Genomic DNA, 288,358 nt, shown 5'->3' with positions numbered 1-288,358 from the left:
GGAGCACGCTCAGGAGAAAAGAGTTTGGGGAGGAGAGAGGAGGCCGCCCCTGGAGGAGAAGGCTAGAGAAAGACCAGTGTGCAAATTGCAAGGAGAGGGGGCATTGGGCTAGAGAATGTCCTAAGAAAAAAGGGGGGCTAGGGGGGAAAGCATCGCCTAAGAGAGTCTTAATAGCGGGGCAGGGAGAAGACAGTGAATAGGGAAGATGGGGTTCGGATCCCCTCCCCGAGCCCAGGGTAACTATAGAAGTGGAGGGGAACCCAGTCAGTTTCTTGGTAGACACAGGAGCAGAACATTCAGTAATCACTGGAACCACTGGAAAGTTGTCCAACAAGACTAGTTGGGTGCAGGGGGCAACCGGAACCAGACCCTACCGATGGACTACCCGGCGAAAGCTAGACCTGAGCTCAGGGCAAGTGAGCCATGCCTTTATGGTCATTCCGGAGTGTCCCACCCCCTTGTTAGGAAGAGATATACTTACAAAGCTAAGAGCCCGTATCTATTTTGAAGACAAAGGAATAATAGTAACTGATGCTAAAGGGAACCATATCAGCAGCCCTCAGGTTACTCAAGTCCTGACCTTGGCCCAGGCGGATGAGTACCGACTATACCAGCCTGTGGGGATCCGTCAGGAAGGAGAGATGGAACACTGGTTTCGAGATTTTCCTAAAGCCTGGGCTGAGACAGGGGGAGCAGGATGGGCAGAGCATCGGCCTCCTCTTTATATTGAGCTGAAACCGGGAGCTGAACCGGCCCGAGTCAGACAGTATCCCATGCCCCAAGAAGCTAGAGTGGGAATAACGCCTCACATTCGAAGGCTCCTAGACGCCGGGATCCTCCGGAGGTGCCAGTCAGCCTGGAATACTCCCCTGCTGCCAGTGAGGAAACCGGGTGGAAAGGATTATCGGCCTGTGCAGGACCTCAGGGAGGTCAACGCGCGCGTCCTAGACATCCACCCTACGGTTCCCAACCCCTACACCCTGCTGAGTTCCCTTCCTCCAACACAAACCTGGTATACTGTTCTGGATTTAAAGGATGCCTTTTTCAGCTTGGCAGTAGCCCCGCGCAGCCAGGAAATATTTGCCTTTGAATGGCAAGACGAGGAGAGGGGAATCCGAGGACAGTTGACGTGGACACGGCTACCCCAGGGGTTTAAGAACTCACCCACCCTGTTCAACGAGGCCCTCCATGAAAACTTGGGTGAGTACCGGGCCAGTCATCCACAGGTGACTCTGCTACAGTATGTAGATGATCTGTTACTAGCTGCCCCAACCTCACAGACCTGCTTAGAGGGCACCAAGGACTTACTCAGGGCGCTGGGCGAGATGGGGTACCGGGCTAGTGCTACGAAGGCCCAGTTCTGCAAGGAAGAAGTCACCTATCTAGGATATAAAATAAAGGGAGGACAAAGATGGCTAACTGAGGCAATGAAACAGACTGTTAAGAATACCCACTCCGACCTCATGTCGGGAAGTAAGGGAGTTCTTGGGATCAGTAGGGTACTGCCGCCTCTGGATCCCAGGGTTTGCAGAAAAGGCTCGACCCTTATATGAGGGGTGTAAGGCAGGTCAGGCTTGGGAATGGACTAGGCAAATGGAGAGCGCCTTCCAAGCCTTGAGAACAGCCATGCTAGAGGCCCCGGCCCTAGCCCTCCCTGACCCCACGAAGGAGTTCCACCTCTTTGTGGATGAAAAAAAGGAAATAGCCAAGGGGGTGCTCACACAGATGCTGGGACCGTGGAGGCGGCCGGTAGCATATCTGTCCAAGAAACTTGACCCCGTAGCGGCAGGGTGGCCGGCGTGTTTGCGTATCATCGCAGCCGCAGTCTTGCTGGTCAAAGACGCCGACAAGCTCACCCTGGGTCAGCATCTGCGAATTACCACCCCTCATGCCATAGAGGGGATCCTGAAGCAGCCACCAGGGCGATGGATTACAAATGCGAGGTTGACTCACTATCAGGGGCTTCTGTTAGATACTCCCCGTATCGAGTTTCGAGCTCCTGCCATCCTGAATCCAGCCACGCTCCTGCCAGATCCTGGACCGGCAACGCCTGAGCATAGCTGCCTTGAGATCCTGGCGGAGACCCAGATGGCCCGGAAGGACCTGCAGGACCGCCCTCTTGCGAACAGCGACCTGACCTGGTTCACGGACGGGAGTAGCTTCGTCAGGGAGGGACACAGGTACGCAGGAGCAGCCATAGTAGATGGACAAGGCAACCTTATCTGGGCTGCACGCCTTCCACAGGGGACGTCTGCCCAGAAGGCTGAGCTGATTGCATTAACGGAAGCCCTTCGCCGGGCCCAGGGAAAGAGGCTGACGGTATATACTGACGGCCGCTACGCCTTTGAGACAGTGCACATACATGGAGCCCTCTATAAAGAAAGGGGCTTCATCACGGCAGAGGGCAAAGAAATCAAACATAAGCCTGAAATACTTCAATTGCTAGAAGCTATCCTGTTACCAAAGGCAGTGGCTGTAGTCCACACTCCGGGACACCAGAAGGGGGACTCCCTAGAAGCTCGAGGCAACCGGGCCGCGGATGCCGAGGCCAAGAGAGCTGCAGAAGGACCTACACCAACAGATGTCCTACACTTGAGCCTGCCGCCCCCAGGAATGGGAGAGATACCCCCTCAACCGGACTATTCCAGTATGGACATGGACTGGGCCAGAGAAAAACTTCAGGCAACGCAGGGTAAGGATGGTTGGTTCCAAGACAGAGAGCATCGCCTAGTAGTTCCTGAAGCCTTGGGGAACCATCTGCTGAGACACTTGCACCAGACAACGCATCTAGGCAAGAAAAAGATGTTGCAGCTGCTGGACACTGCACAACTCAGATTCAAATCACAAGGAAAGACAGCAGAAAGCATTGTCAAGGACTGTCGTGTCTGCCAGGTCAATCAGCCGGGGAGGATCAGAGGGACCCATGCAGGTATCAGGGAACGTGGGAGGCGGCCAGGATTGTTTTGGGAAATAGATTTCACGGAGGTAAGGCCAGGGAAATATGGGTACAAGTACTTGCTGGTTATGGTAGACACCTTCTCAGGGTGGGTAGAGGCTTTTCCTACTAAAAGAGAAACTGCTTTAATAGTAGCCAAGAAAATGCTGGAAGAAATAGTTCCCAGATACGGGCTGCCGGAGAGCATAGGGTCTGACAACGGCCCAGCCTTCACAAGTCAAGTTAGTCAGGGACTCGCCCGGGCTCTGGGGGCAGATTGGAAACTACATTGTGCATATAATCCCCAGAGCTCAGGGCAGGTAGAGAGAATGAACAGAACTCTAAAGGAGACTTTGACTAAATTGGTTCTGGAGACTGGCGGGGACTGGGTGACGCTCCTTCCCTTTGCCCTGTTCCGAGCCCGGAACACCCCCTACCATTTAGGCCTAACCCCCTTTGAGATAGTATACGGTGCTCCTCCACCGGTAATTCCAAAAATGAAACCTGAGACCCTGCCTGAACACCCTATAGAAGTACTACAGGCTGTGCAGGCCCTGCAAAGGGTTCAGAGCCAGATCTGGCCTGCCCTTCGGGCCATTTATCAGGTCACCCGTCCGGCAGGGGAAAAGGCTAACGGGCACCCTTACCAGCCGGGAGATTGGGTATGGGTAAAACGGCATAATAGCAAGACCCTGGAGCCCAGGTGGAAGGGACCTTTTCAGACTATTCTTGTTACCCCCACTGCCCTAAAGGTTGACGGAGTGGCGACTTGGGTACACCACTCCCATGTAAGACCTGCCAACGAGGACGAGCGGGAGCAGCAGCAAGTTCAGTGGAGGGCCTCAGCGGATCCTGAGAATCCACTAAAGACCAGACTGACTCGCGTAACAACCAGACCGCCGCGGGACTCAGGATAAAGACATACGGAATAAAAATGCTGGTGGTGACTGCTATATACATAACCCTTATGGGAAAAGTAATGACTGACCCAAATCCCCACATGCCCTATAACCTCACCTGGGAAATCACTAACTTAGAAACTCATGAAGTTTATAGTAGGACTTCAGGAACGGCCCCACTAAACACTTGGTGGCCGGACCTGTACTTCAACTTAGAACAATTGCCAGGCATGGATAATCTGCAGTATAACCCTAAGCGGCAGGGATTGGGCTATGAATATCAGTATACCCAACGCCAGGCCCGGATAGAATTAAGTAGGAATGGTTTTTTTGCATGTCCGGGATTTAGAACAGGGGAAATGAGGCGCGCGTGTGGGGGCATCGAGTCTCTCTACTGTGCAGCCTGGAAGTGTGTGACCACCAACGACGGAGAGTGGAAATGGCAGGTCCGACCTCTTTTCATTGAGATGTCTTATGTCCGGCCATGCTCACGAACCAGGTATACCTCTGACTGTAACCTGATACGTGTAAGGTTCACAGAAGAAGGAAAAAAAGACAGACGGTGGGTCTCGGGACTATACTGGGGAGTAACTCTCTATGATCGCCGCAGGGGGGGGGGGCGAGGCACTGTAATACAATTCAAACTGAGGGCTTCTCCCATCTTGGGCGCTGTAGGGCCCAATCCAGTGCTGGGGGGAACCGGTTCTGCCATTTTGGGGGTGCTGGGAGATAAACAAAATAGCCCACGCCCGACTGTTGCTCCACCCTCACTCTTAAGGACCCCGGTGGCAGAGATAGAAACGCAAATAACCCCCAGGACAAAGGGGTCAGGAGATCCCTTATGGAAAATGCTGACAGCAGCATATGAGGCATTAAATCGCTCCGATCCCAATGCTACAAAAGCCTGTTGGTTATGCTATGACATCAGACCCCCTTTCTATGAAGCAGTAGGAATAGATGCCCCCTTCAACCGCACGGGAGAGGAGGCCCCCAGGTCCTGCACATGGGACCGCAAGGGGCCGGGGCTAACACTTCAGGCAGTCACTGGAAATGGGACCTGCGTAGGGAAGGTGCCCCCTAGCCATGCACAACTTTGTGCTATAGTCCACCCATCTATAAACCGGAATGGAGGAACAAAATGGGTGATTCCGGCACTCAATGGATGGTGGGTTTGTTCTAAAACAGGCTTGACCCCATGCCTTAGCCTGTCTGTCTTTAATGAGTTAGAGGAAGTCTGCATCATGGTACTAGTATTCCCTAAGGTTATCTACCACCAAGAAAATATAATATATGATGCATGGGAAAAAGGCACAGGAGGTGCCAGGTTAACTACAAAAAGAGAGCCCTTTACAGCAATAACCTTAGCCACCCTTTTCGGTCTGGGTGCAATAGGAACAGGGACAGGTATCTCATCCTTAGCGGTGCAGCACAGGGGGTTCAATAGCCTGAGGGCCGCTGTAGATGAAGACATATCCAGGATCGAAGAATCCATCTCCCATTTAGAAAAGTCACTGACCTCACTGTCTGAGGTAGTGCTGCAGAACCGGAGGGGACTAGACCTACTACTCCTCCAACAGGGAGGGCTGTGTGCGGCCCTAGGGGAAGAATGCTGCTTCTACGCTGACCATACCGGGGTAGTAAGAGAATCCACGGCTAAAGTCAGAGAAGGACTGGCTAAACGGAGGCGAGAACGTGAACAAAGAGAAGGGTGGTTCGAGTCATGGTTCAATAGCTCCCCTTGGCTGACTACTTTGCTTTCAACTTTATTAGGACCCCTAATTGTGCTTTTGCTCATCCTCACTTTTGGACCCTATATTCTAAATAGGTTAATTACCTTTGTAAAAGAACGAGTCAACATGGTACAGCTGATGGTACTGCGACAACAGTACCAGAAGCTGAGCTATGACTCTGGCTTACAAAAAGGGGAAACACGTGGCCCCATGTCCGAGCAAGAGTGCTAGAAACAAAACAAAAAAAAAAAAAAAAAAAAAAAAGGGGGGGAAATGTAGAGCAGGAAGGAAAACAGGAGTAACTCCATGACAGACTGGACCTCTTAGGAAAGGCCTAAGTTTTGGTTTCCCCAACGCAGGCCCTCCCCCTCCCCGGAATGCCGCTGGTAACAACTGAGGGCCCTGGCTTGGAAACTGGCCAATTAGGAGCCAAAGCCCCGGCTTGGAAACTGGCCAATCAGGAGCCAAAGCTATCGGCCACTTTTGAGGGAACAAATGAACTAAAAGGGGGGTGGGGGGGGGTGTGCCCGATACATGTAACCTATCAATAAGTATAAAAGCTTTGTTTCCACCCCAGGGCGGGGTCCGGGCTCGTGGAGAGACCACTGCGCTGGTGCTCTGAGCCTTGGACCCTAGCCTAGGCTAGAAAATAAACTCCTTTGTCTGTTGCAGCCTTGGTGACTCTGCCTATCTGTTCCTGGGACTGAGGGTAACCGGTTCTTACACTGCCTCAGCCTCCCGAGTAGCTGGGACTACAGGCATGTGCCACCATGCCCAGCTAATTTTTTCTATATATATTTTTTAATTGGCCAGATAATTTCTTTCTATTTTTTAGTAGAGACGGGGGTCTCGCTCTTGCTCAGGCTGGTCTCGAACTCCTGACCTTGAGCAATCCTCCCTCTTCAGCCTCCCAGAGTGCTAGGATTACAGACATGAGCCACCGCGCCCGGCCCCCGCCCTTTGTTTTTGACTGTCTCAAAGGACCCTTGGTTGGCACAGCTACCAGAATAAGCACAGGTTTCAGTTTTCATTCTTCCCTGGCGTTATATACTTTGAAGGTGATGTCAACCAGCTGGGAGGGATTCATGCCAATCACTCCTTCCACGTGCTGCAGCTCCTTGTATCTGGAGTGCTCTGCCCTATAAAAGTCATATTAACCATGCACATGTAATCAGGGGCTTCTGGATCCACATCTATATATTTCTGATATGCCTGATAGATGCATTTCAAAAATTCAGGAGGAACCTCATTAGCTTTTTGTTGTAACTCTTGGACCTTGTTTAAACTCCTCTGTCTAGGCATTCCCCTGTGGAGGCCTGCCGGAATGCACTCCTAGTAATGCTTTATTCTCACACTGCCTGCATCAGCATTAGGATCCCAATCTGGTTCTGCCATTGGGATGGCAGCGTTGAGGTCTGGGGTTTGAGTAGGATCCTTGCCATGGAGATTAGGATCCTTGGCCTTGTCCATCACTAGTCTATGCTCATCTGAAGTGAGTGAGATATTCAGTAAGGTCTGTATGTCTGCCCAAATGGGATGGTATGTCACAAAGATGGCTGCTAACAACTCCATTGTTCTCTGGGGGTCCTCTCTATAAGTTGGGCTTGAGTTTTTCCAATTCAATAAATCCCAGGTGGAAATGGGGTGTAAGTCTAATAATGCCCTGCTGCTGGCTGTCCTTGTGCACTCAAGCCTCCTATGGGGTACTGCCACAAGGGAAATTGCCCTGCCCCTGCCTGCTATGGGGGCTCTCTGGCTGAATGGAGTTCCCTGACAGGTCTTGGAGGGAGACTATTCCTATTTCCAAGTCATAATCCAGGGGGGCATAGGACTGAGGAATCCCAGCCCTGAACACCCTGACCACCCTGACCATGGGCCCTTCCACCAGCAGTGGAGGGTACCAGCGGCGGAGGCTGATTATGGGGGATGAGGCTTGGTGAAGTTTGCAGTGAAAGGGTCCATGATGTTTACTGGCTAATTCTTCCTCAATTCTGTCATTTGGTGCCAGGCTCCCCTCACCAACTACAGGTGGAGGTTTCCTTTGTACCATTAATTTTGTCCCGGCCTTTCTGGACTCTTCATTACGTAATTGCATAAAAGACTGTACATAGGGGATCTCATCCCATTTACCTGGCCTTGAAAAAAATAATTTTAGTTGTAAGATAGTATAATAATTTATTGTTCCACTCAACAGCCACTTCTCCTCATACCCCAACACGTACATTGGCCATGGGATATTACAACAATACATCATTCAGATATAAGTTCACGGCTGTAAGTTGACCATTCAGCCAAAATTCTTCCCAGGGGACTTTCAGATGGAACAGAAATGGAGCCTCCCATGTTAGGACAAAACTCACAATCAAACACAAACAATATAGGGAATTCCCAACACAGACAATCTAAAATTCCCAGGCCTATCAATCAAATGGGATTCCAAAGGGGACAAATTCCACCCCAAATGGTGCCTCCACCAAAACAGTGCCTCCAAACAAATGCCCTGGCACAGGGCTGGAAGTTCAAAACCCTCCCCAAATGGGTGGCCTAGTCCCCCCATTCCCTGGGAACTGCAAATGAGCTCCAAATCCAAAACAGTTTCTTTAGTTCCACTCAACCTCGTGACTTCCAGCCCAAATGGTGCCTCCAAGCAAATGCTCTGCTATAGGGCTGGAAGGTTCAAAACCCTCCACAAATGAGTGGAATCAAGGGTCTTGGTGTGCATGACAGGGAACTTGCTCAGAAAAATGGCCAAGGCTGTCCAGACATTTTCACATCCATTTCCTTCTCCCCAACAAGGTTCAGGTAGGTAGGAGCTGCATCTGATCCTGGCAGGGGAAGAGATAGAAGCTCCCCCAGAGTTAAACAGCCTCTGGCAGCTGCTGGGGCAGTTCCTCTCCCTCTCACCCAAAATGATGATGCTTTTCCCAGTGGAGCCCCACAGCTTGACCTAGGGCTGCTCCCCACCTCTTCTAGCCACAGCCACAGTTGCTGGGTGCTGTTCCACTGAGGTGCAAATGGGCCCACCCAGGGATGCCAAATTCTGATACCAAAAGCTGGACATTTGTCCCTGAGGCCACATCAGAAGAACAAGGACAAATGGTTTGAGGAGAAGGAAAGAGAAGTTTATTAATTTGCCAGCAAACGAGGAGGCTGTGAGACTCCCATCTTAAAGTACCAATGTCCTGTCTCTGAGCAGAAACACAGAGCATTTAAAGGGGAGCTTTCCAGCTTTGGGCTATTGCTGTTCAGCTGTAGTGATGGTCCTGATTCATTCCATCTTTGACTAAGACACTCTCATGACCTCTGCCCAGACAATCCCCTTGAGCCATCTCCTGTTGTATAAAAAACAAAGGACACTCCCCTGCCCCTCCCAACCACTGGCCTGAGGCAGGGATGCAGGTTGTAATTCCCAAAAGGAGTGGGGGGGGGGGTGGTGATTAGAGAGAGCGAAAACATTTTTATCTTTTTTCAGGCCATTCCCCGTTACAATTTTTTTTTTTTTTTTTTTTTTTAGACAGAGTCTCCCTCTGCTGCCTGGGCTAGAGTGCCGTGGCATCAGCCTAGCTCACAGCAACCTCAAACTCCTGGGCTTAAGCGATCCTACTGCCTCAGCCTCCCGAGTAGCTGGGATTAATTACAGTCATGCGCCACCATGCCCGGCTAATTTTTTCTATATATATTTTTAGTTGGCCAGATAATTTCTTTTTATTTTTAGTAGAGATGGGGTCTCACTCTTGCTCAGGCTGGTCTCGAACTCCTGACCTTGAGCGATCCTCCCACCTCGGCCTCCCAGAGTGCTAGGGTTACAGGTGTGAGCCACCGTGCCTGGCCCCCCCTGTTACATTTTGAGGGGCAGTAAATGATTATTAGAGAGAATGAATGGACCAGAGAGACAGAACTTAACTTGTAAATGACTCTCTTTGGAACGTGAATGGGTTTGAGAGGTAGTCCATCCAGGTGTGGAAATGAGAATTCAGGATGGAATAGAAGGCAATTGTGTTTTTTTGGTATGAAGATTTCTTGGTCAGATAAGGAAATTCCGGAGAGACTACCACACTGCCCTTGGGGTGATGTAAGAGAGGAGAACAAGATGGGATTAGAGGTACCTTGATTATGGGGCTTATTTCTGAGCCTTTTTGATTTTCAAAAGCATTAGGCTTGCCCAAATGCCATATTTGAGGGAATCATTCTCTGTACCCCAACATCTGGATGTTGACATATTCTCATGCCTCTTCTTCCCCAGAGGATTCCAGAAGAGGACTCCTCTTCTGGGTCCCTCTTAGCTTTGGGGTTTCTTGTTTGTTTTTGGTGGGGGGGCAAGGCAGAGGCTGGGATGCTGACAGAGTTGAGGAATAAAGAGGGACTAGAAGAGCATCCCGAATGACAAGGGGATGGCAGAGGGATTGGAAACTGAGCAAAGAAAGCCAAAAGCAGCTGCTCGATGTCTGTGTTGACGGCATTACATCAAAAAGATGTGAGTGTTGGGATAGATAAAAATATGGTGGTAAAAGAAGTAGCAAAGTAGGCTTGAACACTGGAAAACAGCACTGCCACCTCTAGAGTAGTCTGTGCCCAGCCTTTTGCGAGAGTACGTCAGGTGACTTGGAGACATGTGGTTCGGAGCAGGAGAACATGGCCCAGACAGGTCTGGCCAGTGTAGAAGCCCAGGGAAAAACTTCCCGTTGGCCCTCTGAAGGCTGGTTTGAAAAATCAGCTCACAAAAGGCAGCTTCCTTGGAGGAAAGGCATGCAAATTAATTAGCGTGTGCCACAGGAGAACCACAGAATGATTGCTCAGCCCCCAGAGGGGTTCAGAAGCGGATATACCCACCTTGAGATTACAGAAATGACGGGGGCTGTAATCCTGGCAAACAGGTTGTGGGAGGGTGGAGAAGACGAATTCTGTCAAGGGGCAGGAAATGATCGCTCCGGAGAATTAATGGATCCAGGAACAGAGACTATCTAGTAAATAGTTCTCTTTGGAATTTGAGAGACAGACATTATGTTGTTAAAGAGTCTTCAGGTGTGGTTACATTCTTGGTCTTCTTTACTGCAATAGATAATGAGATAACAGCAAGAAGAAAAAACAATTGTTCTTGGTGGGTCCAGACTCTAGGCAGATAAAGGAACTTCAGAGAAGAACGTCATCCTGTGCTTTGGGAGGGACGGGGGTGGGAAGACTTCAGAGAATCTTGAGGCTCTTCAGTTCATCGTGTTAAAGCGCCGCAGTATTTGAAGGTGTCAGTTTCTGAGCGCCAACATTCCCGTCTGGAACGTCCCTAGAAGTTTCACACACTAAAAGCTGAGTCTGTCGGTGGAGAGAAAAGCCGAGTTGACAGTTGAGTGGCGAGTGATCGCCTTGAACCAGGCTCCCATTTCTGCAGATAGGCCCGTGCTGTTAAACAGCTGTGCCTCGTTCCAGGAGATGGCGTTGTAGACAGGCTTTCAAAAAGAAGAAAAACAAAGGGAAATATTTGCAGCCATCCATAAACCAGTTTCCTTAGCGGCTGGAAGGCCATCACCTGAGGTGCCTAGGTGTTAGACCTGCAGCATCTTCGGTGAAAGTGGGCGTAGGCCGTGGCAACCGGACAGATTTTTCTTGCCTGTGGTTTGTGTGGCACAGGGTATGAGCTTCCGACTGCAGGGCCTCAGGAAAAAGTTGTAGCAATTTCATTGAGTCCCAGTGAGAAAACTGGAAGGAAATTTTGAAAATGTTAGTTTGGAGACTTGAAGCTAGGAAAGTATTCAGGATTAATTCCAAATTGTAGATAAATAATAAAAACTAAAAAAAAAAAACAATGAAAAGGGCTAGAATCTAATAACAGGTACACTAGAGTTTTCTTCTGAAACATAATTTTCTCTCTCTAGTTCCCCATTTCTACCAAGGATAAATCATAGCAGGACCTATTTATTTGCAAAATAAGTTTTAGTCTCATTATATTTGGCCTGATTATTTGCATAAAATGCAGCAAGAATAGCGATTGGCCATATAGGCTCTTTTTTTTTTTTTTTTTTCCAGAGCCACACCCAAGGAGGCTTGAGCAAGTGGACTCCCATATAGGCTCTTTTCTGGAACTTTTTCATAAGGAATTTCAGATTAATCTTTTAAAAGCCTCAAGGCTAGCAAGCCAAGCTAAGTTTTCACCATCAGACTTCGCCTGCAATATCCATAATTGGGTGAACTCCTCTCTTCTCAAGCTCCCAAAATAACTTGAGCTTCTTGGGCCTATCAGAAAGTAACATTGTTTACTTACCCCAGGTCAGGAACCTTGTAAAGGAACCATGCAGACATGGTACCTGGCCAGTATTTTAAGGGGCTTTTATCACCTCTATAGAGTTAACCTCAATTCCTCAAAGCAGTCTGGTCACATCTGAAAACATACTACTCCAGTAAAAGCCTTGGTAAAATAACCAGTGCCTCCAGTTGTGTTCCGTTACAAAAGAAAACACATTCTTATTGAACTTATGCAAATAACTATATTGCCATAAATTAATAATACTCACAAATAATTTCCAAATTCTGGAGAAATCGGGTAGAGAGAAAGATAAGTGTTTCAATTTTGTTCACAAACCTATACTTTACTCCTTCACGAAAAGGCTGCACGTGCAAAGCAACCCCCCAAAGCAGAAGGAGCCAAGAAACCAAAGAATGAGGCCGACACAGCCAGTGTGTTAGTAAAAGGTGATTTACTGGGGAACTAACGGATAGAAGCGTGGTCTTGGGTGGCAGCAAGACAGGTAGACTCTGCACCACTAGCTCCCAGCCCCAGGGCTTATATGTCATAGGGAAAAGTACATGTGCTCCAGAAAAAAATAAATGTGCAGGACGTTTAAAGTCAACCCTTCAGGGAAAGACAAGGATGCTATGGCAGGATTTATGGTAAGTACGCACTTATGATAACATCAAGGTTGTCTTGGCCGACACAAGGAATAGTAAAAAAAAAAATAGAAATTTTGCAGTCATTCCAGGACTCGAGTTAATCAGAAATCAGCATGGTGGATTGGCATCCAAGATGGAGTGACATGTGCACTCCACCCTTCTAATCCAGCTCTTACAACCTCACATGCCCTCGTCTTCCACGGTGGTCCCTGAGCCTTAGGGTAGAGGGTAGACTGTGGGTGACGTGTTGCCTCAGTTTGGTTTCTACTTGTAAGCAGTGGCCACAGCAACAATACAGACAACATGAGGCAATGGTACCTACGCCAAGTATAAGACACAGAATTAATAGTATTATAACTTTTGAAACCATGTTTTCCTGGATCCAAACAAGAGGAAAGCCACTGGGAGAAAGAAAGGGTCCAGTCAGACATTGTGGTTACTTATTTATGCATGTCTTGTAGGGCTAGAATTACGTTGCCAGAATTTTTTTTTTTTTTTTTTTTTTTAGAGATGGGGGGGTCTCACTTTGTTGTCTGAGCATGAGGGCAGTGGTGTGATCATAGCTCACAGCAACCTCAAACTTCTGGGCTCAAAGTGATTCTCTTGCCTCAGCCTCCCAAGTAGTGGGACTACAGGTGTGCACCACCATGCCTGGCTACTTTTTATATTTTTTGTAGAGATGGGGTCTCACTATATTGCTCAGGCTGGTCTTGAATACCTGATCTCAAGCAATCCTCCCACCTCAGCCTCCCAAAGTGCTAGGATTACAGGCATGAGCCACCACACCCAGCCCTACATTGCCAGAGTTATTAGCAATATATATTCAACATTCAGTCTTAATAATGGCACAAATACCCCCTTATGCAGCAGTTAATACATCGAATGCCATACAATTCTGCAGGATGGCCTTGCGCATGAGAGTCATTTCAGAGTTCATTAAAGAAATACCTTGGAGGCTGTCATTGACAGGCCATTGAGTACAGTTAGTGAGGGCTTCTACATGCCAGATCACATCCTCAATACTTAAAGGTGGTACAAAGGTCACAGCTAAATGATCACACCAATGGAAAACAGCCCTTGTCCATCTTTTAACCATATGTGGGAAATCAGCAAGTTTACCAATTGACTTTGTCCATTATCCTTGAACCCATGGAAAACCTAAAGTCCTAGTCACCTTGGTGGTAACCAAGGCCAAAATTTGGATCTACATAGCCATTCAGTACCATTAGGAGCTAGCCAACTTATGCCAGGTCATCGAGGCCAGTCTGGGGCAAACAGTCCATGGCTGGCAGTGTTATAATATGTTGGCATTGTTCCTGGGGCATCCAGCCCACCCCTCAAGTATGGTTGGGCCACAAAACATAAGTATGGTTCCATTGTTCCCAACATAGGGGCACTAATTAATTTAAACGCCCATAAGTTGGTATCAGCCAAATGAAACCATCACAAATTTGAAGGAAATCTTCTTTACAGTATGACATTTAAGGTCTTATGATGGGGCTCCTTGCCTTAGAGTCCTTATGTTGTGGGGTAGCTATATTTATTACATATTCTGTGTGACACTTATTGAAAAGGGCTTTCTACATCCAGAACTGTTAAGTGTCATGTTTACAGGTCAACTAATTATTAAATACATCATCCCTTGTCACATCAGATGCCAAAGCTGCACTCCCTGGTGAAGAGCTTTAAAGACTATTTATAAGTTCTGCCAGTCATTTCCCTGCATAGGTGGTACCCACTCAGGTGACCAAGGGTGCTGGAACAGGGTTACAAACCACAAACCCAGCAGGTATTCTTTCGTAAACTGTTGACATCATGTTGAGTCTAGTGTAGAAAGATGTTTACTTCTCCTTTCACAGAGCAGAGCAGCAGCAGGAACGGAAGATTGTTGGTGGAAATACAAGTGTACAGTAGGTCCTTGGTGGGGCAGTTCTTCCCCATTGAACAAAAAGACTCTGGTATAACAGCTCTGTCTGCTAGTTAAGATGAGGCAGCCTGAGGGTCATGGGCTAAGGGTGCACACCGAGCATGTTCCCTAAGGGGCAAAGGTGCTGGCAACATCTGTAAGGATACAGGGGCGGAAAAGAACCACGTCAAATGGCCGAGCAGAGTGCCCTTTGGAAGGAGCATGCTCTGGTGTATTAGTGTGTGGAGCATCTTTGCCCAGACGCCAGCAGGATCGATGGAGACCACTTTGGTTGGCCTGGGAGGTCCTCATTCCCTGGCAAGAAATACCCTTTCCAACCTGGGGGAAGTTGACAGTTCAACCCCAATTCAAGTGCCCCCTCCTCTGGCTTGAGGTCTTGGAAAGTCCTAAATAACATTTGCTGTTGGCCTTTTATGAGGTCTGGTATAAATGCGTCTGGTTGAACTTTCTTTGCAACTATGGTTGGTGGACCATCCTCTGCGGTGGTCCTGAGCCATTGGTGTGGTGCCAATCTGCTCTCAGTTGTGTCTTTAAAATACCACTTTTTTTCTAGCGGATTTTTTTTTTTATTTTTATCTTAGGATCTTGCTCTGTCACCCAGACTGGGGTGCAGTGGTGTAATCATAGCTCACTGTAGCCTCAAACTCCTGGGCTCACGTGATCCTCCTGCCTCAGCCTACCAAAGTAGCTGGGACTACAGGTTTGCACTACAACACTCAGCTAATTTTTCTATTTTTTTTTTTTTTTAGAGATGGGGGTCTCACTATGTTGCTCAGGCTGGTCTTGAACTCCTGGCCTCAAGTGATCCTCCCACCTGGGCTTCCCATAGTACTGGGATTACAGGCGTAGGCCACCACGCCCAGCCTCCATTTTTCCTTTCAATGAAGGGAAATCTCCAGTCTATGTCCCTTTCATGTGCCCAATCTTGGACATCATGTCCAGTGGAATGTGTACCTCAGTCACTATCAATTCTTTAAAGATACCCATATGTGACAATGCGTTGTTCCAAGCCCTTAATGGTTTGCCATTTGGCAAGGGAAGGCCTGCAACAAGCCCATGGCAGTACCCACGTTAGTGCATGCTTTTGTCCCAAGCCTAGGTCAGAGATCCGATGTGATCTACCTGCCAGACTGTCGCAGGGGTGGCTGTCTGATGCATGTCTCTCGGTGTATGTGGGGTACAGTGTGAGTGCAGGCGGAAGCGCCCTAACCAGTCTGTCACTGCTGCCACTAGATCCGTGCAGCGGAGGGGCAGTCCTGCACCCTTGCTGTCTGCCAGCCCGCTTGTGCACGGTGACGCCCACTGTGTTTATGTACCAAGCCAGCCAGCACAGGTGACTGCAAGGGAGCCAGTGTTCTCATTTTTGCTAAGGTATCTGCCTCCATATTACCGAGGGGAATCTGACCCGTGTGCTGACACATGATACACTATTAAGCTCACAGTGGGTTCTTGTAGCCACTCCCAAATGTTTCTCCACCTGACAGCTTCCCGTAGGGGTTTTTAAGCTCATGCTGGTCATCTCAGGCTCACTGGGCAGGCCAAGTTGGAAAGCCCTTAAATACTACTCAGCTATCTGTGCAGAGAACTATAGCCATGGTTCATGAGTGCCAACTAACCACACGACCCAGAGTTCTGCCCATTGACAGCTTTGCTGCATTCCCACCTCAACGGGATACTATCTGTCTGAGGTCGTACAGCCACTGCTGTCCATACACAGGGGTGACTGTGGCTCGACCCATCCGAGTACCAAGAATTTTCAGGACTGGGGGCCATGCCTTTGTGTACCACTGGAGATGGCTCCTGTGGGTGCTCTGCAAGAGGGTAGGCACTGGTCTCATGGTGTGCTGGCCCTAGGGTTCAAGGGGCTCACGCAGCAGGCACAACCTCGCTGCAGGTACGCATGCCACTTTTGTAAAGCGGGGCTTGAGCAATAGCTAATACAAGCCTGGAAAACAACCTTCCTATCTAGCCTTTAATAGGCAGACCTGTCTTTACTGGTACCAGCAAAGCAGCAGTTATGGGTTCAACTTACTGCAAGGTCTTACATACCCCCAGAGCTGTTGTTTGGTAGGGCAATAGCAGGTTTCAGCACCCTTCCATAGTTGTGACCAGAACCCCGGGGGAATTGCTCTTCCATGCTGGACTTGCCAGAGGGCCCAACTGCTCCCCCTGTGTTTATGGCGTCGTCTAAGGATGTTGGTAGCCCAGGAAGCGGAGAACCTAAACTTGTGCCTGAGCCACTAGTATTTTAACTTTCACAAATGCTTCCTCTTGTTCTTTATCCAAGAGCCAACTAGACCCCTTCTTTCCTAGTCAGTATAGGGAATGCCAACATTGAGCTAAATATGGGATAAAAGTCCATCAATATCCCAAAAGACCTAAGACACTTTGTAACTCTTTAACTATTTTAGGCATGGAAAATTGTTGTATTTTGTCAATGACTGCACCTGGGATAAGGCGAGTCTTACCCAGCTGAGTGACCCCCGGGAACTTTACAGCTGGTCCCGTGCCTGGTGTCTTCCGCAGATTGATGGTCCATCCTCTGGGTTGCAGAAGGGCGCACAAGGCATGGAGGTGTTGCTGTAGCAATGACAAGTCCTCAGCAGTTAGCATAACATCATCAATGCAATGAAACTGTTTAACAGTGGGAGGTGGTGGACACAGAGTTAAATCTCTAGCAATTATTCCATGACAAATAGTGTGGCTATATACTTCACCCTGGGGCAACACTTGGAATGTCCACCGTCAGCCGTTCCAAGTACAGGCAAACTGATTCTGTGAGTCAGGGTGTACAGTGGTGGTGAAGAAGGCATTGGTCAATCTAACTCGGCGGGACAAGTGCCTGTGGTTTGCATGCGTTAGCTGTTCTATCGCTTGAGCTATTTCAGGCACAGCAGTGTGTACCGTGGGAACCTCCTGATTCAATTCCCTGTAGTCCACCACCACGTGCCAGGTGCCATCAAGTTTCCTTAGCAGCCATGCAGGGCTGCTGAAGGGACTCTGGGCTGGCTGTATGGTGGCTGTGATTTCTTCTGTTCCACCCGATGACAATATTGTTTCACATTAATAACATGCTGTGGGGGAGGAAGGTGTACAGAGTGCCATTTTGCTTCCCCTCTTAAAACAACTTTTACTGCCCAGATATGTAGGCAGAATTTTCCCACAGAGGTTTGTAAAGTGCATCCTAAAAGGATGTACATAACCAAGATGTTTTCTGGAATAAGTGACATAAAGACAGTCTAGTAAGTGGGAGACTCCACTCAATACCAAAGAGAGAAGGTTGTTTGACTCGGCTTGTTCATCCCCTGTAACCAACTACAGCTGCCCACTTACCAGGACGTCTTTATGGGCTTCCGTGAATTGGGGTGCATTCTGCAGCTGTGTCCACTAAAGCTAAGGTCCTCTCCCTGTTTCTTGGATTCCGATAAATTGTGAGCTCCACATGGGGCCTCCAGTCACCCCCTATTGCTTGAAGGTGCAGACAACCCCAGCCCGACTCCTAGTCTCTAGGCTGGAGAGGAATCCACCCCTGGAACAGAGGTTGGAGTTCTTTCACGAGGAGTTTCCTCTCCTCCTTCCTCCTCTTCTGGCAGGTGCTGGGAAGGGGCCCGAACCATTCAGGTCTTTCCAAAGGCCCACTAATGTGGCATGGAGTTGTCGAGCTATCTTTTCTTTGTCTATCCTAGCTGAGATCCAGTCATAACACATTTGTTTCCTGGTAACCCTAAGTGGGCCACTTAGACCTGCCTTTTTTCATATTATGGACTTGGCATCATCTTTTTTCCTTTTCCCTTGGTAACCAGCGGGACCTTATCCTTCCCTTTTCAGTTTTTCCAAGATCAGCTAGTTTCCCGCACTTCATACACATCTTGTCCCATAGGAGGACGTGAGAGGGATAGGAGCGGGCCGTGGCAACCGCAGGGGCAGTTTGTAACAACTTATTTTTCATTATTGCAGTAAGCTCAGCCATGTCTGCTCCTGCAAATTGCGGGGCATATGTGGCCTGTCACATGTTCAACTCCCTTAAATTGCTCTGTGCTTCCTCCAGAGATAACCGTTCCAGGGTCTGACCAGGGAAGTGGACTTCGCTTGGCCAGGCGTCTCTCACGGCCATGATCATCGAGTCCACAAAACTAGGATTGCCATGGACAATCCTCGCATCACACAAACACCGTCTCCACGCAGGATGAGTGGTGACATTGCTCATGTTTTCATCTTTACTCCCTGCTGGGGAGATGCCATCTCCACCTGTGTTCCACCGTTACACCATCCCTGTGGGTAAGCTTTCTCTTCACAGCTCTTTACAAGTTTTTACTATGTCCAATAATCCTTTCGAGATAGACTCTCATAGTTCAGCTGTCCTGAGAAGGCTGTCCATTATTGCCCGGCTGCACCTGTTGAGCTTTTGCTTTCCACTGCATGAGTGGTCTTGCACTCAAAAGGAGAGGATAATCCTCCTCCTCCTCTAAGATAACCTCTATGTCTTCATCTGACTCACAAGTCACTGCCCTAGGACTCCAGGTCTTGGCGTCCCAGTCCAGTTGAGCTAGGACAGCTCACACATTCAGCCGGTGCAGTTTTCACCTTCCCAGCCACACAAAGTGTCAGGCTAGAGTTTCTAATTGTGCCTCTTGAGTTTTGAGCTTATCTGCCAACCAGACGCTAATATGAGCATGCAGGTCCTCATATCCCTTTCTAACTCTAGCTTTCATACCTTCACGTCACGCACTAACTGTACTTCCAAGGCCTCTCGCACAGCCCATAATAGCGGCCAACCCATTGTCGTCGCTGCCCAGCAGCTTTCCCTACCCCGTGGGTCATGTAGTTTTCTACTACCAAGCGTTCTAGGCTCTCTGGCATACTCAGTGCAGCCCGCTACCCAAGTGGTGTTCCACAGGCATCTAGCAAATGGGGAACACCCCACGTAGATGAGGAGGGCCACCCTGAGATTTCCCTTGCCTGTGATTCCTTCCTCTTGCCCATACTTTCGTTCCTGGACTCCTCCTGGCCGGATCTCCAATTGTTTCATGAAAGAGCTGTATATGCAAAGCAACCCCCAAAGCTGAAGGAACAGAGAAACCAAAGAATGAGACAGACACACCTAATTTATCAGTAAAAGGTAATTTATTGGGGAACTGACAGATAGAAGCATGGTCTTGGGCAGCAGCAAGACAGGTAGACTCTGCACCACTAGCCCCCAGCCCCAAGGCTTATACAATGCAGGGAAAAGGAGATGTCCCCCAGCAGAAATGTGCAAGACAGTGAAAGTGGATTATCAGGAAAAGGCAAGGACGCTATGAGCATCATAGCCTATAATTTTCTTAAGGGCAGGATTTATGATAAGCACGTGTTTATGATAACATCAAGATTGTCTTGGCTTACACAAAGAACAGTAAATAAAGTAGAAATCTTGACAGCATTTCCAAGACTGGAGTTAATCAAAAGTTAACATGGCAAAAAAAAAAAAAAAAAAAGTTAACATGGCAGATAAGCATCCAAGATGGAATGACGTTAGCCTCCACATTTACTCAGTTGTGAAACGCTAAAAATAGCTCACAAGAAAAAAATACGTTTTCTTGACTCTGGAAAACAAAACATAGAAAGAATCAGCAATGTTTCAAACAAAAAAGTCATTAAAAAGATCAACCATTTTAGTCCTCTATCAGTTTAGTGCCTGCAATTAACTCTTGATCTGCTTGATGTCGGCTTAGCAATCCTCATGAATACATCAGCCTTTCAGTTAGTCCTGGAAGTTTTTACCTAGTCCAATAGTATCATCTCCAAAGTTTTCAGAAACCGATATGCAGGAGTACTTGTCAGGGTCCTTTCCATGAATTTCCTTGAAGCAGAAGCAAATTTTGGACTGTAGCCAATTGTAAACCACTTTTTAAGAAAAATCAAAGTAAAATAATAATTGTCTGTGGATGGAAAAGTGCTTACAGTAACTGTGATCATGATTTTTTTTCCTTGCCACTATATGAACGAGGAAAAAACCATGAATAAGGCTATGATTGACAAAAAAAAATGGTTATTTTTATGGCATACAACAACTTAACAAATAATCATAATTTTTATTGATAACATATACCAAGACATATCAGAAATTTGAGAATCTCATACAACTTGGGAACACATATTAATAAAATATTTATATATATAACTCAAAGAAAGTGAGACACCACTTCCTATTTGACAATGCTTCTTGTATGAGTTTTACATACCAAAGGCCAAAAGTTAGTTGAGGGCAAAGAGGCTTAATTTTGGAATTTGAAATTTGATTTTGGGAAGTTTGTCAAATATCAAAGGTTTAGAACACTTGATATTAAAATAGGATCACAGGTCACTGTAAAATCATAATTATTTATTTAGCCAAAGCGACAATTCAAAGATTTCAAAAAGCAAAAACTTTATTTACTCTCTGTTAGAGAGGAGACTCGGTTTTCCAAATAGTCAAAAGACCTAATACAGGCAACACGAGGCAACAAAATCTGTCTCTCCCTTGGTCCCTTCTTTTTTGCAATTTACTTAAAAGGTAAACAAAAATCTTTTATTATCTCTTATTAATATCACATGAAAATCTTGTTCAAAAGAGAAAACCAAATAATACTTTTGTATCAGTGTATTATTAATAGTAAAGCTAATTTTAATAAAACTTTATAAACAAATCTAATCTCAGTTTTGACCACACAAGGTAAGATTTCCATAAATTTTTTATAACCTCTTAAAATTTTCCCACTCTTTCTTTCCTTAACTTTTATATCCATTTAGTTTTGCCAACTAACTAAACAACTTTTAAAAACAAGTTTAAACAACTTTTAAAAACCTCTAAGCTAGACAAAATTACTTCCCCTTTAATAAAATCCACTTTTTTTTTTTTTTTTTTGAGACAGAGTCTCACTCTATTGCCCAGACTAGAGTGCCGTGGCATCAGCCTAGCTCACAGCAACCTCAAACTGCTGGGCTTAAGCGATCCTCCTGCCTCAGCCTCCCGAGTAGCTGGGACTACAGACATGCACCACCATGCCCGGCTAATTTTTTCTATATATATTTTTAGTTGGCCAGATAATTTCTTTCTATTTTTAGTAGAGATGGGGTCTCACTCTTGCTCAGGCTGGTCTTGAACTCCTGGCCTTGAGCGATCCTCCCGCCTCGGCCTCCCAGAGTGCTAGGATTACAGGCGTGAGGCACCGCGCCCGGCCCCGATTATTTCTTTAATCTTTTGTAGATACAGGTTCTTGCTATGCTACCTAGGCTGGTCTTGAACTTCGGACTTCAGCCCCCCAAAGTGCCAGGATTACAGCCACGAGCTGCCACATCTGGCCATATACCATAGGATTTTATAAGGAGACCAGTCTCACGTAGATAGGTAGCTTTTAATTTATTCTCTGTGTTTTATCTTGACCATTGAGCTCAGGGTGGAGCTCACTAAGGAACAGGGCCAACAAAGCATTTGTAGTTTTTAAGGCCTAATAATTTTAATAGATGAATAACAGGTGCAGTTGGAAGGCAGAGCATCTAGATCTTATTTTTATTTTTTTATTTCAGCATATTATGGGGGTACAAAAGTTTAGGTTACATATATTGCCTTTGCCCCCCACCGAGTCAGAGCTTCAAGCGAGTCCATCCCCTAGATGGCACGCTTCGCACTCATTATGTATGTATACACCCATTCCTTCCCCCCCAATATCTGCCCGACACCCGATTAATGTTATTCCTAAATGTGCTCTTAGGTGATAGATCTTTAATAAATCAAGGACTCCACTTTTACATTGAATCCTGGGGCCCTAAAAAGAGGGAAATGCCAGGGGACCAGGCCATGCAGTAGTTTACAAAGACATGTATTTAAATGTTTAAACTGTGCCCTGGCTGGAGGAGGGCCGGGGAGGAGTATTTGGATGGAGAGAAACGGCAGGGTCAGTATCATGAGACTTCCCAGGCTGTGACAGAGTGAGAACCATCTGGGTCCAGTGGCAGAGAGGTCCACTAAGGTCCACTAGGTCCAACTATTGTGGACTACTCGCTGATATTTGACTGACCTCCACAGGACACATTCATGGACACATTGTCCTCTTTGTTGGCAGACAGTAGTAGTTATTTGCTTTTTAAAAAAGCTTTTATTTGCATTTATTTTATGCTGAATTCATTTCCGTGCTGTAAGTTTTTGTTTCTTCAGGGATATCTTTGTCTTCTGCGCAATCTCCTCTTTGGTTTAGGAACAATTTGCTCCTTTTCAGTAAGAATGATGGTGCTGTGCCAGGGAGAGCTGGCATGTGGGTTAATCTGACCAGGAGCTCTGCAAGTCTGGTGGTGGTTTCTTCACCTGGATGTGCTCAATGACCAGAGTATGTACATCTAAACCCTTAAGTTCAGCATTACTCTCCACAATTTAAGCATATGCAGCAAAACTTCAGCTCTCCTTTTGGCCACCAACCTGTGCCCAGCCCCCCCCTGTTTGGCTTGGACACATCTACCAACTCTGCCATCGTAACATTGGAATGGTACACATTGTTTCTATAAAGTGACATCTTTCAGATACTTGGTGACTTTTCATATATGCATACCCTTGATGGCCTGGGTAGTTTCCCAGGTGTTTTTAAAGTGAGCATGAAAATTTCAACCTCCTTATTGTATAATGGTAAAGTCTGGGGGAAAAAAAATTTTAGTTAAAAAAAAGAAAATTTGAACCTCTCTATTTGTATAATTTTGTGGGGGATTCTGGGTCAAGTGAATAGCCAACCATTTTCACAGATCACCTCAGGCTGCTTAGGGGAAAAGCATTATTTGCTTTTCTCTAGAAAATCAGCCAGCAGATATGCTGCCTGTTCGTATCTTTGCTTAATGCATTTAAAATATCTTGGGTGGACAACATCATTTTCAAGAACCCAGAATACTAATAAGCTCCTAAATCTGGCAAGGGCTTGAATACTTGAGGAGTGTGGAAGGTTCAGCCTGGCTGGGGTACCAGGTGTGTCTTCAGCACACCAAGCTCAGTGGATGGGAATTCTCAACCCTAGCAATACAAAGCTGAGTAAAGCATGTGCTTTCTTTAGGTGTCCACTATGTGAGGGACTGGAGACGTGGATGAATAAAGCAGCAGTGACTGTCTCTAGTAACTAAGGAAAACTCAGATTTCACTCATGCACTATGAATGTATTTATGATTATATTCAGCAAACATTTATTGAATGCTTCCTAGATATAAAACCCTATTGAAAGGAGATATAAAGATGAGTAATTTTTCTCTCCACCTACTTCAGGAGGAATACAGGTAGACACAGATCATCAGTGCTGTAATAGAGGTAGGAGGAAGTTCCGTGGAAGTATCCTAGGGGGTTGGAGAAGGAAAGGAATTCAAGGAAGGCTTCTTGGAGAAGAGAAATTATTTTCTTTCCAGTTAGGCATTATAGAATTGTTAGAAATCTATTAGATGATTGCTGAGGATCGAGGGCCATAGAAGGAACTTCAGGTCACAGCAAAACCCTAGAAGCCAAAACTGGGCAGAAAACTGGTAGAAACTGTTGTTGAGAGAGTATGCAGTTTTTAAAGAGGTGGAAAGAACCAAATTATTAAGGCTTTTGAATACTGGGCTTAGGGGTTTGGAATATATTCTGAAGTTATTGGATCTATGTGGATGGGAAGGGCAGGGTTAGCTTAGTGATTTAGAAAAAGAACTCTGTGGAGAACAGATTGGGGATAAGAAGAGATTTGAGTAGGGGCAACATTACTGTAATCCAGGCAAGAAATAATGAAGGCTGGAGCTGCAGCTATGGAAGTGATTGGAAGGGAAGTACAGTGGTACACACCAATGCAATATGGTCACTTAGGGCGATGGAAAGGTGTGAAACACCAGTAGGAATTTGAAAGCAGAAAGGATAGTGATACCACTAACTAAACCCATGAATCAGGAGGAGTACATAGGTGAGGCAAATCAATAAAGGTGTTCGATGGTAAGTTTGAGGGGCTTGAAAGACACCTACCTATGTGGATTGGTCCAGCAGGTGGAACTGGAACTATAGGTGTACAACTCAGAGGTGAGCGCATAGGTAACATTTCCAAGGATGATATTGGAAACTGTGGGAGTATATTAAACCATTTAGGAAGGTAGTATAGCATCAGAAGAGCACCGGGGCCTTTGAGAATGCTGTATTCATGAGAAAGACGAGGTATAATGCAGCTTGATATGAGTAGAACCAGGAGAGAGCGTTTAAAGGAGAAATTATAATACTACAGGTCAGTAAGCCAAGCAAGATAAGATCTAAGGACCACTGGGTTTCAAGTTGCGTAGGTACTGGCAACTTTGGGGGAGCAGGTTGAGAAGAGTGGCAAGAGCAGAATCCAACGAGGGGTGGAGACTCTCTAGGCAGAGAGGAGGCTAAAGTATATTATGTCAGTTACTTCCAAAAGTTTGAGAATGAAGGGAAGAAGGTAAGAAAGGAAAGTGGCTTGAAGGAGGAGGAGGAATGTTTGAGACTTAATCCTTGTTGCCAGGAGCTGCACTCTTAACCAAGCAGTTGTCTTATACAGGTGTTTTTTGAGCTTCCCTTTATTTCTTAACTAATCACAAAATTCCAGGCCTAAATTACCATCTGTAAAAGGAAGAGAGGAACGTAATCCCTTGTCAAACCCAAATTTTGCCTGAGCAGATCTGGTAAGACTTCTACAGGTGTATAAACTCCAACCCTCGACCCCAAACAAAACGACAAAACAAAACTACCCCCTTTTGTTTCTTTACAATCCGGAAGACCTGGGCAGGGGTGCGCAGCTGCCTGTCCGAGCGGCCTGCTTTCGCGGGCGGGTGCTGGGCGCAAACCCGACAGGGTCGCCAGTGCCGCGCGCCGGATCGCCCACGGTGCTGAGGGTTCGCCGACCGCGGCCTTCGGTGGTGACAGTAAGTCCCAGGCGCGGCGCGGGGACTCGGGCACAGTCAGGACACAGTCGGGCCGCCGCAGTTGGCCTCCATTGCCCTTTCCCGCGCCACACCGCTCCTCCTCGCCTCGGGAAAGTGAAACCTAGTTTCCTCAGGCTGAGGCCAAGAACAGGCTCCACTATCTTCCCGCTGCGCAGAGAGAAGAGGCAGAAGCGACTCTAGACAGCAAAGGAGTGTGTTGCCCCGGCGCGGTGGCCCGGAAGCCCCGCCCCGGCGCTCTCCACCCCCTTCGCGGCCCGCCTTCGCGGCCCGCCCTCCCGGCGCGCAGGACTACATTTCCCAGAGGAATCCGCGGCCGTGGGGGCGGACCCGTCCGCTCTCCCGCTCACGCCGAATGGCGACTGGCTATCCCAAAGGCAGGCGGGGCCTGCTCCAGCCAATAGGCGGGAGGCTCGTTACGGCGGCGGAAGCAGCGGCGCTAGAGTGAGGGGTGGGGGGCAGAGTGCTATCGCCCCGGCAGCGGCTGCGGGTCCGGAGCCTGGGGACGTCGCCCCACAGGCGGAGAGCGCACGGGAACGAGCTCGAGGCGGCGCGGCGGCCACTCGGCGCAGCACCCAGGTAATGGCGGGACAGGCGCCCGGGAGGGGAGGGGAGGAGACGAGGGGGCGGGGCGGCCGAGCCGGGCTGCAGCGTCCGTCCCGCTGCGCGTCCCCGGGGAAGGGCAGAGGTGCCTCGTCTCTTGCGCTCGGACCCCGGCTCTTTCGCGAGCTGGGCACGGCGGTTGGGCCGGCGACAGGGGCCGGGTGTCCTGTGGCGAGGAAGGGAGAGGCACCGAGAGGGATGGGCTGACCCGGGCGTGGGGGCGTGGCGGACGTGGGCCTTGGCGGGGAAGCTGCGCGGCTGGGGGAGTGCGGGCGGGCGGCCCAGGGAGCTTGGCTCCTGGAGCAGTTTAAAGTGACTCTCCACATCCGGGCCCTGCGCCCGCCGCTTTCAGACCCGGGCCGAGGCGGGGCCTCCCAGCTCCCCGCCCCCCTCACCGGGAGCCCCTGTCTTCCTCTACCATTGGCTCAGCCTCGAGGGGTTTGGGCTGCCCCGGCGAGGCTCGCGCCTGATTGGCTGGCGATCGGCGGGAGGGTGGGGCGGGCCCAGAGCGCTCAGGTCACGGTGGATTGGTCCTGGGCCTCCAGTGACGCGCCGGGCGTGGAGCCAATGGGCGGGCGGGGGAGGCAGGGGCAGGTTCGGGGGAAGAGGACTGGGAGCCCAGCGGCGGCCGGGCGGCCGGGGTGAGTGGGGCCAGCGGGACTGGACAGCGGCGGGCCCAGGGCGCCGTCCAGCACGGTTCTTCTCTGTGCCGCCGGAGCCCAGCACTGCCACCGACATGGGCCCTCCGCGGCACCCCCAGCTGGCGAGATGGAAGCGGGAGGTGCGGGTGGCGGGCGGCGGCCACAGGTAAAGAGGCACAGCGTCTGTCTTGTTCGGGGGCTCCCAGAACGCTTCCCCATCCCCCGAGACGGAGTCTCAGACACCGAAGTGTCTGAAAACCTGTGTCCTCCGATCTCAGCGGGGAGTTCGGGGTAGGGTTGGGTTACGAGCGATTCGGGGGAGATGGCAGAGCTTGGCCCCGGAGGGAAAAGTCTGGGACGATTTTAGAGAAGATGGAGGTTTCGGGTCCCTCTGGCTCTGGGGGGGTGTGTGAAAGAGAGGAAGAAAAGGAAATCCATAAATGGAGGACTTTGCAGAAAAGCATTTGAGATTCTTTTTGCATCAGGTCTTGATGTAAGATTTCTAATCCTTTTTTAGTGCTGGGCATCCCCTCTCTGAATGTTCCTGTGCCATACTAATCACAGTTTTGTTCACTTTGGTGTGAGGTTTGAGTCTTTCAAAGAGACATGCCATTTTCCATAAAACTTCACGCAGAGGAATAACATACGCATTGTGGTAATACCTATCGTGTGGCTGTGGTACAGGATTCAGTGTTGATTTTTTTAGCATAGCAATCCACAAGTATTTATGGAGGGCCATGGTATCCTCTAGCACCATATAAATGACGTTGTTATTCATTGAACTGATGTACATGAAAAACTTACGTAGTTTAAATAATGTCTGCACTTTTGTTGATCATGAATCGTTTAGATAAATGATGCCGCTTTTGCTTTTCCAAAGGAATGTGTCATGGGTACTAAAGATGCTTTAATTTCTCAATGTTGATTCTACTCTGAGAATCTAGTAATAACCATGTGACTGTGTGTACTGCAGGTGGAAATGAGTTCTCAACAGTTTCCTCGGTTAGGAGCCCCTCCCACTGGGTTGAGCCAGACCCCTTCTCAGATTGCAAACAGTGGTTCTGCAGGATTGATAAACCCAGCTGCCACAGGTGAGATTGTAATATTCTTCTATATTTCTTTCTGCTTGAAGAATATAGCCAGTTTTCTGACTTAAAAATTAGCAAATTCTTTCTAGGATTTTAGTAGATACTAGTTTATGGGATAGAAATTTAATTGCTATTCTAATTTAAACAGGGCTTTTTTCTTCCTGTTTTAACTACTTCATTCACATATACAAGCGTACACATGCAGCTTACGGTAAAGCATGCCTATAAGAAGTATTGTTGAAATGCGTTGAAGTGTTCTTGTCTGATTAATGCCCAGGTGTATAGTATAGTGCCATGAGAGTGCCCAAAGGTGTGTAAGGCATAGGTCTTGCCTTTTAGGAACTTACTATCTAGGAAAAGAGGTTTTAAAAAAAGTACATGCAGTTGTCCCTTGGTATCCATGGGAGATTGGTTCCAGGACCCTTGCGGATACCAAAATCCACCGATGCTCAAGCCCCTTCTATAAAGCGGCAAAGTGTTTGCATATAACCTATGCATATCCTCTGCTATACTTTAAATCATCTTTAGATTACTTACGATACCTAATATGTAAATGCTATGTAAAGTTGTCATACTGTATTGCTAAAAGAGCAGTGATAAGGACAAAAGTCTGTAGTGCTCAGTACAGAGGCAGCCATCTTTTCTTCCCCAAATATTTTCCATCCATGGTTGGTTGAACCCACAGATGCAGAACCCATGGAATATGGACAGTCAACTGTATACACATGTATGCAACTTGGTTTTTAGTCTTACACCTTTTGAGTGCTGTAGATCAGTGGTTCTCACTGTGATGAAAATATTTGGCAATGTCTAGAGATGTCTTTAGTTGTCACAACTAGAGAGTGCTATTAGCATGTGATAGAGGCTAGGGATGCTGCTAAACATCCTACAAGATATGGGAACCCCCACACTAAAGTGTCCAGTCAGCAGTGCTGAAGTTGAGGATTCCATCAAATACTCTCTTTTTCTCTATGTGTTAAGTAAAAAAGTGGGATTGCAAAGTGAAATAAACTCCTTTTTTCACCACCAAATTCTTGTGTTCCTTATGGTAAATGGCACCACTGTCTAATCATTGCTCAAACTAGTAGCTGAGGCATTTTGATTGCTCTGTCTTTGTCTCTTTCTATAAACTGTGACTCTTGTCTAATATTTCAGCCTCATTTCTTATTGCTTTGTCTCCTTCCTGACAATTTTTTTTTGTTACAGATTTATTTTAATTCTCTTTAGACTTGAAGTTACTTTAAGCTACCTTATACCTCCTGCCTGATGGTATCTACTCATATTTTCTGAATGAATGATGAAAAGTTCTCAATAAAATAGTGGTGGAACGGCAGAATATCCATATGGGGAAAAAAATAGCCTCAAACTTGACCATCTCCATACAGAAAGATTAACTCCAAATGTGTCATAGACTGAAATCTAAAATTCAAAGTTTCTAAAAGAAAAAAAGAAATTATGTGCAACTTTGGAGTAAAATTGCTAAGTTCACAAAATGCAGTAATCATAAAAGAAGCAATTGATACAGTGTGCTTAATCAAAATTTAGTATGATTGCTTTTCAAAAGACACCATTAAAATAGAAGGGCAAGCCACAGATTCAGAAACATTTATGATAAATACACTAATGTACTGTAAAAGACTTACATTTTGAATGTATAAAGAACTCCTGTGTAATTCAGTAGTAAAAAGACAACCTGATTATTTTTGAATGGCCAAAATATTTGAATGGACACTTCACCAGAAAAGCTGTATGAATGCCAAATAAGCCCATGAAAAAATGTTCAGCATTATTAATCTTCAGGGCAATGCAAATTAAAACCATTGTGAGAAACTACTACGAATCCACTAAAAAGACTGAAATTAGAAAGACTGACAATAACAAGTATTGGTATGATTGTGGAGCAAATAGAACTCATACATTATTGGTAGGAATACAGAATGGTCTAGCTACTTCAGGAAGCAGTTTGATAATAGCTTATAAAATTAAATATACACTTACCATAAAACCGAGCGATCTTATTCCTTAGGTATTTATAAATAAATGAAAATATATACTTTCATAAAAATGTATCTAAGACAAAGGATTAGTGAATTATATATCTTAATTGTATTTCAGTAGTGCTAATTGATTAAAAAATGAAGAAAAGATGAAGATACCTTCACAAAAGAAGATGTGTATGAATGGCCTATGATCACATAAAAGGATGTTCAACATTACTAGTCATCGTGGAAATGCTAATTAAAACCACAGTGATGTGCACACTACACACCCACTAGAATGGCTGTATATCAAACAGTGATGAGAGTGAGGAGCCGCTAGAGCTCTCATACTGTTAGTGGGAACTTTGGAAAGTACTTCGGTAAAGTTAAACACGTACTTGCCATTTGACCCACCCATTCAGCTCTTTGGTGTTACTGAGGATGTTTGTAAAAAAATCATTGACCTTTCTACTCTTGGATAGCCATGTTGTTATATGTAAATTATACTTCAGTAAAGTGGATTTATAAATCAGAATTTTAAAAATTCTGAATGACCTGGGAGAAAAGTCAGTATATGATAAAAAAGAAAATATACATCAGTTTTTTCACCTAGCATTTGTACTTTTAGAAATTTTTTCCTGAAGAGATCACTGGACGAGGTTGTTGATAATAGCAAAAATTTGGAAATAACCTAAAAGCCCATCAATAATATAGTGGTTATCTATGCAGTAGAATCTGATTTAGCCTTTAAAAATGATGCAGTACTTCATATTACTCAATGGTTCCACCCCTAAGAATATATCCAATAGAAATGGTACATATGTTCACTAAAAGACATGTAAAGGGATATTACTAGCATTATTCAAAATGCAAAAACTGAAAACTAAAGTGCCTTTTAACAGTAAAATGGATAGTTTGTGCTTCATTCACACAGTGTCATTGTACATACAGCATTGAGAATGAAAGATCTACAGGTATGTACAATAATATGGTGAATTTCATACCTGTAAGTGAAAAGCAAAACACAACAGACATATATTTGTTATGAGTCTGTTTATATAAAGTACAAAAATAGGCAGCACTAATCCGTTGTGTTACAAGTTAGGATATTGGGCTTCCTTGGGAGGGAGGGTGTCTAGGGGACTAGTAATGTTTTGTTTCTTGAGCTGGGTGCTGGTTACTCTGCTTTTGAAAGTCCATTGAGCTGCACAATTAACATTTGTGCGCTTATTTTTATGAAGGTTATACTTTAATGGAAAAGTTAAATGAATAAAAATTCATCCCAAATTAAAGAGGTAAGAAGTATCTGAAAGTTCCACCAAAATGTTAACTGTTGTTCCCTTTGGGGGATAGGTTTTGAGGCAGCTTTACTTTCTTTATAATTTTCCAAATAATTTAAATTCCCTACATAAGTAAATGTTATCTTTATGTTCAGAAAAGTGAGAATGTTAATACTATTTTGGAAAAATGATGGATAAATACAAGTTAATATTTTCACACACTCCTTATTAGTATTTGTTCTTTGTTTTTTTTAACTTAATTATTAAATAGGTTGTGTGTTCTGGTAGTTCAGACTTCTGGAAGAAAAAAAATACAGTGAAAAGTATCTCCCATCACCCTCAGTTTTAAAAAATTGTGTGTCTTGCAGTTAAGAACTGTACTTAAAATATCTTTTGGGGGAGGGGTTGTTATTCGTTTTTAAGACAAAGTCTCCCTCTGTTGTCTGGGGCTAGAGTGCAGTGGCACCATCATAGCCCACTGCAGCCTCGAACTGCTGGGCTCAAAGGATCCTCCTGCCTTAGCTTCCCAGAGTAGCTGCGACTATAGGTGTACATTACCATGCCCAGCTAATTTTTCTATATTTTGTAGAGATGGGGTCTTGCTATGTTGCTCAGGCTGGTCTCGAACTCCTGGCTGCAAGCAGTTTTCCTGCCTCAGCCTCCCAAAGTGCTAGGATTACAGGGATGAGCCACCACACCAGGCCAAAATATCTTTATAATGTCAGGTTTTTGTAACTTTTTAGGAAAATATTTTAAATAAAATTGTCCTATGGGATATAAGGATATTGTACTTTCAACTATTTCAGGTCATTTTAGATGGTTGTCAGGCCCTTTGTTCATAAGGATAGGAAAGCCACAATATCCAGAATAAATCCTGTGTTCCACAAGTTGTGACTTTTGGGTCTGAGGTCCATCAGGAGAATCCAGTGCCAAATTCTCCTTGTCACTTTGTCAATCCTGAAAGTTAACTTCAGGTGCCACTCTTGTTTGTGCTGCTATATTAATGTTGGGAGACTATGACATACCATCTCACCCTTCATGTCTTTCCTAGTCAATGATGAATCTGGTCGAGATTCTGAAGTCAGTGCCAGGGAGCACATGGGTTCCAGCAGCTCCCTCCAGTCCCGTGAGGAGAAGCAAGAGCCCGTTGTGGTAAGGCCCTATCCACAGGTACAGATGTTGTCTACACACCATGCTGTCGCATCAGCCACCCCTGTTGCAGTGACAGCCCCGCCAGCACACCTGACGCCAGCAGTGCCACTTTCGTTTTCGGAGGGACTTATGAAGGTAATGGAGAGGTTTAAAATTTCACACTGAACCATAGCTAAAGACTCGCTAATGTTTGTAACAGTTTTCACAGAGTCTTAGGCTATATCCTAGGGATCATACTTCATTTTGTCTTTTTGGCCTATGAGTTTAGCTCCTCTCTATAACTTAGAGCTCTGCTGTTCTACAGTGCCTAGTCTTGTGCTGCTGGACAGTTGGCATCATAGAATATTTTTAGGTACCGCATTTCAACATTGATGTTCTTCAACTTACAGACATGCTAAGGTAGTTTCTGTGTTGAAGTAGCACTTACCTCCAATGTTTGTTTTAATAGCTGGCTGATTTGGAGGTGTCTGAGAATATTGCCTGTGTATCACGTTGGGGTTATGTTTCAGTTACTGGGAGTTATACTTCTTCCCAAACTTGGGAGGGAAGCATGGTTCAGAAGAAAGGCTGTGAGCCATACAGCTCTGGGCTTTATTCCCAGCTATACGTTTTACTGTGTGTGTGGCTTTCAGCAAGTCAGCCTTGCTTTGAACATTTCCTCATCTGTGAAGTGGAAATGCTAGTACTTCAGTGGAAAAGTTACGATGCTAATAGATAAAATATATAATAAGGCTTATGGCATCTTTCCTAGCACTCACCAGGTTTGATTTGTATACTCTTAACTGTAGAGTGAAATGCATCACCAGTACAAGGCCATTGATGTGTCTCATGTGGTTTTCTGTTTGCAGCCACCCCCGAAGCCCACCATGCCTAGCCGTCCCATTGCTCCTGCTCCACCTTCTACCTTGTCACTTCCCCCCAAGGTTCCAGGGCAGGTTACTGTTACCATGGAGAGTAACATCCCTCAAGCTTCAGCCATTCCTGTGGCAACAATCAGTGGACAACAGGTTTTATTTCCCTCTTAATTTGCTGATTTTCAAACTTAGATGCCAAACTAATGATCATTATTTATTGAATGCCAGTAGTACATTAGGAACTATACTAAAAAAATTTAACTATCACTGGTAACTGCAAGGGGAAGAGCGTAGGTTTGAGAGAGGATAGCTGAAGGGAGTAGAATAGAAGCCAGTATGCACAGTGGTCATTTAAGCCAGAATTTATTGAGCGTGTGCTATATGCAAGGCACTACCCTCGTGGTGAGGTACAAGTCTAGGTAGAACTGTTCATGCCCTTGAGCAGTCTGAATCCAGTTTGTCTTTGGTTTTAGGTGGACAACTCTGATGGGTTGAGAACAACCTCCTGGCAGTAGTGGTGGGCAGTGCTTCTCTCTATTTTCCTCTGAGGAGAGCAGATGTGTATCTCTTGGGATACTGGCGGGTTCCCTCAAGCACTGTCTACTTGGGAACATTTATTTTAAAGTCTCCTGTTTTTACGTAAATTTTTGTTTTGAAATTTTGCAATCCTGTTCCACGATGTGTATTTGATTCATGAAATATATTTCTTATCTATGAAAAAAGCAAAATCTCAAAACTCTTTCCCTTCATGTTTTCAAGAAAATTTGATATATTTCAAAAAGATGGACTGTGTTTTTTCCTTTTTGTCATACTGCTAAGTACTCCCAGAAATATGGGGACCCCTCCATCTGAGAAGCACTGACCCAGTGGGCTGGGAGAGCATGAGGAAGGGATGTTTCAGGGGTGAGCTGAAGAGCTCATAGGGGAGAACTCGGGGATGCTAACCAGCATTTACTTAGAAATCCTGTATAGCTTAAAGGATGGATGGGTGCAGTGGCATGTGAAGGAAATAGTGAGAATGGGAAAAAATAAGCATTGAGCCAGGACAGAGAAAAGTGTAAACAGCTAATATTGCAGATGAGAGTTTCTAAAAGTAGACAGCCAAGTATGTTTTGAGTTACTGGGATCTAGCGGCTAACTGGGCCTGAAGCAGTCACTGCTCACGTGCCTGTTGGCACGGGTCATTATACAGTATGGTGTGTAAAATCCTAAAGCTAAATGTTCTTAGCCTTTTCCCCTGGGGTACTCAGTATCTAAAAGGAACAACCTGACCCACATTTTGAGGCAACTGCTTTCCTAGAGGCAGTGGCTAAGACCAAGCACATGAAAATAACATTATATCCTGTTTTTTCAGGGGCATCCCAGTAACCTGCATCACATCATGACTACAAACGTGCAGATGTCTATCATCCGCAGCAATGCTCCTGGACCCCCTCTTCACATTGGAGCTTCTCATTTACCTCGAGGTAAAGACTACACATTTTGCTCAAACTCTTGAAATGCGATGGCAGATATATGTTTGGGAGAAGATATGGTAAAGCAGAATGTATCCAAAATGAGCTTATTAAAGTTCTAGAACAATATAGCCTGTAGACCTATGAGCCAAATAAACCTCTTTCCTTTAAAAAAAAAAAAAAAATTGTTACAGGGCAATAGAAGTAAACTAAACTTAGAACAATACACATTTTTAGCATGGTCTAAAAGTTATCCTTTATATGGTGGAACTCCTTAAAGCTTTGGTAATCTAAACATGGTCACCTTTTTAATAAATAATTCACAAATATTAATCCTCAATTTTTTAAAGTTTGGTGATAATGGCTACTCAATTTTTTTATTTACATAGCAGTAAGATTTTTTCTTCTTTTTGAGACAGAGTCTCACTCTGTTGCCCGGGTTAGAGTGTCGTGGCATCAGCCTAGCTCACAGCAACCTCAAACTCCTGAGCTCAAGCAATCCTACTGCCTCAGCCTCCTGAGTAGCTGGGACAACAGGCATGCGCCACCATGCCCGGCTAACTTTATTTATTTATATATGTATATATTTTTTTTTATAGTTGTCCCTATAATTTCTTTCTATTTTTAGTAGAGATGGGGTCTCGCTCTTGCTCAGGCTGGTCTTGAACTCCTGAGCTCAAATGATCCACCCGCCTCGGCCTTCCAGAGTGTTAGGATTACAGGGATGAGCCACCACGCCCGGCCAGATTTTTTTTTTTTTTGAGACAGAGACTCACTGTGTTGCCCAGGCTGGACTCAAACTCCTGGGCTCAAGTGATCCTCTTGCCTCAGCCTCCTGAGTAGCTGAAACTACAGGTGTGTAGCACTGCACCCAGCTAAGATTGTTTTTACAATTAAGTTCTAATAGGCTGTAGGGTAATAAATTTCATGAGCTTTGACCAGAGATTGTTATTAGAGATTATAAAACAATTGGGGATTATTGGCAAAATCAGGTTAACAAACAAAACCATGTTTGCTTGGTCATAGCATAACTTGGTGGTTCCCAAAGTGTGATTCGCAGACCCTTTTAGGAGGTCTACAGGGTCAGTATTATTTTCATGCAAACATGAAGACACTCTTTGCCCTTGTCACAGTGTTAACCTCTGCACTGACAGTGCAAAGGCCGTGGTGGGTAAAGTGCTTGCGCCTTGCCACAGTCGAGGCAGCGGCTCCACACTGTGCTGTTGTCTGCTTCACCACCATGCACTTGCAGTTAAAAAAAACAAGAACAAAACAACAACTAGTTTCATTTAAGATTGTCTTTTTGGAACCAATACAAATTATTAATATTACTAAATCTCTTAAGTACATGTTTTCTTAATTTTCTGTATAATGAAATGGGAAGTATACATAACATACTTTAGCTGGATACCGACATACTATCTGAATTTTAGGGATTATTTTGATTATTTTCCTAGGGAATATAATTGTGAGCCCATAAGCGATGCCAATAAAAACTTTTTTTCAGGTGCAGCAGCTGCTGCTGTGATGTCCAGTTCTAAAGTAACCACGGTCCTGAGGCCGACTTCGCAGCTGCCAAATGCTGCTACAGCTCAACCAGCAGTACAGCACATCATTCACCAACCAATTCAGGCACGTCAAGGTTGGGGGTACTCAGCCAGCAAGGATTGGGGGCCTAATCGGAGGTATTCACTCTGCCAGGCACTAGGAGAGTCCTTGATCTCAGGAACTTTCACTATAGTTGCCAAGTCATAGGAAAGTTTGAAAGATACACGATGTTGAATGGCAAGCTGCAGGAATGTGGAAAAGTGAGGGAAAGCTTTGTGTTAGGGTGAGTGCGGCAATGAGGATTCAGAGAAGTGAAGAGAATGTGAGGGGGAATGAACAAATAAATGGCAAGGAAGAGAGTGATGGTTGTAGACAGTGTTTAGTAAAGGCTAGCTAGGACTGAGAAGGGTTTTAATGGGGGGGAGGTCTATGAACCCCTAAAAGTTTTATGCATATTTTTATGCATGTATGTATGCTTTTCCAGGAAGATGGTCCATGCCTTTCAACTTTAATTGAAGGAAGTCTGTGGCCTTAGTACTGTTGGAGGATTAGTAGGAAATCTTGTGGTATCTGCAAATTGGGGACCCTTAGTGTAAACTCGATTTTGTTGACAGTAGAGAGCTGCTGTTTCGTTTTTTTAACGCAGTGGCTTTGTGTATGATTGAAGAAAGGTCTTTGAAAGATAAGATTAATCTAGCTGAATTACATATAGGAGGTGGAGATTTAGATGCCTTCAGAAGTCAGATAGGTAACGTGTGAAACACCTGGGTTTAAGATAATAAAGAAAAATTTTTTTTTGAGACAGAGTCTTGCTCTGTTGCCCAGGCTGGAGTGCCGTGGCGTCAGCCTAGCTCACAGCAACCTCAAACCCCCAGGCTCAAGCAATCCTTCTGCCTCAGCCTCCCGAGTAGCTGGGACTACAGGCATGTGCCACCATGCCTCGCTAATTTTTTTCAATATATATTTTTAGCTGTCCAAATCATTTCTTTCTATTTTTAGTAGAGACGGGGGTCTCACTCTTGCTCAGGCTGGTCTCAAACTCCTGAGCTCGAGTGATCCTCCCGCCTCAGCCTCCCAGAGTGCTAGGATTACAGGCGTGAGCCACTGTGCCCGACCAAGAAGAATCTTGATTAGGACACTGAGTAGTACATGTTTGGGCTACAGCTTTCAAGTTAAAACAAAATAAAGATGTTACTGGCCAACAAAACACAGTTGGGGGGTGAGAAGGCCCCAAGGAGTGTATATAAGGATTAGAGAAAGATGACAACTTCCTAATAAGGAAGATAGTGTAGTGGTCCTAAGATGAGACATGCAGTTTGCACAGTAGGAGCCACAGGTAAGAGGGCTGCAGGTGAGGAGTAAGGATGAAGAATGGGCAGAGCTTGGTGACCTCACTGCATCGATCAGGGTCAAGAAAGAGGGAAGAATCACAAGGACTCTGGTGACTGGACAGGTGGATGAGGCCCAGTGTGGGGCTTGTTTGTCAGGTGAAGATTCCATACAGAGATGTGGTGATAAGTGCTCTCTGTCCATGTGCAAACATCCAGAAAGCACCTGGGCACCTTAACTCTTTAGCCAGGAAAGAACACTGGTACTCTGTGTGTGTTTGCCTTTTGCAAGCTAACTTAGATGGCCTGAGAGCCAGCAACTCCATCCAGTTGCTGAGTAGGCCCTCTGTGGAAGGCCCTGGGTTGGGTGGTAGTGTAGATGTCTGCACCGGGACCGACAGCAGACCCACAGGAACTTGAGATCTGAAGGCTTAGATCACAGTCTGTTCTAACAGAAGGTTAGAATTTGGACTCCAGTGATACTTGCAAAGAAAGGACTCATATACTGCCCTACCAAAAAAAATAGGGCTTTTTTTTTTTTTTTTCCTCCCCCGCCCCAGGATTTTTTGATAATTCTGACTCTGGGTCTTATAACATCCTATCTGAAAAGAGAATTCCTTAATCAGAATGGTGAGAATTCACTTTAATTATTTATTTATTTATTAGCTTTTTAAAAATTTATTTCAATAGACTTAGGAGGTACAAGTACAGTTTTTTGTTTTTTTTTGTTTTGAGACAGAGTCTCACTCTGTTGCCTGGGCGAGTGCCAGCCTAGCTCACAGCAACCTCAAACTCCTGGGCTTAAGGGATCCTCCTGACTCAGCCTCCCGAGTAGCTGGGATTACAGGCAAGCGCCACCATGCCCGGCTAATTTTTTCTCTATATATTTTTAGCTATCCATGTAATTTCTTTCTATTTTTAGTAGAGACGGGGTCTTGCGCTCTTGCTCAGGCTGGTCTCGAACTCGTGAGCTCAAACGATCCACCTGCCTCGGCCTCCCAGAGTGCTAGGATTACAGGAGTGAACAAGTACAGTTTTATTGCATGGACATAAATAACATATCGTGGTGAAGTCTGGGCTTTTAGTATATCCATCACCTGAATAGTGTGCATTGTACCCAATAGGTAACTTTTCATCCCTTATGCTCCTCCCACCCCCCCCACTTTTGAAGTCTCCAATGTCTATTACTCAACTCTGTATGACTATGTGTATCCATAACTTAGGTCCCAATTGTACAGATTGGTGCAAAAGAGAGAATTCACTTTAATTGGGGCAGAAACATACTAATCTAGAGGCCTAAGGTTTAAATTATACTATTAGTATTGGCTAACTATTTTTTATTTCGCTTCTTATTTAAATGAAAAATTTTTTCTCTTCTTTTGGTAGTCTCGTCCACCTGTGACCACCTCCAATGCCATCCCTCCTGCGGTGGTAGCAACTGTCTCAGCCACCAGAGCTCAGTCTCCAGTCATCACCACGACAGCGGCACATGCTACTGATTCAGCACTTAGGTATACTTGGGGGTGTGAAGATTGAGCCATCCTGCCACCCTCCTTCCTTCCCTCTCTTTTTCCATTCCTTCTTTCATTCCTTCATTAGCTCAGTATTTGTTGAATGTTTTTTAATCAGCTACGTAGTGTTGTAGATACTGGGGCTAAACCAGTGAACAAAGAAATTCTCACCCTCATAGAGCTTCTGTTTTTAGGGTCTGGAGACACAATATATAAATATATAGCTTTTTATTTATTGATTGAGAAAGAGAGAGAGAGAGAGAGAGAGTCTCACTCTGTTGCCCAGGCATCAGAGTGCTGTAGCATCAGCTTAGCTTACAGCATCCTTAAACTCCTGGGCTCAAGTGATCCTCCTGCCTCAGCCTCCTGAGTAGCTGGGACAACAGACACCCACGACCATGCCTGGCTAATTATTTGTAGAGCCAGGGTCTTGCTGTGTTGTTAGGTTGGTCTTGAACTCCTAGGCTCAAGTGATCCTCCCACCTCGGCCTCCCAAAGTACTGGGATTACTGTTGTGAGCTACCGCACTTGGTTGTGTAGCTTTTCAGATGGTGAAAAGTACTTTGGAGAAAAATTAAGGTAAAGGATTGGGCGTGACAGGGCAGGTGGTGCAGGAGACTTATTATTTCATATAATGTGGTCAGGGAGGGCTTTATTGATAAGAATACATTTGAGTAGAAAATTGAAAGATGTAATGAAATGAGTGATCTATATATATGGTTATCTGGGAGAAGAGTACTCTAGGCAGTGGAGAGAGTAAGTGTAAAGGTTGCGTGACAGTATGTTTGCCACCTGTGAGGAGTGGCAAGGAGATTGATAGTAGGAAAATGGCAAGACATTAGTTTAGGAGGTAGCACAGTCTCCAGTTCACGTAGGCTTTTGTGAACCCCTCTAAGGGTTTAGGCTTTACTGGGGTGTGATGGAAAGCCTTAGCAGAGTTTTGAATAGAGCAGTGACGTGATCTGAAGTTCCAGCTGGATCAGCCTGGTTGCTGGATAGAATAGGCGTTGGCGAGCAAAGTTGGAAGCAGAGAGATTGTGTATAACAGGATAGCCACAATATAGGGGAGATGATGACGGAGGCGGAAAGACATAGTTAGATTCTGGGAAGATTTTGAAGATAGAGTCAAGAAAATTTCTGAGGAGTTATCTGGGAGTGTAAGCAAAGGAGAGGAGTAAGGATTATACCAGTGGTAGTTGGCTTGTGTCCATAGCAGGGTAGAGAGCAGTGGGAGGTTTTGGAGAGAAATTCCAGATTTTGGTTTTGGGCATTTTAATTTTGTGGTGACTTCTGAGCACCCAAGTGGACGTGGGAGATCGGTTGATAAATGAGTCTGAAGTCCACAGAAGAGATCCGGAGGAGATAATCTAGAGAGAGAGTACGGATGAAGAAGAGGGCTATGAGAGAGAAGATGGCTCCCACTGGAGAGGCTGGAGGGGAGCAGGGTTCTCAGGGGAGAGCCAGGATTCATTAAAGCAAGAAAGAAAAGGATATGTTCAGAGGAGAGGTTTGAGGATATGTAGGGGATTTTGCTAAAAATGAATTGTAAATCCAGAGAGTACAGTGGAAGTGTTGGGTGTTTGAAAAGAGGAGATATTGTAGTACAATTAAGAGATTTGTAGAGCCATCCAGGGATAAAGTCTGGTTGATAAGGAATGATCTGAGAGGCTTTTGGGTAACAGGGATGAAGACATGAGGTGTTTGTCTTTATGATCTCCGGCCACAGGGTGGTGAGGTTGGGAGGGCAGTGGATATGGATCTTTCCGGGAGCTCCCAGAGCTCTTGTGGTCTTTCCTAATTCTCGCCAGCCACTCAGGAGTGGGGAAGCTGTGGCCTTGCGGCCACATTTGGCCTTCTGGATCCTTGAGTGCAGCCTTTTGACTGAATCCAGATTTTACAGAACAAATCCTTTTAGTGAAGGGATTTGTTCTATGAAGTTTGGATTCGGTCGAGGGGCCTCACTTGGGGATCTGGAGGGCTGCATGTGGCCTTGAGGCCACAGGTTCCCCACCCCTGGATGGGGATGCTGGGAAAGGAGTCCTTGGTAATAATGTGAACAAGGAGTGACTCACCGAATAAAAGCAAGGGTAGGTGGGCCTGGAGAGTGGGGCTGGCAGAAACCAGAGGCCACCCCTAGGACTTGATTATCATTGTGGAGAGGAAGGAGTTTGAGTTTGGCTTCTTCCTGCTTGACCTAGTAAATGAAAAGGAAACGAGGGACAGAAAGAAGGCTGAATTTTCAGATGCTGAGTTGACCCATGGAACGACTGAGGGGCTGTTGTCAGCAGGTGATGGAAGAGATGTCTGTGCCAGAGTCATCGACATGTGGGCCACAGTTAAAGCTTTGAGATACCTGGAGTCTATCCACGGGCAATAGAGAGAGAGAAGAGGATCTAGAATGGAACTCTGAAAAAAATAACATTTAAATGAAGAATAGTTCCTAGGACTTACCTCTAACCATTAGCTCTGTTATCTACTAGTTGTGTGACATAAAGCAAACTTCTCAACTCCCTTGATCCTTAGGTTCCTCTTCAATAAAATGGGGGTACTTTACTGTGTGATAATTCAGTATGTTGCCTGAGGTATAAAGAGACAACTGCCCAACATAGAATAGACTACATGTTGTTGCTTATTTTAACTTTATGTTAACTTTTAAAAGTTATTATATTCATATGGTCTGATGAAAATGAAAAGGTACAAATGGATTTATAGTCGTCCCTCAGTATGTGTTGGGGATTGGCTCCAGGAGCTCCCCTGGATACCAAAATCTGTGGATGCTCAAGTCCCTTATATGAAATGGTGTGGTATTTGCAGGTACCCCACACATATCCTCCTGTATACTTTAAACGATCTCTCGATTATTTGCAATAACTAATACCTTCACATCACTTCATCAGTGTGGTTTCAATGTAGTACCTGGCACTCAGCAAATTCAAGTTTTGCTTTTTCGAACTTTGTGTATTTTTTTTTTCTTCAAGTATTTTCAATGTGTGTTTGGTTGAACCCATGGATGTGGAACACACAGATACAGAGGGCTGATTGTACAGTGGAAACTACAGTTATGGCTTTTTAAGTCATTTTATCCAAATATCCTTTCCAATATATTGAGTATTTTAATTAAAAATTAGATATTGAATTTTGTTGAATGTATTTTGCAGCATTTACTCATATAACACTAGAAATATACTAGTGAATAAACAGACAAAAACCCTAATGATCAGCTGATTTTTCTACTTACTGTAATTATGATAAATTCCTAATTTCTAACCTTCTTTGAATTCTGGAGATAGAAAATTTAAACAGGCCAATTTCCATAGAAGAAATAGAAAAAAATTTCAAAGCACTGTCTCCAAGAAAAGCACCAGGCCCAGCTGGTTTCCTAGAATTCTACCAAACACTAAAGGGCTAGCCAAACCAATGATAATGAAATCAGTTCAAGGTATAGAAAAAGAAATAAAATTGTAGAAAAATTTCAGTGGTAAGTCTTTCTTTTTCTGTTAAATGCATTCAATCCTGTCCAGTTCTTTGACCTTTTTTTCATTCATCATGTGGTTGAATGAAATTTATCCTCTATTACTTTCTTCAAGAAGCTTTTATCTTAAAGGACCAATGTTTTGAATCTTTACATGCTTCAGAATCATTTCACAGACACCTTTTTACTTAAGCAGTAGTTTGGCTGATAGAATTTTTTTGTTGTTTCTATTATTCTTTCCATGAGTATTTTTTTCTCTTTCTCTAGAGCTGAATGATACTGCAGAGATTCAGAGGCCAACCTGATTTTTTTTTAACCCCTTAAAAAAAACCTTGATCTTTTTGGCTGATGGCCTAAGATTCTTTATCTTGAATTTCAACAACTTTAGTAGAGTATGTCTTGTTATGACCATTATGTGTGGTTTTGTTCTGTAACATGATATGCCTTTACAATTTGTAGCATAAAACTATATGAAAAGTTTTCATGAATTATATTTTTATATATACATTCTATTCCATTTTTTAGGGGGCACCCAATTATGTGTATGTGGGATCCTTTTGCATGCTTATGTAATCCTTTTAAACTGCTTGTTCCCTTTGATTCTGTTCATGAGGTTCTCTGTCCTTTACTTTGTTTTCAGCCACTGTTTGTTCTACTCTTTAATTTTGCCTTTATTCTTGAAACAGCTAAACAGTTGTCTTGTGTTTCTTTCTTGAGCTGTGCATATTTACTTTTATCTTCTTTTGTTGTCCTGTTGTCGCTTCCATAGAGCTCCTATTCTTTGCTTTGTTTTTTCCTAGAAGAAGTTATTTTGTTATGGTTTTTTGTTTTGTTTTGTTTTTTGAGACATGGTCTCATTCTGATGCCCGGGCTGGAGTGCAGTGGCATCATCATAGCTCACCACAACCTCAAACTCAGGCTCAAATGATCCTCCTGCTTCAGCCTCCTGAGTAGCTGAGACTACAGGCACACATCACCATCCCCTAATTTTTGGTGGGTTTTTTTTTTTTTTTTTTTGGTAGAGACAGTGTCTTGCTATGTTCCTCAGGCTGGTCTCTAGCTTCTGACCTCAAGTGATCCTCCCACCTCAGCCTCCTAAAGTGCTGGGATTATAGGCATGCGCCAATGCACCTGGCCTCATTGTTTTTTTTAACTCATGGAAGTTTTCATCTGCCCAGTAAATGCACTTCTAATGTGTTTCTTTTGTTTTCTTCTACCTTTTTCTTCTTATAGCATCTTTGAATAGGTCCTGTGTTAGTTCCTTTTTGAGTACTCATCTTTGATTGGGCTATATAGTGGGTTAGGAGAAATGTTCCAAATGGCTCCATGTCCTGAGTTTTCTTGACCATTCCTCCTCTCCTGCCAGTGAAGATAGACCTTTCAGAATGGCAAAGCCTCTCTCTTCCTCGGGTCTCCCTGCACACTGTTCCCCACAGATGAGACTTATCTCATCTGTATGATTCCTAGTTCAACCCTGTGTCTTTTGCTTCTTAACCTTTCACTGCCATCTCCATTTCTACTGTTATAAACAAAAGATTATGGTTTCCTATATCAGAGTGTGTTCATTCATCACTTTGGAGAATTCTACTTTATGAGATTTTCTCTCTGAAATTATAGCCTCAGAAATCCTCTCCATTGGCTCCTGAGTCCCTGTTCGGTTATCCCTGCCTTTGGCAGTTCTATCTGTTCTTTTTTTTCTTTTTTTTTTTTTTTTTGAGATTTCAGGTGTCTCCTAGTTTTGCTAAAGGTGGAGACTGATTTTTTCTTTTTTTTGTTTGTTTTCTTTGTTACTGTTCTCTGAGAAGAGGAGAAAATATCAAATTGGCAGTCTCTGCCTGTAGTAGTACTCTTATCTTTCCTCCGAAGAAGCCATACCAGGACCCATTTGAACCCTGGAGGATGATGATAAATCCACTTGTAAATTAACTCCCTTATTTTCTGTAGACGTCAACGCACTAAGTGGGTCTCTGTCCCTGGAGTTGCCTTTCAGGGTGTTTAAAAAAATTGCTGATCACTGGGAGAAATACTATTCCAGTTGAGTACCCCTTAATCCAAAAATCCAAATTCCAAAATGCTTCAAAATCCAAAAGTTTTTGAGCACTGACATTACACTCAAAGGCAACGGGCAGTGGTCATTGGAGCATTTTTGATTTTTGCGTTAGGGATGCTGAGCCAGTGAGTATATAATGCACATATTCCCAAGTCTGAAATCCAAAACACTACTGCATAAGGGATTCTCAATGTGTCAGGTAGTGATGAAGACAACAGATTAGGGAGTACTTTTTGAGTGACCTTACTTAATCTCTCTGGCCTTTTATTTGGTAGGAGGGTCATTACAATGGATTCATGGATGTTATATATTCAATGTGTTTTAATCAAAATCCCTTTCTTTTTCTCCCAGTTTCCGTGAATTTGGCTAGTAAGAACCCCTTAGAGTTGGCTCAAGTGCCCTTTTGATGACAGAAGTATTAGCCTTAGAATACTTTATTCTTTCTGAAACACGACGTCTTGGGCTGTTTCCTTCTTCTCTAGGTTTGAAATTAGCCATTTCTCCTTGTTTCCTTTTACTGGAGAATAGTATTGAGAACCTAAGATCTGGGTGTTAGAAGTGCTCTTTGGTTCTGGGGTATCATTGTTTTTGACCCCTTTCCAGGGACAAAGGTATTCAGTATAGTAAAGATAGTCATGTCTTCATACTGGTATTTCCAAATGAAATTCAACGTTATACATTTTTTTCCTTGCTTTGTAAGATTTTATACAGTCATGCATCGCTTAACAATCAGGATATGTTCTGAGAAATGCATAATTAGGCAATTTTGACATTGTACAAGCATCATACTTACACAAACCTAGATGGTGTAGCCTGCTATACACCTAGGCTCTATGGTGTGTAGCCTGTTGCTCCTAGGCTACAAACCTGTACAGACAGCATGTTACTGTACTGAAAACTGTGGGCAGTTGTAACACAATGATAAGTATTTGCGTCTTTAAACATATCTAAACATAGAAAAGGTAGAGTAAAAATATGGTATAAAAGATTAAAAAATGGCACACCTGTATAGGGCACTTACCATGAACTGAGCATGCAGAACTGGAAATTGCTCTGGGTGAGTCAGTGAGCGAATGGTAAGGAATGTGAAAGCCAAGACATTACTGTACACTTCTATAGACGTTCTAAACATTATACACTTGGGCTACACTAAATTTATTTAAAAAATAAAATAATAATGCTATGACTTCACTAGCTGATAGGAATTTTTCGGCTCCATTATAATCTATGGGACCACCATTTTCTATTCAGTCTGTCATTGATCATAACATACATGACAGTATTTGTGTATCTTTTTTTTATACTGAAAACTTTTTTTTCTAAAGATATTAATGTAACTACTTGGTTTTTTTTTATCCTTTATACTTTGAGAGAAACAATTTAAAGTCGTATAAGTTTCCTTGTCATAAATTAATCCTCTACTTTCTGTAGATTACTGCTAATAATAAAACTACTAAGTGAACTGACTTCACAGCTTTTTGTCCTCTGGTTAGATTCTGCTAACCAGATTGGGAATGTGTTCAATTTTCTTTTCCTAATTTTTATTCACATTTCCAAAACGTATACTTATAAAAAGGTATACAATGAGGAATATCACTCGTTCACAGATGTCAATTTTCCATGTTCCTTTCCCTTTGCATTCTGGAGTAAACTGTTATTACCTTTTTGGTTATTCATTCAGCATTTATTATACTTTAATGTGTAATTAGGATTATTTGTCTGATTACTTATTTATTTATTTATTTTTTGAGACAGAGTCTCACTCTGTTGCCCGGGCTAGAGTGCCGTGGTGTCAGCCTAGCTCGCAGAAACCTCAAACTCCTGGGCTCAAGCAATCCTACTGCCTTAGCCTCCCGAGTAGCTGGGATTACAAGCATGCACCACCATGCCCGGCTAATTTTTTCTATGTATTTTTAGTTGTCCAGCTAATTTCTTTCTATTTTTAGTAGAGACGGGGTCTCGCTCTTGCTCAGGCTGGTCTTGAACTCTTGAGCTCAAACGATCCGCCCACCTCAGCCTCCCAGAGTGCTAGGATTACAGGCATGAGCCACTGTGCCCGGCCCTTGTCTGATTACTTTTAACTTTAGGGTTTGCTTTTTTCCTTTTAATTTAACTTTTTAAAACATGTAAAACGTGTTTGGTTCAAAAGTCAAGGAAAGATGGTCTTGTGAGTCTCCCTGTCCCCACTGTGTTGCTGTCTGCTATTGGTAGGTCGCCATCTCATTATTCTTTGGTGTGCCTTCTCAGAGTCCCTTTTTGTAAAAGGTAGTATACATAAACATATATAAACACATATTTTTCTTGTTTCTCCTCCTTTGCTACCATAAATATTGCGTATTATATCTATATGCATACTATTTTGTTCCTTTCATATTTCTCTTTCTAGTATTTTCTGGTTATACTCCAAATTAGTACATAGAGCTTTTATTCATTCTTTTGTTTTGGCTGCATTATACCCCTGTGCTTGGATGTACTGTATTTTGGCATATGCTGTTGCATGTTTGTGATGGTATATCCTCGAGGTATATTTGTGGATGTGTGAGTGCTGGGTCAGAGAGTAAATGCCTCAATTTCCTCATCCAGAAAGTGGCCTTCATAATACCTACCTTAGAGATCGTTATGAGAAATAACTATATTAATATATGTAAAGCACTTAAAACGTGGCTTGTGCATTATATAAATATTAACATTTGTTATTTTTCATTAGAGTAAATTAAAATCAACGACTACTATAGTCTATGCTTTAAAAAACGTTTAAAAACATTCTTAATACTTAATATGAACTTTTTGAGGGGGTGTATTTTTATATGCACTGGACCTCTTAAAATATGAGTGCATTTAAGTTTGAATTGAGGAGGTCCTTTCCAGGTGATTCTGTAGGCATTCTTCTTTGTTATGAGGGTCTTCAAAATTATGTTTATATTAGATTCACCCATCCTGAAATTTGTCATTAATTTAATTATGTATACATGTAGCTCTCTGAATGTTTTTAATTATAAATGTTGTGAGAGGGTAGCTTTCATGGTAGTGTACCTGGTGACCTATTTCAACAGCTATTGAAAATGCAGGGCGCGGTGGCTCATGCCTGTAATCCTAGCACCTTGGGAGGCCGAGGCAGGTGGATTGTTTGAGCTCAGGAGTTTGAGACCAGCCTGAGCAAGAGCCAGACCCCCGTCTCTACTAAAAAAATAGAAAAAAATTAGCTGGGTAACTAAAAATATATATAGAAAAAATTAGCCGGGTGTGGTGGTGCATGCCTGTAGTCCCAGCTACTCGGGAGGCTGAGGCAGGAGGATTGCTTGAGCCCAGGAGTTTGAGGTTGCTGTGAGCTAGGCTGATGCCACGGCACTCTAGCCCGGGCAACAGAGCAAGACTCTGTCTTGAAAAAAAAAAGAAAAGAAAAGAAAAAAAGAAAATCCAGTCTCTAATAGTCAGCTTTCTCCTCAATGAGTTCCACCAAATTCCATTGCTACCTCTGTGGCTAGACTTGCAGCTTTCCTGTGAACTCGAATGATAAGCTGTTTAGTTCTCTTTCTGTGGGGAGAAAACCATCCTCTGATCAGATTGTAAACTTTTTTCATTGATATCCCACCAAGTCTGATTTGTTAAAGCTCTTTGAGAGAGGATCCTTATGATGAAACATTGCTTAGCTGGAGACATACTGCCCCAATCAAGTCACCTTACAGCTCAACTTACCACATTTTCTTCTTCCTAGTTTATATCCACATGGTTCCAAAATACAAAAGCATGAAAATGCATACAATAGGGAGTGCCACTCTTGCCTCTGTGCCCCATCTACAAGGTCACATTGCCTTTCAAAGGTAACCTGCTAATAGCTTTTTGAGTATACTTCTAGCATTTCTTCATATAAATACAGTCAAATTCAGATGCAGTTCTCTTATCCTTTTTACCCAAAAGAATATTTATATATTTCTCTTTGCTTTTTTAAAATATAGCAAAATATATTGAAAGCTTTCCATTTCAGCACATAATTTCATTGCTCTTTTAGTGGCAATATAGCAATACATTGTATGAATAGACTTGAAGTTGTTCCTAGTCCTTACTATCATAGAGAATATCACAGTGAATAACCTTATATTAATATTTATGTCATTGTCCATGTTTCCAAGAATATGTGAAGGATAAATTCCCCATAGTGATCAAAGGATATGTGCAATTGTAATTTTGATACCTACCATCTAATTGCCTTCCTTAGGATTTATACCCCCTCCAGATTTTTTTCAGTCTGATAGGTGAACAATATCTCAGTGTGTTTTAAATTGCATTTCTCTTCTTAAGAGCGAGGGTGAGCATCTTTTCTTGTTCTTTCATTTTTAATAAAAATATAGAATGCTCCGTGAATGTACGTGTCATGCTTGCATAGGGGCCATGCCGATCTTCTCTGTATCATTTCAGTTTTAGTGTATGTGCTGCCAAAGCGAGCACCAAGCATCTTTTTTTGTTAAGGGACCACTTGTGTTTTCATTTCCTTTACCTAATTTTATTTGGCTGTTATTTTTCTCAATTTCTAGGGGTTCTTAGTAAAATAGGAAGATTATACTTTTGTCTTTGAGTCTTTTGAATTTACTTATAGTGTATTTTGCTGAGTAGGTTTATTTGTTCATGTAGTAAAAGTTATGAATCTTCTAAAAAGCTTCTGGATTTTAAAAGCTTTTGTTAGTTAGAAAGCTCTCCCACACTCCAAGATTATAAAAGAATTTTCCTATCTTTTCTTCATGTACGTTTTACTTGCTTTTAAATCTTTGATCACTTTAGTATTTATCTGTGTGCAGTATGGATCCAGTTTTATTTTTTTCCAAATGGTTGCATAGTCTTTTCAACACCATTCATTAAATAGTCTATTTTCCTGCTTCTGATTTGAGAAGGCAACTTTGTTATATTGTCAGGTCTTCTTGCCATTATTGCAATTTCAGTAGCTTGCTGCCAATTAATTGGACATCCTATATTGATAGCCCTGTGAATCATTAGGCAGTCATAACTGTAACTTTTTATCGTTTGAAGAGCGTTCTTATATCTGATAAAGAATGATGTAACATTGGGGGGGAAGCTGGTACTTCACGGGTCACAGGTGAAGCTGCTGTTAATCAAGGTTTTCTATAATCTTCCCTCCGGAACTTTGTGAAAATTATAACGTGAGAACTTTGTTGTATATCTTTAGATTTTTCCACAGAGCGAAGTGCAACTGCTATCATAATGCCTACTCAGGATTGTTATGGAGTGTAGATTACGCCAAAGATACTGAGAATAACTAAGGATTAATTTATTCAGTTTGTGATACAGATTGTTAAGAGACTTTAGGCAGTTTCAGGAGAGAAACTCAATGGGCCTTTTACTTCATTGGTGTGGTTAAAGACCAAGTGTTGGTTTAACTGTGACTTCCCAGATCTGTGAAAAAATACAGCTTGCATGGCTATAATCTAGCACGAGATAGTAAATGTCCTTGACTGCCTGCATGGTGTCTGTGGACAAGTTATAAATCATAACGTCTTTGTTATCTTTTCAGTAGGCCAACTTTGTCCATCCAGCATCCACCATCTGCAGCAATTAGCATTCAGCGTCCTGCCCAGTCACGGGATGTAACAACAAGAATCACGCTACCATCTCACCCTGCATTAGGGACACCAAAACAGCAGCTTCATACGATGGCTCAGGTAAAATGAGAGGTGAAAAACGACCCGTGTTCTTTGTGGGATAAAACCAGAATAGTGCAAAACTTGGCAAGGATGTGACAGTATTGAAGGCAGTGTTTGCTTGTAGACAAGATGGATGGGAAATGTTCTTTATAACTCTGTGTTGTGGGGTTCCCCCCACAGAAAACTATCTTCAGTACTGGTACCCCAGTGGCTGCAGCAACAGTAGCTCCTATTCTGGCAACCAACACCATTCCTTCAGCAACCACAGCTGGTAAGTCTGTAACCTTGCTCCTGTTCTTGCTGGAGAAAAACAAAGTATGAGGGGTCTCACTGACTGGGTTTTTGAGAATCTGTAATGTATGCAGAGAAGCCGTTGTTAAAGAATTTCCTTTTTGCCCTGTTTCAGGATCTGTGTCACACACGCAAGCTCCCACGAGTACAATTGTTACCATGACAGTGCCCTCCCATTCATCCCATGCTACTGCTGTGACGACCTCAAACATCCCAGTCGGTAAGTGTCGTGCAGCCTTCAGACAGAAGTTTACAACGAACTTTTTAGCCACTTGGACCAGGCCTTGATGTTGACCACTGGTGTTGATTTTTTATTGTTGTTGATTTTCAAAGCAGCACTGAATGTGACTTTTAATACTGTTTATCATACAGATTTGGCATTGACGCTAGGGAATAAAAGAGGACAACAATCTTTGAATAAAAAGTAAACTTTAGCTCTAGGTTTGATTTCCTTACTCATTAGACTTTACCTTTCCTGTGTGTGCCCTTGATAGAAATAAGTTAACATTACTGACATAGTTAGACAAGAAAGAACAACAGGAAAAGCAAGAAAACCAAAGGTCTGGAATGAGATAAACTTATACATTTTAAGAGATTGTTCAGGAAAAATCTCTGGTTGACACAACAGTGGGAAGAACACCGAAGATCACACTGGTCCGTAGGTTCTCATCTGAGTGACACCCCGTGGTACTTCATGGCCGTTTTATCATTTCTTCTAGACTTTGTTTATTTTCTTTTTAAGTGTGTGTATACTTTGAATACAAACCTGAGTCATCAAGAGCAGGGGTTGGCAAACTTTTTCCATAAGGCCAGATAATAAACATTGTAGGCTTTGCAGGCCACGTGGGTCTGTGGCACAGCTACATACTCTACTTTTGTGTTTCGAAAGGAGCCATGGACAGTGTGTAAACGAATGGGTGTGACTGTGTGCCAATGAGACTTGACTTATGACAGAGAAATTTGAGTTTCATATCATTTTCATAGGTCACAAAATAGTATTCTTTTGAGTTTTTTCCCCCAACCATTTGAAGTGTAAACCTATTCTTAGCTCACAGGCCACACAGAAACAGGCAGCAGGCTGGTTTGGGCTGTAGGCTGTAGGTTGCCAACACCTTTGTGAAGGGCTACTAGCTCACTGCCATGGCTCCCAAAGCAGAGGCTGTGCCCTGTGAGGCAGGCTGCTGCTCTCTTTGCCCCACCAGCCACAGGTCTTTGTTTCTAGTGTTGCCTCTGCCTTGGTTCTGTAATCATGACCAAGTCATCTCACCGTTCTCCACTCACAAAGATGTGAAGCAGCTGCCATATTTTTCACATAGTGTACTTTTAGAGGTAAGACTACTTTTTGTGAAGAGGACACACTGACAAACTGAACTTTCAAAAATCTGGTGACCGAGGAGTTTGAGGTTGCCGTGAGCTAGGCTGACACCACAGCACTGTAGCCTGGGCAACAAAGCGAGACTCTGTCTCAAAAAAAAAAAAAAAAATCTGGTGACCAGACATAGAGGTGTGGCTTCCCTACCCGCTGGGTCCCTTCTTCCCTTCCTACACACCTGAGACAGACTGCAGGTTCTCAGGCCCCTCAGCAAACTTTGGGGGCACTTTTCTGGAATAATGGTAGGACCCAGGAAGTCCCTACTCCTAGCTGTCCAGGCCATGCCTTAAATTGGGCGCTCAGCCCCACAGAAGGCTTTTAGCAGAGAGGGCGCTGCTTCTGGGTCTGTCTTGTGCTGCTGCTCACTGTTACTTGCCATTGGAAAGATCAAACTTCTGTTATATCCTTCTGAATTTAATTCACTTCTTTGAAAAGAAGTTTGTTTTGTTTGTAGGTATATTGTTTTAACATTAATGCACATTTGTTGGGAAAGATGGTAGACTGTTCATGTTGTCATTTCAAATCACTTTCTGGCTGTATCCTGCAGAGTGGTCAGCTGTCTTCAGCACTGTCAGGATAAAGCCAAGCCCATTCTCTTGCCTTTTACAATCAGGAACCTCACTGGGGTCTCTGTGATGAAAATCACAGCAGTAAAGAGGGGGCATTGTGCCCTAGAAGGACTATCTTGTTTCCTCTTGACTCTCCTCACCCTTTGCTAGAGGTTGGTTCTTATTAGTGTTCCTCTGTCTTCCTAAGACATCACTAAACATACCAGGAGACATAAATATGTTCATTCGTCAGTTCCATCAGGTTTCTGCTCTGGTTTTGTTTGTCTCTTATATACTAACCCAAATATTTCTTGGTTGAATCCTAATAGGATCTCTCTAAAAAGGTACCTCAGTTAAAAAGAGAAATGTGATAGAACCCTAGAGCATGCATTTTCAAGTTGGGATAGAGGAGATATATTAAATTTGCCTAAATGGCTTTTTACAATTTATGCTTGGTTTCTGAGGTGAGATTAAATTTTGAATTCAGCCAGTGTCATTAATAGGAATATATTGGGTCAGGGGAAAAAAGCCCAATTAATCATAAGCATAAGGTTTTTGCCTCTAATTAACATTCATGTTCAATAGAATACCCTCCTTATTCTCTCCATGGTCTGGCCCACACATCACAGTGGCCAGAATTGTAGAAAGCAGGCCAGGTGTAGTTGCTCACACCTGTAATCCTAGCACTTTGGGAGACTGAGGTGGGAGGATTTCTTGAGGCCAGGTGTCCGAGACCAGCCTGAGCAACACAGCAAGATCCCATCTCTACAAAAAATAGAAAAATTAGGACAGGGGTGGTGGCACACACTTGTAGTCCCAGCAACTTGGAAGGCTAAGGCAGGAGGATCAATTGACTCCAGGAGTTGGAGGTTACAGTGAGCTATTACGATACCCAGACAACATAGTGAGACCCTGTTTCCAAAAAATAAAAAATAGAAGAATTATAGATGGTCACATTCAGAAAATAAGGATTATCTGTTGAGATAGCGTTATGGCAGACTTTTGATTTCTGTATTGTATATTTCCTCTTTTTTTAAAATAAGAATGTGTGGCTTTTTTAATTAGGAAAAAAGTAAACATTTAAATTTGTGAGTGTGTGGTGGGTTGTGTCTGCTTACTAACCTCTGGTTAGCTACTCTGACAAATGCCAGCTTCATTTCTATTGGAAGCATCATTTTCTCCTACCTTTTATGGAGCTCAGTTAAAAACAAGGGTTAGTTGCTTCCCACTCAACACCTCTCTGCTTGCCCTCTTGATGGAAGACCTATCATGTCAGCTTCTCTGTCTTAGCCAATGGATGCCACCATCAGTGGTCAGGTGGGCATCTCATCACTGTGCAGAAACGTCTCCAGCTGCCTACCACAGGAGCTGGCTAGGCATCGTGGTGGGTCTGTGGAGCTTACCTTCGGTGTTAAATGCACTGTACTTTGGGTAATATATTGGCATCATCCTAGTCTCTAGGTTTATGTGCCTGTCACTGGTGTAACTTCTATTTGTGAGATAGTTGCCACAGGTGGAAACTATCCCTCTGTATTTCTGATATAGGTCCCAGCTTTTCTTTCCAAATTCCCAGGCATAGAGTTAATAGACAGCTCTGTAAAGAATGGTAAAGTATGTTCCAGTTCAGGTATAGCTTCTAGACAAAATGTGATTGCATGTTGTTAAGGAGTACAAACTTTGAGCCTCAGGTGAATTTGAAAACTGTGGTCATGTTGGTTGTGATTTTGCAGAAAAGTATTATGCACAATCACAGAACATTGAAAGGACCATGGAAACTAGTAACTGATACTCTAAAGAAGGCTTCCTTACAGATGAGGAAACTGAGACTTGGAAATTAAAATGATCTTCTCATTGCTAATTAGCTACATTTTATAATTAGCTACGGACCTGGAATAGAATATAAGGACTTTGACGTTTTGGGATTGAAAATTTTGTTGATTTTTTTTTTTTTTTTTTTTTAAAGCAGTACCTTCTTTTAAAAAACAGATTTCCAAGAAGCCAGGTTGAAAAAAAAGGGCCTGGTTGCTGATATCTTTAAATGTTAATGTTGAACCCAGCTTTAACAAGTAACAGTAGGAATATATATCAGTGGATGATTGGATTGAAATAAATCAGTGAAGCTTATATACTCATCTTCCAGTTTTTATTTTGATTAAAACTAAAATTCCAGGCTTATTTTAACTGTTCGCATTCATAAGATTGCTGCTAGCCAAGAGTATTCTGACATGCCAGTAAAAGTATATGAGTGCTCACGTAATTGAATTTTACTGTTTGTAGCCAAGGTGGTGCCTCAGCAAATCACACACACTTCTCCTCGGATCCAGCCTGATTATCCCGCAGAGCGGAGCAGCCTGATTCCCATTTCAGGACATCGGGCCTCTCCAAATCCTGTGGCCATGGAAACCCGGAGTGACAACAGGTAGGAGGCAATGTGTCGGTTACTCTGCCCCATTGTGTCATTGTTTTGATTTTTCAATAAAACAAATGTCCCACAAATATGGCATATATTTATTTTTTGTATTTTCATATTTTGCCCCTGAAAATACCACATTGTATAATTTCTTTTATATTGTTACGACAGTGTAGTTTTATTAAGCCACTCTCCTTTTGATGAATGTTCTCCTCGTATCCGTTTTTTCGTTTTGTATGTAATTTTGGGGGGCATTTTGAGAGTAAGCGTTGCAGCACTGTTGCCCTTTATCCGTCAGTACCTCCATTTGGACCTCCTAAGAACAGACATTCCCTTACCTAACTTCAGGACAGATATCTGAAATGATTCTTTAGCTTTCCATTTTCTTTGATACAATGGCCTTTAAAAGAGTATAGATTAGACAGCTGTTTTGGAAAATATCCTTCAATTTGGTTTTGTCACATTGTTTCCTTGTGGTTAGATTCAGGTTATACATTTTTAGAGGCACTACCGCTTAAGTGACACGTTCTTCTCACTGTTACATCAGAGACCTCATGTTGTCTTTTTGTCCCATTATTGCTTTATGTTAACATTAATTACTTGGTGAAGGTGAAGTTTGCCAGTTTTTACCATTGTAAAGGCATGTTTTTCTCCTTTGTAAACAAGTAATCTATATGGAAATACTTTGAGACTATAAATATCCTGTTCCCCAATATTCACTTAATAGTTTTAGCATCTATTGATAATTCTTGGCTGAATCAATTATTAAGATATTTGCAAAATAGTGACTTTTTCTATTATTTCTTCCACATTTATTAGTTGACATTCTGATGTAAAGAGACTTTCTCTCTCCACCCCCATTTCTTTATTTTGTTGAATATTTTTAAAAAGTCAGCCTGGGCTCTTGGATTTGCTGTTGTCTCTTGGTGTTCAAGTTGTCTTTTGTTCCTTGAGGCCCTTTCAGACTGCTTCAGTGGGTTTTGTCACGTTCTCTCCATTCTAGTCCTTCCTTACTTTCCACAACAACAAGATACTCCAGGTTCATCTTGAACTTTGTTTGAGCCCTGGAATCTGCTGTTTCTCCAAGGAGCCCTTTCATTGTTCAGAAACCAAGATCTAGACATTGTCTGTGCTTGTTGCTACAGAGTATCATTCTAGGCCCTTTCAGCAGGCGGAGGTAGGAGATATATAACAGTGTTAAACATTTAAGTACATGCTGATCCTGTAGTTCAACGCCTCACTTCCCCCATTCCACATTTGTATCTGCCTCTTCCACAGTGAGAACCCTGTACAGTACGTACACGGTAATTTCAAAATTAGCTGATTTTTAAATGTTCTGATTTGATCTTTAGTGTGCATAAAAATGCTTACAGATTTTAATATGTTGATCTTTTGTCCCTCCACCTTGTTGAATACTCCTATTAGCTCTAAACGCATATAGATTCCCTTGAATTTCCTATGTAGATATTTATTTTGTGTATGAATAAGGACAGTTTTGAGGGGAGACAAGAGGGTCTTTACATTTCTGGTTTTTTTATACTTTTTTTTTTTTGTCTTGTTGTATGTTGGCTAGGGCTTCCAATACAGTGTTAGAGCAGAGATAGTGAGCCTTGTCTTATTCCTGGGACCTGAATGGGATTCTGAAATTTCATTACAGATTTTGGTAGAACCCAGTTTCAATTTGAGGAACAAAGTTTCTTTCTATGTGCTTAGCCATTTACGTCATGAATAAGTATTGAATGCTGTACCAAATATTTTTATCTTTTTTGACATTTCAAGTGATTGTTCTTTTTCTTTTTTCTGTTTTTGAGACAGAGTCTCACTCTGTTGCCCGGGCTAGAGTGCCGTGGCGTCCGCCTAGCTCACAGCAACCTCAAACTCCTGGGCTCAAGCTATCCTCCTGCCTCAGCCTCCCGAGTAGCTGGAACTACAGGCATGTGCCACCATGCCCGGCTAAATTTTTCTATTTATTTTTAGTTGTCCAGCTAATTTTTCTATTTTTAGTAGAGACGGGGTCTGGCTCTTGCTCAGGATGGTCTTGAACTCCTGAGCTCAAACCGTCCACCCGCCTCGGTCTCCCAGAGTGCTAGGATTACAGGTGTGAGCCACCACACCAGCCTGTTCTTTTTTGATTTTGTAAGATCTAAAAACATTAATAGAAATTCCAATGTTGAATCATTCCTATCTGCATGTGATATTTAATTTTATATGGTAATTAATTTATCTTTATTTAGGAATTTTTTGTCATTGTGGAGAGTGAGATTTGTTTATAATCTTTTCTCATACTCTCCCTGTTCAATTTTAGTATCAAGCTCAAAAAATAACTTGGGAGCCAGGTGCGGTGGCACATCCCTGTAGTCCCAGGTACTCAGGAGGCTGAAGTGGGAGGATCGCTTGAGCCCAGGAGTTTGAGGCTATGTGTGCCATCATTGCACCTATGATTAGCCACTGCACTCCAGCCTGGGCAACACAGCAAACAACATCTCTAAAAAAACTAAAAATTAAACAAAGGTGGATCTCATTCCTTTTTCTTATCTCCAAATCAGTTTATATGGGGTTGGGATTATCTGTTGTATGTATGTTTGATAAAATTGACCAGTAAAAACAATCTGAGTTTAGTGTATTTCAAGTAGGATTTAGTAGGAAAGACTTTTGAATATTGAGTTTTTGTCAGTCATTTTTGGTAATTGTTATTCTCAAAAGTCACCCATAAGCTGGCACTGTGGCTTATGCCTATAATCCTAGCACTTTGGGAGGCCAAGGCAGGAGGATTGGTTGAGACCAGGAGTTCAAGACAAGCCTAGGCAACATAGCAAGACCCGATCTCTACAAAAAGTGAACACTTAGCTGGGTGTGGTAGCCCATGCCTATAGTCCCAGCTACTTGGGAAGCTGAGGCAGGAGGAGGGGAATTGCTTGATCCCAGGAATTTGAGGACCACTGTACTCCTGTCCGGTGACAGAGCGAGACTTTGTCTCTACAGAAAAAAAAAAAAATCACCTGTAAAATATTATCTGTGTTTTTACATTTATTGATAAAGGTATAGTATCCATTTATTTTTTTTAAATTTTGCACTTTCTCAGTCTGTGTTCTGTGATCTAGTAGTTTTTCGGGTACCTAATTTGGGAGAAGCTAGTTTGGCAGTTATGAAAGGTATCAAGAGGATCCCGGTGATTGGATCATATCAAGGTAAAGAGGAAAATAACCACTTGGTTTGCTATCACCTGTTTTCCATCTCTAGACCGTCTGTTCCTGTTCAGTTCCAGTACTTCTTGCCAACTTACCCCCCTTCTGCATACCCACTGGCGGCACATACCTACACCCCAATCACCAGTTCTGTGTCCACTATTCGACAGTATCCAGGTATGCGCCCTGCTTTTAAGATGACTTTTCACGTTTTAATTTTTGGCAGCAATGAGATAAAAATTGATAAGGGAGTATTTCTAGTATGGGATTTGATTACTCTAGCTTCAGATTCAGGGTAAGGCTAAAATGTGAAGCTTTAAGGTCTCTGATCACCATCTTTGTGATCTATAAGAAATTGTTACTTGTTAGTAATATTTGCATAGTTTTATCCCACCTTGAGGATGATCATGTTAACAGTGTTTGCTACCTCTTGAAACAATAGTGGTAACAATGAATAAAGCTGGACTCTTATGGGACTTACAATATGTTATTTTAATCCCACTGGGCTCACCTGTCACTAGCCTCACTTGTAAATAGTGTTCTTTTTGCTAATCCAGGAAAAACAATCCTCAAATCTCAGACTTTGTGTATTCTTTTGCTATAGGGCCGTTTGGTCACTCTGGGCGTCAGAAAGCCTATTGCCCAGAGTGTGGACATTGCCCTCCTGCCACGTGGTACAGTGCGGCAGCCAGAGCCACGCATGGCTGTCGAGCACTTGAAGGGGGGCAGTACAAATGAAAAGCTGAATTTCTAAGTTTGTTTAATTAAAATTTGAGAAATTTCAAATATGTTTGGAACAACTTAGAGATTTAAAACTAGTTTTTCAATTGTATGCTTTATGGAATCAAAATACAGATTAAGAATTTCTGATAAAACTTAAATATTTGAATTGAGATGTACTTTAAGAGTAAAATACACCCTGGAATTTGAAGACATAGTATAGAAAAGAGAATGTAAAATATCTTAATGATTTTTGTAGTGATTACATATTGATAGTATTTTGGATATATTGGATTAAATAAAATGTATCATCAAAATTAATTTGACCTGTTAGTGTTTGCTTTTTAATGTGGCTACTGGAAAATTTAAAGTCCCATGTGTGACTTGGTGTTCCATTGGACAGTGCTGGTCTAAACTTTCAAACATTGTAAGATATTTAAATAGCTCTGGAAACAGATTCCTCCATCTCTGGATTGTTTTGATGACTGAAGTGGGGGAAAAGTCTCTTGTGTTTGTTTTCTTTCCAAAAGTAGTAAGGAACATCCCTTCTTTTTTGTTGCCTTTTGTGAATGCTTTTGTTTTCATTCTTTTTATTTGGTTGGTTGGTTTTAATATTCACAGTAGATGGAGTATTTGCTTTGTAGGAAAAAGGACACTTGCTTGTTCCCTCTATACGTTGGATATATGCCATTTGAAATTCATACCTGCTGTATTACTTGTTTAGCACAGTTGCCTGGCTAATATTTGGAATTTAATAGATGATTGCTTTTTTCTCGTTTTAACCGTATTTCTAGTAATCTGCAGAAAGACCACATCATACTGGTAGGAAGTAAAAGGAACAAACAATCCCTAGTATGTAGAGTTTCCATGTTTTTTTTGTGTTTTTTTAACTGATTTAGATCTTGTACAGTGGAGAACTTCTGTTTTCATTTTAGTGTTTTTCTGCTTTCGTGGACTGTCTAATGACAGCTAACCTTCTTGCAGTCACCTTTTGCATTATTTTTAGTTTCAGCTCAGGCTCCAAACTCTGCCATCACAGCCCAGACTGGTGTTGGGGTAGCATCTACGGTCCACTTAAACCCCATGCAGCTGATGACAGTAGATGCATCGCATGCTCGTCACATCCAGGGGATTCAGCCAGCACCCATCAGTACGCAGGGCATCCAGCCGGCCCCCATTGGGACACCAGGGATACAACCCGCACCAATTGGCACGCAGGGGATTCACTCAGCAACCCCAATCAACACACAAGGGCTTCAACCTGCACCAATGGGTACTCAGCAGCCACAACCTGAAGGAAAGACTTCAGGTAATTTTTACTTTTTGCATGGAAGAGGGTATGAGGAAAAGAGATACATCTGGGTTTAAAGCCTGGCTCTGGCACTGACTTTGTGTTCTCAGGTAATTTCTCTAGACCTTACTTTCCTCTTTGTAATATGAGTTGCTTAGAACTTACCTTTCAGGGGTCATTGTAAACATAAGAAATGATTTTCATAAACAGCCTAATAAGCATTTACACATGGTGAGAGCTTTTTCTTTTTATAAACAGCTCTTAGTTGAGGGAGTAAATTCACCTTGTAGGTAGTATTCTCATCATTTAAAGATTTTCTTCAGAGGTATATGTAAAGCTATAAAATCTTACACTAATGTTAGCTAATATCAGTGCTTAAAAAGAAATATTGATACTAACTAATGGAATAGGCACTTGGGCCATGGTTTTTTTGTTTTGTTTTGTTTTTGGTTTTTTTTTTTGAGACAGAGTCTGGCTTTGTTGCCTGGGCTAGAGTACCATGGTGTCAGCCTAGCTCACAGCAACCTCAAACTCCTGGGCTCAAGCAATCCTCCTGCCTCAGCCTCCCAAGTAGGTGGGACTACACCCATGTGCCACCATGCCTGGCTAAATTTTTATATATATATATTTTTAGTTGTCCAGATAATTCCTTTCTATTTTTAGTAGAGACGGGGTCTCGTTCTTGCTCAGGCTGGTCTCAAATTCCTGACCTGGAGCGATCCTCCCGCCTCAGCCTCCCAGAGTGGTAGGATTACAGGCGTGAGCCACCGCGCCTGACATGAATAGGCACTTTGAAAAATGGAATAAGTCACTATGCTTGGATTATTAATTAGCTATTTCTCTGATGTAGTTAAAGAAATAGCTGTTTCTTGGCCAGGGTATTGATTTTAAAGGTTATCTTTTGCATTAACTATAGCATGAAGAGATCAACTAGGAACTGATCATTTTAATGGCCATGTAGATCTTGAATTTAAGTGTTTAATCAAAATCTCTCAGACTATTCATCACTGACTGCCATAGAGATGCAGTTTACCCATAGTGAGCCACCTAAACGGATGATGTGCCTGTATCTTTAAGAGCACCTGCTAGAAAACTCATCATATTAGATTAACTCATGAAATTGTCATTTTTATAGGTCAAAAACTTTCATACATGGGTAGTTTCTGATTATGATCTCATGCTCACTAGTATTTTGGTACTAACTTTAAGTATATAGTTAAAATATCTATTGGTTGAGTGTCTTCCTAAAGGTAGACCAGGGATGATACCATTATTAGGGACTGAGGGAGATTGGTATTTTACAAAAACTGTATGAGGACATTTTTTGAAGTGTACTTTTGAGCTTGCTATCAAGCCCATAGATCATGTTTTCTATTTGTGGCTCTTTCTTTTATTATTAGCCTTTCCTGACTCTCAGTTTTCTCATCTCTAAAATGAGTATGATACTGATAGTAAGAATTATAAGAGTGAAAAATGTAAAGTAACTAGTAGAATGAGATGCTACACTAGCTACTTTATGGACTTTGTGTATCTTATCTCATTTATTAGGAACTGTTACTACACAGCAAAGAAAAAATAATGGTATTGATGACGCATCATTAGACTCAATAACTTCTCACACTTTGCCATCTGCTTTTAGGCAGATAAACATTATGTTCCTGTCCCTTATATTGTTACAGTTGGACAGGTAAAACATGGATACCTAATGCTGGTGGTCTCATTATTTTTATTTATGGCTTATGAGATATTTTGTTTCTTCTGTTGCCCTCTCTTCATTGTTCTTCCCTGTTGCCTCTCTTTCCTCTAGCAGTGGTGTTGGCAGATGGAGCCACAATTGTAGCCAACCCTATTAGCAATCCATTCAGTGCTGCTCCAGCAGCAACAACCGTGGTGCAGACCCACAGCCAGAGTGCTAGCACCAATGCTCCGGCTCAGGGCTCGTCACCCCGGCCAAGCATACTGCGGAAGAAACCTGCCACAGATGGGTGAGTAAACTCCGTACTGCTAAATGACACCTGGTTCTGGGTGTAATTGGTGTAAACAACAGGAGCTCATATCTAATGCTGGTGGCAAACTAATCTCTCATTTTCTGTGGCATTTTTTGATTTCTTCCAAAACAGCTTGACCACAGGGCATTCAGTAAGCCATGCCCAGCCCAGATTATGGGATATTAGGAATCCTTGAGTCAGTGGGGTGTCAGTTTCTGAGCATCTGTTGTATACTGCTCTAGTTCTCTGCAGTTCAGCAAGTTCAATCTTAGAACTCTTAAACTAATTTATAATTAACTCATCAGACTTGTCTAGGTAGTTACATGAACTGATACCATTTTTGTTTCCTCATTATTCAGCATGAATCATTGCTAAGGGCAATTTCCAAAGTGTGCTAAGACTCACATTTATTAGTAGATAGTGTTTTTTGTGGCCATGTAAGCCTCTCAATCAGTGGACCATGGGCAGGAATGTTTGTGCTACGCTATTAAACTTAAACGTTCCGAAGGTGGGAGATGAGCAGTCACATTACAGAGAGCAGTTTCTGTGGCTCAGCTGAGCTGGTAGCATCAGCATCACAACATTAAAGCACAGTGCAGACTTAAATTGCACTGGGGTCCATACAGGACTTTTGCACAGACTGGAGTCTCTATCTTTGCTTATTATGAATACTTTGTAAATGAGGCCTTTTTTAAAGAATAAAGTCACGCCATGGTAAAGTAACCTCTTTAATAAAAACACAAGGCAAAACTTGTGGTTAAGATGGCAAATTGGAGTGAGGAGGGCCAAGAGGGCAGGCCAGAAGCAGCCTGCACATACCACTCTCACACAGAGGATTCAAGGTTGCGAGTGGCTATCCACCTTCAGATCACTCATCTAAGAGAAAGCGTATTATGAATTAAAAGAGAGGCAACAGAAGGCACCCAAAGGGAAGGGAAGGAAGAGAGGCAACCTGCTCTGCCGTTTGGAGGTACACAGGGAAGACGAGTGCACACGTGGGGAAGGCACAGAGGGGAGAATCCTGGGGCTCCATACTCCCCCCACGATCATTGCTGTTGACCTGCAGGAGCTACCCTCCACTACAGAAGGCCAAAGGACTGACAAGGGAGGATTCTGGAGACTGTGCAGAGTCATTGCTCCAGAGAGTGTGCAGTAGTGACGCACTGGCTCACAAACCCTGGGTGCTATGGCTGGCGCCATCTTAAAACCCTAGACCCAGAGCACTGCCTCTACCAGGGGTCAGCTCCATTGCTGCTGCCTCCCCATTGCCCCTGCCAGTCCAGGGTAGGGGGTGGGAACGGGGAGGCTGGGCATTCTTGTGAATCCCGTGGGCAGGTGCCACACAACCCCACTACAACACAGGGACCTGGCCATCCAACAGTCACTGCAGCCTGTCCACATGGATAGGGCTGGGCTCAAGCAGGCACCCAGCCAACAAATACTATAGCCAGAGGATCCAAATAGGGCAGCTCTCCAGCGGAGTGAGCTGACAGTCACCGTTGCCAAAGGATTTGGGTGGAACTACACTCAATCTGGATTTCCATTGACAAACACAGCACCAGAGGAGCTGAATGGGACAGCTCTCAAGCCATAGGGGGCTGACAAGTGCCAACACCGATAGAGGTGGGTGGGACTATGTTCAAGACAAAAGGGCCAAGAAACACCATTGCCTATAGGTCTAACCCAGACAACTCTCAAGCTGGCACCAGCTGACAGTCACCACTGCCTGTAGGCCGGTACACAACTGACAAATGCTGTCATCTGTGGATCTGAGTGGGCAGCCCTCAGACTGGTGCAGGCCATCAGTTGCCACTGCCAGAGAACATGAATGGGACTACACTCAAGCCACAAGGGGCAACAAATGCCACCACCCAAGGATCTGTGTGACAGCTCCCAAGCCATCATGAGCAGACAATCGCCACCACCCACAGGCATGAGCGGGGCTGCGCTCAAGTTGGTGCAGACTGACATGCCACAGCCTACAGATCTGAGTGGAGCAGCTCTCAAGCTGGCTTGGGCTGATAATTGCTGCTACTAATAGAACTAGGTGGGGCATTCACTCACTCTGCAAAGCCGGACCGCTAGTGACAACCACAGGGAGGAGATGCAGGAAGAGCAACAGCATTAAATGCTCACAGTACAGCCACCCATCTCAGGTGGAGTCACATCTCCAGAGTAGGACACAAATATGCCATCTAGGGACCACTCCTTGTTTGCACTAAGTAGGAGAGTTCCTAGCAGAGGAGAACAGGTGCACTACAAGCTTAGCTGTCATGAGCTGAGAGAGATTTCAGATGAGAAAGAACCAGAATAAGAACTCTGGCAACATGAAAAAAACAAGCTGTTTCAGCAGCCCTAAAGGATCACAATAGGTCTCCAGTAATGGACCATAACATACAGAAAATTGTTGAAATGTCAGAGATAGAATTCACAATATGAATGACAAATAAGATGAATCGGATTGAAGAGTAAGTTGAAAACCAACACAAAGAATCCAAAAAAATGTTTCAGGACGTAAATTAAACAAAAAAAAAAACCTGCTAAAGAGAGACAACATAAGAAAACATATAACGGGACCTAAAGAAACAAAAGAGTCATTTAGGGAATTTCAAAATATAGCAGAAGGCCTCAACAACAGGCTAGACCAAGCAGAAGAATTTCAGACCTTCCCCTTTTTTGCACCCTTCCTTTTGCTTTCCCTTTGCTGCAACATTAGGTCTGGCCGTCATCCGTGGTGTATGTATCATGCTCTGTAAACCTATACGTTGCTCTTGCCCTATAATCCTATCTTTCTCTCCTCAATAAACCTCATTTTTGTGCTTACCAAAAAAAAAAAAAAAAAATTTCAGAACTTGAAGACAAGGCTTTCAAACTAATCCAGTCAGTCAAAGATGCAGAAAATAGAATAAAGAAGCATGAACAATCACTCAGAGAAGTATAAGACTAAATGAAACAAGTCAGTATCCAAATTATAGGTATCCCACAGGGAGAAGGAAAAAAAGCATGGAAAACCTGTTTGAGGGAATTATTGAGGAAAACTTCCCTGGTGTTTCCAGAGATTGAGATACCCAGATACAAGATGGTCATCGAACACAGGGAAGATGCATAGCAAATAGGACATCTACAAGACACATAGTCATCAATGTGGCCAAAGTCCAAAATGAAGGAGAAAATTCTACAAGCAGGAAGATGGAAACAACAACTAACCTACAAAGGAAAATCCATTAGGCTATCAGGAAACTTCTCAGCTAAGACCTTATAAGCCAGAAGGGATTGGGGCCCAATTTTTAGTCTTTTTAAACAGAACAACTGCCAGTCAAGAATTTTGAATCCTGCAAAACTATGTTTCATAATTCATGGAGGAAAACAAGACTTTTCAAGGTAAGTAAACATTAAGGGAATTTGTTACTACTTAGTCCTGCGCTATAGTAAATACCCAAAATTGCATTATACATGGAGCAGCACAATAGATATCCACCACTGTAAAAACACCTGAAATTTAAAGCTCATAGCTCTAATAAACAAAACAAGGTGAACAGAACTACATCTCGCATGTCAGTGCTAACACTCAATGTGATGATCTGAATGCCCCACTGAAAAGACATAGGACTTGGCTAAACAGATGAAAGGGCATACCCCAAATATATGGTGTTTCCAAGAAACGCACTTAACTCCCAAGGATTCACACAGACTCAAGATAAAGAGATGGAAAAAAATATTCCACACAAATGGAAATCAAAAACGAGCAGGTGTAGCCATTCTCATATCAGATAAAGTAGACTTTAAATCAATAATGGTGAAGAAAGACAAAGATGGTTATTTTATGATGGTAAAGGGAGAAATTCAACAAGAAGACATAACAATCCTAAATATATATTATATGCACCTAACACAGGAGCTCCCAGACTCGTAAAGCAAATTCTGCTAGAACTAAGCAAAGAAATAAACAGTAGCATCATAACTGCCAAGTACTTCAACACTCCACTGACAGAACTGAACAGATCATTGAAGCAGAAAATAAACAAATACTGGACTTAAGTGGGACTCTAGAACAAATGGACCTAACAGACATTTATAGAACATTCTACCCAAAAACTACTAAATATACATTATTCTCATCAGCACATGGGACATTTTCCAAAATTAATCACATCTTAGGCCACAAACAATTCTTAGTAAATTCAAAAAAATCGAAATCATACCATGCACTTTCTCAGACTACAGTGGAATAAAACTGGAAATCAGTTCCAAGAGAAACCCTTAAATCTATACGAAGTCATGGAAATTCAACAACTTGCTGCTGAATGATCCTTGTGTCAGTGATGAAATTAAAATGGAAATCCAAAGATTCCTCCAACTAAATGATGAAGAAGACACAAACTTTCAAAATCTATGGGATACAGTAAAATCAGTTCTAAGGGGAAAGTCATAATCTTAAATGCCTACAGCAAAAAGACAGAAAGATCACAAATTACTAATGTCACAGCTCAAGGAAGTAGAGAAGAGCAAACCAAACCCAAAGCCAGCAGAGGAATGGAAATAACAAAGCTCAAAGCAAAAGTAAATGAAATGGAAACCAAAAAAACAATAGAAAGGGTCAATACAAAACAAAAAAGTTGAATCTTTGAAAAGATAAAAGCAGTAGATCGCTGGCCATATTAACCAGAAATAAAAGAATAAAGGACTCAAGTACTTAATCAAAAATGAAAAAGGAGATATTGCTACTGATACCACAGAAATACAAAATATCATCCATGGATACTTCCAAAACCTCTACGCACACCAACTAGAAAACATAGAGGAAATGGATGAATTCCTGGAAACATACAACCTCCCAAGCCTGAATCAGGAAGAAATAAAAATCCTGAACAGACCAATAACAAGTAGCGAGATTGAAGCAGCAATAAAAAATCCCCCAACAAAAAAAGCTCCAGAGCAGATGGATTCACAGCCAAATTCTACCAGACCTACAAAGAACTGGTACCAATACTACAGAAATTATTCCATAATATTGAAAAGGAGGGAATCTTCCCTAACTCATTCCATGAAGCCAGTTTCGCCTTGATACCAAAGCCAGGAAAGGACACAACAAAAAAGAAAACTACAGACCAATATCCCTTATGAACATAGATCCACCAAAAGTCTTAAACAAGATACTAGCAAGCCAAATTCAGCAGCACATCAAAAAGATAATTCACCATGATCAAGTGGGTTTCCTCCCAGGGATGCAAGGATGGTTTAACATACACAAATCAATACATGTGATTCACCACATAAATAGAACTAAAAACAAAGATCATATAATCATCTCGGTAGATGCAGAAAAAGCATTCAGTAAAATCCTGCACCCTTTCATGATAAACCGTGAACAAACTAGTCATAGAAGGAACATACCTTGAAATTATAAAAGCCATTTATGACAACATCATTATGACAAAAGCCAACATGATACTGAATGGGGAAAAGTTGAGAGCATTCCTCCTAAGAACTGGAAGAAGACAAGGGTGCCCATGATCACCACTTCTATTCAACATAGTACTGGAAATCCTAGCCAGAGCAGTCAGGCAAGAGAAAGAAATAAAGGGTATCCACATCAGGAAAGTGAAAGTGAAACTATCCCTGTTTGCTGACAATATGATCTCGTATCTAGAAAACCCTAAAGACTCCACCAAAAGACTCCTAGAATTGGTAAATGAATTCAGCAAAGTCTCAGATTATAATATCAGTGTTCAAAATTCAGTAGCATTTCTATATACTAACAATAGTCAGAGGCCGGGCGCGGTGGCTCACGCCTGTAATCCTAGCACTCTGGGAGGCCGAGGCGGGCAGATCGCTCAAGGTCAGGAGTTCGAGACCAGCCTGAGCAAGAGCGAGACCCCGTCTCTACTAAAAATAGAAAGAAATTATATGTACAACTAAAAATATATATATAGAAAAATTAGCCGGGCATAGTGGCGCATGCCTGTAGTCCCAGCTACTCGGGAGGCTGAGGCAGGAGGATTGCTTAAGCCCAGGAGTTTGAGGTTGCTGTGAGCTAGGCTGACGCCACGGCACTCACTCTAGCCTGGGCAACAAAGTGAGACTCTGTCTCAAAAAAAAAAAAAAAAAAAAAAAAAATAGGCTAAGTCAAATCAGGGCCTCAATACCATTTATAATGGCTACAAAGAAAACAAAATACCTAGAAACATATTTAACCAAGAGGTGAAAGATCTCTACAAAACATTGAGGAAAGAAATCATAAATGACACAAACAAATGGGAAAACATCCCATGTTCATGGATTGATAGAATCAACATTGTTAAAATGTCCATACTGCCCAAAATCATTTACAGATTCAGTGCAGTCCCCATCAGAATATCAACATTATATTTTACAGATCTAGAAAAACCAATCCTAAGCTACATTTGGAACCAAAAAAGAGCCCAAATAGTCAAAACAATCTTAAGCAAAAAGAACAAATCTGGAGGTATCATATTAGTTTACTTCAACATATACTACAAGGCTGTAGTAACTAAAACAGCATAGTACTGGTATAAAAGTAGAGACATAGACCAATGGAACAGAACGGAGAACCCAGAAGTAAAATCATGTACATACAACCAACTGATCTTCAACAAAGCAAATGACAACATACACCGGGGAAAGGAAGCCCTATTCAATGAATGGTGCTGGGAAAACTGGATAGCCACATGCAGAAGAATGAAACAAGACCCTTATCTCTCGCCATATACAAAAATTAACTCAGTGTGGATGAAAGACTTAAATGTAAGGTATGGAACCATAAAAATTCTACAGGAAAACAGGGAAAACTCTTCGAGACTTCAGCCTGGGCAAAGAATTTATGACTGAGACCTCAAAGGCAAATACAGCAACAACACAAATAAATACATGTGACTTAATTAAATGAAAAAGCTTCTGCACAGCAAAGGAAATAATCAATGGAATTAGTAAACAACCTACAGAATGGGAGAAAATATTTGCAGACTATTAGTGTACATCTGATAAAGGGCTAATACCCAGAATCTACAAACAGCTCAAACAAATCAGCAAGCAAAAAACAACCCCATTAAAAGTAGGCAACAAGCATGTACAGAAGTTTTTCAAAAGAAGATAGACAAATGGCGAACAAATATGAAAAAATGCTCAACATCACTAATCATCAGGGAAATGTGAATTAAAACCACAGTGAGATACCACCTTACCCTTGTCAGAATGGTCATTAATAAAAAGTAAAAATATAATAGATGCTGGCATGGATGCAGAGAGATAGGAATGCTCATACACTGTTGGTGGGATTGTGAGTTAGTTCAGCCTCTGTGGAAAACGGTATGGAAATTCCTAAAGAAATAAATGTAGACCTACTATTTGATCCAGCAATCCCACTGCTGGGTATCTACCCAAAGGAAAAGAAGTCATTTTATCGAAAAGACACCTGCACTTGAATGTTCATCACAGCACAATTCATAATTACAAAGATATGGAATCAACCTAAGTGCCCATCAATTTATGAGTAGACAAAGAAAATGCAATGTATATATACCATGGAGTACTACTCAGCTATAAAAACAATGAAATAATGTTTTTACAGCTACTTGGATGGAACTGGAGACCATTATCCTAAGTGAAGTATCTCAGCAATGGAAAACCAAACACCACATGTACTCCCTAATAATTGGGAGCTAAATGATGGGCACAAATAGATGTAAAGGACGTTGGAAGTCAAGAAGTGGGTAGGTTGGGAGGGGACGAGGGGGTAAAAACTTACCTATCAGGTGCAATGAACAGTATCCTGGTGATGGGCACACTAAAAAGCCCAACTTAAGCCTTACACAAGGTATCCATGTAAAAAAAAATTTGTACCCCCTTAATATTTTTAAATAAAAAAATTAAAAGAAAAAAAGATGGCATATTGATCACACGTCTAAATTTGTCTTTCTCTCAAAACCCTACAGAACTTTAATAAAAAGATTTAATAAATTTAAGAAAAGATGATAAATACACAAGCGCGGGGAGAACAGGAGAGGACATGATAGTAACAGAACTTCGAAGCTAGAAAGCAAATGGACAAGTGATCGCTCCCTTGCCTGTCAGAAAGCTAAATGTGAAGCCTTCATAGGGGAAAGTTGAGAACCATCCTTATTTAAATTGGAGAATCTTCAAAAGGACCAAGAACAGGAAGGACCAGGGGTGAAGAAGGGGGCCCACTCTTTTAAGGAGGGCAGGCTAAAATCTGTTTGAGAAGTGATTAGAGCCCAGAGTCCCATTCTCTACCCACCTTCTGGAATGTACTTCCGCTTCCCAACCCCAGCAGGAAACTGGAAGTTCAAACTCTGCAGATGATCCACTTGGATCAGCCAGCACTATGGAGGCCATGAGTATTTTACCAGAAGGAGATTCAGTGACCAACCATGTATGCAATGCTGAAACTTCCCAGTCCCCTCTGCCCTTTTGGTTGACAGAACCCTGGCAGGTGAACTTGACTATCTAAACAGAAAGTGAGAAGAAGATCTACTTTCTTTCTGGGTAGTCTAGCCAGTCCAAGGGGAAAGCTCTAAAGATACTGTCACTAGGGGTTCCCTGTGGACAGGATTAAATCACCCTATAGTGAACCTTGCAGTAGAGAAGCCCTTCAAAAGTTCAGAGCTCTCAGCCAGCAGTTCAGTCCCCTACTCCAAATCACAAACGTATTAAGCAAGGATAGCTAAGTATCTGTGGGGGCCTCTAACATGAAAAATAGAAACCACAATGAACACACTGCAGAGGCACCTTGGAAGATAAACAGTCTAGGCAGGGAGACTAAAACTAAAAACAAATGAACAAAGACAAACAAAAACTATCCATGATATCTTCTGAAAGACAAAAGAAAAGGTTGCATCCATGAAACAGGAACGCAGTGCTATACAAAAGGAACATTCAGAGCATGAAAGAACTTGTCTTGACATTTAAAATACGATAGAAATTGAAAACTCAGTAGAAGAGGTAGAAGATAAAGTTGAAGAAATCTCAAAAACAGGGAAAAGAAAATTGAAAAAAAAAAAAGAAAATTAGAAAAGACAAGTAAAAGAACCAGTTTAGGAGATCAGCCTCCAAATAATGGAGTTTCAGCAAGAGACGTCAGAGAAAAGAAGGAATTGTTTATAAAGTAATTGACAGAAATTACACAAACTGGAGGACAGGAGTTTCCTGATCTAAAGAAATGCTCGGGCTAGGCGTGGTGGCTCACACCTGTAATCCTAGCACTCTGGGAGGCTGAGGCGGGTGGATCATTTGAGCTCAGGAGTTTGAGACCAGCCTGAGCAAGAGCCAGACCCCATCTCTACTAAAAATAGAAAGAAATCAGCTGGACAACTAAAAATATACAGAAAAAATTAGCCGGGCATGGTGGTGCATGCCTGTAGTCCCAGCTACTCGGGAGGCTGAGGCAGGAGGATCATTTGAGCCCAGGAGTTTGAGGTTGCTGTGAGCTAGGCTGACGCCATGGCACTCTAGCCTGGGCAACAGAGCGAGACTCTGTCTCAAAAAAAAAAAAAAAAAAGAAAAGAAAGAAATGCTCAGCGCAGTAGATGCAATGGCTACAATAAGTCCATGCCAGTATTTTGAAATTTCACAACACTAGAGACAAAGATATGCTTGCTTTTTCCATACTTGGTCACTTCACAAAGGCCCTTGTGTGTGCCTTCTGTAATTTAGTGTATCGTGGGACCCCTGCACCTTTACTTCTTTATCCACCCTCATTGCTTTAACCCTGGCTCTTCCTCAGGACTCGCCCTCCCCTGCAGCTCTGCAGAGTGGTACTGCCTGTCTTCCACCTCCCTCCTGTCACTCAGTCTAAGGTGGGTTGGGTGTCCTCGTTGTGCCTTGGTGCCATTTCCAGGCCATTTCTCCTTCTCAGAAGCACTTGATCTGTAATTAGAATTATTAAAATTTGCAGTTGGGAAAGTTTCACACAGCCAAGTTATTCCAGATACAAGAAAAAGTTTTTCAATAACTGAAATGAGTATGTGTTTTTAAATTCACATCCTCAGTTACACTTGGCCACGTGCTCAGTAGTGCCATATGACTCAGTAGTGCTATATGACTCCCTTTTTGGACAGAGCAGATCTAGGGGCTCAATCAGATTCAAGTTCAGTTTTGCAGGTGTGTTTGTATGCCCTTGAGAAGTATTATCTGGTGCTCTTTTGTGATGGTAGCACTCCTGTCTTCACCTGTAATAAACAGGAATGGTTTTCCAGCTATCTGGCCCCTCCGGTGCTTGAATGCTTCTCCCACCGCCGCCCTCCCCAGCAGCATGCGCACGCATGCTCAGCTCTCGTTCCCTGACCTCATCTCTGTGCTCCATGTCCCATAGCCCAGTTTCTCTCTTTCTGCCTCCCTCCTAGCAGTACTCCAGCTCCAGCAGGACCCCCCTAGCGGCCTTCAATCCCACCTTTTCATGTTCCTCACTGCCTCCCTAGGCCTCTTCTCTGCTCTCCTGATTCAGAGTCTGTGATCACTTCCAGTCATTTCCTTGCATATAGCCTAAACCTCCTTGCCTGACTCTTTGCTTGGTCAAAACAAAAGTTAAATCCAACTTTCTGCTTAATGTATGCGGGCATGTGTGCAGCAGACGGTGGCAGGGAAAGCCACCCCACCAAATGGTGTTGTTTAGCCTCACAGATCTCACTAGGATCTTAGAGTGGACCAACAAAGTGTACTCTCCTAGACAACTATTAAATATTTTGTGTCTTCTCCTCTCAAAATTTCTAGACTTCCTCTCCCATCTTCACTGTTAGCTGATAAAACTTGTTCCATATTTTTTTGAGAAGATGGAAATGATCAAAAGAACTTTGACAGACTACAGCTATCACATTTACTTACAGTGTCAGTACCCCATGTCCTGCCTCCTGTCTGTTCCTCTAGGTGACCTTTCTGGGCTCCTCTCCAAAGTGTTCCGTCTCTTCCTCTTACCTACTCAAGAACGGTGCTATAGCTCTGATCCCTGTCTCTCCTACATTGACATTTTTTATCTTGCTAGTGGGTCATTCACATGAAAAGTATAAACATGTTGTCATCTCTTCCATCTAAAATAAAAGAAGCCTTCTATTGAGCCCACATTCTTCTACCATCTACCAACCCATTGTTTTACTCCTCCTAGCAAATAGGATTTGTCTATATTTGCTAACTCTAGTTCTTCTGCCAGTTTCTTTCAACATTTCATCGAAATATAGAAAACTGTAGTCTAATCAGTTAGCACAAAGTAAACACATCCAGCTACTAAATAGGTCAAGAAACAGAACATTACCTGCACGTTTTCCCAAAGGCAACCAATTTTCTAAGTTTGAACCCCATAGATAGAATCACATATTATGAATTTTATATGAAAGTCTGACTTCCATCATTCAATTTTGTGTAATTCACATTATTGCATGTGATTGTCATTTTTGTATTGCTGTATAAAATATCATTGTATCACAATACCATAGTTTATGCATATTTGGGTTGTTTCCAAGTTTTGCCTGTGTTATCCTGAACATTTTTGTGCATGACTTTTGATTCATACGTGAATGTATTTCTGGTACATATCGAGGAGGGATTTGCTAGGTCACAGGCTGGGCTTACGTTCAACTCTAGTAGATAATGCCAGTGGTTTTCCAAGTGGTTCATACTCATTTGCACTATCACCAACAGTGAGGATCATTGCTTCATCTTCAACAGCACTTGTTACTGGCACTCTGTAAGTTTGATCATTCTGTGAGTTTGTAGTGGTATATTTCATCATGGTTTTTTTTTTTTTTTTTGGTTGTGGTATTTTTTGCCCGTGGGGGTAATAGAGAGGTTGGTCTTCTTTTTTTGTTTTTTCATTACTTTTCATTATGGAAAGGTTTAAACATAATACAGTTTTGAAGATATGGGTATATACCTGTCACCCAACTTCAGCCATCAGCTTTTTACTTCGTGGTCAGTTTTGTTTCATCTGTATGCCTACCCACTCCCTTCTGCCATATTATTTTGAAGCAAATCCTGGACATCACCATATGTCTTTTGAGAGATACATACTTCAAAAAATAATAACCCCTTAATATCATCAAATATGCAATCATTGTTTAAATTTCCAGTGGTCTCAAATGTCACAAATTTTGTTTTGTATTTATTTGAATCAGTATTCTGATAAGGTGCACATATTGTGATTAGTCAATATGACTTCTAAGATCACTTTAGTATATAAGTTTTCTCCGTCTCTTTCTCTTGTAGTTTATTTCTTGAAGAGACTAGATTTCTTATCCAGTTTCTTTCTGGATTTTGTCAGTGGGATCCCCATTGTATTTCGTAGGGCTGCTGTAACAAATTGTCACAGACTTGGTGGCTTAAAACAACAGAAATTTATTATCTCATAGTTCTAGTGGCTGGTAGTCTGAAATCAAGGTGTCGGCAGGGTTGGTTCCCCCTGGAGGCTCTCATGGAGAATCTATTCATGTATTTTCCCTAATTGCTGGTGGCTATTGGCAATCTTTTGTGTCCTGGCTTACAGATGCTGCACTCTAGTCTCTGCCTTCGTAGAAATATGGCCTTCCCTTTGTGCCTGTGTGTCTCAAATCTCCCTTTCCTTTCTGTGATTAGGATACTAGTCATTGGATTTAGGGACTACCCTACATCCTGAAAGATCTTTAGATCCTTCATTACATTTGCAAAGACCCTTTTTTCAGGTAAGGTCACATTCACAGTTACCAAAGATTAGGACTTAGATATATAATATCTTTTTAAGGAACTCAGTTCAACTAACGGTTTCATCAGATTTTTTTTCTTTTTTTCTTTTTTTCTTTTTTTTTTTTCTGGTTTCTGGTGGCAAGATTGGTGATTTAGTCTTTTACCAGGAGATAGATGATGTCTGATGGTCACCCTTTTTGATATGTTAGTAGCTGCAATGACCACTACCTGGGTCAATTAATGATTAGTTTTTGTAAAGTGGTATATCCTGGTTCCAGCCATTTTCTCTCAAACCCATTCTCATTTGGCATTTGTTCCCACCACTCTCCCGAAACTAAACATGTCAAGACTAACTTCTACATTACTAGCCAGATGGATAATTCTCAGGCAGAGCCTTAAAGAGCCTCTCTATTGCATGACACAGTTGATCTCTAACTCCTCCTTCATAAACTTTTTTCTCTTGGCTTCCAGGAACTTGCTCAGATCTATATAAATACATAGGCGTGAAGCCAGATACGGTGGCTCACACCTCTAATCATAGCACTCTGGGAGGCTGAGGCAGAAGGATCTCTTGAACTCAGGAATTCAAGACCAGCCTGAGCAAAAGGGAGACCCCATCTCTACTAAAAATACAAAGAAATTAGCTGGGCAACTAAAAATAGGAAAAAAAAAAAAAAATTAGCCAGGCGTGGTGGAGCACACCTGTAGTCCCAGCTAATTGAGAAGCTAAGGCAGGAGGATCATCTGAGCCGAGGAGTTTGAGGTTGCAGTGAGCTATGATGACGCCATTGCACTCCAGAGCAAGACTTTGTCTCAAAACAAAAAGGCATAATAATGATTGTATAAATACTTGACATGGATTTCAATTTTAATAACATTAAGTAGAAAGGAGATGTGGCATGGTATAAGCAGCAGCTTAAAAGAGTCACAGTGGTTGCTTCCTGGAGAGAAACTGGCAGGAAACAGGCAGGGATGAGGAAGGGACCTGCTGTATTTTGTTAAAAGCCTTTTAGTATTATCTGGCTTTTTTAAAACGTGCCCACGTTATTTGATAAAATAAAAATCCATTTAAAAAATACATGGTCAATGTACTGCTTTTATGTTGCCATAAGTGTGCCTGGCAAATGTGTATCTTGTATTTCTGATCCTTTAATGCCCTTGGACTGCTATTTTCCGGGTCTATCTCTTATCTCTTTCAGAATGGCAGTTCGGAAAACCCTCATTCCTCCTCAGCCTCCTGATGTGGCTAGTCCTCGAGTGGAGAGCTCTATGCGGAGTACATCTGGGTCACCTAGGCCTGCAGGGTGAGCACCTAAGTGTTCTTACCACTCTTGCTTTTAATTATACATCATGGCAGAGGGAAGAGTCTAATAAGTGTGTATCTTTTTAATGCACTTTCTACCTAAACGACCTGCACACATTTCTCAACCTCTCTGATCCCTGTTTGCCTCATTGATGAAGTGGACACAGTTTTAACATCTACTTCATAGGCTTCTTGTAATTCTTGTGTATTTAAATGAAATGATGCATTTATAGGACTTAGAACAGAGCTTGCCTTACAGCAAACACCTAGTTGTTACAGCTGTCAAAAATGGCTTCATGACAGTAGTTAATGTATGCTTTTTCTTTGTTATCTTCTTGATTTCATTTTCCAGTAATACCATACTGGAAAATATAGAGAATATAAAATTATTTAAAGTATAAAGTAAAAATCATTGTCTTCTTCCCCACCAACCTTGCGAATCCTACTTCCCAGAATGATGTTGATTGGTAATACTTTTTTTTTTTTTTTTTAATTTATTTTGAAAAGTAGAGACGGGGTCTCGCTCTTGCTCAGGCTGGTCTCGAACTCCTGACCTCGAGCGAACCTTCTGCCTCAGCCTCCCAGAGTGCTAGGATTATAGGCATGAGCCACCGGGCCTGGCCTGATTGGTAATACTTCTGACAAGAATCTTTGCACATCTTTTTCTGCATATACAATAGATATTAATAGATTGATAGACTCTTAAAAATTAGGTCTTGCTGATTAGATTGTTTTACACCTTATACTTTTTACTTATATCATTAATAACTTATCATGTTAGTATATTTAGATATATTTCTTCATAAAGCTGTTTTCAAGAGAAAAATTATGAATGCCTTGTTTGTACCGGGTATCACTTTTGGATCTGGTGATATATTAATATAACAATGATTAAAATAGATGCAAAGTTTCCATTCCCTTTAAGCTTACTTTCTAATTAGTGTAGAGAAGTAATAGATATATGAGGACAGAGAAACTGTAAAAAGAATAAAAAGTGATGGGAGGAAGAGGGTGATGATTTACAGAAAGGCTTCTCTGAGTAGAGTATGAAAGAGTAAGCCACGTGCTCCCCAATATGGGAATGTGTCAGGTAGAGGAAAGAGCAGGGCCCAAGACTCTGATATAGGGGTACTTGTAGTTGTCACTTTGCACAGTAGTGCAGAAACATAAAAATGGCCACGCAAGCTGAAATTACGAAGTGATTTTAATCAATGGAGAAAATTACAATTATTCTGTGACCTTTAAAAACTCTGTGAAAATACTAAAACCTGTCTTACTGTCAGTTGTAATATATAGGGAATTGAAAAAATAATGAAACTAATATCTACTTAGTACCATATAGTTTAAAGTATTAGAAACACAAGAGTGGTTAGAACAGTGCTTGCCTTCTCAGTGTCTAACTTAGAACAGCGCAGAAATCTTTCTAAGCATTGGCAAATTGTCATACTCCTTTCTAAGTTTGGGTCCACTTCCAACATCTTACCCTTTGTATTTTCAATGTTGTGAAATATCTGCAAGAGTTCCTTTAATGTGAAGTTTTTTGCCAGGATCACTTCTGGGACCTCTTTGTCCTTTTAGTCAAAACCACCTGCTTTCACGAGTGCTTGGACTTTGGGTGTAAATTTCATAGCAGCATCTTTCTCTGTGCTGGCAGCTTTACCAGTTCACTTAACAACACTCATATTCATGCTGACTTCTGAAATGATGAAACCAGCTTTACTGGCAGTAAAAGATTTTTCTTCGTTTTCCTAATTACCATTTTCTTTTAGTGTGGCAACCAACTTCAACACTTTGGCATTGAACGATTACGTTTTTTTATTACTGTCTTCAATCCAAAGTAGAAGTAAACATTCCATTTCTGCGATAAATGGATTTCTATTCTTAGTGCAGTTTAAACTAAAAGATGATATTAAAGTGACTCTACCTTCTTTTTTATATTTATTGGATTTTTTTCAATATGGTTCATACCACAGCTGTGTATAAGCCTAGGTTTCATTTTTTTCTTCCCTTTCTTGGGCCATTTTCAAATCCAGTCACATACAGTTTTTGCTTCTAGCATTATCACTTTTTGGTTTTTTGCTGCATTTTCATCTTTATTGGCCAGCTCCCTCTTTTAACCTTCCATTATTGTAAAATTTCACATTGGTTTTTCAGTGGGAAACCAGAACAACACAACTACATACTTTACTGTCTTTGTGAACTGTTATTCAGATATGCAGTGACTGATCACCGGCAGACTTCAAAAGAAGTGGTGATTGGTCACTTGGATCATGCTGCACATCTATCAATTATATAAAGATTTGTGGACTGTAGAGCTAGCAGCAAAGACTGTACTTTATACTCACAGTTAGTATCCACTGGTTACTGAAATTTGAACAGTTTTGTTGAGGGACTGGCATAATATAGCTAAACATACATTCATAATGATGTTATGAAATAATTTCTGCAGTATGGGTACCAGTTCTTCTTTGGTCTCATAAAGTTCATCTATGAAACCATCTGGTCTGGGACTTTTTTTGTTGGGAGATTTTTTATTGCTGCTTCAATTTCATTACTTGATATTAGTCTATTCATGAGTTCCGTTTCTTCCTGATTGAGCCTAGGGAGTTTGTGTGTTTCCAAGAATTTGTCCATTTCCTCAGTGTTTTCAAGTTTATGTGCATAGAGATTTTTATAGTATTCAGAGATGATATTTTGTATTTCTGTAGTATCAGTTGTAATATCTTCTTTTTCATTTCTGATTGAGTTTATTAAGGACCTTTCTTTTCTGTTTCTGGTTAATGTAATGAGAGGCCTGACGATTTTGTTTATCTTTGCAAAGAACCAACTTTTCGTTTCATTAATTTTCTGTATAATTCTTTTGTTATCAATTTGATTTAGTTCTGCTCTGACCTTAGTTATTTCTTTTCTTCTCCTGGGTTTGGGATTGGTTTGCTCTTCCTTTTCCAGTTCCTTGAGATGATTCATTAGATTGTTGATTTGTGATCTTTCTGTCTTTTGGATGAAGCTATTTATGGCTATGAATTTTCCTCTTATGACTGCTTTTGCTGAATCCCACAGGTTTTGATGACTTCTGTCCCCTTTGTCATTTAGTTCGAAGAATATTTTGATTTCCATCTTAATTTCCTGCTTGACCCAATAGCTATTCAGCTGTAGGTTGTTTAATTTCCATGATATTGTGTAGTGTTAAGTGTTTCTATTGGAATTGATTTCTAATTTTATTCCACTGTGGTCTGAAAAGATATATGGTATAATTTCTGTTTTTTGAAATCTCTTGAGACATATTTTGTGGCCTACTATGTGATCAATTTTAGAGAATGTTCCGTGAGCTGGTGAGAAGAACATATATTCAGTGGTTTTGGAGTAGAATGTTCTGTAAATGTCTGTTAGGCCTATTTGTTCTAGGATTCTATTTATGTCCATCATTTCTTTGCTGATTTTCTGCTTGGAGGATCTGTCCCCTCTGTCAGTGGAGTGTTGAAGTCCCCAGCTATTATGATGCTGCTGTTTATTTTTTTTCTTTAGATCAAGTAGGGTTTGCTTTATGAATCTGTGCGCATCTATGTTAGGTACATAAATATTTATGATTGTTATATCTTCTTGTTGAATTGTTCCCTCACCATTATATAATGACCATCTTTGTCTTTCTTTACTTCTGTTGATTTGAAATCTATGTTATCTATTATGAGAATGGCTACACCAGCTTTCTTTTGGTTTCCATTTGCATGGAATATTATTTTCTATCCCTTCACCTTGAGTCTGAATGAGTCCTTATGGGTTAGATGTGTTTCCTGAGGACAGCAGATACTTGGCTAGTATTTTTTTAATCCATTCAGCCAGCTTTGAATGGGAAGTTCAAGCCATTCACATTTATTGAAAGAATAGGTAAGTGGGGTGGAATTCTGTTCATCCTGTTGAGTAGAACTTTATTGCTTTCTTTTACTTCTTGAGCCATGGTGGTATCCAGGCTCTGACCTTCAGCTTTAGGTTGATATTATACTGGTGGGTGGCCATTGTGCTGATCCATGTATAATGCAGTTCTGAGTTCTTCCTGCAGGGCAGGTCTGGTTTTGACAAATTCCCTCAGTGTTTCCTTGCCTGAGAAAGTCTTCATTTCTCCCTCATATAAGAAACTTGGCTTTGCAGGGTACAAAATTCTAGGCTGGGCATTATTCTGTTTGGAAAAAAATAAGAATGGGGTTCCAGTCCCTTCTGGCTTGTAAGGTCTCAGTTGAGAAGTCTGCAGTTAGTCTGATGGGTTTTCCTTTGTAAGTTACCTGCTGCGTTCACCTTATGACTCTCATGTTTACTTGGCCAGTCTGGTGACTGTGTGTCATGATGATTGCCTCTTTGTGACGAATCTCCCAGGGGTCCTTTGAGCTTCTTGTTTCTGGATATTTAGATTTCTAGCAAGGCCAGGGAAATTTTCCTCAATTATTCCCTCAAACAGGTTTTCCAACCCTTGTGTATTTGCTTCTTTGCCCTCAGGGATGCCTATGATTCACATGTTAGGCCTCTTCACATAATCCCATATTTCTTGTAGATTTTACGTGTTCCTCTTATTTCTCAGATCTTTCTCTCTGACTGACTTAACTCAAAGGTATTGTCTTCAAGCTCTGAAATTCTTTCTTATGCCTGATTCAGCCTATTCTTAAGGCTTTCCATGGTGTTTTGTATTTTCTTGAATGAATTTTTCATTTCCAGTTCTGTTTGATTTTTTTTTAATAATTCAATTTCCTTTGTAAATTTTTCATTCATTTCCTGCATTGTTTGTGTGGTTTCTTTGTGTTGGGTTTCTATTTTCTCTTGTATTTCATTGAGCTTCCTTATAATCCATATTTGGAATTCTTCATCTGTCATTTCAGTCTTTTCATTTTGGTTGGTATCCATTGGTGAGGACTTATTGTTTTCTTTGGGGGGGCTGTCCTTTCACTCTGATTTTTCATGTTTCTGGGGTTCTTTCGTCGATTCCCTTGCATCTGGCCTCTCGGTAGAGACTGGGGGGTGCTAGGGCCTGACTTATGGGCCTGTCTCCAGATGCCCGAAGATTGATCCCTGAGTGTGCCAGGGAGAGTGCTGGTCCTGAGTTGCCTTTGGGGTGTTCTAGCATGTTTGGTATACCTCTCGGGTTACCTCTGACCTGCTGTCTTCACCTCTTCCCAACAACGTATAATGAGTCAGATCCCCCAGCTTACTCTCAGTGGTGGTGGGTGGCATTTGTGGGCATGAATCAGCCACACCCTGTTTGCTTGAGTTGGAAGGTGCTATGATGAGCTATATTGTTGTTCTCCCTGTCACTGGTTGATGTTTGCATGATAGAGCCAGCTGCCAGGATGTTTTTATGTGTCCATGGTAGACTCTGGTCCCCCAGATAGAGGACTTAAGTACCCCAAGCTTTAGGAGGAACCCTATGGCTCCCAGGAGAGTTATTGATCTACACCACCACTGAGATGGGGGAGGAGCAAGGCAGTTTGTGGCCAGGCTGTAGGAGCCTGAAAGGCTTTGCAAAGCCTCAGCAGGGCTCAGAAGTTTCTTCTCCCAGTTGCGTGTTCTTTAAAGCCATGAGAATGGAGGGGAGTATAAACAGAGAATAGAAGTGGTGTAAGGACCATGCCTTAGGATTTAGCATCTTTAGAGATGAAGAAAATGAAAAACAAAAAAATGGGCACTCTGTTCCTATACTATGTGATGTTCCTAGGTGTGTTGGTGCCATGTAATTAGTCCTCCGCTAATGAACACTCAGGTTCTTTTCATTTATCACTGTAATAAAACTGCAGTGACTCGTTGTTTCTGTATCATTGAGCCGCTTTGCAGTCATTTCTTTGGGATATGTTTCTGGAAATAGTATTACTGGATCAGAGTAAATGTGCAGTTTAAATTCTGGTTTCTCATCACTGTACCTGTTTATATCCTCATGAAATATGGGTTCTCATTCTCTCCACATTCTTGGCCAACACTAGAAATTAAGTTTTCAAAATGTAATGCATTCTTTTTCATTGTTTAAAATCTGTTTTTTTCTTTTTTCAAAAAGTAACATGGACTTGGATTTTTTTTTTCTTTTTTTTGGAGACAGAGTCTCATTCTGTTGCCCGGGCTAGAGTGAGTGCCGTGGCGTCAGCCTAGCTCACAGCAATCTCAAACTCCTAGGCTTAAGCAATCCTACTGCCCCAGCCTCCCAAGTAGCTGGGACTACAGGCATGCGCCACCATCCCAGCTAATTTTTTCTATGTATATTTTTAGTTGGCCAGATAATTTCTTTCTATTTTTAGTAGAGACTGGAGTCTCACTCTTGCTCAGGCTGGTTTTGAACTCCTGACCTCGAGCGATCCACCCGTCTTGGCCTCCCAGAGTGCTAGGATTACAGGGGTGAGCCACCGTGCCCGGCCTGGACTTGGTTTTAAAGCATTAGGCCCGAAGGGGACGAGCACGCCACAAAGTACAAAAGTCCATCCTTGTGAGCAAAGCAGGTATGGAAACTGGAGTGAGCAGCAGCTATTTGTAGAATCCTTCTTGGAGTTAGTATGATTCACAGACGTTGGGAAAGTAGAGCCCCACACAGGCACCCAGACTGGCCTTATGCATAGTCACTCTGTTTTGTTTTGGGTTTTTTTTTTTTTTTTTTTTTTTTGAGACAGAGTCTTACTCTGTTGCTGGGACTAGAGTGCCGTGGCATCAGCCTAGCTCACAGCAACCTCAAACTCCTGGGCTTAAGTGATCCTCCTGCCTCAGCCTCCCGAGTAGCTGGAACTACAGGCATGTGCCACCATGCCCAGCTAATTTTTCTATATATATGTATATTTATTTTTTTTTTAGCTGTCCATACAATTTCTTTCTATTTTTAGTAGAGATGGGGTCCTGCTCTTGCTCAGGCTGGTCTTGAACTCCTGAGCTCAAATGATCCACCCGCCTCGGCCTCCCAGAGTGCTAGGATTACAGGCGTGAGCCACCGCGCCCGGCCAGTCACTCTGTTTTTGTGGCACCTGAAAGAAAAGAGCATTTGGATTGTGAGGAAATAACTACCTGGAAGAGCAGGCTCCCACACTCGCAAACCCAAGTAAAAGAAATCTCAGGAAAATGACATTTTTAGGAATAGCCCAACTCCATTTACTGATAAGTAATAATAAAAGGATTGATATGAAGATAACTAAAATGAAAACATAGGAAAAGAACAACAAAATAATTTGTTCACTAAGAACACTGACCATAAAAAATGTTGACAGGGGACAGATGAAATTTATAACAAAATATTCCCCCATGAGTTTAAATATCTTAATGAAATAACTACCTTTATGAAGGAAAACACAAATGAAATGCAGAGACTCCCAAAGTAAATGGTAAAACATAAAGAGATGACACGAGTTGAAAGAGCTTAGTAAAGAGCTGGAAGACACCACAGAATGAAGGCAAAATTAAATCTACATAAAACGGCATAGGTCATAGAGGATAGAAATGAAAAAGTGAACAAAATAAAAAGAGAAACAAAGATGAAAAACCATACAGGACGTACTGTTGTAAAAGTGAGATGAACCGTGTCATATCACAACATGTAAATGGCTTTGTTATAGGTTGAATTGTGTTCCCCCCGAGTTTGTATGTTGAAGTCTTAACCCCCAGTACCTCACAATGTGACCTTATTTGGAATTGGGGGCCACTGCAGATATAATTAGTTAAGATCAGGTCATACTGGAGTAGGGTGGGCCCCCAATTCAATATGATCGGCATTCTTATAAAAAGGGACAATTAGGACACAGACACATAAATGCTATGTGAGCATGAAGGCAGGGGTTGGGGTGGTGGGAAGGAACACCAAAGATTGCCAGCACACCACCAGAAGCTGGGAGAGGTATGGGATAGTTTCTTCTTCACTGCCCTCAGAATCAGCCCTGCTGACCCCTTGATCTCAGACTGCTAGCTTCCAGAACTGTGAGACAATAAACTTCTGTTGTTTAAGCCACACTGTTTGTGATACTTTGTTATGGCAGCCCTAGCAAACTAATACAGGCCTTAACTCACCTGTTGAAATAAACCTTTTTCCAGATTGAATTACAAAGCAAAACCTAACTCTTCATTGTATAGAGAGGCATGCCTAAAACAAAGTAATTGAGGAAAGTTGAAATGAAATACAGGCAGTCTCTGAGTTACAGACAACAGCATTCCGTACTTTCAAACGGGCCCCCAAGTCCCCCATAAGGATAACTTATAATTAAACAATTAAATTAATGATTCAGGAACTAGGCCACACTTGTAAACAAACCCGCGTGGTGTAAGTGGTTTGTTGGCGCAGCTTTACACTAGCTCATACTTAGAGAAGCCGCTGATAGAAACACAAGAACACTAAGAATCAGAAGATCCAGAGCCAAGAAAAAAGTTTAAACAAAAGAAGTAGCTGAAGCCTTTGGTCTCATTGAAGCAGAATTTGCTGAGTTTGAGGGGCAAGACTGTAACACTGAGCGGTTTACAGAGGTTTACCATGCAGGTAGAATGTCAACTGCTACAAGGCTACTTATGTTGAGAAAAATAAAAAGGCTGTGCACACAACCCTAGACAACTGTTTCAAGAAACCGACTTCAGTGGTGAGCTCCCCTCCTCCAGCACCAGAGTCGGACCCTGACCCTCAGCACCCGCTCCGTCCTCTCTGGCACCGTCCCCGCCGTCACCTTCCCATTGCCGTCAGCTGGCTTCCTGCCTCAAAAATGCCTTGTAGGCAAGACCTTGATGCAACATTAAGTGTGTTAACCTTTAATGTTTTTTCGAAAATTCTCCTATCTCTTGTTCTAAACTTTTTGTATGAATTTGTTTTTATGTTCTGTTTCTTTGCATTAAAAGAAAGAGCGCAATAGTAACTTATACAGTACAGGAGAATTTTTATTACAGTATTACACTGTATTACTATTACCACGTGTGAGCCATTATAGTGTTGTTTTAATTATTCTTATTACCATATATGTGCTGTTCATCAGGAATCCAATTACATACAAATCCAACCTACAGATGTTCTCAGGAACATGTCTGTAACCCATGGACCGCCTGTGTGAAGTAATGGTGGTGTGGCATGCTAAACCTGAACTTGTACTGACTCACAAGAGTAGACTGTTAGATTATCAGGAATTCTATGAGCCAGTCATTAAATATAGCCATTTAAAAAAATTACATTACTGTCTATAAACTCAAATTGTATTAAAACAAAGTAAATACTTAAAGTCATTTCCTAATTATTGTAGTGCATGTTATTATTATTATCGTGGAAATAATGTATAATGATGTGCTACTTCTCCCTTCCCAACTCCACACTTAGCGATGTAGCATTGGCAGCTTGAAAGTGGTCTTGGTCAGAGCATTTATTCCACAGAAATTGTCTTAGTGCTTCATTAACTGTTTTACTGATCATGTAAGCAGAGGTTGGAAAACTTTTTCAGTAAAGGTCCAGGTAGTAAATTATTTTCAGTTTTGTGGGTCTCTGTCATGAGTATTCGACTGTGCTGTTCTAGCAGGAAAGAGCCCTAGGCAACACGTGTTGTACACAAGCAGGTGTGGCTATGTTCCAAAAAAACTTTATTTGCAAAACACATGTTAGACTGGGATATAGTTTTTCAACCCCTGGTCTAGATTTAAGAAAGTGATGAAGAAAATGTTAATCATACAGCTTAAACTTAAAAGTATTGTCTTGTCTGTAGCTGTTAAATTGTTAAGAAGCCAAAAATTTAAGGTGCTATTCTTCACATATTCAAAAGCCATCATCTGACCCAGGGAAGAAGTCTCACATGTCGTTGTGAATTTTCCAGTTTTCCTTCTTTTATTGATTTTTAGCTCCATTCCACTGTAGTTGGAGAAGATACTTTGTGTGATTTCAGTCTTTCTAAATTTATTGAAATTTGAATTTTGACTAAACATATGATCTACCCTAGAAAATGATCCATGTGCACTTGAGAAGAATGTACATTTTGCTGTTATTGGGTGGAGTGTTTCCATACATGTCTGTTAGGTCTAGTTGGTTTAGTGTTCAAATCCTCTCTTTGCTGACCTGTCTGGATGTATTATCCATATTAAAACTGGGGTATTGAAGTCTCTTACTATTCTTGTAGGACTATCTGTTTGTCCCTTTAATTCTGTCAGTGTTTACTTCATATATTCTGGTGCTCTGTTCCTTGAAATGTAAAGGTTTATAATTGCTATATCTTTTTTTCTTTATTGTGGTAAGAACACTTAATGTGAGATCTACCCTCTTAAAAAGAAATTTCAGTGTACATTTCGGTAGTGTTGATTATAGATAGGTACAACATTGTCTAGCAAATCTAGCACTTCTTCATCTGGCTTAAGTGAAACTTTATACACTTTGATTAGTAACTCTCCATTTCTCTGTCCTCATTACCTTTTGATGAATCTTTTTTTTTTGAGACAGAGTCTCACTCTGTTGCCCAGGCTAGAGTACCATGGCGTCAGCCTAGCTCACAGCAGCCTCAAACTCCTGAGCTCAAGCGATCCTCCTGCCTAAGCTTCCCGAGTAGCTGGGACTACAGGCATGCGCCACCATGCCCGGCTAATTTTTCTATATATATTTTTAGCTGTCCATATAATTTCTTTCTATTTTTAGTAGAGGTGGGGTCTCGCTCTTGGTCAGGCTGGTCTCGAACTCCTGAGCTCAAACGATCCGCCCACCTCGGCCTCCCAGAGTGCTAGGATTACAGGCGTGAGCCACCGCGCCCAGCTTTGATGAATCTTTTATCAATATATAATGTCTTTTGTCTTGTAACAGTTTTTGATTTAAAGTCTGTTTCACCTGATGTAGATATAGACCCCTCCCCTGACTTTCTTTTGGTTACTGTTTGCATGAATATCTTTTTCCATCCTTTCATTTTTGTGTGTTATTGAAGCTAATTTTGTATCAATTTAAACTAGATTGAAATAAATTTAGGATGTTAATTGTAATCCCATGGTAACCAATAAAAAAATACCACTCAAAAAAGATAATGCCATCCGAGGACTTAAATTACTTAAATATTTTTCGAAAAGATATATCAAGCAAAGACAAATTGAAATCCTTATTATCAGAAAAGGTAGAACTCAGCTTAAAAACAAAGCACAAGTGGCACTTTATAATGCTGAAAAATCTAATTTACAACAAAGATTTAACAGTTAAGAATATCTGTGTAGCCCAATAATCTAACATCAAGATTCATAAAGCAGAATTTACGAGAAGTACAAGGAGCGTTTAAAAGAACAGATTCGGAGCAAAATAGGTTTAATTCAGTTTCAGGCCACATCAGTTCAAATAGACAACAAATAAATAAGGATATAATAAATCTAAATAATATTAAGGTAGACTTAATATTATTAAATTCAGTGCATTAATTACACCTTCTCTGGTGCCCAGGGAACATGTATACGGGTAATTTGTTTTTATGCACAAGGAAAATCTAAACAAATCCCAGAAAATAATTTCTGATCTCAATGTAGTCAAACTAGAAGTAGTAATGAAAGCAGAAAACGGAAAGCCCTATTTACCCATTGTTAAATGCTCTGAAACAACAGTCAAAAAGAAAGTATAAATGAAAATCGCAATATATCTAAAACATGCTGTAATGAAAGCATTACATGTCAGTATCAGTGGACTGCAACTAAAGCAGTATTCAGAAGAAAATTCATAGCCTTAAATATTTTTATGTCAATTAAAAAATATTGAAAATTAATTTTCAGGCTAAAAAAGAGAACAAAAAATAAAGGAATAAATGGAAATAATAAATATAAAAGCAAAAATTAATGGTCTAGAAAACAGATTAGCAGAAATGCAATCAAGATAAACAGTACAAAAGCACAAGTAAGGCTGAGTGCAGCGGCTCATGCCTATAATCCCAGCACTTTGGGAGGCATAGGCAGGAGAATTGCTTGAACCCAGTAGTTGGAGATCAGCCTGAGCAACATGGTGAGACCCCATCTCTACAAAAATAATTTTTAAATTATCCAGGCATAGTGGCGTGCACCTGTAGTCCCAGCTGCTTGGGAGGCTGAGTTCAGAGGATCACTTGAGCCCAGTAGTTTGAGGCTATGATCATGCCATTGTACTCGGCTTGGGTGACAGAGTGAGGCCTTGTCCCTTAAAAAAATGAAAATAGGCCAGGCGTGGTGGCTCACGCCTGTAATCCTAGCACTCTGGGAGGCCGAGGTGGGCGGATCGTTTGAGCTCAGGAGTTCGAGACCAGCCTGAGCAAGAGCGAGACCCCATCTCTACTAAAAAATAGAAAGAAATTATACAGACAGCTAAATATATATATAGAAAAAATTAGCCGGGCATGGTGGCGCATGCCTGTAGTCCCAGCTACTCGGGAGGCTGAGGCAGTAGGATTGCTCGAGCCCAGGAGTTTGAGGTTGCTGTGAGCTAGGCTGACGCCACGGCACTCACGCTAGCCTGGGCAACAGAGTGAGACTCTGTCTCAAAAAAAATAAAATAAAATAAAATAAACAAATTATAAAATGGCAGAAAAATTTTAGGTTGGATATCGTTGTTCCTTAGAAATACTAAGGTATTACTCTGTTGTCTTCTACATTTTGTTGTTGCTCTTGAAAAGCCTGATATCATTTTGAATCCTGATTTCTAAAGTTTCTTTCTGAAAGCTTTAATGATCTTTGTTCCCAATGGTCAGAAATTTCACAGTAAAATTTGGGTTCATCTTTTTTTTAATGTGCTGGATACTCAGTGGGCTTTTTGATCTAAAAACTCCTGGTCAGTACAGGGAAGTCTTGATATAGTATTTTTTTTATAATTTGTTCCATACTACTCAATTTCCATCTCATCCCTTTTTTGTGGGGTTTCTCCAATTTGTCAGATAAACTTTGGAATGACTTTCAATTTTTTAATCTTTTCTCTCCCATCTACCATTTCTTTGTCCCATATTTTTTCTTTTTACGTGATATCTTCAAGTCTTCTCTTTTTAACTTAATATGAAAATCTGTAAATGTAGAGAATTAGAGAAAATAATGCTAATCAAATAGATTTAACTGTTTTAATATTTTGCCTTATTTTATCTTTTTGACACTATTAAATCACAGAATTTCACTTTTAAATATCCATCTACATTTTGGCAATTTAATTATGATGTCTCTATGTGTGGATTTCTTTTTAGTACCCTATGTGGAGTTCATTAAATTTTGGGGTATGTGGGTTAATGTTTTTCATCAAATTGGTGGCATTTGCTGCCATTATTTCTTCTAATGTTCTTTCTACCCATTTCTCTCTATCCTTTCCTTCTGGAATTCCACTTATGTGAATATTGGTATGCTTAAGGGTATCCTACCTGTCTCTGAGGCTCTGTTTATTTTTCCTCACAGTTTTGTTTTTGTTTCTGAGACAGAATCCTCTCCATTGACACATCTTCAAGGTCACTGATTCTTTGTTATGCCTGCTCGAATATGCAGCTCAGCCCTTCTGGTGTTTCCCCCCCCCCCTTTTAGCATTTATACTTTTGAACTACAAAATTTCTGTTTGGACCTTTTTATAATTTCTGCCTTTTAATTGATATTCTCAATTTGCTGAGAGTAAGGGGTGGAGAACCAACAGCCTTGGGGCCACATGTGGCTTTCTGGATCCTTCAGTGCAGCCTTTTGACTGAATCCAAACTTTACAGAACAAATCCTTTTATTAAGGGGGGTGTAGCAGAGAAAGGTGAAGTTTTCCTTGCCTCTTTTGGTGCTTAAAAAAGACCAATCTCGAAATCAGAAGGCTGCAGGTTCCCCACCCATTTCCCACCCTCCCCAGGGTTTGTTCTTGCTGCCACTTGTTGTATTGTTAGTTGAGTGAATTTTGTGAAGTAATTTTGTGAAGTAATTTTGTCCAATCTGCGTCTTTGTCTCATATGACCATTGAATTCTCTTTTGGGTTAACTTAATGGTCAACTCCCTGTAATATTCTGAAATTTAAAAAATTAATTAAAAATAAATACATACATACATATATACCTACATATTTAGGTCAGGCGTGGTGGCTCACGCCTGTAATCCTAGCACTCTGGGAGGCCAAGGCGGGAAGATCCCTTGAGGTTAGGAGTTTGAGGTTGCTGTGAGCTAGACTGATGCCGCGGCACTCTAGCCCAGGCAACAGAGCAAGACTCTGTCTCCAAAAAATAACTAAATAAATATTTAAATAAGAAATGAAAGGAAAAAGAAAGAAAGCTAGAGTGCCTGTCTCCTGGTCTCTGAGAGAGGGTAGGAGCCTAACTTCAGTGAGGGGCAGTTAGCAAACACAGATGGCCTAAGCACACTGAATAACCTTCCCCTTAATATACTCCAGTACTTTTTTAACACACCCCATGTTTAAAAATCATTCCACCTTTTGTTTCAGTAGAGTTAAATTCATTCTCACTCCCCAATTACAACAGCCCTGAATAAAGTTTTCCTTGCTTTAAAAAAAAAAAAACTAATGAATCAACAGAGATTTCTTCAAATGCCTAGAGCCAGTAAATCTCCTTGCATTTGCCAAGGGCCTCTGTTTGTGTCTTGGGGTGCTCTCTTCCTTCAGATTGGAGGAGGGAAATAAAAAATAATAAATAGGAGAAAGAAAAATTAAAAGAAAAAAAATGCTCTGGCAGGCAGTTCACAACTCTGCCTTATCCTTCACTTTCTACTTATGTAGAGCCTCAAGGTCAGCCAAAGGTTAGAGCTTAGGGCCTTCTTGGTTCTTGCCTGGCCACGTACACAGCCCTGGGCATGCGTACAGTCCTAGGGTATATGTCGTTTCTGGGTTGTCAGAAATGTGCCAGAGCTTTCAAAGCCCCTGTGGATATTTCCTTCCTCTGCCTTTCTTTGTAGCTTTTTGGGAAGCCTGCTGTTTGCCCCAACCACTACAATATTCTCAGTCAGCTGTTCGTCAGTTACCTCTAATTTTTTTCAACAAATACACCTTGGGGAAAACAGTGTTTACACTAGACAGACTCCAAGTCAGGGCAAATAAAGACAGTCTTGCCTGTGGGTTCTTCCAGGCTACAACCAGATGAGTCGTGTAATGACAATGTCCTGCGGATGAGGGTTCGAAAAGGGCTCCAGCCCCTCTGCTCGCTCAGGCTGCTGGTTTTCACTGTGAACGTGGACTGGTGGCTTGAAAGCCTCTGCCAAGCTAGAGGAATAGAAATGGAGCAAATTAAAGCACCATGAAATTTGCTGTTCTTGCCTAGATTCAGCCAGTTTTCTTGAATAATTTTGCCAGATTACTGAAAGCGTTTTTTTTTTGTTTTTTTTTTTTTTTTTTTTTTTACTTCTGGAGTTCTGAAGAAATTGATTCTGCCTTTTTTGTGTGTGTGTGCTAGTTTTTTGATTGTCATTCCTGTTACGGAGGAGAGTATTTTCAGAGACTCTTACTCCCACATTTTTGCTGATGTCTCTATTGTTTTGTGTGTTTGTTTTTTGAGACAGAGTCTCTATTGCCCTGGGCACAGTGCAGTGGCATCATCATATGATATAGCTCACTGCAACCTCAAACTCGTGACCTCAAGCAATCCTCTTGCCTCAGCTGGGACTAAGGCTCACACCATCATGCCCGGCTGATTTTTCTGTTTTTAGTAGAAATGGGTTTCACATTCCTGAGTTCAAGCAATTCTCCCACCTCAGCCTCCCAGAATGCTAGGATTACAGGCATCAGCCACCACGCCCGGCCTTAATTGACTGTTTATTTTTTCTTTAATCCCAGAAAAATACTTATCCCACTGACCACTATTTTTTAAATATTTATTTTGAAATAATTTAAGACTAACAAGAAGTTGCAAAAATAATACAAAGAAGCCAGGTGCGGTGGCTCACACCTGTAATCCTAGCACTCTGGGAGGCCAAGGCGGGTGGATCGTTTGAGCTCAGGAGTTCGAGACCAGCCTGAGCAAGAGTGAGACCCCGTCTCTACTAAAAATAGAAAGAAATTAGCTGGACAACTAAAAAAATATGTAGAAAAAATTAGCTGGGCATGGTGGCACATGCCTGTAGTCCCAGCTACTTGGGAGGCTGAGGCAGAAGGATTACTTAAGCCCAGGAGTTCCAAGGTTGCTGTGAGCTAGGCTAACGCCACGATACTCACTCTAGCCCGGGCAACAGAGTGAGACTCTGTCTCAAAAAAATAAAAAATAAAAAATACAAAGAATTTACATGTACCCTAACTTTGTTACCTAGTGATTACATCTTGTATAACTCTAGTACATTTTCAAAAAGAAAAAAATTGACATTGGTTCAATACTACTTACTTAACTACAGACCTTATTAGGATGTCACTGGTTGTTTTTTTTTTTTTTTTTTTTTGAGACAGAGTCTCACTCTGTTGCCTGGGCTAGAGTGAGTGCCGTGGCGTCAGTCTAGCTCACAGCAACCTCAAACTCCTGGGCTCAAGCAATCCTACTGCCTCAGCCTCCCGAGTAGCTGGGACTACAGGCATGCGCCACCATGCCCAGCTAATTTTTTGTATATATATATTTTAGTTGTCCATATAATTTCTTTCTATTTTTAATAGAGACGGGGTCTCACTCTTGCTCAGGCTGGTCTCGAACTCCTGACCTTGAGCGATCCACCCGCCTCGGCCTCCCAGAGTGCTAGGATTACAGGCGTGAGCCACCGCGCCTGGCCAATGTCACTGGTTTTTATATGTACTTTTTGAGATAGAGGAGGATGTATAATATTTCGAAATTTTATCACACGTATAGATTTGTGTAGCTATTACCATAATCAGAATAAAGAACAAGACAAGCCCTCATTTATAAATCACACCCTTTCCCCAGCCCTAACCCTTTTCCACTTAGCTGTTTTCCATCACTATAATTTTGTCATTTTGAGTTTGATATAAACGGAATCATATACATAAAAAACTGCATATGCATGATATATTTGATATACAATAATCTAATTATATTGACCTAACTCAGCACTTTTGAGATCCACCCAAGTTATAGTGTGTATCAACAATTTGTTCTTTTTTGGTTGGTTAGTATGGATGTGCCAGAATATATCCATTTGTTTATCGATGTTATGCTGGGGTTGTTTCTAGTTTGGGGCTGTTGCAGATACAGTTGCTATGGACATTTGTATACAGCATTCTTGGTAGGCATACATTTTTATTTTTCTAGGATAAAAATCCCAAGTGCGCAATTGCTGGTCTGAGACTATAGGAGTAAAAACCAAAGTGTTTTTCTATTCTCTCACTTAACAACAGAGAAACAACTGTGACCTCTGGTCACCAAGAATTCTGTGAGAAATTCTCTCCACCAGCAACCAACCAATCAGTTCTGCATCAGACACCTGCTGAGTGTCCTCTACTCCAACCCTGACACTATCTACTTGGAGATGGCGTCAGATCTCATGGGCTGAGGGCTTGTTCCCACAAGACATGCCCCAACATCCGATGCCAGTCACAAGCCCCGGGTGGTTTTCTTTCTTTTTTTTTTTTTTTTTTTTTTGAGACAGAGTCTCAGTCTGTTGCTCAGGCTAGAGTGAATGCCGTGGCGTCAGCCTAGCTCACAGCAACCTCAAACTCCTGAGCTCAAGCGATCCTCCTGTCTCAGCCTCCCGAGTAGCTGGGACTACAGGCATGCACCACCATGCCCGTCTAATTTTTTTTCTATATATATTTTTAGCTGTCCATATAATTTCTTTCTATTTTTAGTAGAGATGGAGTCTCGCTCTTGCTCAGGCTGGTCTCGAACTCCTGAGCTCAAACGATCTGCCCACCTCGGCCTCCCAGAGTGCTAGGATTACAGGCGTGAGCCACCGCGCCCGGCCCCGGGTGGTTTTCTCTGTGCTTCTGACTGGCTGGCTGTAAATCAGGATTTCCGTGACCCCCAACTTGACTTGTACTACAGGACATTGCAGAGGCTACAGATGAAGAGATGCCTAGGGCAAGGTACAGAGGAATTGGCGCCGAGCTTCTGTGCCCTGTCTGGGCATGCCACCCTCCAAGAACCTTTATGTGTTCAGCTATCTGGAAGCTCCTGAACCCAGTCATTTCGGGGTTTTATGGAAGTTCATCACGCAGGCATAAATCAGCGATCCCTCACCTTTTTGGCACCAAGGATTGGTTTCATGGAAGAAATTTTTCCACAGACCAGGGTTGGGGGGAGTTAAGGTTTTGGATGATTCAAGCATATTACATTTATTGTGCAGTCAAACCTCTCTGCTAGTGATAATCTGTATTTGCAGCCACTCCCCAGGGCTAGCGTCACCGCCTCAGCTCCACCTCAGATCATCAGGCATTAGGTTTGCATGAGGAGCCGCAACCTGGATCCCTCGCACTCACAGTTTACAGTAGGGTTCGCGCTCCTATGAGACTAATGCCACCCCCGATCTGACAGGAGGCGGAGCTCAGGCGGTGATGCCAGCGATGGGGAGCGGCTATAAATACACATGAAGCTTTGCTCGCTTGCCCACCGCTCACCTCCTGCTGTGCAGCCTGGTTCCTAACAGGCCATGGACTGGTACCGGTCCTCAGCCTCAGGTGTTGGGTACTACAGGATTAAATCATTGGCCATTAGTGATTGCCTCAACTTTCAACCCCTCTCCCCTCTCAACTACAGTTAAAAACCAACAACAACTCCTCTAAAGATAACACATGTATTAAGGAATTCTAGGAGAAGAAGTACATAATGTAATGAAAATTGGTTGTCCTACAATGATGTGACTAAGTGATCTCTTTAAATAAAATGTTTTCTTTCTTCCTTTTTTTTTTTTTTGAGGCAGAGTCTCACTCCATTGCCCTGAATAGAGTACCATGGCATCGTGATAGCTCACAGCAACCTCAAACCCCTGGGCTCAAACGATCCTCCTGCCTCAACTCCCAAGTAGCTGGAACTACAGGCACATACCACGATGCCTGGCTAATATTTCTATTTTAGTAGAGACAGGGTCTCAAACTCCTAAGCTCAAGTGATCCTCCCGCCTGGGCCTCACAGAGTGCTAGGATTACAGGCGTGAGCCACTGCGCCCAGGCCTAAAATGTTGTTTTCTAAGTTAATTTTATTACTGTTTATAAAAACTTGATGCAGGTAGGGCATACACAATGTTTTAAAAACCTGAATTTCCTTTAAAAGTTACCTTAATGTTGAACTTTTAAGATCAAGGAATAGAGTGTCAGTTATGCTATGTGTTGTACAAAAATAATTGGGCAAAGATACTCTTCATCTGAGATGTAGCGGGTTAACGCAGTTTTCTCTCATTTGTTAAAGTGGTTTGCTTTTGTGTTGCAGTGCCAAACCCAAGCCCGAAATCCACGTGTCTATGGCCCCTCCGGTCACTATGTCTATGGAGACTGTATCCAGTCAAAGTAACGATCAGCCTACCATTGCTGTCCCTCCAACTGCCCAGCAGCCTCCACCAGCCATTCCAACCATGATTGCAGCAGCCAGTCCCCCGTCACAGCCAGCCGTTGCCCTCTCAACCATTCCTGGAGCAGTCCCCGTCACTCCACCCATCACCACAATTGCAGCTGCACCACCACCGTCAGCCACTGTGGGTGGCAGTCTCTCCTCTGTCTTGGGTCCTCCTGTACCTGAGATTAAAGTAAAAGAAGAAGTAGAACCAATGGACATCATGAGGCCGGTTTCTGGTAAGTTCCTTCCCAGAACACTCTGCATTGGCAGACACTGCTGCCCTTTTCCTAACTCCGCTCGAGAGTCGTCCTTCCTGACTCCTGTCTGACCTCTGCCAGGAAGCCAGACTCCCTGATGCCCATTTTAGATGTTGCATTTCAGTAATTTTTAATAAATGGACGAAAGCATTAAACTCTTTGTGAAGGATTTTGGTACTTTAAGATGGGAGTCTGCCAACCCCGTCATTTGCTGGCTAATTAATAAACTTCTCTTTCCTTCTCAAAAAAATAAAAATAAACTCCCTGTGAAAACAAAAACCATGTTGCTGTACTTTGGTAATTAAGTTTAATTTCTGGCCAAAATCATGAAAAAGATGACTATCTCCCCATAGATATCCTTCAATATAGCTTCCTTGTCTTCATTAAGAAAATACAACCATGTAAAATGGGTCACAATATGGTGATAGCAAAGTACTATTTATTTGCAGTTTATTCCCTGCCAATTTTTGTTGCTTTGTTATGCAATAAAGATTCATGTTGCTGGCCGGGCACGGTGGCTCACGCCTGTAATCCTAGCTCTCTGGGAGGCCGAGGTGGGCGGATTGTTTGAGCTCAGGAGTTCGAGACCAGCTCTGAGCAAGAGCGAGACCCCATCTCTACTAAAAATAGAAAGAAATTATATGGACAGCTAAAAATATATATAGAAAAAATTAGCCGGGCATGGTGGTGCATGCCTGTAGTCCTAGCTACTCGGGAGGCTGAGACAGGAGGATCGCTTGAGCCCAGGAGTTTGAGGTTGCTGTGAGCTAGGCTGACGCCACGGCACTCACTCTAGCCTGGGCAACAGAGTGAGACTCTGTCTCAAAAAAAAAAAAAAAAAAGATTCATGTTGCTGATAAACTTATATGCGATTAGTAAAATCTTTAAACTGTTCATTACCCCTTTTCCCTCTTCATCTTTTTTTTTTTTTTTTTTTGAGACAGAGTCTCGCTCTGCCCGGGCCAGAATGCCGTGGCGTCAGCCTAGCTCACAGCAGCATCAAACTCCTGGGCTGAAGTGATCCTCCCACCTCAGCCTCCCAAGTAGCTGGGACTACAGGCATGTGCCACCATGCCTGGCTGATTTTTTCTATATATATTTTTAGTTGGCCAGATAATTTCTTTCTATTTTTAGTAGGGACGGGGTCTCGCTCTTGCTCAGGCTGGTCTCGAACTCCTGACCTCGAGTGATCCTCCCGCCTCAGCCTCCCAGAGTGCTAGGATTACAGGCGTGAGCCACAGCGCCCGGCCTTCACTCTTCATCTTAACTCTAAACTTCCAGTTTGTGAAAGTCAAATCACTCTGTAGGTTTCCTTTTTTGTTATTTTGTTTGGGTTTTGTTTTTTCTAATAATTTATTATGGAATCTTACTTTTCCTGACTATACAAGTAACATATTCAGTGTATGAAATTTATGAAATATAGGCAAATCCAAAGTGGAAATCAAGTTATTTTGTGCTCCAGTTACCCACTGGTATTACCTGCCATTTCAGTGTGAAAGCCTGTATTTCTTTTTTTTTTTTTTTTCTTTTTCTTTTTTTTTTTTTTTTATTTTATTTTACAGAATCAAAGAGTCTAACAGTATATCTTGTTAGATACAGTATGTCCTCATAATGTATACATTATTTCTTGTACAATGATATGAAATAATATGGGAAATATTCATGATAAATTATTAAGTGAACAGTGCAAGTTAAAAACAATAGTTTCATATTTTTTTCCCCACCCCCCCTTTCCCGAGTCAGCACCTTCAAATGTTACCACTCCCCAAACGGTGCGCAATGCACTCATTGTGTAGGCATACCCCCATCCCCTCCCCCACCCCCCACCTCAGTCTAATGTCCAATTGGTGTCGTTTCCAGATTTGTATTTAGGTGATGATCAAGGAAACCAATTTTCTGGTGAGTACATGTGATGCTTGTTTTTCCATTCTTGGGATACTTCACTTAATATAATGGGTTCCAACTCTCTCCAGGAGAACCATAGAGATGTTGTATCTTCATCATTCCTTATAGCTGAGTAGTATTCCATGGTATACATATACCACAGTTTACTAATCCAATCATGTATTGATGGGCATTTGGGTTGTTTCCACATCTTTGCTATTGTGAATTGTGCTGCTATAAACATTTGGGTACACGTGCCTTTGTTACAGAATGACCTTTTTTCCTTTGGGTATATGCCCAGTAATGGGATTGCTGGGTCAAATGGCAGGTCTACTTGAATCTGTTTAAGATACCTCCATAATGCTTTCCACAGAGGTTGCACTAGTTTGCAGTCCCACCAGCAGTGTATTAGTGTTCCTGTCTCTCCACACCCACGCCAACATGTGTTGTTTTGGGTTTTTTTGATAAAGGCCATTCTCACTGGGGTTAAGTGATATCTCATTGTGGTTTTGATTTGCATTTCCCTGATGATTAGAGATGTTGAACACTTTTTCATATGTTTGTTAGCCATTTTTATATCTTCTTTTGAAAAATTTCTATTCATGTCCTTTGCCCACTTTTTGATAGGGTTGCTTGATTTTTTCTTGCTGATTTTCCTGAGTTCTAAATAGATTCTTGTTATCAGTCCTTTATCTGATGTGTAGTATGCAAAAATTTTTTCCCATTCTGTAGGTGGTCTGTTTATTCTCTGGACTGTTTCTTTGGCTGTGCAGAAGTGAAAGCCTGTATTTCCCATGTCGCATGTTGAGTAAGAGGTGTGATTTTGTGCTGTGTTTATAGTTTTTTACACCTGCTATTTATTTATCTATTTATTATGTCAAGACGTAACTTTCCATGGGTATACTTAGTCTTGACACCTTTTTTCAAAGATGCCATGGATAAATTGAGAAGGAGAAATTGCATGTGCGCAAGTTAGCTGTTCATCTGCTCACTGTTTGCACAGTTCTCCTTGCTGCTCTGTGCTAGGAAGCTGTCAGTAATCCTGCCTCAGCCTGTGGGCTCTATCCCAGGGTTTGTTCTGGGCACTGACAATACAACCTTGTAGAAAACAAGTGCATCGTTTTGTTGGTCGGTTTGTTTTGTTTTAAAAATGTGTTGATTGTAATGGTTCCTTTTTTTTTGGAGACAGAGTCTCGCTCTGTCACCTGGGCTAGAGTGCCGTGGTGTCAGCCTAGCTCACAGAAACCTCAAACTCCTGGGCTCAAGTGATCCTCCTGCCTCAGCCTCCCAAGTAGCACACCACGACGCCTGGCTAATTTTTTCTATTTTTAGTAGAGACGGGGTCTCGCTCTTGCTCAGGCTGGTCTTGAACTCCTGAGCTCAGGCATTCCTCCCATCTTGGCCTCCGAAAGTACTAGGGTTACAGGTGTGAGCCACTGCACCCAGCCAAAACAAGTGCACCTTCATCCTCTTAGATCCCACATTCTAGTGAGGGAGACAAACAATAAAAAGATAAATAAATTATATATATGTTTACGGGATAAGTGCTCTGGAGAAAAACAAAGTGGGGACAAAATATAAGGGAAAGTTGGGGCTGAGGCCAAAATTGTAAAGAGGGTTTTAAGAGAAAGCCTCACTGAGTAGGTGCCCTTTGGTTGAGACATTAAAGAGATGAAGTGCTGGCCATGAGTATATCTAGCAATAGAGTATTCCAGGCCAAGACTTTTGCAGTAAGTGCAAAAGTCGAGATAGGAGTATGCCCAGTGGGCTCAAAACATAGGAAAGAGCCAGAGGTCACTGGAACTTAGAAGTAAGTGAGGGGGAATGGTAGACTACAGGGTCAGAGAAATAGAGTCGTGGTTGAGCAGGGCCTGGGGGTCATTGTAAGGACTCTGGCTTTGCTGGGGTTGGCAGGGAGCTGATAGAGGGATTCAGCAGACTGCCCTGAGCTCACTTAGGATTGAAGCAGAACACTGGCTGCTGGGTAGAGAACAGACTATGGGAGCAAGGATAGAATCAAGGAGACTTGTCTGTCAGCTTTTGCGTTGATTTCAGGAAACACTGGGGGCTCAGCCAGGATAGTAGCAGTGGAAGTGGTACGAGGTGGTAGAGTACTGGATATATTTTTTAAGGTAAAGCTAAAAGGATTTCTTTAAAAATAGATGTTGAGTGTAAGTTAAGAGTATCCGGGGCTACTCCAGGGTTTTTGCCCTTAGCCCCTAGCAGCTATGGCATTACCATTGGCTGTGTTAGGGAAGGTTGCAGGAGGAGCACATTTTATAGGGAGAGATTAGGAATTCAGTTTTTGACACAGTAAGTTTGAGGTGTCTGTTGGACATCTAAATATAGACATTGAGTAGTTGGATCTATCAGACTGGCTTTTGGAATAGAAAATGAAGTTACAGGTGTAAATTTGGAAGTTGTCAGTGTATATGTAAATTGTGTTTAAAGCCATGAGCCTGGATGAGTGGATGAGATCACGTAGGGAATGAATGCAGATTAAAAACAGAAGCAGCCCCCAAGCTAGCCCTAGGACACCGTGCCATTGTGAGGTGGGAGAAGAGGTGGAGTCTAGCAAAGGAGACTGGACACAGGTCCATAGTGGCAGGTGTACAACTTAGAGTATGTGCTGTCCTGGAAGGCAAGGACAGAACTGTTTTAGGGAGGAGGGGTGATCAGCTGGGTCACATGCTGTTGAAAGGGCAGGAAGGTAAGTACTAAGTGACTTTTGGATTTGGCAACACAGTGGTCATAGAGACCTTGAGAAGAGCAGTTTTCGTGTAATGATGGGGTCAGAGAGTGATCAGAAGGGAGTTCAAGAGAAAGCCGGGAGAGAAATAGAGACACTGTATGTTAACCACACTTTTGAGGAGTTTGTTCTAAAGGGATAGACAAAAGAAGGTAATATCTGAAGGAAAATGATGTCAAGAGGAAGTTTGGTTTTTATTGTTTTTTTGTTTTTTGTTTTGAGACAGAGTCTCGCTCTGTTTCCTGGGCTAGAGTGCCGTGGTGTCAGCCTAGCTCACAGCAACCTCAGACTCCTAGGTTCAAGCGATCCTCCTGCCTCATCCTCCCGAGTAGCTGGGACTACAGGCATGCGCCACCGTGCCCGGCTGATTTCTTCTATGTATTTTTAGTTGTCCAGCTAATTTCTTTCTATTTTTAGTAGAGATGGGGTCTCACTCTTGCTCAGGGTGGTCTCGAACTCCTGAGCTCAAATGATCCTCCCGCCCTGGCCTCCCAGAGTGCTAGGATTACAGGCATGAGCCACTGCACCTGGCCAAGAGGAAGTTTTTAAGATGGAACAAATAAAGTGTTTTGTCTGTTAATGGGAATGATCCAATAAAGTTGGAAGAATCAACGTGAATTCCTGGAGTGTTGTCTGAGGAGGTGAGGGTAGGTGGGTGTACCTTTGCTGCCAATACAGAGAGAAGGAAACTACAGGGTCACATGCATGTGGGAAGATGGGGTGGTGGGACTTGATGGACATTTTCTTGTGATTGCGCCTGTCTTTAACGTAGATAGCAAGGCCATCCGCTGAGAGTACGGATGGTGGAGGAGTCGTTGAAGGTCTCATGAGGAGAAGGTGTGAAGTAATCATCTGGAAAGAGACTAGCCTTAGCAGACAAGGGAGGATTGTCCACGTGCGGCCAGTCAGCATTGCTGTGTGTCGCTAGCTGCATTCAGCCGCGTAGGTACAGACTAGTCGGAGAATTGGATTTACCTCTTGTGCTTTGGATAAGTGAGTGCAGTGAAGCAAGAAAAGGGACAGTGAAGGAAGAAAATGAATAAAGTGATTGTAGAATTTCAACCAGCAATAGGGGAGGACAGACAGGGACGAGTGACGATGGGATCGTGGTCAGGTGAGTGGGTACTAGTTTCTCATGGGCCTAAAGAGTGCTGGAAGCTGGGTTCTAAGGAGAGTGACCTGGAAAGAGCGTTGGATTTGCCTGGAGAGTTAGTTGGATGCTAGAAATTGAGGGTGGGTGTGAGGTGGTTTGCAGCTGCTGGTAACGGCGGAGTTTGGGGTATGACTACTGGGAGTGGGTAGCTGAAGTCGGGTGGAGGAAAAGGATGGGGCAGATATGTTGCAGAGCGGAAATAGGAGTTCAGGTAAACCTTGAACGTGATTTTTAAGTCCCTAGATGTGTGATTCATACAAGCACAAACAAGCATTTACTTCCTCACTATGAAAGCTTTTTTTCTGGAGGCAGAGTGCTGTGGTAGTTAAGAGTACAAGCTCTGAACTAGACTGCTTCTGTCAACTCCCAACTCTGCCACTTTGTACTTGTGTGACTTGTGCCACATTTTCTCATCTGTGAATTGGAAAATAATAATGCTTACTTATTCAGATTATTTTTAAGATTATGAGTTAATTGGTTACCTGCTAGGAATTTATGTTTAAAGGCCTAAATAGTGGCTTAAACATGTAAGATTTTATTATCTCCTTTGGAGCAAGTCCTAAGGCATACAGTGCAGGGATGATATGTGTATTCCATAGAGTCATGGAGGATCCAGGCTCTTTCCCTCTCTGTGCGCCCCCTAGGATTGCACTCATGCTCTCGATTCTGGATAGCTGCTGCAGCTCCAGTCATCACATCTGAGTTCCAGGGTAACAAAAGGAAGACAAGGAGTACAAAGTCACTCCTTGTTTCTGTCTCTGTCGCTTTCTTCGTTCTTTACACCTTCTTTTAAGGAAACTTCCTAGAAGTCCCACAGAACACTTTTACTTTCATCTCATCTGACCATGTCTATAACGGAAGCTAGGAAATTCATTCTTTGAGCTGAGTCCCATGTCAACATGAGGGTCCTGGAAGTAAGGAAGATAAAGGTGTGGAGTGTTAGGGGGCAGTTGGCAGCCTCTGCCACAATTAGAATGCTTAGCACAGTGCCAGGCACATGGGAAGACTCAGTAAATGTTAGCTGTCTGTGCTCTTTCCTCAGTCATCGCCATTGCTAGAAATCAAGTGAAGCTTTCCGTTATGCTTGGGTTCCTACAGATGTTTGTGCTCCTTTTCCTATGACAGCAGTTCCTCCACTGGCTACCAACACTGTGTCACCGTCTCTCTCATTGCTGGCAAACAACCTGTCTATGCCTACAAGTGACCTCCCACCGGGTGCCTCCCCAAGGAAAAAGCCTCGAAAGCAGCAGCACGTGATCTCAACAGAAGAAGGCGACATGATGGAGACGAACAGCACTGATGACGAGAAGTCCGCTGCCAAGAGTCTCCTGGTGAAGGCCGAAAAGCGCAAGTCTCCTCCCAAGGAGTATATTGGTAATGATCACTTACGCCCACTGTGGTCTCCTGGCTCTCCCCACTCGGTCACGAGTCCATCCCAGAGGCCTTTGCGTAGTCAGTTTTACTTAGAGCTCACTTACTGGAATTGAACTTCGAGGGTTGTTGAAAATATGTGAGAAGTTATTTAATGTCTTCTTCCCTTTTGTATAGATGAGGAAGGTGTGAGGTATGTCCCTGTGCGTCCAAGACCTCCCATTACGTTGCTCCGTCACTATCGGAACCCCTGGAAAGCTGCTTACCACCACTTTCAGAGGTACAGTGACGTCCGGGTCAAAGGTTAGTTTCCCCAGAAACATCCAGTATTTTTTTTAGCATCCAGTGTTAATGCATGAAATTGGTGTAACACTTGGCTATATTGTAATTACAATAGAAGAAAAATACAGAATCACAGTTTTCTAGTTTTAAAAAAAAACATAAATTTTTATTGTAAAATCTTAAGACTTCAGTGTTTAACAACTGAAATATCCTGTTGAGTATTAAACTTAGAAAATTATCCTTTGCCCCAGAAAGCTGTATGCGCTTATTGGAATTCCAGTGTAATGGTTAAGTGACAGCCTTGGTTTTAGTAAAATGCACTGTGCTGATGTCTCCCCAAGTGCTGACAGGGTGACCTCCGTGGCCCCCGAGCAGCTGTGGGGAAGCCATGCTGGATTGCTGTTTAACAGAGGCCACAGTCCGAAGGGGTTATAGGGTGCTAAAATGTATGTGTATCATAAGCATTTTTTCAAAAGACCTTTTGTTTAAAATATATATGAAGCTCTTGAAGTGGTCTAGGGGTAAGCCCTTAATAAGTGCTCTGTTATTGTTGTTGAACCTGAGAATAACATTTAATAAACGCACATGTAATGAAAATGGCTGACAGTACTTTGGAAATACTCTACAAATATTTCTATTGATGGACCTTATGTGTTGTTAATCTTTACTGTAATAAATGCACAGAGAACTGTGAGTTTCCAGAGAATTGGTCACATTTCCCATTCTCTTTTTTTTTTTTTTTTTTTTGAGACAGAGTCTCGCTTTGTTGCCCTGGCTAGAGTGAGTGCCATGGCGTCAGCCTAGCTCACAGCAACCTCAAACTCCTGGGCTTAAGCGATCCTACTGCCTCAGCCTCCCAAGTAGCTGGGACTACAGGCATGCGCCACCATGCCCAGCTAATTTTTTTTCTATATATATTTTAGTTGGCCAGATAATTTCTTTATATTTTTAGTAGAGACGGGGTCTCGCTCTTGCTCAGGCTATTCTCGAACTCCTGACCTTGAGCGATCCACCCGCCTCGGCCTCCCAGAGTGCTAGGATTACAGGCGTGAGCCACCGCGCCCGGCCACATTTCCCATTCTCTTACATAAATTCTACTTGGAAACTTCTCTGAGGGTTCTCTTGAAGACTCAAGATGAGTCCAGTTTGGATGGGGTCTAGTGTCCAAGAGCAGGAGTAAAGGTGCTGACAGTTCATTTCTAGAAGTACAGAGGTGGTGGTCCTTCCCAGCTATTCTTCCTCACAAGTATACTTTGAGGTTTGAAAAGAAGGTGAGATTTCCAGAGGTCAGACAATGCTGACCTTTAGTGGAAGCAGGATATTGGCCGCTAAACATCTCTTCATGCCACAAGAATTTCGTAGCAGTAAAGTATTTAGGGATTTGCCTGGTAGTATTTAAGCCATACTACAATTATTGCATGAACAAAAAACAAATAATAACATGACAGACTTAAGCCTTAACATATCAGTAATTGCCTTAAATGTAGTCTAAATATACCAATTAAAAACTGATTGCAGGCTGGGCGTGGTGGCTCACGCCTGTAATCCTAGCATTCTGGGCGGCCGAGGCAGGAGGATCGCTCAAGGTCAGGAGTTCGAGACCAGCCTGAGCAAGAGCGAGACCCTGTCTCTACTAAAAATAGAAAGAAGTGATCTGGGTAACTAAAAATATATATAGAAAACATTAGCCAGGCATACGTCTGTAGTCCCAGCTACTTGGGAGGCTGAGGTAGAAGGATCGCTTGAGCCCAGGAGTTTGAGGTTGCTGTGAGCTAGGCTGACGCCACGGCACTCTAGCCCAGGTAACAGAGTAAGACTCTGTCTCAAAAAAAACAGATTGCAGAGTGGATGAAAAAACACAAACTGTATGCTGTCTAGAAGAAACTCACTTTGAATACAATAGCATAGGTAGATTGAAAGGAAAAGGATGAAAAATATATACAAAAATTAATTTATATAAAATGAGCAGTAGCTCTGTTAATATCAGGTAAAGTAAACTTCAGAGGAAAGAATATTGCTAGAGGAAAAAGAGACACATTACATAGTGATAAGAAAATCATTTGGCCAGGAAACAGCCCTAAATGTATAGGCAACAGAAAGCAAGAGCTTCAGAATACATGATGGATAAACAGAGTTAAACATAGAAATAGAAAAATGAACAGTTATAGTTAGAACTTTAACACACCACTCTTAGCACTTGATAGAACTACTTGTCAGAAGATAAGCAAGACTGTAGAACACCATGAACCACCAATGTCTAATAGACATTGATAGAATACTCCAACAACAGCAGAATACACATTATTCCTAATGCCATAGAACGTAGAAAGATAGACCATAGCCTGAATCATAAACCCCAACTAATTTAAAAGAATTAAAATCGTAGAATATCTTCACTGACAATAATGGAATCAAACTAGAAACCAATAAGAGAGAGATAACCCAAAAAGCTCCAAACCGTGAAAATTATATAGCACATGTCTAAATAGTCCATGGGTCAAAGAAGTCTCAAGGGAAATTTTTAAAAATACATAGAACTAGGCTGGGCGAGGTGGCTCGCGCCTATAATCCTAGCACTCTGGAAGGCCGAGGCAGGCGGATCGTTTGAGCTCAGGAGTTCGAGACCAGCCTGAGCAAGAGCGAGACCCCATCTCTACTAAAATAGAAAGAAATTAGGCGGGGCGCGGTGGCTCACGCCTGTAATCCTAGCACTCTGGGAGGCCGAGGCGGGTGGATCGCTCAAGGTCAGGAGTTCGAGACCAGCTCTGAGCACGAGCGAGACCTCGTCTCTACTAAAAATAGAAAGAAATTATCTGGCCAACTAAAAATATATATAGAAAAAATTAGCCGGGCGTGGTGGCGCATGCCTGTAGTCCCAGCTACTCGGGAGGCTGAGGCAGGAGGATCGCTTAAGCCCAGGAGTTTGAGGTTGCTGTGAGCTAGGCTGATGCCATGGCACTCACTCTAGCCCAGGCAACAGAGCAAGACTCTGTCTCAAAAAAAAAAAAAAAAAGAAAGAAATTAGCCAAACAACTAAAAATATATATATAAAAAAATAGATAGAACTGAATGAAAATGAAAATAAAGTAATAACCTAATAAAATATGTACTAAAGCAATGCTAACAGGGAAATTTATAGCATTAAATACTATGAACAGTTTTATCTTCATAAATTCAGTGATGTAAATGAAGTGAACCAATTCCTTGAAAACCACAAACTATCAAAACCCAACCAGAAACAAATAATCTGAATAGTTCTATAACCATTAAATAAATTAAATCCAAAAAAAAAAAATCTATAGGCCCACATACTTTTACTGGAGAATTCTGCCAAATGTTTTGATGAGAATTAACACCAATTCTCTACAGTCTCTTCTATTATAAAATACAGGAAAGGATACTTCCAAATTATGAAGCCAATATGAAATCAAAACCAGACAGAGTACAAGTATAGCAAACTACAGATCAGTAATTCCTTATGAACATAGATACAAAAATTCATTAACAAAATATTAGCAAATCAAATCCAGCAATATATACCTTGACCAAGTGGGATTTATTCTAGCTATGTAAGTCTGGTTCAACATTTGAAAATCAATGCAATTCGTCATATTAGCAGACTATCAATTTCCTAGGGCTGCCATAACAAGTACCACAGGACTGATGGCTAACTAGTAGTTTATTCACTTATGGTTCTGGAGGCTGGGAGTTCAAAACCAAGGTGTGACAGGATCAGACTCTCGGTGAAAGCGCCAAGGAGAGTCCTTCCTTGCCTTTTTGGTTTCTGGTGACTGACAGCAGTCCTTGGCTTGCAGCCGGGTCACTGCAGTCTCTCCCTCCGTCTTCACATGGCATTCTCTTCTGTGTCTGTCTGCCTCTTCCACCTTCCCTTCCCTCTTTTTCCCTTTCTCCCCCTCCTCGTCTCCTTCTTTGACTCTCTCTTTCTCTCCCCATCTCTCCTTCCTCCCTCCTTGGAAGGATACCAACCATTGGATTTACAGCTTACCTTAATCCAGTGTGACTTCTCTTTCCTGAATTACATTACATTTTAATTCCAAGTAAGGTTCCATTCACAGGTACCAAGGGACTTGAACATATTTTTGGGGGGGATGCAATTCAGTTGACAACAAAAGCTAACAAAGAAAAATAGGCCGGGCGTGGTGGCTCACGCCTGTAATCCTAGCACTCTGGAAGGCCGAGGCGGGAGGATCGCTCGGTCAGCAGTTCAAGACCAGCCTGAGCAAGAGCGAGACCTCGTCTCTACTAAAAATAGAAATTATATGGACAGCTAAAAATACATATAGAAAAAATTAGCCAGGCATGGTGGCGCATGCCTGTAGTCCCAGTTACTTGGGAGGCTGAGGCAGAAGGATCGCTTGAGCCCAGGAGTTTGAAGTTGCTGTGAACTAGGCTGACGCCACGGCACTCACTCTAGCCTGGGCAACAGAGTAAGACTCTGTCTCCGAAAAGAAAAGAAAAGAAAAATCACATGATCATATCAATAGATCCAGAAAAAATATTTTACAAAATTCAACACCTTTTCATGATAAAAAACTTTGAAAAAATAGAGAACGGGTTTTCCTCAATTTGATAAAGTCTACAGAAAACCTATAGATAGCATTATACTTTATAGTGGAAGACTAAATGATTTCTGCCTGAAATTGGCAAAAAGCAAGATGTCCTCTCAGTGCTCTTACTCAACACAGTATTAGAAAGTCTAGCTACACAATCAGGCAACAAAAAGGTAAAAGCCACACAAATTGCAAAAAAATAAATTGTCCCTATTTTCAGATGACTTCATTGTCCAGAAAGAAAATACCAAGGATTCTACAAAAAACCTTCATGGAACTGGTAAATGAATTCAGTAAGATCACAGGATACAGTATCAACACAAGCATCAATTGTGTTTTTAAATACTTGGAATGTACTTGTGGAAACTGGTATTAAAACATAATACCATTTATAGTTGCTCCCCTAGAAATGATATACTTAGGTATAAATCTAGCAAAAGATGCACAAGGTTTGTTTCTTGAAAACTATAAAATGCTGACATCTGCACTCAAATATTTGTAGCAGCACAATTCACAATTGCAAAGATGTGGAAACAACCCAAGTGCCCATCAATACATGAATGGATTAATAAAATGTGGTATATGTGAGTTCTACTCAGCCACAAAAAAACAATGGTGATCTAGTACCTCTTGCATTATCCTGGATAGAGCTAGAGCCCATTCTACTAAGTGTAGTATCACAAGAATGGAAAGGTAAGCACCACATGTACTCACCACCACATTGGCATTAACTGATCAACACTTAAGTGCACATATAGTAGTAACATTCATCGGGTGCTGGGCAGGTGGGAGGGGGGAGGGAGGGGATGAGTATGTTCACACCTAATGGGTACGGTGTATGCCTTCTGGGGGAGCGACACGCTTGAAGCTCTGATTCACATGGAGCAAAGGCAATATATAAAACCCCTAAACATTTGTACCCCTGTAATATGCTGAAATAAAATTAATTTTTAAAAATTATTTCCAAAAACACTATAAAATGCTGCTGAGAGAAGATCTAAAGAAGTGGAGAAACATACAATATGGATTAGAAAACACATTAAAGATGTCAGTTCTTTCCAGATTGATCTGTGCGTTTAATACAGTTCCTACCAAAATTACAGCTGGGTTTTCTTAGACATAGAGAAGCTTATTCTGAACTTTGGAAAGGCACAGAAACTAGAATAGATGAAATAATCTCAAAAATCAAGAGAAATCTTTCTTTCCAACATTAAGGATTATGATTTAGCTACACTAGTCAAGACAGTGTGGTACTGGTAAGAGACAGACATAGATCAATAGTACAGAATAGAAAATGCAGAAATAGCCCCAGACAAATGTGCTCAACAGTTTTTTGACAAAGGTGCAAAAGCAATTCAATGGAGGAAACAGAGTCTTTTTAACAAATGGTGCTGCACATCTGTAGGCAAAAGAAAAAAAAAAAAGATAGCTTCAACCTAATCTGCACACCTTATACAAAAATTACCTCGCAATGGCTAATAGATTGATTGATCAATTTAGCATCTTAGCCCTAGAGATGTAAGCTAATAGATGTTAAATGTGATACTGTAAAACTTTAAAGAAACCTTAGAAGAAAATCTTCAGGACCTAGGATTTGGTGAACAGTTCTTAGACATGATGCCAAAAGCATCATCTATAAAAGAAAAAAATCAACATATTGTATTTCATAAAACCTTTTTCTCTGTGAAAGACTCTCTGTTAGAAAGTTGAACAGACAAGCTACAGACTGGGAGAAAATATTAGCAAACTTGCGTATCTGATAACAGACTCAAATCTAAATTATAAAGAACCCTAAAAACAGTAAAATAGAAACAAGAAGAAGAATTCCAGGCATGATGGTGCTCCCAGCTACTTGAAAGGTTGAGGCAAGAGGATCACTTGAGCCCAGGAGTTTGAGGCTGGAGTGCACAATGATCACGCCTGTGAGTAGCCACTGCACTCCAGCCTGGGCAACACAGTGAGACCCGCATCTCTAATAAAAGTGCTAAGGTAAATGCTGGTCAAGATACGCAGAAACTAGATCTCGTGGATTGCTTTGAGCACTCTGAGCTTGTCGTCCCACTTCCTTCCCGCCTGCCTTGTTTCTGTGAGAAGTCCACTCTTAGCTATGTTGGGATTCCCTTGTCTTAATCAATGAAGTATCATTTTCTCTCTTGCTGCTTTGAAGATTTCCTCATTATCTTGGGTTTTTCACATTTTACTATGAGGTGTCCGTTTGTAGGTCTCTTTGCACTTGTCATACTTGTAGTTCCTCCAGCTTCCTTGGTGTTTTGGTTATTTTTCAATAAATTTGGGAGGTTTTTAGCCATTTTTTCTTGGAATATTTATTTTCGTTTTTCTCTCTCCTTCTGGTATGCCTCTCACACATCTGGTGCTTCTCTTAACGGGGTCCCACATTTCTCTGAGGCCCTGTTCATTTTTTCTCATTGTTTTCTTTCTCTGTTCCAGAATGCATAATCTCTGTAGATCTTTGTTTAAGTTTGCTAATTATTTCTTGTACTGATTCAGATCTTTTGAGCCCCTCTAGTGAATTTTTAAATTTGAGTTACTATACTTTTCAACTCCAGAATTTTAATTTGTTTTTTTTTTAGAATTTCTATGTCTCTGTGTCTATTTCATGTGTCATAGTCATCCTAGTTTCCCACGCTTTTTCAGTCTTGCTTTATTTTAGTGCTCTGAACATGTTTATTATGGGCATTTGAAATCTTTTGCTGTTATGTTGGACACCTGAACGTTCTCACAGGCACCTTCTGGCGCCTGCATTCTTTTCAGAAGTATGGGCCACACATTCCTGCTTCTTTGCATGCCTTGTAATTTTTTGTTGGAAACTGGACTGTTTAGATAACGTATTGAAGCAACTCAGACTGGTCCTCCCACTCTTGGGCTTGCTATTGTTACTGGCTTCTTTAGTGACTGGCTGGGTTAGTTTAGTAAAGTCTAACCACGACCCTCCCTCTCCCATACAAGTGTTCTGTCTCTGATACTTCTCCCCAGGGAGGCCTGTCTTGGGGCATGCCCACAGCCACCCTGAGATGACAGTGGCTTTTTAAGGGCTCTCTACTCTTGCCCTGACCTAACCCAACCAATAAAGTCACTGATTGCTGGCTATTTCCTCTACCGTTGTCAACAGTGCCCTGGAGCACAGATTCCTCTACAAAACTAATCCAGTCAAATTGTAGTTTCTTGGGCAGAACAGTTTCTAAGGTGGTGTTCCGTATTTGTTCCGCCCTCAGGAGGGCTCCTCTGGCTGTCCTCTTTCCGTCTGTTCTGTGCTCTCTCGTGCAGACCAGCCCACACGGTCTAGGCCGGACCGTCATTAGACGCACACGTCTTCTCCCTGTTGCCTCTCCACGCCCTCTCTGTTCTTGGGAGCACCTTCAGGTTTAAACTTCTTCACACTCTTGCAAATGGAGTCAGTTCCTTTGGGAAGAGATTAGAAGTTATCTGTTTTACAGCCCACTTCTTCCCCTGGCAAAATCTCTGAGCCAGGGCATTGGAGATGGAGGTGGGGACACAGCAAGTTTCTCTCTGAGTGACAGCCCTGCTGTAGGAGGTCAGCGCTCAGTGGAGGGAGAGGAGGGGAGTGAGCAGCCCAGGGTGCTCTCGGCTTGCCTCTCCTGCCATGAAACCACTGCCTCAAGTAAAGAAATTCTTGATAAAATATTGGCACTTAGGCTGTTTGCAAACAAACGATTTAGCTTTTTACAAATTGAAATATGCTTATTTTTATTTTTCTATGGTTCCAGAGGAGAAAAAAGCGATGCTGCAGGAGATAGCTAATCAGAAAGGAGTGTCCTGCCGTGCCCAAGGCTGGAAGGTCCACCTCTGTGCTGCCCAGTTACTACAGCTGGTAGGTGGAGTTCCGGCAGTTGTTCTGTCCTGCTAAAGAAGATGCTGGAGACGTCTTGAGTTCATAGGCCATTCTCCTTTGAGTAATACTGAAGCATTCCAGCTAACATGGGTCTTGCTAGAATTTTTGTATGTGCTATATATTATAATCATTATATCGATTATATATGATTATAATCAAAATACATCTGAGTTCTGGTACCCAGACCCAATATACATGGAATAACTGTGGTGTAAAGTTAAGGATTCAGAATCATGTGTTGCCATGACATCTGAAACAGAGTGAGCCTCAGATGGCCTAACCGTAAACCCCTCCTCGCTGCCCTGCTCCCTCAGATAAGGTCTCTTAGCCACACAACCTTCTTATCATGGGGACCAGGAACAGTTCCTGCTTCTCACTGAGTAGTAGGCTTTAGTTCCCTGCCAGCTTCTAGTATTATGCAAATAAGCCAATCACGTCCTCACGCCGAGAGCAGGGTGTACTTCTCCCAAGTCTGCCTCCACAGCCCCTGTTTGTTCAGTCTGTCTAAGTGCAGCCCCATGTGGACCCGCATGGTGTGCCATGTCCTCTTCCCCCAAGCCGTGAGTACAGTCATGCACCCCATGATGATGTTTCGGTCATCAGCAGACTGCGTATATGACAGTGGTCCCATAAGATTATACTGGAGCTGAAAAATTCCTATTTCTAGTATTTACTATACTATACTTTTTAATCATTATTTTAGAGTGAACTCCTTCTACTTAGAGAAAAAGTTAACTAGAAAACAGCCTCAGGCAGGTCCTTCAGGAGGCATCCAGAAGAAGGCACTGTTATCATAGGAGATGACAGCTCCATGCGTGTCACTGCCCCTGAAGACCTTCTGGTGAGACAAAATGTGGAGGTGGAAGACAGTGATACTGATGATCCTGACCCTGTGCAGGCCTAGGCTAATGTGTGTATTCGTGTCTTAGTTCTTAACAAAAAAGTTTAAAATTTTTAAAAAAATTTTAAATAGAAAAATGCTTGTAGAATAAGGATGTAAAGAAAGAAAATATTTTTGTACAACTCTACAATGTATTTGTGTTTTAAGCTAAATGTTATTACAAAAGAGCCAAAAAGTTTAACAAATTAAAAGATTTTTAAGTAAAAAAGTGACAGTAAGCTAAGGTTAGTTTATTACTGAAGAAGGAAAATTTGCTTTATAAATATAGTGTAGCCTAAGTGTACAGTGTTTATAAAGTCTGCAGAAGTATGCAGTAATGTTCTAGGCTTTCGCATTGACCACTCACTCACTCACTCACCCAGAGCAACTTCCAGTACTGCAAGCTCCATCCATGGCAAGTGCCCAATATATGAGTACCATTTTTTTACCTTTCATGCTATAATTTTACATACATTTTCTATGTTCAATATTTAGATGCAAAAATACTTACCATTGTGTTACAGTTGCCTACAGTATTCAGTACAGTAACATGCTGTACAGGTTTGTAGTCTAGGAGCAACAGGCCACACCGTATGTCCTAAGCGTGTAGCAGGCTGCCCCATCTAGGTTTGTGTAAGTGGACTCTGTGACATTCGCGCAATGAAATTGCCTAACACAGATCTCAAATGTATCCCCATTGTTAAGAGACGTATGACTATGACTGTGTGTGTGACTCATGAACTGCTGTCAGTCCCAGCTGTGCAACGTTGCGTCTTACACATTCAGCTGTTTCCATAACCGTAGGACAGGACTCCCTCCTTCACCAACTGGGTGAAGAGACAACAGCATCATGAAGTTTTCCCTTCTTTTGAGTAGCAATGATCTGAAGAAAATTTTCTGTTGTCAGCATCTAAAAAATGTAGTGCCTTGGCTAGTTTTTACTTACAAAAAACTATTTCCGTGAAACTTGTAGACTTGTTTTTCAGAGAATTTGTGAATTCAGGGCAATATTTAAAAGTTATCTTTGAAGATAGACTCTAAACTATGGCAAATTATAATGTAAATCTTTGTTGATCAATATTCTATATTGTTTGTTAACCTTAGTTCTTGGGAGAAAGCACTTTGCCATCCCAACAGCTCTCATACCAGCTTAGAAAGGTGATTCAAAGTGGGTTCATTTGCCTGAGGTTGACATAGAAAAGTATCTCTGAGGTCATGATGTCCTCCCTCTCATGTGTTGCAGACAAATCTAGAACATGACGTCTATGAAAGACTTACCAACCTACAGGAAGGGATTATCCCAAAGAAAAAAGCTGCAACTGATGATGATCTACACCGAATAAATGAACTCATACAGGTTTGAATGAGCCTTTTCCCTTCTGATCATCCACCTTATGAACTTGCTTACTATGAAGTCCTCATCTCCCATTTCCCTCCCACATCCACTAATTTTTTTTTTTTTTTTTTTTTTTTTTGTGAGACAGAGTCTCACTCTGTTGCCCGGGCTAGAGTGAGTGCCGTGGCTTCAGCCTAGCTCACAGCAACCTCAAACTCCTGGGCTCAAGCGATCCTCCTGCCTCAGCCTCCCGAGTAGCTGGGACTACAGGCATGCACCACCATGCCCGGCTAATTTTTTGTATATATATATATATTTTAGTTGTCCATATAATTTCTTTCTATTTTTAGTAGAGACGGGGTCTCACTCTTGCTCAGGCTGGTCTCAAACTCCTGACCTCGAGCGATCCACCCGCCTCGGCCTCCCAGAGTGCTAGGATTACAGGCGTGAGCCACCGCGCCCGGCCTCACTAATATCTTTAATAATAAACTATTACTGGCCAGGCGTGGTGGCTCACACCTGTAATCCTAGCACTCTGGGAGGCCAAGGCGAGAGGAACGCTCGAGGTCAGGAGTTTGAGACCAGCCTGAGCAAGAATGAGATCCTGTCTCTACTAAAAATAGAAAAAAATTATCTGGACAACTAAAAATATGTATAGAAAAAAATTAGCCGGGCATGGTGGTGCATGCCTGTAGTCCCAGCTACTCGGGAAGCTAGGCAGGAGGATTGCTTGAGCCCAGGAGTTTGAGGTTGCTGTGAGCTAGGCTGATGCCACGGCACTCTAGCCCGGGCAACAGAGTGAGACTCTGTCTCAAAAAAAAAAAAAATTCGTGTTATTTGCTTCAGCTTTCATTACTGAGAAACACTAAGACATTTTCTATGTATGAAAGCCTCAAAATGGCCTCTCCCAATGGTGAGCAGCTCTTTAAAAGCTGTCGTCTTCATGGTCACTGGCTGATGATGTGATGTCTTCTGTTTCAGGGGAATATGCAGAGGTGTAAACTTGTGATGGATCAAATCAGTGAGGCCAGAGACTCCATGCTTAAGGTTTTAGATCATAAAGATCGTGTCCTGAAGCTTCTAAACAAGAATGGGACTGTCAAGAAAGTGTCAAAATTGAAGCGAAAGGAAAAAGTGTAGACCCAGAAGAATCAGGAGTTTGGAAACAGAATTCATGAAGAATGTTGGTGGGGGTGGGGGGAGGGTTTTGGTTATTTCCAAAGTGGAACTCTGAAATAAAGGAAGTATTCCTTAATTCACAAGTGAAAGCAGAGGGACCCATGGCATCCAGTGGCATGAAAGGACCTGAGCTGACCAGACACAGTGGGCCCCTTCTTGTGTTCAGACGTGTCCCTGTTGAGTCTGCCCTGTGTCAAGTGACTCCTGATGCATCAGTGTCCACCAGTTGGAAGCAGTGACAAGGATGATGGCTGGTGTCATAGCCATGCGGGTCATAGACTACCTGGTGGATTCCTGCAGGCCCCATACCGAGCCTGGACTGAAAGTATCTACTCGGACCATCTGTTATCTCTCTACACTGAAAAATAAAACCTCTTCCACTTACCCCATTTGGTTCTTCTGCCTGACCTACAAATGCCCAAATTGGCCTTTACAGCAGTGCCACAGCACCAAGCAAGCTGCCACAGCTCACACTCTAAAGGAGTTCTTGTCATTTTTTTAAAAGAACCATTTCCAAGTGAAATTGTTATATGGTCTGTCTTGCGTGTGTCAGAGTTGGGTTTTTGTGGAGGTTCGGAGCAGGCAACATCATAAGTTGCTCTCAGATCTGTGTTCTGAGGTTCCTTCTTGACTATCTGTACTTCTGTAGCTGGCGTGACGCTGGCGGTTGTATGTACACACATCTCCAAACATTAATAAAGGAATCAAAGAAGGTTTTGTACATGAGCAATTCGCATCCTTTTGTAAACTGGATCAGTGCTGTACTCTGAACTTCACTCAAGTGTTTCCCCTACTGCGATTTCTCGCGCATTGTTGAGAGTCTGCTTTGTTAAAGTTTAGGTAGTCCACGGAGTACCACTTATCCTGATAATGTGAAAACGTTACAGTGGTAAAGTCTGTTGGACCACGGTTATCTTAAATACAAGCCTGTGTTGTGGCCCAGTACAGATATAAATTGGTCAAATTATAGGTCTATTAACACATTGACTGCCTCACTAGAAAAAATTTTTTTTCCTTGGGGCCACGATGTTTCATTACAAAAATGGGATAAAAGCTTTGAAAACAAAACGATCCTTTCTAATTTAATGAAAAATTTGTTATTTTTTATTGTTTTCTCTGTGTGAATTATATGCAACTTGAAAAATAGTTCATGCGGCTCCCAAGGTAAAGAGACATATGGATTACATAGACTTCACCAGGCCCTGGGCTCAAAACTGGCGTGAGTTAGATACAACTCACATGGCAGTTAATGTGTTAAGGCTGCAGTACTGAAGGTGGAGCTTGCAGGTGGGTGGATTCTCTTAACAAGGTTGCTCTTCCTTCCTCTGAACTAAGCTGAGTGGGGGGGTAACTCAGGCCTGCTTCCTTTGGGCGCAAGACCAGCAATCTTTCTCCCTTCTGTCTGCCCTGTGTGACGGGCCAGCAAAGATTGTCTCAGGCTGCTGCCTCTGGGAGCGAGATCTTACTCCCTCCTTCCTTAGAATACATGTTTCCAGCCAGTTACCAGGTTGAGGCTGGAGCTCTTCTCTTTGCCCTGACCTGAACAGTTTTAGACAAGGAGTATATGCTTGGGCCTTTGGGGCCAATGCTCTGTCCCGCCTGAAACAGCCCTTCTTGGATTTGAATGGTAAATTGTCATCTGCTGTGAGATTGGGGTAGGAGGAAGCAAAGCCGACGTTTGGCCTTCCTAGGGTTAGGCCATAGGCCTGCGTGGCGTGAAGGCGTCCCAGGAGCAGTGAAGGCTGCTTCACCAGAGCGTTTCAATAGGACGAGGAGCCAGCTTAGATACTACCAGCTGTTCACCAGGGTCCTTTGTCCAAGCTTCTCATCTGTGCACACACTGCCCCAGTGCCCGCTGGCCAGTGTGGGACGGGATTCAGGTGTTTGGGATCCTGTGTTACAGACGGGTTCTCTGAAAGTATTGTCACCATTTAAACAAAACTAGATAACCCTTTTCAAAGTAAGTTTGTCAGTACAAGTCTTGAAGTCAGTGCAGGTTAAAGTAATCGTGTTTTCACTATTCCTTCACCTTATGAGGACACGATCGTCAGAAGTTAGGAGAGGCAGAGGGAAAGAATCTTATCTAAAGACACAACGGTTTTGAAAACAGCTTTATTAAAAAGGAATAGTTGACATACAAGAAACATTTTATACAATTCCGTAAGCTTTGACACGTACGTGCATGAAACGATCGCCAGTCAAGACAGCGGACCTGCCTGCCAGTCCGAGAGCCTCCTTGTGCCTCGGAGGTATCGCCTCCTGCCAGCCCTGGGCGGACGCTAATCTTCCTTCTGTCGCTCTAGTTTAGTATGGATTTTCTAGAATTTTAAATGAATGAAATTATACAGTTTGTACTTTTGGGGGGTAGGGAGTCTGGCCTCTGTTACTCAGCATGGTGGGAATGGATGCTGGGATCTATTCTTGTTGCTCGTTTCAGCAGTGCATTGCATTGTATTGCTGAGCAGCCGTTGTATGGTTATTCCACAGTTGTTTATTCACCTGTACAAAGACAGTTGGCTTTTTAACAGGTTCTGAATATTAAAGATAAAATTTTTGTACATTTGTGGGCTTTGTATGGGCATATGCTTATACATAACTTTTTAAAAATTTTTTCTATTGTATTTTATTTTTTTGTTTGGTTGGTTTCTTTGAGACAGAGTCTCGCTCTGCTGTGCAGGCTGGAGTGCAATGGCATAGTCATAGCTCACTGCAGCCTCCAACTCCAGGGCTCAGGCAGTCCTCCTACGTCAGCCTCCCGGGTAGCCAGGAATACAGACGTGTGCCACCACGCCCAGCTGATTTTTTTTTTTTTTTTTTTTTTTGGGAAAGAGTCTTGCTCTGTTGCCCAGGCTAGAGTGCCGTGGCATCAGCCTAGCTCACAGCAACCTCAGACTCCTGGGCTCAAGCAATCCTGCCTCAGCCTCCCGAGTAGCTGGGACTACAGGCATGTGCCACCATGCCCGGCTAATTTTTTCTATATATGTTTTTAGCTGTCCATATCATTTCTATTTTTTTTTTAGTGGAGACGGGGTCTCGCTCTTGGTCAGGCTGGTCTCGAACTCCTGAACTCAAAACAATCCACCCGCCTCGGCCTCCCAAGTGCTAGGATTACAGGCGTGAGCTACCGCGCCCGGCCAACTGGCTGATTTTTTTAATTTTTTGTAGAGACATGCTATTTTGCCCAGGCTGTTGTCAAACTCCTGGGCTCAATCAGTCCTCCTTCCTCAGCCTCCCAAAGTGCTAGGATTAGAGGTGTGAGCCACCGCACCCAGACTACAACGTTTTAATTACTGATTCTGCGTTAAGTTGTACTTACCAGGGATTTATGACCAGGAGATAGTGCTGAGAAGTCCAGAGACTAAGTGACTCTACTCCAGAAAAATGTCATTCATATATTAAAGATTAGAAAGAATTGAAAATGTATTTGAATAAGACTTAGATTTTTGGCTTCTGTTCTTTACAGTGGAAAATCAGAGAAACATAAATCTGGAAAAAACATTTTAGCCCATCTGGCTCATCTAGAAAAATCTTTCATACTGTTTTTTAAAACCTGGATATTTCAAAAGATTATTAAATAGAAAATGCCTTATGTATATTTCTGGTGATTTTATCATAGTAATAATATAGAGCCACTATTTTAGGGTTGAAAAGTTATTTCCAGATTAGTCCACCCCAAGCTGGGATGAAATGCACACCCTAAGAGATGTAGTTTTTTTCTTTTTATATTGTAAAACACCATGCAGAACCAGAAAACTACTACCTGAAGCAAATGTATGGCTTCGTGAATTTTTTCCTAATCACAGGCTTGTTCTCTGTTTTTGTTTTGTTTTGTTTTGTTTAAATCACAGATTTCTTCTCTGACAAATTCTTTTTTTTTTTTTTTTTTTGTTCTTTTATTACGCCAGTTTCTATCCGCTATCATCTGACAAATTCTTAAAGGAAGAAAAACTTTAAAATAACCACCCAGGGTAGAAATAGAACCTTGTCAGTCACCTCAATCCCCACAACTGCTGTATTTGAGTCATAACCTTCTGCTTCCCCCTAAAATAGCCATTATCTTAACTTTTTTTTTTCATATAACCTTTTTTTTTTTTAAGTCATATAACCTTTTTTATTGTGGTATAAATACAACGTAAAATGACCAAATCTTAATAAGGTTTGTCAAAATCTCATGTGTTCTAACAAATATGTACACCCAAGGCCAACCCCGAATAAAGATATATGACATTTCTGTGACCCCAGAAAGAGTCCTCTTTGTAGGCAGTACACCTGTGCCCCACCCCCACAAAAGGTAAACACTGGTGGCAGTCTGTTAACATAGATTAAATGTGTCTCTTCTTTAACTTTATATAAACATGCATACAGTACGTACTTGCATCTGGCTTCGTTCGCTCGACATAATTTGAGATCCATCCTTTTGTATATTTCAGTGAGCTGTTTATTGCTGAGTCCTAGTGTGTCAATATGCAAGTTTTTTTTATCCATTTCTTTATTGAAGGACATAGAGAAATTTTCAGTTTTTGGCTATTATGAATAAAGCTGCTATAAATATTTGTGCACAGGTTTTTGTGTATAAATAACTTGTCAAACCAGGTAAAAACCTAAGAGTGTGATTGCTGGATCATAAGGTAAAACTGTGTTTAGATTTGTGAGAAACTGCCAAACTGTATTCCACTGTGGCTGTACCATTTTGCATTCCCACCAACAATGGGCGTTCCTATTGCCCCACGTCCTTGCCAGCATTTGGTATTGTCAGTGTTTGGGATTGTAGCCAATCTAAGAGACAGTATCTCATTGTTTTCATTTGCAGTTCCCTTATGACAGATGTTGCTGAGGGTTTTTGCATCTTCATTTGCCATCTTAAATACTTTTGGTGAGGTATCTGTTCAGGTTTTTCCTCATATTTTAATTACGTTGATTTCCTATTGAGTGTTAGAGGCTTTTTTGTATATTTCGGATACAAGTCCTTTATCAGGTATGTGTTTTGCAATTATTTTCTCACATCTCACAGTCTGTGGCTTTTCTTTGCATTCCCTTAATGCCTTTTGAAGAGCAGATGTTTTTAATTTCAATGTCAACTTAATTTTTTCATTCATGAATCATACTTTCGACATTCTATATAAGGACTTATTGTCATAAATAATTAATTAATAAAAACAGGGAAAAAAGACATTGCCAAATCCAAGGCCACCTAGACCTCCAGTTTACTTCTGTGAATTTTATAGTTTTATGTTTTACGTGTAGGTTTATGATCCATTTTGAGTTAATTTTTGAGAAAGTCTATCAAGGTGTTTTTTGGTCCTATGGCATCCAGTTGTGTTCTCGCACCATTTGTTGAGATTATCCTTTCTCCATTGAATCGCTTTTGCTCCGTTGTCAAAGGTCAGTTGCCTATATCGTGGAACTCACTATCCTGTTCCATTGATCTGTTTGTTTATTCTTTCACAAGTACCACTCTGTTTTGGTTACTATGGTTTGATAGTAAGTCTTGAAGTTCACAATTGTGTTGGCTATTCTCCGTTTCTGTCTTTTGATATAAATTTATAGACTGTCACTATCTACAAAATATTTTGCTGGGACTTTGCTTAATTACATAAAATACACAGATCAAGTTGGGAAGAATTGACGTCTTCATAATGTTGAGTGCTCTAATCCACAAACATGGATTATCCCTCCATTTATTTAGCTCTTCGATTGCTTTCGTCAGAGTTTTATAATTTTCCTCATATACGTCTTACACCTATTTCATTAGATTTGTACCTAAGTATTTGATTTTTTTTTTCTTGGTACTATTGTAAATGGCACTATGTTTTTAATTTCAAATTCCATTTGTTCATTGGTGGTACATAGGAAAGCAATTGACATTTCTATATTATTGACCTTGAGTGCTACAATGTTACTATATTTGCAAAAGATTTTTTTGAATTCCTAGGGATTTTCTATAGAAACAATCAATCCATCAATGAACAAATAGTTTCATATCTTCTTTCCCAATGTATATACCTTCTATTTCCTTTTCCTGTCTTAATTCATTAGATAGGACTTCTAGGAAGATGTTGAATAGGGGTGGAGAGAGGGGATATTCCTGCCTTGGTCCCAATCTCAGGGGTAAAGTGTATACTTATCCCCATTAAGTATGGCATTAGCTGTAGAGCTGTAGGGTTTCTTGTAGACATTCTTTTTTTTTTTTTTGAGACAGAGTCTCACTCTGTTGCCCGGGCTAGAGTGCCATGGCATCAGCCTAGCTCACAGCAACCTCAAACTCCTGGGCTCAAGCGATCCTCTTGCCTCAGCCTCCTGAGTAGCTGGGACTACAGGTATGTGCCACCATGCCCGGCTAATTTTTCTATATATTTTTAGTTGTCCATATAATTTCTTTCTATTTTTAGTAGAGACGGGGTCTCGCTCTTGCTCAGGCTGGTCTCGGACTCTTGTCCTCGAGCCATCCTCCCGCCTCAGTCTCCCAGAGTGCTGGGATTACAGGCATGAGCCACTACGCCTGGCCCAATGCCTCTTTTTTTTTGTTTGTTTTTGTTTTTTTTTTTGAGACAGAGTCTCACTCTGTTGCCCAGGCTAGAGTGAGTGCTGTGGCGTCAGCCTAGCTCACAGCAACCTCAAACTCCTGAGCTCAAAGGATCCTCCTGTCTCAGCCTCACGAGTAGCTGGGACTACAGGCATGTGCCACCATGCCTGGCTAATTTTTTCTATATATATTTTTAGCTGTCTATATAATTTGTATTTTTAGTAGAGATGGGGTTTCACTCTTGCTCAGGCTGGTCTCGAACTCCTGAGCTCAAACAATCTGCCCACCTCGGCCTCCCAGAGTGCTAGGATTACAGGCGTGAGCCACCGCGCCAGCCCAATGCCTCTTTAATGCAACAAATCTCAGATCACAAAAGTTCAAGGTCAGGATGGTAAATATTGGATGGAACAGGCTGCTCTTTAGGAAAGGCAGCTTCTAAAACATTGGAATAAGTGCTGCTGGCCTGGTGGTCCTGAGACTTGGACGGTGCTCCCAGTGGGGCTGCCCTGCTTTCATGGCGTGGCCAGGTCATTCCACCTCTGGGACTCAGTTTCCTTATCTGTACAACGGACATTTTGGACTGGATAGTTTCTAATTCTGGGGTTACATTTTTCTCTCTATAATAAATACAGATATGTGTCATGGCAAATAAGACTGATACTCAAACTTTGGATTTTTTCCTATCCTTTTATAAATATTTCTATTTCTTTATTTTAATAAAAATATCAATTCTGTGTATTTGATTTGTACTTATATATTGATATTAATATTAAATGTTAGTAATATTTAATTTTATTCTTATTAAAGGGGTAAAAACTTTCAAAGATGCATTGGCTCATTCCCATGCAGTGAGTCCACCACCCCTGCAGTGAGGGATCCAGGTGAGTCACAGGAAGGGAAGGAAAACAAGAGGCCCTTCACCGCTCCCCGGCGTTCTGTGCTTGTCTCTGTGGTCTCCAGAAGAAACTATTGTTAGCCGCTGTATGTGCCCTTGCCACCTTCTGTCCCATTTGAAGACATGCAGATAGGCAAGCATATACAGACATACCTTGTTTTATTGTGCTTCACACATACTATGTTTTTTGCAATTTGAAGGTTTGTGGCAACCCTGCATTGAGCGAGTATATCAGCACCATTTTTCCAACAGCATGGGCTTGCTTCATGTTTCTGTATCACATTTTGGTAATTCTCCCACTATTTCAAAGTTTTTCATTCTTTCTTTCTTTTTTTTTTTTTTTTGAGACAGAGGCTTGCTTTGTTGCCCTGGCTAGAGTGAGTGCCGTGGCGTCAGCCTAGCTCACAGCAACCTCAAACTCCTGGGCTTAAGCGATCCTACTGCCTCAGCCTCCCGAGTAGCTGGGACTACAGGCATGCGCCACCATGCCCGGCTAATTTTTTCTATATATATTTTAGTTGTCCATATAGTTTCTTTCTATTTTTAGTAGAGACGGTGTCTCGCTCTTGCTCAGGCTGGTCTCGAACTCCTGACCTTGAGCGATCCACCCGCCTCGGCCTCCCAGAGTGCTAGGATTACAGGCATGAGCCACCGCGCCCGGCCAAAGTTTTTCATTCTTATCTGTTATGTTGATCTGTGATCAATGATCTTTGATGTTACTATTGTAATTGTTTTGGGGCACCACCAATCTCGCTGACATAAGATGGCGAGCTTAGCAGATACGCGTGTGTGTTCTGACTCCTCCACTGACCACCCATTCCCTCGTCTCTCTCCCTCTCCTTGGGCCTCCCTATTTCCTCAGACACAATGATTTTGAAATTAGGCCAATGGATAACCCCACAGTGCTAAGTGTTCAAGTGAAAGGAAGAGTCTAACATCTTTCACTTTATTTTTTTATTTCTTTTTTTTATTCTTATTTCAGCATATTGTGGGGGTACAAAAGTTTAGTTTATATATATTGCCCTTGCCTCCCCTTCCCCCCTGAGTCAGAGCTTCAAACATGCCCATCCCCTAGACGGTGCACATCGCACTCACCATGTATGTATACACCAATCCCTTCCCCCACCCACATCCGCCCGACTCCCGATCAATGTTATTCCTAAATGTGCTCTTAGGTGATGATCAGTGAAACCAATTTGATGGTGAGTACATGGTGCTTATTTTTCCATTTTTGGGATACTTCACTTAGTAGAATGGGTTCCAACTCTTTCCAGGAAAATACAAGAGGTGCTATATCACCATTGTTTCTTATAGCTGAGTAGTACTCCATGGTATACATATACCACTTAAATCAAAAGCTAGAAACGATTAGTAAGGAAGGCAGGTTGAATGCTGAGATAGACCAAAAGCTAGGCCTCTGGGACCAAACGGTTAGCAAGTTGTGGATGCAAAGGAAAAGTTCTTGAAGGAAATTACAAGTGCTACTCCAGTGAGCATATAAATGATAAGAAAGGAAAACAGCCTTATTTCTGATATGGAGAAAGTTTGAGTGGTCTGGATAGAAGATCAAACCAGCCACAACACTCCCTTAAGCCAAAGCCTAATCCAGAGAAAGGCCCTAACTCTCTTCAATTCTATGAAGGCTGAGAGAGGGGAAGAAGGTGCAAAAGAGAAGTTTGAAGTTAGCAGAGGTTGATTCCATAAGGTTTCAGCCATCCCTGTAACATGGAAGTGCAAAGTGAAGCAAGTGCTGGTGGAGAAGCTGCAGCAAGTTATCCAGAAGATCAAGCTAAGATCATTGATGAGGGTGTCTGTACCAAATGACAGATTTTTTGATGTAGAAAAAACAGCCTTATGTTGGAAGTAGATGCCATCTGGGGCTTTTGTAGCTAGAGAGGAGAAGTCACTGCCTGGTTTCAAAGCTTCAAAGGACTCTCTTGTTAAGAGCTAATGCAGCTGGTGACTTAAAGTTGAAGCCAATGCTCATTTACTATTCCAAAAATCCTAGGGCCCTTAAAAATCATGCTAAATCTACTCTGTGGAACAACAAAGTCTGGATGATAGCAATCTATTTACAGCATAGTTTACTGAATATTTTAAGCCCACTGTTGAGACCTACTGCTCCCAAAAAGAGATTCTTTTCAAAATATTACTGCTCATTGACAATGCACTTGGTTACCCAGGTGCTGTGATGGAGAGGTACAAGGATATTAGAGATTAATGTTGTTTTCATGACTGCTAACACAACATCCATTCTATAACCCATGGATCAAGGAGTCATTTTGAATTTCAAGTCTTATCATTTGAGAAATACATTGTGTAAGGCTGTAGCTGCCATAGAGAGTGATTCCTCTAATCGATTTTGACAAAATCGATTGAAAACCTTCTGGAAAGGATTTATCATTTTAGATGCCATTAAGAACATCTGTCAGCTGGGTGCAGTGGCTCACACCTGTAATCCTAGCACTCTGGGAGGCCGAGGCATGAGGATCACTCGAGGTCAGGAGTTCAAGACCAGCCTGAGCAAGAGTGAGACCCCGTCTCCACTAAAAATAGAAAGAAACGATCTGGACAGCTAAAAATATATATAGAAAAAAATTAGCCGGGCATGGTGGCACATGCCTGTAGTCCCAGCTACTCGAGAGGCTGAGGCAGAAGGATTGCTTGAGCCCAGGAGTTTGAGGTTGATGTGAGCTTGATGCCACGGCACTCTAGCCAGGGTGACAGAGTGAGACTCTGTCTCAAAAAAAAAAAAAAAAAAAAAAAGAACGTCTGTGATTCATGGGAGGAGGTCAAAACATCAACATTAACAGGAGTTTGGAAGAAGTTGATTCCAACCCTTATGGATGACTCTGAGGGCTTCAAGACTTCACTGAAGGAAGTCACTGCAGATGTGGTGGAGGAGCAAGAGAACTAGGATTAGAAGTGGAGCCTGAAGGTGTGAGTGAATTGCTGCAATCTCATGATAAAACTTGAACAGATGATGGGCTTGTTATGAATGAGCAAAAAAAAGTGGCTTCTTGAGATGTAGTCTACTCCTGGTGAAGATGCTGTAAACAGTGTCAAAATAACAAAGGATTTAGAATATTACATAAGTTTAACTGATACAGCAGTGACAGGGTTTGAGAGGACTGACTCCAATTTTGAAAGGGGTTCTCCTGTGGGGGAAATGCTATCAAATAGCATCGCATGCTACAGAAAAATGTGGCAAACTTTATTGTCGTCTTATTTTAAGAAAGTACTATCAGACAAGATGATGGACAAAAACAATTTTTTTTTTTTTTTTGAGACAGAGTCTCACTCTGTTGCCCAGGCTAGAGTGAGTGCCGTGGTGTCAGCCTAGCTCACAGCAACCTCCAACTCCTGGGCTCAAGGGATCCTCCTGTCTCAGCCTCCCGAGTAGCTGGGACTACAGGCATGCGCCACCATGCCCGGCTAATTTTTTCTATATATATTTTTAGCTGTCCATATAATTTCTTTCTATTTTTAGTAGAGATGGGGTCTCGCTCTTGCTCAGGCTGGTCTCGAACTCCTGAGCTCAAATGATCCGCCCACCTCGGCCTCCCAGAGTGCTAGGATTACAGGCGTGAGCCACCGTGCCCGGCCAACAATTTTTTTTAATTACCACAGCTACCCCAACCTTTAGCAATCACCACCCTGCTCAGACAGCAGGCATCCACATCAAGGCAAGACCCTCCACCAGCACACAGCTTACTGAAGGCTCAGATGATCATTAGCATTTTTAACAATAATGTATTTTTTCAGGTAAGGTATGTACAACGTTTAGACATAAAGCTACGGTACACTTAATAAACTACAGTATGGTGTAAACATAAATTTTAAATGCACTGGGAAACCACAAGCTTTCTGTGACTAGCTTTATTGCGATATTTGCTGTAATGCAGCAGTGTGGAACCGAACCTTCAGTGTCTGTAAGGTCTGCCTGCACAGAGAGAGATGGCAGTGATTTTATACTAACGAGTGAAACTGAGTCCGCTGTTGTGCAGCTGCCTTTTTCACTTCACAATTTCTTTATCAGGGCGTAGAGCTCGGCCAGGCTCCTTCTCCCAGCTGCATGGTTTTCCTTACGTGAATGCCTCATCATGGATTCAAGACTCATTTTCCCAAATGATGGAAGTTCTTCCTTAAAGATGCAATTAGGTGGCAAAAATTTGTTTTTGCATCATGAATAATGCTGCACCTAGTATTAGTATTTCTGTGCACATGTGCATGAGACCTAGAAGTGGAGCTGTGACATCTCTCCAATGGCAACCACTGTTAATTAACCACTGCTGTGCCCTTCCCGTCTTTTTTCCAGACCATGACATGTGGAAAGATAAGCATACCTGGAAACACATGCATTCCTGCATGTCTAGAAATATACCACAGTGTCTGCACACTAGTGAAAGCAAGTCCGAGGTTGGATGTGGATAGGGGCTGCCAGGTCACCTTCCAAAAAGGCTACACCACCACTTTCCCGCTTCTCACACCCCGGACATTGGAAAGTGTCAAAGGTTTTAAATTTTACCAGTCTGATGTTGGAAAAATGTTCTGATTTACACCTTCCTGATTTCCGGGAGCATTGATCTTTTCAGTGTATGTCTATTAGCCATTAGCATTACTTATGCTACACACTGCCTCTTTATTCATGTTATGGCCAGTTTTGGGGGGTTGAAGGTTTATCTTATTGACTTGCAATCAAGAATCTATAATCACTCTGGATATTAACCTTTTGACTGTTAAACAAATATTGCCAATATTTTTCCCAGTGTAAAATTTCTCTTTGGCTTAGTTTTCCTACCAATTTTACCACTTCCCTTTCATTCACCATCACATTAGCAAACCAATGCCTCCTTGATGATATCTCATTTCAAGAGAAAACACAACAGAAACTAGACTCCTCATTTACCCTCATTTTTAAACACTAAGTTCTTTTATGTCTGGATGTGAAACATTCATGCAAGTTAACATGGGCTTGAAGTTAAGCGAAGGAGTTCCCTCCGCCCCGACCATAAATTCAGGTAAATAAATAGATTTTTTCTGACCCTACCTGCACGACAGCAGAATGCCACTTTTTCTGAGTGCCTTTCTTTCCCCCTTTCTGCTTAGGAAGCACAAGTTGTTTTGTGCCACCTGTCCACGGGCCCTCCTCTTTTCAAAGAGTGTGTCTGCAAGGACAGAACGAAGGCGTCTGGTCTGTGTTGCACTAACGTCACTTCCTCCACAGCACATTTGCCTGGCTCACAGCCGTAGACACTTGTGCTCATTCTTAGTCACTGAGGTATGTATTCTATGAGGGTATCGTGTGGGCTTTATAAACCTAACTACGATGTGTGGCTTCTTAGCTCTTGCAGGGCCAAGGTGACATGGAAGGGACAGGAGCTATCAGAGAGGATGCTCCTCCTCCCTCTGGTGGCTAAGTAAACATTGGAAATTGTGTTGAAATAACATGGAAACTGCCTGCCACTATGTCTGCCTCGTAGCAGGGCCTGAGGAAGTGATGATTATCACCATTGTGCACATTAATACTTAAAGTTGGGTTTGGATGGGTACGACTTTACCTCCTAAAATGAACAATACAACTAAGAGGCATCTTAATCCGCACGTGTATAACTTCCTGCTGAGTTCCTGAACCGTCCAGGCTGAGATGTAGGCTGAAGAGGCTGGGAGCGATAGGAACAGCTTCCCTAAGACATAAAATTGCCATTAGCTTAATTTTTTTAAGGTCACTCAGGAAGGCCGTATCTGGCACTACTGTCTTGGCACAGTCATTACTAGCAATAAGCTTAATGTGAAGACATGGCAGCTGGAACTGCAAATGATTTCCTTGAAGGTAAATTTGGAACGGCGTTTCTTGGAAAGTTAGCATTCTAGAGCAACACTGAAAGCTTCGGCCAACAAACACTTAAGGGTTAATAGCCATGGGGAACCTGTCTTCACAGCTGACTTTGCCATCACAGTCGGAGCAGAGCCAAGGGGTGGAGGTCATGGGCTTTTTGAGGATGGGCCATGTGCACTGGGGCAGGTGGGGGGATAGTGATTCTTGGCATCAGGAATCTAGCTCAGGGGTCTTCGGAGTCGCAACTCCTTTGTCTTGTAAAATTTCCACCATTTCTGAGAAACAACACAAAAGTTCAAGTAGGTAGGTAAGGGAGGATATTATAAAAAAAACATACGGGAGTCATTGAAATGTGTTCCTAGAGCCGGTTGCAGGGTGACCGTGTGCGGACGCAGCAAGAAGGCAGCCATCTGAAAGCCAAGGACAGAAACCTCAAAAGAAGCCAAGGCTGCTGGCACCTCGCTCTTTTACTTCTAGCCTCCAGATGGTGAGAAAATTCATTTCTGTTGGTTAAACCACCAGCAGCAAACTAACACGCTTGTTTCTAAAACACCATCATTTTCCTGTGCAGCTTGCCTGGTATTCACTGCGTGCTGTGGGCCCAGCGCAGAGTGACTGTGAGGACCAGCTCAGCAGCGTTTCAAAAGCTTTGCCTGTTCACAGCACCATGGTCGAAACATGGACCTCATGCTCCTGTTTCACCTCCACTTTCTTTATTGTTTTTGAGACAGGGACTCCCTCTGTCACCCAGGCTGGAGTGCAGTGGTGCAATCATAGCTCACTGTGGTCTCGATTTCCTGGGTTCAAACTATCCTTCTGCCTCAGCCTCCCAAGTAGCTGGGACTACAGGTGGGCACCCCATGCCTGGCTAATTTTTTTTTTTTGTAGAGACAAGGTCTCATTGTGTTGCTGTTGCTCAGGCTGGTCTGGAACTCCTAGTCTCAAGTGATCTGATCCTCTCACCTCAGACTCCCAAAGTGCTAGGATTACAGGCCTGAGCCACTGCCCTGGCCTATTACCTCCACTTCCAGTGGAGTTTTTTCTTGTTTCTTTTTGTTGTCTTTGGACAGCTACTGCCCCCAGTTAGTCTGAGTGGCCCACACTTTGTTCCTAAGTGAAGGGAGCAAGTCAAGGGGCTCCTGCTGTACCCGCCCTTGCCGTACACATACATTCTCCCATCCCTGCCTGCAGCTTAGCTCTGAGCGCCAGAATCCAGCGCGCTGGCCACGGCCCTCCTTCTAGAAGCCCTGCAGACTCTGGGCCCTGCACACCCTGGCAGACAGACAGGTCTGCAGGCTGTTTTCATGTGAGCACAGCATTTCTTCTCAGAGCAATTCTTTTAACTTCTTTCTTTCTTTTGTCTTATTGTGAATATATGTACATTATAGAAATCAAGAGAGGGTCAGCTAAGTTTCTTAAAAGCTCATGCGGCTTAAGCACTGGTAATATTTCACCACCACTCATGGTGACATAGCTGCCGTTAATTGCCGTGTGGCCAGCACTGTTCTGATGCTTTATGCCCATTGTTACCTACAACCCACTATCAGGTGAGAACGCTGAGACTCAGTGGAATTGACTTGCCCAGTGTCACACATCCAAGGAAACTGCAGAGCTAGGACTTTGATGCTAGGTCTCACAAAGCCCTCGTTCCTGGCTATGATTCTGTCTCTCTCTGTCTCTTTAAAATGTGTATCTGTGCACTTTTTCATAGTCGTGATCAGACTGTATATAAATTTTCTATTCTTTCTTGACTTAACCTTACATCACAAACATAGTTTTCCATATCATGGAAAGATTCTTTCCAAGCAGAATTTTTGGTGGCTGCAGTGTGAAGGAGGGACACTTGTAATAGCCTTGAGATTTTTTTGCTTTGGGTTTTTTTTCCTCTTTTTTTTTTTTTTTTTCCTTACTCCTTTTCAGTTAAGGGGAAGCTCAGTCACATAGTTTTTCCTTGAGCTTGAGAGATTATTTTGGGTGTGCTACAGGATTCCCGAGCCAGCTTAGCAAGCGGCCCCCAGAGAGAGCCTGGCACGCACCCAGCAGCATCCTCCGCTTATACAGTCAGGGGCCAAACCAGGCTGCTTCAGGAGCGACGTGTGTGTGATGCTCATCGTTCCAGGACGTCAGGGATAAAGCGAGCCTGCCCTGGCCAGGGCACAGCTGCACCGCTTTTCAGGAGCCACTGTGTGCAAGACAGCAAAAAGCTTCCCCTTTCCTTCCTTTTCTACCAAGGAAGCTTGATTTTTATGTGTTGATATTGGTGATCCACAGATTGTCTTTGAAAAGAGGGTTTTGTTGCTCAGAAGTTAAAAAACCCAAATTCAGTCCAGTTCCTTTATTCTACAAGCGAGGAGACTGAGGCCAGAGTCTGGGAGAGTCTCGTTCAAAGGCAAAGCGGCAGGGCCAGGACACAGGGCCAGGCCTCGGGTGTGCAGCCGTGCTCTCTCCGCGCCGCAGCTGGAATTCCCAGGAGCTCTGGAACGAGGCTTCCAGAGTGACTGCACTGTTGTACCCTGGAGATGTGTGATAAAATACAGCACTGGGAGAATTAAACAGGAGTGTAGAAGTCAAGAGTCACATCTAGAAAGAGGGTCTCTTCTCCATAGCCAACAATGGCCTGCCGGGTCATGTTTTCATCTCCGAAGATGCCTTAGCCATCGCAGGCTGCTGTAATAAAATACAACAGGCTGGGTGGCTTGAATAACAGATATTTATTTCTCAGTTCTGGAGGCTGGAAGTCCAAGATCGAGGTGCTGGCCAGTTCGGTTTCTGGTGGGGGCCCCTTCTGACTCGTGGATGGGGCCTCCTCCCTGCGTCCTCACATTGCAAGTGGGGGAAAGGGATGAGAAAGAGAGAGAGAGATTTCTCTTTTCCTTTTCTTATGAGGCCACAGCTCTGTCAGATTAGAGCCCCACCCTTACGACCTCATTTAACCTCAATTACCTCCTAAAAATCCGATCTCCAGATACAGTCACATTGGGGGTTAGGGCTTCAACATATGAATTTGAGGGGTTACAGAATTCAGTCCATAGTAGCAGCCAGTGCTTCTCAAACTTTGGTGGATTTAGAATCCCCTGGTTTCCCTCAAAAACTAGCCTTAGGATCAAACTAAAAAAAAAAAAAAAAATAGAATCCCCTGGAGATTGTGCCAATTGAGATTCCAGATCCTGTCCACGGGGACCTGGGCCGAGCACTCTGCGCTGGCACTGGCACCGTTGCCTCCATGACACTCACCCCTCAGCTGCAAACACCACGGTCTGAAGCCGACAAACTGGAACGGCCTGTCTTTGAGCTGTTTGTCTTTCTTACCTTCCTCCTACTTGTCTGCCCTCTCTCTGTCTGCCATCTCTGCACAACTTGCATGAGGACTTTCTCATCTGATCTGGGGAGGGATGCAAATAATTAAGGAAACAGCATTTAAAAAAATAGGTTTTATATTCTACAAACTCAGAACAAGGCCAGGTGCCATGGCTCATGCTTGTAATCTAGCACTTTGGGAGGCCGAGGCAGGAGGATGGCTTGAGCCCAGGAGTTTGAGACCAGCCTGGGCAACGTAGCAAGACTCTGTTTCTACCAAAAACAAAAAATTGAAAAATTAGCCGGGCATGGTGGCATGACCCGTAGTCCCAGCTACTTGGGAGGCTAAGGCAGGAGGATCGCTTGAGCCCAGGAGTTCAAGGCTGCAGTGAACTATGATGGCACCACTGCACTCCAGCCTGGGCAACAGAGTGAGACTCTGTCTCTAAAAAAAGAAAAAATAAAAATAAATGAAATGTATCTAAACATTTACTGAGCACGTACTATGCGCACACCTCTGTGCTGAGAGCTAGTGGGATGGAGGTGAATGATCCCCAGTTCGTCTTGGAACAGCTCTTATTCCAGAGGGAAAACACAGACAAGGAAACAAAGAATTGCCCTCCAGGGAGGGACCTTCACCCAGGGTGGTGAGCACAGGCTCTAGGTACGGGCACAGTGACCACTCAAAGCAGCCCAAGTGCCCTCCTCTTCCTTGTCCCAGTGGGCTGGGCAAGGGGTGGGGGGAGATTGGTGGGGGCCTGCGGAGTGGCCCTGACATTCCTGCCACCTCCCCTGGAAGCAGCTCTTCCACACAAGCACCATGGATTACGTGGCCCTGAAGACCCAAAAGTCTCATTTGATTGGAGTTCTTCAAGTGGTGTAATTAAAAAAAAAAAAATCAATAGAGGAAAACTTAGTTCTGCCTCGGAGATTTTTAAGTCAAGTCCTTTCTCTGAGTAGGCATGAGATAGAAACACGTAAGGAAGGTCTCGTGTCTAAATTGGGCAGCTGGCAGAAGCTGAGCTAATGTCGTCCCTTCACGATGCTGAGTCAAAAATACCTCTGTGCCTAGGGGCTAGAAAAACCAAATTCATTCCCAGCCCAGAGAGGGCCAGTGGGCCCAGTGCTGTGTGCACACGTGCAGGTGAGGTGTCTGTGTTCTCCTGCCGGCTCTGGGGAAAGACGCTCTTCCTGGCACCCTCCCGGGCCCTCCTTCCCACAGCTCGGTGTAGGTTAGAAGAGGTGGGGACATTGGGCTCAGGAACTCCGTTTCTCCACAAGCTAAGATCCCTGCTCTGAGAAGTAAGAAAATATTGATGACACGTTCAGCCCTTGGAATTCACCCATTTATTCACTCTTAGTCAAACGCCTTTGTGCCCAGTGCTGTTGCCCCGCGGAGCTCACACTATGGCTTGTTCCACGGGCCGGCTGCACAGCAGGCCCAGCCTTCGGGAACTCCAGCGGGGCCAGTGAACCGGGGGTCCTGGGGCCGTCAGACAAGCTCAGTTTCTTTTCCTTTGCCTTGGTGTCACCCTCAGTGATGTGGTGGGTTCTATTGCTCTGTGTCTGTTCAGTGATTTCCATTCAACCGGTTACTTTCTGTTGTCCCCAAGAAGCCCGGAAGCCGACTGTGTCCGAGTTTGCAGCTGCGCTTCCCACCAGCTTCTTCCTTCTGGGTCCCCAGGCCCTGCCTTCCCTTTTGTGGTTAGATGTCAGTTGTCCATTCTGTCTTATCATTGCCCCGTCACGCCTGCACGTCAAGGTCTCCTAACAGAACAGTGAGGGGAAAAGTAGTCTTCTGTTCTCGCTTGGTTCCGTCTCTGAGAAACTGAAACTCACTATATTAAGAGAGTCTTTGAAACATTTTTGAGGCATTAACTCTTGGAATGTGTCCCACTGACCTCAGGGAGGGCTCTTTCCTTCCCCTGCTGTGTACCACCGAGTCGCTGCAGCTTTAGGAACTTCAAGTCCAAGAGCACGGCAAGCCCTGAGCTGCCAGACAGTCCAGGGATGGTGACAGCTTTCAGCATTATTGGGAGAAGGCCCAGAACTTCTAAGGTTTCACCCAAGACCAGAAGGAGCTGCTGCTGGCATATTCCCAGAAGAACCAGAGGCAACCTCCTCACTTCGGCCATGCCTCGAGTGACGGCTGCGCCCTTACGTACCGCTTCTTGCCCAGGCCCAGCCCACGCTTCTCAGTCCAGCCCTGCGAGGCTGGGCTCAGGAGTCTGCAACTGCGTTTAGCAGACACTCTGGTCACCTGAGTTCCTTTTAGATGCTGCCAATGGGAGGTGCTGGGGGAAGACTGGAAGGTGGGAGGAGAAGAGCAGGGCATGTTTTCAGCAGTGATGTTCAGCAACGATGGCACCTACCCAGTAAGTGCAGACAGCTCCAGCTTCCCACCTCTCAGGCTCCCTGAGCACTGGCCTAAGGGCACCTCTCAGAGGTCCCAGCCCCCTGTGGCCTGTCCTTCCACTTCCCAGGTTCTGGTGATGTCAACTCTTTCCCTTTGTTCTCCCAGCCCTAGAGGTGGTAGCTGCTTCCTACAGTTGCTCATTTTTTGAGTTACCTCAACATCTACTTTGTCCTTTTAGATTTCTAACATCTGTGTGACCAGTTCCTAGAATTAAACCCCTTTTGTTTGAAATGCCTGGTGTTGTTTCTTTTTTCTGGACCCCAACTGATACAGTACTTGGTCTCAGGACTAGGGTCTATTTCCAACCTTCTGGCACACATGTATCTTCTTTCTTTCTCTTTTCTTTCTTTTCCTTCCTTTCTTTCTTTCTTTCTTTCCTTCAATAAATTAGATTTTGTTTTGTTTTTTGATTTTTTTTTTACTTTTTTAACTTTTGCTTTGTATACGGAAAGATTCTTTTTTCTTTTTTTTTCTTTCTATATAAAAATACATTGATCAGAATACACATGTGATTTTCTAATGCATCTAAGGTACTTGCCACTTCCTGCTCATTGGGTCCATTCAGCAAGATGTCACCAGTGTAATGGATCAGGGTGATGTTCTGTAGAACATCAGGAGGATTAATTTCTCTGCAGGTAAGATTAGAGCAGAGAGAAGGGTGTGTGATGTAGCCCTGAGGCTAAACACACGAAGGTGTGTTGTTGCTCTCTGAAATACCTCCTTCGGCACTGGACCCTGACAGATACAACAGGCATCTTTAACCATGGCAATTTGAGAGTGAACTACATTTAGTGTGTACGACAGAACCATATATATCCTACGTTCTATCCCAATCCCTTCACTAAGGTTGCAAAACAATATGAGATCTTGTAAAGAAAATTTTAAATCTCTAAACTCAGAAAAGAGAACAAAATTGCTTAAAAATAATGCTGGAAAAACAGTTTGTGGTATATTCATTCAATATGTATTGAATAGTAATAATTCAATGTGTATTGAATGGCACAGTATTCTATGTAGCAAAGAAAGAATGAACACAACCAAAGGAATTCATAATGTTGAACAAAAGACACCAGACACAAAGGAGTGCGTATTGTATGAGTCCATTTGCATGTCCATGGCATTCAAGAACAGGCAAAACTATTCCACAGTGACAGGAGTCAGAATAATGGTTGCCTTTTGAGGGGGAATTAGTAACTGGAAGAGGGCACAAGGGAGCCTTCTGAGCTGCTGGAAATATTATACATCTTAAGTTGGATGGTGGCTACATGGATGGATACTAATGTAAGAACTAGTAAAGCTGTACACTTAAGACTGGTGGGCCGGGCGCAGTGGCTCACACCTGTAATCCTGGCACTCTGGGAGGCCAAGGCGGGAGGATCATTTGAGCTCAGGAGTTCGAGACCAGCCTGAGCAAGAGCGAGATCCCATCTCTACTAAAAATAGACAGAAATTATATGGACAGCTAAAAATATATATAGAAAAAATTAGCCGGGCATGGTGGTGCATGCCTGTAGTCCCAGCTACTCGGGAGGCTGAGGCAGGAGGTTTGTTTGAGCCCAGGAGTTTGAGTTTGCTGTGAGCTAGGCTGACGCCATGGCACTCACTCTAGCCCAGGCAACAGAGTGAGACTCTGTCTCAAAAAAAAAAAAGACTGGTGAATTCTATATGTGTATGGTATATCTCAACAAAAAAGCAATGCAAAATGCTAAGTAGGGAGTAGCCATTAAAAGAGTATTTATGGAATAAATGAATGTGAGTTGAGCTCTCCAATTTTGTTTCATTTATTTCATTGCTAATACTATAAGTTTAGAAACTTTTTGATATCAAACTGTATCCAAGTGACAAAGTTTAAAAACACATCTTCTCAGAGTAATATGGCTTAACAAACAAAATACCATGGGTCTTACCAGTTTATTTAAACTACTTCATATTTCTGAAATATTCAACCTATGTACACATCTGTATATACAGATTTCTTTTAATCAGATAAGTATTGATCATCCCTCTGCAGTGCTCACATGGACACAGTTGTAGAGGACAGGAGATAGACTGTCTCTGGAGGAGACAATCATCTCTCTGGGCCTGCCTTTTGTGGAGGGCAGAGCACAGAAGCCAACCAAAGCCAGACTCACTTTAACCTGAAAACTGGAAAATCTACATTACCCATCAAGATCGCCTGTGAAACCTTATTTCATTATTACTGGTAAGCAAATGAATACCTTTAGCTAATCAATGCATTGGTCATACAAGCACAAATCCAAAAGAATGTGTATAACTGGTGCACAGACTAACTTCATGCTAATTTCAACACTGGAATACTCAGGAAGCTCAGTTATTAAGCATTTTTGCCATGCTAACCCTATAATAGCCTTATGATGTATAGATTTATAGGTATTTAAATATTGTGACAACCCTATTGGGTTAGGTACTGCTACATTCCCCATTTTACAGATGATAAGCCCGAGTCACTAACATAGGAACTTGTTCACAGGCACTCAGTATCAGGGATGGAATGTGAACCCATGCAGACTGATTCCAGAGGGGACTCTCTTAACCATTATTATATATTCGTAGCCATTCAAGGTAAAAAATGATAGAAAGCTGCTTTATGCTGGGGTCCGGGTGCAGTGGCTCACGCCTGTAATCCTAGCACTCTGGGAGGCCGAGGCAGGTGGATCATTCGAGGTCAAGAGTTCGAGACCAGCCTGAGCAAGAGCGAGACCCTGTCTCTACTAAAAATAGAAAGAAATTATATGGACAACTAAAATATATATAGAAAAAATTAGCCGGGCATGGTGGCGCATGCCTGTCATCCCAGCTACTCGGGAGGCTGAGGCAGTAGGATCACTTAAGCCCAGGAGTTTGAGGTTGCTGTGAGGTAGGCTGACGCCATGGCACTCACTCTAGCCCGGGCAACAAAGCGAGACTCTGTCTAAAAAAAAAAAAAAAAAAAATTTGTGCTGGGGTATTCTGATAGTGGGTAGTACAGCTATATCACAGGAGAGTGGGGTGACATTTCAGGACCATGCAGAGGGCTTGAGCCACCCAACTTTTCTGCACTTCCCCTTTCCCAACTATATTATCTGCCTGCTGCTTGTTGGTGTCCTTCATTTATTCAGTCAAGATACAATAATAATTGTATGCCTGATATGTGTCAGGTTTCTGTATTATGCACAGGAAATGAGAAGATAAAGAAGACATAGTTTCTTCCATATTTATGGCAAATATTGCCCTCACTTTCTTACTCCTGTTCATAATTTCATTGTTCATCTTTCCATCAGTTCAGATCATTCCTTGCTGATGTGAAGTGACCCCGAAGTGACTTTTTTCTAAGTCCTGACCCTTTGCCTTTCAGCATCAGTTAAAAACAGCCGTAGCATCTGGATCCTATTTCTCAATAAAATGCCTTTTCAACAGCTCAGAGCAAGGTTTGTTTTTGTTTTAATTTTGGAGTGTTTCAAGTCCAACTTAGTTCCATCATTTACTTCCTGGCAGCTTGATAACCAGGGAGCAATAACTCCCTTATCTGTGGGCTGTTTAATGACTATATAGTACCACCCTGGGAGCAATAGACTAAGGCCTTTTTCCAGATGCCGTGTTTTAAGACTTTAAGCTGGAAAGATCTTCACTATGTAAAATTTATTTTGATTATTTTAAGCTAGGATTTGGCTTTCTTATTCAGAAACAAAAAAAAAAATTGGCCTCTGGCTTTCTGCCTCCTACTCTTCTGGCTCTAGGCCATATAATCATCTAATTTGTAGTTTTTCAGGCAGACAGAGGTTAGAAAGTGGCAAATGCGGCCTCAACAGCAGATAAGCACGTCAAGTCTGACAGGAATTATGAAAACTGCTACAGAAATTGCTCTTTTTTTTTTTTTAAATTCAACTCCTTTTCCACAAAACATACCTACCTCTTCCTTCCTCTGTCATCCTTGCCTGCTCTCTTTGAGAACTCCAGGTCCAAGAGGCACCACTCTGCCTGGGGTTTTGTTGCCTATAGGTAATTATGCTAAAAGTCTGCAGCAGTAGATCTTGTCATGCTTGCATATATTATGCTTTCTAGAGCAGAAGGTTTTTGCTGGAAAGCTTCACCGTTAGATATGATTTGCATTTTTTACTACATACTTTTGTTTGGTCCTTGAGGACAAACATGTTAAGGATTCCTTTGTGCATCAACAGAAAAACAAAACACAAAATAGTCTATTTGTGGGATTGAGTCTTTTATTTTTTAACAAAACAGACATTGCTTTAAAGCAGGGCTTGCCTTTGCTGCCCGGCCTAACAGTGTTATGTTTGGAGCTGTTAGGGCAGAAATAAGACTTTTAGTGTAACCTCATCTATAATTGAAAATAAAAATGCTGCCATAAGATCAAATCTCGTCAAAAATAACAAGTATCTGAAATTAAAATTATTCACTCCCAAATTTCTTTTAAAGACGCTGTTCTTTTTGAGGGCCTTGCTCTGCTAGTGCTGAAGACCGTGTTTAGTCGGCCTACCGAATAATCCCGCACAGTGGGTATTCCACTGAAGTCATGTCTAGTCGGGAGTTCACGGATGAATGATAGAGATGGACCCCTGACATGAGCTGGTGCCGCCCCGGCTGGGTGAATTTGCCCTCCCCTCGTGCATCAAAAGGCTGCGTGGGCCAGGTGCGAGCGAGCGGCTGGAGCAGCTGGCACCGAGCCTGGCACACCTCCCCGCGGGCCTGGCCGCGGCCGTCGTTGGCTTGATTTAAGGCTGGTCTGAGCTGTCCCTTCCACGCTGCTTTCGAAGATTGCGGCCGCGTCTGGCGAGGCGACGTGAGCGAGGTGCTTGGGGAGAAGAGCTCTTGGCAGCTCTGCGCTGGGTCGCTGACGTGGGAGAGGGTCCCGCAGCGAGGCTGGAGCACCGCAGCCGGCGACTCCAAGCCGGCACCTCGGCCGCGCAGAGGACAATGCCGCCCGCCAAGCCCGGACTACGACTCCCGGCGTGCCCCGCGCCCACTCCAGAGGCCGGGGCAGCCCGGCGTGCACTGCGCCGGCCGGCCTGACAGCTCAGCACCCTGCTCGACCCGCTCTGCGCCCGGCAAGGCACGCTGGCCTTCTCTCGTCTTTCCGTATGCTCCTTTTTATTCTGACTGCCTGGAACTCAGCCCCACGAAAGGAAAGCAGCCTCCAAAATTCAACCCTGTAGAGCCACCGCCAGCCAATAAAGTGCCTGGATTAAGGCCACGTGATAGTGGTGGGGCGGTGCTCCGACGGATCCTTGATCTCTATGGTTTTCGCGGCTCGCTAGAGGGCGTGTGGTCCACTGGAGGACTCCCTACATTCTTCTTCCATTACCTCACTGCCTCCGGTGGCTGCTGGGATATCGGAGGACTCTGGTTTCAGCTCGAATCAGTCCTCCAGCCGCCCGGGGAATACCTCTAGTTCTTCCCGGCCACCGCCGCCGCCCCGCCGCTTCCTCTTTCGCCCGCCCGCCTCCTTCGCCCCGCCCCGTCCGTGCCGCGCGTCCGGCCCACCCGCGGGCCCGCTTCTCTCGGGAGCCCCCACCCAGGCGCATGGCTCCATGAAGCAGGAGGAGGAGGCAGAGCGCGAGAGGTCCCGTCCGCCCCAGCCGCGTCTGGGCCAGGAGAAAAGGTGGGAAACTCGGACTGCGCCGCGCCCTCCTTTTCCCCCGCCGTCGGGCCAGGCCTCCCTCGGGTTGTCGCCGCCGTGCCGGCCAGGCCTGCTCGCCCCGGGGCTGGCGGAGGGGCCGGGAGTGAATCCCCGGGGTCCTGGGGCGAGGGTCCCGGGGCAGCGTGGGGGAGGGGTCCCCGGGCGGCGGTGAAAGGAGGCGGGCGGGGCCTCGGGCCCTGGGTCCCCGCGCAGGGCAGCGGGGTGGCGAGGCTCTGCTGGCAGGGGGTGGGCGGCTGCCTTTGCCCCGGGCCGCGAAGCGAGACTCCAGCTCCTGCTCGTTTTCTGCACTCCCTCCAGGAAACAGTCGCGGGTCTGTGTAAAGTTTGGTGGTCTCCGGCGCCGCCTGGCGGCCCCCACCCACTGTCCCGCCGCCCCCTCCCCCGCCCGGCGTCTGTATTCCACCCCCGCGGCTCGGCCCAAGCTGCTCTACCCGTCGCTCTGTCGTTTCCCTAACTCCCCCGGTGCTCCGTGCTCTCCTTCCTCACACCCTTTTTTCTTACCTTTCACCTTTTGCCTCTGCCTGGTTTGCCCCTCTCCGCTCTGGCTTCTCCTCTCCCCACTCTGTCTTGTCCTTTTCTTGCTTAACTCTTTTTTCACACGCGCGCTTTCTCCTCTTCCTCTTTTCTTTTTTTCCCCACCCCCGCCCTTAGGCCCTCCTTCCTTAAGCACCCCGACCCCCATTTCCATCATCCCTCCACCTTACACTCCGGGTTTTATGCCTCTCTCCTCCCCAGGCTGTGGGTTTTGCCCTTCACTCCTTGCCCTCCTCCATTCCCTGTCCTGATGTGAACTCCTCTTTGCCGCGCTCCCTCACCCTTATACCTCTGGGCCTTATCCTCTTTCATTGCACTCTCTCAGGATAGAGTGGGTGGGGCCTGAAGTCTCCTGTTTACATCTTTGGGAATAGCTCGATTCTCTAGTACTGGGAGAGTTGAAGAAATTACGTAGAGATTTGTGGAAGACTGAGAATGGGTGACTTTTACCAACAGCTATCATCTCTTCCTGGCATAACAGGATGGCCTTTCCTCAGGTTCCTGGCCCTGATATCCTGTCCAGTAATTCTTCACTACTGTGTTTACAGAGGATTGGGGAATATGTTAGTATTCTGAAACCAGTGGAGAGCCTCCAAATGGTGTATCCTGCCCTAAGAGCAACTTTTGATCTAAATTGGTGATGGGGGAAGTTTTAATGTGTGCCTGATGATCAGCTTCAATAAAACCTTAGATCCTCAGTGTCTTCCCTTTTGGGTGATGACTCTGAGGATGAGGTGATTCAGGGCATGGAACTGCGCTGCTGCCTCATAATTAGAGTCTGAAATGTTTTGAAGTAAGGAGAGCCTGTTTTGTAGCTCCCCCCCCCCATTGCTCTCTTGAGTTGTAGTTTTTCAAAAACTATCTTCTGTACTACCTTGATTTTGTTTGTTCACTGCATTTCCATCTTAGGTACTGGAAGAAGGAATGGAATTGGAAGGAAGAAGATTTATTCCAGAGACAAAATAGCTCCCCTCCTCTGTTGTAGCTATTCCTCTGGCACTACAAAGTTTCTGCTTTCAGTGAGTATTATCTTGGACATATTGAGAGTAGAACTTTATTGCTGTTTTTGGTTTAGGCCTGTATTTGGATTTTAGGATTGTGGGTGTATTTTGTTCATTTGTATTTTTCTGCTTCCATGAGGAAGTCCAAATGTTGATGAAGTTCTTCCACTTGTTCTCTTTTAAAATAATTTAAATATGCAAAGACAGGTTATTTTTCATAATCCCATTAGAGTGACCTAGATGGTGGTATATGGCATTACACTTCCTTTATATTCTAGTGCAGAAGGTTCTGGCTTCCCACCCTTCCCAAATGACTTACTTTTTTAAGACAACCAAAGAGATTGCTTTAACTCTTAGGTTAATTAACTCAGAGGTCAATGCATTTCCTGATGAAGGAAAATTATTGGTTCTCTTTTATATGGTTTTAGTCTTCAGAGATTTTTGGGACATTTTGCCCTAAGTTCACTATGGTAATATTATTTTCTTGAAAATTCCATCACAGATTTGAAAATAATTAAAATTCTACATGTAAACTTTAAACAAAGTTCTGAAAAAAATTTTATTACTGCTGCATCCCCTTGAGTAACACTTGTAAGAGTTTTTCAGAGTGCTCTCGCATCTCATCTGAGCCTCCCAAACCCTCTGTGAGGAAGGAAGGGAACAAAGTGTTTTCGCTTTACAAATGAACTGACGTGCTGTGGTGGCTCACGCCTGTAATCCTAGCACTCTGGGAGGCTGAGGCAGGAGGATCGCTTGAGCTCAGGAGTTCCAGACCAGCTTGAACAAGAGTGAGACCCTGTCTCTACTAAAAATAGAAAAATTAGCTGGGTGTTGTGTACCTGTAGTCCCAGCTACTCAGGAGACTGAGACAGGAAGATCACTTGAGCCCAGGAGTTTGAGGTTGCTGTGAGCTATGCTGATGTCACGGCCCTCTAATCAGGGCAATGGAGTGAGACTGTGTCTCTATAAAAATAAAAGCTGAGGCCCTGAAAGATCTGACACCTTGCTATGAGTCACATAGAAAAGGAAGGGGAGATGAGGAACAAAAGTTGTGACTCCTATATAACATGTTTTTCTTTAAGCTAAGTTGATATGGAAATGTATAGTTCTGCATGTTTTTAGAAATCTATAAATCTTAAAAGCAGTTGCTGGGTACAGTGGCATGGGCCTGTAGTCTCTCATAGAGAGGCTGAGGTGGGAGGATCACCGGTGCCCAGGAGTTCAGGGCTGCAGTGAGCTATGTATGACTGCACTGGTGAATAGCCACTGCACTCCAGTGTGGGCAACATAGCCAGACCTCATCTCTAAAGAAAAAAAAGCCGATTGTATAGGTAGATCTGCCTGTATTTTGTGGGGAAAATTTTCGCACACCAAGTGTTTTGGGTGTGTGTGTGTGACAGAGTTTCAATTTATAGAAATAATTATTTGGAATGGTTACCAGAATGTTTGTGGGTTTTTCATCTGACTATTTCCTGGAATAGTTCCATAAGTAGGACAGAATTATAGCTCAGGTGCCATTTTAGTACTCATAATTATTAAATTGAATTTCATCTCAACTCTCTGTGTCACAAAGGAAACAACAGCCTGTTCCCTTTTGTGGAAGACTTGATTTGAGCAGACATCTAGACACTAAACGATTACAGAAGAAAACTCAGAGAACCCTTTTTCTTTCCCTCTTTCCTACCTCCCAGATCTTGATGAGGTCATGCCCTCCGATAGGCTGTTTTGAGGCTTATCTTCAGAGGGTAAATCTAGATTTTTTTTTTTCCCCACCTCTAGGCTTTCGTAGATGTTTTAATCTGGTTATTGTTTGAAATCTAACTACTTTGACAGTGTGGTTCCACTAATCAATATGTGTCAAGACTTCTACAGTGATAGCATATTTAGCAAGTTTAGTCTCTTTAATGTATGTTTGTAAGCTTAAAGGAGGACCCTGGTAGAATAGAATTCTATACAACTCTCTCAGCCCAGTATTCTTTGTTTTCAGTATCTCAGAATGAAAGGAAACAGTGCGTGATTTGTTAGAAGCCATTGCTCTCTAAAGTGGAAGAACATAAAGGTCATTAGAGTAATAATGCCATGTTAATAATATGATCTTTTGGAGTACAAAGTGGTTCTTAATAGAATTATATTATGAGAGCATTTGTTTCTCTAGAAATTGTAAAAACTCAAAGCCATGTTATTTTTATAACCAACCCTACTTCTATTAGTAGGAGTAGTGGTAGTATTAGTAATAGCAGACACTTAATAATAGTAGTTATGTTGAGTATCCCAGTTGATTGTTTAGTCAGTTACAGATTGAACTCTTTTGTTTTACTCTTTCCCCACTTCTCACTATTGCACTTGACTAATCTTAAAAAAAAAATAGTAGTCCGGGCTTGGTGGCTCACACCTGTAATCCTAGCACTTGGGAGGCTGAGGCGGGCGGATCATTTGAGCTCAGGAGTTCGAGACCAGCCTGAGCAAGAGTGAGACCCCCCGTCTCTACTAAAAATAGAAAGAAATTGTATGGATAACTAAAAATATATGCACAAAAAATTAGCCGGGCATGGTGGCGCATGTCTGTAGTCCCAGCTACTCGGGAGGCTGAGGCAGTAGGATTGCTTGAGCCCAGGAGTTTGAGGTTGCTGTGAGCTAGGCTGACGCCACGGCACTCTAGCCCGGGCAACAGAGCAAGACTCTGTCTCAAAAAAAATAAATAAATAAAAATAGTACTTCAGAAGAAAACTGCCAAGTGCTTTTAATGTCTTACTCACTGAATGCTCACAAATAACCCTCTGTGGTAGCTAGGGCCTGAGTCCACAGAGATGTGACAACTTGCCTGAGTTTGCAAAGCTGGTATGTGGCAAGTCAGAGTTGGGATCTGAGTTTAGACTATAACCCCAAAGCCTAGACTCTGCCCTCTAAGGTGGTATTTTAAGTGGACTTAGTAGCCTTAGAAGGGACCTATAATGATGGAGGAAGGCCCTTCTGCCCAGCCAGCCTCATGAGTCAGGGTGTCCTCACATCCTCATCTCAGTACTGTTCTTAATACCTTGTTTGTAAACAGTAGCAATGTATGAGGAGAAATGGTTTGTATTAATCTCTGAAATCATTTATTGCCACCCAGGCAAATGAACTCTCTAGTGGGTAGCTCGTAAAGTGCTCCATCATTCAAAAAAGAAAAAATAATTCTTCTCAATTGCAGTTTAGATTGTATATGTCAGAGGAAAGCCTTGAGCCAGCTAATGTTAAGTGGCACCTAAGGCCAGGTCCAGAACTGACCAGTTACTGATGTGTTTTAGCAAAGACAAGACAGATAGGAGCGTAAATTGTAGCAAGAAGTGATATTAGGTGATAGTTGACCTAATTTTTAGAGTGAATTATCCACATTGGCAATCCATTTTGCCATGAGTAATTATTAAACCATCCCTTGGTTTGGGCTGAATAGAGTTGACATTGTTGATAAGTACCTGTGGTTGGGCACTGTGGCTCACGCGTGTAATCTCAGCACTTTTAGGAGCTCGAGGCTGCAGTGAGCTATGATTGTGCCACTTCACTCTAGCTTGAGCAAGACTCTTGTCTTCAAAAAAACATCAACAACAAAGAAAAAACAGGCACTTGTCATTCAGTCACCCTTAGGTTTGGAGACAGTCCACAGCGAGCACCTCACAGTGGAACCAAGGAACTTAAAGATCAGGTTGTGCTTATTAAAAAAAGGCAAACAAAATTACTAGAAGATCTGTAAATAAGATTGTGGGTGGCAATCGGCAGTTATTTTGTGTGTGCCTACTGTATGTAGGGCACTGTGTTAGGTGTTGTGAAAGATAAAACACAGATGTGACTTGGCCTCTCCGGCTCGGTGATGCTGAGTTCAGTGCTGGCTGGAGTGTTTAAGTGACGTTGTAGGCTGCCCAGAGCAGCAGAGCATTGCTCAGTTTCCCCACAGAGGGGGAGTAATAGAGTTACTAAGTAGCCTTTGTTGTGGACCCTAATGGAGTTGAGGACCTCCTTGAGTATTGAGCATGAAGTGAAGGAGAAATTGTTATGCAAGGACAAGGAAGCTGAGGACTCACCAACATAACTGAGGAAGGGGTGGTGGCTCCCAACACTGAGGGCGTGCTTTATTTGACACTTGCAAGTTCAGGGGATCTTGAACAGGTAAAGCAGTGGTTTCTGTTACTTCCCCCAGCTTTTTGTTGAAATATGGGTATTGTCTCCATCTGGTGGAAATACAGTTTTAACTAGTTCCTTGTCATTGATTGTTCTAAAGTGGATGACCAGTAGGAGAAGGAGATTGCTACTGCTGACTCTAACCATGGCCCTTGAGCTTAGCTCTGCAAGAGTAACCAGCTGTAGGCCTGGGAGGGTCTTGGTGGCTTTATAAAGCAAGGGTTCTTACTCCTGATTCCGCTTATATCAGATGAACAGACTTCACAATACCTTGTACTATGGTCAAAGTATCATCCTTGGTGGTTTTTATGTGGTTTGGGGAAAGGGTGAGAACAGATTCACTTGCGGTTTTAAACACGTTAACTGCCATGTGAATTGTATTTAACTCACACTAGTTTTGAGCCCGGGGCCTCGTGAAGCATGTATAACTGCAGTGCGTTAGTGAAAATCTTACTGGTTGATGTTCTTATTGTTACAATTAATATTGACAATTTAATTGCATATAACACACACAGAAAACAATAAAAAATAACAAATTTTTTATTAAATTAGAAAGGATCATTTTGTTTTTGATGTTTTTATTCTATTTGCATAATAAAACACTGTGGCCCCATGGGAAAAAAATTTTTTCTAGTTTGGCAGTCAATGTGTTAAAAGAGGTAGAATATGTCGTTACATAGAATATTTGTTTTTAGCTGGTCACACAAATGGTTTGTCTAATCTAAAATGCTATTATTCTGAAGTGTCTTTCCCTGCACTCACAAAAGCCGACCTAGTGGAGCACCAGGCATGTGTTGGCCATGGTAGCGTGGTCCTGAGAGCTGAGTCTGGACCTGCAGAGTAGTGCCTACTTCGTTGGAGGAGGGTTTGGGGAATCTCAAACCTAAAGAGAAGATTTTGATGAAGTTGGTTGATAGTGGTTGATGTTGTTTACGAGGCCTTTATTTACGACCAGCACCCTGGTTTGCTTCTTATTCTTGACCTGGGTTGAGTTATTAATAATATTTGCTTTATGTTGGCAGATTAGTAAGATATTCACCCCCTTAAAAATGTGCTTTCGAAATGCTCAGTAGAAGGATGGGAGGTGGAGAGACTAGGTGATGTATATTAAGTAAAGATGGCCATGTGTTGAAAACTGTCACAGCCAGGTATTGGATTCATTATGCTATTTTCTCCACTTTGTTCATGTTTTAAATTTTCCATAGAAGTAAATTTATAGAATAAGTTTTTTGTGTGTTTTTTTTTGTTTTTTTTTTTTGAGACAGAGTCTCACTTTGTTGCCCAGGCTAGAGTGAGTGCCGTGGCGTCAGCCTAGCTCACAGCAACCTCAAACTCCTGAGCTCAAGCGATCCTTCTGCCTCAGCCTCCCGAGTAGCTGGGACTACAGGCATGTGCCACCATGCCTGGCTAATTTTTTCTATATATATTTTTAGCTGTCCATATAATTTCTTTCTATTTTTAGTAGAGATGGGGTCTCGCTCTTGCTCAGGTTGGTCTCGAACTCCTGAGCTCAAACGATCTGCCCACCTCGGCCTCCCAGAGTGCTAGGATTACAGGCGTGAGCCACCGCGCCCGGCCTAGAATAAGTTTTTAAAGAAATGCTTTCCAATATATTTTTGATGCAGAAAGTTTAACTGTGCTTTTGGTCACTAATTGAGACTATCAGTTGAATTGGTTAATCACCTTCAGAGGAGTTTTTGGGCCTAGAGACCCATGAGATTTGGTTGGTTCTATTCAGTTCAAGTCATTGTTTGGAAGGGTGTGGGGGAATCGTTACGTGACAACACTAGGTATCAGTTGTGATCATGCTGCATTGTGGATGAGTGATCATATGCGATCTGTAGGCAGTCTTCTAGGCTTGCTCATCTGCATTGGTACGGTTTGAAAATGCCTTCTATTGCTCTGTGGGGGGAGGGTTTCACTAATCTTGTAGCTGATGTTACCTGTTGAGGAACACTGGAGTCATTGCCACCATCTCAGGACATTAGCTTTTCCTTCAGGTGTGGTTTGGTGTAATGAGAATGATAAGGAAATTTTTTTTAAACTTTGTTTTTCATCCCTTCTCTTTGATGCTTTGAATTCTGGAGCTCTTGACGCAGAGCCTCAGGGCTGTGTCCAAACTCTAGCTCTGTGGAGATAGTCTTGCTGCTTCACTCTAACCTGTGTCCTTAGCCCACTCACTGCCCACAGTAGTGCACAAGGTAGAGTCAAGTGAAAACTGAGGCCCTTGACATCCTGGCCTGAGTTCCCACTTGACTCTACCTTGTACATTTGGACTCAGTGACAGGGGATCATAATTTTCTGGGTGATGGCTGAGATGTTGGACTTGGTTTTTCTTTTTTCTTTGTCTTTTCTTTCTTTTTTTAAAGATGGAGTTATACTCTCTCACCCAGGCTGGAGTACAAGTGGCTAATTTTTTATTTTTTGTAGAGACGGAGTCTCACTATATTGCCCAGACTGGTCTCAAACTCCTGGCCTCAAGTGATCATCCTGCCTCAGCCTCCCGAAGTACTGGGATTACAGGTGTGGGCCACCATGCCCAGCCTTGGGCTTGGTTTCCTATGTATTTTTTTCCTGCTCCATTTTTGTTGGCAAGATTCTATAAACTATTAGATTAGTTCTTAGTATACCCTCGAATGCAATTTTTTTTTTTATCATGCCCCCCTAGGAAAGGGATCAGATCCAGTGGATATTATTGTCTGGTCTCATTCTTCCATGTGGTTTGGCGAAAAGACCCAGGCCATGGAGTCTGGTAGATTGTGGTCCAATCCCTAGCCCAGCCATTTAGTGGCAGTGTGGCTTTGGGCAGTTCTTTTGCCCACTAATCCTAAGGTTCGTCCTCTGTAAAATGATAGTAACATTGTCTGTGTTGCTGAGTGGTTTAGAGGTGTGGTCCCCAACCCCTGGGCTGTGGACCAGCTGCACAGCAGGAGGTAAGCCTGGGGAGAGCTGAGCAAAGCTTCATCTGTATTAACAGCTGCTCCCCATTGCCCGCATCACCTCCTGAGGTCCCCTTTCCCCGACCTCCACCTCCCACCTGGGAAAAATTGTCTTCCATGAAACCGATCCCTGGTGCCAAAAAGGTTGGGGACCGCTAGTTTAGAGGATTCTGTGAAATCCTGTTTGAATAACATCTGCTCCGTGCGAGTTCTGCTTTAAGCCCTGAGTGCACAGCCAAGTCCTGCCCCCCCAATACCCCCCCACACAATTGCCCTCCTGGTGGGAGCAGTTAACTGGAACCCAGTTGATAAGAGCAGCTGGAAGTATCGATGCTTACCACATGCCAGTTTCAAGCCCTTTAACATATAGTAAACTCAAATCCCCAGGAGGCAAGTATTATGGTTATTCCTGTCTTGTGGAAACTGAATCAGAGAGAGGTTAATCTTGGAAGAACCAGGATTTGAACCCAGGCCATCTGGAGGTAGCATTTTTAACCAAGACACTCTGCTCCCTCTCTTAACAGTCTAAATAAGACAGTGACGGCCATGCTCAGAAATGTGCAAGGTTTTATTTTGTCAAATATATAAAGGTTTCTCAGAAAGAAGCCCTGTTTCAAGCTAGACAATGAAATGTGCAAACTATTATTTCTTGGCTACAGATAACTTTCATCTCATTCAGAATTGCCCTAGATGGATATTTTGTTACAGATCAGCATATATGAAGAACATAAATAATATTTGTAAAATTTATGTATCTCATTCAACCTAAAGTGCCAAGTTGTTTGTGTAGAAATAATGGCATTGCAAACGGGTATGTAAATATTTAGTTTGATTTAAAAGGTTGTGGAATTTACAACTGAAATACTATGTTGTAGAACAGTGCCTAAAAAGACAATTATGTGCTACATGTCCAAATCACAGGGAAAAATTTAGGCAAGACAGTGTAAATATCTCTCTTTTCTCTCTCTCTCTCTCTCTCTCTCTCCTTTTTTCTTTAATCTTTTCTTTTCTCTTTTTCGTGGCCAAAAGAATAAGATATATAATAACTTGAGGGAAAAAACTAAGTATAATTTTTTCAAGTCAGCCACATTTTACAAACTTTGGTATTATCAACGTTGAAATAACTAGGATCTATTTTTCTGATTTTGTTGATGGTTGACACTTTACAGAGGAAGAGAGAAAGGACCTTGATCATGTTATGGCTATAGATTTTTACCTTGGGCTTTTTAAAAAAAAAAAATCGTTAAAAAAAATAATCCCTTCCTCCCTATACATCGTCCACTGGGATGCTGTGGCTCCTTGGCCCAACATTTTATTGAACTGGGTGGCTTTGCACCTGCCTGCCTGGCTATGACAGGGCAGAAATGGCTACCTCACAAAAGGACTGTGAAGCTTGGGTCATTTGTGTGCATAAAGGTTTCTGCTAGGTTGCAGGTTTTTTGAATGGGGTCTTGAAAAGATAGGGAGGTATGTAGAAATGGGAGTGAGTTCAGAGGGGAACCAAAGAGAATGAGTGAGGGGCCGGGTGGGGAGAGCAGTGAAGGCAGGAAGGTGGAAGCCTTGTGCTACAAGTGTGCCCTCTTGAGAGGGACAGCTGACTGCTTTCATCCTTGCTGCGGACTGGGGCTGTGAGCACGAAGACAGATCCAAATTAGTGTTGAGGAAAATGCTGAAGGATGTGGTTAACAAGGAAAAGCATGAAAGTTCCTCTGGAGTTCTTTAAAAATAGGATGGTTCAATTTGGAGCCTCTAAAAAAGGTAGAGAATGCCACTTGATGGCGAGGCTGACAGCCATATGCAGTCTTTCCCTGGGTCTAGAAATGTCCTTGCCCAGCTTCACAAGCTGCTGCCCCACCCTTCTGCCCTGGGCATCCTGGGGAAGAGGCAGCTCCTTGTTGCCTGCCTCCATCGATCCTGGTCATACGGAAGATTTATGAAAAATAAAAAATAGTTCCCGTTTAGGGAAAGGTTAGGGGTCTGTTCTGGTGACCCTTTTTGACCATGTGACTTGGAGGTGGGAAGAAGAATTTGACAGCCTTGACCCTGTCAATGCAGACTCTCTCTCTTGATTTTGTTCTCTCCTTTGAACTAACCATTCAAATTAAGGCTTAACCATTCTCATTTTGGTTAGGGTTCTGCAGCATTCCAGACCTCGAGCACCGCATCAGGATGGGAAAAAGACGTTGTGTTCCTCCACTGGAGCCCAAGTTGGCAGCAGGCTGTTGTGGGGTCAAGAAGCCCAAATTATCTGGAAGTGGAACGCACAGTCACGGGAACCAGTCCACAACTGTCCCCGGCTCTAGTTCAGGACCTCTTCAAAACCACCAGCATGTGGACAGCAGCAGTGGACGGGAGAATGTGTCAGACTTAACTCTGGGACCTGGAAACTCTCCCATCACACGAATGAATCCCGCATCGGGAGCGCTGAGCCCTCTTCCCCGGCCCAATGGAACTGCCAACACCACTAAGAATCTGGTGGTGACTGCAGAGATGTGCTGCTACTGCTTTGACGTACTCTACTGTCACCTCTATGGCTTCCCACAGCCACGACTTCCTAGATTCACCAATGACCCCTAGTGAGTAAATCAGTCGCTGGGGGCAGTGAGGAGGGCATGATGGCATCTCCCTGGGGTCATTCTCTTGAGAGGCTTTGCTGCTTATAAAGTTTGAACATCATTTGAGCAAAGGGTAATGGGAAGAGAATGACGAAAAATGTCCAGACAATATTTAGAACGTTCAGTGGATTCAATAATGGAAGGGGGGCTAGGTTATGTTCAGAGGAGGTTGTAGACTTGTTAAAGTAATATTCTGGAAATCAGAGGGGTTTTGTTCTTGGCTCTTCTGTTGGTTACATGGCAGTACGTAGGTCATTTAGCCTCTCAAATGGAGAAGTCACACCATTAGGGACCCCACTAGTGTAGAAGTCCAAGTGAATTGGAGGCGTCTGAGGGCCAGGCTGGAGACAGGAGCTCTCATTCGTGGGAGCTGTGATGCCAGTTAGCAGGAGTCCCCTGACTCTTCAGCAGCCCGTGGTAACCCCATGGAAAGTCAGAATCTGCTTTATGATTTTTAGTTCAAGACCCTGTTGCTTTTCCCAAGCCCTCGGCGGTGTCAGTGACTTAAATGAGCGATGTGTATAAAGCATAAAGAAAAGCAGAGAAACTCACGCTGGTGTTTTTATCTGGAATTGGAAGCAGCTCTGAGCTGGCTTTGAAGAGCACTGCTGCTTTTTGATTTTTGTTTTTGGGGGATACTTTTGGCACATTTGTTGACCTGAGATCCTTCATTCCTCATCTGCTGGTTGCCACAGGGACGCTGTGTAGAGCCCTGGGCAGGGTGTGAGAAGGGCTTTGAAGAAAAAGGACCTGCCCTCGGGAGACTTACCGTTGAGTTGGCAAATCACAAACACACAGCTAAATAGTAGTACAGGGAAGGTACCCACTGCATGTGTTCGAAGGAATGGATATGCGCAGGACAATGTTCTGAGTTTTGAGGGGAATATTGCCCTGGGGTACCGTGGTCAGAAAACTCCCCACTGAGCAGGTGGAGAGTCCAAACCTGGGAGAGATCCAGGGTGTCCTTTGCAAGAGAGGGATGTGGTTTGGAAGAACAGGTGGTGACTTCGATGTGTAGGGAAGGTTTAGCTGTTGTGTTCGGGGCTTTGCATTTCTGTCCTACAGGCAGTAGAAGTCTTGTCTTAGGGGTTTTTGAGTAGATTTGGGGGCAGTAACTTTGGTAATATGCAGGTGCTTTATTGAAAGGGAAAGAAGGGTAGATGGGAGATCTGCTAGGAGCCTCTGTAACAGTGAGTGAGCAAAGTAGATAACTTTGAAAACTTAAGTTTCCTTTTAGAAGTGATTAACTCAAGATTCTAAGAGATGAGGGCATTAGGAGTGTGGAGGGATCTCAGGAAGAGGGGACAGCTCTATAAGCATGTCCCAAGAAATCTGTCAATCCGATAGAGCCTAATAAAGTATGACTTTGGCCTAGAAACAGAAAATGGCAACTTCCACGAATAAAAAGCTTTCTAGAGGAGACCTTTTATTCTCTGAAAATGCATGAACAGGAAATATTTGTAGTTGCCAGGGGCAGACATAGTTACGGGAACAATGTGGACTCGCAGAGAATGCTTGCGGATGAGGGAGCTGTACGGGCAAGGTGTGGCATCATGAAAGATGGAGCCGGGGAACATGGCTATCCATAAAAATAAAGAAGAAGACAAGGTGGAGAATTAGAAGAAGGAAAAGTTGAGTCCTGGGCAGAGGAAGAGAAAAAAATAGCACATAAATGTGGTATCTAAGTGAATTAAAGCTGTCAGCATGGAACGTAGAAAAGGCTACACAGAAAGCCTTTCTTCCTGTCGCCTCACAGGTTTCCTCTCTGTTTCCAGCCAGGGGCTGTGCCACTTCCAGAAAGGCAGAGAGTCCTCCAGGTAGCTGGCAATTCAGAAAACAATCCTTCTGGGCAATATCAGAAATAAACAGGGACAAAGCCAAAAGGTTTTGTTCATACCCATGATTAATTTGGGGCTGGAGAATGTTTTGTGTTTTGCTTTTTTAGTCCGCTCTTTGTGACATGGAAGACAGGGCGGGACAAGCGGCTTCGTGGCTGCATTGGGACCTTCTCAGCCATGAATCTTCATTCAGGACTCAGGGAATACACGTTAACCAGGTAATGACACCAGACACTAAGAACTGTAGATCAATTGGTTAGAATCAGAAACAACTGCCTGACTTTATTTCTTCTGAGTGATACATTTTGAGCATTCTCTTTTTGGTAATGAGGAAATGTAAGGGCCTTAATCTGGTGAGTCACTCATCAGTTCAAGTATAGATAGTTAATGGCATCGAGTTGTTTTTAACGTGTTAGTATTGATGAGTAATAGATGTTTTCCACATATCTCAGGATTCATAAATCCGTGGGCTCTGTGGCACATGATGCTGGTTCCTGAGTCCAGAGCAGCCTTACCTATGTTTTCTGTCCCCCTCCAGTGCACTTAAGGACAGCCGATTTCCCCCCCTGACCCGAGAGGAGCTGCCTAAGCTTTTCTGCTCTGTCTCCCTCCTTACTAACTTTGAGGATGCCAGTGATTACCTGGACTGGGAGGTGAGAACAGCCGCATTTGGAACTCTGCATCTCTCGTTGCATTTGGGTTCGGGTTAGTACATGGTAATGTATCTCCTTCATTGAGAAAGGGTATAAAAATGTGAAAGTTGAGTTTGAAACCACCTGTGGGCAGCATAGGTGACAGAAGAGGTACTGCTGTGTTAGGGGTAGGAAGAGATGTAAATGTGAAGGCTTTCTTCTCCCGTTTCTTCGTGGTCCACTCTCTCCCACATCCTCCTCCCATATCTAATAAGAAATAATGGGATAAGAAAAAATATTCCAGATCCCTCTTGGCAGGCCCTTGAGTAGAAGTTTTTATTAGGAATCAGATGTGAAGAATCATGAACCCAGATAAAAACCTTTAATGGACTGGGAATGAAATATTTTAAATATTCAAAATTACTGGATGAGCTACTTAAAGAATTTATTTCTACAACTGTCATATTCTCCGAGAGGTAGCTGTACATACACTCAACCCTTCCCTAAAACTGAACTTTCTCTGGCCTCTATGCGTGAGAAAGAATGTTAGTCATGAAAAGCAAGAAGCTTTCCTTATTCCGAGACCTGGGCAACCTGGTCAGGGGACAGTATTAATGTGCATGTGGGGGACTGACGTTTCATTAGAGTAAGTAAATGCCATTCACGTGGTTGTGTTTTCCTGTAGGTAGGGGTCCATGGGATTCGAATTGAATTCATCAATGAAAAAGGTGTTAAACGTACAGCCACATACTTACCTGAGGTTGCTAAGGAACAAGGTGAGTTGGATCAGTGGAATTTTAATGAACAGTACTATTCACAGTGGTGCCAGTTTTAAAGGGCAGGAAAGGGAAGTGTGTCATCTTTCAGCCTAACTGCAACTAAGAATGAGTGCCCTTCCTTAATAGCTATCAAATTCCTATAGAGCGAGGGGTACACTCCCAGAAAGATCTAGGAGCTGGGAAAAGGAGAAGGGTAAATACTTCCCTTACTCGTCTGCTTTTTTCAAACACTTACCAGTGAATAGTTTTATTTCTTGGCCCCTTAAACTACAGTGGTAAGTGTAGCAAAATTCCAGCAATCAACTTGACCATGTTAAAGAATTCATTATAAAAGGAAGTTGCCCATATCCGTAGATACTGAACTTCTGATTGTGAATCATTAAACAGTATTATACATGGCAAAGAGTAAAACATCCCTACTGTATTTAAAGAATCAGTAGTTAATAAGTTCTTGCAATGGGGACATGAAAGGTAGAACGTGAGTTGGGCAGGTTTTCTCTTTGGAAGACTATCTAGAAGAATACCTTTACATGTTGCTTGTGTATTCGGTGACATGTAACCCAGTTTTTGCTCTTTCTTGGAATTAGTCTGTTTTTGAAAATAATATGTGAAACACAGTATTTGCTGAATGTGAACCTGGAATAGAGAAAAATACTCAGCTAAGTATATATCAGTGAACTAATTATGTGGAAAGCGATTGCCTGTTGGTTTCCGTTAGTGTTGTGTTTAAACTTTTCAAAAGCAGCGTGGATGTGGCATAAACAGGAAACCTTTGGCTACCTCTTTGGGGTCATAAATCTAACATACTTCTATATAGAGGCACACCATAGTGTTTTGTAACGGTTATAAAGTGTGGACAATAACTTAGGTAAATAAATTACTTTTGTCATTTGGAAGTTGGAAAAATTAAAAATTTGGGGTACCCTAGTACAGTACTTTAACAGCTTCCTTTCTGCTGTCAATTCTTTATTATAGAAATCAGGACTCCTAGAAGTCATCAAACTGAAGGAAGGCCAAAGGAATGCAAGCTGTAGAATTTAAATTCCTCTCTTCCCACAGAGTAGCTTGGGTACCAGCACTAGGCCAACAGCCCGGTCTAAGTTGGGACCATGTTTGTTCCTAGATAATTATACTGGGGTAACATCTGACAGGAAGCACGCAGGAGCAGGGAGCCTGGGAACAGCCAATGTGGCATGTGTCGGGCTATCATCTCATGTCTCCATTGGAGTGTCAGTGAGGCAGACGGGGCACCAGGTATGTGGGGGCCAGTGCCCAGGGCTTCCTCTGCCCTTAGCAGGTTCGGCTGCTGCTTGAGTCCCATTTCTCCTGTACCGGCCATGTGAGAGCATGTCCTCCCACTCTGGCACGACTGTGTGCTGACCCGCAGTGTGGCCTCTCTTCTCCTCAGACTGGGATCAGATTCAGACAATAGACTCCTTGCTCAGGAAAGGTGGTTTTAAGGCTCCAATTACCAGTGAATTCAGAAAAACGATCAAACTCACCAGGTAAGCCATGGTCTCGTTTTCCTTGTCATTTTAATTAAGTTGGGGTTGGCTGAAGGATACTTTGAAAGGGAAGGGGAAGAAAAAAGTTTTCTCTGCTAATGTCCCTAATCAAAAGAAACATGAGGGAGGTTTAAGCTTTGAGGAAGCAGCAGCAGCAGAGGCAGACTCTCCCCCGGTACCTCGTGCATCTCCACAATTAAGCTGATCACAGGGCTGCAGGGTGTAGGCCTGCCAAGCAAGTCCTGGATGCTTTGCCAGAATCACTTGGTTGGGAGGCTGAGGGAGAAGATTGAGAGGAGGAAAGAGGCTCTCTGTGGAAGTCCAGGGTCAGCTGAGGTGCCACTTCCTGTCCACACATGCAGTCAGGTGGCAGGAGACACAAGAGAGTTAGAAAATGCTTTTTACAGAAAGTTAAACGGAAACACCTCCCCTGTTTGAGAGGAATACTGTTAGGAGGAGGCTGCGTAGTGTAGCACAATGCACATGGACTTGGGGTCTGAATGCCAGCTCGACCACTTACTAGCTGTGTGACCTAGGCCAGTTATTCTACCTCTCTGAGCCCGTTTCCTGTCTGTAAGATGTGAATGATGCCCTAGGGTTGTTTTAGGGTATGGTAAGGTAACGTATGGAGAATTTCTAGCCCAGGGCCAGGCAACATTGTAGGTGATCAGTTCTCTTCTCATCCCTAGTGAAATTGGAAACACTTGAGAGGTTTAGCTTCTGTGGGCCTCTCTTGGGCCCCACTTCTGTAAAATGCTGAATGAATAGTCATATACTAATCTCACAGGTCTGTTGGAAGATAACCCAGTGTTTTTTAAATGCTTTGGATTCCAAAAATTTTTAAAACAACAAAAAACACTCTTCAAATACAAAGCATTATTATTATTATTATTATCATTATAATTTATTTGAACAGCCATTTCCCTGTCAAAATTCAGGAATAATCACCTTGCAGTGGAGGAGTGATTACAGTGGGAAAGAGATGGCTCTGGGTAAGGATTGTCACACCCAGCTCCTGTGGTCTGTAGTAGGCTCCATAGGTTTGTAACACCCCATGCTTCGCATCCTGACTCATGGCTCTTTCCAGAGCAAAGCCAAAGTGCTATGAATTCTGTTCTGATGACCCTGCGATATGGCATATTCATCTGGGGATTGAGACCTGTCCTATATAGCCCCAAGGATCCTTTAACCTGCTTCATCAGAATTTGACTCAGAATTAGGTATCTGTGCCCCTTTTAGTTATAATGACTTGTTTGTTGCTCTTCTGCAAATTGAGGTTTCATTTCTGTCAAATTTACCACATTTTAACTGAAAGTAGATACGCAGTTTACACTGGGCTTTGGTGCAGCCATCTTCCAATCTGCCACCCGTGTAATTTGACCTTGAAATGCTTCATCCAGACCCCAGTAGCGGATTGCTTACGAGCAGCCTGAGCATATGTAGTGTGTGAAGGTGGGATGTGCTGAGATACGTTCTCAGGGGTGAATTGTGATTGTGCTTTTTCATCTTGTTCATTTGTAATAACAACATTGTTTTCTTGTGCTGTCTTTCATTTTCTGTAAGTAAGATTGCTCTTGGTCTTCCATTTTATTCTTTCAAAATGTGGAATAAGCTTTTGGTTTTCTCTGCTGAGTGACTTCAAAAAATGAAGTGTTTGGGGTTCCTAATACCCTTTCCTGTTTCCTTATACAGGTACCGGAGTGAGAAGGTGACAATCAGCTATGCAGAATATATTGCTTCTCGACAGCACTGTTTCCAGAATGGCACTCTTCATGCCCCGCCCCTCTACAATCATTACTCCTGACACACGGCTGCATGACCAGTCCCACCCCCCTGTGGCCACCAATGGCTATGACATCATTGGAGCAGATGCCTCCTCTTCCTGGTCCAGTTACTTCTATTACTGCACCATTTTATGATGCTAGCTTCCGTTGCCAAGTCTGCCTCCTGCTGACTGAGGGGGGGCGGGTTACATTGAATGAAACAGAACTTGAGGGGCCCAAGCCTTATCTCAGCCTTTCCTCAGTATGGGGTTCTGTTGGATTGGGGCTCCTCCATGACTAGTGAGAATCACCGCTGGGTTCAGAAGCCCCTTGCCTGGTGATTGGCCGCATGTGTGTTGTTGGCCACACGCTGGAAGCTGGAATTGATGGTCCATGAAGGCTTAACCCACACACCCCTACAGCCTCCCCAGATCAAGTAGGTGTATTCCCCTGGCAGTCTGGGCAACGGAGACCAACAAGAAACATTTTTAGGTTGTTTTAAATTCCTTTTTTTAAACTTCCAGTTTATTGCATACCAAGAGTTGATTACAACCTCCATGCTTCATAAGTGGACGCCACATTAGGGTTGGACGTGGGCACCATGAGTCAGTCAAGGCTCCTGGACAGAGACCCACATCAAGATCGGAAGCCCTTCGGGTGGCGTTGCAGATCTCATTGCTCAATAAGCCGTGAAGGTTTTAATTCTCATCCCACTCTCAGTTGGATTTTCTGGCACTCTTCTTGCATTGAGTCTCCCAGTATTGAACAGAACTCTGGTGTAGCCTGCTGAGGAATGGAATGCAGATGCCCATGGGAGGTCCCGATGTCATCGCTGCGGTCAGGTGTGAAAGGAGAGACCTCTTCTTACCGCCCGGCTACCTCACGCCTCTACTGGTAGCAGTGCCTATAGCTGGAGCTAGGTTCTCAGAAGCATAGATGTGCAAACAAGCAGTTGAGTTGGGCTTTAGGAGGACACCTTGTCATAGGAGAGAATCTGGGGTCGCCAGGCTGGTTTCTTTTCAGGCAAATGTCCTGAGGGACCTTTCAGCAGGGGAGTTCCTTTTTCTAGTTTGCCTATAGAAGTGGGAAGACTGTTGATGTTGCAGTCCTTTATGGGACTTTAGAACGAAGCTGTGTAACTACACAAGGTGAATCTGTGTCTTGCCTAACATGCTGGGAATCTTCACCCCACCAGGGCAAATTTCCAAATAGCTCATTTTATTCTAGGTCTTTCAAACTTTCATGTGACGTATTTCCCTGTCCCATTGTTGCTGATTTCTAAATAGCTGTCAGCAAGTTTTTCCTCCCTCTTGCCTATTCTTCACTCATTTGGTGGCAGAGTTCATAGAACTTAGGGGACTTGGAAGATGCTTTGAAAACACTGTCACAAAGGCACTGCTAAAATGATTCACAGGAAGAGTGGCCAGTTGGAAGAAAGGATCCTAAGGACGTTACACTGGTTTTCAACAACATGCTTAGAGAACTCTTGAAGTGGATCGGGTGTCAACCCAGTGAACACAATGTTTTGATTTAATTTATTTTTTAGAGTTTATGTGGTGATGGTGTGGCTTTCTGAAATGGGCAAATATTCAAGTCAAAAGATCCTTTGAGTTTTCATCTGCCAGGAATGGGGGAGGGAAGAGGGGGCACAATCTGAGAAAGGACATGTGTGCTCTTCCAGGCGGTGCTGGGAAGTTTGTGGGAAGGAAAGGGTGAGGGTGAGTGGGTCTGCTCAGTACTGTCCTGTGCTGCTCACAAGGACCTGGGACGTGCAAGGGAAACGGTGACATCAGGGTGCCCAGGCCACAGCCCCGTAACTGCTGTGCTGGGTTCCCACAGCCTGCCACATTTCCCTTGGTGATGGAAATGAAAATGAAGGGGTCATTTCATGATTTCCTGCTGCTGAGAATAATAAATGTTTTGTTACAAACACATGTGACAGCAGTTACTCTTAGGTGCCATGGATTGATGTCAGGGTGGTCAGCTCTGGACTAAGCTAAGCCACCCACCTCCAATTTGTACAACAGTATTGATACATAGGGCTACACTCATTACTGTTCAAGTGTTCTATGTTCAAAGTTGTGTTTAATTTCTAAAGATTAAAAAAAGCAAAAAAATTGGTGCTAAACTTTCACCCCTGAGCACGCTCAGTGAGACTGGTCATGCAAGCATTACAGTGCCATGCTCCTCAAGCCTATTTTTTCTTGTAGAAACGTTGCCCTATTTGTCTTCCCCAATGTATAATATGTTTTTTATTTTATTTTATTGAGGGTGGGGTAGAATACCTGCCATTTAAGAAAATGAATAGAAAAATTTTAAACCCAGGAAATGGGGAAAAAAAAATCAGTGCACAAGAATCAGGCTGGTTAAGCCCAGCACCACACTGAAGTGGGCTCAGTGGTTTTGGAGTGAAGAAGCCTTACTCCCTGCACATTCCCTCACGCTCCCACACGAGTCCAGCAGTAGACATGCTCCAGTTCCTCTTGCCTTGTCGAGGGGACTCAGGAGTTGACCAAGGGAAACTATTTGTCCCCGGAAGGAATGGGCACTGTCAGTATCGGTCCTGAATGGGGCCTAGTCAGGAAACGGTCTGGAAGTGTATGGTCATGGTCGCCTCATGGAAATGTGTGGCAGGTGGCTCTCAGGAAAAATACCGAGTCTGGATCATCCACGTGGCAGCTTTGCATAGGGAGAGACAGCTCCGAACTGGAACTGAACTGCCTTCCACACGCTTGACCAAAGCAGTGACGAGGGTGGCCAGGACATGCGGCGTGAGTGGTAGATTTAAAGAGAAGGGAATGTTTTCTGCTGATTGTTTCCTTTGTCCTTGGGCTGCTCAAGCTGGACAGTAGGTAACCACTGTTTTCAAGGAACCAGCCCAACTTCGCTGGCTTGGTTCGGAGTTTGTTTCATCCCTAGCTGTGAGTGCCTTTTGGTCTGGAAAGTTGGCTTGTCTCATAATACCCACAGCTAGGACATTCTCTCTGTAATTATGAATTGTCCTTGTTTTACATTTAAAGAGAATGTCTTTGATCACTAGAGTTTGTCGGTGTTGGATTGTTTCCACTGTGAGATTCTTAAACTTTTTTGCTTCATAATATTAAAACAACTCATGTTAGAGGCCCTTTCAACATGAAAGGTTTGTAGTTAAGACATTACATATATTTTATTGTTTATAATAAAAATCATCTATACAAAAGAAGTACTGGGTATTAATTTTAATATTTTGCACAAGCTCTGTTTTCCATGATGTGTTAACATCTACAATTTCACTAACTGTTGGTGTTATTTTCTATTGAGATTCTGGAGCCTAGGGAGCTATGTGTTCTTTTTGTTTGTTTGTTCTTATTTCCCTGAAGCAAGAGACTATATGGCCTTCAGTGCAAAGACTTCAGACCAATTCTTTGTATTACACTTGGTTGCCTCTTGGCTATATAACTTCTGAGTGCAAATCATTGAACTCTTTAATGAAGTATTGTAGAGAATAAATCATAATGGATAAAAATTGTTCTTTGCCCTGACTGTTTCTTTGACCACCTGGCTTGAATTATGTGGAACATAACAGTGGTGCTATTTTTGGAGCCAGCCAAAAAGGTAGTATCCAGTCAGCCTGCAGATTTTGAGTGATGCTCATAACCCCCCAATAACCTTGCACTTGTGTTTTTTGTTTGTTTTTTTTTTTGTGGTTGGCAGCACTGCCACTGGCTTTTTAGAGCCAGCTTTCCTCAGCAATTGTTCATGTACCCTTTAAGATTTGGGTTTTTTTCAGAAAGATAGTTTGCATTAGATTTTCAAATAAACTGGCCTTTCCACAAAAGCTAAAACAGTCTTGGGGGAAAAAACAAAAAACACTCAAATTTAGGATATCGTTTGGGGTTTTTTTTTTTTTTTTTTTAATACAGAGTCTTGCTTTGTTGCCCAGACTAGAGTGCCGTGGTGTCAGCCCAGCTCACAGCAACCTCAAACTGCTGGGCTCAAGCGATCCTCTGCCTCAGCCTCCCGAGTAGCTGGGACTACAGGCATGCGCCACCATGCCCGGCTAATTTTTTCTATATATTTTCAATTGTCCGGCTAATTTCTTTCTATTTTTAGTAGATACGGGGTCTCCCTCTTGCTCAGGCTGGTCTTAAAACTCCTGACCTCGAAGGATCACTCCCACCTCAGCCTTGCAGAGTGCCAGGATTACAGGCGTTAGCCACTGGGCCCGGTCTATTTGGTGAAGTTAATTCAAGCAAAGACCCGACATACTGGTGTGGTCTGACTTAACCGGAAAGGTTTGTTTTGGGGTGGCCCAGAAAGGATAAGATGTGTTTGGAGAAAATGACAGTCATTCTTCAAAATTATAAACATTCATATACTAGGATTCTCAGTCTTCAGTTTAAAACCTCATTTGCAGGGAGGTAAGTTTTTATTTTGTTTAAGATACCCAGTTCTGAGGCCCTTACATTTGGCAAAACTCATAAAACACATGGCTACAGATAAACATGTCAGGGTTAGGTAATTTTGAAAATACACTACAAGCAGCTGGTTAAACATTTACAGCCTTCAGTAATATGTGTGTAGAGGAATTTTTTGTTCAAGAAATTAATGTTCTAGAGATTACATTTCATATTATCTCTAATAGTGCCTGGAAACAGCATGGAATTCCTTAGTGCTGATGCTGATTTGGGGGCGGATGGGGGTTGGTGATAAAAATAAATACAACAGTATTTGCCATTTTTGCCATCCCTATTAACTTCTGAGATGTGAAATGAGCCATCGGATTAGATCAGTGGTGCTAATTTGAGTGGGGGTGGGAGTAGGGAAGGTGCTCTAAAGCTGCTTCCAGATCAATCTAGGGTCTAACCCTGGCTTGGATGTCTGACCTTGAAATACTATTCAATGGACTGGTTAAAGGGCTTCACTCTGCACCAATACTGTACCATAGCAGTGTTCTGAGGAACGTAATGCAAGTCTTGTCCCTGCTGAGTCTCAGTTTTCCTCACTGGAAAATGAAGCTCAGACAAGGGTTCTAGGGTCCCTTCCTGCTGCTTACTCACTCTGTTTCTACTCACACAGATTCTATATGCCATGGCACATTGAAAAACAAGTGACCCCTCCAATTTCAAAACTCCAAGGGAAACACAGCAAGAGAAAGGCTTCAAGTTCACCTGTCAGTCACTCAAGTCCCTGCTGCCAATCAGAGACCCTGCCCCTAACCCTACTATGGCCATTCTTTGATTGCACCCTGGCTCCCAACCAAAGAACTAACTCAGAGCAGCTGACAACTGAAATCTTCACGGGCTGACAATCCTCTGGGCCTAAGCTCAAATCCCGGTCCTGCCATTTGTGAGGCAAAGTATTACTTGCTACTCTGAACCTAATTTCCTGCTTTGTGACAGGACTGAATCTCCAAGGTAGCCCGTTGGAAATGCTTTGCCCAGGTCCCAGGACATGGTGCAATAGCTGGAAGGCTGTGGTCCTCTGGACTGTCATCCAGTGCTGGGTGTGCCAGGGAACACAACCCTCTATAAACTTAAGCTTCACTGGCACGCAAAAGATGGCGGCGCTCAGCCCTTTAAGTTGGGGCAGGCTTCCTGAAAGAGGTAGGTGCTGACGTAAGCAGGGCATGACCTTGAGGAGTGAGGGCTTCTCAGGGACAGGCAGATAAGCCCTCTCAGGAGGTGGCACTGCCACAGGCTAGACAGGCCTTAAAGTCCAGGACTTCCAGGACAGCCTTCTGGAGGTTTCCACACCTGGATGTCAAAGGCTTGTTGCAGAAGCACACAAAACCCCCAGAGACTCCATCCCTTTGTATCTCTAGAGATTGTATTAATGGCATAAGGGAGAGGGTTATATGTGAGTAGTACACAATCAACTGTTACCAGTTTATTTCTTTGGCTTTCTTTGTAGTATTTACCACCAGACTTCCAGCAGCAAGCGCAATTTTTTTTTTTTTTTTTTTTTTTAAGAGGGTCTTGCTCTGCCACCCAGGCTGGAGAGCCGCAGCTTAATAATAGCTCACTGCAGCTTTGAATTCTTGGGCTCAAGTGATTCTCTAGCCAGAGCCTCCCAAGTAGCTGGCGCTACAGGCCAGCGCCACCTCACCTGGTTAAACAATGTTTTTAATTTGTGGGAGACTACCTTAAATTGTGAGATTCTGTATATTAACTTTGAGTATATAGAGGACAGGGAAATGTGTCACATTCTATTTTAGAGGCAGAACACTTACGTCTAGGTAGAACACATGAGTGATTAAGCCTGCAAGAAGTTCTTTGAGAAGCACTCTGACAGGTTATAAAAGTGGAAATTTTTCTTTTGATTGAAAAAATTATATAATAGTATTAATAAAAAGTGAATTTTGGCAAAAACCGTTCCATGTTTACGTAAGACCTGTATTAATTACTGTACTTTCCTTTATTTCCCAAGAATGAAAATGACATTTAAGGACAATGAAATATGAATTTACCTTTAAGAATGAATATTCCTCTTAATGTATTTGATGTTTTCTTTCCATCTGACTCCACGTTAAGAAGCTATACCAGTGCAGTTCTCCCCAGATCCTCCTGAGGCAGGCTCACCTACCCCAACTAGAAGTAACCCTTCTCTCTACTTTGTTTGACTTTCTTTCTCTCAGACAATTTGCCAGCTCTTGCAACAACTACTCTTGGTGAACTCGTTATGGGGATAGATCTATACCTGACTCATCCTTTTATTTATTTATTTATTTTTAATTAATTAATTAATTTTTTTTGAGATAGAGTCTTGCTCTGTCACCCTGGCTAAAGTGCAGTGGCATCATCATAGCTCACAGCAACCTCAAACTCCTGGACCCAAGTGATCCTACTGCCTCAGCCTCCTGAGTAGCTGGGACTACAGCTGTGCACCACCACACCTGGCTAATTTTTTCTATTTTTAGTTGTCCGGCTAATTTCTTTCTTATTTTTAGTAGAGACAGGGGTCTCACTCTTGCTCAGGCTGGTCTCCAACTCCTGACCTCAAGTGGTCCTCCCACCTCGGCCTACCAGAGTGCTAGGATTACAGGCATTAGCCACCATGCTTGGCCCTGACTCATCTTTTTAACCCCAGGACCTTGCACGTAAGTGTTTATAATGACTTCCTGCATGAAAATGTTGTGAAAACATCAGCCTGTGAAATATCACTGTAGGCATTATTTGTTATTCTTTCTTCTCTCTTCATCTCTTGACTTGTCTCTTACCAAGTGTGTACAGAAGATAAAAAGTGTTGCTTATCCACCTGGTCTTTGGGTCCAGCAAATAGTAGGTGCTCTGTAAAGGCCTGTGGGGTGAACAGATGGAAGAAGAGTCCCGCACTGAGTTCCAGGCCCACTTGGACCATCCTGCTGATGTAGGACCACGGACTCCTTCTCAAGACATCTGTCCTGGCCAGGTGCGGTGGCTCATGCCTGTAAACCTAGCACTCTGGGAGGCCAAGGCAGGAGGACTGCTTGAGGCCAGGAGTTTGAGACCAGTCTAAGCAACATAGTGAGACCCTGACTCTACTCAAAAATAAAAAAAATTAGTGGGCCTAGTGGCACAGGCCTGTACTGTAGTCCCAGCTACTGGGGAGGCTAAGGCAGGAGGATCGCTGGAACCCAGGAGTTTGAGGTTGCTGTGAGCTATGATGATGCCACTGCACTCTAGCCAGGGTAACAGAGTGAGACTCTGTCTCAAAAGAAAGAAAAAAAGACATCTGTCCTGCAACTCAAACTGTGCAGGAAAACACTTTGAAATAGTAACAAATTCTGCCAATACTATATATTCTATTATTTTACCCAATACGTTTCTTCGGGAAATACAGATACAGAGAAATTAATTTTGCAAAAATTATTATATTTATAAATCAAAGATATCTCAATTTTATTTTCTTTTGTTAGAGAAAAGGCAAGGGCGTGCTGGAGAAGAGAAGGAGCGCGGATTCCTCCAACGCGAGCCTACGCAGGACATCCCTCGGCGGCCCGGGAGCCCTCAGGCCCCTACACCCCTGGCCAGGTAGTCGCTCCCGCGGGACCTCAGTCTCCGTCCGCGGCATCCTCGGCTCTGCTCCGAGGCAGGCCACGCCCCTTCCGGCGCCGTCGGCTCCCCGTTTCCGCTTCCGGCGGTGGCAGCGGCGGCGCGCGGCGCAACCATGGCGGCTGGTGGCAGCGATCCGCGGGCTGGCGACGTGGAGGAGGACGCTTCACAGCTTATCTTTCCCAAAGGTGGGTCTGGGGCTGCCAGACTTCTCCCGCCTTCTCTCGTGGTCGCAGCAAGTCGGGCGTTATCCGCGCCTCGCCCAAGGCCTGGCCGCAGCGGGCAGCGTGGGGCAGGGAGGAGAGGGGACGCGGACCTGGGAAGGCGCAGCTGGGCTTCGGCAGATCCTGGCGTCGCCTGCTCAGTGCCTTGGGGACAGGGCCGACTTAATTCCACGCCCCCATCGCTGGAAACCTCGGTCCCCAACTCCATCCTGCCTCCTGGACGATCTCTTGCTACCTCTTTTAAGCAGTTTATGTGATAACAAGCCGCGAAGTTCTACAGGAATGCGTCCAAGATAAAACAAAGCCTTACACTAGTTAAAGTGGTAAGGACAGATTATAATCAATAATATAATGTTGCACTATTCCAGAGTGAACTGAATTCAACTTAGATTTGTACAGAACCTCTGGGTGTTTTGAAGGTAAACTGTGAAGGAGTAGGGAGAGGGTGAGCAAGGGCTCAGAAGAGTCGGGAAAATAAGAAATTACAAAAAGCGGGAAAGGGGGGCTGTTGGTCCATGTGACACCCACCTTGGTTTGTTGACTGGGGTGTCTGTCGGAGTCAGACTCTTACCCTTCCACAGAGATTGAGAGATAGGGGCCTTATCTTAAGGTGTTGGCTGAAACAAGCAGTAAATTATTTTGGCAGCCTTGAGTTTTCTCAGGCATGCCTTTTTAAGTGGGACGGGGAGGGCCTTCCTAGAGACGAGATCCTGAGCTTTAGAAACCATGTTAGTGTTTGTTCCAGTCTTTATGGACCAAGTTGAGGCTTAGTCTAAAAGAGGGCTCAGAAGAGCCTGGCTAGAGTTTGGTCAAAGAGATCATCTTTATCAGATGGTAGCAAGTAAAGCACACTTCACTGTCAGGGTACTTCCTCTCCGCAGTGGAATGTATTTCATTTGTAATTTAGAGACCACAATTAAGTAGGACTCGTAAGATTTTAAAATATTTCCCTGAGAGGGCTCACGCTTGTAATCCTAATACTTTGGGAGGCCGAAACCAGAGGGTTGCTTGAGGCCAGGAGTTTGAGACCAGCCTAAGCAACATAGTGAGACCCTGACTCTACTCAAAAATAAAAAAAATTAGTGGGCATGATGGCACAGGCCTGTACTGTAGTCCCAGCTACTGGGGAGGCTGAGGCAGGAGGATCGCTGGAACCCAGGAGTTTGAGACTGCAGTGAGCTATGATGATGGCACTACACTCTAGCCTGGGCAACAGAGCAAGTCTCTGTCTCGGAAAAAAAAAAAAAAAGATTTAAAAGTCTTATGTATTACAGCTATTGAAAAACGCAAAGTAAACAGAGGAAACCTTAATGTCCTTCTGTTTTAAAAATTATTAGATGTACAGTAAAAAGTGAAACTGCACACACCCTTTTCACCCAGAGGAAACTACTGTAAACAGTTTAATGCTTATCCTTCTGAACTAATCCTATGCTTATTTAGAAATATATGTGTGTGCACATACATTTTACCCACAAAAATGAGATTATGCTGTAGAAATCCTACAGCATTTAAAGAATTTGACTATATATTGTATACAACTATTTATTTATTTTTAAGAGATAGAGTCTTGCTTTGTCACCCAGCCTGGAGTGCAGTGGCATCATCATAGCTCACAGCAGCCTCAAATCCTGGTCTCAAGTGATCCTCGTGACTCAGCCTCCCCAGTAGCTGGGACTACAGGTGCACACCACCACGCTTGGCTAATTTTTTAAATTAATTACTTATTTATTTATTTTTGGAGACAAGTCCTCACTCTGTTGCCTGGCTTAAAGTGCAGTGGCATCATCATAGCTCACTGCAGCCTCCAACTCCTGGGCTCAAGCGATCCTCCCACCTCAGCCTCCCTCATATCTGGGACTAGTGGCCTGCTGCCATTTTTTTATTTCATAGAATGAGGGTCAAATGTTTACATAGGACAGATTTATGGAAGTTTTTCGCATAATGGAAATATGTTTCTTCTTTGAGATATAATAACTAAAAACGAGATGGTTTTCTTAATGTCATGATAAATTAAGTCAGTTTTTTATACTTGGGTTTTGCCTAGGTACTTTTTATTTAGTGGGCTTTTTTACACTCTGAAAATATTTGTTTTAATAAAATCAGGTAGCATCTGATACACATGAAGATTTTCTTGAATCTGGTTTACATTTGACCCTTTAACAACACAGGTTTCAACTGCGCTGGTCCACTTATACTGGGTTGCATTTTATTTTTGTTATTGTTGTTATGCAGTCAAACTCAGGTCAGGATGCAAAACCTGAGTATAAAGAAGGCCACCTTTTCATATATGGGTTCCACAGGGCTGATTGTGGGACTTGGGTATGCTCAACCTTTTGGTATAGGCAAGGGTCCTGGAACCAATTATACAGTATACCAAGTGATGACTATAATTAGATCTTAGTTCTATCAAGTAACAGTGTCAGACTTCTGAATATCTATTTTTTTTTTTTTTTTTCTGAGACATGGTCTTGCTCTGTTGCCCAGGCTAGAGTGAAGTGTTGTCATAGCTCACTCAGACTCCTGGGGTCAAGCGATCCTGATGGCTCAGCCTTCCAGAGTGCTAGGATTACAGGTGTGAGCCATGTTTTTAACTTCTCTGCTGATACATGCATATAAAATGTTTATTGTGTAAAGCAAAGCCATACAGGGGTGGGGAACCTGCGGCCTCAAGGGCACAATGTGGTCCTCCAGATCCCCAAGTGCGGTCCCTCAACCAAATCCAAACTTCACCGAACAAATTCCTTTATTAAAAGGATTTGTTCTGTGAAATGTGGATTCAGTCAAAAGGAACTGGAGGATCCAGAAGGCCACAGATTCCCCACCCCTGCCGGGTGAGTTCAATTGGAGGTAGAAGAGAAGTGATTAAGAAGTTAAAAATAAAACTGAAATGCTTCCGTCTATGAAATAAAGATACCTGAACTAAAATAAAATCCTGAGATCCCCCAACCCCTGCCTCCAACTATGCAGACCTCTTCTTGGCCAAGGGTCCCCTAGAAAATCCTTAAAACTGAGTTCTTGACCATGTGGCTTGTCTCCGATTAACAGACTTCCTTATCCTAAAACATTCCAAGCCTTTAGACAAAGCTTTATTTCTTTAACCAATTACAAATCAAAGACTCTTTGAACCTACCTATAAACTGTAAGCCCCCACTTTGAGATCTCCCACCTTTTCAGGCCAAACTAATGTACGTCTTCCATTTATTGATTTAGGATTTTATCTGCAGTTCCTATCTCCCTAAAATGTATAAAAACAGACAAAACAAAGGGGTGGGACCACTTGCTCGAGACTTCTTTGGTGTGGCTTCCCAGGCTGCAGTCACACATGTTTGACTTAGAATCAATCTCTTTAAATTATTTTACAGACTTTGGAGTTTTTTTCCATTAACAAATATCAAAATGAAAAATTTATTTATTATGTATTTTAGAATACATACAGATACATAGAAACAATAGTAAGTACTGACAAGATGAGGAAAGAGTGTCTTTAATGGTAGTTTTCATGAGCATATTTGTCCAGAAATAAAATGTGTCCTTCATCTATTGATGCCAATTAACAGCAGCCATATTGAAGAAGTTAGGAAGTAATCTCTTTTTCCCAAAAAGGATTATATAATCCCAGTCACTCCTTCCCCTACCTAAAAAGATCCTCCAAACCATTTTGTGATAGAGAGGAAAATGTGCAGTATAAGAAGACCATTGAGTCGGGCATGGTAGCGTGGGCCTGTAGTCCCCAGCTACCTGGGAGGCTGAGGTGGGAAGATTGCTGAGCCTAGGAGTTCAAGGCTATGGTGAGCTATGATCTCACCGCTGCACTCCAGCCTGGGTGACAGTGCAAAACCTCTTAAAAAAAAGAAAAAAGACCATCTGAAAATGCCACTCTTCTCATAAAATAATTATTAATGGTTGTAATGAAGGATCCTCAAGAAAATTCCCATGTGGGATACTGGCTAAGGAATTGCTTTTCCTTCTTAGGAACAGGATTAATAAATTGTGGCAATTGTTCTTAAAATATCTGCACAAGGGGGGATAACATGCAGATCTCCTGATCTACTTCCTTTTGAATCCAAATAAATTGTGCGTATGTATGACTTCACCTAGAAAATGTTTGTTGGGATTAGCCATAGGAGGAGGTCTTGGGTCCCTCCTCTCCATAGTTCTAGAAAAGTGTCTGAGCCTCTCACTCGCCCACCACGCCTGTTTGTTGGTGCTGAATCCTGGAGATGCCTTCGAAAGGCTCCGTGCTGGCTCTCAGGCACCCCTTTCCTAGGCCCTCTGAATGACACCTTTCCTTGGCTGAAAGGAGGGGAAAGTAATATATAAGTAGTACTTGGGCATTGCCCTTACAGGTAATAGGGACAGGTGACTAGTTTCCTGGTGTCCTAAAAGTTCCATCACATTACATTTGATGAGTAAATTTAGTTTAGAAAGGGGATCATCTCTCACTTTGGCTGATTTCTCCAGGAGTCTTAGGAGCATCAGTAGCTATGACAAACTTAGTGGTGATAGTTTTACTTACTAGTAAATGTTGTGTGATTCTTACTATTAGTAATACATGTTTAGCCTTCTTTTTTTTTTTTTTTTTTTGAGTCAGGATTTCGCTCTGTCCTTGAGGCTGGAGTACAGTGGCACCATCGTAGCTCACTCCAGCCTCAAACTCCTGAGCTCAGGCAATCCTCTGGCCTCAGACCTCTGAGTCGCTGGGACTACAGCCATATGCCACCATGCCTGGCTAAGTTTTTAAGCTTTTGTAGAGACAAGGTTTCATCATAGTACCTGGCTGGTCTTGAACTCCTGGCCTCAAGTGATCCTCCCACCTCAGACTCCCAAAGCTCTGGGATTACAGAGATGAGCCACCGTGTCTGACTGTTTAGACTCTTAATTCCCATTTTCTAAAGCCGTATTAATGCTGTAGCCTCAGACTGAGACTGGCCAGCTAATTAGATGCTTCTTCCTCTATTTTTTCTTTTTATGGCCTTACATCACTTGTTATTGTTTCTTCAGAGCTTTGGTGTCAGTCCTGATACTTAATGGCACCTTCTTTTTTTTTTTTTTTTTTTTTTGAGACAGAGTCTCACTCTGTTGCCCAGGCTAGAGTGAGTGCCGTGGCGTCAGCCTAGCTCACAGCAACCTCAAACTCCTGAGCTCAAGGGATCCTCCTGTCTCAGCCTCCCGAGTAGCTGGGACTACAGGCATGCACCACCATGCCCGGCTAATTTTTTCTATATATATATTTTTAGCTGTCCATATAATTTCTTTCTATTTTTAGTAGAGATGGGGTCTCGCTCTTGCTCAGGCTGGAATGGCACCTTCTTTGCTCATTTCTGTGAGACAGTAGTTTCTTCATCTATACTTATACTACCTCAGAGAGTTAAAGATGAAAAGAAGTAAAGTTCTTGGTATACAGTAGACACTCAGTGTGGTGTATCCGTATTATAGGCTAATGGAATGGAAAAGAATTGTGGGTGCTTTGAGGTTCTTCTTGTTCAAACTCTATTGCCCTCCGGTAGAAAATGGCTTTTGGTTGCCTATTATATTCAGTAGTACATTTCAGATAAAAATACTGTTACCTTCTGATGCACCATGTAAACTGTCCCCGTTGTGAAAGGAGAGTAAAGCTCTTGTCACCTAGCTGGAGAAGTGGGAAGGCGTTACTCTGATGGAGGTGTTAGTGATTTCATCAATAGTAAACAGACCCATAGCACATGTAAATGTGAAATTACAAGTCATTTTGGCTTTTCCTCACGTTGCTTCCTCTTCATTGTGAAATAAACGTGAATTCGTGTTTACAAATAGTTCCTCGTCTAGGGGAATTCACTGATAGGGGAAAGGCAGATAAAAACCAGCTCTAATACTTTGAGATAAATATTAGCAACATATGATCCTATAGGAGCATAAGGGAGAAAATGATTTTCCTAAGGGAATAGTTGCATTTTTAATAGTGTTATGCTGAAAATACAGGAAAAGGTTGCTATATATTACAGAAAGGAGCCATAATTTCTTTCTCTCTCTCTCTCTTTTTTTTTTTTTTTGAGACAGAGTCTCGCTCTGTTGCCCGGGCTAGAGTGCCGTGGCATCAGCCTGGCTCACAGCAACCTCAAACTCCTGGGCTCAAGCGATCCTTCTCCCTCAGCCTCCCGAGTAGCTGGGACTACAGGCATGCACCACCATGCCCAGCTAATTTTTGTTTTTCTATATATATTTTTAGCTGTCCAAATCATTTCTTTCTATTTTTAGTAGAGAAGGGGCTCTTGCTCAAGCTGGTCTCGAACTCCTGACCTCAAGCGATGCTCCTGCCTCGGTCTCCCAGAGTGCTAGGATTACAAGCGTCAGCCACTGCCCCCGGCCTCTTTCTCTCTTTCAACCCTAATTTTTAAAAGATTGCTTATAGTAGATTTGTGCAGGTACAAAAATAGAATTTGGGGTACATTATTAGACACTTGACCCTATGTAACATGTAATAATTCTTAAAGTTGAGAGTATGATATTAGCATTATGGGAATATAAAGATTATGAGCTCAGGCAGGCTAGAGGGAAGTTATTGTCGATGTGCTCCTTTTTTTTTTGTTTGTTTTTGAGACAGAGTCTCGCTCTGTTGCCCGGGCTAGAGTGCCGTGGCGTCAGCCTCGCTCACAGCAACCTCAAACTCCTGGGCTCAAGCAATTCTACTGCCTCAGCCTCCCGAGTAGCTGGGACTGCAGGCATGCGCCACCATGCCCAGCTAATTTTTTCTATATATTTTTAGTTGTCCAGATTCTTTCTTTCTATTTTTTTAGTAAAGATGGGTTCTTGCGATGTGCTCCTTTTGAAATCAGTGTCTGGCCTAATTAGGATAATGATGCGTCATTATTTAATAGCATGTCTAGGTCAGGTTCTTTGGTGTCAGAAACCGTCTATCTCATCTATTCTCCTGTATCTTGTGATACACGAGTGTGGATGAAAGTAAAAATGTGGAGTAGGAAGCCCCTGATTTCTGCAGGGGCAGAGACATGTTCAAATGCAAAATGGACATTTAGAAGCAGACTTTTGAAGGAATATTTTCAGTTGACATTTATGCTTCTCACAAATAGAGTTTGAAACAGCTGAAACACTTCTAAATTCAGAAGTTCATATGCTCCTGGAGCATCGAAAGCAACAGAATGAGAGTGCGGAGGATGAACAGGAACTCTCGGAGGTCTTCATGAAAACATTAAACTACACATCCCGTTTTAGTCGTTTCAAAAACAGAGAGACCATTGCCAGTGTTCGGAGGTGAGTGTTAAACATTTTTATTAATTTAAACTGTTGGACAACAACTGCATAGAGAACACTATCTCCTCTCACCCTCTTCCCCCAGGCATCATCTGTGAATTTCATATAAGTAAAATAATGTCTTTGTTGAAAATTTTAGAATTATCTATGAGGCCAAAATTTCCTTTAGCTCTCCTTTTTACATTGCAAATCTGTTATCTTCTCACAAAGTAACTAATGTCCTAAATGCATTCTCTTTGTTAATACAGAGTTTAGGAGCTTCTGGATTACTGAACACATGTAGGTTCCTGAAGGCATGTTCACAGAGGGCACCATTGTAAAAAAAAAAAAAAACAAAACACATAGTCTGGCTGGGTGCGGTGGCTCACGCCTGTAATCCTAGCACTTTCAGAGGCAGAAGAGGCAGGAAGATTGCTTGAGGCCAGGAGTTCAAGACCAGCCTGAACATGGCTGGGTACGGTGGCTCACGCTCGTAATCCTAGCACTCTGGGAGGCTGAGGCGGGAGGATGGTTCGAGCTCAGGAGTTCGAGACCAGCCTGAGCAAGAGCAAGACCCCATCTCTACTTAATAAAATAGAAATTAGCTGGACAACTTAAAAAAAAAAAAAAAAAAATATATATATATATATATATATATATGTATACATATATACAAAAAATTAGCTGGGCATGGTGGCACATGCCAGTAGTCCCAGTTACTCGGGAGGCTGAGGCAGTAGGATTGCTTGAGCCTAGGAGTTTGAGGTTGCTGTGAGCTAGGCAGACACCATGGCACTCTATCTAGCCTGGGCAACAGAGTGAGATTCTGTCTCAAAAAAAAAAAAAAGTCTAAAGTTTGTACAAAATGGAATAGTCTCTAAAGGCTTAATTCACATTAGAACTTCAAATGGCAAGCTGATTCTCATGAAGTAATGTTCATCCTCAAGAAAATCAAAGACATGGTAAGATACCCAAGTAGATTTAGAAAGATTAAAAAGAATGGGAAACCCAGTGTAACAAGTTGGGGAACAACTCTTTTATTCATTGTTGGTGGAAAAGTATATTGGTAAAAAGCCCTTTTAGAGCACAGGCTGGCACTGGATTTCCAAAACTTTCAAGACAGGGATATCTTTTTTTTTTTTTTGTTTTGTTTTTTTTTAGTAGAGACGGGGTCTCGCTCTTGCTCAGGCTGGTCTCGAACTGCTGAGCTCAAGCGATCCCCCCGCCTCGGCCTCCCAGAGTGCTAGGATTACAGGTGTGAGCCACCACCCCTGGCCTGTTTAAAATTTTTTGATTGACATATACTTGTACGTATTTGTGGAGTACACAGTGATGTTTTGATGCTTACGATGTATACTAATCAGTGTAATTAGCATATCTATCATCTCGAACATTTGTCATTTCTTTGTGTTGGAAACATTCAATATCCTCCTTCCAGTTCAGACTATTTATTGTTAACTTAGTCATGCTGCAGTGATATGGAACATTAGAACACTTCTGACACCAGATGTTGGGGGGGAATTCTCCACATACCAAGCAGTTCTCCAGTGACACAAGCTGGGTGTCCTGTAAGTCCCACATTAGGTACTCAATTACATAAAAGTGCCCCCTCACCACTTCACATGCCAATTGCAAATCAAGGTTGTGACCTGTACCTGTGACTGGTTGGCTATAAATTGGGGCTCCCATGACCCCCTCCCTGAGTTAGCTTAATTTGCTAGAGTGGGTCAGAGAACTGAGGGAAACACTTTACTTATATTTACCCATTTATTACAAAGGATATTTTTTTTTTTTTTTTTTTTTGAGACAGAGTCTCACTCTGTTGCCCAGGCTAGAGTGAGTGCCGTGGCATCAGCCTAGCTCACAGCAACCTCAAACTCCTGAGCTCAAGCGATCCTCCTGTCTCAGCCTCCCGAGTAGCTGGGACTACAGGCATGCACCACCATGCCCGGCTAATTTTTTCTATATATATATTTTTAGCTGTCCATATAATTTCTTTCTATTTTTAGTAGAAACGGGGTCTCGCTCTTGCTCAGGCTGGTCTCGAACTCCTGAGCTCAAACGATCTGCCCACCTCGGCCTCCCAGAGTGCTAGGATTACAGGCGTGAGCCACCACGCCCGGCCTACAAAGGATATTTTTAAAGGATGCAGATTAACCAGATGAAGAGATACATAGGGCAAGATGGTATTAGGGTAGGATACCTCTTGGCACTTACGTGTGTTCTTCACCAACCAGAAACTCTGAACTCTGTCCTTTTGGGGTTTTTATGGCGGCTTCATTACATAGGCATGATTGATTACAACCATTTGGCATTGGCAATCAACTCAACCTTCAAACTGTCTCCCCTCCCTGGGGGTGAGGGACTGAAAGTTCCTACCCTCTAATTACGCAGATGGTTTCCCTGGCAACCAGCCCCCAACCAGAGATTATCCAGGAGCCCACCAAGAGTCACCTCATTAAAACAAAAGATTCTCTATGACTCTTTCAGGGTATTTAGGAGCTCTGAGTTAGGAACCGGAGCCAGAGACCAAATATAGTAGAACAAAAGATTTTCCTAGTGCCCCCGTCCACAAGGTTTTAGGAGCTGTTTGTCAGGAACTGGGGCAGAGAATCATTCATAGTGTTCAAAAAGCATTATTTGTAAAAGTTGAGTAATTGGAAACAACCGAAATGTTTAATAGGTGGAAATATGATACATAAATTATGGTACAACATTTTAATGGATTGCTATGTTCAAGGTAGAGTTAGATGTATGTACAACCATGGAAATCAGCAAGTGTATTGTTGAGTGAAAAAAGGAACAGTTACATAATATTTGTTATGATTCCTTTTGTTTAAAAATGTATATACAAAACGAGGGAGAGAGTCTCCATAAAAATGTTAACACTGGTTATTTGATTATTTCTTCGTCAAATTTCAGGTTATTTTCACCATTTTGGTACTATTTTTTTTGTTTTGTTTTGTTTCTTTGTTTTTTTGTTTTTCTTTTTAAAAGTCAAGAAGATAATTTGGTATTATTTGTAAACAAGCATTTGTTCATTTTATAGCAAACCCCTCCACATACGTGCATATACTACATTATGAAACTCTTTTCATGTACTAAGTCTATAGGCTTTTTTAATTAACAAAATGAAAATAGCTTAAGTGACAAAAAGTTACAGAATGTATAATTCTATATTCTAAAACGTAGCATGATAATATTGATTTTGTTTAGGTAGTTATCTGGGTAACTTATTTTTCTGTCTTTCTATATTTTCTAAATTTTTACAGTAGCTGCTGTTATGCTTATAACAGAATGATAAGAAGCACTGTAAATGTTTTGTTTCTTAACAGAAAACGGTCATGTCTGGAAACAAATTTGCCATGGATGAGTACTGTTTTAAGGGGTAGATGCATAAAAATCCAAGATAGTATTTGTATTGATAATATTTTTATAGGATTTGGACATTTTTAAAACATTTACAATAAGATGCAGTTTACACATAGATTTACACAAAGGGTATGCTGTATTTATTTTTAGATAAATTTAAAAGAGATTTACTTCCATTTCCAAAGACCTAATAGTTTGGGGACATCTAGCATCGTGTGTTTGACATGTAATTAACAATGAAGGGAGCAAAGAAGAGTAGTAGGAAGAGCAGAGGGCAACAAAATAAACTCCTGGGTGAAAGGTTGTGTAGTCCTTTCACAACCTGAGTGAGTTATATAGGGGTTTTTCACAAGTTGTGATGGCAGATGCTTCACCTTCCTGTGCTTTCCTCACTTGCATTGTCTTTGCTTGCTTTTGCTAGAGCTTCCTGTTCTTCAGGGGTAGAAATAGGAAGTGATTTGAAAATGGGATTCTGTAGCCAATATAACTATAATCAAAAGATTGCATTATGCTCTACTTTTTCTATTCCTTACTAGCTACATTTTTTAAGTTGATACATAATATTTGTACATATTTATGAGGTACATGTGATACTTTGTTACATGCTTAGAATATCTAATGATCAAGTCAGGGTATTAAGGGCATCTGTCACCTTGAGTATTTATCATTTCTATGTGTTGGGAACACTTTAAGTCCTCCCTTTGAGGTATTTTGAAATGCTACTTTGATCGACTTTTCCTATTGATGATTCTCTGATTTTTTTAGTTTGTTTTTATTTCTCTCCCTATGATTAGCTTACTACTCCAGAAAAAGCTTCATAAGTTTGAGTTGGCCTGTTTGGCCAACCTTTGCCCAGAGACTGCTGAGGAGTCCAAGGCTCTGATCCCAAGGTTAGTACCAATTGTGATAAATTCTGTGTATACTGGATAAATACCTACACATATAATTGCTACAGTAGAAAGGTGTATGTATTTAAAATTTGGGTAGATAATGCCAGTATTGAATGAGAGTGCCTTTTTAACAGTGTATGAGATTGATGGTTTTATACCACGCCAAGTGATAGCCAGACTATGGAACAGCTGGAACTCAAAATGATGGTAGGAGTGCAAAGTAGTACAATCATTTTTAGGGCAATTTGGCTATGTCTAATAAAGTTAAAGGTGAATTCACCCCATGAGCCAAAAATCCATTCCTAGGTACATGTCCTAAAGGCAGCCCACACAGGTTTACAAGAAGATGTGTATTCCAGTGTTCATTGGTGCATTGTTGGTGACAGCAGAAATTTGACAACAGTCTGTAGGTCAATAAGAGAATGGATAAATGAATCATTGTATGGCCATACAGTGTTGATGTTTTTTTTTATGTCCTCCTCCCCCTCCCCCAGGCTCTTTTGGCCATACAGTGTTTATTGTACAGCAGTGAAAAAAATTAACAAGCAAGAACAACATGGAATAATATCAACACATGCCAAAATGACTTTTGAGGAAAAAAGTTGCAGAAGCATACCTACTATATGATGCCATTTCTTATATAAAGTTTAAAAACAGTGCTATATGTTACTTATGGATACATGTATGTATAAGTGTAAAAATGTGTATGGGAATGATAAATACCAAATTTAGGACAGTATCAATAATTATTTCTGGGTAGCAGGGGAAGGTACTGGACTGGGAGAGCATACACAGAGCCCTCAGTTATTCCTGTTACGCTTATTAAGGAAACCTAAGTCAAGTAGGGCTGTTAAAGCTATTTTTTATATCTTTTGTGTGTTTGAAATATTTTGTAATGTTTTTAAAAGGAAAAGCAGAAAAAAAACACAGTTGGAAGGTAAAGATGTCGGAGGTGTGGGGAAGAGATGACCATGCCTCAAAGAAGAATGTGGGGGAATTGCCAATCACTAAGTCACTCTTTGTTTTGTTTTGTCTTGTTTTGTTTTGTTTTGGTTTTGGTTTTCTTCTTGTAGCCTGGAGGGGCGGTTTGAAGACGAGGAGCTGCAGCAGATTCTTGATGATATCCAGACAAAGCGCAGCTTTCAATATTAATCTCCAGACGTCACTCTGCTGCTTGGGAGGACCATGTGCCCAGCACAGCACCACCTTCCCAGGGTCTGTGTCTGACTTGCACGGGAATTCTATTGCAGAAGACAGTTGGGCTTCTTTGGAGAAAACATCCCAGCTGGTGTTGGCTTACATTGCTGTTTCGAATGACTGTTAGACCATGATGACATGTAATCTTGGAGCAGCCGTGCAGTGGCTGCCTGTGGCTTCCTGAATGTGCCTCTGGGAAGGGTAAAGGGTAGGGGGTGCATAAGCCACACTGTTGACTGCCTCATCTCGTGGTTTTTGGCCCCTGCATCATTTTTTATTCTTAATGTTTTAATTTCAGTGTGTTTATACTTTTTGAAACTAGACCAGAACTTAGTAAACTTAGGTACAGAAAGAACAATCTTACCTAGATCCCAAAGGAAGAATTAAACCGGTGTCATTGTTTGAAATTCTTCTTTTTTTTTTTTTTTTTTTAAGACAGAGTCTCACTCTGTCACCCTGGCTAGAGTGCCGTGGCATCAGCCTAGCTCACAGCTACCTCAAACTCCTGGGCTCAAGCCATCCTCCTGCCTCAGCCTCCCGAATAGCTGGGACTATAGGCATGCGCAACCATGCCCGGCTAATTTTTTCTATATATATTTTTAGTTGTCCATATAATTTGTTTGTATTTATAGTAGAGACGGGGTCTCGCTCTTGCTCAGGCTGGTCTCGAACTCCTGACCTCAAGCCATCCTCCCGCCTCGGCCTCCCAGAGTGCTAGGATTACAGGCATGAGCCACTGTGCCTGGCCGAAATTCTTAAAGGGTGAGAGTTGTTGTTAATGACTGAGAGAGCCTTGGCATCATTGTGCCTAACCAAGAGTCAGGGGGGAAGCAGTTACACCTGGAAACAACTGTGCTGATTTTGTGGGACCCATAGCCTGTAGTAGACAGCTGCTTTGCCCTTTTTCTTGGGCTTGTGGAATGTGGATTTGAAGTAAGTGGTCCTGAACCACTTATTATGTCACCTTTGAATTAAGATGTTTGCTTTGGCCGGCACGGTGGCTCATGTCCGTAATCTTAGCATTCTGGGAGGCTGAGGCAGAAGGATCGCTCAAGGTCAGGAATTAGAGACCAGCCTCAGCAAAAGCGAGACCCTGTCTCTACTAAAAAAAAAAATTAGAAATTAGCCAGACAACTAAAAATATATAAAAAAAAAATTAGCCGGGCATGGTGGCGCATGCCTGTAGTCCCAGCTACTTAGGAGGCTGAGGCAGGAGTATCGCTTGAGCCCAGGAGTTTGAGGTTGCTGTGAGCTAGGCTTACACGGAAGCACTCTAGCCTGGGCAACAGAGTGAGACTCTGTCTCAGAAAAAAAAAAAGAAAAAAAAAGATGTTTCCTTTATAGGCTATGCTTGAAGATCTGAACACTTTTAAAGGGTCCTCTCGTGGGGCATGCAGTCTAAACCTCTGGCTTGCTACTTAGCAACAGGTGTTCTATGTTGGGGGTAATTTGAAAGGAGGGAGTCTGCCCTTTCTTGAGCCACTACAGTGAAGTCACTTGATCTAAGGCTAGGTGGGGAAACTCTTGAATAGCCAAACAATCTGGCTTTGATTTTTCTGAAGGGAAATATGCCTGTATTCTTCACAATTTGGGGGATCTTCTTTGGGGCACTTGTTGACTGTATATCAATATGTGATCCAAGGAAAAAGCTGCAGAACAAAGTTGGCTTTAAAAGTCAAGGTAGTTTTATGTCTGCTACTGGCTAAAGCAAAAATAAAAAATTCTTATTTTTATAAATTCTTTCAGTTTCCAAAGTCACATGGTTTCTAAATAATAAATATTCATTTGTTTTCTACGTCCCATCTCATAGATGTAAAAATAACAAATATTCTTGATGGATGTGGGGAGGAAATAATCTTTGTAGCCTTTTGCATTATCACGTCTTTGAGCCTCCTCAGTTTTCTTAGTTGTAAGATATGGATAATAATAGTATCTACCCCATAGATATTTTGACAAGATCGAGCAAGGAAATTATTAAAGAGCCTGGAGGTATCTGTCACATGTTATGTCCCAATAAATGTTTTTTATTAACACATCAGGCAGATGAGCACGTATAGATAGATGATAAGTCATCTTGCTTTGTAGGAATTAGTGCAAGAATTTGATAGCATAACAACTGATAATGCTATCAGACTATGAAAACAAACCAAATTGCTTACTCCTTAAATCTGCAGAATTGAAACAGCAGAACATCTGGGGGAGGAGTGACAAAATAAATTTTTAAAAAATCTGAAAAATTGCCAGCTGCAGCAATGGCTCAGGCCTGTAATCCTAGCACTCTTGAGAGGCCAAGGCGGGAGGCTTGCTTGAGCCCAGGAGTTGGAGACCAGCCTGAGCAAAAGCGAGACCCCATCTCTACTATAAATAGAAAAAATTAGCCAGGCATGGTGGTGCACATCTGTAGTCCCAGCTACTCGGGAAGCTGAGGCAGGAGGATCGCTTGAGCCTAGGACTTTAAAGTTGCTGTGAGTTAGGCTGATGCCACAGCACTTGCCCAGGCAAGAGTAAGACTCTTAAAAAAAAAAAAAAATCTGCAGAATTATTCATTAATGCTTCATGAATTTGCATGTCATCCTTGTGCAGGGACAATGCTAATCATCTCTGTGTTCCAATTTGGTATAGAGTTCGAGATTACAGTGAGCTATGATCACACCACTGTACTCCAGCTTGGGAAACAGAGTAAGACTGTCTAAAAAAAAAAACAAAACAAAAAAAACCAAGGTGTTTCACCTTTTAAGGCTTCCAATATTCATATTTTATAATACTACTAATAAATGTGGGCCAGGCACAGAAATACTTGTGGATTTATGGATGGATAGCCTTATAAACTCAGACCAACTTCTGTCTCCTGAGCCATATAAACACCAGCCTGTGGCCACTAATGTCCTAAATGCATTCTCCTTGTTAATACAGAGTTTAGGAGCTTCTGGATTGCTGAACACATGGTGGTTCCTGAAGGGTAGCGCGTTCACGGAGGGCATGGAAGCTCCACGCCCCTTCCCCCCATACCTTGCCCTGCACATCTCTTCATCTGTGCCTTCATGTGATGCTGATGATGCAACATTGCATTCACACTTGAAACTGACAGCTGCTAACCCCAGACTTGCCATGCTGCCTAAAGTACAACAGTTACTGATGTTACCACCTCATCCTTGGATGACCGAGTGGCATGACCAAGCCATTTTGAATGTCTAACTTACAGTTGTGCAAAACCCATGAAATAGACTAAGACATGGGTTGGAACTATCCATTTCAAGGTCTATAGATCCGCAAGAGCAGCAGACCCAGAGTTCCCTTTCTTGGCTGTGCTGGGATAGGTGGGTACCAGGCTGACAAAAACAGTGTAGTAATAAAGAAAAGGGGCTACTCACTGCCCCAACAGTCTTGAGCCACAGCCAGGATGCTGTCCTTGTTTCACACACGATGCTTCTGTTGTGTTCTTTTAGTTGAAAGCAATAAATCTATTTTCCCTCTTAAAAAAAAAAATTACAGAGTTTAACACTTCTCCATATTCAAAGACAAAGGGAAGTTACAAGATATTTGAAAAAATACTTTTAAACTTAGTGATAGAAACAAAAGATGGAAAAATTGTAAAAATTGAAAACTTTAAAGTCATTAGCTTTTAAAAAGGCTATCAACACACTGATAATCTGCTGTTTCTAGTTACTTTTACAATTTTCTCCCCTTTATGTGTGTTTCACAATTTCATTACAAGGTGTTTAGGTATGGGTTCTTCCCTCCAGAGCCCCTGAGACAGTCTCACTCTGTCGCTCCTGCTGGAGTGCAGTGGCATCATCACAGCTCACTGCAAGCTCAAACTCCTGGGCTCAAGCAATCCTCCTGCCTCAGCCTCCCAAGCTGGGACTACAGGCATTCACCGCTACGTCCAGCTATTTTTTTCCATTTTTAGTGGAGACGGGGTCTCACTCTTGCTCAGGCTGGTCTTGAACTCCTGACCGGAAGTGATCCTCCCACCTCAGCCTCCCAGAGTGCTAGGATTACAGGTGTGAGCTATGGCACCAGGCCTGGATTGTTCATCCTATTTGACAGTTACTGTGCTGCCTCTATCTGTGGATTCATGTCTTTTATGATTTGGGACAATTTAGTCATTGCCACTAAAGCAGTTTTTTTCTCATTCTTTCTCTTTCTCCTTGATTTTTATTAGATCTATACCGTATTTGGCTTTCTTCTTCTCTCCTCCATGTCTCAGCCTCCCATATTTTGCTTTTGTTTTATCACTTGGTGCTGTATTTTGAGTGATTTCTCAGAGTCTGTCTTTTCAATCACTAAGTCTCTCTTCAGCTATGCCTACTCTGCCTTTTAATGTATCCACTGAGGGGTTTTTGTTAACAGCTTTATTGAAATATAATTTACATACCCCAAAGTTTAAATTATACAAATTAATGGTGTGTAGTATATATACACAGTTGTGCAACCATCATAACAATCTAAATTTAAAACATTCCATCACCCCAGAAAGCAACTTGTACCCATTAGTAGTTATTCTCTTGCCCGCTCCCATGCTTGCACTCCCCAGCCCTATACACAGGTTTTAATTTCATTTAATTTCAGAAACTATCATTTTGTGATGTTTATTTTATCTTTTCCAAATCAATCTGTTCCTCTCTTCTCAGTGTATTCTTTTATTTTGGTTTCTATGTCTTCTTTTATAATTTTACACTTTTTTTTTGTTTTTTGAGACAGAATCTCCCTCTGTTGCCTGGGCTAGAGTGCAGTGGCATCATCATAGCTCACTGCAACCTTAAACTCCTGGGCTCAAGTGATCCTCCTGCCTCAGCCTCCTGAGGAGCTGGGACTACAGGTGTGCACTACCACGCCTGGCTGATTTCTTTTCTATTTTTTTGTAGAGGCAGAGTTTCACTCTTGTCAGGCTAGTCTTGAACTCCTGGCCTCAAGTAATCCTCCCACCTTGGACTCCCAGAGTGCTAGGATTACAGGCACGAGCCACTGGGCCCGGCCCCCTGGTGATTCTGTTGCTGGGAATTATCCTGTGTGCCAAATATCTTGAATACATAAAAAGCTCTACATCCAGAGCTGATTCTCAGTGTTTTTCCAATAAGAGAGAGATGGCATTGTACATCATGGAATATTACTCACCTATTAAACAGGTAAGCTTTTTCCAGGAGCCAAATGGTTCACAATCACAATATTTTGATGTGGCCTCAAGTAAAAATCAGATACTTCCATAAGTGGACACAAAAGAGGAATATATTTGTCACTCCTAAAGGGACATTTGAGAACTGTACCCACCTTTTCATCCAGGTCATGTTACTTTAGCCTGGACAGGAAAGTGCCAAATGCCCGCTTCCCTTTCCCCTATGGACACACCAGCTCTTGGTGCTCAGGCCTGCTGACCCCTGCTAGGTCTGGGCTCAGCAGCATGCAGGACTCCTAGAAAATTTCAGCATAGTCTCAACACCTCCTCTTATCATGCCAACCGCTGTTGATCCTCCTAATCACACAGTCCTGGACCCACAGCTTCTCATCCCAAATCTCATGTGGGCTTTCAAATCACCTGTGTTTGCGTTTCAGGATCGGATGAAGAGGCTGGAAGTTGTATAGACCTCTGTAAAGTGGAAAAACTAAACTGTTACCTATATGTCTTGTTCTTGATAGGTAAAAATGGGCTGGTTTAGGCTGGGCATGATGGCACATGCCTGTAGTACCAGCTACTGGGGAGGCTGAGGCAGGGGAATCTCAAGCCCAGGAGTTCAGGGCTGCAGTGTGCTATGATCATAACTGTGAAGTTACTGTACTCCAGCCTGGGCAACATAGAAAGACCCCACCTCAAAAAAATGGGCTGTCTTAAATAATAGTATATTAATAATAAATAATAGCTGGCCTCCCTATATAAGATTGCACAGAGCAGCTCTTTAGGGTCTAGTCCAAACTGACCTTTTGAGAAACTCTCTTCTGCCAGTAAACAAATTCTCAATAAGTAGGGGTGGTTTTAAAAATATTTAACAACCTAGCCGGGCATAGCGGCTCACAACTGTAATCCTAGCACTTTTGGGCAACATAATGAGACCTTGTCTCTAAAAAATAAGAACAAGTAGCACATGCCTCAAGTCCTAGCTACTCAGGAGGCTGAGGGAAGAGGATTGCTTGAGCCAGGGAGTTCGAGGCTGCAGTGAGCTATGATGATGCCACTGCACTCTAGCCTGGGTGACAAAGCAAGACACTGTCTCAAAAAAAAGGAACAAAACAAACAAACAAAAAAACCCCCAAAATATTTAACAGCCTGGGGTCACTGGCCTTAGTGTGGTCAGGTGTTAACCTTCTAATTGCTGGATCTAATCCCACCGGAGATGAGGATGGTCAGAGCTTACTTATGGAAGGATTCCAATATTTTAAAAACTGGTATAACCGTGGGGTACTCCCAGGCTCAATCTCTCATACATATGTGTGTGTGTGTGTGTGTGCGCATCTGTCTTTCTCTCTCTCACACACACACATACACACACTCAGGAACAGAGGCCCTGTAACTCCCAGGTTTATTTGCATTTGAAATAGAGCAGGTGTCCAAATAGAGGAGGTGTCAGGCAGAAGGTCCTTGAGCACAGGTGTTTGTGGTTAAGCACTGTTAAGTGTTCTATGTGTCTAATTGAAACCACCACAACCCTTGGGAAATTTTTAAAAACACTCTTGGACAGGCCTTCATGCTCTTACTATCTCTAATGCTCTTATACCTTCTCATTATTTGATATTTTATTAATTAAAGTATTGAATAACTACCATATAGATTGGGATGAAAAAGGAGAACAAGATGACAAGGTTCCAGCTCTCCCAGAGCCTATTCTAGTGGGGAGAGACAGACAAGAAAAGCTGCTAGTTAGATCAGCCTGGGAAGGTGTGCTACATTTGATACGGTGTTTGGAATTGATGTCTTTAAGGAGATGCTATTTGAGCTGCCAAGGATGCAGTTATGGGTAAATCTAGGTGGAATGACTTCCAGACCAGGAGCGAATATACCAAGTGGGAAGGCATGCATGGGCAGGGGTAGGGGTGGGGGTGCAGAGAAAACAAGCTGGAGTGGCTGGTGCTTCCTGAGTCAGGGAAAAATTGGCAGGAGCTGAGGTTTCAGATGTAAACAGATCTAAATTATGGCGCAAGGAGTTTGGATTTTATACTCAGCACATCGGGAAGCTATTTGGAGGTTCTAAGTAGGGAGGGTGAGTAAGGTCTGATTTTTGTTTTAAACAGTCATTCTGGCTGCTATGTAGAACACAGACTGGAGTTGGGTGGGAGGGGAAACCGATGAAAAGTGGAAACAGGGAGGATAGTTGGGAGACTATTGCAGCAGCTCAGCAAAACCTGCTTGGGCTCGAGCAGGGATCAGCACACCACACCGTCTGTAAGGAGTGAGTATGCCAGGCATTGTGGGCTACTTATAGGTCTCTGTCACATAGTCTTTTCTTTTTTTTTTTTAAACCCCTTTAAAGATGCAAAAGCCATTGTTTACCAGACTGCAAGAACAGTCTGTTGTATCTAGACTAGAATGATAGCAGTGGAAATGAGATGTGGTCAGATTTACAATTTATTTTGAAGACTGAGCCATACTATTCCATTTTACCAAGGAAGAAGCTGAAACTCAGAAAAATTAATATTATGCAGCAAGAAAATTAGAGGTAAGATGAAAATTCCAGAAAAGATTTCAATCTAGGACTATCTGACTAATGGCATTCCTAGAAATAGAAAAATATTTAGGACACACAAGGATGAGGCTTTAATAGTGGCATTCAAATAGTCCCAAACCCAAGGGCAAACCCTGGGCTGGAGAATGAACTTGCCATGTGCTCCTAAAATTCTGTAAGAGGCATTGCAGTGGAATTAATGGAGGCCAACATCAGTTCACTGGTGACAGAACCAGGGCTCTGACCCAAGCCTACCGACATGGGGTTCAGTGTTCTTTTTCTGTCCCTGCATGTTTTGTAGTACAGATGTGTAGTTGCATATGCAGTATTCTAACAAGCATTTTTGTTTTTTGAAGCATCTGAGTTGTATATTTAAAGATACTGTATGCATTGTCTTTAGTCTTTAATTCAGACACTAGTTGCTTTACTTGTTTCAATTTTTTGTTATTGCTGGGTAGAGCACATTTGCTTCCTCTGCCTCTAGAAAGGGATGAGAACCCTGCATTATAGAGATGATGGGAATAGGATGCTTAGCAATAGTCTGTGTTGGCTGGTCCGATGGTAGTGGGGTATCAGAACTTATTAACATTAGTGTCACTAAAGTTGGTATTCAACCCCCCACTGCTAAATTTGACTGGCTTTAAAAAAAAAAAAAAGAAAGAAATAGTCTGTGTTAACCCAATGGGGAGGTGATATATGGAGCTATGTTTATATGTATAAAGGACACACAAGACACCAGGTCCAAAGCCCCACCTGTAGTCTCAGCTACTGGGGAGGCTGAAGCAGGAGGATCGCTTGAGCCCAGGAGTTCAAGTCCAGCCTGGGCAACATAGTGAGACCTGGCCTTAAAAAAAAAAAAAATGATTGCAGCATTATTTATATTAGTGAAAGACTGGAAGTGACCTAAGTGCCATCATCAGTAGAGGACTGCTTAAGTAAATTATTGTTCAACCATACAACAAAACTGAGAAGCTATTTAAAAGACTAAAGGTATGTCTATATATGAACTGAGAAGGAAAAATGCCAAGAAATATTGTCAAAAGAGAAGATAAACTTTGTATGATATCCTATATGTTTAGGGGAAAAAGTACATATATGTAATCTTTTCTTTTCTTTTCTTTTCTTTTCTTTTCTTTTCTTTTCTTTTCTTTTCGACAGAGTCTTGTTTTGTTTCCCTGGCTAGAGTGTCGTGGCATCAGCCTAGCTCACAGCAACCTCAAACTCCTGGGCTCAAGTGATCCTCCTACCTCAGCTTCCCAAGTAGCTGGGACTACAAGCCTGCGCCAACACACCCGGCTAATTTTTCCTATTTTTAGTTGTCTGGCTAATTTTTTTTCTATTTTTAGTAGAGATGGAGTCTCACTCTTGCTGAGGCTGGTCTCGAACTCCTGACCTCAAGTGATCCTCCCACCTGGGCCTCCCAGAGTGCTAGGATTACAGGCAAGAGCCACCATGCCTGGCCCGTGGGGAACTTCTTGAGGTCTCATTTATTCTGTTCCCAGAAGTTAGGACAATGCAGTACGGTAACTATTTGCTGCATGAATAAGTGGTTTGTAGACTGACTGACAGGTTCTTTCATACCACCCATCCCTGCTCCTCCTACTCCCACCCCCACCATCCATTTTCTTTTTCCTCACCATATTCTTTTAGGGGATATACACACTCACATATCCTAGCTTGGAGTAAAATTCTTTTTTTTTTTTTTCTGAGACAGACTCTTGCTCTGTTGACTTGGCTAGCATGCGATGGTGTCATCATAGCTCACTCCAACCTCACACTCCTGGGCTGGTGTGATCCTCCTGCCTCAGCCTCCCGGGTAGCTGGGACAACAGGCAGGTGCTACCATGCCCGGCTAATCTTTCTATTTTTAGTAGAGACAGGGTCTGGATCTTGCTCAGGTTGGTCTCAAACTGAGCTCAAGCAATCCTCCCGTCTTGGCCTCCCGGAATGCTAGGATTCCAGGTGTGAGCCACCATACCCGGTCTGGAGTGAGATTCTTGCTTTCCTAAATCTTTGGTGGTTGCTTTCAAGTTTATGATAATCCCTGCCTTCTTGGAATCAAGGGAGTAAAAATTAAATTCTTGACACCTGGGGTGGTATAGGGTTCTGATATTTATTAATCCAGTAGCTTCCAAGTTGAGTCCAAACAAATGGAAAAATGGAAAGCAAAAGATTCCCCAAGTGATGTGTGATATGATGCTAAATAATCAACAAGACATAATAAATTATAAACTGTCACAAACAGAGATGCATTTAGTAACAAATAATTTGACTGTGCATGGTGGCTCACACCTGTAATCACAGCACTTTGGGAGGCCAATGCAGGAGGATCACTTGAGGCCAGGAGTTTGAGATCAGCCTGAGCCACATAGCAAGATCCTGTCTCTACAAAAACACAAAAAAATTAGGCATGGTGGTGCAAGCCTGTAGTCCCAGCTACTCAGGAGACAGGCAGAAAGATTGCTTGACCCGAGGAATCTGAGGTTATGGTGAGCTATAATGATGCCACTGTACTCTAGCCCTGGCAACAGAGCAAGACCCTGTCTCAAAAAAACCCAAAAAATCAAATTAATAGTTTAACATACTTTAGCAACCTGTTACTGCCAAAAAAAAACCAAAACAAAACCAAAAAAACCCAAAAAAAACAAAACAAAAAAACAAAACAAAACCTTCCCCTGTGACTACAAAAGCAAAACATGTATTTGAAGAAAATAGTTGTCCTTAAACCCATTTTTATATATTTCCTTGGTTATTTCTAGGCACATAAACAATATAAGCATTTCTGATGTCATAAAAACTTTGTATAGTCTGTGTTGGACGTGTTTCCATTTTTTTGCTATCATCTAAACCTCAACGAATGGTTAGTACACAAATCTTTTTCACATTGCTGAGACTATCCTTACGATAGATTTTTAGAAGAGGATTATGGAGTCAAAACTAAGAAATATTTTTTATTTATTTTTATTTTTTATTTTCCACTTCGTCCCCAAAGGAAAAACTAAGAAATATTTGAAGAGTCTTGATCCATATTGGAGAACTACTTGTTTTGCTGTTGTATTGTCTGAACTTCATATAAATGGAACCATACAGCAAGCATCCTTATTCATCCAGGTTGTTGCGTTTATCAGTAGTTATTTCCTATTGCTATGTGGAAGCCACTGTATGACTATAGTACAATTTACCCATTCAACTGCTGATGAACATTTGGGTTACCACTTTTTGGTTATTATGAATAAAGGTGCTCCGAACATTCTTGTACATGCCTTTGGTGGACGTATGCACTCATTCCTCTTGAAGTGAAATTTCTGGGTCGCAGGATAAGCGTACACTTAGCTTTAGCAGAAACTATGAAACGGTTTTCCAAAGTGGTTGTACCATAAGATAATTCGGTCTCTCGACTAAGTGAAGAAAGGAGATAATCTAGAGGCACAACTGGCATGGGGCAATGTGTGAACCCTAATTGTGTGCCTGACTCTGCTAGGTACTTTCATCAACCCACAGATGAACAGACTTAGCAAGGTCAGGCGCTTTGCCCACAATTTGACTCTCGGTGGGCCTGGTCAAATAGCCTGCTATAACCACCACATCGCCTCCGTAGAAATATCGCATTCAAATTTTGGAAACAGGATGCTTTCTGAGAGCATCCAGCTCAGCGCACAACGTGAAGAAAACCAGTACTGCGAAACGGCCTAGCCTCATTCTTCATCCGGGACGCAGAGCGGACCTCCTCGCCGCGGAACAAAGAAAGCACTCAGCCAGGCCGCGTGCAGTTACGGCCAGGCCCGGCCCTCCACCTGTGCGCATGCGCGGATCGAGCCCTACGGAGGCCCACGGCTCCGGTGCGCGTGACGTAGCACCGTACGCCGGTGCGTGATGATGCAAGGGCGTGCGTTCGGTGGCTCATAGGGGAAGATGGCGGCAGCTCTTTTGGAGGAGAGGGATTGAGAGGGGCGGAGGGAGGAGGCCAGGCAGGAGAGGTATTCTCGACAGTGAAAACGAACGCTTCGCTCGCCATTAGGAGCTCTGCTCAACGCCAGACGGTGAGTGCGGCGGCGTCAACGGACTGCTCTCCTGCAGGAAGCAGCGGCACTCTCCGCCATTTTCAGGCTCGGCCGTTGCGTGCTTTGGGGGCCTGGAGGGGCGCCTGGGGACAGGTTGGAGAAGCTGGGAGGATCGATTGGGGCGGGTTCCAGCCTTAGAACAGGGGGCTTAAGAATTGAGGCTGACCAGGGAAGGAGGCATGGTAGGACTAAGTCCCTGCCTGGGACCGGTGGCGACGAGAAGACATGAGTAGTAAGGCAGGCCACAGATAAGACGTGAAGTTTGGAGGGGCGAAGTGCGTTTAAGTAAACTGAGATTTGGGGCAGGAGTGGAAGGAAGTGGGCCGAGAGTTGAAGGGAATGTAGCTTTGAGTGGTTGGTTGAAGGGATCACGGGAAGTTAATGTGAAACCTGTAAAACAGCTGAAGGTTGGCTTAGCCTTGATGTTAACTGTGGTTTGAAATCAGTATTTGTAACAAGGATAAGGCTACAGCTTTGACAGGCAAAGCCCTGCTCCTTTGGAATAGTTATATTCCTAATTGGTTTGCTTTAGACCATACTTCCTGCAAGTGTCCTTTTAATAACTCTCTTTTTCCAGTTTTAAGTTGTCTTTTGGCATCTGGATATTTAGGGTCTTAGAAACCATTCATTTTAAATAAAAGAAAATACACGTTCGTACTTGGTTGTAACCCTCGTGGTTAGTGGGCCTTCCGGAATAAGGAGGAGGAGGAGGGTCGACAGGGAATTCCTTAATTGAATCGGTTTAAATCAAATCTGAAAAATACGGGTTACTTGTAGAAAGCCTGTCGAGAATGTTTTAAAGTAGTTTCTACACAGATGACTTTGTTTCCTGTTCACGAACTTTGGAAGATATTAGAGTATGAACAAAAACCGTGTGCTGAAAAACACCTCTTGGGAGCATAGAGTAAATACACTTTGGATATCTAGTGCAGGCAGTGTTTTTTGCCTGTGAATTTGGTGCAGTGGTAAATGTATTTATTTCAAACAAAACTTTTAGTGACTGTTATTTAAAGGAAACATATTAATTGCTCCCCTGGAAGCATTTTTCTTTTCCTAATCTTAACTGCATTTGACACTCATCTTTTATATAAGATACTTTTGCACTTTTTAATGGATCTCCTTGACCGCAAGAAGGTACAATACTGTGTAGATATGAGTTTGTGCTGAGACCTGAAGTTTGTATTTAGCCTATTCAAACTTAGGGAGAAATTTTATCTTGTCTTTCCTGTACTCCTGGGAAGAATTTTGGTAGAAAGTTGGCTTACATCATAGTGCTTTAGGGAAAAATAAATTGTTATCTATGAAGCTGATGTCTCAACTTGCATTCTTTTCTTTGGTTGGTGAAAAATACTAAAGCAGGATTTTGCCATCACAGTTTTCTCTTGACCTAAGCCTTTAATTATATTTTTACCAACCATTTGAGGTGCTCATTCAGAGCTCTCTTTGCTAAGTAAAAAGAAGTCCATATACTTTTCACATTACATTGGTGGGAAAATGTTATTTGATTATTGTTGAAGTTTGAACTGCTTTGCATTTCAGAATAACAAAGTAAGGTTACAGTAAAGCTTTATAACTGCAACAAGTGAAAGTTTTTCACTTATGAATGTATTTATAATCTTTTTGAGGTTGCTTATCAAAAAATTTGGAATTTTACAAGTGTTTTTTTTTATTTATTTATTTATTTATTTATTTTTGAGACAGAGTCTTACTCTGTTGTCCTGAGTAGAGTGCCGAGGCAACAGCCTAGCTCACAGCAACCTCAAACTCCTGGGCTCAGGTGATCCTCCTGCCTCAGCCTCCCAAGTAGCTGGGACTCCAGGTGCTTTCTACCACGCCTGGCTAATTTTTCTATTTTTAGTAGAGATGGGGTCTCGCTCTTGCTGAGGCTGGTCTCGAACTTCTGACCTCAAACTATGCTCACGCCTTGGCATCCCAGAGTGCTGGGATTACAAGTGTGAGTCACCGCGCCTGGCCATACCTACCTTTTTTTTATATTGGGTCAGTTAATTTAACTTTCTGAGCTTTAATTTCCTTATATATAAAAATGTTAATTGTAAAACTTACTGCAAAGGGGAAAGTGCCTTTGGTAGGCATGTAGCATATGCACTATATATATTGTGTATATGGTAGGCATTCAGTAAATTTTAACATTTTTTTCTTTCTGGGACTGGAATTTAATTGGTGAAATTATTTTCAATTTTTAAACATTAAGTCATATCTTTGTTGGCCGGGCGCGGTGGCTCACGCCTGTAATCCTAGCACTCTGGGAGGCCGAGGTGGGCGGATCGTTTGAGCTCAGGAGTTCGAGACCAGCCTGAGCAAGAGCGAGACCCTGTCTCTACTAAAAAAATAGAAAGAAATTATATGGACAGCTAAAAAATATATATAGAAAAAATTAGCCGGGCATGGTGGTGCATGCCTGTAGTCCCAGCTACTTGGGAGGCTGAGACAGGAGGATCGCTTGAGCTCAGGAGTTTGAGGTTGCTGTGAGCTAGGCTGACGCCACGGCACTCACTCTAGCCTGGGCAACAGAGTGAGACTCTGTCTCAAAAAAAAAAAAAAAAAAAGTCATATCTTTGTTGAAAACCTACTTACAATCTCATTCCTCTGGTAAATTAACTACTTTCTCTGTGTATTATTAAACCATTCACTGTATATTTCTAATTAATGTACTTTGTATTTCTTCTCTGCTACTTTGTGAGCATGTTGAAGACATACTGTTGTGCTTTATATTTTTGTATTCCTGAAATCTAAGCATCATAAAAATTGAGGAATGAATACTTTTCTACGAAAATTTCCCTCGTGACTTTACTGGGATCCGTATTTCACACAGACCTGGTTTATTTCTGACCTTTGGCTTTTGCTTATGGCCTGTTTGCCTGGATTGTCTTCTCCTTCCTTTCAGACTATTCATAATCCTGTTCATTCCTCAAAATCCAGCTAAATCTCATCCCAATAATGAGAGCTTCAGTGACTTGCCATTTATTTATAACTTGTCTTAGTTAATCTAGGGTCTGTGTGAGTGCCTTCTGTTACTTGGTGTCCCATAATATCTAGCTGTATGCCTTACCATTTTGAGCAGATTTTTGAGTGGGATAATAAATGCAAAATTGTGCTTTGGGCTGAGTTTGTTGCATATTACAAGCACCTGCTCCGTACTCTAATTGCTGTTCCACTTAGTAGGATACTTTTAAGGAGCATTTTTCCTTTTTTGGTGTATAGGATATTCTGGTAACTTTTTTTGCAACTTTATGTTATGAGAAATTTCAAACATACAGAAAAGGTGAAAATAATACAGTGAATACTCATATACCTTCTGTTTGGACTTAATTGTTACTAATATTTAGCAATTTTACTTTAACTTTCTATATACCCTCCCTTCCCCAACCATTTGAAAGTAAATTAAAGATTTGCTCCTTCTCCCCTAATACCTTAGGATGCATTTTTTGGGAATAATGCCATTTATTCCTGGACTTTTTTACATTTTTATTTCAAACCAGGCTTCAGCTAAGAAAGTTTAAAGTCATATTACTATTATCATGCCTAAGGCAATTATCATTAAATCTGTAGCATCGTCTGTTTAAAGAAGCTTCTATATTTTGGAATTTTCTGATTGCATGCTTAAAATGTCATTTAACTTTTTTCTCTATTCCTTCTATTTCTATAAACTGGAAGTTAGATCTAGAGAGGTTTGATTAAATTTGGGACAAATATTTTTGGGCAAAAATACTTCATAGGTGATACGTGATTTATATTGTATATATCAGGAAGGACAGAATGTCTGGTTCTCCAACTTCTAGTGATGGTCCCTTAATAAGGTGTAGAGACTAACAGATGTGCTTTGCCTTATTATTTACAATACTAAGTTTACTTGGTTAGTGTGGTGTCCGCTGGGTTTCTTCATTGTAAAGGTATATTGTCTCCTTTGCAATTATGCTTGATCTGTGGGGTGATAATTTTGGCATCGTGTGAGTACCTCTTTATTCTAAAAATGTTTCACCTAATGATTGAGTGTTGGCTGAGTCATTTATTTTATCGGAAGTTTTCTAATTCTGATACTCATTTATTTGGAGACAGAATCTTGTTCTGTTGCCCAGGGTAGAGTGCAGTGGCGTCATCACATCTTACTGCAACCTCAAATTCCTGGGCTCACATCATCCTTGTGACTCAGCCCCTCCGAGTAGCTGGGACTACAGGCTGGTGCCACCACACCTGGCTATTTTTAAAAATTTTGTAGGGACGGGGTCTGGCTGTGTTGCCTAGGTTGGTCTCAAATGATCCTCCTGCCTTGGCCTCCCAAACTGCAAGTTACAGGCATGAGCCAGGGCACCCAACCTATATTGGTATTTTAAATTCCAGACCAAAAGTTAACATTATTGGCACAGAAAACAGATTCAGATTTACAGTGCCAGCATCTTATTAACAATAACCCTACTTAGTGCAACTGATTTCTTTTTAGTCCTTTTTTTCCCTCAGACTGTATTGCCTTAAAGATGAACAATCAGAGAACTTTGTTCAACACTTAAGTGAAATAACATTTTTCTGTTTATTTGATCAATGTGATTATTTTGATTATCAAGTTTGACTGTTTTGACTTATATTCATTATTAGAGTTTGCTTTTGTCCTCTTAATTTTTTCAATGTTATTTATGTGTTTTAAAATTTAATACTATATTGAACAAATACTTAAGTGTTGCTTCTATTTCTGAGCTCTCCACCCCTGTTCTCACCCTGTTTGTTTGTTTTCTTATTTTCCTGTTGTTAGAAAAAAGTTGGCATATTGTATATACCTATGACTCTTGTTTTTTTTTTTTTAATTGTGGTAAAAGCCACTTAACAAAATTTACCATCTTAACCATTTTTAAGTGTTAGATATTTTTAAGTGCAGTGGTGTTATAGTTAACTATATTCACATTGTTGTGCAGCAGATCTCTAGAACTTTTCATCTTGCAAAACTGAAATTTAGTACCCATTAAACACTAACTCCACAGTTCCCAACCACCATTCTACTGTCTGTCTCTGAATTTGACTATTTACATATGTATAATTGGAGTCATACAGTACTTACTTGTCTTTTTGTGAGTGGCTTATTTAACATAATGTCCTCAAGGGACATCCATATTATATCATATAACAGGATTTGCTTCCTTTTTATGGCTGGATAATATTCCATTGTATGTATATACCACCTTTTGTTTATCTATTCATCCTTCCATCGATACTTGGGTTGCTTACACCTCTTGACTGTTGTGTATAAGTGCTGCCATGAACACAGGAATGCAAATATCTCTTTGAGACCCTGCTTTTCAGTTCTTTTGGGTATATGCCCTGAAGTGGCTTTGCTAGATCGTATGGTAATTCTATTTAAAAAAAATTTCTTAGAACATTTGTTTTTATTTTTAAATTTTTGAGGAACCTGCATAGTGTTTTTCATAGTAGTTGCAGTATTTTACAGTCTCACGAACAGTGTACGAGTGTTCTAATTTTTCCACATCCTTACCAACACTTGCTATTATTTGTTTTTTTGATATTAGCTATTCTAATAGGTGTGAGGTGATAGCTTTGTAGTTTCGATTTGATTTGCTCTCATGTTTAGTGATGTTGAGCATCTTTTTGTATCCCTGTTGATTGTTTATGTATCATGTTTGGAGAAACATCTATTCCATCCTTTGCCCTTTTTTTTTTTTTTTTTTTCCTTTGGAGACAGTGTCTCAGATCTCCCTCCGTTGCCTGAGTAGAGTATAGTGGCTTATCACAGCTCATCGCAACCTCAAACTCCTGGGATCCAGCAGTCCTCCTGCCTCAGCCTCCCTAGTAGCTGGGACTAACAGGTGTGCACCACCAGCCCTAGTGATTTTTCTTTTTCTTTTTTTGGTAGAGACAGGTCTCGCTCTCGCTCTCGCTCTCGCTCTTGCTCAGGCTGGTCTTGAACTCCTGGGCTCAGGCCATCCTCCCGCCTTGGCCTCCCGAAGTGCTAGCCCTACAGATGTGAGCCACCGCATCCAGCCCCGTTTGCCCATTTTTAACTTTTTTAGAGACAGGATCCCACTGTGTTGCCTAGGCAGGTCTCAAACTCCTGGGCTCAAGCAATCTTCTGGAGTAGCTGGGACTATGGGTGTGTACCACCATGCCTGGCCTCCTTTGCCCAGTTTTTAATATGGCTATTTTTTTTATTGAGTTGTAGGAATTCTTCATATATTCTAGATATTAACCTTTTATCAGATATATGATTTAAAAATATTTTCTGCCATTCCATGGATTGCCTTTTCATTTTGTGTCCTTTGTGCCCTCCGATGCACAAAAATTTTAAGCTTGATGTAATCACATTTGTCTGTGACCCTTGTTTTTTTTAACCTAACAATAAAACCTAAGAAATCACTCCTTAGCAGTTCAGAGGCTCCTCCCCACCCTTTTTTTCTGGTTAAACAAGCTTTTGGTTAATCCATTATGTGGATAGTACCATAGATAATATGTTCACTCAGTTCCTGTTATAATTCAAATGGGACATATGTGAGGGTCAAAAGAACTATTATGCATAACATAACTATTATGATAATGGGCATAAACTCAGGGCCTCCTGGGCAAGCTTAGACATAGTGTCACTCTACTATTAATAGAAAGTATTTTTCTATTTCTTTGGTGTAACAGCTTTAAAAAAATTTTTTTTTAACTGTGATAAAACACATGTGTAGCAACTTTTTTTTTTTTTTTTTGAGACAGAATCTCACTCTGTTGCCCGGGCTAGAGTGAGTGCTCCGGCATCAGCCTAGCTCACAGCAACCTCAAACTCCTGAGCTCAAGCGATCCTACTGCCTCAGCCTCCCCAGTAGCTGGGACTACAGGCATGCGCCACCATGCCTGGCTAGCTTTATATATTTTTAGTTGTCCATAAAATTTCTTTCTGTTTTTAGTAGAGACGGGGTCTCGCTATTGCTCAGGCTGGTCTCAAACTCCTGTGCTCAAAGGATCCACCCGCCTCGGCCTCCCAGAGTTCTAGGATTACAGGCGTGAGCCACCACGCCCGGCTGTGCAGCAACTTTTGATTGTTGTTTTGCTGTAGCCAAGATATAGTTCCTTACCCTAAGAAATGCAGATGTCAGACTGAAAAATTCAGTAAGTAAGGCTAATAATTTTTCTCAGTATTGCAGGTATTTAAAGTCTGTGATTTCCTTGTTTCTCTTATGGTTTATTTTCTTTTATGGAGTTTTTGCTAGGTGGGTCCCAAACTTCTGTTTCCATAACTGTAGTTATTTTTGTCTTGTTAGTAATAAGAAACTCCCTTCACTCTTTTTTTTTTGTTTGTTTGAGACAGTCTCTGTCTATTGCCCCAGGTAGAGTGCAGTAACGTCACCATAGCTTGCTGCAACCTCAAACGGTTGACCTCAAGCGTCCTCCTGCCTCAGCCTCCCAAGAGTGCTAGGATTATAGGCGTGAGCCGCCATGCTTGGCCTCCCTCCACTCATTTTTAAAAAATTGAGTACTATATTTTTTTAAGTTTTATAACCCAAAAATAATAGTATTTTATCACTACAGATATCATTCAGTTTCAAAAGTTAGAATAATAAAGGTTTTACTAAAGAGCTTTAACCAGTTTATTGTGGAAATACTCAGTACACAGTCACAATTATTTTTCAGTAATAGGAAATTTCTATCTTAAGTAGGAGGCCTAAGAAAAGCTTTAACAAAATTTCAGTTTCACATAAAGTGATAGAATTAAACATTTTGCATCAGGCCAAGTACAGTTTACAAAAATAAGCTTTATGAAATCTCTGGTTCTTGAACTTAAAGGCACCTGGGACATTTGAATTTTTTGTTTCCTTGTTTTTTAAGGAAAAAGATTTTCATTTTTGTCATATGCTTACAGTGATTTGGGCTCAGAAACAGTAATTTTCATATGACACCGTAAAGTGTTTGTGTGAACACAATGCTTTCAGTTCCCTGGGCGTAGGGGAGTGTACACTTAAGAGTAGAATTGCTGGGTCACATGGTAATTCTCTGTTTAACATTTGAGGAAATTCCCAACAGTTTTAACAAGGAGCTGCACCATTTTATATTCCCACCAGCAGTATTTGAGGGTTCCAGTTTCTCTACATCCTCATCAGGACTTGTTGTTTGTTTTTTTTTTGTTTTTTTTTTTTTTTGAGACAGAGTCTCACTTGGTTGCCCAGGCTAGAGTGAGTGCCGTGGCGTCAGCCTAGCTCACAGCAACCTCAAACTCCTGAGCTCAAGCGATCCTCCTGCCTCAGCCTCCCGAGTAGCTGGGACTACAGGCATGCGCCACTATGCCCGGCTAATTTTTCTATATATATATTTTTAGTTGTCCATATAATTTCTTTCTATTTTTAGTAGAGACGGGGTCTCGCTCTTGCTCAGGCTGGAGGACTTGTTGTTGTCCCTCTTCTTGATTATAGCTATCCTAGTGGATGCAAAGTGTTATCTCATTGTGGTATTTATTTATCTATCCATTCATCTATCTGTTTATTTTTGAGACGTGATCTTGCTATGTTGTCCAGGCCAGAGTGCAGTGGCTATTCACAGGTAAGGTCATAGCCCATAGCGCACTGCAGCCTCGAACGCCTCTGCTCAAGCTGTCCCCCCGCCTTCAGCTTCCCAAGTAGCTGGACTACAGGCGACCACTCCTGGTGCTCATTGTGGGTTTTTTGTTTTGTTTTGTTTTGCTTTGTTTTTGAGAGAGGGTCTCAGTCTGTCACTTGGGCTACAGTGTAGTGATGTCATTATAGCTCACTGCAGCCTCAAACTCCTGGGCTCGAGCAATCCTCCTCCCTCAGCCTCCCAGGTAGCTGGGACTATAGGCACACACCACCGTACCTGGCTAATTTTTCTATTTTTTTCCTTTTCTTTCTATTTATTTATTTTATTTTCCCCAAACGCCTATAGTAGAAGCAATTTTTCTATTTTTTTTTTTATAGAGACTGGGGCTTGCTCTTGCTCAGGCTGGTCTTGAACTTCTAGCCTCAAGTGATCCTCCCGCCTCCACCTTAGCCTCCCAGTATACCACGGAGCCCGGCCTCATTGTGGTTTTGATTTGCATTTTTTTAATGACTCATGATGCTGAGTATCTTTTTATGTGCATATTGCCATTTGTGTATCTTCTTTGGAGAAGTAACTATTCAGATCCTTTGCCCAATTAAAAATTGGATTGTCTTTTTATTATTGAGTTCATTATATATTGTAGATGCAGATCTCTTATCAGATACATGATTTGCAAGCCAGGGATGGTGGCTCACACCTTAATCTCTGCACTTTGGGAGGCTGAGACAGGAGGATCCTTGAGGCCAGGAGTTTGAGACCAGCTTGGGTACCATGGTGAGACCCCATCTCTACAAAAAATTAAAAAAGTTAGCCAGGTGTTGTGGTATACACCTATAGTCCCAGCTACTTGGGAGGCTGAGGCAGGAGCATCGCGTGAGCCTAGGAGTTAGAGGCTGCAGTGAGCTTTGATTACACCACTGCTCTCCAGCCTGGAAGAGCCAGACCCTGTCTTAAAAAAAAAAAAAAAATACATGATTTACAGAAATTTTCTCCCATTGTGTGGACTACTTTTTTACTTTTTTGATGTTGACATTGATGCAAAGAAGTTTCTAATTTTGATGTCCAATTTATGTATTTTTTTCTTTTGTTTATGCTTTTGGTATCATTTAAGGCAGGTTTGCGTAACCCAAGGTCGTGAATATATTTGCTGTCATTAATGCAATTGGCAGTTAGTCATGCAATTGATTTTTCTCATCCAACAATGTTTCCCTGGGTATAAAATTATAAATTTGTTCCTTAATATAAATTTGTCTGTTTGACTAGAAAGTAGCTATAGTGAGTTTGACTTTGTGGTTAGAAAGCTATAAGCAGGCCGGGCGCGGTGGCTCATGCCTGTAATCCTAGCACTCTGGGAGGCTGAGGCGGGAGGATTGCTCAAGGTCAGGAGTTCGAGACCAGCCTGAGCAAGAGCAAGACCCTGTCTCTACTAAAACATAGAAAGAAATGATTTGGACAGCTAAAAAAATATATATAGAAAAAATGAGCCAGGCATGGTGGCGCATGCCTGTAGTCCCAGCTACTTGGGAGGCTGAGGCAGAAGGATCGCTTGAGCCCAGGAGTATGAGGTTGCTGTGAGCTACGCTGACGCCACGGCACAATAGCCCGGGTAACAGAGCGAGACTCTGTCTCAAAAAAAAAAAAAAAGAAAGAAAGCTATAAGCATAGTTTGGCTCTGATAAAAGCAATTTTCAGTAACTACCAAATATTTTATAAAGGGAGGCTCAAGCAATAAATAATGAAGGGCAGCTCCATTGGTTAAATTGGTTTTAAACTTTTTTTTTTTTTTTTTTAAGGTATTTGATTAACTTTCAGGTCATTGTATCCCTAATAACCACTGTTCTTTTAGAACCCAGATTGACTTGTTTGGAGGGAAATATCAAAACTGTTAAGATGGTCATAAGGTAATAAAAAGGCACCATACGTTCCAAATATGCTGAGGAACTAGTTGGGCTTTTAGGTCAATGTGGATAATAGAACTAGAAACTGAGAACTACTGTTCCAAAATCAAGAGGCTCTTAAAAGCTTAAGCTTATCATTTCATCTTGCTATTGATAATTTGAAAATTTAGAACGAACCAACTCTTTAGGATTGTCTCTTTGGGAATGATTGCCCTTTTCTGTTCTATTAAATACTTTCGTATTCAGTTTAGTTGTTAAGCCAGGTTTAAAAACAAGTTGAAAGAATTTTTGGAAATTCTTATCTGCTCCCTATGTAGTCTTGAAATTATAGAAGAATTTTGCCTCTAGAAGTCATCAAGTGTAGACCCTTTAATTTGAAGATAAGGAAACAGGACTGAGGAGATCATAAATTTGTTCATAGTCACACAAATAGTGGCAGAACCCAGGTCACTTGAATACCAGTGTTCTTTACACTAACTTTATTAAAAAAAAAAAAAAAAAAGGAAGGAAGAAAACCCAGAACATTTCATAGTATAGCTTGGAAGGACTTTTGATTTATTGGCTTTGGGAGAAAGCTAAAATTTATCAATTATATTATTAATATATAGCTAGAAAAGTCTAAAATAGGCCAGGTGCTGTGGCTCATGCCTGTAATCCTAGCACTTAGGGAGGTTCACGCAGATGATCACTTGAGCCCAGGAATTTGAGACCAGCCTGATCAACATGGTGAGACCCCATGTCTAAAGAAGTCAAGTCTAAAATAGGAAAATCTTCCATTAGGAGTCAACTGGTTACGTTAATTATTTTGTAGTCTTGGAATTGTCATATCTAGCATTGTTTAAAATTGATTATCAACTAGGGCTTTACTGTGTTTTGATTTTAGTAACAGTGATTTTTAGTCTTTAATCTGCTAGATAATCATGGGATTTGACAGAATTTTTCTTGGTAGATTGTGTGTGTGTGTGTGTGTGTGTGTATGTATATGTATATGTATATACCAAGTGTATAGCCCAGTGTCTCCCTCATGTGTATAAGGTACTCAAATTATAGTTGATGTTAGGGAGTTTTTTCTCACATTCTCTACCCACAATACTCACTTCCAACTATATTTTTTACATTAGTTTTGTGCCCAGAGTATACATTCCCAGTTTTATGTGAATCTGAGCATATCCATAACACTATAATTAGTGGCATTATTTTTAAAAATTATTTATTCTTTATGCATTCATTCATTTATTTAAATTGGCATTATGTGTGTACGTTAAAAAACCAGTAAAAGGTCTTGAGACTGTCTTCTACTCTTTATCCAATAGCTACCATTGTTAATCAGTTTGTTGTGAATTTTTTCAGAGATATTTTGGGCTATCTATAGCGCAAAAGTGGTGAGGAGTCATTCTTCAGCATTAGTGACAAAGGGCATTTAAAATCACTAATTTGTATCTTTGACAATTTTAATATTAGACATTTTTATGTAGTAAAGTGTTAAGCAGCTTGTTGCATATATTATGTAAGGTAGGTCCTGAGAGGCAGTCATTTAGAGTCCTGTTGGTGTGGGTCAAAATATTAGATTTTAGTAAAAAATTTATAAGGATTTGTAAAAAATTTGCCCATCTTCTACCTGGATTGTTGTGATCTGTAATCTGTAAATATTCTACCTGTAGATCTAGGTTGAAGATGGGCCAAATTTTTTTTTTTTTTTTAATTTTTCAAGCTTTTATTTAAGTACAATGATCCAGGATGCAGTTTAGATTTTGTTGAAAGCAGCCACATCCATGGACTGTACATAGTAGGCAAATATTTTTACTAAAATCTTTCACTAAATTTTTTATGATGTTTTATAAATTGGTAACTTAATTTTTTTTCTTGCCTCTTATCTCTCCTTACAGTGCATAGAATAATTTATTTTTCCAAAATTCAGTTTTATCCACATTCTTGGTAAGATTCACCATTGGCTACAACAGTGGTGTTTTTACTTTTTGCACCCCATGGGAATCTGATGAGAGCTATATACCTCCCAGAAAAAGTATAAATATCGATACTAGAATTCTTCATGCAGCTTTGGGGGAAGGTATCAGTGAACTCCTTTTGCTAGCTTTTTAAAATTTTTAATATTTATTTGCTTGGAGACAGAGTCTCACTATTATTACCCAAGCTGGACTTCATCTCCTAGGCTCAAGTGATCCTCCCACCTCAGCCTCCTGACTAGCTGGGACTATAGGTGTGTGCCACCGGGCCGACCTCCTTTGGTCATCTTTGTATCCTTGTACCCCCAGTTAGGACTTCTTGCTTTATTTGATATAATCAGATTCTTTAGCATGTTGAAGTTGGCATACCAGGCATTTTAGGATCCTGCTGTAATCTATGAATTTAGGTTTCCAGCTTCTTCCTCTGCTGCTTTCTCTTCTCCCTACCCTGTCCATGAACTACTTTAAAAACTCAGTATTTCCCTTATGCTTGCTGCTTCCTCGGCCCCCCTTCCCCTTCTCCACCTGGTGTACTGCTTCTTTTATTACTGCACATATTAGTTCATCTGAAACTTTTCTGTTTTACATCTGTGCTCCCTGACCTGTGACTTGTTTTTTCTTGTAGTATTCTCTCCTATAGCATTTTGTTTTTTAAAGAGAAAGAGTCTCACTGCCACCCAGGCTGGAGTACAGTGGCACCATCATTGCTCACTGTAACCTTGAACTCCTAGGCTCAAGTGATCCTCCCACTTCAGCCTCCCAGAGTGCTAGGACTATAGGCATGAGCCACGGCGCCCAGCCAGAGATTTCTTAAAATAACCATAATACTGCTATCACACATAAGAAAATTAATAATGTTCTAATAGTAACTAATACCTGTTCTATTTACTTACTTTCCCCAGAGGCAATCACTGGTAATGTTTCTGATGTATTTTTCTATCAGTGTGTTTATATATAGCATACCACTGTCCTGCTTTATTTATTTGTTTGTGATGTGGTTATTCATCACAACCAAGATACCTAACCAAGGTACCCAACCAAGGTAGTTTTTAAATTATTATTATTTTTTCTTCCCCCCCCCAAATTCACATGTTGAAGTTAAATTATTATTATTATTATTATTTTTTTTTTTAGAGACCATGAACTTTGTTTTCTTTAAGATATATAGTCCTTAAATGAAACGTATAGCTTGATCATTTTCATAAAGTGAATTTGGAAAGTTTAGGAATGGATCCAATTTTAATATTGGTTGTATCGTGAATAATTTGTAATAATACTTTAAATTGCTAATGCACATCTATTGGTAAGATTGTTTTCTTTTGTTAGTTATTTGAACTTAATTCTGTAAGGCAATGGTGAATTTTCAAAGTGAGGTCAGAACTATTTTCATAATAATACTAAGATACTAAGACATTATTAGGTCTTTTAACTGTTGACATTTGCACTTGTGATATAAAAGCAGTAATGGATAAAACTTCTGGCTCCGTAGCATGATTCAAGGTAAGTAAGGAATGCTACCAAACTGTACTAGTAGTCAATTGTATGTTTATACCTACCTCAGTGATAGTTAAAAAGAAAAAAGCCAGTTTCACTTAAGAATGTCATTGATAAATTGGAAAAAATAATTTTATTAAATGTCAACTCTTGAGTATGTTTTCTAATGTAGGGTACTGTGGACTGAGTTGTGTCCTCCTGTAGTTCATATGCTGAAGCCCTAATCCTAGTATGACGGTATTTGGAGATGGAGCCTCTGGGAGATAATTAGGTTTAGATGAGATCTGAAGGTGGGGGCCCTATAATGAGAATACAGCCCTTTTAGACTCCAGAGAGCTTGCTCTTGCTGTCTCCATCAAGCCAGGAAGAGAGCCCTCACCAGAACTCGACTATGGTGGCATCTTGATCTTGGACTTCAAGCCTCCAGAACTGTGAGAAACTAAATTTCTGTTGTTTAAGCCACCAGTCTATGGTATTTCATTATGGCAGCCTGAACAGACTAATACATATTGTGTGATGAAATGGGAAGTGTGGTAAAGAACTTTTACTATTTATGGAAGTATGGCATTTTTCTTGAGGGAAAGCACTCTTATGTATTATACTATTCACTTTTTTCATGGAACCCAATTTTGACTTAAAAGAACGACAGACTGTTCAAGGAGAGAGATATAGATAGGGAAATATAAGAAGGTATATATATTAACAACATCAGGAGTGAAAGAGGGCAGTATTACTGCAGATCTTACAGACAATAGAATGGTAATAAGGGGATATCATGAACAATTCTATGCCCCAAATTTGGTGACGACTTAGGAGAAGTTGATTAACTTTTTCAAAGACACAAACTACCAAAACCCAAGTCGAAATACATAACCTGAATAGTCCTACATCTATTAAATAAATGGAATTCATAGTTAAAAACCTTCCAAACAAAGGAAACTTGAGGTCTAGATGGTTTCACTGGTGAATTCTACCAAACATTTAAGGAGGATAATACCAATTGTACATAATCTCTTTCAAGAAATATTAGAAGAAGGAATACTTCTCAACTCATTTTATGAGGCTTGATATAAAAACAGATAAAGATATTACCAAAAAGAAAGCCACACCAATATCCCTCATGGACATAGATTTAAAATTTACAATAAAATATTAGTAACCCAAATCTAGCAGTATATAAAAAGGATAATACATCATAATCAATGGGGTTTATTCTGGGAATCCAAGACTGCTTCAACATTTGAAAATCAAGCAGGGTAGTTTACCCTATTAATAGAATAAAAAGCCATGTATTATCCTGTAGATGGAGAATAAATATTTGATAAAATTCAACATACTTTCACGATAAAAATTCTTACTAGGAACAGAAGGGGATTTTCTTCAGTCTGATAAAGGGCGTCTATGAAAATCTATAGTCAATGCCATACTTAATAGTGAAGGACTAAATGCCTCCTCCCGTAGGATTTGGAACAGTGCTATAGGGCAGGAAAATGATTAAAAGAGCTTTTAGAACAGAAAGGAAGAACTAAAATTGCCGATATTTGCAGATGATAGGATTGTCTATGTAGAAAATCCTAAGGAATCTACAAGAAAGCTTACAGAATAAGTGAATTTAGCAAGGTTGTAGGATATATAGACTATATAAAAATAAATTATATTTCTGTATGCTAGCAATGAACACTTGGATATGGAAGGAAGTAAGAAAAAACCAGTACCATCTAAATAGCACCAAAACAAAACAAACTTGGATATAAATTTGACAAAATGTACCCAGGAAAAGATAACCAACATCATTAGGAAATTACAGAATGAAAACAACAAAATGTACCACTATACACTGATTAAAATGGCCAACATCCAAAGCACTGGCCATGCAAAATGCTGTCAAAGATACAGAGCAACAGGAACTCTCATTCATTGCTGGTGGGTTTGCAAAATGGTACAGCCACTTTGGAATACAGTTTGGCAGTTTCTTACAAAACTGTACATACTCTTACTGTATGATGCAGCAGTCTTGCTTCTTGGTATTTACCCAAATGAGTTGAAAATAACATCTACCTAAAAACTTGCACATTAGTGTTTGTAGCAGCTTTATTCATAATTGCCAAAACTTGGAAGCAACCGAGGTGTCCTTCAGTAGGTGAATGGATGAACAAATTGTGGTACATCCATATAATAGTAAAAAGTGATAAAAATAAATGAATCATCAAGGCATGAAAAGACATGGAGGAACCGTAAATGTATATTGCTACATGAAAGAAGCCAGTCTGAAAAGGCTCCATACTGTATGGTCCCGACTATATGACATTCTGGAAAGGGAAACACTGTGGATCCATTAAAAAGATCACCAAGTAGCCAGCGGTTTGAGGGAGGCAGGGATTAACAGGTAGAGCACAGAGGATTTTTAGGGCAGCAAAACTATTCTGTGTGATACTGTGTATAATACCGTGAATATGTGTCCTTATACATTTGTCAAAACTCAGAATGCACAACACCAAGAGTGAACCTTAATGTATATTATGGACTTTGGGTGATAATGATGCATCACTGTTGGTTCATTGATTGTAGCAAGTGTACCACTTTGATGTAGGATGTTGTGGGTGGGGAGGGCTGTGTGTAGTGGGGGAGGGGGGAGAGGGTACATGGGAACTCTGTACTTTCCACCCAGTTTTACTGTGAACCTAAAACTGCTCTAAAAAATAAAGTCTATATGAAAATACTAAAAAGGTAAGAAAAATTAGCTGGGAGGCTGAGGCAGCAGGATAGCTTGAGCCCAGGAGTTGCTGAGTACAGAGCTGTGATGACGCCACTGCATTCTAGCCCAGGGGACAGAGTGAGACTCTGTCTGAAAAAGGAAGAAGAAAAAAAAAATTAAAAAGATAAATTTAAAAGAAAGGAATGACAAATTATGGCATTCAAACCTGAGCATATGGCAACTATTTTTCTTGAAAATGAATGAATGGAGCCCGTTGCTTTGAGGAAAACAATTGTCAGTATTTCTTGCCAGTGATAAAAATTTGAGTTTTCAATGTTAGTGTTTTGGAAAGCTCATATTTGCCATTGTGAAGTTGCATTTCTCAATAATTAATACATTTTATGATGAGACAAATGGTGATTTTAAGGAAAATGATTATTTTTTATAAGAAATGTGACAATTGGATGATATGCATAATTCGCTGGTGCCAGCATTTTCCAGATCAATATGTGGTGTTGCAAAATCATGTGTGGGTAAAAGTTCCGTTCAAATTGCAAGACAAATCAGTGGATTTTCAGAGTGTAACACTACAAAAAGCTTATTGATATGATCTCAGATGACTCCTTGCAACCTTTAACCAACTAGCACCTGCCAAGTTTTGTTGAAATATCAAGGTATAGTCACAATTATCTGAGGAAGGCTATTAAAATACTCTTCCCTTTTCCAGATATGTATGTGCGGATCCAGTTATTTTTCATATTTTTTGTATACTTCACAACACACTGAGTGTAGAAACAGATGTGAGAATCCAGCTATTTTCAATTAAGCTAGACATTAAAAAGATTTGCAGAAATATAAAAAACAGTGCCGTTCTTTTCACTAATTGCTTTTGGAAAAAAGATAATTATAATGGATTTGTTATTTTTAAATGAATTGATAAATATTTTAAAGTTTGTTTTAATTTCAAATATGGCAAGTATCTGTAAATAGCACAGTTAACAAAAATTTGGAGGAATCTTCATGTTTTAAGAGTAAAGGGGTCCTAAAATAAAAAAGTTAAGAACTTGCTCCTATAAGGAAACTGTTTCAGAAGTAACCTGTCCAAATTACTCAATTCAGTGGTTCCCAAATTTTGTTGCTCCTGGGGAGATTTTAAAATCTCTGCTGCTCAGTTCATGCCCCATATCATTAAATCAAAGTGAAGGTGAGAGCCAGCCTTTGTATTTTTCTTTAAGGATTGCTAGTTGATTCCAGTGTGCAGCAAAATTTAGAAACTGCTGGCTTGGACTCAGACTCAAATCTTTGAATTTCTTATTTCTTTTCTTTTCTTTTCTTTTTCTTTCTTTCTTCTTCTTTTTTTTTTTTTTTTTGGCAGAGTCCTGCTCTGTCACCCTGGCTAGAGTGCCGTGGCGTCAGCCTAGCCCACAGCAACCTCAAACTCCTGGGCTCAAGCAATCGTTCTGCCTCAGCCTCCCAAGTAGCTGGGACTACAGGCATGCATCACCATGCCCGGCTAGTTTTTTCTATATATTTTTAGTTGTCTAGCTAATTTCTTTCTATTTTTTTAGTAGAGACAGGGTCTTGCTCTTGCTCAGGCTGGTCTCGAACTCCTGAGCTCAAACGATCCGCCTGCCTCGACCTCCCAGAGTGCTAGGATTATAGGCGTGAGCCACCGCCCCTGGCCTTGAATTTCTTATTTCTAAGTTTAGAGGTCGTTTTATGATTACTTACCTTATGTAGAAAATGTGGCATAGTTTTTTGCCTACTTTTGTAAAGGTAAATTCAGTAATCCAGTGAGAGTCAGTTTGCCCAAATTTTATTGGTTAAAATAGTTGGTAAATGGATGTGTAATTCAGTTAAGAAAAATGATGTAAAAATGGGATTTTTATGCTGATGAAAGGGGGAAAAAACCACACCCAGTAACCACTGACTTTAATCTCCACCAAAAACTGTTAATGGTGCAGGTTTCTCTATCCCAGATTCACACTTTATACTGAGTTGTTACTTCTCATTAAGACAGCCAGATTTGTGGTCATATGTGTTCGTATAGTTAAAGCTACCTTTTGAAATGGCATATAAAATAAATTTAAAAGCCAAGGTACGGTATCGAGTAACATGTATTACACATGTCTAATGCAGTATTCACTAAAATGTTTCAATAACTTTACAGCTAAGTACAATAGTCCCTTGTCCCTCAGTATCGGGGGGCTGGGAGAATTAGTTCCAGGGACCACCAGGGATACCAAAATCCATGGATGTTCAAGTCCTTTATATAAAATGGTATATACTATTTGCATATGACATGAGTATATCCTCCCCTTTAGTCAAAATCAAATTTAGGTTACTTACAATAATACAGTGTAAATGCTATCTAAATAATTGTTATACTATATTCTTTAGGGAATCAGGACAAGGAAAAAAGTCTGTACATGTTGAGTACAGATGCTACTATCCATTTATACCCACAGTATTTTCGTTCCTCGGTTGGTTCCATGTATGTGAAACACATGGATACAGATTCCGCTGTACATGGTAGAGGTTGCTTCAGCTAAGTAATGAAAAATTAAGCAGCTAAGGCTGTATTGAAAGCTATAAAAGCTAGAAAACTACTACATTGAGGGTCAATGAAAATCAGTCTTTAATGTCTAGTCACTAATGAATTTATGGCAGCAGTCTTAAAACACTTTGCTTTGAGTATTTCGTAAATGTGTCCTCAGTATGTTGGTTTTTTTTTTTTTTTTTTTTAACCAGCTAGGGAATTGCTCATATTAACTTTTTATTTATTTTTTTATTGACAGAGTCTCCCTCTGTTGCCTGAGCTAGAGTGTCATGGCGTTAGCCTAGCTCACAGCAACCTCAAACTCCTGGGCTCAAGCCATCCTCCTGCCTCAGCCTCCTGAGTAGCTGGGTCTACAGGTGTGCACCACCACACATGGCTAATTTTTACTATTTTTAGTAGAGATGGGGTCCGCTCTTGCTCAGGCTGGTCTTGAACTCCTGACCTGACCTCAAGCAGTCCTCCCGCCTTGGCCTCCCAAAGTCCTAGGATTACAGGTGTGAGCCCCTGCAAACAGCCAGCTTTTTAGTGGAAAATTTTATAGAGATAATTGTAGATTGACATGCATTTCTAAGAAGTAACATAGAGAAGCCAGGCACAGTGGCTCATGCCTGTTAATCCCAGCTACTTGGGGGGCTGAGGTGGGAGGATCACTTGAGGCCAAGAGTTTGAGAACAGCCTGGGCAACATAGCAAGACCCCGTGTCAAAAAGAATAACACAGAGATGTTTTGTTTTGTTTTTTTCCTGAGGCAGTCTTACTCTGTCTCCTGGGCTAGAGTGCTGTGGCATCAGCCTAGGTCACAGCAACCTCAAACTCTTGGGCTTAAGCAATCCTCCTGCCTCAGCCTCCTGAGGAGCTGGGACTACAGGTGTGTACTACCACCCCTGGCTAGTGTTTTGGGTTTTTTTTGGTTTTTTTTTTTTTTCTGTTTTTAGTAGAGATGGGGTCTCTGTCTTGCTCAGGCTGGTCTTGAACTGAGCTCAAGCAATCCTCCTGCCTCGACCTCTTAGAGTGCTAGGATTACAGGCGTGAGCCACCATCCCCAGCCCACAGAGATCCTTAATAGAGAGAGATTATGTGTACCCAACCAGTTTCTCCCAATGGTAACAACTTGTAAAACTATAGTACGATGTCACAAGCAGAGCTTTTTGTTTTTTGGGGACAGAGTCTCTCTCTGTTGCTTGGGGTAGAGTGCAGTGGCATCATCATGGCTCACTGCAGCCTCAAACTCCTGGGCTTTAGTGATCCTCGTGCTTCAGCTCCCGAGTAGCTGGGACTCCAGGCACATGCTACCACATCTGGCTGATTTTTTTCTATATTTTGTAGAGACGGAATCTAGCTCTTTCTCAGGCTTGTCTTGCATTTCTGACCTCAACTAGTCTTCCCACCTTGACCTCTCAGAGTGCTAGGATTGCAGGCGGGAGCCACCGTGCCCAGCCTACAAACAGTATTGACAATGATATGATCTGCAGATCTTATTTAGATTTCCTCTAGTTTTACTTGTACTTATATTTGTGTATGTGTGTATGTATAGTTCTTTGCAATTTTATTGTATGTGTATTTTTGTGTATACATCGCCATAGTCAAGATATATAACAGTTCATTACTACAAGGATTCCTCTTTTATGACCACACCCTGTACCCCATCCCTAACTCCTGGCAGCTGCTAATCTGTTCTCTATTTCTATCATTTTGTCATTTCAAGAATGGCATATAAATGGAAACATATAATATGTAATCTTTTGGGTATGTGTATCCACAGTCAAGGTAGAGAAGCATTTGAACTTTAAAAACGGCTTATTTAAACAGTTTCTTTGTTTATTCCTTAAAAGACTCAATGATCTCTGTGTAATTTCTCCTGATTTGTTTAGGATTCATATTAATTAAATATTGGGCAATGAAGAGAAAGAACAGGTTGATCGTTTTCTTACTGGCTCAGTCTACTGCTCATGTAGATCCCCTCAAATTTTGGTGACATATTAGGTATCAAATTTCTTTTAGTACCCTAAAAGTCCTAGTGGACTGGAGATAGATAATCTAAAACAGGTTTCCAGGCTGAAGTTCTGACGCTGAGGTCCAGGAGTGTTAATGGAAGTGGGAATCTTAAAACATTTTATTATTTTAAAAAGCTCCACAGTAATTGCACCTGCTATCCTAGCTAGTTAATGCATCATTAATTTGCTTTTGGTTAGAATTCTGTTATCTCAGTTTGGGAAAACAAGTTTTCTTGTTTTGATCAGTAGCTCTGCTCTGATTAGTGGTTGACGTGGTACCGATTGTTGGATTTGATAATTGGACCAGGGCGGGCGCAGTGGCTCACGCCTGTAATCCTAGCACTCTGGGAGGCCGAGGTGGGCGGATCGTTTGAGCTCAGGAGTTCGAGACTAGCCTGAGCAAGAGCTAGACCCCACCTCTACTAAAAATAGAAAGAAATCATATGGACAGCTAAAAATATATATAGAAAAAATTAGCCGGGCATGGTGGCGCATGCCTGTAGTCCCAGCTACTCGGGAGGCTGAGACAGGAGGATCGCTTGAGCCCAGGAGTTTGAGGTTGCTGTGAGCTAGGCTGACGCCACGGCACTCACTGTAGCCTGGGCAACAGAGTGAGACTCTGTCTCAAAAAAAAAAAAAAAAAAAAAGATAATTGGACCAAATTCTGGCTCTGCAGCTACTGGGGCTAGGTACCGTACCCATTCTGGACAGCAGCGATGTATGACCTTCTTTGGCTATGGATACATAGTGGCAGCAGACATTAAGTGATCATAAGCAGAAGATGCACAGGAAGGAAACACCTCATGGTTTGTCAACATTAAGCCCTTGGCTTTCACTTGATAAATTCCCAGGAAGAAAATTAATATTGTGATCCCGTGTGCACACATACATAACAGAAACAGAAGTTGCACAAAAATACTTCTTTCAAATGTGCGATTCAGTTATAGATTAGATTTTATTTTATTTTATTTTTTTCTTTTTTTTTATTATTTCTTGTACAATGATATGAAATAATATGGGAAATATTCATGATAAATTATTAAGTGAACAATGCAAGTTAAAAACAACAGTTTCATATTTTTTTCCCCACCCCCCCTTCCCGAGTCAGCACCTTCAAGTGTTACCACTCCCCAAACGGTGCGCAATGCACTCATTGTGTAGGCATACCCCCATCCCCTCCCCCACCCCCCACCTCAGTCTGATGTCCAATTGGTGTCGTTCCCAGATTTGTATTTAGGTGATGTTCAGGGATATTTTATTTTTTGAGACAGAGTCTTGCTCTGTTGCCCGGGCTAGAGTGAGTGCCGTGGCGTCAGCCTAGCTCACAGCAACCTCAAACTCCTGGGCTCAAGCGATCCTCCTGCCTCAGCCTCCCGAGTAGCTGGGACTACAGGCATGCGCCACCATGCCCAGGTAATTTTTTGTGCATATATTTTTAGTTGTCCATATAATTTCTTTCTATTTTTAGTAGAGACGGGGTCTCGCTCTTGCTCAGGCTGGTCTCGAACTCCTGAGCTCCAGCGATCCGCCCGCCTCTGCCTCCCAGAGTGCTAGGATTACAGGCGTGAGCCACCGCGCCCGGCCTTAGATTCTATTTTTTATGCCACTTGTCAGCCACGGTGATTTTAGGAACCACCAATAGGATGTGATTTCTGGTTTAAAGAAAAAACAGTACTTTAGGCCCATTCATGATGCTTCACATCATAGGGTTTTTTGTTTTTTTAAATGCTAGAGCCTCAATCTGCCCTCCTGAATCTTAGTTTAAAGCTCTTTTTACTCCAGTGTATGAAGCACTTACAAAATTAATTTTGTATCGAATTTGTGAAATTAGTTGAGTTTTAGCTAGGTCATTTTTCTATAAGAAATAAACCTTTTTTCTGTGTTTAATTGGAGATCTGCTGTGGTAAGATTTTTCTAATGGTGGAGTCAGAATGGTTTGGTTGGAGAAAAGATTATTTTGGATTATGTTTGGTTGGGGAAAACATGTTGGCCGTGGTATGCTGAGTGAATGAGAGAGAGCTTTACTTATTTTCCTCAAGTGTCTTCCTCATATCACCCTGAATTTAAGCTTCTTAAGGCTGATTTGTGCTGTAAGCTTTCTGTGCTGTATCCATACTGCCTGTAATAGTACCTGGCATGCAGCATAGCAGGGTCTCAGTATAGTAGTAGATTCTCACATGGCTCTCTTTTCGAGCTCTTCTGTACTGAAAAAGTCTCAGATTTGAGAACAGAATATGTGTGTGTGTGTGTGTGTGTGTGTGTGTGTCTGTCTGTTTGTGTTTTTCTGTTTGTCTTCATTGCCTGGCAAGTAGCCAGGGCTCACTGATTAGTTCTTTAAATAAATTGTGTTTCTTCTTATACTTCCCTATGCCGAGAGGCTTTTTCAACTTTTTTTTTCTTTTTAGAGACAGGGTCTTGCTATGTTGCCCAGGCTGGAATACAGTGGGTATTCACAGGTGCACTCTGCATATTTCATAGTGCACTACAGCCTCGAACTCCTGGGCTCAAGCGTTCCTCCTGCCTCAGCCTCCTCAATAGCTGGGACCACAGGTGTGCGCCACCACACCCAGCTCTTTCAGCTATTTTGACAGTTTGTAAGTGTGTGTGTATTGATGGCTAGTAACAATAATTGCCTTGGTGGTTTTGGTGGTGCCTGCTCATATCCTATATCAATCTTGCCATATAATTTTCACTTTAGATATTACCTTTCTCTTGAATTCCTTTCTGTTCATTCTACTATCATTGTTGTTCCCAGTTTTTGAGGTTTTGTTAGCCCTTGCTCTAACAAGTTTTTATTACTTTAATTAGAGGTTTAGATTCTATAAATGAGTTATTGTTTAGCCTAGTTCTAAAATACGAAAGTTGTATTTATGTTTTTTTATTCACTTTTAACTTTTATCTTCAACTATAATTTTGGTAGTATGTGGCTAAGATTATAAAAAGTTATTTTGTGATTAGTTGGGACGAGAAGTAGCATTATGATGCTGGGATGTACTTGTGCACACAGACATTGGTGAACTAAGTTTGGATGTTCAGTTTCATTCAGTAGACTGGTCACTAGATTGGCTAAAGGAATACAGTATTTCATGCAAAATACTATCTTCGAGCAAAAAGAATCCTTGAGGTTATCCACATTAACCTCATTTTACAGGTTGAGAAAACATGTAGAGAAGTTGACTGCCTAATTTTGGTGAGTAGTTGAAAGCTGGAAGGCTAAGAATATGCTGTAAACTTTTGTGTATCCAGGAGTCTTCATATTTGGTAACAATAGAGGTGGGGACCAGGCACCACAAAGCCTAAAAACTATTGTTCTATGAAATTAGGAGTGGAATCTGTCATGGGATTAGAGTAAAAAAAGAAAAGCATTTAGGAATGAATATTTAGTGAATCAGAGCAATATGCTGTACTTAATGCAGCATAGAAGGTAAAGTAGGCACTTGATAAAATGGGCTGATTGTTTGAAACATTGAAGGTTTGTGTGGGAGAAAGGCATGATGAATTCAGTGTTTTAGGTGGATTTTTGTCTCAGCAATTTGGTTCTGTTGTATGTATTGAATAACCATAAGCAAATTATTTGCCCATTCTCTACCTCAGTTTTTCTCTCTCTCTCTCTCTCTTTTTTTTTTTGTTAAGAAAAAGAGATAGGGTCTTGCTTTGTTGCCCAGGCTGGAGTGCAGTGGTGCAGTCATAGTTCACTGCAGCCTTCTAGGCTCAAGAGATCCTCGTGCCTTAGCCTCTAGAGTAACTGGGACTACAGGTACGTTCCACTGTGCCCAGATAATTAAAAAAAATTTTTTTTTTTCGTAGAGACAGGGTCTCGCTATGTTGTCCAGATTGGTCTCAAGCACCTGGGCTCAAACGATCCTCCCACCTTGGCCTCCCAAAGTGCTGGGATTATTGGCATGAACCACAGGCCAGTTTCTCTCTCCTGCCCCTCTCCCTTCTCAACCCCTCTGTCCTCCTCCCTGTCCCTCTGCTCCAGATATGAGATCAATATGTTTTGGGGACAAACCTAATTTCTAGTTTAAGTTGTGGTGTTTTACTAATATACTTCAAGTAAATACTGTAGTGAGTACAAATCACAGTAATTATTGCTATGAAGGATGAAACTCTTATTTTTTTTCTCTGCATTTGGTTATAAATCTAAATCCTTGAAGATTAGTCTTGAGTGAAGCCCAAAGTATAGTTTTAATGACTTTTGAGGGATGGTTTTTCCTATCTGGGTCACCGATTTTTCAGTCTCACGTGACAACTCATATTCGAGAAAGCTGTTATGTGATTATTGCTGAAAGCTGTTGGCAACCCATGTTGAAGGAGAATTAGGAGGTCCAGGTACTTTGCCCTTACTCTGCCACTCTACTGGTTGTCTTGGGCTGCCACAACAAAGTTCCACAGACTGGGGGACTTAAACGATAGAAATGGATTTTCTCACATTTCTGGAGGGCAAGAACCTGAAATGAAGATATGAACAGGGTTGGTTCCTGGTGAGGCCTCTTTCCTTAGCTTGCAGGTAGCTATCTTCTTTTTTTTTTTTTTTTTTTTTTTTTTTTTTGAGACAGAGTCTCACTCTGTTGCCCAGGCTAGAGTGAGTGCCGTGGCGTTAGCCTAGCTCACAGCAACCTCAAACTCCTGGGCTCAAGCGATCCTCCTGCCTCAGCCTCCCGAGTAGCTGGGACTACAGGCATGTGCCACCATGCCCGGCTCATTTTTTCTATATATATTTTTAGCTGTCCATATAATTTCTTTCTATTTTTAGTAGAGGTGGGGTCTCGCTCTTGCTCAGGCTGGTCTCGAACTCCTGAGCTCAAACGATCCGCCCACCTCGGCCTCCCAGAGTGCTAGGATTACAGGCGTGAGCCACCGCGCCCGGCCGCTATCTTCTTTCTGTGTCCTCGTATGGTCATCTCTGTCTGTGTTGTCTGTGCCCTGATCTCTTCTTTAAAAAGTACCAATCAGATTGTGTTAGGGCCCTAAATCCAAATACAGTCATGTTCTGAGGTACTAGAGATTAGGACTTCAGCATATGAATTTGGGGGGCGGGGGACACAATTCAGTCCCTAACAGCCACCAAGGGGCTCTGTTGTGACTTTGGCCAAGTAATTTAATGGTTTGCAGGATGTGAAGCTGCAGTTTGAAAGGTATATGTGAAGTCTGGTCACTGTATTGTGAGGAGGTTTGTTTTTGGTTTATTTTAATCCTGGTTGTTGATTTGAAATATAATTATTTTTATTCATGCTTGACCTTTATTTCTGGAACACAAGTAGTACCTGACCGACCATTCATGGAAAAGTTAAAGGCTTTTTTTAAAAAGTTTTACTCAACAGATCTGTAAATGGGAAGATATTTTTTCCCTGTCCTCTATAACGTCTTAAATGAAGGATTAATACTTTTTCTGTCTCTAACATATACATTATTCAAAAGAGTGCTAGTAACGACTGTTTTGCATTTGACTTCAGGCATTTTCCTCATATTTGTACGGTAGATCCTTGATATGGCTGTAGGTTAGTACTTTGTATCTGTGTACCCACCACCCAGCTTCAACAGCCATCAACTTTGTTGTTTCATCTGTTGTCCATTTAAAAAGTTTTCCCATTGCAATGTACTGCTTCATTTTTTTAATTGACATAAAATTCATATAACAGAAAATTCATTGTTTTAACCATTTTAAACTGTACAATTCAGTGGCATTTAGTATATTTGCAGTGTTTCACAGCCACGACTTCTAGTTCCAAAATATTATCCCAGAAGGAAGCCCCATGCCCATTAAGCACCTACTCTCCTTTCCTCTCATTTCCCAGACCCTCACAACCACTTATCTCTTAGCTTTCTGTCTCTACGTATTGGCATATTCTGGATTTTTCATACAAATGGAATCATACAACATGTGATTTTTTTTGAAGCTGACTTTTTTCATTTAGCATATGTTTTTGGTATTCATCCATATTGTAGTTTGTATCAATACTTTATTCCTTTTTTTGGCTGAATAATATTTAAGCACCTTTTGATGTGTAAAAATCTTTATTATTCTCATTTGATGTCAGTACTGTTAGAAACTATAGCCTGTGGTCTCGGCCACTTGGGAGTATCGCTTGAGCCCAGGAGTTTGAGGCTGCAGTGAGCTATGTGATTGAGCCACTCACTGTACTACTGCTTAGGTGACAGAGTGAGACCACGCTGCTAAAAAAAATTAGAATAATTTTGTTCTGATAAAAGTATACATTTGATGATTTTAAAGTGAAAAAAATAATAATTTAAAACTATGCTTTTGAAAACTGTATCCTTTTAGAATTAGTGGCCTAGACATCTGAATTGAAGCTGTTAATTGACATCTGGATACTGAAGCTTACTGGATTCATGGGATAGATTTCTCCACCAGCTTCATTGAGTCAACTGCTTAGTGCTTTTTGTGCACTCTAATTCACATTCAGTTCTAAGAAATAGAATGTTTCTCATCTCATTACAAATTAACATTTGTTAGGGACCTTCTGGAATTGCTCCAGAGGGGTGGAAATAATACATGTTAAATGCATATTTTAATGTATTATTTGTTTTTGGTGTGTATGAGTCAGGATTTCTTTTCCCTCCACCCACTCATCTCCTCCTCATTATTGTTATTATTATAACATTATTATTATTATTTAATGGTTTCAGGAGGGGCCAGACTGACAAGGATGAAATAGTATTAAGAATATTTTCGGCCGGGCGCGGTGGCTCACGCCTGTAATCCTAGCACTCTGGGAGGCCGAGGCGGGTGGATCGCTGGAGGTCAGGAGTTCGAGACCAGCCTGAGCAAGAGCGAGACCCCATCTCTACTAAAAATAGAAAGAAATTATATGGACAACTAAAAATATATATAGAAAAAATGAGCCGGGCATGGTGGCGCATGCCTGTAGTCCCAGCTACTTGGGAGGCTGAGGCAGGAGGATCGCTTGAGCCCAGGAGTTTGAGGTTGCTGTGAGCTAGGCTGACGCCACGGCACTCACTCTAGCCCGGGCAACAGAGCGAGACTCTGTCTCAAAAAAAAAAAAAAAAAAGAATATTTTCATCCAAAGGAAATTTTTTCAGGCCCTTTATTTAGTGTCCTAAGAGTGAGATAAGGCAAGTTTAAGCATACAGAAAAATGATGGAGATTACAATCTTTCCTTCTTTTGAAATAAAAGTAACTGTGGAAATGCGTCTAACTTCTATCCTTTGTGTGCTTTTAATGGTCTGATTTTTTAGTCTATATATATATATATATATATATATATTTAAAAATGAAGGGGTAGGGGGGTGTGAGGAGGGGTGTTCAGTTGCCCTGTTTTTTTTTTGTTGTTGTTGTTGAGACGGTCTCACTCTGTCGCCCTTGGTGGAGTGCAGTGGCATCATTGTAGCTCACTGCAACCTCCAATTCCTGGGCTCTAAGCGATCCTTGATCCTTCTGCCTCAGCCTCCCCAGCAGCTGGGACTACAGGCAACGCCCAGCTGGGGTGTTTTTGTTTTTTTTTTTTCCTTCTTCTTTTTGGTAGAGATGGGGTCTCACTCTTGCTCAGGCTAGTCTCAAACTGCTCAGCTCAAGCAATCCGCCTGCCTTGGCCTCCAAGAGTGCTAGGATTACAGGCTTCTGCGCCTGGCCTGATTTTTAACATATGCTTAAAATTTATTTTAAAATCATTCATATTTGTATTATTGGCACATAAGTTTAAGTGTAGAACATTGAAGTTGAAAAACTCTAGGGTCTTAACATTTTTGTGTTCAGATAATAGTTTAATGTTGCTTTTATACATATATAAATACACATACAATAAGTTTATGTGTTGGTTACTTTATTGCCAAACTTAGATATATGTACTTCTTGCGTTCATTATAAATATGAAATAGGGTAGTTTATTTCACTTTCTGCACTATTCCTAGGAAGTTCAAAAGGACAAAAGTCAGGTTTTAAAACTTTCAGTGAATCTTGTATAAAATAGGGTAAGATAAACTTAAAAGCTTGTTTTACTTATCGAGCCTCTAAATGAAATTTTAATTTAAAACATGTGAACAGTTTCCAATGATTCTACCTTTTCTTCCCAAACATACATAGATACCCACCCACTCACGCCCCCCACCTCCAAGCTATTATAAATTGGTCTTTTTTTCTTCCTTCAGGCTGAATCTTACAACAAATGCCTATTGGCACTCATTCTGCAAAGTAGTCTTTTTTAAGTATATAATTGGTTTCTGCCATTAATCTGTATACATACAGTCATATGCCAGACATTTCTGTTAATGTCAGACCATATATATGATGGTGGTCCTATAAGATTATCATATCATATTTTTACCGTACCTTTTCTATGTTTACATAGAGAAATACTTAACCATTGTGTTACAGTTGCCTTCAGTATTCAGTATAGTAACATGCTGTACAAGTTTGTAGTGTAGGAGCGATAAGCTATACCATACAGCATAGGTGTGTAGTAGGCTATACAATCTAGGTTTCTGTAAGTACATTCTGTGATGTTTATACAATGAAATTGCCTAACAATGCATTTCTCAGAATGTATCCCTGTCACTAAGCAAGTCATGGCTGGTAATTCATTTTGTAAGTAGATGTATCATTTCTAGCTTTCAATCTGTCTACTTACAAAATGTTGGAAAAGGGAAGAAAAGTGTAAAAAGTGTTCATTTAAAAATGTTTTCAGGCAATACTGCAGTGCTGATATTTGTAATGAAAGTATTTTTTATTTATTGTAGTGTCCTAGAAGGAAAACATCACCATGGCTACAGAAATTGGTTCTCCTCCTCGTTTTTTCCACATGCCAAGGTTTCAACACCAGGCACCTCGACAGCTGTTTTATAAGCGACCTGATTTTGCACAGCAGCAAGCAATGCAACAGCTTACCTTTGATGGAAAACGAATGAGAAAAGCTGTAAACCGAAAAACCATAGACTACAATCCATCTGTAATTAAGTATTTGGAGGTAAGTCCAATTAATGTTCTTCAGATGATCAAACTTCCGTTATTTAAAAAGAAGAAAGGTTTCTAAATGTAGGGTAATAAGTATACCTGTGTTTCTTGAACTAGTGGGATGAAGTGGAATTTCAAATGAGGGCATTTAAGGAAGACCTTAAACCACCAGTACTTTTCTTTACTCTGTGCATGAACCATCTTCTAAAAAGTTATTAACATAAGGCTCCATTTTAGAAATACGATTTGTTCTAAAGGTTCACAGCAAATTAGAAGAGAGAACTTTAATGGCTAGGCCAACCTTAAAACACTAAACCCACAGTGTATATGAAATAACAAGAGACTACCAACCTAGGAATATTTCTGTGAGAAACATACATTTAGAACCAAAACTTTGGGTGTCAGAGACACTGGCATGGGGAATATGGATTCTCCCACTTCCAAGCCCTGGTGATAGATAGCGCTTATGATCAGGAAGAGGGCTCTACTTGAGGGTTGAGCACCTACTACAGTCCCACAGGGTGAAAGCAATGCTGAGATACTAAGTAAAGGCAGGGAAGAGGTCTGTTGCAAGTCTTCCCCCCTTTGAGCTCGTTCTTTCTTTCCTTCCCTTCCTTCTCCCCTTCCCCTCTTTCTTTCCTTTCTTTTCTTATTTATTTATTTATTTATTTATTTTTTAGATAGAGTCTACCTCTGTCACCTGGGCTAGAGTGCCATGGCATCATCATAGCTAACTGCAGCTTCCAACTCCTGGGCTCAAGTGATCCTCATGCCTGAGCCTCCAGGGTTGCTGGGACTACAGGCATGTGCCATGATGCCTGGCTAATTTTTTCTATTTTTACTAGAGATGGGGTCTTGCTCTTGCTCAGGCTGGTCTCAAACTCCTGACCTCAAGCATTTCTTCCTCCTCAGCCTCCCAGAGTGCTAGGATTACAGGTGTGAGCCAGGGCATCCAGCCTCTGTCTTTCTTGATGGGATCTTGCTCTGTCCCCCAGGTTGAAGTTCAGTGGCACGATTCCAGTTCACTGTATTTTTGAACTTCTAGGCTCCGGTGATCCTTCCGCCTCAGCCTCTTAAGTAGCTGAGATTACAGGTGTGGGATACCACGCCCAACTAATTTTTCTTATTTATTGTAGAGATGGGGTCTCCTATGTTGCCTAGACTGGTCTGGAACTCCTGAGCTCAAATGATCCCCCTTCTTAGCCTCCCAAAGTGCTAGGATAACCTAGGAAATTACCCAATCACAGAGGCTAATTCTTAGGTTAAAACAAGTAAAGAATTTAAGGCTGGGTATGGTGGGTCACACTTATAAATCCATAGTGAGCAACATACTGAGATCCCGTCTTTACAAAAAAAAAAAGTAAAAAATTAGCTGGGCATGGTGGTGCACAGCTTTAGTCCCAGCTACTCAGGAGGCTGAGGTGGGAAGATCACTTAAGCCTAGGAATTTGATGTTACATTGAGCTATGATTATGCCATTGCACTCCAGCTTGGGCAACAGAGTGAGACCCTCTCTCTAAATTAAAAAAAAAAAAAAGAAAGAAAAACCACAAGCAAGATAGGAAGAATTGTTTTGTGCTGAGGGCTTTGGCTGAATAGAGGATGTCGGTCTACTTCCTAGCCTGTTTTAAGTTAACATCAGTCAGCATGTGTTAGGGTGCACAGCATCTTGATTGAGTGGGTGGAGGCTAATGTGAGTAAAATGAAGAGGGAAGTTCTAAGCAACGTCAGTAAGGTAAAAGGGGAAATCTCTTTAAGATGCGCACTAATATCTATATTTTAGGGCATAACTTTTTTTTTTTTTTTTTTTTTTAATTTTTTGCCCTCTCAACCCAGCTTTTCCTGACTCTGGGAAGAACTGGGAAGAGAGGGGAATAACATTTTTTTATCCTGTTTTCTCCCCATTTAATATAGTTTATATTTTGTTAATAATTAATTTCAAATTGAGTATAATTAGACCAATTTATTAATTGATCTATTTATTTTTTAACAGAACAGAATATGGCAAAGAGATCAGAGAGACATGCGGGCAATTCAGCCTGATGCAGGTTATTATAATGATGTAAGTATAAGAATTGTTATACTAGTTTAATAAAAACCTTTGTTTGTACATGTATGCCTCAATATATGTGACCTCAAGTTAAAAAGTTTTTAAAAAACATTAAATTTCTTCTCATTTTAATCTTTTTTCTTTCTTTTTATTTTACTTGATTTAGTTGTTAGAATAACTTTCAATAAAAATGATCCTTCTTATATTCTTATATAAACTATGGATTATATTTTCTTTGAATTTAAATTTTCCTTTTCATCTAATCATGGACGAACTTTTGGTGCTTAAAGCAATGTCCAACAAATGGTTGGACTCCCTAAAGTCTTGTAATAGGAAAGTTAATTTTAAAGTTGGTGTAATGTGAACATGTTTAATTGTGTTGACTTTGAGAAGTAGTTAGGGAAATCTGGTACTTAATCTGATACTTGATTTTATTCTTTGTTTAGTAATAATGGATATTTAACTTATCTGTATTTCACTTCTTCTTCTTCATTTAATGAATATAGACTAATTATAATCCATTATAATAGTTCTTTTTGAAAGTCTTGTGTAGTCCCAAATTTACCTTTAAATGTTGAAGTGATATTACCTTGCCATGTCCCAGGTTTCTGCTCTGTGTGTAATCAGATGCTGTAAGAACCCAATTTTGGTTTTTTATAGCTGGTCCCACCCATCGGAATGTTGAATAATCCTATGAATGCGGTAACAACAAAATTTGTTCGGACATCAACAAATAAAGTAAAGTGTCCCGTATTTGTTGTTAGGGTAAGTATTCTGTTGTTGTGAGAAAATTAGTCCTGAGCTAGTTAGTCTGCAAATATATTTGATAGAATAAAGAAAAATTAAACATTATTTTAAATGTATATCTGCAGTAATAATTAGTTTATTACTAATAATTTTATTTTGGTATACTCATTTATCTACTAAATATCTTATTTAATACATTTAGTAAGATACTACTTTTGGGTGGTTTTTGTTAATTTTGCCTCCATAGAATAGAATTCTTTCTGAATCATAGATACACATTAGTGCAGGTCTTGGACTTGCCCTTGAATGGGAACACTTTTGTTACTGTTTAGAAAGTAGCACTGGCCACATGTGGTGGCTCACACCTGTAATCCTAGCACTTTGGGAGGCCAGCATGGGAGGATCGCTTGAGCCCAGGAGTTTGAGGTTGCAGGAGTGGGATGACGCCAATGCACTCTAGCCTGGACAACAGAGCAAGACCCTTCTCAAAAAAAAAAAAAAAAAAAAGGCAGCATCCCAAAATGAATGAAAAGTTCTTAGGTGTGTTACTAGGAAGGAAAATACCTGAGGAAAGCTGAAGAACTATGTTGTACCATAATTGTCAGCTCCATGAAGGCACATAGTAGGCATTTCATACATTTTCACTGAGATTTTAAAAATAAAAATTTTTAATAAATAGAACATTCACATGTTTTAAAAATTTAAAATTTGAAGGGATTTATGATAAAAAAAAAATCTTCCCATCTCTATTTCCTAGATATCCAGTTAATATTCCCATAGATGCTAGTGTAATCATTTTCTTTGTGTTTTTATTATTCCAGTTCCTAAGGATGCAGTTGTTGGTTAATAGCATCCAGAGGTGTAGGATGGTTTAATAGTCAAAAGTGGAGCAAATAACAATTGAAAAAAAAAAATGGAGGCCGGGCGCGGTGGCTCACGCCTGTAATCCTAGCACTCTGGGAGGCCGAGGCGGGTGGATCGCTCAAGGTCAGGAGTTCGAGACCAGCCTGAGCGAGACCCCGTCTCTACTAAAAAATAGAAAGACATTATATGGACAACTAAAAATCTATATAGAAAAAATTAGCCGGGCATAGTGGCGCATGCCTGTAGTCCCAGCTACTCGGGAGGCTGAGGCAGTAGGATCGCTTAAGCCGAGGAGTTTGAGGTTGCTGTGAGCTAAGCTGACGCCACAGCACTCACTCTAGCCTGGGCAACAAAGTGAGACTCTGTCTCAACAAAAAAAAAAAAAAAGAAAAGGAAAAAAAAATGGAGACAGAGTAAAGGCAATCATGGTAAACATTAGTGGCACATTAGCAAAATAAACAGGTCTTCTGATGCTAGAAGGTTGTGATAGACAACAGGGAGAACTGAGGAGGGCTGGGAGAAAGAGATGCCAGCCTGAGGTCCTTAGAAGTCTTTGTAGTTAGTCTTAGGCCTCCTATTTGCCCCAGAGGCTTTAAACAGTAGAAACATCAGTAAAGAAACACTGTCGTGTTGAGTAGAGCCAACCAGTGTGTAGTATAATTTTTCTAATCAGGGAATTTGGAAAAGGATGTAATGCACAGCTAATTTAATATCCTCTTAGCATAACACAGAAAACCTTTTTGAAATGAATAAAATCCAAACATCTGGTATTTTATTAGGTGGGTAAATTTTCTCATTTGGGGATCAAGCTGTAAGGTCTTAGGAAAAATTTGCACATAGTAGAGACATAGTCCAAATGTAAGGGTATTGAATAAACTGTGGGTTCTTTGTTGATAGTTTGGTAGCTTTCATTGTTAACTGGGTTGGGATCGCTAGTAAATAACAGAAACTAGGAAAGTAGGAGGCTTTTATTTGTAGCAGTGAAAATCATGACCTATGGGTAAGCAATGAAAAGCCAAATTGTCACATATATATATGTAATTTACCAATAGTCTTCATGTTATATACCTCACCTTGCTGTTCCTGTAAGCACACTGGTATTTTTCAACTTTGTGAGAGTTTTTATTTTGGAAAGTAGGATTGTTGTATTGGCATTTTGTGTATTTACATCTTCTAAGGAAAATGAGTTGTGTGTTCTATCATAGAAACTTGAAAATAAAAAATAAGAAAAAATATGTTGTGTTTTGTATTGACCAGCACATAATGTCACAGATTTCTTCAATATGCAAATTGTGACATTAAAATATTGATGTAAAAATTATTTTAAATGAAAAAAAGAGTTTTAAGTGCAAAATAAAATTATCACTGTAGTGATTCCCCAAAAATACTATATCTATTGTGTATTAATAAAATTAAAATTTTAAAAATTGGTATAATGTTAATTAATCATGGCTGTGTTGTATTATGTTTTTTTGAAAGTAAATCAATATAAAACTTGTCACTCCTTGGTACTTTGAATGGAGGAGAGCTTACAATGATTTTTAAAGTACATTTAGTTGCAGGAAAAGTTTGATAGCCTCAATGTCCTTAAATTGGTATTTTATTGTTATTAAGTCTTTGAGTTATTCTGGTTACTGACTACCTTATTTATGTTAGTCTACCATGTAGCCTAGGAAAATGAGGTTTTTGCATATTTTGTTTTGACATGCTTTCTAGAGTGCATAGGTGTGTGTACTTATAATGTACTTATTTTTAATTTAACTAATAAGCCAAAATGATAGAGCTTTCTCTGCACACAGGAAAAGAATTTAATAAGTTATTTTCTGACAAATCCTTGCTTATAAAGCTAAGCTGCACTTAAGTGAAAGTCAGTACTAAATCTTATCTATTGATTTCAGTTTATTTTTATAAATAAAGACTTTCTCAGTGTTTTCAAAATTAGTGAAATGGAAATATTTGTGCCCTTGTATAACCTCTCTTTGTTCCTCTCCCAGTGGACTCCAGAAGGAAGACGGTTGGTTACTGGAGCTTCTAGTGGAGAGTTCACCTTGTGGAATGGACTCACTTTCAATTTTGAAACAATATTACAGGTAACAGTAATCATCAGATGGTAGTGTCATCCTGTGATAGTGTAAAGAACTTGATATGTAGTCACTTCATTGGCATTGTTAAACTTAAAATTGTACAGACCATTACTGTGAGTTAATAATTGCGCCTGTAAGCCTCCCATGTTGTATTCTTTGAAGCAGTATCTTACAGATGTTTTCTGTTTTCACAGGCTCACGACAGCCCAGTGAGGGCCATGACTTGGTCACATAATGACATGTGGATGTTGACAGCAGACCACGGAGGATATGTGAAATATTGGCAGTCGAACATGAACAACGTCAAGATGTTCCAGGCACATAAGGAGGCGATTAGAGAGGCCAGGTTTATACACAATATACCATTTTCTGTAGTCCCTATTGTCATGGTTAAATTATTCTCTAAGTGTATTCTGGGTGCAGAGATGCATGGGCTCTGTCAGATTCTGGGAAACTTTCTGCACCCTATAAACACAATATTTTCCTTTGTTTTCACACATTCACCATTTTGCTGGCACCTTTCTGAAGTAGTGTTATCCCAGTATCAGCCTTTGCAATATGTTAGAGATGTATTGTCTGCCGCATTATGCACTGGTTTTCTCTTTTTATTTATGGCTAATGTGTATACGTTATTTTTTATTATCTACTGTGTAAGATAAGAATATTTCATTCCAAATAAAGAATTCAGTCTTTAATTACATAACTGAATAAAATCTAAAGCCTACAGAAAACATCTTCAGAATTCACACAAAATACAAGGAAAAAAAAAGGCTTAAGTGAAGACCTGGTTGGCTTGGTTATGCCATGACTTCAAAAGGAAAGTATAGAACTAAAAACTCTCGCAGATAACTCTCTGGATGTGGCAAACACTTACGGATTAATGAATGGGTTCTTCAAGCTTTGCAGCTGTAAGCAGACCATTGTCAAGAAGACTCTAGGACTTTTCTTCTGATTCACTGTTGATAACATCAGTTATGCAAATGTATAAGTGGAGTTTAAAATATTTTCAGTGAGTTGTACATTTTTACATATCAATCAGATATGTATAGTAAACTGGAAAAAAAAAGTTTCAAACAGAAGCCTGAAGAATTGCTGCAGCCTCAGAATAAAGCTAAGCAGCATTCTTTAAGGTTGTACCACCCATGTGTGGGAGGAGGTTGACATTGTTACAGAAACATCCACTGTAGTCATTGGTTTCTGCTTTCAAAATCTTAACAGAAATTGTTGGATAAACATGCTTCTGCTTTATAGACTTTGCCTTAGTGTCATACCCATATATTGAGTTTTCACTGTTGGTCCTTTCTTAGTCATAGGATTCAAAAGTTCAAGGGAGTTCTTAGAGTTAGTTGAGAAACTTGAAGATCTTTCAGTACTGGGAAGATAAACTGGCTCCCTCTTTTGCAGCAGATTCCTTGGCTTTAAACATAAGTCTGAATGTCCCTGTTTTAAAGTTTTCTTCAAAAGGTGCAACATTCATGGAGTAACTTGCCCTAGAAGAAGATGTGAAAGTTTTCCACAGACCTTTTGCATAAATGAGAAGCATTGTATGTAGGGCTATTTAGCAACCAGGTTTTTAATAGCTTGCCCACAGTTTTTCAGCTTATCATTTCATGAAGTGTCTGAGGCAGAAGCTGATGCTAAATTTTTTGAGCAGTATTTCTGTGTGATTTAAAAGACGGCAGGAATATTGCAAAAATAGAATCCATTCAGTTTCAACACTTAAATCAACTTATTTGTGATTTGCTGATATGATAGAAACTACTACTGAGAGGAGGAGCATGGGTACATTAGTACTGACAATACACTCCTAAAGGTCTCTGAATATTGATTGAAAACTAAGAAGCAACTACTCAGTTGAAATCTTCTTTTGAGATGCGTGTGTTAGCTGACAACATTCTCTTTAAGGGCTTCTTCACTGGATTCTTCCCTCTCCTGTTTATAATGCAGCACAGTATTTTTATTTTTCCCTGTCTGAGAAGCACAGATAATCTGTTAAATGCTGACTTCTTTCCCCTGCTGTGTGTCTTCATGTAACAGTTTCTCACCCACGGATAATAAATTTGCTACATGCTCTGATGACGGCACTGTTAGAATCTGGGACTTTCTTCGTTGCCATGAGGAAAGAATTCTCCGAGGTACGTGTACTAACAGTACTGATTGGAATATTTAAGTAGGGAAGGCATTTGTGGTTAAATCATCACAATACTGCAATACCGGCTTACATCTCCATTAATTTTTTCACACATACACACCATCTCAGGCTCTTCGAAGAAACTCAGACTCTCTCTAGTTTACAATCATTTTGTAGACTTTTACGACTAATATTATCTTTGAATTTTTTCAGCTATAAGTTGAATACAAGAGCTCTTCCTCCCCCATTACTTGCTTATTTGTGTGTATCTTTTAGGACTGTTCCTTTTCCTATCTTATATCCAGGATACCTTTCCCCAACATATTGACACTGTAATTTTATTTAAATAGCTCACGTTCTCCTGGCAGTCCTTACAATATGAATTAACTGACAACATAGAGGTCTCAAAGCTACACTACTCAGCATTGCTATTTCTGAAAGCAGCTATTAATAGTTTATCAGTATACCACATTGGTACTACAGGGCCCCCTCGCCTACTAAGTTTGGGAGGGATTGCTTGTTTACTTTTACTGATTTCATAATTATAAATAAACCTCTATGAATGCCCTCATTCTATAAAATAAATCCATATTTCCACTTGGATTATTTTAGTTTATTGGACCAGATTATTTGACTTTATAAAAGTGGGGCTATTAAAATATTAACAGGTACATCAATGCCATTTATGTGAATTCAGTGCTATCAGAGTTAAGGAATTAACCACGTGGTATATATATGCAATACAGATAACACAACAAAAACATTTATACTTCTAACTAAACCCCATTAGTTTATTATTTACTGGGAAGGTAGTATTCTCAAGTGCTTCATTTGAACCTGTTGACTATACTGTTTATAGCCGTCAGTACATTCTACCCCATACCCTTGATTCCAGTGTGCCACACGAGCATCATCTTCCTCTGGCACAGAAATGCAGGGTGAAAAAATGGGTGCCATAGATACTGGATGTAAGGAAATTACTATTCACAGATTTCTCCTTATGTTCAAGAGTCAGCAGAGTTAGTTGTCTTGGTTGAATTGTAAGTTTCTTACAGCTTTTCAGAGCTTTATTTGCAGCATATAATGTTGATGCTAGCTAGACAAGAAAGACTCTTGAGATAGTTTAACCCATATTTCAAGCCAGTATATTTGATCACATTTGCATAAACACTCCTGACATTGTATTTTGTTTGGGTTCATCCGTAAGATATCACTGTAGCTAGCGTAAGGATAAGGGTTCCTGTCATATTGAAGGAGTGTCCTCACTATGAAAGTCATATTTTACAACTTCAGAATGAAGTGGAGTCTTTAAAATCATCCAGTCTGAGTTATTTTATGGATAAGCACCATGATCCAGAGGCTTAAGTGACATGTTCAAGGTAAAATAGGTTCAGAGCCAGGACAAGAATCTTATCACTTGACTGCCAGCCTAATGCCACACTAATGTATCCTTCCTCACTATTAGTAGATGCCTTAGCTGTTAAACAGAAATAAGTTGAAAAATATTTTCTAGGCTTTGAAAATCCTTAGAAACATAGAGGAAACAAAATTTTTATTTAGTAAAAGTAATTCTAAGATATCAAAATTAATTTTACAGTGGACTATATACTACCTAAAGTCTGATATAAAACCACTCTGCAGCTTGGATTAAAAAAAGAACAAAATCTGCTATGTGATAACATTTTTCAATCTCATGTTCCAGTGAAGCATTATTTAGTTTTGGTAATGAAGCTGTTGCTAAATAGTGCTTAAGAAGTTTTCCTCTGAAATTTAGAGAGTACGAGAGATACTATCTAGCGGTTAAATGTTTTTAGATTTTAGTCGAGGTGAATTTAGATAAAGTTAAATGGATGTAGAATCATTACCTTTTCTTCTCATAGCTTAAAAAAAATACACCGGTATCATGTCTATATAAATTAAATGAGAGTTGAGTTTCATTTTTTTATACGAGGGCTCTATTTTAGGTCTTATGGAAATTGCATTCAGACATGCACAAAAGCACGAGGATCGTCCGTGTACTTTTAGGATTTACGTTCTAGTTTATGTCTTTTGATTCTTTTAAAAAAAAATTCTTTCTTTACAGTCATATTTTTTCTTAGTACCCCAATGAGTGTATGAGACAAATATGAATATATTAAACTCAGTTAATTATTCCACCCACGCAGTAGTTCTGATAGCAAGTCTGATCTAGTAGAAGTGTTAGATTCCAGTTATCCACCTTCTGTCATTCCTCACTTTCCTAAATTTTATGTATCTCGGAGATTTCCCATTCTCCACTTGGTGGGTCAGGGAGATGATGTGAAGTTCTTTGAATGAAATTTGGAGTGAACTTAATTGAGCTCTACTTGGGGAGAGAAAATTGGATCACAAAGTCAACAAATAGGGATGGGATGTTCCAACCTCTCAAATGTGAGTTGCCCTATATTAAGGGTGATGTATTATATAGCTCACATAGACGGTGACTGTCAGGCATGTAAGCATACTCCTTTGCGTTGTTAGTGTTGTGCATCATGCCATCACTTTGGGGGGACTTTAAGTTAAGAAGATTCAAGAATATTCTCATTAAGGGGAGTTTTTGATTATAGTCCAGTTCTTTATTAAATACTTACCTTTTCTACAACATTGCTAAAAAACAGTCTTGTACTCACGAGCATTTTCAGTGTTACAGTATTCATTACTTCATATAATTCCCTTTTCCAATTTTAGACAGTCTGATTTTCAGAAAGTTCTTCCCTTATATCAGGAATCTGCTGCCTTATAACTTGTCTTGCCTTCTGGAATACCAAAAGTTAAGTCTGTACTGTCTTCTACATGGCAACTCATTGAGTATTCAAAGACAACAGTCATGTCTTCTCAATATAGTCTTTCAGTTTTAAGCCTTCAGGGTCCCTGCGTATAACAGAAGCCATGATACTGTACTTTTGAGTGCAGAATTTACAGTTGGTTTTTAGTGTCATTTTTGAGATTGTTCTTATGCTTCTTGGAGAAGGACAAAGTTACATAAGAGAAAAGTAATCAGTATTTTCTAAGGTTTTTAGTGAGCATAGTTCTATTGTGAGATTTGCTTCTCAAAAGGCTGTTGGTTGGTTCATAGGTTACAAAAACAGACATTTGTGAAATTGATTATACTGCAGCATTGAGAAACACTATGTACACGTCCACTCATTACAGAAGCATGTGTAAGTTGCCATAGTTTGTATGCATTTATTCATTTTTTCTAATATGAATTATGGCACTCGTTTATTTACTGTTATTAAAAGACCATTATTGACTGACTGATGGATTGATTAAGACAGGATCTTGCTCTGTCTCCCAGGCTAGAGTGCATTGGCATCATTATAGCTCACAGCAACCTCAAACTCCTGGGCTCAAGTGATCCTCCTGCCTAAGCCTCCCAAGTGGCTGGGACTATAGGTGCGCGTGCATTACCGTGCCTGGCTAATTTTTCTATTTTTTGTAGAGATAGAGTCTTGCTTAGGCTGATCTTGACCTCCTGGCCTCAAGTGATCCGCCTGCCCCAGCCTCCCAAATTACTAGGATTTCAGGCATGAGCCACTGCACCTGACCTAAAATAACATTTTAAACACCAGAAGTACCTGAGACTAAGTGAGCCTATAGGTTACTTAGCATTTTACTTCAAGTAAAATAGTGCCATTAAAATCTATTTAATAAATAATGAGCATATGTCATATGCAAGTTACCTAAGAGAGTTTTTAAAAAGGAATGACCTCTATCTTCATGCTTCTTTAAGTAGGGAATGCAAGATATTTTCACGAACTTTAAAGACTTTTGATAATATTGGAGAAGAGTCAGGTGAATATTAGGAGTATAGCATAGAGGTGAAAACAAATCACTTACTACTGTCAGGTTGAAAATTCAGAATGAGTAAGAATAGTGAAATACATTTTAGTGAGAGCCATTATACTCTTAAAAAGAATCCAGTTTACAGGTTTCAGCATGCTTAATTTTGTTTTACCTTCTTGATTTTAATAATAATAATAGTAGCTGACACATTATACTTACTATGTATCACCATATTCTAAGTATTTTATTTAATCTTCCCAATAACTCTGTGAGAAAAGTACTGATTGTTCCCTATTTTACAAATGAGTAAACCAAGGCACCCAAAGTTAAATAAACCTGTCAAAGGTCATATATATCTCATGTCTTATAAGAGATTGGGTTAGGATGTGAACCCAGGTTGTTTGGCTCCATAGTTTACGCTATATTAAACTGCATTTTTTTTGTTTTAAAGAAAAATGTTGGCACATATTTAACAGTATCTTCCTAAACTGTAATGACAGAATTGTGAAGTAAAGATTTTGGTAGGGAGAAGGGAGTAGAGGTAACTAATTTAGGTACTGAAGTTCATTTTAACATTCTTTAAAACTTTCCATGTAGGTTATAGGTTTTGAATGTATGATATATTTAACAACAAAAATTTTAAACCACAGTGAACGGTTCAGATTGTAGTATAAGGTATATAATAGGTTATAAAAATATAACATGGACATAAGGAATTATACTAAGACTTAATTTAGGAAGTAAGATTGGTTTTTAGTTTTCTAATATAGCACTTACGGAGATTAAGTAGAACCCGTGCGTACTCACCATACAGCTTAAGAAGAAAAATATTATTAATACTTTTGATCAGTTTCTATATGCTTCTTCCTGATTACATTTGACTATGGTTTTTACTCGGTAAGATAACCCCTCTCCTCCACAAAGATCTTTTGGTTCAGCAGTGTGTTTTTGAACTGTGTGAAGACGTGTTTACAGTGTCTGAGTGTTCAAGAAAAACTGATGCTTTTTTGTTGGAAATAATTGTATGTATTAAAGTAACATTGGTAAACCATGTGTTTTATGATAATGAACATAATTTATTTCTACAAGGTTTTAACAAAATATTCCTCCAAATTTTGTCTAAGACAAAAACCAAAAATACCTAGATTCCTTTAACATAGCCTCATAGCAGAATAACTCCTTTCAGACATAGCATGTTTGAATATTAAAAGCACTTCAAGCACATCTCATTTAACAAAACAACTACGTGGACCCATATAGCTGCCTGTTTGCTCTATCTGTAGTTTCTTATTTTGAGGAATTTATTTACAGCTTTTTTTTCCCTGCTATCCTGAAAAGACCGGATTATATAAACTTTTGGTAGGTTCTCTTACATAAATAATAATCTGGGAAAAAGACTTACTATTTAACTTCTAAGGCACATTATTTAAAGAAATTAGTAGAGTCCTAAAATATTCATTTTATATGGTGTGTTCCTATTTTTACAGGAACTGTTTTAAATTTTCGTAGTGGGTTATGTTCTTTTCATCTCTATACTTATTTAAAATATTGTACATAACATGGCAAAAACTTATTGAAAATAAATCTGTGGCTTTCTTGGGCTGGTGGAGCTGCACACTGCTGCTGTTGTATTCAGTGTTTTAATTAAGAGTCAGGAGCCATTTTCAGGCACTCTTGTATATGAAGATCCCAACTTTTTAGTTCTAGATTGTAGTGAGCTATCATCATACCACTGTACTCCATCCAGCCTGGGTGGCAGGGTGAAACCTTGTCTCTTTAAAAAAAAAAAAAAAAAAAATTCCAATTTTTTAACAGCAATAAATCCGTATGACTAATAATTTAGGCAGTCGATTTTCAGAAAGAGCCTTTACATCTTTGTGTTTATTAAATATTCTATAGTTGTCTGCTTTAGTTCATTTTGAGTGAGACTTAGATTTTTATTTGCTAGTGAATTAGTTACCTCTACCTTGTTATATTACAGAGCTTCCCAGCTAATCAAGTCTTTGATAGTTTTTAAAGTTAAAATTCTGAGCTTTGGAAAGATTGATAAAATTAGATTAATATGTAATATGCTTTGGCTTTTTCATTTATAGTAGATCCTTTAATAAAGCGTATGATTTAAGTATGGTATCATAAAATAATAATGTTTTGTCAATGAGGGAATTAAAGTACCAAAACAAATATTGGTTTTTTTCCATAGTCAGTTTTTTCCTTTACTCATTTTTATGATATACCAGAAAACCATATCTCAGCAATTTCTAAGAAGCACCTACAGTGCTGTGATGTCTTTAGTTACAAAGAGACCAGAATAAGAATTTCTATTTAAGGGAAGAAATGGTAGTTTCTAGGTCATTTATTATTTTTTAAAGATTGCTTCAGAAAATAGCCTTAATTTCTCCAAGTGCACATTAAATCTCTAAAAACCAATCTGCCAATGCCTCTTTCTGTTTTTTTCCCTTGAATTTATATTTTAGTATTTACTATAGTGCTTTGAGAGGACAGAGTTAATGTTGAGTATACATAACCTCTTTAGCATGGCCTTCTCCCTTTGCCTCTTAACGACCGTGGAGTCCTCTCAGTTTCCAGGTTTGTTTCATTAAAAATTGAAATTATAGGCCGGGCGCGGTGGCTCACGCCTGTAATCCTAGCACTCTGGGAGGCCGAGGTGGGCGGATCGTTTGAGCTCAGGAGTTCGAGACCAGCCTGAGCAAGAGCGAGACCCCATCTCTACTAAAAAATAGAAAGAAATTATATGGACAGCTAAAAAATATATATAGAAAAAATTAGCCGGGCATAGTGGCGCATGCCTGTAGTCCCAGCTACTCGGGAGGCTGAGACAGGAGGATCGCTTGAGTTCAGGAGTTTGAGGTTGCTGTGAGCTAGGCTGACGCCACGGCACTCACTCTAGCCTGGGCAACAGAGTGAGACTCTGTCTCAAAAAAAAAAAAAAAAAAAAAAATTGAAATTATAAGTATTCTGCCACATTGAAACAATCAGAAAATACTGAGAGAAGTTGACATGAGCACAGAATCAAGGAGTATAAAGGTGGGTCCTAGAAACTCCTTATCAGGGAGCTCAATCTTTTATCCCCAAAAGAAATTTTTTGTATATTATTAAAAGTAATTTGTGGTGCTATCAGTCATGAAAGGTTAAATTAGTAGTTCTTAATCCTTTAAGACTCAATGACTGATTTTTCTAATAAATAATTTGTGATCTATATTCTTCTGAAATGAACTTGCTGGATGACTGCCACACATACAACTTTTTAAAAAAGGCACCAACACATATACATACACATGTATACATGCACAGGCTCTGACCACACAAAAAAAGAAGCCTCTTTGCAGAATGCTCATTAAGGGACATTACAGCTTCTGCAGAGAATAAGTGATTTGGAATTAAGTCATGCTAAAACAACCCTATTTTTATGGGATTACTGGAGGGGTCAAGGACACAGTAGCCAGACCATAGGCAATCTTCTGAACTAATCTGTGGGTCATGGTAGAGGAATGTGGCTTTGTGCTGCATGATTGAAAGGTCACTCCCAAAGTAAGTTTTCACTCGATGTTACCTATGAGGCAAGTATGCTAGAAAATTCATGTCTTGGCCCCATCCTGTTTAACAGTTTTTATTAATTTAAATGGCTTTCTTTGTGAATTTACAGATGGTCAAAACTACAAGTAGTGGTTAAATGTAAAGTCCTGTACTTAGGTTTCTAGCCTCAGTTCCAGAGTTTATTAGACTGGTTTATTAGAGTTCATATAAAAACAGTCCTGGGTTTTAGATGATTGACATGAACTCTTGAGGTGTCATGGCCTTCCCCATTTAATAAGAATAGGTGTTCAGAATGGTGGAGCTTCATTTTTAAGGGGAGTTGATTAGAATGGAGAAGAGTCTGGAAATCATGAGAAGCAGTAAATGGATTTTAGTATTCAGGTTGGTTAAAAGGAACTTTGAAGAGGGTTATAGTCATTTTCAAATATTTAAAGAATTTTGTATAGAAGTAAAATTGGATTTATTTTGTACAGGTCTGGAATGTAGGGGGTGGAGAGGATAGAGGGAGGATATAGGACATTGTATTTGGATTTAATTATAGAAATTTCTTCCTATAGAAAGATAAGAGAACAGGACTGTTGTGCGAGCTCTTGGGCTTCCCTTTGCTGAAATTTTACCACATTTAGCTTATTGCCTGCTAGGGAGATTATCAAAGGCATTTCCTTTTCATATGGATGGTTGGATTTGATAATGTTTAACCTGAATTATGTTGTCTGTGAACCATAGTTTTGTATTTTAGGGCGAACTCAAGTCTGGAAATTCTGAAAGTGAAGCATGTAGACACATTCATTACAGAGGGTTATGTGGATAGGATATATTCCAAAAGAAGATGTTGCCAACTTCTGTTGATCATTGGATGTTATTTACCCTATTGTTTGAAGAAGTGAATGGAGCCTCAAAATCTATCTAATCTTTTAAAAATATTTTAAAATATGTATTTATGCTTTTTAGTTGTATATACAGATATATACAGTAAAGTGCACAGATCTTAAATGTATAGTATAATGTATTTTTACGTATTTATATACCTATCTAATCAACCTCTACATAAGATAAAGACTATTTTTTGCAGTCCAAATCACGTCCAATTCCCACCATAGTATTTTATTAGGTAGTTTAGGCTTTGAAAAATATTTTTCATTACATTATTTTTCCTTTTTCTCTCCTGTTAATGAAATTTATTTTGTGGTTTCTATTATTTCACCTTACGTTGTGTAGAGTTGTCTTAATTATCTTTCACTGGTTTGCTTCTATATTCTTTTGAACATAGTCTGATGTTTTATTACTTGTTCTGAGTAGCTTCATCTGCTAGTTTCCTGCTACTAAAAGCAGCTCAGTGAAAGTTAGTGTATCAAGAGACAGCACTGCATATGATTACAGCCACCGGCTCTAGAACCTGGATGTTAGTGCACAGTTTTAGCCCTTAGCAGCTGTGTGACACTGGGCAAGTTGCAATACTGTGTCTGAATCCCCACTGTAAAGTGGGGATTAAGAAATAGTACTGACCTTAATGAGTTATATTGAGAATTAAATGCATTAATTCATGAGAAGCACTTAACTAGTGCCTTCACATAAAGAGTGTTCAATCAATGTCAGCTGCTATTATATCATTTCCAAAGCTAATTTCAGAGCCTTCCATATCTCTGGCATATTTAAGAATAAAAATGGTTATTTCAGAAGTGTATTTTATTTTTCTTAAATGTTTTTCAGTTATTGTTATTCCTGGCCTCAAACGATCCTCCCGCCTTGGCCTCCTAAAGTGCTAGGATTACAAGCATGAGCCACTGCACCTGTCCCCTAAATGTAATTTTTTTTCTTTATATTTTGACTTTTTTTTACATATCTCTTTTCCCACTTGAAGAAATAAGATGATACTTTTTAATTTTAATTTGTTTTTTATAGAGACAAGGTCTCACTCTGTCACCCAGGATGGAGTGTAGTGAGTGGTATGATCAAAGCTCACTATAACCTCAAACTCTTGGGCTCAAGTGATCCTTTTGCCTCAGCCTCCCTAGTAGTTTGGGCTGTAGGTGTGTGTCACTGTGCCCCACTAAGTTTTCTTATTTTTTGTAGAGATGGGGTCTCTCTGTGTTGCTCAGGCTGCTCAAACTCTTGGCCTCAAGCAGTCCTCTTGCCTTAGCCTCCCAAAGTGCTGGGACTACAGATGTTAGCCACTGAACCCGGCCAGCTGATACTTTTTTGATTTAGGAAGCAGATATTAGAAATGAAAGCCCATGAAATGATAGGTGTTTGAAAGGCTTAGCATGGTGGAGGAAAATTTCAGTCCTTGACCAGGAGATGCGCTGAGGACTATGGTCATTGTAAAGGTTAAGTTTTGGCACAGTTATTGAGGTCTGGTCTTTAAAGTAGTCAACACTGGTGTTTTCTTCATCATTATTTTAGAATCACATATGAGTTAAACATGTGCTAAACATTACCAGGCAATAAATCTGCATATCTAAAATAAAGGGGGGTGGGGAAGGGAGGGATATATACCTACATGATGGTGCAACGCCTACTACCTGGGGAACAGACACGCCTGGAGCTCTGACTTGGGGGGAAAGGTGGTACGTGGGCAATGTATGTAACCTGCAATTCTGTATCCCCCATAACAATAAGATGAAATAAATAAGTAAAAAATAAAAATAAAGGTATAATTTAACACACACACAAAAATAAATAAAATAAAATTAAATTAAATTAAAAAAAATTTTTTTAAGAGATATACAAGGGAGGTTTTGATGTAGTACAAAGGTCTGCCTTCCTAGTAGTTTACTTCTAATACCCTAATATGAATATAGGTTAAAGCTAATAAACCTATTTTAAAATGGAGCTTATGAATATTTAACCTATTATTCCCTAAAATATTTGTTAATACCTAATTTCCCACATGACCTTAGGGAGACCACATTTCCTTTTTCTACTGTGTGTTATACAGGCATTACATTTTATAAATATTTTTTATTTTAACAAGTCTTTAAACATTTTTTTAAAAAATTGGTTCTTGTTATATTGAAGTTCATGGTTCTGACCTATGTGATGGTATCCAAAGATGAGTTTAAATTGGAGCTCCTGCTTATTAAGTAACCAGGTTTTCATGATCCATCAAAAGTAAGTGGTAATAGCCTATCTAACAAGAGAAATGAGATTGCAATGTGTGCAACATGAATAGAGGGCAGTGAGGGTGAAAATTTACCTGTCTCTCACCCAGAACTCCCACATAGTGCAGATTTCCTAAAAAATGATGTGCTTTTGAAGACAATGACTTTTATGTTTGCAGTCTCAGACTGAAGCTCCAGACATTTTCCAGGGCCCTGGAGGAAACAGTGGGACCTTGGGCAGCTGGCACATACTTACCCCATGTCCCTACAACCTAGACATGAAAGTCTTCCAGTTGTATCTAAAAGGTGGGAAATAGGTGGGTTTTTTCCATAGGCTTTTTAAAAAGCTGATTTTATAGTTGATAAAAACATATTTTCTGCCCTTTTTAGGGGGGCAGACAGGACCTTTTTGATTGTCATTTTCTTCAAGTTCTCAACGACTTCTAGTTTTTAACTTTTATGTTAAACATATAAATAGATTAGTTTTAAAATATGTATTTTTTTGGCCAGGTGTGGTGGCTCATGCCTGTAATCCTAGCACTCTGGGAAGCTGAGGCAGGAAGATCACTTGAGGGCAGGAGTTCAAGACCAGCCTGAGCAAGATCGAGACCCTGTCTCTACCAAAAATACAAAAAATCAGCCAGGCATGGTGGCATGTACCTGTAGTCCCAGCTACTCAGGAGGCTGAGACAAGAGGATCACTTGAGCCCAGGAGTTTGAGGTTGCTGTGAGCTAGGCTGACGCCACGGCACTCTAGCCCAGGTGACAGAGTGAGACACTCTGTCCAAAAAGAAATGTATATATTTATAAAATGGTTTCTTCGTGTCTACGGTAGATTTGTTTGTGTTAAAGAAACTTGTTGTTTGTGCTCAATTTGCATTTTTGGTTTTTGTACCTCTGGATGTGATTAATACTTACAGAAATAACATTCAACTACCAAGTGGGAGATTCTGCACATTAAAAAAAATATTTCAGTGAAAGAGCACATACAAAAGTCTTCATTTTCTTCTCGCAGCTAACTTATTATCCAGATGTTCCAATAGTTAAGGTGAGGGCTTTTGTTGCCAAAAACGTTACCCTCTTTCACTTTTTCTTTAGATCTTTAGTTTTATTATTGTTGAACAAGTTCCTGGAGCCCTTGTTTTAAAATACCCATAAACCTGTGTGTAGCCTAGATACTTGGACAAGCCTCCAATTGGAATGAGCCTTGACTAACTCCTGCTCATTTTGGTAATAAACTTGACTAGATAGGCTTCTCCTGTGCCTTAACAGTTTTCTTTATGATCATCAGTAATGCTTTTTACTTTATCTGAGCCATTCAAAACTTTTTGGTATGGTCTTGACATTAAAAGCAAAATGGAAGAAATCTTGTGCCAAAGTCATCCAAAGCTGCCCTCCCTGTGAATTTAGATGTATCTTAATAAGCCATGTTTTAGAGTCATTTTGTAAGCCTAGAACCTTTTAGTCTATTTGCATTCTGCTGTTTTCACGATTGTGAATGCCCTTCAGCCAAAGACCAGCAAGTGTAGTTGAACAATTTGGATTTATTACTCCTTGCCACAAAGAACATAAGGAACCATGGGGTGTCTCGGTAAGAGGGTGTTAGAATCTGTTGTAGAATTTGGATTTTGGATAATATGGGAGAGCGTCTAATCTAAGGAAGTGGGGGCTTGCTCTGGATTCGGTGCCGTCAGAAAGCGGAAGCAATGTTTTGATTGGTTTTCAATCTTACAGGGAGGGCAGACTAGAAAGAAGAAATAGCTGTCACTGATTTCATAAGATAAAGATGTTTCGTATTTTGTGGGTTGCCCAATGACCTCCTTTTGTCTCACTTTGTCATGGTCTCAGAATGACTGCATTTGATGTAGATATTTAATGAGATTGTCCAACAGGAGAACAAAATGGTTAAGCTATAAATGTCAAATCAGTTTATAATAACATTGAAACTTAGTTCTAAATATCAGATTAATTCTCAGAGATCTGTGGCTGCTTTTTATTTCTCAAAGCATTCAAATCCGACTAGCCTTTACTATTTAGGGAGGTCAGGATTAAGTAGCAGTGACATGTAGGTATAGGTTGGAACAAGTTACAGTTGATGCCAACAATTATGTTTTTACAAAAACAAAGCCATTGGGAAGCATTTGGTGGCATGTTAACCAGCGTGTGCCATTTTTCAGCTGGCTATATGAAGTCGTGAGTGAAATATGAGTATTTTTTTTTTAAGAAATAAGTTAGTTTTCCTGCATTCATCTCTCTTAGGGATCCTAGGGTTTACCCCACTAAATTTAGTGTCTAGGTTTTAGTGCTTCAGGAGTTGCTTTTTTACATCTGGTAAGAGTCAACTGCTCATTTTCTGTGTGGTATATGTTAATACAAAGCAGTGGATATCAAAGAGATTTTAAAGATTTATTATCTATTAAATATAACAGACTGTAATAATGGTAAAATTCCTTATGAAATGTCATTATCTTAGGCAAAGAAGGAACCACGTTTTTAATAGGTCTACTCTCCAGTTTAGTTATGTGCATCAAAGATCACTGAATAGATCTTTGTGTTTATTCATTTATTCAGATAATTTCTGTGTCCTGCGAGCCAGGTGAGACACTGGATGTAGGGGTTGCGGTTGGTCATTCCTATCTTCATGAGCAGTGCAAGTGACTACTGGAGCCGTTTGGTTTTGGAGTATCGCTGTGTATGTGTGGGGGTGTGTGTAAGACAGTCTTGTTCTGTCACCTCAGCTGGAGTGCACTAGCATCATCATAGCTCGCTGCAACCTCAAACTCCTGGGCTCAAGCGATCCTCCTGCCTCAGCCTCTAGAGTAGCTGGGACTACAGGTGTGTGCCACCATGCCTGGCTAATTTTTTTTCTTTTGTTAGTAGAGTCTGGATATTGCTTTTGCTCAGGCTGGTCTGGAACTCCTGCCATTAAGCAATCCTCCCACCTCAGTCTCCCAAACTGCTAAGATTACAGGCGTGAGCCCCACCTTGTCTGGCCCGGAGTATCACTTTTAGTAGTATCTTAATGTCACATAACATATTCTAAAATTAAGAACCGTAGTATTAAATTATAGTACAGAGAATAGTATTCCCATCACTAATGAGGTAATTTTTGTAGTTTTTGTGACTTTAAAAGTGGTAAATATTTTTAAAATCAGATATTTATTGAGCTCACGCAAATCTGGAGACATCTTTAAAACATGGAGGTCTTCAGAACAAAATCTGTCTTCTAGTAAACTCCAAGATAAGCTTTTTCTGTTGTATATTCACCTTGAATAATATTGAGGTTATTCTCCTTAACACTGAATCCTTTTATAATTTGGTAAAAACTGAACTAGTTTTAAAATTAGAAAAGTTAGGTTTGTGCACTCATTTTAGGTTTTAAATGCTGTATTACGAGCTATCATTTAGCTTTTATTTACTAAATACAGTTCATAATTTTGCATGGAGAAGGCATTAGCATATTCCAGAGTTATCACAGATTTCAGGATTGGTAGGGACGTGATTAAATAACCCTTTGTGTCTGTTTCTAAATTATGCCACATAGATTGAGATATAGCATAGATGCCAGGATTCATCTTGATATAAGTTAGCTACATAGATAGGTGGTATATTTTGTATTTTGAAACTAAATCTGTTTGGGCAGAAATCCACTTTTGTGATCCCCACAAAATTCATGGTTTTATTAATATCATCTACTGTAGTAAGTACATTTACATTTATGTCTTCTTTTAACCATCCACTTACCAAAAGGATTGATGTAGAATAGTGCCAGATTACTGTGTCTTTTCATAGTCAATGATGGGTGCAAGTCTGTTTGTAATAAGTCTTCTTTTTTTCTATGAAAAGTGAGGGATAGACTCTTTTGTATGTTGTTACTTTTAAGATTTAATGATAGAAGAATATAGTATAACTACTGTTTATGATGATTAAGTGACAGGGAAGAAGAAACTATTATATTGTTGAACCTCTTCTCTAGAGAAGCTCCAAAATTCTAGGTACAATCATAGTTTCTACTTGGGGCAATCTTGATTTTCCTCTGGGGAGCTTTAAGTATTACTCATCTGAGAGTCAACAGGTCTAGCTTCGAATCCCAGCTCTGCCACTGGGCAAATCAGTCTTTCTCAGCTTGTGTTTCCTTGTCTGTAAAGTGGCGCTAATGATACCTACCTCACAGGGCTGTTGTGAGGGCTGCAGACATTACACAGAAGCAAGCTCTCCTGCAATTCAGGGTGAAGCAAATGTTTGTTGCTTAAGTCATATATGTCAAGGAAAGATGCTAAAAGGCAAGATGGGAGTAAAGAAAACACATATTTTAGTTAATTTGATTTAAGAGGAGGTTGGAATTGATTAGGAAAGACATTAGGCCGGGCGCGGTGGCTCATGCCTGTAATCCTAGCACTCTGGGAGGCCGAGGTGGGTGGATCGCTCAAGGTCAGGAGTTCGAGACCAGCCTGAGCAAGAGCGAGACCCCGCCTCTACTAAAAATAGAAAGAAATTATCTGGCCAACTAAAATATATATAGAAAAAATTAGCCGGGCATGGTGGCGCATGCCTGTAGTCCCAGCTACCTGGGAGGCTGAGGCAGGAGGATCACTTAAGCCCAGGAATTTGAGGTTGCTGTGAGCTAGGCTGATGCCACGGCACTCACTCTAGCCAGGGCAACAAAGCGACACTCTGTCTCCAAAAAAAAAAAAGAAAGACATTAAAGTGTTTATTTAAGGGAGGAGATTATTGGATCAAGAGTTGGGATGGGAGATGATTATCCTGTTTTCAGTAGTTATTCTTAGGTTTTGAAGTATTGTTGATAAAATTGTATTGTAAGCCACATTTAAATAAATAACATTATATTGAAATGGAATTATGACTTATTTTTTAAAGCTTTATTTATATAAGTCCTCATACTTTGCTTCCACTGTCATCTCAGAACCATAGAAGTGCCGGAAAGCAATCCTTCACTCCCAGCCTTCCCCATGTTCTGGCCCCAAAGTTCTCTTATTTGACTTTGCTTGCTTGCTTGCTTGCTTGTTTGATTTTTGAATGAATACTATATTTGAATCTTTCCTGAGAACCACCGACTGCTTGCCTTTTTTTTTTTTTTTTTTTTTTTGAGACAGAGTCTCACTCTGTTGCCTGGACTAGAGTGCTGTGGCGTCAGCTCACAGCAACCTCAAACTCCTGGGCTCAAGGGATCCTCCTGCCTCAGCCTCCCGAGTAGCTGGGACTACAGGCATGCGCCACCATGCCTGGCTAATTTTTTCTGTATATATTTTTAGTTGTCCATATAATTTCTTTCTAATTTAGTAGAGACAAGGTCTTACTCTTGCTCAGGCTGGTCTTGAACTCATGAGCTCAAACGATCCACCTGCTTCGGCCTCCCAGAGTGCTAGGATTACAGGCCTGAGCCACTGTGCCCGGCCTGCTTTTTTTTTTTTTTTTTTTTTTTTTTGAGACAGAGTCTCACTCTGTTGCCCAGGCTAGCGTGAGTGCTGTGGCGTCAGCCTAGCTCACAGCAACCTCAAACTCCTGAGCTCAAGCGATCCTCCTGTCTCAGCCTCCCGAGTAGCTGGGACTACAGGCATGCGCCACCATGCCTGGCTAATTTTTTCTATATATATTTTTAGCTGTCCATATAATTTCTTTCTATTTTTAGTAGAGGTGGGGTCTCGCTCTTGCTCAGGCTGGTCTCGAACTCCTGAGCTCAAACGATCCGCCCACCTCGGCCTCCCAGAGTGCTAGGATTACAGGCGTCAGCCACCACGCCCGGCCTTTTTTTTTTTTAATTTCAAAATATTAAGGGGGTACAGATGTTTTCGGTTACATGTATCATTTTATAATGCTTGAGTCACAGCTGTAAGTGTTCCCATCACCCATATAGTGTTCATTGTACCTGTTAGGTAGGTTTTTGCCCATCCCCTCCTCTCCCTTTCCTCGCTTGTTTTCTGCTAAATTTTACATTCTTCTGTGCACATGTGTGCTCACTGTTTAGTTCCATTTTAATAGCAAGTACATGTGGTGTTTGTTTTTTGCATTCTTGGGATACTTCACTTAGGATAATCCACCAGCTGCTGTTTTTGAGTTCTAGTTAGATAAATTTATATTTGATAAGTGTAAGGTATACTGAGTTATTCTATAGATTGATAGCAGAATATTCTTTCCATTGCTATGTTTTATTAGGTTTACAATATCTTGAAAAAATATAAAGGTCAAAAATAATATATCTTTGTGGTATCAGTTGTTTATTTGGACATTTTTAATGGCCATTTTAAGTTGGATCAAAATCTATAACCAGCACTTTGGTTGCATTGTAAGGCCTCATTTAATCTAATTTTCTTCAGTCTTTGATTTTCTTTGTTGCTGATTGTAAAAATGCATAGTGAAAGAAAAATCATTCTTGAAGAATAGTTAAGGTGGTTCACTCTGCCACATTGCTTTGATTTTATGTTCAGTCCATTGGCAGAAGATGAGAAGTACCAGCCAGAAGCTGAGAACTTTGTGGTCCCACACATCCCAACATCACATTGATCCCACAGAGCACAGAGAGGCAGTTCTGCTATAGATACCTGGTTAACCAGCATTCTGTCTCTGGGAAGCATCGATAGCACAATTAAATGATTTCTGTGTCCTTGACTGGCAAAAGAAATGTATGAGCTCCGGTTATACGTATCACAAATGTGTTCTTCAGAATACAACCACTGTGCCAACTGAAGCCTACTGTCAGTATGGATTTTAAAGAAGTGTTCACACTAGTTAAAATGGCTTTACTTTGATCCTTTCCTATCTTGTCCGTGATGGGGAAGATGACAGTTGATGAATACAAAGGCAGGCTGACTGCGTAACAATTACTGGCGTATGTGGGGATCTCACGTGCAACCTGGCTTCATCTTCAGCGCCATTCCCTAACCAACCAAGCCGAAGACAAAATGCAACACTGAGACGCATTTTTTCACCAGTCATACATGGTGACAGGTATATTCTATGCATGGCGTAGAAGTAAGAATTGGAGACAGTTGTAAGGTGGTTTCACACACTCACATTGTGCCATGTGGAAGGCTGAAATCTGTTGGGTGCAGCAGTGGGTGGGGGGGAATGGAGGGATGGAAAGGTAAGGAAAGATTTGAGTAGAAGTTGTTTTTCTTGAGAATTTCCCACTTTTTACGAAGGTAATAAAAATTCATAAAAAGTTCAAGCAATTAGAAGTAAAAAGTCAACATCTTTCCCTTCCCTTTCCCAGTCTCACATCCAGAGGTAAGCACTATTCTATTAATAGTTTGGTGTGTATCTTTCTAGAATTTCTATACATAAATAAAAAGATACTTTAAAAAATTACTATATGTAAGGGGATTATACTACATGTATTCTTTTGCTAGTTGCTTTTCTCCCTACATGATATATCATGGTCATTTTCCATATCATCATTACCCCAGTCATTTTGACTGCATGTGTATACCATAATTTATTTAATATTTAACCATTCCCCATTAATAGGCATTTAGGATTTGCAAGAAGATTTTGCTAAGACAGAGTTTTGCACTAAGCTTCCTTTTACCTTTATATTTGTGTCCACGCACGTAAATTTTTCTTTAGGATAGACTCCTGACAGTAAACTGGATAAATCAGAGGGTATGGAACACTTAAACTTTTGGAAGATGTCCTCAGTGTTCAGGAAGTCATTAATGAGTTTAAGTTGTTGTGGTCTTGCCAAACTCTGAAGATAATACAGGATAAACATTTTAGGAAATCTCCAACATTTAAATTTTAACCTTTTTTTAAAAAATCATATGCACACATGGTAAAATCTTTTCGCCGACACCGCAGAGTGATGGAATTTGAAATACAAAGATCTGTCATTACCTCTCTCCAGAGTTAATTTCTTAAAATTAATTTGTTTTTATTTACCATCAGAATTTTAAATAATATATTTCTTGGTATATCTGCCTGACACAATGTCTTTTTACTTTCTGTCATGAAAGGTGAGAAATTTGGTGTACTTAAACCACCAGCCAGCCTTCTACCTCCTGGTTTTTGTCATACTGAATTGTATTGTTTTGATTTTTTTTTTTTCCTTATGGCTTTAAATGTTCTTAAACCTTTATTTTGGGGGGCCCACCAGCTTTAGGCAATATTCCTTGGCTCACCACTAAGTTACAGAAGGAAATCTATGCCCCTTAGCATTTTTTTCACTTCTCTGTACTATACATAGTCAAGGCTTTTAAACCATTTTTATTAGCTACAATTATTTTCTATTCTCTTCTATTTTAAAACTCTAAAAAATGAAAACCAAAAAATAGCATTCCTACTGTGAATGATATTTCTACTATTGATCATAGAAACAAGTAGTATAATCAAGCCTTAGAGAAGGAATGATACCCTGTAATTATTATCTTCAGGAAAAAAATAAAAAGGAATGATAATCTTGTGGCAGTTAAAAAAAAAGTTGTTTCTTCGTGACTAACATGTAGGGTGAATAAAAAAAAAAGTTGTTTTGCTTGAGAATGTTTAAGATCAAGTAAGATTCTGTTTTCTTAAATCCATTGTCCTATGAACTGCTGAAAATAATGCCATAGTTTAAGTTTGCTTTAGTTTTTCTTGAAATTTCTAATTTTTCTTAATATCATTAAGATCATTATCATAGCAAATTTTTAAGTTTTTAATTTTGTAGTTTGAATAAATTGATTTTGTTTTCATTTTTTAAGTCATTCTTTTAAGTCCACTCAGTTTTCAGTTGAATACATTTTCAAAAATTTTTCTCAGAAACAGCTTGGGAGGTAAATTTCAAAATTTCTTGTGTCTGGAAAGGTCTTTAATTTGCCATTAAACTTGATTCATAGTTTAGGTTATGAATTCTTGGTTCAAAATCCTCTTGGCTCAGAATTTTGAAGGCCTCCATTATCTTCTGTCAGTTTTGCTCATGAGAAGTAAGATGTGATTCTGATTCTCTTTATTTTGTGTGTATCCTGGTTTTCCTCTCTGGATGTTTTAAAAGTCATCTGGTTTTCTTTGTGAACTTTTTTTTTTTTTTTTTTTTTTTTACTGTGGGTATAGGTGTAAATATTTTGAACTTCATCTTTGCACACCTTAATCTGCAACCTCATCGTTATTCCATTCAAAGGGTTTTTCTTCTATCTTTGATTATTGTTTCCATTGTCTGGGCTTGTTATATGGGATTCTTAATAGATGAATATTGGGCCATTTGAAGCTATCTTGTATTACTTTTTTCTTTCATATTTTATGTTTCTGTCCATAAAATAGATTTGTTTTTCTTCCAGAATACTAAATTAGTGTTCAATCATGACCAATCTGTTATTCAGCCTTTCTGATGGAATTTTTAGTTTTATCAACTGCATCTTTAATTTCCAAGAACTCCTAATGGTTCTCTGATCTTTTTCATAGTGGCTTGTTTTGTTTTTTGTTTGTTTTTAATGAAATACCCCTTAAAACATTTAGCATAGTAATTGAGGTGTGTATGTGTTGTTTGGTTTGAAAATCTATCGTTCCTTTTTTTTCCCCTAATGTCACTTAATCTGTTTCTTTTTCCTGGTCTTTGTCTTTCCTGCTGTTTGATTTTTCAGATGATCCTTACCTGGCCATATATTTGAATAATGGTTTGTACTGGTTAGTAGAAGTCACTGTCTTGCTTGCTTTTTTTTTTTTTTTTTTTTTGTGTGTTAAGTCCACTTACCTAAAGTGTTCTTGCCTGGATGGGAGACCTCACTGTGGGCTTGTGTGTGTGTGTGTGTGTGTGTGTGTGTGTGTGTGTGTGTGTGTGTCTGGGTGGTTAGGACAGTCTTGGAGGAAACAGGCTACTGCCACAATTGCCAAAGTAAGTGGGCTGTGTCTGAGATTGAGGGCTTAAGTTTATTCCACTCTTTACCCTCTCTCTCCTCCCCTTCCTCTTTCTCTTTCTCCTCCTCTTCCTTTCCATCTTCAGGTTCATAGTGTGACATTTCACAAACTTCATGCTGCTTTACTCTCCATCCTCAAACCCCACTCTAGGGTTCCTTCCCAGACTTAATTGTGCTTTCTTTACAAAGCAGTTCTCTGATGTAACTAAGGACAGCTTGTCTGCATAAACAAGGAGTCAGAAGGGGCCACGTGGACTAGTTGCCCTTTTATTGCCCCTATTACTTCGTCACAACCTTTGTCACTAGCTGTCTTGTGAGTTTGGAATCCTTTTTAGGCTTGATAGCTTATAGCCTTCTGTGTGTTTTTGGTTTGATTTTTCTCTGCTCTGGTTCATTCATTTATCAGCCTGTGTCCATCTATTTTTAGAGAATACCCACATTTTGAAGTCTTTTCAAATTTTCCTAAAATTTGTGGTCCAGTTATATCAGTCTTGGAAAATAAATGCATCCTTTGCAATCTTTTGAAGTAATTTAGGAAGTGGCTGGCATACATCATTTCATTTAGTACTAAAATCATGATTTTATTCCAAGGCACAATTCCCTTTTCACATTAGTGACCTTGAAACAATTTCCCTGACCTTCCTACTATTCTCTCTACTTCTGTCATTTCTACATTTCTTAAGACATCTTACACGTTAAGTGTTTAATCATGTATTTGAAGCTTAAAGTAATCCATGGCATTGGGGGATTTAGAGGTTAGTGATCAATTAAGGTAACTGAGAGACATTTGAGCTAAACCTAGCATTTTTCCTGTAGGGTTTTTTTTTTCTAAAATGAGTTAATATTCTTTAAAAATAGAGAAAATGCAGAGAGATTCATCAGACATTTATGCCATAAATAAAGAGTGATTGGTGCCATCTTGTCAATATTGGCGATAGCATTTTAGTCTAGTGGACTCAGTAGTTATATTAGAAGTATTATCCGTCTTAGTTACTAAAAACATAGTTATAATGAAGGTAATGGTGGTCTGCCATTTTAGGTTTTCCATTTCTGAGAGAGAAATGGTACCACATCACATCTGGTATTTGGGTTGGTTGGTGGTAATCAGAACTCTGTGTTCTTTTTTCAGGGGTCATTTGAAAACTGAAATTTGGCAGTCTTGTATAAAAGTTTCATTTTGGGGAAGTACTCTCAAATCGAGCCATTTTCTGCTTCCCCATATTCTGTTCATAGTAGTAACAGTTTCGCTAGATAACTAAGTCTGTATGAAAGTATCCCCATGGTCACCTTTTTCAGGGCTGAGATTAGATCAAAATGAAAGCTTTTTTTATTCATTGAGTGTTCAAATTATATGCTAGGCATGGTGCTAAGTGCTGCAAGCATTTTATTTAATTCCTAAAACGACCCAATAATTGAGTAAGAATCTCCATTTTACACATGACTGTATTAAGGTTCAGCAAGGTTTAAGTAAATTACAGAAGGGCATAACTAGTAAGTGACATCTGAGGTTTAAATAGATCTGGTTTAGTCAAAATTTTTTATTGTTAGCTGTTACATAGCATATGAGCACTGAACAAAGTACCTATTTAAATTAAATTATATTTAATGTATCCTTTTCTTGATTCCAAATGCAACTGATTTGACACTGTACATATGCTCCTGTTGGACAAAGCTAATTTCATCTCTTGGTTATTCCCTCTTTTTTTTTTTCATTTTTCTTTTTTTTTTTTTTTTAAATAGAGACAGGGTTGTGCTGTGTTGCCCAGGCTGGACTGCCAGTGGCGTGATCATATGTCACTGCAACCTCGAACTCCTGGGCTCAGGCAATCCTCCTGCCTTAGCCTCCCAAGTACCTAGGACTACAGGTGTGCACCACCATGCTCAGCTTTTTAAAATTTTGTTTATTATAGAGGTGGGATCTTGCAGTGTTGCCTAGGCTGGTCTTAAACACCTGGACTCAAGCAATCCTCCTGCCTCAGCCTCTCAAAGTGCTGGGATTACAGATGTGTGCCACCATGCCTGACCCATTTTGTTTTTTAAACAATGTGTATGGATCTCTTTTTTTGCTCTCTGGGCTTTCTATCATTCATTCATTTATGCATTCAATAAAGAACAGGAAGATGGCAGATTTTAAACACTTCCACAAGGAAATACTGGTATTGTTTATGTTAAGTTTAATTTGAACTGGTTTAGATTTTCCTAATAAGCATTACTTAGTTACCACATTTCTGGAATTTTAAGGTGTTTTTTTTTTTCTCCTTCTGAGATTTATGAGCAAAAATTTTAAAGTTCTTATCTGTCTTTATTTTGTGCTTATACTTATAACAAGACTTTGGCTAGGTAGAGAATTCTAGATTCAAAGGTTTTTTTTTCCCCACTTCAGCACTTCCAAGGTTTTGTTCCTCCGTCTTGCAGCCAGTGTGTTGTTGAGAAGTTTAATGCTATGCTGTGGAATGTCCCTCAGTTGGGATTTATCTGATTTTCACATGATTAGACTTGAGGTTGTGGGTTTGGGGAAGGAAGATCACAGAGGTAAAGTGCCATGTTCCTCACATCGGGTCAAGGGTGTGTGCTGTGTACATGACTTGATGTTGACCTTGATCTTCTGCTTCAGGTGGTGGTTGTCAGATTTCTCTAATGTAAGGCTACTCTTTTTCCCCCCCTTTTCTTACTGCATTCTCTGGAGTGAAGTCGTAGCACACAGCCCACACTTAAGGGGTGGAGAGTAATAACACTACCTCTTAAAGGTGGAGTGTTTGGAAATCTTATGCATGAGAGATCTGACTCTTCTCCCCCACCTATTTAGTTATTTCTATAAATATCAGTATGGACTAAATAGTTATTTTATTAGATGATTTTTTTTTTTTTTGAGACAGTCTCACTCTGTTGCACTGGATAGAATGCAGTGGTGTCATCATAGCTCACTGCAACCTCAAACTCCTGGGCTCAAGTGATCCTCCTGTCTCAGCCTCCCGAGTAGCTGGGACTACAGGCGTGGGTCATGATGCCTGGCTAATTTTTTTATTTTTAGTAGAGATGGAGTCTTGCTCTTGCTCAGGCTGGTCTCAAACTCCTGAGCTCAAGTAATCCTCCCCCTCAGCTTCCAAGAGTGCCAGGATTACAGGTGTCAGCCACTGTCCTCAGCCCCAGAGTATGTTTTTAATATGATAGAACTTAATATAACCAGCTCCCAGTTGAGGTCTTCTCAGTTATGTTTTTGCTTTGTGGAGCATATGTCATCTCAGATTACTCATGTATAGGAAGAAAATCTTAATAATAGCTTGAAATTACACAATAACCTGGGAAAGTGTAATAGACAGGCACCCCCAGCAGTATTTAGGGGTTCATGTAACCTTGTTCTGGTAGAGGAACATTTTCATCACTGCCATTGTTACTTCCTGTTCTTCCAAGAGGTGAGTAGCAGTAGGTGGACAAGATTATAGGGAGCTACATTTACCAAAAATGTGTGAATGTGCCTTAAGAAGATTGTGGAAAAACACGGATTCCAAATACAGTTGATGCTGTGAGCAACTATGATTACCATGAGGTTAATTATGTCTGCTTTTGACCAGGATTATTTGTTGCCTTTATGTTTCCAAATTTTCAATTAGAAAAAAAGTATCATTAGCCAACTGAAAGTGAACCAGTTCATCTTTTTACCTTGCTTTCAAAAGGAAGGCTTATCCTAGAAGAGCTCTGGAAGTATCATCGAAAACCCTTTGTTTTCCTTCTTGGTTCTGCTTTTTCATTCATATTTCAAATGTGGTTAAAGGCCCGTTTTTGTGCCCCTCTGCAGTCTCCTCCTTCCTCAGAGGTGTCCAGTCTCCTGAGTTGACAGACAACATAATAAGCTAGTGTTTCAGTCATGGCTTCTCTTCATTCTTGGACCGGGTTATCTGCTAGCACTAATAACTCTGTTATTAATGAAGTATAGTTATTATTCTTTCCCTTTTACATTTTTCTGGTTTTTCAAGTGGTTACTATATACTTACTTTCTTGACTACTCCTGTATATTGTTATTGAATTATAAATGTCTGCAGAAATGTTACTAGAGAACATTTGACTGTTGAATTATATGCTCACAAACATGCACACACACACACCAGTGCACCCTTTCTTATGAAGGATTTTGCTGCTGCTTTCTGCATGTTTTGGGGACACCAGTATCTCCCATCTGAGACAAATGGCTGAAGTGCTTTATAATATTGGTGTTAACATCAAAGAATTGGAAGAATACAACAGCAGTAAGGTTGAAGAATATTTGGTTGTTGCATTCCTGTAAGCATCTTTAATGAATACCTTCCAAAAGAGCCTTAAAAAAAAAAGATTTAAATTTTAGAAAAGCCCACAAAGGGGAATTTGCCAGTTGGCACTAAGCACCACACTTCACAATTGCTTCTTTCTGGTTATTATAATTGAAGAATATAGAGGATTAACACACATTCTATACACCTCAGACAATGTTTTAGAAGAATATTGCAGATTTTCCAATTGTATCAATCACCTGATTTCACCCATTTCATAATCCTCAAGGTTTTTCTAAATCTAGTCTTTAAACTTGACTTACATGGCAATTGTGCTCTTCCCTGTTTACACCCTTCCCCCATGTTATTGTATAAAAGTTTAACATCAGTCTGATGTGTAAGTTTCCACAAAACTTATGCCTGTGTGTTTTTATTTGACTAAAAAGTTACATATTTCATCATACATTCATAAGATTTGTTCACTTTGATGCCAGAAATAATTAATTACATGGCATTAATCTTATGAGTTGTATGCTTAATTTCAGTTTCTTCCATGTGAATACATTGTTGGTACAAATCAGTAGAAACCATTTTACCTGCATATGCAAATTAAACATGTGACTTAAGTAGACATTGCCAAATTTATGGTACATCTACGTCCTTACTCCTTATCCCATTTGAATTTGCACTTTTATGTTTGTGTATTAGTTACTCTTCTGACACCATACATTTCAAAATGTTGTAACTTGAAAAAAACACTTCTTTGCCACCACTCAGTCCTAATCAAATGCTTACATTTTGCCATACTTGGTTGTGAATTTTTAATAAAGAAGTACACATTACAGATATGGTTAGGAGGCCCTTTGGGTGCCCTTGCTAAGTCTTCTCCTTCCCCAGAGGAATCCATCCTCCTGAGTTGAGGTTCATCGTTACCAGACAACATAATTAGCTAGTGTTTCAAGTTTCCTGTATCTGGCTTCTGATGGACTTGGAAGTGTTCTGAGAAAAGAAGACTCATAATCAAATCCCCCTACAGATTTGTAATATGTATATATTACAAGGACTGAAGGCTTTCAAACATGGAAAGAAACTTGTCCATTTTAAAATTCAGCATTGCTCAATTTATTTGACCACGGAACCCCTTCACCCACGATTCTGGGATGTTGCTTGGAACATAACGTTGTAAAAACACTGCCCAGAATTAACTTTCCATTTAATTCTATAGTTTTTCATTAATGTAACTTTCTAGATTTGGATAACAAAGATGCTAATAGTAATCATTCTCAGTTGATGTTGACTGTTGGATCATGGTGAAAATAATTTTGCATAAAAGGAAGGTAAAATGCTAATAAACTGCATATTGATTGATTAGCGTACAAGTTAACTTTTGCTTCTTAATTTTTTAAATTCTTAAGTCCTCTGATCTACTGAAGTGTCTGGCTGTGGACCAAGGCTTCTCCTACCCTTTGTCTTAAACTGATCTGTTTACATTTTATGTTATTGTGACTAGAAGTAGCCTGAGTTTGTTGTTAATGTTTAACACATTTTCTTAACAGTTCTACTGTTAATATTGTACAAGATGGTACTTGAATTCTTTGTTTGCCTTTTTTCTTCCTGTATTAGAAAACCTTGGTGCCTTGTGGAAGTTATGTATAAAAGAAATTTTTCTTAAGATTTGTTCATAAAATGGCCTGATCCAGGAATAATAAAATGGGAAAATGGATACTATTTCTGACCTTCTAATAAAACTCATTGTATATTGGTTTTCAGACTGTTCACCAAGCCTTGGGATCCTATGCACTGTCTTAAGGTAGAGCTATATACCTGTGTGGGATGACAGGTTCCTTAGGATCCTATGAGGTTGTCTTCAGATGAGGTGGAAGAGGGGTGAAGTCCTGAGAAAAATACCCAGGAGCACAAAGTTTACATCCAGTTTCACACAAACAAAACGAAACAAAAAACAAAAACACCTTCCCTTACTGGGTTTCTAGCCTGCACTGTACTACACTTTACGATTCTGGGATAGGAAATTATGAACAGAAAACACTCCACTATCCACAAAAGTAAGTCTAGAATATCTTTTCACCAACTATCTGAAGCCTAAAACATTTATCTTGTTATTCTCAGAATTTTAGGGTTTATTAAGGAGTCTCTGCCTTGCTTTTCTAGAATCTCTTCTGTTTTTAACACATTGAGCATTTTTTCATTACTTAGGAAAATTATCTCGTTTGCATTCTGCGCCTTGCTGTTTCAAGCGTGGTTATGTAGCATATTCTTAAAGGGGATTTTTCTGTTTTTATTTTGTGGAGAAAGTTCTCTAAAACTGCATCAGTTTATTTTTTTTAGCTTAATTTCCATCTTGATCCAAAAACTTTTTTATTCTAAGTATTAATTTTCCTAAAAAGTTATTGTTCCAGCACTATGTAATCCTGCAAATACTCCCCCAATGTTTAGTCCTCGTTTTGTTTGGTCATCACGTATTTCAGAGGTTGAGCGCCCATAGTAGGAGCCCGATAGATGTTGGTATCATGCACACTTATTTTGAAGTAATGAATGAGTGGAAGAGTACGTGAATGTGTGAAAGAATGATCAAATGGAAAAAGTGAAATCATTTACTTCCTGTTTGGTATGAATTTTAATGCATTATTAATGGTTGCTTTCTGCAAATAATTACTATGAAATAATAAGTTGAACATTATTTCTGGCATATTAAACACAAGTTAATCCACAAAGCGATGTTACCTGCATCCAAGAGATGTTAATTCTGTCAGTATTCATTTAGCTAGGATCCTGAGAATGTTTAGCAAGATAATTTAGCTAGCTAAGAAATGATTCAGAATTCATTGCCATCAAGGCTTAACCTCTAAAAAATAACTATTATGGAAGGTTAATTTGGAATTTATTTCGGTGGAATTAGGTTGCCATATTCTTTTATTCTTAACAAGGCCCTGGTCTTCAGAATCGATCTGATTACTTACTAGTTAGTTAGAAGTAATTGTTATGTATTTATTTTTATATTTTTTTCCCTAAATTATTTTCTTGTATAGTTCTGAGATACGGAAGTTTTCACATACAAGCTCCTCAGTTGAGGAAGTGGAAGTTGATTCATGATTGAAATCAAACAAAAGGAACTATTCTGCCACTTCATTTGGATATTTAGTGAGATGAAGAGAGGATTGGATCAGGAGGAAGAAAGTCTGGGCCACCTCCCACCACTGCTTAAACCATTTAGGCCTCAGTGTTCTCATCTATAAAAATTATAGGGCTGGATAATTTTGCAGTCTTCCCTAGCTCTAGTGTCATTTTAAGATAATTTTTTGTTGTTGCTGTTAATTGTGCAACTGGGAGTGAATAAAAATAATATGATTATGGAAATTCAAAGAGAAACTTTAAGGCCAATTGTCCAATAGGACTTTTTGTCATAATGGAAATATTCTAAATCTATCCTGTCCAATATGGTAGCCACTAGTCACATGTGACTATTGAGCACTTGAAATGTTGCTAATATGACTGAGAAACTAAAATTTTAACTTTAACGAATTTAGGTAGCCACATGTGCGGGTTAAATTCTTAAGTATTTGTGTTCAAAGGGAATTCCACACACAGATCTGTGACAGTCTTGCTCTTTATAGTGATTTACAACTGGAATCTCTTAATCTTAGAATTTTGCAATTGCATATCCTAGTTTCACTATTGATATCTTCAAGTATATTTTATGTTTCCAGTTGTAGTCAAGCAGGATAAGATGCTTTGACCTTTCCCAGTGATTCTGGACTCTTTACTTGGTCACCATGTACCTATATCACTGGCTTCTTTAAAGCTCTGCCATCCTACTGAGGATTGTGCGTGTCCACCGCAGTCTACCTCTAGACTTCTGTCAGTCCCCTGTGGGGCCATACTTTGTGCCTGTGATAGGCTTTGTAGTGTCTGGAGCAGGGTTGATGTTGTCCAGACATTTATCTTCACTTTTTAGGGACTGGATTCTGAGAAGTATAATTAAATGCTACTTTAAAAAATAGTCTTCTGTTAGCAAGAAAATTTTAGTCTTAAAAACTTTAGCCATTTTAGTAGGACAACATCTAATCACTAGGCTATAAAAACTGTTACCACCTGAATTTTCCATTAAGTCTGTATTAACTGCTTCAGCATTACAAATACTACATTCTTGGAATTTCCATGTTTGAGAGTCACAAAGATCTTTGAATAATTGTATCTTGATATTCTGTACCTTCAGAAATGAATGATCAAATTTAGTGTAGAGGTGTTCTTTAGGGATAATGTTGGGAATTAATAAGTTGTGTGTTTGGTACTTAGCCATTTTTCTATGAAATAGTAATTTATATAAGATAAAGTTTTTATATATGGCTTGCCAATTCACAAAAGCCATAATATCCTTGAAACTTAATTCCACTGTGCTGTGTTTGAGAGTATCAATGCCAAGCTGCACCCCTGCTGAGCATCTTGAGCACATCTTCCTGGGACCACAGCGCTGGTTAGTTCTGTACTGGCAAATGAAGACCTAATTGATATCAGTCATTCCCTTGAGTTTTGAATAGAGGGAAACAAAAAGCATTTGGTATAAAATACAGTAATAAAAACACATATTAAGAAACTTCAAGGACTATAGAAGAATAAATGCTGCCTTATTCCCGTACCATTTCTTCCTAAGCAATTACTAGCTTAAATTTTCTTTTATACATACGGAACCATACTATGCCTTGCTTTTTCTGCCTATATTTTTTTTAAGGCTTATTGAGGTTTAATTTACATAAGGTTACATTCACCCTTTTAAGATGTACAATTCTATGAATTTTGACAAATTGTATACACAGAAACCAAGATAGAGAACATTTGCAACACCCCAAAAAGGTCCCTCATTCTCCCTCAGTTTTAACAGCTGGATTGTATTGAATTATATGGATTTACCTTAATTTTCCTGAATAACACTTCATTGATTCACATTAGGTTGTTCCAGGTCTTGGCAATTTAAACTAGGTGCAGTAAATATCTTTGTGCATAAAATCTTGGTATGCTTTTGCAATCATAGGGTAAAATTCCTAGCAGAGGCTTTACAAGATCAAAGGCTGTGTCTTTAAGATTGTGATAGATATAACCACATGGCCTCCGCCAAAAGTTGCGCTCATTTACTTTCCATCCAATCATGGATGCTTGTTTCTCTCTCTTATGAACATTGGGTGTCACCAAATTTAACGTTTGCTAATTTGATAGGTAAAACATTACCTAGCAAAGTAACTTGTATTTAATGGTATTTTTTTCTCATAAAGCATACTAAAAGAAAAGGACACACATACACACACACAATCTAACCCATATTATTATTAAAACCACAATATCACACTAGAGGAAATGTGAATAGGAAAACTTCATCTTTGTTTCCAGTATCCCAGTATAATTTTCATTTCCTGCTTATCCATAACTACATTTTCATAACCATACACACGTTTTTTGTAATCATTGTCACAACATATGTATAGTTTGTGTGTGTGTTTCGTTTGCTTTTTAGTGCACATTATTTCACGAGCTTTTTTCTTTGTTTCCAAAATTTTCATTTTAAAGTTGTATGATTCTTCTACTTTCAGGCTATGGCAAAATTCATTTAATTATTCCACTTCTAAAATTTGTTTCCAGTTTTTCACTGTTATGAGTAAGGCTTCAAATACTCTTTTACATATAAAAGTTTTTAAAAATCCTCTTATTTTCTTAGGGTAAATTTCTACTAGTCATATCCTTCTGGATCTAAATGTATAAACATTGACAAGAGAGGGTAGAATTTTATCATTTGAAATAGTTTTTGTCACTCCAGTGGAAATTCAGTAACTTTTTCTCCCTAAAGAAGGAAGCGGTTGCATTATCAATTTTCTTCTGTGCCCACTTAATCTATTTATTTTAATCTATTTATTTCTTCTGTGCCCACTTAATCTATTTATTTTTCTTCTTTTTCACTTTTTAAAAACTTATAAGAATGATGAATGCTGCTTGTAAAGATCTCACACCCACTTTCTAGAGGAATCTACTGTTACTTAGTAAATTTTTAAAAATTGAATTTTTTTCTCAATAGATCATTCATGTGTTTCAAACAACATACGATGAAAAGTCTTCTTACCCTTGCCCCCTCAGCTACCTAGTTTCCCTTCTTGGAGGCAGTTAATATTATGAATTTTTATGTATTCTTTCAGGCATATTTAATGCATTTTTGAGCAAGTATATGAGTGTACAGTGTATGTGTGTATGTATGTGTCCCTTTTCAAGCCACATATGTTAGATGCTGCACATACTTTTTTTTTTAAACATATTTTCTTAGGTAACTTTTATTTATTTGTATTTAATTTTTTTACAGTAGATAATACATGCACATGGTTCAAAAGTAAAATAATGTAAAGCCTAAAAAGTGTCTCTTCTTGTCCCAGTTCTCTGTTTAGTACCATCCTTCAGTGAGTCTTTATGTATATAGAAGCAAACAGGAAGTTATATATTCTTAATTCCCCCACCCCCGTAACTCTTAAACTGACCTTTTCATTTCTAAAAAGGCCGGTCCTTAAAAGCAGAGGCTCTGGGGCCAGCTCCCTGCATTCAGATCTCTCTTCTGCCACACTGTAATGGTGTGATCCTCAACAAGTTCTTTAACTGGTCTATGCTTTATAATTTTCACATGTAAAATGATGAGTCGGTATACATACTTTTCTTAGAATAGTCCTATATATGTGTGTTTGCTAGTATTATTACTTTTATTGAGAATAACCAATAAAATAAAATCCAGCAATTAGTACCAGTCAGTTTGATTTATATTTGTGATGTGTATGGATATGGGTAAATTCATGGGATTCCTCACTGCTTGAATTTTACTTACATAAATTTTAGAGAACTTTAGAAAACAGAATTAAAGCAACTGGAGTATATTTTGTTGGTCCTTCTTTATGGGTTGATAGTTTTTTACTTTTCATATACTTCTTCAAAATAAGCAAATATATTTTAAAACTAAACAGAAATACTTTCTCTGTGTATTAAAATTAAAAGTATACCCAAGAAGTTGAGGGTAGAGATGACTCCTAAGAATATGAACTCTTTTGGATAGTGCATTATAATTTAAAGCTACTCTCATGGATTTTCCATAAACTCAAATTTGATTGCTTAGCTACATATAAGTTTATTTTTAGGTGACAGTGGCCTGGAGTTTTTAAATTCCTTGGCCACATCTATTTAGGGTCAAATCATTAATTAAAGTTTCTTAAGGCAAGCAAGGGATTAAAGGGACTGAAATGTATTTATATTTCATTTGTTCCATCTTCAGTTATTTTTCTTTTCTTTTTTTTTTTTTGAGACAGGGTCTTTCTCTGTTGCCCAGGCTAGAGCGCAGTGGTGTCATTATACCTCACTGCAACCTCAAACTCCTGGGCTTAAGCAATCCTCCTGCCTCAGCCTCCTCAGTAGCTGGGACTACAGGCGCACACCACCACGACCAGCTAATTTTTTGTATTTTTAGTAGAGACGGGGTCTCCCTCTTGCTCAGGCTGGTCTCGAACTCCTGAGCTCAAACAATCCACCCACCTCGGCCTCCCAGAGTGCTAGGATTACAGACATGAGCCACCATGCCTGGCCTTCAGTTAATTTTCTTAATAAAAGACCAAGCAACAGCAAAACCTCACTTCCCCTTTCCCACCCTCATATCCCAGTTATAAAATATGTTTGTTGTAGAAAATATAAAAACATGGAGAAAGAAGAATCACCTTAGTACCCTCCTCCCTCAGCTTAATATTTCTGATAAGCGTTTGGTGTCTCTACTTATTGCTTTTTTTTCTGTATTTAGATATGCTCACACAGTCACTCATGTTATTGATTTGTTTGTCTTTTACAATGATGGTACACACTGATTCGTGAATTTTTTTATTTTATTTAATTTTTTAAATTTATTTTTTATTTTTTTACTTTATTTATTTTTTTTTTTTTAGTAGACGCGGGGTCTCGCTTTTGCTCAGACTGGTCTTGAACTCCTGACCTCAAGTGATCTTCCCACCACGGCCTCCCAGAGTGGTAGGATTGCAGGCATAAGCCACAGCGCCCAGCCCTGATTGGTGTATTTTTTAAAAAATAAACTTAGTATCATGGGCACTTTAATCATGTCATTAAATGATTTATAGGATCATTTATAATAGGTGCAGCATATTCCTTTGAGTACATATGGTACACTGTCATTTGTCATATATTTGTGTCTTATTCAGAGGCATTTATTAAAAATAGTAAATTGCATCAGTAAATGTAGACAAATCTTTTTGGATACCCATTATTTCCTTATGATACAATCTGGGACATGAGATTATTGGGTTATGGGAGACACACTTTTCATGCTTTTAGTACCTACTGTCAAACTGTTCTCTGGAGAATTTTTATCCCCCTACGTGCTTGTCAGCGTGGGGTATTGTGTTGGGATAAGCCCACAGCCATTTGAGATGCAAATTTCTCCCCTTCTGGACTGTACAAATCACTTCCAATGCTTCTACACCATTTCTTCCTTCTCTACTTTTGTCTGTATTCTTCCGTATCCTTTCTTTTTTCCACCTCAGAATTTCACAGAAGCCGGATTTGATCCAGGTTAGAGAAGGAAGCTGCTTCAAATGCTCTGCTTCACTGCTCACCTGTTTCTTAGTGCATTTGCTATATAAAATATTTGATTCTGGGGACTCTGTACAGCTCCCAGTTTTTAAAAAATCATACCTATTTCAGTTTTGTAAATTATTAGTGATTTTTTGTAGTTAATGTATTACATTTGCGAAGTGACCTCATGCCTTAGCCTAGTGGTTGAGTGAACTCACTATCTCGAATGCTGCAGACCAGGTTGAGATCCCTACTCCTGTTGGCTAGCTGTGGAATCTGCGATATGCTATTTAACCTCTCCAGTCCTTCTGTTTCTTCACTTGTAAAATGAGATCATGCTAATACTTTACTCAGGATTTTGTGAGGATTTAAAAGGTGATCCTTATAAATACTCAGTACACTTCCTAATATATACTAAGCACTCAATAGGGTAGCTTTTATTATGATCTGATCTGGTTATCACAGCGTGTGAATCAAGCAGGTATTGTGTTTCTCCTGCTTTTCGGTAAACAGTAGTGGAAAGCTGGAATACTTTTCCTGTCTTCATATCTAGAAGGTGGTGGTGTTTAAACCTGAATTTAGGACTTTTGATCTATAAGAACTACACAAAGTGGGAAAACCAAACTGAATGACAGGGATTGTGCCTAATTAGGATAATTGGGAATAGCATGAAAAGTTTAAAAAGCTTTATGACAGGCGTTTGATAGGTACAGCTTCCAAAAAGCCTTGACTGACCTACCAGCAAGTAGGCAAGAAGATGTGCTTAGTTCCAGGAGAAAAGGACTGGTTCCTATGTGTCCCGGCATAGGAGGAGAGGATTCTGTATCCCAAAGACTGCCAGACACAGAGGCCAAAGAGTCTTTTTTAAAAAGTTTAACTTGACTGAACACTGAGATCAAAACATCTAATAGGTTTCTCTACTTTGGTTTAAATGGCTTTAAATGCATATGACTGATTAGGTTTTTATCCCGACTTGTTTCCGACAGGGCATGGTGCTGATGTGAAATGTGTAGACTGGCATCCAACCAAAGGGTTAGTTGTTTCAGGAAGTAAAGATAGTCAACAGCCAATCAAGTTCTGGGATCCCAAGACTGGGCAGAGTCTTGCAACACTGTAAGTGATAGGAACCCCCACCTTGATCCCTAAACGGAAGGGACCAAAGCTGTCTGTGTTCTTTAACTTTTAGCTTTCTCTTTTCTTATCCTGAAAAAGTAGTTTAGACAACAGATGGACTTGGATCTGTAGACTTATTAATTAAATATGATTTGTTTCTAAATTCCTAATGAAATAAGGCTTGATTTTTGTTCTGCCATATAGACAAGGGGTTATCACAGAGGGTGGGGGGGAGGAGGAAGAGGAGGAGGAGGAGGAGGTGGTTATTACTGTTCTAGTTTACTGTCTTTCCTCATCAGAATACCTTTTGGCACCGTGTGGAGTTCACGTGTGTGCCCCTTACTATTCGATACAGCCCAGCCTTTGCCATCTCACTACATCTATTTGTTAAAGAGGTTTTCCCTCCATTTTTGAACCAGTTCTCATTTTTTGTCTGACATGCTTACTTAGGATGCAGCTACATAATATAGTTTTCTCTTTGAATTATTTGTAAACATTCACAGTTCTGTGAATATATTAACTTTTTTTGACCTAGCAGCTGTATCCTGGTACTTTTGATTGGGAAGTGAACCATATTTGGAGCGAATTGGTTAGAGTAAGGATGCCTTGTTGCACAGCTCCAATGGCCACAAGCAATGTAGAATGCCTTGTCAGCGGTGTCCCTGGGAGATGTGCCGTGTGCAGGCTTTGGGTTGTTGCATTGTTCAAATTGACTCCCAGCCTATGTGGTGCTCATTTTTATGCTTTGTCTTAATGAGAGAGGAATTTCATTGAATTTTTAAAGTTTAATGAGCTTTATTGAATATTAATAAATATTAATAAATATTACTATGTGTTCAAGTTGTTCACCTGCTCAGAGATAAACTTTTCTGTCCAGTTTAAGCTCTGCTATTTTAACTGGTTCATGATGGCTGTGCTTAGGTAGTGGACATTTATTTCTGTCATTGACCTATTTTTTTCAAGTATACTTTCAGCTGTGGTCCTGTAATGTTCCATGCTTTATTTCTAGGCCAAACCTCTTGCCATCTTGATCCATGTTCTTTCCAACAAAAATGGTCATTATATTGATTTGTACTTGTTTTGAATTCTGAAAGATTATTTTCTTGGTGCTTTGTTTCTAGTCATGCCCATAAAAACACAGTAATGGAGGTGAAATTAAATCTCAATGGCAATTGGCTACTCACAGCATCACGTGACCACCTCTGTAAACTTTTTGACATCCGAAACCTGAAAGAGGAGCTTCAGGTCTTCCGAGGTCATAAGAAAGAAGCCACAGGTCAGCAGCCCTGAGGTGTTCCCTGCCCCGATGACTGTTGCCTGTAGCATTCTCAGATCCTCATCATTTTGCGTTTTCCCATGTTTTTGTTTTACAGCTGTGGCCTGGCATCCTGTTCATGAAGGGCTTTTTGCCAGTGGAGGGTCTGATGGGTCTTTGTTATTCTGGCATGTTGGGTATGTAAGATTTATTACGTAATGAAGTAGTGTATTTTTATGAAGAGAGTACCTGAATGTGTGCAAACATGATGAAGTTTGTGATTTTTTTTTTTTTAATTGTTCATATGTTCTGTGTCGGAGACTGCCTGCAGTTTTCAATTCTGTAAATCTAGCTTGGAATAGAAAATTCACCTCTATTTGTGGATGCGGAAGTCATTAAGGGAGAATAAAATAGATTTCCTGGCTTCTGATTCATAAAATAATGTTTGAAGCATCTTCACTTCTGAAGTACGCTTTGGATAAAAGAGTAAATTTCTGATGACAAACCAATACCCTTCTGAAATGTGTGTAACTAACGAGATTCAAAGGAACAGGCTTTGGTGGCTTTGTTTTAAGACTAAAAGAAAATGCCTTTTATTTTTATTTATTTTTTTTTTTTTTTGTAACTTTTGTGAGAAAGACTTCTTTCTTTGGTGCTGTTGCAGGGTAGAGAAAGAAGTGGGTGGGATGGAGATGGCCCATGAAGGAATGATCTGGAGTCTGGCTTGGCATCCTCTTGGACATATTCTCTGCTCAGGCTCAAATGACCACACTAGGTAATCTTTGTATTGAAAAGAGCAAAGAATTACTGTACTCATGAAGCAGGAGGAAATAAATATTATATATATTTATTTTTATTGATTGATTGATTTGTATTCCAACTTATTCTTAGAAGCATTAGTGGTTTTACAAATACTTATATTGTAATAAGGAGATTGGATATTGAATATGACTTTGGTTATTTGAAATTTTGCTTTACCTGTTGATTAAAATAAAACCTTTTCACATTTTTAATTTTTCGAAAAAGGCATTGAAAAATTTATTGTGTTTACCAAAGGGCTGCTTAGTTCTATCTAGTAAGTGCCAGTGCCTGGAAAAACACTGAAAGCTTGCTTCCCTACTCCTCTCATTACTTTGACAGCAAATTCTGGACTCGAAACCGACCAGGTGATAAGATGCGAGATCGATATAATCTAAACCTTTTACCTGGAATGTCTGAAGATGGAGTAGAATATGGTGAGACTCTTGTACATTTGTCCTTTGAAATCTGATATTCTGTTATAGAAGTGTTAGGTGTTGGGAAGATTATACAAAACTAATTTTTATTTTATAGTTTATTGATTTATAAATCACCAGTGATAGGATTCATTTTTATAAAGCATTAACTTTATTGGCCACTACTTTTGTAAACTCTCCATTAACAATGGATGTGTTACTATTTATAGATGACCTTGAACCTAATAGCCTGGCGGTAATTCCAGGGATGGGAATACCCGAACAGCTAAAATTAGCTATGGAACAAGAGCAGATGGGTAAGAGAAGTTACAGATACAGATTTTTCTAACATTTTTCTAGACATGTGTAATTATCTTCCTGATAAGTTATATTGAAATGCTATAATGATTTATGTTCACAAATGTTGATAAAAGTAATATGAACAGCATAGTATCTAAAATCTTTTCTTCTAAAAATGTATTCATTGATCCAGTGGCCAATTTTTTAAATTTAAAAGGCAAACTACTTTTCTTTACAGGGAAAGATGAATCAAATGAAATTGAAATGACAATTCCAGGTTTAGATTGGGGAATGGAGGAGGTGATGCAAAAGGATCAGAAAAAAGTACCTCAGAAGAAAGTTCCTTATGCAAAACCTATCCCTGCGCAGTTCCAGCAGGTAGGTCACCAAAAGTGACTCCACCTCATTTAGGCACTTAGTGATTATGGTTGGGTAGTTCAATTGATGTTTCTCTTGGATTATCTTATCTTTTGAAACTATTTTTGTACTATATACTCTTTTTTGGAGCATTCTTTACATATTTTATACATTTTGAGACATAGTTTTCATCTACTGCCTTCACTTATATTGAATTTGTCATGAATCTTCTTTTATCTTCACCTACTTACTATGATCCAAGCTATCAGAGGAAGGAGAAGACACAGGCATGGAGCAGAGAGAGTGTGTTGACTCTCTTCTCCATTGTTTGTCTGTCTTCTGCTTTACTCGTCCCTTCAACACAAAGCGCATGTGCCCTTTTGGAGAGGCTGCCAAGTTTTGCATTCTTAATAACATGTGATATGTTTCAGCTTTTATCACCTTAGCAATTTGTACCTATTAATTGTCTGCTTAACTCCATTCCTGTGTCACTAAGAATTAGTATTAGAAATAAATACAGTTCAATAGGTTGGATTGAGCAGATGACACTATAGAATGGTTATGTCATTCTGTCATTGTCATTTTTATCCTTAGGGTATATTTTAACATTCTCTTCTTTCCCGAGGCTTGGATGCAAAATAAAGTTCCAATTCCTGCTCCAAACGAGGTGCTCAATGACAGAAAAGAAGACATTAAATTGGAAGAGAAGAAAAAAACACAAGCAGAAATTGAGCAAGAAATGGCCACATTACAGTATACTAACCCACAACTTCTGGAGGTATATGAAGCTCTGTAGGGGGATTCAAGATGATCTGAGAAAGTAGTGATAACATTTTTATTGGTGTGCTCTTAAGGAAAAGGGAAGGGACTCAGATGGGGCTGACGGGCACCTCCCTTCTTGTTGCTGTGTTAGGAGACTAGTTTCTAAAAGAGTCTTGTTTCTTCAGACTTTTAAAACCAGATCAGTGGAGCAGTGAGTACACCAAAGTTAAATATACATTCTTAATAGAAAAGGTAAAGCCAACATAATTTTAATTTGAATTCACTTATTTATCCACAGATAAAAGAATTTTTGTTTTTCTGTCAGTTCATAGAGCAGGTGGCTTCTTCTTATTTTTCTCACCTACAATAGCTACCAAGGATGACAAAATACTGGTAAATTGTAGGGCTTTCCCTGATCAAGATGGATATAAATATTCCTGACTGCTATGTCCCAGCACCTAAAAAGAAACAGTCTAAAGGGAGTGTGGAGCTTCAGTGTCATGAAGTTGTGAGTGCTCACAGTGTTTGAGTGTTACATAGACTTGAATTACATGGGGGCATTAAGAGATTGAGCAATTTTTATGTTTATTTTGAGGCTCTCCTTAGCAGAATACATGACAGTAATATTGTCGTCTTCAAGGGCTCTGGCTTATTTATTCAGCATGCTTTTTTCTTTCCTTCTTTCTTTACTTCCAGCAACTCAAAATTGAAAGACTTGCACAGAAACAGGCTGAGCAAATTCAGCCTCCTCCCTCATCTGGCACCCCTCTCCTTGGACCCCAGCCCTTTCCAGGACAAGGGCCAATGTCTCAGATTCCTCAAGGTTTTCAACAGCCGCATCCATCTCAACAGATGCCAATGAACATGGCTCAAATGGGGCCTCCAGGTCCACAGGGACAGTTTAGGCCCCCTGGACCCCAGGGACAAATGGGACCACAAGGTCCTCCACTGCATCAGGGAGGTGGGGGGCCACAAGGATTCATGGGACCACAAGGACCCCAGGGCCCACCCCAGGGGTTGCCGCGGCCTCAGGACATGCACGGGCCTCAAGGAATGCAGAGGCATCCTGGACCTCATGGCCCTTTGGGACCTCAAGGGCCACCTGGACCACAGGGTAGTTCTGGTCCTCAAGGTCATATGGGTCCTCAGGGTCCACCTGGTCCACAGGGTCACATAGGCCCCCAAGGTCCACCTGGTCCCCAGGGTCACTTGGGCCCACAGGGGCCTCCTGGTACGCAAGGTATGCAGGGACCACCTGGTCCCAGAGGGATGCAAGGACCTCCTCATCCTCATGGGATACAAGGTGGGCCAGGGTCTCAAGGGATCCAAGGTCCTGTGTCTCAGGGACCTCTGATGGGATTGAATCCAAGAGGAATGCAGGGGCCTCCAGGCCCCCGAGAGAATCAGGGTCCTACTCCCCAAGGGATGATGATGGGCCACCCACCTCAAGAGATGAGAGGACCTCACCCTCCAAGCGGACTACTGGGACACGGCCCTCAGGAAATGCGAGGTCCTCAGGAGATGCGGGGCATGCAGGGGCCTCCACCTCAAGGATCAATGCTGGGCCCTCCCCAGGAATTGCGAGGGCCTCCAGGTTCGCAAGGTCAGCAGGGGCCGCCCCAGGGCTCTTTAGGACCTCCACCTCAGGGTGGCATGCAAGGGCCCCCTGGACCTCAGGGACAGCAGAACCCAGCAAGAGGGCCACATCCATCTCAAGGACCGATACCATTCCAGCAGCAGAAAACACCTCTGCTAGGTGATGGACCCCGGGCCCCCTTCAACCAGGTATTATTTATTTCTAACTTGTAGGCGTTAACACATTGGGAAAATACACTCTGTACTAAAGTGTTACTGCTAAAGATTGTGAAAAGGAGCCACAGTTGGGTGTTAATGTTTCTTGAGTAGCGATGGTGGTTTAAGATGCTAGCATTTGGGCTTGAAGAAGGAAATCACAAGGATGGTGAGTTAGGTTATACCCCTATTAAGTAGATCTCAATATTGCTCTTTGCTCTCCACCTTGTTTTTTTTTTTTTTGTTTGTTTGTTTTTAATAGAGGTTCTTCCAGAAGAGATCAAGTCTCAGTTGAATATAGTTGGTAATTGTCTCTGGGCTCCAAGAGAGCTGTGTCTCTGAGGAGAAGGCATGTAACATGGTGTGTGACTCTGAGGCTGTCATGGCCCCTTTTCCAGGCCCTTTTCTTTGTAGCCTGCTATTCCATGGGCCTGCCAGCCAGCGAACCACCTCCAACTTGTCTGCTGGCTCTACTTTTAAAGATATTGATAATATGGGGTATTTAACTCATGGGTATACTATAGACCTGACTATTTTTATTTCAGTGAATGCTTTTAGAGATCTGTGATTCCAGAACTGAGCATTCTAAAATTCTGTTCAAATTATTTTCAGCTGACATATGAAAGTAATTACAGGATGAAGTATTTCTGTAGAAATTCCCTTGACCCTTTTTTGAGGACTCTGTTAGCTAAATTTTATTACTCATTCACTGAGTTTGTGCTAGAGAGATGGTGTGAGGAGAGTTCACATTACTTGGGGGTGAATTACAAAAAGACTGCACGAGCACAAATGGATGTAGCACTGTTTGGCTATGTGGTTTTATGTTTTTCTCAAATTCTTAGTCTGGAGGCATTATTTGGGTATGAACAACTGGATTTTGTCCCTGAAGTGAGTTGTGGACCAAAAGTGAATGTGTGAATTAACATGACTCCCTGGGTTATCACGTGGGAGAGGGGATGCTACAGAGGCTGGGTGTAGAAAATACAGTCTATTTTTTTTTTTTTTAACCAAACTGCACCAAGAATCTATAATGTAAAGATAACCATTTTGTTTATGGAACTAAAATAAGTAGCTAAATAAGTAAATTATGTGATATTCTTGGGTAGATCTTCCAGAACTTAAAAATGTCATAGCAATGAAGAATCTGATAGCATTTATTTTCAGATTTTTACTAGGCACTTTTCAGAATTTAGGATGAGTTGAATAAAACCTAGGATTGCCATCTTAAATTGCCCTAAATCTTGAAGTATTATATATTTTATTAATTCATTATGCATTTGTGTGTGTGTGGTAGTGAATTAACAGTTTTCATTTTGAGAGGTAAAAATATAATGAACGTTAGCTACCATCTTATAACTGAAATTATAAACATGTCAGATTCACAAGGACGAGCTTGAGTTTCTGAGACAATTCAATGAGAGTTTTTATTTACCACGTAGTAAAAGATTTTAACATGAAAAACATAATGATTCTAAAATTTTAATTGACCTATGGAAATATTGGTAGAATGAATCTGAAGGTTTGATATTGTAGAGGGCATTTCAAATCTCAGCAGTTGCCTGATGAAGAATCTTTGCTTGTATTTCTTATTATATGCTGAAATCTAACTTTCTTCACTTTGACCAAGCTAATTATTTAAACCAGTTGTTTTAGTTGGTTTAATTTAGCGGAACTGCTTTTAGGTATTGTAAGAGCTGTCCCAGGGTAAAAGGGACAGGACACAAAGCAGTCTAGAAATTGCTGGCATTGGGTTAGTGGTGGCCATTTATACCTACTGGTCCATACTTCCTACCAAGGGTGTTCCTTTATGTGGCTGGTTTGTGATGTGAAATTTTGCTGTTGATGGTTTTGGAATTGTGCTATTCTCATAGTAGGTCCAGTCACTAAACGTACTTTTTATTTGAAGGAACGACTAGATATATAGTCATTTATTTACTTGTTTGCCAAGAGACCTGATCCAAGGTCACTGGGCAGTGTGGAGCATCAAAATTTAGACATGGCTAGATAAAAATACAGAACTTTAGGACTAGGGACAAGCTGGGATTGAGCTCTGGGGTCCCTAAGCAATGAGATTAAGAGGATCCGAGCAGCAGGTTTGTATCAGAGGGAAGCTGCAGGAACCTAGTGAATCCAGCGGATGGGTGGGCTGACTTCCCTGGCACCAGCAATAGGGTGCTTAGGAAAGGGGGTGCTAGAGAGCAGAGATAGGAGGGGTGTGAAAGGGAACCTGGTGTGAAGTTCTCACTCAGCAGGAGCCCTTTTCTCATCCTGCCTGCTCCCCCCTTTTCAAGCCCAGCCCTAGGCTTAGAGAGAATTGCTTACTTTTTACTGCTGGCAGAGTTCACCCATCCTGGCAAACTCCAGGCCTTTACTTTTGCCAGAAGTTCGTCCTCTGTGCACAATGGTGGTGTTGCTATGTTAAGATTTCTGACTTTCCATTGATTTCCATTGTAATACAAAGTTCTTACTTTGTATTACAAGTAAAGATCTAGCTTTAAATAAAGCCTGTCAGCAGGTTTAACATTACAAGTGCTTTTTTTAAAATTAATAGTTAGTAAGGGAAGTATCTCCTTTCCCCTGATTTAAGGACAATTTTGCTCTACTATCGCTAGCTAAGTATTTACTGCTGGAGACTTTGGGACACCCCAGTATTTTTATCTTATCACATTATAATTCAGTATTGCTATTCATGAAGCACAAGCCTGTGATTTCACACCACTGCTTTAAAAACATCTTTTCAGGAAGGACAGAGCACAGGCCCCCCACCCCTGATACCAGGCCTAGGGCAACAGGGAGCACAAGGTCGCATCCCCCCTCTGAACCCTGGACAAGGACCTGGCCCCAACAAAGGTAAACATCTGCTCTGCTGAATAAGAGATTGTGTTCTACCACCTTTGTGTACATTTTACATTAAGGAGTTTTGTTGGTAAGTAACTGATAGGATGGTCATTTGAACCTCTGGGCAAAATAACGGCATAGTCATTTCAGGTAAGAGCTTTGTTTTTTGTTGTTTTTATAGATGTGTTTAGTTAGGCAACAATGCCAGCCAGAGGAAGTAAGCTCCCAGGGGCTGGCAGTGAAGCCGCTGGCCAGGCCCTGGCAGTGGTGCCTGTGCCGCAGGCTGGCCGTGTCCATGAGCTGGCCATGCAAGTGGTTCCCATGCTCATGGAATGTGAGTGCATGTTTTTATCATCCCAATGACTTAATTTTTTGATAGTATTTTTTGTCAATACTTCCTTGTCCTCCTGCATTGTGTCATATGTTGAATTCTTTAGCTGGTTACGTTGTTCTGCACCATTTGAAAAAAAGAAAGCAATGTACTGATGTGTGGTTCCTCAGATTGTTGATATTATGAAAAACAGAGATGAGAATTGTTGGTGTTTAGATATGGGGCTATTTGGAAGTTAAGAGTGAATCCCGAGAGTTGAAGGAGAGCATGCAGGTGCCATGGGTCATGATACCTCCTTAGGCTGAGGGGTGGGGCTCACCCGTCCACCTCCAGGTTGGAGCAGGAGCACAGTGGGCAAGAGAACTCTGTGGGAGTGTGGCTGCAGGGCAGCGAGGAGAGGAGTGTTACCTACAACTCACACTTTTGTGGGAAGGAGAAACCACAATTCAGATAATAAGGAGTACTGCAGAGATTGCCCTTCATAGAACTTCACTCTTTTAATTGGCTAAACCCACAGCACTGTGTGGTTCATGTTAGGATTCTTTCCCCCATTTTATCAGATTAAGGAAAGTCTTTGTCAGCATTTACAGCCCAAGAACTTTGGGAATTTAAAGCTCAGCCTTGAATTTATGTATGATATGAGTGGTAGGAAAGGGAGAGATAAAGGAATTAGAGAGTGTTTATTTCCTTCCGATTGTGTGGAAGTGGTAGCAGAGGACATACAGAAGGGAGGGGACCCACAGGGAAATAGAGAAAGAAAGGCCTGAGAGAGCCAACCCTGACATTTGGGGACCCTAAGAAAAGGAGTCTTTTACCCCCAAGGTACCGCCATCAGCAAACTGAGAGCTGCCTCTCTCCCTCTCCCTGCCCTGTGTCTGTCTCCACCTCCTTCCCTCTCATCTTTGCTCTTCCCCTTTTCTCTTCACCCCTCCCCTTCTCTCTCTTCCTCCTCTCTTTCTCCTCCCAGGGACCAAAGGGAGAAGGGAGAGCCGAGAAAGTGGCCCTGCCATCCCCTACTGGATTAACCACCGCCGCCGCCCCATCACCGGTGGCCGCATCCCTTCTAATTTGTAGTGGTGGGTTTCTTTTCTTGGAAGAGCAGGGTACTTTTAAACAGATAGAGGTAATGGGAGGATTAATGTTTATAGGTAAGTCCAAATGGAATGTGTTCAGCTTCCTCGGGTCAAAGGTCTGCCGTGTCTGAGGTTACACTAAGTTTAAGCAACATCAAATCAGGGAAGAAGCCATTAGCAGCAGGAACTACTGAGAATTGAGTGAGTGAGGGAGCCTGTTTACCAGAAGAAGTGGCGTTAGGGGCTTTGCAAACTGCCAGGACCAGGGGAGAGGACAGGTAGAGGGAGGGGGCAGAGAGGGACAGACGGCCAAGGAGGAGGGAGACTCCTTCTGGTGGTGCATTTGTATATTGAGACTTCCAAACTTTTTATACATGTTGAATGGTGAGGAGAAGTTGAAATGGCCAAGAGAAATGAACAAAAAGGAATGGGGAGGGCTACTGGGAAGGGAAAATTATGGCTGGCTGGGAATCAGGAGGGGATTCATCTGTATTGCCAGGGAAAAGTAGTAAAAGGCAAGAGCTGGGCCAGTGGAGGAATTTCATTTTTAAAACTTGTTTTGTTTAAGAATTAAGAGTGTGCCTTTCTTTGGCTGGGTGGGGTAGCTCAGGCCTATAATCCTAGCACTCTGGGAGGCCGAGGTGGGAAAAGTGCTTGAGGCCAGGAGTTCGAGACCATCCTGAGCAAGAGTGAGACCTCATCTTTACAAAAAAATAAAAAAATAGCTGGGTGTAGGGGCATGTATCTGTAGTCCCAGCTACTCAGGAGGCTGAGACAGGAGGATCGCTAGAGCCCAGGAGTTTGAGGTTGCAATGAGCTATGATGACACCACTGTACTCTAGCCCAGGTGACAGAGTGAGACTCTGTCAAAAAAAAAAAAAAAAAAAAGAATGTTCCTTTGCTACCTACTTTTTTTTTTTTTTTTTTTTAAGACAGAGTCTCACTCTGTCACCCGGGCTAGAGTACAGTGGTGTCACCCTAGCTCACAGCAACCTCAAACATTTGGGCTCAAGCAATCCTAATGCCTCAGCCTCCCGAGTAGCTGGGACTACAGGCATGTGCCACCATGCTTGGCTAATTTTTTTCTGTATATTTTTAGTTGTCCAGTTAATTTCTTTCTATTTTTTAGTAGAGACGGGGTTTCACTCTTGCTCAGGCTGGTCTTGAACTCCTGACCTTGAGCGATCCTCCCGCCTCGGCCTCCCAGAGTGCTAGGATTATAGGCGTGAGCCACCGTGCCCGGCCTGCTACCTACTTTTAAAATTGTTTGATTTAAACTATGTTGACAGAAAATATATGTACATTTACAGTAGCTGCGGTAGTTCCATGGCTGGGAACTTTAAAATCAGGAGGTGAACTAAGTTATGCATCACAGATTTAATTGGCCTCTTCCACTTTTATTCAGTACTTCGAATATAATCTCATATATTCAAATATTTTTATAAAATCTTCAGTGATATTCCAAACACTGTCTGCAAAGAATGGTGATAATGTTGTATGTAAGAGACAACATTTGTAGAAAGAGCAGCAAAGGTGTATACACCCTGAAACTGAAGTACAGCAGGGCTGCTTGGTCACCAGGCAGTTCTTAGAGAGGCTCCTGGTTCCTCACACTTGCAGAGGAATTTGTTGAGATTCTAAGCATGAGTTAAGAAATCAAGTTAAACCAGCTAGGGATTAAATGAGGGATCTCATGGGTGGCGCCCTGTTGATGGGCCTTCCTGCCCTCACAAGTACAGTGGTGAATTCTTGGTGCAGCTTCCTGGCCTGCAGCATTCATTTTGTTTCTTGTGTCCTTCTTGGGGATAGAGCAGGTGGCCCTAACAAAATCACTGAAAGAAGTAGGGCCGGGAAGGGAAGCTCATTCTTATGCTCAGGAAGCGCTCATGTTTTCTAGAATATACATACTAGGAAGTGGACAGACATTGCCGATCTCATTGAGATTAGTAACTTCCCCTAGGGCACGTTACTTTAAATAATGAGCAATGAAGTTGAAATCTGCACCCCAAAGCCCATGTTCTTTTCATTATATGATGCCTCGGGGACATTTGTCTCCTAAGTATGCTGAGAACCCAGCAGGGAAGACATTCTAAATAAACGAATGCATTCTGAAACGTGAGGATGCTGCAGGTCAGACCTATATGGGCAGGTTTCCTGGAAGACATGGTAAAAGTCAGCTTTGTTTCCTTTAGGTGACTCCCGCGGCCCTCCAAACCATCACATGGGCCCGATGTCAGAGAGGCGGCATGAGCAGAGCGGCGGCCCTGAGCATGGGCCTGAGAGGGGGCCTTTCCGGGGTGGCCAGGACTGCAGGGGTCCCCCTGATAGGCGTGGCCCTCACCCTGACTTCCCTGATGACTTCAGCAGACCAGACGACTTCCACCCTGACAAGCGCTTTGGCCACCGGTTACGTGAATTTGAGGGGCGAGGAGGACCTTTACCACAAGAGGAGAAGTGGAGGCGAGGGGGCCCCGGGCCTCCGTTTCCTCCTGACCACAGGGAATTCAGCGAGGGGGATGGCCGGGGTGCAGCCCGAGGCCCTCCGGGGGCGTGGGAAGGCCGGAGACCCGGAGACGAACGGTTCCCCCGGGATCCTGAGGACCCACGTTTTCGAGGGCGCAGAGAAGAAAGGTGGGACAGATACTTTGGGGGTCCATTCCATCTTCCCTGGAGCTTTTAATCTGTTCTTTCAGCAAAGGTCCCTGACCTCGTTTACTCGGGCGGAGAGCGTGCTGCATCGATGGCTGCCCTACGTTCTGTAGATTGCGCATTTAGATTTTAAAAAAGAAGTTATGCTTTGTAACCTTTATGTGGGTCTTTAAAAAATCTTTACAGTTTAGAAGTCTTTGTTTATTTTTTGGTCCTTTTACAGAGATGGGAGCATCAGTATACTATGAGATTAGAACTGATTAGAATGATGAAATGTGAGACAGATACCTAGATTGGAAATAAAGGGATTGTGAAATAGATGCAGTTTTTGTGTAATTGCCTATAGATCTTAATAAGTCAAACCAAACTGAAAAATAATTTTCTCGTTAAACTTATATCAGGCCTGAACTTTCAGCCTGCCTGAGGCATGAAAGGAACAGAATAAATACGGAGGAAAAAACCAGGATTTAGTAAAATCTTAAATGAGACTCAAAATACTATCAATGATGGTGATAATTGAATATTAACTCTGTGCCAAATATTGTTACCTCATTTAATTTTAGGAATTTATTTTAATTTAGGAAATTATTACCTCTAAGAAATTTTGCTTAAGGAATGTTTTAATTTAAGGAATTTTATTTAAGGAATTTGTGAGAAAGATGCAACTGCCACCTCCACATCTTACAGATGAGGGACCAGACCGAGAATCAGAGTGGCTTCTGGGCTCTGAGGCCCACAGGTGGTCAGTGCCAGAGCTGGGCCTCAGGCCCTTGCTGTTCAGCAGCCCTGCCAGTACCGCAGCTGCGGACCGCCCCTCGGCGTCCGTCTGTGTCTTTCCGTCTAATTCTCCCACTGTGGGCAGCAGGTGCCTGAGTTAGGGTTGGCCATCCCTACCCTCAGGGCTGGTGAGAAAAGCCTGGCCCGTGGCAGTCCAGGAGGGGTGACGTAGCAGGGGCCATAGGGAGCTGCTGTTAGGGTGGGTTTTCGAAAAAGAATTAAGGGCTGCCAGTGTTTAACGGCCTCTCTTAGTGATATCCAAGCATTCTCACTGAAGTGGCTTTTTATGCCTCACAGAAGCCTGGCATCAGCATAACTTTCATTGATTTCTTGAATCTCTGCATCTTGTACAACATTTTATATTTTGCTCTGTCTCGATTTGTGTTGTGTTTCATCTGTCAGTGACAGACCCCCAGCCTCGGCTCATTTGCAGTCACAGCTTTGCTGTTCCTCAGACGTGCCAAAAACACTCCTGTGCCTGGGCCTTGGTGCTCACTCTGCCTCTGCTGGGACACACGCCCAGACTGTGGGGAGAGGCATTCTTTATTGCCTGTAGCTCTTGTAAGCGTGTCACCTTTCCGAGGACAGGGGCTTGGTTTGTTCACCACTGTATATACCCTCAGGACCCAGAGCAGCAGTGGCAGCACACTGCAGGCACTCAGTGACTGTGGGCTGAATTAATGAGTCTGTTCAGTGGGGAGATGTGTTTGAGAGGGGTCAGTCCAGTGGCAGGAGTCTCAGCGCAGGCTACCGTAACAGCATACCACAGACTGGGTGGCTTAAAACAACGGGAGTTTATTTTCTCACAGTTCTGGAGGCTGGAAGTCCTAGATCAGGTGCAGCAGGGTCAGTTTCTGGCGAGGACTGTCTTCCCAGCTTGCAAATAACTACCTTCTCACTGTGTCCTCACATGGGCGGGAACACAAGCTCTCTCTGGTGTCTGTTTTTATAGGGACCCTAATCCCACCATCAGGCTTTACCCTCATGACTTCATCCAACCCTACTCTCCTCCCAAAGGTCCCATCTCCTAGGACCTGGTACCATCCCCCTGGGGTTTAGGGCTTCAGCATAAGAATGTAGTCTGTAACAGGAGGTGTTTGCTAATTAGTGCAGATTGGAGTCTCTCTATCCCTTTGTAACTAAGGCAGTTGTGTAGTAGATGCCTGCGCAAAAGAAGAGTCCTGCTGTGTTTCAGGGGAACAGCGCTCCCCGCTGAGCCTCTTCCTGGCTCCCTGTCTCCATCTCCTCGTGGCCAGTCCCACCCTTACATAGCTTGTTATTTCAGCCAGTGTCCTGGGCACACCGTCTTTGCTTGCAGGAAGCATGATTTGGTCAAGTTACCTCAGGACCAAGAAGGATGTTAAAAAGATAGCTGGAGTGGTGGAGTGGCAAAGAGAAAGCTCTTTTTTTTACAGCAGAACACCATGTAATCCGTGTAGGAAGAGTGATATAATTAGGAAACCACCTCTTTTATGAGCAATCAGTACAGTGGCTGATGCAGGCAAGGATCATCTGTGGGTGCTAAAACCACCGGGCAAAAGGATGTTCTCGCAGTGCCACAGAATCACCCCACAGATGGCTTGTTACTTGCAGAGGGGAAAGTGCGCCTTTGCAGCAGCAGACTCTGGGTGCTGACCACCCTGACACCATGGGCAGGGAGACACGCCCACGTCATAAGGAAGTCTGAGCAGTTCTTGCCAAAAATGGCAAGGTTATAAAGACAAAAATACGGGAGGGGACTATTCTACATTAAAGGAGACCATAGAGACACGAGTAACAACATATAATCATGATTGAATTTTATATTTAAAAACAATCAACTGTAAAGGACATTTTAGGGACCATTTGGGAAATTTGAATTGGGCAATCTGTTAATATCACATATTATCGAGAGTGGTAATGATATTGTGGTTATTTAGGAGAAAGTCCTTGTTCTTAGAAGAAACATACTGAAATATTTCAAGGTGAAGCATCATATTGTCAGCAGCTGATTTTCAAATGGTTTAGAAAATGTGTTTGCAAATAAACAGAAGATAAAGCACAAGTGGCAATAACGTTAAGAACTGATTAGTCTAGGTAAAGGATCTGTGGGTATTCATTATACTATTTCAGCTTTACTCTGAGTTTGAAAACCTTCAAAGTAGAAGATTGGAGTGGAAGATAACTGAAGGGAAATGCCCTGGGAGGAGGCCCAGGCGGGCTGACCCGTGCAGCCTGGCCTGGCTGCCCCCGGCGCACCCTCCCTCTGGTGTCGTGGCCTCTCTTGGCATGCTTTTGCGCCTTATTCTGCTTGCAGGCCACTTTCTCTTCTTCCCTGCAGGCTTCCTTGTAACCGCTCTGCTTCAGCAAGACTCCCGGCCAACTTAGTCTCCCAGTTCCAAAATTCCTGAAAGAGAAGGGAAGTTGTCTGCCAGTCTGCTGGGGAGCTCAGTCAGCTCCTGGCCACTTAAGCATGTCCCTGAGTGGGGGCTGTGGGCCGGGGCAAATGGCAGAGCAGATTCCTCCCCCTGACAGGTCTAGTATAATTGGAAGTCATGATCTATACCCCCGATTTTCTGATTATATATGTAATAAGTGTTCATCATAAAAATGTAGATGATGGCAAGTATTTGGGAGGCAGTGATACAGAGGCTGGGCTGAGTTCAAATCACAACTGGCACTTACTGTGTGTCCTTAAATACATGACACCAGCAATCTTGGCCTCAGTGTACTCACTGATAGAGTTAACAATAGTACCAGCTTCATATGGGGGTTGGGAGAATGAACTGAAGTGAAATAATACATATATAGCACTTGTTATGATTTAGCAGTTAAAAAATGTTCACCACTCTTATTATGCCTAAAAGCCTAAAAGAAACTTAAAGTAACCTGACATTCTAGTATATTTCCTTCCTGTCTGCTTTTGCCTCTAATACTAGGATTGTACAATGTATACTTTAAAAAAATACATAGTTTTCCAGATTCACAAAAGGTCATGAACAGACATATATATGTATATATGGGGGGGGGGAAGAGGAAGTTTGGCCAGGTGCAGTGATTCACGCTTATAATCCTAGCACTTTGGGAAGCTGAGGCAGGAGGATCGCCTGAGCCCGGGAGTTTGAGGCTGCAGTGAGCTGTGGTGATGCCACTGCGCTCCAGCCTGGGCAACAGAGTGAGACCCTATCTCTAAAAAATAACAATAACAAAATTTTAAAAAATATATAGTTTTATTTTGTTTTCCACCCAATTAACATTGTGTCATATTTTCTCATATCATTATGCTTCTCTGAAACATGAACTTAGAGCAGCAAGGTATTGCATGAGGTGGACATTCTGCTGTCTTTCCCTTACAGCTTCAGAAGAGGCGCTCCCCCGAGACACGAGGGCCGTGCCCCCCCTAGGGGAAGGGATGGTTTTCCTGGTCCTGAAGACTTTGGTCCCGAGGAGAATTTTGATGCTTCTGATGAAGCGGCCCGAGGGCGAGATCTCAGAGGTCGAGGTCGGGGTACCCCACGAGGTGAGCGAGTGCTGAGGACACCTGGTCTGGGAGGACAAGGTGGCAGAGTTAGGTGGTTGTGACACAGCTGAAACAGTCTGAGTGGCACTGTGGTTTGCTTCTTTGTGTAGGAGGAAGGAAGGGTTTGCTCCCCACTCCTGACGAGTTCCCTCGCTTTGAAGGAGGACGGAAGCCAGACTCCTGGGATGGAAACAGAGAGCCAGGTAAGGACAGAGAACTGCTCGCAGGGTGGCTCGTGGTGGCTCTACCCCAGCAGCTCGCAAAGTAGGGCCCATAGGGAGGGAGCCGCAGCATTCCGTGTCAGTAGACTGAATGCAGAAGCAGGAAGAATCCAGCTTTCTTCTGTTAAGTCAGACATTAAAGGGATTTATCTAAATATAAAACAATACCCCTTCTTTTACTAAATATTTTTAGTTTTTGAAAAAGTTAAATAAATTAAAATTTTCTCAGCCTTAATTGCTAATATGGTAAATAATAGTAGATAAAACTCTCGGCCGGGCGCGGTGGCTCACGCCTGTAATCCTAGCACTCTGGGAGGCCGAGGCGGGTGGATTGCTCAAGGTCAGGAGTTCGAGACCAGCCTGAGCGAGACCCCGTCTCTACTAAAAATGGAAAGACATTATATGGACAACTAAAAATCTATATAGAAAAAATTAGCCGGGCATAGTGGCGCATGCCTGTAGTCCCAGCTACTCGGGAGGCTGAGGCAGTAGGATCGCTTAAGCCGAGGAGTCTGAGGTTGCTGTGAGCTAAGCTGACGCCACGGCACTCACTCTAGCCTGGGCAACAAAGTGAGACTCTGTCTCAACAAAAAAAAAAAAAAAAAAAAAAAAAAAAAAAGATAAAACTCTCATCAATGAAATCTCTTTGGGGTCCTCAATAATTTTTAAGAATGTAAAGATGTCCTCATACTAAAACATCTGAGAACCACATCTCTGGACCCTACCTGCCTCCTCTTTAGGAGGTGCGTGGATTTCTAATCATGGCCTCCGTGTTCATGGGACTGACCCCTGGCCTCTGCTGGGTACTTAGCACGTGTTTCCTGCACGAATGGTTCTCGAGTTGCTCCCTGTTCTCAGCAGCATCATTTCCCTCTGCTCTTGGTCGCGCTGTCCTTTACTGTGAGGAGACTCTGCTGCTTATTTCAGGGCCAGGTCATGAACATTTCCGTGACGCTCCGCGCCCTGATCATCCCCCTCACGACGGTCACTCCCCTGCAAGCAGAGAGCGCTCCTCTTCTCTGCAAGGCATGGACATGGCATCCCTACCGCCTCGAAAGCGCCCTTGGCACGACGGGCCAGGTACTGCTGAGCACAGAGAAATGGAGGCCCCGGGGGGCCCTTCCGAGGACCGCGGAGGCAAAGGTAAGAGGCCAGTGGTTACAGCACCAGGAGCTGCAGGGGCCAAGCGAGGCCTCGCCTGTGCCTGCAGCACATGTCCTTGGGGCCTAAGCTATGCAGCGCCACATGTTCCCAAATGTGTGAGTGCTGGTTGGAGCTGTCACCCAGTGACTGCACAGCTCAGCCCTGCACGTGACCCCAGTTGCTCTAGGAATCCCTGCCCATTCAAGGTTCCACTCCAGCCTCTGCCAGCGTGCCCCAGCACCCTTACTGCTGGGCTTGCTCTCTGGAGACCCCTGCTCTAATTGGCAGTCTGCCCTGCGCTGACGGCTGCCCAGCGCCTTCGAGGGTGTCCTTGGTGGGAGGGGAAGAGTTGTCCTCTCCTTGGTTCTGTGGTGCTTTTTTTAGCCTGAGCCCAGCGGAACACTGCTTGTGCCCAAAGTCACAAAGACTCTGGGGAACATGGTCTGCAGGGGTGTTTCCAGGGAGTAGCTTATCTCTACAACTCGAGACTCTGGATCTTGATTTTATAGGCAGCACTTTTAGCCTGGAGTAGTAGCCACCGCAGCTCTGCTCACGGATGTGGTGTGGCTTGGAGGCTGCTGGAGAGGCTACTGCCTGTGTGCCTCAGCTTGTGCTCTGCTCCCCAGGTCGACCTGCTTTGTGTTTCCAGTCCTTCCATTGCAAAGTTCTGCCTTTTGTTCTTGATAGTTTGATTTTTCTCAGAGCAAAACCCTCAGAAATTACCTCAGGTATCTCCAATAGATCTCCCTGCCTCAAAACACATTTTATTACTAGTTGATGTGTTGTAATTTTGGATGACTTTCACAGGCACTCAGGACATGTGGTAGGTCCCCTGGCCAACGTCAGTGGCTAGTGTGGAAGTGACGTGTAGTAGCTGACAACTTCTCTGCCCAGGCACCCTCAGGAGGGCCCAAGTGGCGCTTTGTAAGAAAAGAAGCCAGGAGTGTCCTTTGGCTAACTCTCCCAGCGTTTTCATCTCTGCTAGATTTAAATTGCATTCAAAAACTTAAGACAAAATAAAGTTGATAAGTCTTCTGAGAGCAACATATGGGAGACAGGACCAAATCCTATCCATTTCATGAGAAAATTTTAAAAGAAGGAATTTTAATAATACCTTAATTTTAATGCATATTTGTATGTGTAAGTCTGAAACAAGTTAAGCTGTCCCTGGGAGAAATAATCTCAAAGCCAGTGTTTTGCAGGGGTTTTTTTGCCTTTATTTTTCGGGAAGTATTTTATTTCACTAACTTTGTAAAAGGAAGCCAAAAGTGTCATATGTCACAGAACAGTCACAGTAAACACTTATTCTAGTTGGAGCACTTGTCATTAACAGCAGCACTTACTTCTGAAGTTAAGCCAGTGCTTTTCAAACCTTCCCTCAGAATACCCTGTTGGCATAGGAGGGTGAAGATATACCTTCTCATGGTCTGGGGACACGGCCCGGTGTGGGGCAGGTCTCCCTGAAAGTGCTCCATGCTTCCCTCTTGGCTTCCTGCCATCTGTCACACAGCCCTGGGGACCATGGCCACAAGGTGGTGGTTAGAAAGGGCAGAGGTACATCTTTTAGTGTTCTGAATGCCATTGCCAGTCGTCCCAGAACATTCCAGAAGTGGTCTGCTGTCATCAGATAGCAAAAGTTTATACTAGGAGTTACTGGCTAACAATTGCTAATACAAAAAGTCACAAGTGAAATCTGTGTTTCGTTTCAGGCCGGGGGGGCCCAGGACCTTCCCAAAGAGTGCCCAAATCAGGGCGTTCCAGCTCCTTGGATGGAGATCACCACGATGGATACCACAGAGACGAACCTTTTGGGGGCCCTCCAGGCAGTGGCACCCCTTCTCGAGGGGGCCGGAGCGGCAGTAACTGGGGTAGAGGGAGTAACATGAACTCTGGCCCACCAAGGCGAGGTGCGTCGAGGGGGGGTGGAAGGGGTCGGTAGAAGTTGGGGCCGAGCATGCTGAGGCTGCTCTGGACAGTATTTAAGAACTTCTTGTGGATTAACCAAGCGGAACAAAAGGAAGCCTGCACCACTGTAGCCCTGAACTCCCTCTGGGGCAGCTGACTCCCAGGAACCCCTACTGAGGTCTTCAAGATGAAGAGACTGCTGCCGGCTACCCAGAGTAGCTGGCCTCGTGTCCTGTCCACCCTCATTGCTCTAAATCCCATGTTGTTTTGTGAAGATAAAAGCTGGAATCTTTTTTTTTTTTTTTTTTTTTTTTAGTGTCATGAGACATGGAGCACCTCCACAAATTTAAGTTCGTGTCCAATTGGAAATTTGTTTCTATATGTACAGTTTGTCAGAGAAAAAACATTAAGTTGTTTTTGTATGAATACAGAATGTGATTTAAGCAAGAATTAACAGAAAACAACCAGTTGTGGAGTGCTTGCCTTACGGAAACGCTTGGTTTCCATTGCCTCTGACCTGCTGAAAGGGTATACAGTTGTTGCTGGTATTTATGCAGAGTTGACGTGAGCGCCTCGGTCATCTCATTGACTTCACCTGGGAACTTGTGTTTTTCAACAGATTCTCTTCTAGCCATCCTGTCACACTATTTTTGTTATAGTGAGGAATACGTGACAACTACTCTAATGTAGTCTGAAGTGGACTCAAAGCCTTAGTCAGTCATGCTCTAGCAGACGGAAAATTATACCCTGAAGAAAAACTTAAAACTTCTGGCTGTCCAACTAGGGGCTCTCCCTTCGTTGCATCTCCTAAATAATCACACTTTAGATTTGCATTGTCTTGTTTTGTGAGGAGAGGAACTTGATGTAAGCCAGGCTAACTACACATACCCTTTTGATAACTTTAAATCATTTCACACATTAAGTTGAAAAGGAATGGACCAAAATCTCTCCTAAAAGTTTTGCAAAACTTAAATCTCTTTTTCTATACTAGCCATGTGTTTAAGGCAGAGGATAGTTCTAACTCATAGTAAGCCAGAATGATCTTGTTCATGGCAAATTCTTGTTTTAAATAAATGTAACATTTGGTTCAGTTTGGATTGGAAGCCAAAAATTCAGTTTGGGATATGCCATGATACTTTCTATATGAATATAAGAAAACTTTTATTAAAAGGACATTCCTATGGCCACCCTAACATTTCATTACATTGCCAGCCTCAGTTTGGCATCAGAATCAAGTTTACTTGACATATTTAGTGGTGCTGGAAGTCTCAGTGGTTGTTTGGAAAAGGGATACTGACAGTTTGATGGTACAGACAAATCTCCTAACTGGTTCTCTATGAATGTGAAAAAATGGTAAAAGTTATTTTTGTGAAGTGAGAAAGTACTGACCACACACACTCACCTAGAGACTCCAAGTGAGTAATTTTTTTTACTTTGAAATTAAAAACATTTTATCAACACCCCACCATAAACATGCTACTAGGAAGCTCAAGATTGCTTTAGGTTTGTGGATATTCTTTCCTTACCCTCCACTGGTATAACTTAAAAAGACAGAAACTATGGTCATATTCCAAGAAGCTAAAAAGGGATCCAGAGACCAAACCCATATCAAGATTAGGCCCCTTTTTCTGAGATTTAGGTGGAAAGAATTTTATTATCACTTTAGGCTTTAACTTTAATAACACAGTACCTCAGTAAACATATAACCGAATCACATTTTGAGAATTCATTTAGAGAAAACAGAAGTCTCTACATTATGCATTTATTACTCAGGATATATATAACGTTTTAAAACATAACTGTCAAAATACATACTAGATATGCTTTGAATTTTATAAAAATTTTCAAACAATTTTGAATTGTTTGAATTCTTGAGAAAACACTGGAAGCATTTTTTTTTTTTTAAGAGATGGAGTCTGGCTATGCTGCCCAGGCTGGAGTGAATGATCAGCACAGGAGTTTTGACCAGCTCCATTTCCAACCTGAGCTGGTTCACCCCTCCTCAGGCAACCTGCTGGTCCCCTGCTCCCGGAAGATCACCATATTGAGGCCAAACTTAATGAGGACACTGGGTCAGCACAGTGCACAACAGCCCAGAATTTCCGGGCTAAGTGATCCCCGCCCCCGCCCCTGTCTCCCCAGTAACTGGGACTATAGGTGCATGCCACCCCAACCAGCTGCACAGAAGCTTTAAAATTTTACCTAAGAAATAGAATAGCATCAACATAAAAATGTGTTAAACATTATAGAATTTCCAGCCACATAAATTCAGAACTAGAACAAATTTAACTAGGGGACTAGAAAGAGCAACCAATGGCACAAGTCTTTCCAATTAAAAAAATAAATCCCTGAAAATACTGCATTTGCTCTCATAAGCACCCTGTTGAGGTAGGTAACCTTAATGACGGGAACAAGGCAGTATTAGCAAATACTAAGCCTAGAGTGTGGATGTTGGCCACTTTAGTGTCATTTCTTGAGGCAGGACTTAGGGCACTGACCTAGGAACACAAAGTTTTGGGGTTGGAGGAAGAAACAGTGCTCTGTTGCTGCATGACATACTGTATTACGGCAACACTGGAATCCAGCTCTGGAAAACTATTTTCAAATTGTGCAAACCAATGCATAGACGTGGTTCTCAACCTTGGCTGGACAGTGAGGCTCTTCAAGTAATTCTGATGTGCAACCAAGCATGAGAACCCTTGGCACAGAATTTTTAAATTCTAAATATTTTACTTCCTGGTTTATAGCTATTGACAAAATATGTGGTTTTTTGGAACTCATCAGAATATTGGGCCCATACTTTCTGGCAATAAATTAAGGTGGGTAAAAGTGCTGAACCTAAAATGAAGGAAATTTAGCAAGTAAATATGAAAAAGCATCTAAAGCACCTTAAGATCTGCCTGAAAATTGTAATATACAGTTTAAAAAGCAAACCATAAAATCAGAGCTCATAGAAAATTTATGTTCACCACCAAATATGGGAATTCTAGGTGCAGAATTATCTTCCTATCTGCCAGGATTCCAAGCCCAGTTCTGCACAGAGACCTCCACTGCCTTTTTTACATGCACCTTCCAGGCTACCATTTTCTTGGGAGCAGAAAGTTTCCTTTGGTCCATTGCTTTCGTGTCCAATAAAGAACTAATTTTCCTCTCATGTTATAAAGCACCATATTTGCAGTTCCTTTGAAGAAAATAACCGAGATTAGCCGTTTTAACTAAAATAAGTACTTTAAAAAATCCAATGGCTAAATTCAGTGTTTAACCTGATATCCTTCTAGATTCACACTGAAGAAAATAATTTCCAAGTCTTACCTATAGCCAAACAAAACCAGAAGTTATTGTAACTAAACATCGACCACTGGATTTTTTAAATGACAAGAAGGTAAAAGATAAAACTGAGAAAAATCACAAAAGCAGTCAATTCAAAGAAAAGCTATTGTTTTTTTCCTCAGCCCAAGTCTAAGATCAAACAATGCTAAAGCAACCTCTAATTGCTGTGTTACAGCATACTATCACCAATTCAATGACAAAATCTCGTTTTCCGAGCCGAGTATAGCACAAAACGCTGAAATCGAGGGGCTTCTGAAACAGTTCGTGCGTAGCAGCAGGCGCTCAAAGTCCACAGAGTGGCCGGCACAGTCAAGGGCGGGCCTTTGCCCCGCGCCGTCCGGGTGTCTGCGGGCCGTGTCGCAGCGGGCGGTTAAGGAACCGGCCCGCCCAGTCCTTGGCTCGGCTGGCTTGTCTCCGACGGTGCTGGCTCGTCCTTCCCGACGACGCGGGCTCTCACACGGGCAGGGCCTTCGCGAGGCCGGCGCCGCGGCCCAGGCGGCCGAGGGCGAGGCGCAGCGCGGTGCCGCCGCCCCACGGCAGCAGGCCGAGCAGCGCGGCCAGCAGCGCGGCCACCTGCGCGCAGGCGCCCAGCACCGTGAGCAGCGTGCTGCGCAGACTCAGCGCCGCGTACAGCGTGGCGCCCAGCGCGGCCGCGTAGAGTAGTGCGGGCCGCGACGCCGCCTCCTCGCCGCGCAGCAGGCGCCCGCATGCCGCGCCACCCCGCAGCAGCGCGCCGCCCGCCAGCGCCAGCGCCGAGCCCAGCGACCAGAGCAGCGCGAACTTGCGCGCGCGCAGCAGCAGCACGGGCGCGTAGAGCGCGGCCAGGCCGAAGCAGAGCGCCGCCAGCAGCAGGCACCCGCCGCCCGCCGCCAGCCGCTGCCCGCGCGTCACCCTCGGCACGCACGCCGGGCCCGCCGCCGCAGGCTCCGCGGGGCTCCGCGCCCACGTCCAGCGCAGGCCCCCGCGGCCTAGCCACGCCCACGCCGGTCCGTCCCCGGCCGCGGGCCCCTCCGCTTCCCCCGCGGCGAGCAGCGGCTCCGCATCCGCCGTCCCGGCCGCTTTCCCCTGCGCCAGGTACTCTTGTAGCTGGCGATGGAGGTCCGCCATCTCGGACAGGGCGACGGGGGCGCGGGGCTGCTGCCCACTTCCGGCTCTGCTCGGCCCTTGGGCGGCGGTTGGTCGGCCGCGGCGGAAGGGGCGGGGCCGGAGACGCGCGCGGAAGTGCTCGGGCAGTACCTGGGCAGCGGGCATGGAGATTCTACGCCGAGGTCTTTCCGCAGTCTCCCTGCCAGCGCCTCGCGCTGTTCTTTGTTCGGAGTAGGCGCCCTACGGCCAGGATAATTCCTGTCAGCATTAAAAGTTGGGGGGAGAGAGTGGCCGTAGCTCTAAAAGGTCACTCAAGGGACCCTTTGCTGGTGGAAATGTGCAGGGTCCTTAACTTTGTCAGTGTCTACCACGGCTGTGATAGTGAGCTATAGTTTGCATGATGGAGGAATCAGGGTGAAGGGTACACGGGCTCTATCGTTCCTTACACCTGCATGCAAATCTACAATTATCTCAAAATTTAATTTTTTATTAATAAAACGTTCAGACCTGCAGGACTCGGTGGTTTCTTTGGGGGGGGGGGGTTGCATTCTGATTTGATACCGTACTTGATAATAAATGACCATCCTTATCGCTTACCATGGAGTTGATAGAGGAAGGGTTAACCCCCACTGACATCAACCCACTTCTTTATTGTGTTCCTTGTTTTGGCCAGAGGCTTGACAATATCCTTGACTCCTTCATGCTCCACGTGCAAGACTTGGTGCTCCTGGTTGTATGTCTTTAGTTCACCTCTCCAGACATCTCTGGGCCCAGGTCTCCTGACTCATCGTCAGATGTCTGACAAGTTTGCCCGTATTCCAGTCAATCCTGATCTATTCTGAGGTGATTCCCACATGCCCTACTCTCAGAGCCTCCTGGAGAGTGTCTGCCTGTGGTTTCTCTCAGGTCACACCCCTCCAGACCTCCCAGGGTTTCTCCCTTCAGCTTCCTCCTGCCGCTGCTAGTCACTTAGGTGCACTTTATCTGAGTTCTCACTTTCATGATTGTCAAAGTTTATTTGTTAAGGCTGTATCAGGTGCTCCTTAAGGACAGGGTCTCTTCTCTTTCCCTAGGATCTGACAAGCCTGCTGCAAAGACACAATAACAAACCTATGTTGACTGAATGGGCACAGCTGTCAATTTCAATGTGGTAAAGGTGCCTGAAAACCTTTGTGTTAATCGATGCTTTCCGAAGCCATTGACTGAAAACCCCAGCCAGCCTGTTTTGCTAGACGTTAAAAATGTCTATGGTGAATTTAAGATGCGATGGCATGGAGGTCTTTTGTTTATTTTGAAGTGCAATATGGATAAATTACACAGCAGTTTACTATTGCACAGATCTTTGGCTTCTTTGCCCCAGAAGACTGTGCCTTCCCTGCTCTCCCTCTTTTGGGGGACATAGGAGGCTGTACTGACCTCTGTAGGCTGTTTGCGTACTTTTCTGTCACTTGGCTTCCAGCTAGGTTTGGTCAATGGGAGGCCCTAGTGGGAGAAGCCAGGTATTTTCCCTGTCGGCCTCCATAGCTCCCCTCACCACCTTGGCTTCCCCTCGGCGACCCCAGCCGATGGACTGGTAACACTCCTCTGTCCTCTACTCTAGGCACATGTGTTAATGACTTTGTGCTGCGTGGCTTCTCAGCCTTTCCCTCACCTGTATACCCAGTTTCCCTCATTAAATTCCTTTCAATGCTTTCCGTTTTCCTGGTTGGATCCTGACAAATACAATTCTTTTTCAAAATACATTCTGACTTGTTAACCTCACTTGATCATCATAGTGCCCATCCTGATCACTTACCATGGGCTAAACCATTAGGATGATTACTATCAAAAAAACAAAAGAAAACAGAAAATAACAAGTGCTGGCAAGGATGTGGAGACATTGGAACCCTTGTACGTGTACACTGTTGTTGGGAATGTACAACGGTACAGCCACTGTGGAAAACATGGCAGTTCCTCAAAAAATGAAAAGTAGAATTACCATCCAGTAATTCCACCCTCGGTGTGTATTGAAATGGATTGAAAGCAGGATCTCAAGA

General features: G+C 41.5%; 5 protein-coding genes and 2 non-coding genes across 19 annotated transcripts; 4 read left to right on the top strand and 3 right to left on the bottom strand.

Annotated features, from left to right (window-relative positions):
• The first annotated feature begins 25,723 nt into the window (after nt 1-25,723).
• SAP130 (Sin3A associated protein 130) lies at nt 25,724-115,257 on the top strand. Of its 5 annotated transcripts, none has more exons than XM_069473888.1 (21): nt 25,724-25,854; nt 27,493-27,610; nt 31,918-32,153; nt 32,867-33,025; nt 34,227-34,338; nt 35,834-35,958; nt 38,589-38,713; nt 49,763-49,907; nt 50,070-50,160; nt 50,296-50,400; nt 54,378-54,519; nt 57,751-57,872; nt 59,422-59,724; nt 61,514-61,691; nt 75,578-75,682; nt 94,881-95,239; nt 102,172-102,420; nt 102,595-102,720; nt 111,017-111,120; nt 113,265-113,378; nt 114,339-115,257. In XM_069473888.1, exons 2-21 carry the CDS (start codon nt 27,499-27,501, stop codon nt 114,495-114,497), a joined length of 3,171 nt encoding a protein of 1,056 aa, XP_069329989.1. In that variant the 5' UTR covers nt 25,724-25,854; nt 27,493-27,498; the 3' UTR covers nt 114,498-115,257. The 5 variants fall into 5 exon arrangements, with proteins under 5 accessions (XP_069329989.1, XP_069329980.1, XP_069329970.1 ...); XM_069473879.1 differs by having other exon boundaries at nt 49,760-49,907; nt 61,517-61,691; XM_069473869.1 differs by having other exon boundaries at nt 49,760-49,907.
• LOC138387871 (U6 spliceosomal RNA) lies at nt 48,575-48,681 on the bottom strand. Its single transcript, XR_011234000.1, has one exon. It is a non-coding gene; the product is annotated as a U6 spliceosomal RNA (small nuclear RNA).
• Nucleotides 115,258-138,736: 23,479 nt separating the features above from the next.
• On the top strand, nt 138,737-160,424 carry AMMECR1L (AMMECR1 like). 5 transcript variants are annotated; one of them, XR_011232327.1, is made up of 9 exons: nt 138,737-139,123; nt 140,605-140,714; nt 149,919-150,363; nt 152,348-152,458; nt 152,779-152,893; nt 153,558-153,648; nt 154,775-154,905; nt 155,060-155,156; nt 156,849-160,424. XR_011232327.1 is itself a non-coding variant. In XM_069464693.1 (9 exons), exons 3-9 carry the CDS (start codon nt 149,957-149,959, stop codon nt 156,958-156,960), a joined length of 1,068 nt encoding a protein of 355 aa, XP_069320794.1. In that variant the 5' UTR covers nt 140,159-140,192; nt 140,605-140,714; nt 149,919-149,956; the 3' UTR covers nt 156,961-160,141. The 5 variants fall into 5 exon arrangements, 4 of the variants coding, with proteins under 4 accessions (XP_069320878.1, XP_069320980.1, XP_069320930.1 ...); XM_069464693.1 differs by lacking the exon at nt 138,737-139,123 and adding an exon at nt 140,159-140,192 and having other exon boundaries at nt 154,775-154,909; nt 156,849-160,141; XM_069464777.1 differs by lacking the exon at nt 154,775-154,905.
• A 4,614-nt stretch (nt 160,425-165,038) lies between these two features.
• On the top strand, nt 165,039-179,530 carry POLR2D (RNA polymerase II subunit D). The gene is made up of 4 exons (XM_069464603.1): nt 165,039-165,119; nt 172,223-172,403; nt 176,549-176,644; nt 177,718-179,530. Exons 1-4 carry the CDS (start codon nt 165,047-165,049, stop codon nt 177,794-177,796), a joined length of 429 nt encoding a protein of 142 aa, XP_069320704.1. The 5' UTR covers nt 165,039-165,046; the 3' UTR covers nt 177,797-179,530.
• An 849-nt stretch (nt 179,531-180,379) lies between these two features.
• LOC138387930 (U6 spliceosomal RNA) lies at nt 180,380-180,484 on the bottom strand. Its single transcript, XR_011234014.1, has one exon. It is a non-coding gene; the product is annotated as a U6 spliceosomal RNA (small nuclear RNA).
• An 8,893-nt stretch (nt 180,485-189,377) lies between these two features.
• WDR33 (WD repeat domain 33) lies at nt 189,378-283,173 on the top strand. Of its 5 annotated transcripts, XM_069464381.1 has the most exons (22): nt 189,378-189,536; nt 219,433-219,659; nt 221,640-221,708; nt 222,357-222,461; nt 225,302-225,397; nt 225,586-225,737; nt 227,429-227,526; nt 261,665-261,791; nt 262,913-263,067; nt 263,165-263,243; nt 263,711-263,821; nt 264,187-264,281; nt 264,491-264,577; nt 264,799-264,938; nt 265,543-265,695; nt 266,376-267,464; nt 270,212-270,320; nt 273,905-274,343; nt 278,474-278,637; nt 278,748-278,840; nt 279,786-280,001; nt 281,711-283,173. In XM_069464381.1, exons 2-22 carry the CDS (start codon nt 219,456-219,458, stop codon nt 281,938-281,940), a joined length of 4,011 nt encoding a protein of 1,336 aa, XP_069320482.1. In that variant the 5' UTR covers nt 189,378-189,536; nt 219,433-219,455; the 3' UTR covers nt 281,941-283,173. The 5 variants fall into 5 exon arrangements, with proteins under 5 accessions (XP_069320482.1, XP_069320568.1, XP_069320687.1 ...); XM_069464467.1 differs by lacking the exon at nt 273,905-274,343 and having other exon boundaries at nt 189,398-189,536; nt 281,711-281,943; XM_069464586.1 differs by lacking the exons at nt 278,474-278,637; nt 278,748-278,840; nt 279,786-280,001; nt 281,711-283,173 and adding an exon at nt 271,607-271,715 and having other exon boundaries at nt 189,398-189,536; nt 273,905-273,951.
• A 2,032-nt stretch (nt 283,174-285,205) lies between these two features.
• Nucleotides 285,206-286,537, bottom strand: SFT2D3 (SFT2 domain containing 3). The gene has a single exon (XM_069473856.1). It carries the CDS (start codon nt 286,485-286,487, stop codon nt 285,690-285,692), a length of 798 nt encoding a protein of 265 aa, XP_069329957.1. The 5' UTR covers nt 286,488-286,537; the 3' UTR covers nt 285,206-285,689.
• Between the last annotated feature and the right edge of the window lie 1,821 nt (nt 286,538-288,358).

Source organism: Eulemur rufifrons, chromosome 1 (assembly GCF_041146395.1).
Source record: "Eulemur rufifrons isolate Redbay chromosome 1, OSU_ERuf_1, whole genome shotgun sequence".
NCBI classification, from domain to species: Eukaryota; Metazoa; Chordata; class Mammalia; order Primates; family Lemuridae; genus Eulemur; species Eulemur rufifrons.
This window is presented reverse-complemented; position numbering and strand designations above follow the sequence as displayed.

Coding starts and splice junctions, on each gene's coding strand:
- WDR33 (XM_069464381.1), top strand. CDS start 219,456: ATGGCTACAGAAATTGGTTCTCCTCCTCGTTTTTTCCACATGCCAAGG. Junction 225,738..227,428: donor GAGGCGATTAGAGAGGCCAG/GTTTATACACAA, acceptor TTCATGTAACAG/TTTCTCACCCACGGATAATA. Junction 263,244..263,710: donor TTGTTATTCTGGCATGTTGG/GTATGTAAGATT, acceptor GTGCTGTTGCAG/GGTAGAGAAAGAAGTGGGTG.
- AMMECR1L (XM_069464693.1), top strand. CDS start 149,957: ATGGGAAAAAGACGTTGTGTTCCTCCACTGGAGCCCAAGTTGGCAGCA. Junction 152,894..153,557: donor GTGATTACCTGGACTGGGAG/GTGAGAACAGCC, acceptor GTTTTCCTGTAG/GTAGGGGTCCATGGGATTCG. Junction 153,649..154,774: donor TGAGGTTGCTAAGGAACAAG/GTGAGTTGGATC, acceptor GTTTGTTCCTAG/ATAATTATACTGGGGTAACA.
- POLR2D (XM_069464603.1), top strand. CDS start 165,047: ATGGCGGCTGGTGGCAGCGATCCGCGGGCTGGCGACGTGGAGGAGGAC. Junction 165,120..172,222: donor ACAGCTTATCTTTCCCAAAG/GTGGGTCTGGGG, acceptor TCTCACAAATAG/AGTTTGAAACAGCTGAAACA. Junction 176,645..177,717: donor TCCAAGGCTCTGATCCCAAG/GTTAGTACCAAT, acceptor TTCTTCTTGTAG/CCTGGAGGGGCGGTTTGAAG.
- SAP130 (XM_069473869.1), top strand. CDS start 27,499: ATGAGTTCTCAACAGTTTCCTCGGTTAGGAGCCCCTCCCACTGGGTTG. Junction 50,161..50,295: donor TCCTTCAGCAACCACAGCTG/GTAAGTCTGTAA, acceptor GCCCTGTTTCAG/GATCTGTGTCACACACGCAA. Junction 59,725..61,513: donor ACCTGAAGGAAAGACTTCAG/GTAATTTTTACT, acceptor TCTTTCCTCTAG/CAGTGGTGTTGGCAGATGGA.
- SFT2D3 (XM_069473856.1), bottom strand. CDS start 286,487: ATGCCCGCTGCCCAGGTACTGCCCGAGCACTTCCGCGCGCGTCTCCGG.